Source organism: Homo sapiens, chromosome 2 (assembly GCF_000001405.40).
Source record: "Homo sapiens chromosome 2, GRCh38.p14 Primary Assembly".
Lineage (NCBI taxonomy): Eukaryota > Metazoa > Chordata > Mammalia > Primates > Hominidae > Homo > Homo sapiens.
The window spans coordinates 155,435,489-155,678,865 of record NC_000002.12 but is presented as its reverse complement, the minus strand read 5'-3'; the positions used below and the strand labels follow the sequence as shown (position 1 = coordinate 155,678,865).

Here is a 243,377-nt window from a genome sequence, read left to right as displayed (position 1 = left end):
ATTTTTAATAAACTGCTAATATTTAAATAGGAACTTTATTAGTTCTGAATTCCCTCATAATTATTTGTGGAAATATAAAATATGTCTGTTGAAATTGATATTTTGATTTATTAACACATTTAGTAGAAGAAACATGTTCATTTTTTTGAAGTTTGCTTAATAATATTTGAACTAAGCTGATACATGGACTTTATCTTGGAAGCATCTGTATATTGTGTATCAGAATAATAGGTGTAGCTCTATGTGATTAAAACAAACAAAATGCTTATCAATTCATACTACTATTAGACAAAAACAAGTGAGGGTGAATTTTTAACTAGTTTAAATTATCAGTTAACTATATGTTACCTAATTATCATTACACAAGTTAACAGAGAGAAAATATAAATTCATCTGACCTGATAGGTATCTAAAAAAGTAGTGCTGCACACTGTTAAAAACACTTTGGGTAGCTATGAATTACCTATAAAACAAGAGCAATAACAAAAAAAGAAGTACACATTTCAGAGGGAAGTGTGAACAGTGAGTGACTGGGGAGTACTTGGGGAACCTAACTTGGCCAGTATGGTACTAGCAGTGCTATGCTGTAAAACTGAGTATCATTGATGTTCTGAAGTCGATCTCATCTTTCTTTTTCCCTTCTCCGTGTTGCTACTTGAGTGACAGACAAATGAATCACAACTTGTTAATTGGAATGTGTGAATTTTGAAATAATTTGCTAGTTTTCGAAAATCAAGTACAATTTTGTTAAGCATTTCTATCAGACATCAAACTGTGACCAACAAAGAATAGGTAACTGAAGGAAAAATATCCAGTCCTTCTTTGACAACATTAGTAGTGAAAATTATCACAAATCCAATGAAATGTCAAACATTTAGTAGACTGAAGACTCATGAGACCTATGAGATTATGACCACCTTATATTAATCCAAATCATAATGGCCTAGAATTTTTATGGAGAGGGGCTCTTATAATGAATCTTTATAGCCCAAATCTAACCATTATAAATATTTTACAAATTTGTGTTTTGTATCTCTCCATTTTTTTGGAATACATCAAAAGCATATCCTAAAAAACTTATTTCACCCATAAATACTAAGGGAAGTGTTACTAAGAAATAATATTTTTAATATGTCATTTTTTGTTGTAGTATTTTAAAACAAATTTCAAAAATGTTATTTTACCCTAAATATTTTGGTATGTATCTCTGGCAGTTAAAGCATTTTTAAAATCAAATAATATTAAACACACAACTCCTTAATATCATCTAATAAACTGGGCCCTGTTCAAATGTTTAACATTTTTGTCATGAGCTCTATTTTTCAGACAGTTTTTGGCTAAGGATCTAAATAGAGTTTATAGGTTGTACTTAGTCAATTAAGCCTTTTAAATCTTCAAAAATATATAACTGCTTATTCTACTTTTTTCTTGCCATTGATTTTAAATCACCGACATTTACCTTGAAGAATTGTCTACATTCTGACTTGGTTAATTTCCCTTGTATTTATTGTAAACCTCTACTTATATTTAGAAGTTTGATTACATTCAGATTTAACCGCTACTCTGAGCTTTGTATTTTATCTCTTCAGAAGGCACATATATGTAGTTGCAGCACTTTTAGAGATACATTAAAGCATATCAGTAATAAACTGAAAGAAATATAAAAAAATTACTTTGTTTTAATTTTTAATTGTTGTGGGTACATAGTAGATGTATTATTTGTGGGGTTACTTTACTAATTTTAACAGCAAAAGATTAAAAAATAACACATATGTCCATCAATAGAAAACTGATCGAATAAATAATAGCATACTATGCAGCTGAATAAAAAAAATGGAATATAATTTCCAGGATATGATGTTGCATGAAAACACCATTTGGAAGAAATAAACAAGATGGTATGTGTATAGCAAATACGTATATAATATAAAGTATATGTGTTAGGAATATAGCATGCTACCACTTAAAAATGGGTAAATGTATATATACACACACATATATAGTATATTTAGTTATATTAAAATGAGTATACAAAAGATAACATTTTTAAAGTGTATATATATGTTTATATGCTATATATGTTATATATGTGTATATGCTATATATATATATATGTTTGTCTATATATATATATATATACACACACACCTGCATGTGGGGGAAGAAATAGAGTGACTGGGACAGTGGTAGAGACTGGACTTCTTTGTAAATATATCATAGATTTATAGACATAACTCTGGAACAATGTAAATAGTTGATAAATTATAAAACAAAATAAACTAATTTGTCTTTCTATCTTTGGCATGGTATATATCTAACAGCAAAAAGGCCTGCAAAAAATACTAAATTATCTTTCTTGACCATGTCTTCAGTTGTAATGTTAAAGTTATCCTGAAATACTTGTGTATATATTGTGAAATATAGCAAAAGAACAATTATATCATTAAGAGGCAGGATTTTCATTGTGGTTAAAAGGGAAACATATTTAAGGAACCCAATTAGAAAAGTTAAAATCCTGCTTTTGAATTAAAGTCATTAATAAAAGTAGACTTTATGTCTTAAGAAACACTGACACACACACATAAGCCCACACAAACACACATCTGTCTCTCCACTCAGAAGACTAGAAAAATGACTAATCTTGTATCAGTAAGCATTCTGAGCACCCTTAAAAATCCTCTGTGCTCTGCCTATTTGTGCCTTCTACCACCGTAACTCCTGGCAATCACTGATATTTTCGCTGACTCCATAGTTTTGTCTTTTCTAGAGTGTCATGTAGTTAAAATCATACACTATGTAGCCTTTTCAGATTGGCTTCTGTCACTAGTAATATGCATCCAAGTTTCCTCTATGTCTTAATATCTCATTTTATTTTAAAATTATTTTGTTTTAGATTAAGGGGGTACATGTGCATGTTTGTTAGGTGGGTATATTGCTCAATGGGTGGGAGTGGGGCTTCCAGTGTACATATCATCCAAATAATGAACATTGTACCTAATAAGTAACTTTTTTACTGTCACCCTGCTTCCACCCTTTCTCCTTTTAGCATCCCCAGTGTCTATTATTTCTACCTTTGTGTTTATGTGTATTCATTGTTTACCTTCCACTTGTAAGTGATAACACACAGTATTTGATTTTCTGTTTCTGAGCTAGTTCACTTAGGATAATGGCTTCCAATTCCACCAATATCACTTCAAAGAACATGATTATATTCCTTTTTATGGTTATATAGTATTCCATGGTGTTATATGTCACATTTTCTTTATAAAATCAACCATCGATGGGCACTTAGGTTGGTTCCATGACTTTGGTATTGTGAAAAACACTGCAATAAACATATGTGTACAGGTGTCTTTTTTATATAATGATTTATTTTCATTTGGGTACATGCCAAGCAGTGGGATTGCTGGGTAGAGTGGTAGTTCTGTTTTCAGTTCTTTGAGACATCTCCATACTGCTTTCCATAGAGGTTGAACTAATTTACATTCCCACCAACAGTGTACAAGTGTCCCCTTTTCTCTGCATCCCTGCCAATATCTGCTGTTTTTGACTTTTTAATAATAACCATTCTGCCTGGTATAAGATATCTCACTGTGGTTTTAATTTCAATTTCCCTGATCATTAGTGAGGTTGAGCATTTTTTCATGTGTTTGTTGGCTGTTTGTGTGTCTTCTTTTGAGAAATGGCTGTTCATATCTTTTGCCCAGTTTTTAATGGGGTTGTTTGTTTTCTCTCATGAGTTGTTTGAGTTCCTTGTAGATTTTGGATATGAGTCATTTGTTGGATGCAAAATTTGCAAATATTTTCTCCCATTGTGCAGGTTGTCTGCTTATGCTGTTAATTATTTCTTTTGCTATGCAGAAGCTTTTTAGTTTAATTAAGTCCTATTTCCCTATTATTGTTTTTGTTGCATTTGCTTTTGGGGTCTTTGTCATAAATTCTTTGCCTAAGCCAATGTCCATAAAAGAATTTCCTATGTTTTCTTCTAGGATTAATACAGTTTCAGGTCTTCCAGTTAAGCTCTTTAATCAATCTTGAGTTAATCTTTATATATTTTGAGAGCTAGGTCCCCAGTTTCATTCTGCATATAACTAGTCAATTTTCCCAGAACCACTTATTGAATAAGATGCCCTTTCCCATTATTTTATTTTATTTTTTTGTCAACTTTGTTGAAAATAAGTTAGTTGTAGATATGTGGCTTTACTTATGCATTCTCTATTCTGTTACATTGATCTATATGTTTATTTTTATATCAGTACCATGCTACTTTAGTTATAAAATGCTACTGATTTTCGTACATTGATTTTGCATTCTGAAACCTTAGTTAAGTTGTTTGTCAAGTCTAAGAGTCTTTTGGAGGAATCTTTAGGGTTTTTCTGGGTATATGATCATGTCATCAGTAAACAGAGATAATGTGACTTCTTCTTTTCCACTTTGTATTCGTCTTATTTCTTTCTCTTGCCTGATTGCTTAGGCTAATACTTCTAGTACTATGCTGAATAAGAGTGGAGAGAGTAAATATCCTTTTCTTGTTCTAATTCCTAGGGGAAAGGCTTCCAACTTTTTCTCATTTGGTATGATTTTGGCTGTGGGTTTGTCATAACTCATTTATTTTTAGCACTGAATTATAGCACATTTTCTGGCTGTAACAAAGTTTATCTACATGCACACCTACTATAGGGTATCTCAAGTGCTTCCAAGTCTTGGCAATTATAAATAAAGCTGCCATAAATATCCACGTGCAGTTTTTTGTGTGGATATAACTTTTCAACTCTTTTGGAGCACAGTTGCTAGATTGTATGGTGATAATATGTTTAGTTTTGTAAGAAACTGCCCAAACTCTCTTCCAAAGTGGCTGTACCATTTTACATTCCCACCAGTAATGAATGAGAGAGCCTGTTGCTCCCTATTTTCACCAGCATTTGCTGTTGCCAATGTCTTGAATTTTGACTATTCTAATAGGTATGTAATAATATCTCATTATTGTTTAATGTTTTATATCATTACCTAATGACATATGATGTTGTGATCTTTTCATATGCTTATTTGCCGTCTGTATATCTTCTGTGATGAGGTGTCAATTTAGGTTTTTTTGTGTTTTGTTTTTTGTTTTTTTTTGAGACAGAGTCTCGCTCTGTCACCCAGGCTGGAGTGCAATGGTGTGATCTCAGCTCACTGCAACTTCTGCCTCCCAGGTGCAAGCGATTCTCCTGCCTCAGCCTCCTGAGTAGCTGGGATTACAGGTGTGTGCCACCACACCCGGCTAATTTTTGTATTTTTAGGAGAGATGGGTTTTCACCATGTTGGTCAGGCTGGTCTCAAACTCCTGACTGCGTAATCCGCCTGACTCAGCCTCCCAAACATTTTAAAATTGGGTTGTCCATTTTCTCACTGTTGAGCTTTAAGAGTTTTTAGAATACATTAGACAACAGTGCTTTATTAGATATGTCTCTTACAAATATTTTCTCCTAGTCTGTGGCTTGTCTTTTTATTCTCTTGACAGGGTTTTTGACAGAGAAGAAGTTTTGTATTTTAATTAAATCAAATTTATCATTTTTTCCATTCATGAATCATGCCATTGAGGTTGTATTTAAAATATCATTGCAATACCCAGGGTCATGTAGATTTCCTCCCATGTTATCTTCCAGGAATTTTATAATTTTGTGTTTTACATTTAGGTTTATAATCCATTTTGAGTTAATTTTTGTGGAGTGTTTCTCAAACTTTTTTAAAAAACTGAAGATAAAGGAATATCTCTGAATTCATTTTACAAGGCCAGCATTTCCTCCATACCAAAGCTAGAGAAAACACTACAGGAAAAGAAAATTACATGCCAATAACCCTGGTGAACATAGATGCAAAAATCCTCAACAAAACATTAGTAAACTAAAATCAACAGAATATTAAAAGGATCATTCACCATGATTAAGTGAGATTTGTTTCTAGGATGAAAAAAAACATAGTTCAACATATGCAAATCAATAAATATGACACATCAACAGAATAAAGGACAAACATCATATGATCATCTCAGTAGATGCAGAAAAAGCATTTGACGAAATTAAACATTTCTTCTTCATAAAAAACTATCAACAAATTAAATCTAGAAGGAATGTATCTTAACACAATAAAGGCCATATATTACAAGTCCAAGCTGGCATCATATGCTGTGGTGAAAAGTTGAATGCTTTTTCTGTCAGATGAAGAATAAGGCAAAGATGTCCTCTCCTGCCATGTCACTTCTATTCGACATAGTACTGGAGTTATACAGAGTAATTATTCAAGAACAAGAAAGCATCCAAATTGTAAAGGAAGAAGTTAAACTGCCCTTGTTTGCAGATGACATACTCTTATGTATAGGCAACCTTAAAAGCTCCACAAAAACTGTTAGAACTAATAAATAAATTTAATAAAGTTGCAGGATACAAAATTAACATGTAAAAATAAATAGTGTTCCTGTACACTAACAATGAACTATCCAAAAAAGAATTTTTTAAAACAAAATTCTATTTACAATAGATACCAAAAATACTTAGGAGTAAATTTAACCAAGGTGAAAGATCTGTGCATTGAAAACTATAAAACATTGATGGAAGAAGACATAAATAAATACAGTGTTCATTAATTGGAAAAATTAATATTGTTATATCCGTCTACCGAAAGTCCATACTACCCAAAGCATCCATATTAAGGTGATCTGTAGATTAAGTGCAATCCCTATCAAAATTCCAATGACGTTTTCACTGAGATAGAAAAAACAATCCTACATTCATATAGAACAAATGGTTGCCAAATAGACAAGCAATCTTGAGAAAAAGAACAAGACTAAAGGCATCATACTACTACAAAGCTATAGTAGTCAAAACAACACGGTTCTGGCATGAAAAAAACACATAGACCAATGGTTTAGTATAGAAATCCTAGTAATAAATCCAGGAATTTACAATCAATTGATTTTAGACAAAGATGCAAAACGACGCACAATAGGACAAAGATTTTCTCCTCAGTAACTGCTGTTGGGAGAACGATATCCACATGTAGAAGAATGAAATCAGATACTTATATCAGTTGCAAAAATCAAATCAAAATGGATTAAAGACTTACATGTAAAACCTGAAATGGTAAAAATACTAGAATAAAGCATAGGGGAAAATCTTCATGACAATGGTCTGGGCAGTGATTTTTTGAGATATGACCCCAAAAGCACAGACAACAAAAGCAAAAACAAACAGGATAACATCAAACTACAAAGCTTCTGCACAGCAAAGGAAATAATTACCAAAACGAAGACATGATGCATGGAATGGGAAAATTTATTTGCAAAGCATACATCTGATAAGGAGTTATTACTCAAAATATATAAGGAACTCAAACAACTCAATAGCAAGAAAACCAAAATCCAAATTCAAAAAATAGGCAATAGACCGGAATAGACATTTTGCTTTTCTCTTTCTTTCTTTCTTTCTTTCTTTCTTTCTTTCTTTCTTTCTTTCTTTCTTTCTTTCTTTCTTTCTTTTCTTTTTATTTCTTTCTTTCTTTCTTTCTTTTTTTTTTTTGACAGAGTTTCACTCCTGTTGCCCAGGCTGGAGTGCAGTGGTGTGATATCGGCTTACTGAAACCTCTGCCTCCTGGCTTCAAGTGATTCTCCTGCCTCAGCCTCCGAAGTAGCTGGGATTCCAGGCACCCGCCACCACTCCTGGCTAATTTTCTGTGTTTCGTAGAGATGGAGTTTCACCATGTTAGTCAGGCTGGTCTCGAACTCCTGACCTCAGGTGATCTACCCGCCTTTGGCCTCCCAAAGGGCTGGGATTACAGGTATGTGCCACCATTCTTAAAATAAGACATAAAAATGGCCAATAAGTACATGAAAAAAATGCTCACCATTGCTAACCATCAGAGAAATACAAACTAAAAACACAATAAGATATTACCTCATGCATGTTAAGATGGTTATCATCAGAAAGATAAAAGATGACAGCTGTTGGTGAGGTTTTGGAGAAAAGTACCTCTGTGCACTATTTGTAGAAATGTAAATTTGTACAACCAGCATAAAAATGGTATGGAGGTTCCTCAAAAATTAAAAATAGAATTACCATGTGATCCAGTAGTCTCAACATCATGTTGTACACCATAAGTATATACAATTTATAGCTGTCAATTAAAAACAAAGCCTGGACTTAACAGTATCCTAAAATCAATGAGGATATAAGTTTGACATATTCCTGGCATACTGTAGGCCTAGGAAGTAGGGAATGTTGGAGGGGATCTATTATGTGTGACCCCTACAACCTTCCCTTAAGCATTTCTCAGATGAGGCCAAGAGAACATCCATCCTTGTAAAATTAAGATGTAGCTGTCCTTTGTAGGCAAGGCACAACAGTAGGGGGTACCACAATGAGATGGGATTGGGTGTTTTTTATGAAAATAATGGGATTACTGAGTAGAGAGGCCAGATCATGGCCTTTACCCTTAGAAAAGAGGTGTGTACAATGACCATAGATACCACAGAGGTGGAATAGTAACCAGAGATCTATGACATTGCCTGATTAATATGCCACTAGGGATAAAATAAGTGAGTACCTTACTAAGGTATTGCTTGACATATATAAGCAAAAAAAAAAGTGGGTCTAGTCAACAAAAACCTAATATAAATTGACATGTGGGGATTTATGGCCTCTTATCTAGTTCTCTGTCCTAAGTTTGTCTTGCCTGAATTCACTAATGGGAAATTAATCTCTATGAAGCAGTCTATTTCATTTTTAATATGTCTTTATAGTTTCCACCTATTGGTTTTTGCTTTTTCTTCCAGATCCACATAGAAATAATCTAATATCTATTCTACGAGGAAATTCCTTAAATATTTGAAGACACAGTTTGGGTTTCTCTCCAGCCTCAAAGTTTTAAATTCTTTCACTATTCTGGTTGCTACACAGTTTCTTTCCAGTTTTTTTTTTTTTTTTTTTTTTTTTTTTTTTTTTTGAGACGGAGTCTCGCTCTGTCGCCCAGGCCGGACTGCGGACTGCAGTGGCGCAATCTCGGCTCACTGCAAGCTCCGCTTCCCGGGTTCATGCCATTCTCCTGCCTCAGCCTCCCGAGTAGCTGGGACTACAGGCGCCCGCCACCGCGCCCGGCTAAATTTTTGTATTTTTAGTAGAGACTTCTTTCCAGTTTTTAATGACAGTGTCTGAAATGCTTCACTTGTGTGAGGTGGACCTCCAAAATTTGGTCAGCATTCTCTCTGCCATACTCTGGTTATAGTACTGGTTAATGTACTCTAAGATTAAAATAGCTTCTTTGTCAGATTTGTTGCAATGTTGAATTTAATAAAATGTTATCTTAAAAATTCTGGAAAATATAGAATAAACAGATGCTGTTCAATAATGTATGCTTATGGCAAATCCTTTACAGATTACCCTCCTGTAACCCATATTGTTCATCATTTACTAGTTAAAACATATCAGAAACTCTGGTTTGAAATGGGTTTCAGACATTCTGTCTTGGATTTGATGGCTTCAGTGCTGTAGAATTGGCTTATGTTCATGTTTCATTTTAAGCTAAGATATAGCTCGAGGACACATAGTGAAAAGTTAGGTCGGAATGGAGTTTGTACCTTACGTGATATATCTTACCCACTAATGACTGCTGGGTTTCATGTGGCATGCTCAGTTTCCATGATGCTTAAAACTCTGCATTTTCAAAGAACACATACATGCTGACAAAAATAAAATCAGTGTGGAATTTTAAAATAAGTCTGGGATCAACATGCCTATGAGAGAGGTTGCCTTAATTCCAGTCCACTATCATTCCCCACCACCTTGATGGCAATGAATCCATAAATGGAATGCTTTCATTATACCTCCTAGGAGCTATAAGTCTAGCATATTCTTGAGTTGTTGGATTTTTCCTCTGATGTTGCTGTTAATTAGACTGTTTTATTCCATTATTATTTATGTAAAAGTATTAACCTTTTTTGGAGCTCATTTCCCCATCCTGAAATTTGAGGAAAGTTTTTTTTCAAATGAAAGTAACTCGTGAGTTCCTAGTTAATATTTAAAAAGAGAGCTTTAATAAAATAATACATAATCCTTTCAAGAATGTACAATTTTGAGCCTAAACTATTCCTATCATTAAGAATTTACATTCTCTGAAAAAGAACAATTTTGAAAATAAGCATACTTAGCAAAGAAGAAACAAGGTGTGTATGTCTGCTAGTGATATTTTACAAGTTAAATATCTAATCTATTTCAGTGTATAGTAGGGCTTGATGACTTGCATAGCATTTGGTGAACCACATGTTGCAAGGTATCTTCCATTGGATTCTTTGGAATAAGACTTTTGGAGGACAATGAAGTCCTTGACATTGTACACAGAGTTTTTGAGATAAACGTACCTGTGCATTTATCTGAAAAAAAATTTCAGACTTGTTAGATTTTCACAATGGCCCATAAAATAGATCCCACAAAAGATTAATAGCTTTGATAGACAAGTGTGATATGTGACATATTTATAAACTGATAATCTTGACTTTTAAAACTAGGGTTTTTGAAAGGGATGTTGGAGCTTTCAAGTGGGATATTCATGAGTGGCTAGGAGAGCAAACTCTAGATGGCAGGTTCACTTCAGATTGTGCTCCATTTGATCTGGCTAAAACACTGTGGATATTCGTTCTTTCAAAATATTTCTGGAAAGGCTAACACAGTAGGTGTGTTTATAGCTCTTCAAAAGATTCATATTGGGAGACCTGGAGATTAATGATCTTTGTTGTACAAGGCCAGATATAAGCTCAGGTAGCCTCCTAGGCAGTCCTGCACATTGCCATGGCAATGGATTTCTAACCTGACCTGGAGAGCCAATACCTGTTGGAGAAAGATAGGTCCTTCACATCCATGGATCACAGTTCTTTAAGAAATGAGGTCACATGTTTTATTTTACAGTTTTATTTTTTTAATGTTGCTATATTGTATTTATAAAGAAAAAGATTAAATAAAACAAAATTAGATAAATTAATGGGATTAAATATCACTAGAAAGAAAATTTACAAACTTTCTGGTCAGTGGGTCTTATCAAATACTGATGACTTACGTCTGAATTTAATTTACATAATTAAGACAAAACTCAACTTTCTTGAAAAAAATATCAGGTTGTATTTTTCAGGGGTGGGGGAGGGGATTAAATCCTGTGGGCTATCATATAGAAAACGTTTTGACCAGTGTCCTGCAAAATAATTCTGAATAGCATGAACCTTATTACTTTGTAGTGAGAAATTAAATTGCTCCAATGTAATTAGCTGGATATTAAGCAGAATTTTGCTTTTCTGCTAACAAAACATTTGGTGTACCATGTGATTTCTGCTTAAGCTATTGTTTTATATCCATGTTCCACAAACTTTAGTGTGCACAAGAATCACAGGAGAATCATGTTAAAATGCAGATTCTTATTCAGTAGCTCTGGAAAAGGGCTTGAAATTCTGAAACTTTTATAAGCTCCCAAGCAAGGCCAATATTGCTGGTGCCCAGACCACACAATTGAGTAGCAAAGCCCTATATGACATGGCTATTATATTTCTTCAAATATACTATGTAATTGAAACATTTTCAGTTTCATATTGAGACTTTTTTGATAGAGAATGCATTCATTAAATAAAATTGAATAAAAATAAATTCATAAACAGGTCTATATTGAAAGAAAATAACAGTTCATATCTGAATTTTTAAATATGCTAAAAGTAAAAATGATTTAGGTTTGTACTTTTTAAAAATTGATTTTACCTGATGGTTCCAGAGTCACATAAAACATCTGTGCTTCATTGCCATAGAAATGCTAGTTCCTTTTTAATGGATATTTTTACATAGCTGATGATATTAGAAAACTGGAAAAACTTACTGGCAATTTCTCTATCATTTATTTGAATGGTGAGATAGCTTCAAACAATAGTGACTTTAGAGAACAATTTAAAAGTACACACATACACATGCCCTGCACTCAAAATTCAATGTTCATATGTAGCACTGCGTAGGATGCACCTAGTTCAAATCCTCAATCAGCACCTATTTGACCTGCTGAGAACTGGCAGTGTTTTGGACCACCATGTGGCTTGCTTCCTAATGTACAGTAAATTTCTTTTAAAATGAAGGTCCGTGAGCTTTTTGACTTTGGCAGAAAGGACAAAACAGGAGCATAATGAACTATAAATTTTAGTGTATTTATGAGTATTTATAGCGCACTGCAAGGTTTGACTTTCTGTGTTTTTCATACATTTCATCTGAACTTGGCTCTGGCAGCAGATTCAGTATGTTTGACCTTCTGACTAGAACAGTTACATCAGGTCCACATTAACTGGCAAATGTTTTATTTTGTGGAGAGACTTGCAGCATGGGGGAAGGTTAGAATAATTTTCAATGAAACACACTCTTGGTACTACCTTTTGGAAAAAGTTTACATTTATTTTTTATTTCATTTTTAAGACAAAATTAACAATTAATGTTAATTGTGACATTATTACTCTTTAAAATGCAGCTGCCGTAATCTTTTAACTTTAATTATCATGTGTCCGTATGAGAGCTTTTGAATGTCAAAATGCTTTTGAATATGAAGGACAGGTAACACTGCTTTATAGCCTTCTGCCTATTCTTGGGATTATTTACAAATTGCATAGATTTGAATCTCTAGACCTAATTGTCTTGTACAGCTATGGGGATGATTGTCTGAGTTAACCGTGTTAGACTTGCTACAAAGACAGGAAAATTTTATTGATTGACAATGACATCTCTGCCACTTCAATTGTGACCTAGTAGTTCATGCGAGATGTATCTTTGCTATTCTAGCTTATTTTCCTTCACACCAGCGCAGCATGGCCACAGTAGGATAAGGGAGCGAAAACCTGTGTGAGACTTCCTCAGCAGGAGCAAGTCCTGCAGGCCTACTGGTGGGCGGAGGCCTGCTGAGAAAGGTGTCACAGAAAGGTCCACTCGGGGACCAAGACTGTCACTCACCAAGACTGTCACTGCCACCCTACTAGCTGGCAGTGCTCAGGGGGAGGAGTGTAGATTGGAACAAAACACTCTTATTTTCATTCAATAGACTAAAAAGTATTTACAATTGTGTTCTTCCAAATGAAGTATTTAAGGCCTCTTATTTTTATCTCCTTCTACTATTTTTTTTCCTTAATCACCTCATTAATTTCCAGTTTGGTTAAAGTATTCAACAGGCTGGAACTATATGGCTCATTTATTCTACTTTACTTATTTACTTTTTCAAAGCAAAATGGATAAAATCAATTAATAAATTTAAGCCCGTTTGCTATGATTTGGAGAGCTGTCAAATAATGCATCTTCCTTTCTTCACTAAAGTGCTATAAAATAATTTTTCTGTGAGAATAAGGCAAAATGGCAGACTGTTGTCTTCTGAAGGCTTAAGTTCATTTCTGTCCAGAGCCAGGATATGGGCTAAGCAGCTTGCACAAAGATTCTACCATATTCTATCAATGAAATTCTTAATTGCTGGCTTTATTACTTATATGAAAAGCATAAACAATTAATCAGTATTCTGATTCTCTTTTATACATGTATAAATCTATTTTTATGATGATTCCTATGATGTGTTTGAGTTTTAAACTAAAACTAAAACTTGTGTAGGGAATGGCAAAACCACTCTTCAGCACCAATTTGGAAAGCATAATGATTGATAATAGCATACACACAGGCAAAGACACACAATCTGAAATATAGTCAAGTATGTTAGAATGAAAAAGTGCCTGTCTGATGGGAAGAATGGATAGGGTATGGATTAAGGCTGGTCAGAGAAAAGGAATATGTTAATGATGCCCAGGAGAAGAATGAAAGGGATTGCTAAATGCTCTAGGGAAGGAAGTCTTCAGACACATCTGAGGTGGGTAAACTTCTGACTGTAATAATTTCCAACGTAGGCATAGCTTGTTCTCCTGTTTACAAAAAAGAAGTGAAAACACTAGAAAATAGGTGTTGAGGGGGTGGGGGGCAAAGTGAGGGAGAGCATTAGGACAAATACCTAATGCATATGGGGCTTAAAACCTGGATGATGGGTTGATGAGTGCAGCAAACCACCATGGCACATGTATACCTATGTAACAAACCTGCACGTTCTGCACATGTATCCCAGAATTTAAAGTTTAATAAATACATTTTAAAAAAAGAAAATAAGTGTTGAATAGCACAGCTCAATCTGTATCTGGTAGTAAAAATAATCCACTCAAGGGTGTCATGGGTACTGAGTTGTATATCATAATTAAAGTGCTTAGACCAATGCCTGGTACATTTAGTGCTCAACACATACTGGATTTAATTTATTTATACATACAGACACAGCTAGTGAAAGATAGAGATATATATTACATGTATATGCCATTTATGAAGGGAAAATAAATAAATCACAGAAATCTACAAAAGAAATTTACACAACTTTGCATAAGGCTAGAAATGTTTATATTTTCTGTTTTCTTTTTTAATTTATAATTAAGTAGTTACATGCTCATTGTGGAAAAGTGAAATGGTACAGAAGTATATATAGTAAAACATTATAATGTATACATCTTTTAGCAATTTTTCCAGAATTTTTCTATTTACATATATGCGTATACATACACTGATGTGTATATATACACACACAAATAAATAAATTATTACTTTTTACATTAGTAAGCACAAATGGGCTCAGATACATTTTATCTCTATGTCATTAGCTGAGTAGGAATAAGCAGAAGATTTACATGAAGATATTTTTGTCACACATACTTGTAGTACAACTTTATTACTCATAGTGTATTAGCCTAACATATTTGATTTCTTTTGGAAGTATATCTTTATCTATCTATCCATCTATCTATCTATCATCTATCTATCTATCTGTCTATCTATCTATCATCACGGAGGAATCCAACAGTATAAACGTAGTTGCTATAACAAATACCCAGTGAAAGACGTTTTATAGTTTCCTCTTAAAACTCTACATTAATGACCTGATAATACTCTGTGATGGCTTTTGGAAAATGTGTAAAGTTTCTGACAGTATGTCAACAAAGTGTCAAATATTGTGAGCAAGAAGCTATGAACTGGAATCATAGTGTCACCAAGTGTTAAAGCTGGAGGGACCTTAGACCCCCTTCATGTTGAAAGTAATGGGGCTGAAGCCCGGGAGGGTATAGTGATTTGTTCAAGGTCACAAACCAAGTGAGTAAGAACAAAAGAGTAGAACTTTCGTCCCCGGGTTCCCAGTCCTCATCTCTTTTAGATTTGTAATTTTGCTCCTAACTATATTTATTGTTTAATTTTATATGGAACAAAACACAGATTATAGAATGGAGTCAGAGATTTTTGGGAATCTGAGTCATTTTAAAGGTCACTCATTTCCTATTAGTCAGAGTAAGTAGCTATCTATCCCGATCATTTATTTAAGCATTTGTTCCATGTAACTCCTAGTGATATTACTTTCCCTGACAATGAGAAGCAGCAGTCATAGTTTCAATAAAACTAATCCCTCCCTTTAAATCTATTTTTTACTGAAGGAAGTATTTCTTGTCTTTCTTTCTTGCACTCTAGCTTTTTAAATAGACATACCCTTTGTCTTTGCACCACTAGATCATGACATAAATAGAAATTATTATCACAAACACAGGCACACAAATACATGCAAATGCCCAGGCATGTACACACACACACACACACACACACCCCACAAGAAGCATTTGACAGAAGCTGAGCACTTTCTTTCACATATTAATTCTCACCATAATTGCAAGTTAGTTGAATGTTCTCAAAAGTCCATTTTATAGATGAGAAAACAGAGTCAAAGAGTCATAGATTTTCCAAAATAAAGGCCCAAAACTAGGTCTTTTCCTTTCAATATACATATACATAATGGATTATAGATCTTTAATGAACAATTAAGATAAGTGAGACTATTTTAAAGAATACTAAAATCTTTTGGAAATGATAAAAAAATTAAACTAGTATTTTTACCTACTCTTTAGTGTTAAGCAGCAATATTTTGTATTAGAAAATCCAAACTTAGACTAACATTTCTATATTTTAAATTTAATATTTTAAATTCTGAATCTTCTTTGAAAGATAAAATATATATTTGTTCAAATTTTTATTTTTTTATCAACAGTTAAAAATTATATATACATATGGTATACCGTATGATGTTTTGATGTATGTATACATTGTGGAATGGCTAAATGAGGCTATTTAACATGTCCACTACCTCACATAATTTTCTTTTTGTGGCGAAGACACTTAAAATCAATTTCTTAGCAATTTTCAACTATACAATATATTGTTGTTAACTGTAGTCATTATGATGTACAATAGAACTCTTAAACTTATTCTTTCGGTCCAGCTGAAGTTTTGTGCTCTTTGACCAACATCTTCTCAATCCTTCCATCCCTGCTACTAACCCCCAGGACTCTGGTAACCACTATTTTACTTTCTGTTTCTGTGAGTTCAACTTTTTTAGCTTCCACATTTAAGTGAGATCATGCAGTATTTGTCTTTCTTATTTCACAACCTAGAGATAATGATCTCCAGGCTGAATTAACGTTGTCTTAAATGACAGCGTTTCCTTCATTTTCAAAGCTGAATAGTATTCCATTGTGTATATATACTACATTTACTTTATCTGTTCATCCACTGATAAACACTTAGGTTGATTCCATGTCTTGATTCCTGTGAGTAATGCTTCAATGAACATGGAAGTACAGATGTCTCTTAGACATATTGATTTCCTTTCCTTTGGATATATACCCAGTAGTGGGATTGCTGGATCATATTGTAGTTCTATTATTAGTTTTTTGAAGAACTAACTTTGAATATTTTAAAATTGACTTTGTAGTCAAATATATTCAAAGTATATTTTTATTTATAATCTCAAAGACATCTATGTTTAATTTAGAATGATCTTCAATAGGGTGGTATCACTTTCACTCTGTTTTACTATTTTACCTTTCCTCCTTTAGCCATTTAACCAGTTAACAGCTTGTGCCAGAGTCTTTTACAATGAAAGTAATGAGTCATGGTGTTTGTGATGAGTCCTGGACTAGGAGTCAGAAGACCTGGGTTTTTTTTTTTTTTTTTTTGAGACGGAGTCTCGCTCTATCGCCCAGGCTGGAGTGCAGTGGCGGGATCTCGGCTCACTGCAAGCTCCGCCTCCCGGGTTCACGCCATTCTCCTGCCTCAGCCTCCCAAGTAGCTGGGTCTACAGGCGCCCGCCACTACGCCCGGCTAAATTTTTGTATTTTTAGTAGAGACGGGGTTTCACCGTTTTAGCCGGGATGGTCTCAATCTCCTGACCTCGTGATCCGCCCGCCTCGGCCTCCCAAAGTGCTGGGATTACAGGCGTGAGCCACCTCGCCCGGCCAAGACCTGGGTTTTATTCCTGGTGTGTCCAATAGCTTGCCATATGCCTTTAGAGAGATCATTTACATTTATGAATTTTAGTCTAGCCTTCTACAAAAAAGGTGTGAGACTAGATGATCAGCAAGGTTATTTGATCATCTTAAAAGTCTATGATTTATAAAATTTCTTTCTATATATTAATTTTGCTAAATTAAGATTTTATTTTATTATGGGAATTTCTTAATTCAGACACACATATAAAAGATCCAGATATGAAAACAGAACCATTTTACAATTACTACACATGTATGCCTCCATGAAAATACAGTCTTATAATTCCCAGGGCTTTGTTAACAGGCTACCAAAGTAACTACCTTCTTCAATGAAAACAATTTATACATCTTTAAGATAAATTTGTTTTTAATGTAATTACTTAGTGGTAAATTTATTAAACATGATAGTCCAAATGGTACCCTAATTTAGATGAGGTGTGGACATTGAAACTTAAATTATAAGACAAAATCTTGAGGCCATACACTATATGGCCATACACTCACTCTTCACAATATGTAGGCTCAATTTGGTGACATTTCAGAACATGATAATGGATTTAGTGATACCAAGATTTGTCAGCAATTCCCTACATATAGTCTGAAAAACATATGAAATACTATGAACCTCTATGAACTAATAAGCCTACCTACATGTTTTTAAGATCATACATAGCATGCATTTCAAGACTCAAAGTTTGTTACAGGTTTTAATTTTTGAAGCCAATTTGCGTAACACACTTTACTGACATCAAAAATGGTGAATAAGATCTGGTATTTTTTTGTTTGTTTAAAAATCTCTAGCAAAGGGTTAACATAAATATATATTTAGTTTTTTTGTAAATATTTACAGAGTAGAACGCCTATTCAGTTCAAATCAGAAAATGCAAAATGTTCATGGTGTTTTATGTGTACATAGATTCCCAGGGTCTGTTCACACTGCTGAGTCCATGGCAGAAGTTTTGGTGGTCAGCATCACCTAGGCAACATTTTATTCTCTTCTGCTGCAGAGGAAATCTGCCATCCAGTAAGTGTTGATAAAATCACAATTCTACTGCTCTTTAATCCACTGCTAATTTAATTCTACTGCTAAAAATCCACTGTACTAGTTTTCTGTGGCTGTTGTAACAAAATTACCACATACTGGGCTAAAAACAACAGCGATTTAATTCTCTCGCCATCCTGAAGGCCAGAAGTCTGAAGTCAGTTTCTCTGGGCCAAAATCAAGTTATTGGCAGGGTTACATTCCCTCCACAGGCTCTAGGAGAGATCCTGCTCCTGACTTCCAGTTTTTTGCTGGAGGCCGGCACTTCTTGACTTGTGGCCACATCACTCTAATCTCTTGTCTTCATGGCCCGGTTGCCTCTTCCTCCTCTTCTGGTTTTCATGCTTCTCTCTTCTAAGGCTTCTTGTGATGACATTCAGGACCCACTCAGATAATTCAGGATGGTCTCTTCATCTCAAAATCCTTAACTTAGTCACATCTAAAAAAAAATTAGCATATCAGGTAACATACACAGGTGCCGGGGAGATGTAACGTATCTTTGGACGTAACTTTGGGAGCTGTTACCAGCCTACCACATCCATTCTTCAGTTATTCAGTACTTTGTGTTTAATGGGTTCTTAAACTGCACCAGGTAAAAAGACTCCCCGTTACTTAAAAATTTGTAAGTCAGTTATAGCAAATTCACATATACATGTGATATCTTAAGAAGAGTATAAAGAAGATGGGAGACAAGAAATAAAGCACAGTTACTATTAAGACCAAGGAGGTGAATTTAAATTACACTAAGGTATTATTTAATATTTAAATTTAATGTAAATAAAATATGACAATTAGAGTGGATCAAGCGTTTTTCAAAAGCAAATTTTAAATAAATAAAATCTTTTAATGCTGCTCTAGCTGCGACTGTTGGTTTGCTTTTACTGTTGCTGTTTCCGAAGCTTGGAAATGCATTTCCTTTCACCTACTCATTATTTCTTTGTTGTCTTCCACGTATCAGCTTAAATGTTACAATAGCAAAATGGAGGCTGAATCATACAACCTTGATATATTTTAAGTAGCTCTCATCACTCTCATCACTACTGAAGATTTTAATTATTTGTTTGCTTGTGTTAGTGTCTCACTTTCCTCCCCAGAAGGTATCTTTATGAAAGTTGAGATCTTTTCTATAGAATCCCAGCCCCTAGAACTGCATCTGGCATAACAGATTTTTGTAAGTATTGCTTAGTAAATTACAGAATCCCTAAACATTTAGTTCAGAGGTCACTTTCTCCAGGAAGAATTCTTGAACTAACTGCGCAGGAGAAATTTCCCCTTCTCTATGCTCCCATCTTCCTCTGCTTGTGCTTAAAACTAACATTCATCAAGTTGCATCATATTAACTTATTTGTATATCTATCTTCTGATAACACTGTAAGTTCTTGGAAGGCAAGGAGTTTATCTTAGCCTGCTTCGTATTCCTAAGTTTATATTCATACTGGTGCCTGGCACACAAAAGTCACTCAATGAGTATCTTTAAAATGAATTACTCTTTGAAAACCATGAAACTATCATAAAAACAGTTTGTTAAATCTATCTACAATAGTTTTATGCATCAGGATGGCTAGCCTATAGTACCCAGTTATTTAATCAAATACTCATCTTGGGGGTTGCTGTGATTTTATTTTGTAGATGTGGTTAACATCTATAATCAGTTGACTTTAAATAAAAGAAATTGCCCTCTTTAATGTGGATGAGGCTTATCCAATCAGGTAGAAGGCCTTGAGAGCAAAACTCAGGATTTCTTAGAAAAGAAATTCTGCCTCAAGGCTGCAACGTTAACTCCTGCCTGAGTTTTCCTACTTTGGGCCTCTCTCTCTCTCTCTCCCTCTCCCTCTCCCTCTCCCTCTCCCTCTCCCTCTCCCTCTCCCTCTCCCTCCTCCCCCCCCCTTCCCCCCCCCTTCCCTCTCCCCTTCCCCCTCCCCTTCCCCCTCCCCTTCCCCCTCCCCTTCCCCCTCCCCGGATATACTATCCACCTTCCCATTTAAACCTAACTTAGGCCTAACGTAGAGCAGTGGTGAGAGTTTGACCATATCTAAACAGATTAGACGTGACGCAATTCAGTAACCTTTTGAAGTCATGGCAGTAGAAAATTAAAACTGAAATTAATATGTCCAGAAAGGAAATGAAAAATAAATTGACCCTGAAAAATTAAATGAAGAACTAAATAATAATTCAGAAAAAATAAAAGATGAATTAACATTATAAACTATTAGAAGGTTTATATTATATTCAGTAGCATTTACTTTAAAAAGTAGGGTAGTACTAAATGATCTTTTAAAATAATTTTTATGCTACAGAGCCTTAAAAATATATCAAGTTATTAGTCATATACCATAAGAGAAAAGGGATATCGTGATCATTTTTGAGATACTTTACAATTAGTTTGTAACTTCTTATGAAGTGAACTTTTTAAAACTATCTGCCCCTACCTCAGAGCACCTCCAGGTTAGACTGTGAGACTTGACCAGGAATTGAGGCAGTTTCCATTAGAAGTGGTTCCTTTGAGGTTTTCTCTACTGCAATTGAGTAATGAAACTTTATGATGTGGCTGCATCTCAGAATCCCAGGCACTGGCTTCTTTCGGTGGCCGGGAAGGAAGAAGATAAAAGCTGGTTATTCTCAGCTCTCACTTTTCCTACTCTATTTCATCCAAAATTAACCTTTCTTTTCAAAAGCAAAGTACAATATTCTATCTACACTGGATAAAACTAAGTAAATATATTTCCAGGTTAGCAGAATTTGAAAAGAAACTATATTTTATAGTCAGGATCAAGTCAGGATTATTTCTCCAAACATATTTCATGTGTTTTGGTATTGATATTTTCACATGCATTTTTATTACCTTTTTGTTTTAGATTTTTTTGCAATAAGATCACAAATAAAAAATTGACTATTGACAACTCTGTTGAGATTTTGATATACTAATAAAAAATGATTCAAGTGAAGTAGGTTTGATTAAATCTGACTTTCCAGATGAAGACAAAACATGTCAAGAATCAGAAGACTTTACTTGGTTTTTCAGGGAGTTAGAACCGTGAAAGAGCCTTCCTTTATTGGAAAGAACTTTGAGGTGGCTAGAAAAGACAAGGTGCAACTGATGGCATGGACTAAAGTAAAGAGTATAGGCCAGTGATTTACAGTCTGAGCATTTCAGACTCAGCATGAGCATTTCAGATTCATCACGTCTAAAACCTAACATCTTCTAGAAATTGGCCCCATTCCTGACCTTCTAATTTCCATGAATAATTCCACTCTTCTCCAGCTCTGAGCTCATATCATTTTTTACTCCTCCTTAGTTGCTCCTCTAAACCTAAATCCTCTCCCTTAATCATTTTTTCTAGTTAGATTATTTGTAATTTTTTCTGAATTGGTTTGTTTTACTGCAATCAACTTAACCTGATTTTACACTATTGTATTGGCCTTTAACTAGACACTCTGACATCTAATCTCTTACTTCTTCAACTTTTGTGCATTCACAGTAACCTGATTAATCTCTCTATAATGCAACTACCAGGTTTACTTACCTTAAATTTTTTTAATATGCCTATGGATTGTAGGCAGGATAGTCAAGATCCTTTCATCTGTCACTCGTGTTCTTCCAACAAGGACCTTACCTCCTTCTTATATCCTTCTACTTTCTGCTATGCCAAATAAATCTTCTGTTTTCCAAACACAATTCAGTGTATATCTGCACTTTACTTTTGAATGTGCCCAGTGTAAATTCTATATAAATACTATGCCTCCTTTAGAAATGGAGCCAGAGATGTCTTTGTTTAAGAAACCATGGTTTAGTTCCAACACAAAACAACAAAATCCACATCTGTCTCTTTTCCTGTAGTGTATATTTACTGACACATAGCAAAATGTACTAGAAAGAATCATACAGCTATAGGTTGGATTCTGGCTCTGCCATATGCCAGCTTTGGAATACAGGCAAATGACTTAACCTTTCTGTCTGTTTCCTCATCCATGAAATTGGGATTAAAATATTTACTTCAGTGGAATTGTTTATCTCAGTTGTTTATTATTATTTATTGCCTCTCTCCCTCCAATGGAATATAAGCCTAAGAAGTCAAAAATGTTGCCTGTTTTGCTAACTGCTATTTCCTTCAACACCTAGACTGATGTCTGGCACAGAGTAGGAAACCCATACTATTTGTTGAATGATAAATGGTTAGCACCTGGTAAGGGCTTCACAAATGGTGGCCATCAACACCATCGTCATCGTTCATTATACATCACCTTTTTAATGCTGCCTAGCATAGCTATTTATTTTTCAAGTGAAATCAAGACTATTTCTACTTTATAAGTCTTTAGTAACTACTTAGTTATTGTCCTGTCCAAAATTGTACCAAAGCTCATATTATACAGGATTACATGAAGTTCATTATTTGAGGAAACAAATCAAAGCTTATTTAGTGGCTTTTCTCCCTAAGGACCACATATTCACATCTTATTGCTAGTAATCCAACTAGAGATTATCAGCTGCCTCTAGGCTCTTCATGCCACACATATTTACTTTTTTAGCAGCCATTTTTAATTATTTTCAATTCCTCTTCAAAGCCCACAAAATAATAATATGTCACATTTTAATAGCGCCTTAGAGAAAATTATTTCTGACTAACACATGAGTGTTTTAAAAAGTCAAATTTACAAGACATATATGTAAGAAGGGATGATGTTATTAGTAAGAGTCTTCCATGAAATTTCCGTGGTGCTATAGGAACATCAATTTCAAACAGCTAATCTTTCTCTCAATCCAACTCACCTAGAGGATAATTTTTCAGCCATCCAATGGATCAATTAGTCTTATTTCACACAAAAATGTATCTTTTGGAGGAGAAGAGGTCCTATCATCTTTAGTGAGCTACACTGCAGTTTGAGTTTATTATGTTCAACTCCTTCCTATGCAAAATTTGATAAAGAAGAAATCAGGGCAACCATGACTAGCAGTGGCTCATGGAGTCTGGCCACTCCTGCATCAGGAAGATATGCAACCCATCACGAAAGTACAAGACCTCCCCATTCTGGTTCACACAGACTATTCATCTACACAGAAATAAAAGCTAGGTATTATGAATCCCACTTTACAGACTGAGTTATTGAGGTTCAGTGAGGTTAATCAACTTGTACAAAGTCCTGCTTCATACTCGGAAGGCATTTATTTGCTTATGAAGGATCAGGTACTTGGACAGGTAGAATCAATTATTGGCTTTAAATAATGTTTTTTGTACATTTATCCAACAGTATCTATAAAATCATTTGTTTTGCTGTGAATTAAAAAGCAACCTTTTAAGTTCCTCTACCAGCTGTCTGTCTTCGAGTGCAGATATACACAGAACGAAAGAAAGAGGAGAAACCAAAAGTATTTGATCAGGAATCATAGTGATACTGTCTTATCTTTGTACTTGTTTAATAATTTGGGCTGAATAAATAGTATATTAAAAAGAGTAATGCTATACAAGCAGAAATTTTATATAAATCTCTAGTAAGCTAGCCATGAATATTAAACAAAAGTTGTCCTTTTTTATAAAAAATAAAAATTAAAAGAATATTTTTTCTTAAATCACAAAATTATGTCTCTGAAATTGAAGCTCTTATACTTTTTATGAGTCTTCGCTATTATTTTGTAACTGTAACATGAATATAGATTCCAAATATTGTGATTGAAAATCCTAGAGGGGATTTTTGTGAAACTTAATAGCAAAATGTAGTTGACACTCATTCTGTGTTACCCTAGGGCTACAGTTTTGCTACAGTTTTGATCATAGTCTGAGTGGATTCATTCCTGTCAGCACAATGAATTTTATACTCATATCGCAGGTATATTTTATAGTCCTTTTCCCTTTTTTAAGTAAAAACAAAGTAAAAATAAATTCAGTTATACTATAAAATTTCAACCAAGATCTTAAAAAAATTATATGAAACAAATATAACATATAGGCCGAAATCTGCCCCTTTCAAGTCTGGTTGTCTGATTAAATTTACTGTAATGCTGTTATTGATGTAAATATTAGCATACATTTATATACTTAACACAATCACTTTAATACATCATGATAAATAGAAAATCAGAACAAAAGAGTTATGTATTTATCAATTGCCCTGTAATTGTAAGAAAGCAGTGGCTATGTGTTATTAAACCTTACAAGCAGTGTAATACATTATATATCACCTTTTAGTTTTAAAACATTTTTAAGACCCTATTCCCTATTGCTCAGGTATTAGACACCAATGACAGTTGCTTTCAATTTTTTAAGAAAGTACATTCTGATCGTAGGTTCCCAAGAAGGTTAAATATAAATTAGTCATAAAGCCAATGGAATAGACAGGAAATTATTAGGCTATGTGATTATTTCTAGATTTATAGTGTTTTAACACTACTAGTGTTTAATTAAGGAGAAAAGGAGCCAATTTTATTTTATGTGATTATTTAAGGCCTCAAAAATTAATGTTCTTCTTACTCTGTAATGCTGTAGTTCTAAAGCAATGTTGAAGACAACAAAGTCCTATTTGATAGTCTAGCCTTTCAGCGAACAGCTCTTCTTCCTGTCTTTGATGTAGGAATGGTTTATTTAATCAATTATTAATCAAAGTTATGGCATTCTTCTTATATATTTAGGTAAAACTAAAAGATGACTTTCCCAAGCCTTATTGCTTAAATAAAAGTTTAAATAGACTGTGCAAACACTTGACTTTGACATGGCAGATATTGGAGTGATTTAAGTTTTAGAGAGCCATGGTCTCAATTGGATGCTTAGATGAAAAGGTGTGTGTGTGTGTCTGTGTGTGTGTGTGTATATGTGTGTGTGTCTAGTGAGATTTTCTAGCAGTAGATGATGAGCATGTGCCAAAGTATCCAGAACACTTTTGATAACCTTCCCTCTGATAACAAAAGCCAGTACAGATAATTTGATTAGTGTTTTCTTTGCACAGGTGTTAAAGTTGACAGGAAACAGCTGAAAGACACACACAGTGGTGCAAGCTGGGCAGCTGGACACTTTGTGCATGGAGAATCTTGAGCATTTGGTAACATTTGGCAGCTTAACACAGAAAAAAATGACTGCTAGCAAAATCTCAACTGCTGCTAATTAGCAGCAATGAACTGTGGGTAGGACAGTGCATTTTAATGTGAGAAGATTTTTACAGTAACCACCACACTAAGAGGCGGGGGGGTATAGAAAGAAATGCTCCCTAGCTGACCCTAGTGGCAATCCAAGCTGCATATTGCAATAATCCTGTAAATTACTATGCTTTCTTATACAGTAACTTGGAGTTAATTAGTAATTTAACATTCCTCTACACTATTAAATGTCTTTTTTGCATTATATTATGTTGTTTCATGGGCTTACCTTAACACTAATGGGGTTTTGTTATATTTTCTGAAAACAGTACCAGCAAAATAAAACTGAACTAGAAAATTAATTAGTTATCTTTTTACCTTTGATTTACCTGTTATCAACAATTAAGTGGTGGTACACATTTTTAAAGTGGTTTCAGAGGTTACATTGAGATGAATATACTTCCAGAATATATTAGAGAGGAAATGTGAATAAAAATGAATAGTGTACATGCTTCAAGTGACTATGCCATAGATGCAGAATGCAATGCAAACATGTTTCATATTTCTGCTCTAATAGAGTGGGTTAGTAATGTGGGTGGCAGAAGGGAAGGAGGAATAGAGGTAGAAAAGGAAAGCCTATTTATCTACATTTTCTAATTTAAAAAAAAACTTTGTAAAAAAACGTCCATACCATTCTTGAGTTTATGTCATAAATGTTAATGTGCTGGAATGAAGCAGTAGATTTTAGCATATAAGAAAATATGCACACTTTTGTAGCTTTGTAGTTTGTAAATGCCAGAGGATTTTGTAGGATTCTATGATGAGGGAAATGTGATACTCAAAAATTTAGGTAATGTAAATTAATGCATGCTATGATAACTTTCAAATAGAAAACTCTGAGATGAGGGATTGTGGTAAATGAAATTATTCTGAATATTTGAACAGAAGAAAGAGGTTAAATTTGTTAGTATAGTGTTTTCTTAAAATATTTTAACTAGCCACCTCTTTCTTCTCCTGCAATCCTAATCTTCCTATTGAATGAAACAGACAAATAAAATAGTATTACGTGCATGCACTTTAAAAACTGTTCTTATGCATTTGAAATGGAAATTCTACTGTAGTGTGTGTGTATATTAAAGATAAAGGAAGTGTTTCTATTTGTCATCTTAAAAATCAATGTGAACTTGATAGTGGAACAATTTAGTAAAAGCAGGGCTTCAGAAGAAGAAAAGCCACGGATGTAAGTGGAAAGGAATGAATTCAATACAAAACCCTTCCAAAAGATTTCGTCTCTTGGGGCTCCCTCTAAAAGAGTGTCTGCTACCATTTAAAACCCCATCCTTTGCAGCTGGATTTGAACATACCATAAAAAATTCATCCACGCTTTAAGAGATTTCTGCTTTTCTGTCCTCTCTATTGTTAGACAAATTGAAGTGTGCACTCGGAAGGAAAGTGGCAGTGAACTGCGAATTTATTTACTCATTCGATTCTAATATTGAGAGAATCTACTCTCTCCGTTCAAAGGGTAGAGCAACAATGCAAGTGACATCAGGTCACCCAGCACTTCATAGCTACCTGTGAGATAGAATTGTTCTCCTTGCAGATAGGAAGTGACTGAAACCTCTTTTTCTCATCAATGTCTATTATGATTGATGGCTCTATGGTCACATTGAATATGCCCTTTTTAAATAATTCACAATGTCATCACCATAGTACTAGTTTATAACTAGCCTGTTATTTTTACCTTTGTTCATTCACTATCAGAAGGTTAGATAAATTAAGTACTGTGGATTTTGGTAGCATTATAACCAACCAAAGTAGAGTGTTTATAGCCCAACAACAGCAACAACAGCAGCAAAGCATTGATTTTGTTTTTTACTGGCGCTCTGAATGCTCTCTCTCTCTCTCTCTCTTCCTCCAATAAGTCCTAAAAGGAAAATCAAAAATAGCAGAAGCACTTGTAGCACACTAACTTGAAACCACACTCGGGTATTAAGTCATCATAAGATTTTCAATATAAAAAGCAGTCACACTGCATTGAGATATATGGAATTTTACATATTCTGTACTTATTTAAAAATAATGTATCATATTTATTTAATGGCTCCATAATAATAAAATTTATAATTTACTTCCAAATATCTAATGCATGAATTGTTAAACCAGCATCTGTACTAAAGAGCAGAAAAAACATTTATTTAAAAATGTAATGCTTGATATTGGGAGTACACTACATAAATAATATAATATTTCAGTTATTTTCTAAGTCGGTTAGAAGTCAGAGGTTGTTATTTAAGTTTTGAAACGTAGATGCAGATCCTCAAAAGTTCTTCATTTTATAATATACAAATGATTATATAGCAGTTTTGATCAGCACTAATTATTAAAATGAATAACTATGTGTCCTTTATAATGCAAATTTTGTTGTGTTACACATAAATTGTTGAGAGGTCAATTATACAAATTCAAAATATCAATCAAAGGAATTGACTTATGTTGCCTTAAATAAACAAACTTTCTTTAGATTTTAATTTTAACATATTGTAACATAGTAACATTATTTAACAATACAATATTTAACATATTGTAACGTAGTAATTCAATAGATTTTATTTGTGCAAGTCTCTTCACAGAGTACAAATGCTTCAAATCTCAGATTAAGAATATTAATTTTCTTAAAACTTAGATATGATGTACATATTCAACCTATAATAAGTTATATAATTTTCAGAGATAAATTATGGGTTTAATAGAATTGTGCCTTTATAAAAAGTTTTAGCCTTGGTGTTTTATTTTTACGGTCCTAATTTTGGATGTTTATTGTTTGTTGATTTTATTGTCGAATTCTGTTTCTCAAAGTAACAATGTCAGATGGAATGAAAAAATATAAAATGAGTCTAGACTTAAAGTATGTGCTTAAAGTTTCAATATGCTATCATAAATAAAAGAAGTCGAACTGCTAGGTAAGAGCTGTCATGTTATCAGAAATGCTATAATTGTAAGTATAGAGCTCTATTCGTTCATTTACTCAATAAATATTGGCCACTAGGAAATGGAGAGATAGCTCATGTTCTATCAGGGAACACAGACAACAAATTTTATTTTTAAAAAATAAGGCAACCTCAGATAGCAATACGTCCTTTGAAGCAAATAAAGTAAGGTGATGTGCTAGAGAGACACTGGGGAAAACAGATCTTGAGACCATTATTTAGACTGGGTGGCCAGGGAAATCCTGTATGGGTGAGACGGAACTGAGAAAAATAATGCACAGGTGCCAATTATTTAAAGATCTGAGGCCAGATAATTCTAGATCAGCAATTCTTAGATTTCTGCTATGGCAAAAACAAACATGGCATTTCAGAATGACTGGAATGATGAGGAGAAAGCCCAGACAAGATGAGGTTAGGAAGTCAGGCACAGACCAGGGAAAATGCCGCATTTAGGTGGTAAGACATTTGGATATCACTGTATTCTATATGCAACGAAAAGCTATTGAAAGGTGTTAAGCAGGATAGTGACATTCTTTGGTTCTTGTTTTACAAAAAATTCCTAGCTGTAGAGTTAGACAGACATTTGAAGTCTTGCTGTCACCTCCAGTGTGTGCTACTTAACTTCTGGGAGCCTCCATTACTTTGACTCCAGTATGGGGGGTAGTGCCAATAAGAAAGATAGATAAGAAAGTGCCTGTGCCTAACACAGTGCTTGGCAACTTGTAAAGGCTCAAGAAATATGAAATCTCTTTAGTGTTCTTACTTTTGGTTGTAATGTTTCAAAATGTCTAAGCAAAGAATTTGGAGACCTTATCACTATGAAGGTTAATTAAATCTCATTTTAATATTAATTTATCTTTATGAGAAAATGAAGTAACAAGATGGTCAAAGACAGTTACTTGTTTCACAGGAGATATCCATTAAGCAACTATAGGTATTAGTAAAATAATTACACTTATGGAGACTTTAGCATGTCCTAGATACATCCTAAGCTTTTTGAATACATTTGCTTATCTACCCTACAATACAGACATGAATTTATGCTATTATTATTCTATTTTACAGATGAAGAGAGGGCCACAGGAGTTATATAACTTTCCTAGGTCATAGTGACAGAAATAAGATATTAAAATAAGGGTTCTTTCTCCAAAACTAGTACCTTAACAGTATTCAGGGCTTAGGGAGTTAGTGAACTAAAAAATTTGAGGTTTAATATAGTTAATATATATATATTTCTCAATTTAGAGGTCAATTGATACATAAAATGAAAATTTGATTTGTTATTAGTATCATCTTATAAAATAAGTGGCTTAGGCTTTAAAAAATATAGTAAAGAATATAAAATGAAAAACTGTTGAGTTGAAAACAATCTTTTTCAGACTGTTTCTCCCTTTTAAAAGGCAATTTTATTTTAAAAATGATTCTTTTGAAGTAGTTTTATAAATAATTCAAATATTTTTTCTTTATGTATCGTTGTTTCTTAACTTTTACCTAAATATAACCACATGGAACATGTGAAAAGTAGAAAATAAAACAAATGGAAAAACCTGAAAATTATTTAACTAGATAAAAATTGTCTTAATTGAAATAAGTGTTTTATTTTCCTCGTGATTAAAAACTCAATTTTACTGTTAAAAAATAAAAGTCAGCATCTTAAATATATTTCAGAGTCTATTATCACAAGAAATTCTAGCCAAAAGAGGTAGTGCAAAGTTTTAAAAATTAAGGTTCAATTTTGATTTGCATTTCATACAACTTTAAAGAAGTGCTTGTACAAAGACATGGGGGCAATTCGAGAGGAAGCTAAGAAATCAAAGATGTAGTAAAGAGGGCATATGCTTTGAAACTTGTGGAAGCTTGAAAATCACTATTTGTTTTTACTTAAAATGAAAGAAAAAGTAACTACTCGGGAGGCTGAGGCAGAGAATTGCTTGAACCCAGGAGGCAGAGGTTGCAGTGAGCCAAGATCCCACCACTGCACTCCAGCCTGGGCGATGGAGTGAGACTCCGTCTCAAAAAAAAAAAAAAAAAGAAAGAAAAGAAAAGAAATAAAGAAAAAGTACAAGGGAAGACATGGAACAGTGGAAGCATGATTTCCTTGTAACCAGTGAAATACATTTTATAAAAATAGCTCTTTAAAATGGGGTTAAATAATCTTTAGCCATCCTAAAATTTCCGTGGCTTTCTATATAAATGGCCATCCTTTAGAATGCCATGTTTTGAGGCTTTGCCTAACTTTAAAACATTCATTTATTAAAATAATAACAATAATATTGTTGCTGTATGACCACCATATTTCAGGTAATATGCTAGACAGCTTGGGATATAAAAGTCAACAGTAATCAATGTCCTCAAGGTAGGAGAAGTAAGACAACTATATGTAAGACAAACCTATGTACACTGGGCTTGACGTGCTGAGCTGGTCAGTTCATATGGTGATGTGATAATCATTTCACTGTGGTGAGTTTAAAGTTGTAGCTGCCATTTTTTTTTCAGGAACGATTCAAGTATGGCTTTTTATTAATACAAAAATTATCTGTGTAACTTTTTCCATGAGTGAATATTGCAATGTAATCTATAAAGATCTCACATTTCCAAGATGACTGATTGAATCTCAGTTGTTGAGGCATCACTTGTACTTGCCTCAGCAGGGTTAAACTTGACAAGTGGTAAAAGAAAAAGCAAAACAAATTAAGCAGACATCCAGACATACATACATACAAATAATCCAAATAAACTAGAAAGCAATCCAGTATATCCCAAATAAATTTAACTTGGAAAACCTACAGTAAATATACGGAGCATTATCAGTATGATAAATGGCCAGCATAAATGTGAGGGCATCATGAAGGTAGTAGTGTCCATAATAACAATAGGAGGTTCTTCAAAGGAACATGTTAAGAAAGTGAAATACAAAGTTCCAAAGAGAGCCTGTGGAACTGGAAGTAAAATGAAGAATTGAAAAAAAGGGGATGGCGAATAGGAATAGCAGGAAAGCAGTGTCATAAAAGGAGAAGAAAAAAATATGTATCTTTGGCCCGGCATGGTGGCTCACACCTGTAATCCCAGCACTTTGGAAGGCTGAGGCAGGTGGATCATCTGAGGTCAGGAGTTCAAGACCAGCCTGGTCAACATGATGAAACCCCATCTGGTACTAAAAATACAAAAATTAGCCAGGCGTGGTGGCAGGTGCCAGTAATCCCAATTATTCGGGACGCTGAGGCAGGAGAGTCACTTGAAACCTGGAGGCAGAGGTTGTAGTGAGCTGAGATCGCACTATTGTACTCCAGCTTGTGCGACAAAAGCGAAACTATATATATATATAAAATATATAAATAATTAATAATAATATATAAATAATTAAATAATATATATTATAAATATGTAAATATATGTTTTTTTCTTATTGTTCTTTGAAAAAAATTGAAGAATTTACATTGGCCCAAAATGACAAGAGCAGCTTCAATGTAGTTATTTTGTCGGGGAGGGGGATGTAGAAGGGACTGGTTATAGGAGGGATAAAATATAGAGTTTCTTAATTTAAAAGTTTGACAAGTACATTTTATGACAGTGATGGCAAAATGAAAAAAAGGTATTTTGCTTGTTAAAATATTTTAAATTTATATAGTTAATAATTCAGTGAAACCATCCATTTATATTTTTAGCTGACGTTTTGAAATATGCTTTGTGTGTGTGTGTTTATGAACTCATGGTGTTAATCACTCTCTACATAATATAGAATTATTTGGGGCTTAAAAAATTGAGTAAAATTTGAGTAAAATTTTCAGAAGTCAATGTCAACAGCCTTGATACATGATAATGTTCACTTCTCAGAATGTGCATAATTCCAGCCAGCTATCAAATCAAGCCACAACTGGAGATCTGAACTCTAAGAATAATATCAAAAAATAATTTGGTATGTGATGACTGAAATGATCGCAATTTGGATAACATGCCGGTATCTACCTTACAATATACATGTATATAAACTACTAGGGTCTAATCAAAGTGAAAATAATTTTGAGACTGAATCAGTCTGGCAACAAAATATCAATTCCTTGAGCAATTGGATTCACTGCACTATATAAAATAAAGACTACAAGTATCATTCTGTCATTTCTAACACTGTCTTTCTCTTAGATAAAACACAGCTTTTTTAGTGTAGTATATTATCACATACTATCACATTATTATTTTGTGAATATTGGAACCAGCAAAGATTGAAGAGATCTTCTGTCCAAATCCTCATTTATCACAGTTCTGTAGCAGCATAATAAACAAAACAAATAAAATCCCTGCCCACATGAAGCTCATAATATAGTTTCAAAAGATTAGGAAACCCAGAGTTTAAGTGACTCATAATCCTTATTTCTCAAGTTCTTTCTGCTACTAAATAGAAAATTGGGCCAAGAACTCAAGTTGTCTGACTCCTGATTTATTAATGTTTCTGGTACTCTGGCCATGAGAGTAAGAAGGTCTGCATTTGTGTTCCAATTTGCTATTCATTGACAAATGTTTTGGAAATTACATTTGTATATGACATTTTCATTAGCTTATATCTAAATAATACAATTGTTTTAACAAATAGTATATATACACTTTTTGTTCTTTAATGAGTGCTGTTCTTATATATTAACAACAGCTTTTTATTTTTCAGATAAAGAAGGCAAGAAACATGTACTTAAAACAGTACTTCATGGTCTAATGATACCCCACAGCAAAAAAAAAAAAAAAAAAAAAGTACAAAAAAACACAAAGGTGTTACTCAGAGTTACTCAGATTGTTAGATTACGTGCAAAAAAATTGAACTAGGCTGTCTATGAAACCTTTCCAAATAAAAGTTTTAACTCAAATTTAAAACAAAATTATTTATCTTGTTACTGTAATACAAATTTCCTCAAGCTTTAAAAGCTTTGCAAGAAAATACAGTGGTTTGGGAGGCCGAGGCGGGTGGATCATGAGGTCAGGAGATCGAGACCATCCTGGCTAACAAGGTGAAACCCCGTCTCTACTAAAAATACAAAAAATTAGCCGGGCGCGGTGGCGGGCGCCTGTAGTCCCAGCTACTCGGGAGGCTGAGGCAGGAGAATGGCGTGAACCCGGGAAGCGGAGCTTGCAGTGAGCCGAGATTGCGCCACTGCAGTCCGCAGTCCGACCTGGGCGACAGAGCGAGACTCCGTCTCAAAAAAAAAAAAAAAAAAAAAAAAAAAAAAAATACAGTGGTAGTGAAATTAGTATTAAAAAATTGCTAAGTTATTAAGTTATTAGCTACTATTAACTGACATTGGATATCTAGCCTTCTAAAGTATACCTTTCTCTTCAAGATCTTTCTGTGTTGCTAATGTTTGTCTCACACACTGTGCTACAAGTCTACCACCACCAATTCTTGCCTAATTTTTTGAGCAGGATCTTGTCTCCAGATGCCTCTCCAAGCATCTCAGTCCCTTCTAGTAGTTGCCTCTATTCTGTCATGAATTGCAGTTATCACCAATGTGTCGCCAGGATAGCAATCTCTACCAGACCCCGATTTATTCAACTTTCTCAACTGAGCACCACATTCATTCCTTCTATTCCTTTTGGCATGGCAGTTCACCTTTGGTGGCTATACCATTCTTCCACAAGTCCAAAGGCGATTTTTCTCTCTGGCCAATAGATTTACTCTCTTATTTGTCATATTCTTTTAGGGCATCCTTAAGTGGTATTGACTGAACTCCAATGTTATAGAGAAAAAACTCTTACAACCCTCTACCATGCTTCTGGTGATGTCTTAGTGAAGTAATATACATACACTGCAAAATTATTACTCTCTTTTGAGTTTTAGCAAAACTAAATCAAATGTATCATACTTAATCATACTTAGCTACTGGTCAGTGGACTCTAAACTCGTCAACATTTTAACTTTATGCAATTTGAATAAAAGGATAACACTTTAAACAAAAAAATTAAAAAGTGGGTGTCATTGACAGGTTTTTTTTTTTTTTTTTTTTTTTTTGAGATGGAGTCTCGCTCTGTCACCCAGGCTGGAGTGCAGTGGCGCTATCTCGGCTCACTGAAAGCTCCCCCTCCCAGGTTCACGCCATTCTCCTGCCTCAGCCTCCCTAGCAGCTGGGACTACAGGAGCACGCCATCTCTCCTGGCTAATTTTTTGTATTTTTAGTAGAGACGGGGTTTCACCGTGTTAGCCAGGATGGTCTCGATCTCCTGACTTCGTGATCCACCCGCCTTGGCCTCCCAAAGTGCTCGGATTACAGGCGTGAGCCACTGTGCCCGGCCATTGACAGTTTTTAAGATTTCTTTCTAAATACCAAGACAAAGAGCAAAAGATCAATACTTGAGTATCCATGTTAAAAGATCTTTTTTTCATCCTATATAAGTAATTATCTAGTGTCCTATGGATGACTAGCCTACTGGCAAGATATTTACCTACCAGAAGACATTGATCTGCCAACATTCAGGTTTTCTAATACAGAATCCTATGTTTACATGAATGACTTCTCTATTCCAAAGATATAGGGAGAAGGTGAGCACTCACCTTATCTTTCCTTTTTCTGTCTTTAATGGATAATGCATACATGTTTTACTTCTATTGACAGTGTAAAAACATTTGAAAATAAAATGTGTGGAGAATCTCATTGCTATTCATACAAACAAACAGACAACAAACAACAAAAAGTGTGAACAATAAAAAATAAGACTAACTTCGTTATGGCTGTTGACTAATGGACTTGTCTAATCAAGATACATCAAGAAGCCCTGATCTAAGAACTGACTAGCATTATCCAAGAATTTTCTGGATGTGGCTGGAGTGTGAGAATTCCACATTGATTGTGCATATGTTTTAAAGGATTGATCTTCCACAAAAACAAAATAGAAATAAATTACCCTTATCCATAAGAAACAAATTATAAGCAAGATTGGTTTTCCAAAATCCACATTAGATGGAATTGTAGTGTCTGAATGGAAGTCTTTACTTTATGAAAATTATAATTATTTTGATTTTTGTCCACAATCAGCTTGAAATGTTGCAAAACTCTGCAGGTGCTCACTGTTATAACAAAACCATGGGAACAGATGGTGCAAGGTACCAGGCCAGCTCAAGGGATTAAATGTGAGGCTTTTGAAATTTAAAATTAAAGCTGGGTGATCTTGGGAAAACCTGCCTGCCAAACATGCTTGCTTAAAAAAAATAAAAATAAAAAATTTACCCAAATTCTCTTGACAAGCTTATTTACATTCGAATGACTAGGAAATATTAAGTAGTTATAAAGTACTGTTGGCAGGGTACAGCCCACCTGATCAAATTAAAATATGAAATGCTCACTTCCATTATGGTGCTAAGGCTTTGCATGCAGCGACCCCCCTCTTACATTTTGTTCCTACCAGGAGCCAATTTCTTTGGACAAGTTGGTACATTTATAGGTGCTAAAATAAAGATATTGTAAACAGTCTCTTTTAAAAGGACAGAGTGAAATGTTTTGGTTGAATTACTAATGATGAGTTTAGGAGATTCACATCCATTGCTATGAGTAAAAGAAATGAGAAAAGAAAACGTTCAAAAGTTAACATGCTCAACCAGCTTTAGTTCTCCTAATAACAAAATCCATGTTCAAAATACATTGAGAGAAACATACTTAAAATATCAAGGTTGTTATATTTATTTTTGTATTGCTAGTATATTCTTTATAATAAAGTAATATCTTATGATGATACATATTAGAACATTTGAGCAATTACTATGAAACATGAAGTATTTTTATATTAACATTAATGCTCCAAGCTCCTTTGCAAGGTAGATATTATCTATACTTACAATTGTGGAAACATTCTCCATTACTTGCTACTAAGTATTGAAAACTTGAATACAACACTGAGTGAGTTTCTCCTCAAAAGCCATTTTTTTCTTTTTCAGTTTGCCAGATATATTTATGACTATCATCTAATCCTATTAACAAATACCCTATGTCAAGGGATATGCAGTAATACCCATCTTATAGATGAAAACAACAGGGCCTTTGAGAGGGTCTGGAATTACAGCACATCACAGAGTTCTGAAATGACAAAGTCAGGAATAAGGCATAATTCTTTCTGTCGCAATTTAGTGTTATTTCCATTGACCGCTTAATTTATTTACAGATAACCCTGTAGTAGAGTGAGGCATTTGAAAATGTAGATGTATGTACTTGAGCTTTTCTCTTATCCTCCAGAAAATCTATCCAATGGCTTAACATTATGTTTCTCCTTTTCTGGGTTATGGTGTATTTCATGAGCATGGGTGGGAATTCTTAAATTCTCTGGGAGAGTTTTTAGGCTTCTAAGAAGTTGAATGAGTCAGACATATATGCAAGATAGTAGTCCAGGCATTTGAAACATAAGGATAAGTAAATCATAGAACCTGACTTTATGATAGTCATCATCTAAATTGCATAATATCTCAGACAGCATGCTGAATATTTTCCATACTTGATTTTATCTAATCTCTCTGAAAATATATTGGGCCAATATTGTTATTCCTATTTTAAATATGAAGAAACTGAGGCTCTGCAAAGTTGATTTATTTGTCTAAATCCACAAAACTAAGAGTTGGGGAAGCTGGAATTCATATACAAGTTTGATTGACTGAAGTTACTACATTATTCCACCTCCCATAGAAGGGGAGAGAGAACATACACAATTAAAATAAAATGTGAAAAAGTGAGATGAAGTCTCATAATTGGAATCTAAATGAAGTAATATTGAATGACTCTGATTGGAGGACATTCTCATTACAGGTGGTGACATTTGAGTTGAGTCTTTGAAGAAAAATAGATTTTGCCTATTGGGCGAGAGAATGAGTGGTGTTTAAGCAGGGGATACGGTGTCACTAAAGCCACAGAGTCATCAAATTTCATGCTACATTAAGAAAAAGGAGGATATAAGCGGATATAAGCTTGGAAATCTTGATGGAAAGAAGAAATCAAAATGATGCTCATGTAGGGCAAATTTGGGGAGGGTGAAGTTCAAGATCATGTATTTCTTGGATTTTAGAAGGCAATTACCAGTGCTTAGGTAAGAGAAGGTAGCAGAGCCACTGTGGAGATAAGTCATTTTTCTTTGAGTATACTTCTCCAAAATACCCAGTAAAATCTTTCTAAAGTTAAGTCTTAGGTTACATAGGAAAGCTTGGATATACTCGGAAAAAAAATTTACCTTGTTTATGATAATGTGTTATTTCATTTTAAGGTTCTATAATATTTTTCTTTGCTACTATCTTTTCTGATGCATTATCAGTGAAAGCCCATTGCTTCTCCACGAATAATATAACCTTTATTCTAAGACTATGGAATAAACATATGTTATAGTTATAGTAAGCAAAGTTTGTCATAAACACTCTGTTTTGATGGACTAAAAGTTAACAGCTAATGAAGTTCACTATGTTTTGTAAATCTTTGATAAAGATTTATTTAGAGTAAAAGTATGAATTTTATTCATTAATCATTACTGAGTTTTTCTAGTGTTTTGGGTATCAGTGCCCAGTTTTTAACCTACTAAGAATATTAAAATAGAAAAACGCCGGTAGAGACTCTGCATTCTTAAGTCTGAAAATGAAACACCTATTCAGCTTTATGTCCTTTTGCTTCACCTCTGTCTGCTTATAAGAATATTTTAAATGTCCTGAAATGTTGTAGCCATATCTGCAACTGCAATACCAGTATATCTTTGCTAAACTTGTGGTTAAATATGAGAGTAGAAGCAGAAGAAATCATTGCAATAGAAAACCAAAACAATGGGCCGGGCGTGGTGGCTCAGGCCTGTAATCCCAGCACTTTGGGAGGCTGAGGCAGGCAGATCACAAGGTCAGGAGATGGAGACCATCCTGGCTAACACGGTGAAACCCCATCTCTACTAAAAATACAAAAAATTAGCCGGGCGTAGTGGCAGGTGCCTGTAGTCCTAGCTACTAGGCAGAGCTTGCAGTGAGCCGAGATCGCTGCCACTGCACTCCAGCCTGGGCCACAGAGCAAGACTCTGTCTCAAAAAAAAAAAAAAAAAGAAAAGAAAAAAAAAAAGGAGAACCAAACTGTGGAATAACCATAAATTAATTGCTAGGCAATGTTACTTTTAATCACTTTCCTAAATAAATATTTTTTGTGGTTGACCAGATCAACTGTAAAATTTCCTCATTATGCATTAACATTTTAGTAACTGCAGTTCCTCATAGATCTTGTAAGAATAAATTGTCTATTTCTCTTTATTCATTGCAATACTAAGAAGCAATAGCTCATAGAGATTTAGAAGCATTTAGAGAACAATAGACTCAACGTGGGGTGAGATAGAGATTGGGTTCATATTGTGTTTCAGGAATATCATTAGTACTTGTTTTAATTGTTATGTTATTGAAAAGTGTAGGACATACAGATTTTCTGTATATTTAGAAATGACCATACATAATTATATTTTTTAAGAATATTTAAGCACATAGAAGTTGTCCACTTTTCACCCAACCATAAGCTTCATAACCAGAGTTGTTCAAGGCTAAACAGACCCTAGCAACTCTTTCAAAATCAATGCATTTTGCAAATCTGATAGTATTGAACTATGCTGGCTTGTGCCTTTGTTAATGCATTAGATAACCTATTAATCATAACTTTACTATTTCTATGCAAGATATGCCTAGAGGACCATTTACTCATATATTAGATGCACCTTATTTTCCTATCACTTTCTTTCTCTAAGAGTTTGTGTTCATTAACTAAATATGTTACAGTGGAAAGACTTTGGAAGCCATAGTGCATTCACTGTGCAACTTAACTTCAAGATCTTGGAAAGGAATGTGTTCAGGTTCAAGCAACCAGCAGATAATCTGATGGTATCAGATGCCAAAGGCCTGGGAGGACCTGTCAGTGGCAGAGATAGCAGGTTGATGAGGTTTTATGCCACTGAAAGCCAGTTTGGTTATAATAATTGACTGACTCTCTTTTCCTCCTTCTTTCAGGTACCTGACCTATCTTGTCTTAGTAAAGGTTTTATATAATTTAATTAGGTAGTATGGTTATAGAAATGGGATAGAACAAAAGTCTTTCAGGATCAGATCAAACCTTTCTGCTTTGCACGCTAGACATTTGATTGGGATGTTTTATTTGGCAGGTACAGGCTGGCAGGAAGAACTAATTTAAATAAACTAGAAGGGATTAAAGTAGGTTCAGGGAGCAATCTAAATTTTTTTAAAAAGGGATTTATAGACAAGGCCTTTGTCTGTCTCCCTGTGCTGTGTCATTGGAGCACATATGGCTCTTTATATCAGCCTGCCCTATAACAAAGCCAGTGTTTATTCTGGCTGATACTTAGAAATGATATGAGCTGCAAAGCCAAAGCATCAGGGACAGTGCCGAGACATTAATTATAAATGTATAGTTCTTAGAGTCTTTTCCTTCAAAACTTTATAGAAAGATTTTCTATTTATTAAAAAAAAACTTGCCATCTCAAACCCTTCATTTTTCCAACTAGAAAGACAATGCCTTCACTAAAACATATATTGACACAAAATCCCATTAACACTATAACCAGGTAAAATATTATCCAGTATAGGAATACCAGAGCACATCAAAATTATAGTTTCTAGCATTTTGATACATGGTAATGATTTTGGTGTGAAATAATATATTACTCTATGAAAGGAAAAATATATTACTTTGATTGAACCCAAACTTTAAAGTGTTTCTCATTTTGAATTACCTATCTTTTTCAATTTAGAAAGAGTTTGGTTCAGTTATGTCCTATTTTTGCAATATCTTAGGATTTTAAAATATCACTCTGTTTTGAAATGTAAATTAGCACATATTGGTAAGAGAGGAATGGATTTTGAGTTATATATGGGCCAAAACGCTAATATTCAAACCATATGGTTCTAATAATCCAAATTGGAATATTCGTGTTTTAGTGGAAATAACTGGATTTACTTAGAATCATAGAGACATATCAATTTAGGGCTCCCAGGGAACTTAGATAATATCATAATCTAGATGATGAAATAGATTAGGTCATTTGCCTATGTTAAATACTTAATGAAAGACATAGCTGTCACATAGTTTATTACAAAATAAAAATGAAACCACTACCCCCACCCTCCAAAAATTATGTGTTGTAATACAGGTATCAATTCCAGAGGTCATGCACAGAATCAATAATTAGAGGAAAACAAAAGCTATGCATCAAAGATGAGCTATTTCCACTTGGGAACAAACTCAGAACAAATGAACACTGACCATTTCTTATCATGGCATAGAAATCTTTTGCAGATTTTCTTCAGTATATCATCCTGACAAACAATTCAGGTTACTTTTCCCTTCAGCACCTAAATATTCACTTTGAAATAAGCTGGATGTAAAATAGTTAAGAATACTTTCAAATGCTTATGTTTTGGTATATTTGGTAACTATCATTCCAGAACTTGCATTCTTTGTGTTTTTCAAGTTTCAATTTCTAATGAAGTATAGTGGTCTTCTTAAAAATGATTCAATTTAGAAAATAACACTGAATATCTTACAGTATTTAGGAAGGTCTGAATTTTGTGTATTTCAATGTGAAGATTCTAGGGCTGAAAAGAACATTTCTTTTATCTTGACAACAATTGCCTATCTGGTAAAGTATCTGTAGTCATGTTGATCCCAGGGTAGCTTTTGGTTCCAGGGCAATCTATTGGCCACTATCCATGAATTGCAAGACATGAAATCTTAGAAATAAATTCTAATTATGAAGTTAAATATGTGAATAATCAGAGCAAAATCCAACAGTGCATTTCAAAATCGAGTAGAGATTTCTTTTCTTAAGATGGAAGAAAAAAAAACTCCTTCTTAGAAATACTCACCAAATAACCAGAACAAGAAACAGAACCATATATTTTTCCTGAACAAACTAGAAGATCACCATCTCCTGAAACTACAATTTATGAAGAAATTAAATAGAAGGAAAGTGAGAAATAGGTGAAGATACCAACAGAAGCAAATCTCAAAGTGGCAGAGCAGAGTTATTCTAAAAGAGTGGTTCACACTAAAAGGCAAACCAAACTACGGTTTGGAATGATGGAATGGATGTGTGTGCTGTCACCTCCTTTAGCATAAAATGGAAGCAGGGATATCAGGAATGAATTTCACAGAGAATGATATTTTCAGAAGCATCATGAGAGTGCAGCAGGGGAAGAGAGAGGAACCCTGCATTGGGAAGAAGCTTACAACTGACACTGTATACAGCTCTGGAAAAGTAAAGTAAAAAGTGTGTGTCCTGAGAAAACTTCCAGCTATTCCGGAACATGTCCTTGGCCCCTTCTCTACACGAACGTCCTGCAAACAGCCTGTCAAGGAAGAATTTATTAAAAGATGAATTATGAAAAAAGAAATGAACACAGGATCTGCAGAATAATAATCAGAAAGTAGCTGGCACAATATAAAAAGACCTTGCTAGGGAAAATCGGAGCAAGACTAAGGGACAATAGTAAAAGAGGGACATGTACTAGGAAAACATTGCCATAAAGAAGAACAAACAAGTACAACCACAAATATTGCTGCGAGTTAAATAAGTACATAAAAATACTGAAGTATCTGACTTTATAAAATAAAAGTCCAAACTGGAGGTACAAGAGGTGTGATTTTAAACTAAAGGCATTACTTAGAAAGGCAGAGAGAGAAAGTATGATGTAATGAAGCCCATAGTGAAAGCAGTTCAGAATAGATTTTCATTTCTGAAAAACAAAATTTAAAAATCTATAATTATGTGGTAGACAACAGATAAGAGATTTGAAATAAAATGCAAATGAACAAGGATTTTAAAAGATTAGAGGCCAGGTGTGGTGGCTCACACCTGTAATCCCAGCACTTTGGGAGGCCGAGGCGTGTGAATCACGAGGTCAGAAGATCAAGACCATCCTGGCTAACACGGTGAAACCCTGTCTCTACTAAAAATACAAAAAAAAAAAAAAAAAAAAAATTAGCTGGGCGTGGTGGCAGATGCCTTTAGTCCCAGCTACTCGGGAGGCTGAGGCAGGAGAATGGCATGAACCTGGGAGGCGGAGCTTGCAGTGAGTCGATATCGTGCCACTGCACTCCAGCCTGGACGACAGAGCAAGACTCCATCTCAAAAAAAAAAAAAAAAGATTAGAGAAAATAATATAGAGAGAATGGAAAAAGTAGTTAACTCATATTTAATGTTTGTGAAAATGAAAAACGAAACAGAAACAGAAAAGTAATATGTTGCAAAAATGTCCAGAAAATATAGAAAACCTGAATATATAAATTCAAATGGCATATCTTATTCTAAAAGCAAAAAAGATGCAAAGCAATCAATACTCAGCCACTTCCTGGTAAGACTAATTAGTAAACAGCAACAATATTAAGCCCTAGCCTACCAATTGGAAATGAAAACAACCATCTCTGCAATACCTGTTGGGCCAATACTTAATCAAAACAATAGCTTTAAAATATCTAGACTATAATAACAATATAAACATACATATCAAAACCTTGTGGTCAATTAAAACAATGCTCACAAAAAGTTAAAATTTTTGATACACAAGTAAGAATAAAAAATAAAGTAAGGCTCAGTTGAAGAAGCTAGAAGAATAAAACCAAAGGAATCAGTAAAGAAGAAAGCAAAGATTAATATTATAATATAGAAAAATAATTCATGTATTTAATCTAACAGTTTTTCCTTTTAATAAGAACCAACAAAATATAAACATTTAGCCAACCTAATTAAAAATGAACTAAAAAAGACACACATATTTGACATAAGAAATGCTACTCAGGGAAAAATGATAGAGAAAATTAAAGTAAATAAGCAATATTCAAATGAGAACTCAGAGAGTAAAAAAAATAAATAAATAACTTAGGGAGATAAGAACCAATATCAGAAATACAGATTGTGGTTAAAGAGCTATCCTCAAATGAGTAGCAGGCCAACAAATTTAGCCTCACAGAGAAATTATACCAAACCTTTAAAAGCCAAAACTCATATGAATCAGATATAGAGAAATAGAGAAATAAATTAATATTCTGATAAATGACATAACATTGATAAAACTGACAAAAAGAATACACAAAAGATCATATCAAATATTCTTATATATAAATATTTGTATACAAATCCCCCAAAAATTAGCAAATAAAATTCAGTAGTAGAGTTAGATCATTATCTCAAGATATACCTCAAACTGTATCACAGTTTATCAAACAAACAAAAATCTATAAAAGGACTAAAAGAATATATACTAGAAATAAAAATAATTTCACAGTGGCAAAATCCTTTTTATTTATAAAACAAATATCAGAAGATACAAAAGAAAAAAATTGGTAACTATAAATGCATAAACAATTAAAACTTTGGACATAATGTAATAAAGTCAGAGGTAAATATTGTAACTTAAATGACACATCAGAGTTTAAATTTTTTTAACATAAAAAGAAGATTCAGAATATTAGTTAGAAAAAGATCAACAACACAATAAAGTAATTTATACTCAGTTACTAACAGCAAGAAAATATAAATGATTATATTAAAAGTTGTGTAAAAATTACTTACAGTGAAAGAAATCCAAAATAAAATTACAATAAGAACAATTTTTCACCTAGAGCTTGGCCAAACTCAAAAGGTCGGCTCTGGGAAACTACAATCTCTTTAAAAAGCACTATATTTAAAATTTAAAATGGACATACCCTTTGACCAAGTAATTCTACTGGAAAAATTTATCTTAAAATTATAGTCACATATTTATAAAGTAACCTTCCTCTTTTGTGATTTATACACCATTGTTTGTATTTGCTGAGGAAAGATCCTTTTAATTGAAATCTTTTTATATATATATTTTTGAAACAATGGCTAGTAATGGTTGTTTCTGAAAGGTAAGTGTGGTATTAGATGTTTTTGATTGAGTTGTCCTAGAAACAGACACTGAGACAGAGAAAGAAAGAAGTGCTCTTCAGGGCAATATCTATAAGGGAGTGAGAAAAACAGAACTGGTCAAAGGCAGAAGTTATAGATGAGTCACAAAAATAACAGGTTTCACTAGATCCCACAAGAAACAATGGCACTGAGAAAGCCCGCCCTTTAGATTGTCCTAATGTGATATAAGGGGACTGAGCTGGGTCTTTATAGCCCCCACATTAAATGCAGGCTGCTCTCAGGGGGAAATGGAACTTTGAGTAAGGTGGCTCTCATCAACTCAGGGCAAGTCCATGAGATAAACTCAGCTGAGAGTTTTCAGCTGTCAATTCCCGCAGCAGCTGTGGAGATGGATGTCTCAGTCCTGCAAGGGGAAGAGGATGGGTGGTGGAATGCAGCACACCACAACATGCACTGCGCTGGCAGATCATAGGAAGAGGAAATTTCTTTTTACTATAAATACCTCTGCATCTTTTCTTTTTGTGTTATTATCACAATGTATTTTTAAAACACAATACCTAGTCAAATAAATAATCGAGAATAGCAACTGCAAAACAAAATGCAATGGAACACAGGGATATTTAAGAAATTACTGTAAGCCAGAGAGTCACAGCAATAAACATCTGCAAAAGGCCATTTCCTCCAAGCTATTCTATATTTCTTTAGTCTGTGCAAAATCATGGCGGGGAAGATGAAAGGATGCTCTATTCAATAATAAGCAGAACATTATCTGAACAACGTCTGTTTGAATGCTGAACAGTCTGCTTACTTCATGAAGCCTTTAACAATTTCTAGTTTACACAAGCTCACAATCTCAAAGGCAATAAATTCAACCATGCCTCATATCCTTGTCATCTGTGGCGTTTGGCCACAATATTAGCCCAACCAATCAGTAATTATCTTTCCAATACTTCTCTGTGTTGCTTTTTCTCAAGTCTTCTACCCACAGCCTGCATTTCTCCCAACCCTTTTTTTCCTAAATTCCTCAAACTTTAATCAGTCTAACTGTAAAACTCCCTTTGTCTTAATTTTTTCAAGAAGTATTTCTTCTACTCCTTAACTTTAATAAGAATCCTACTCTTTTTAAATTACTCCACTCCCCCTGTGTCTTACCTGTGTAGTTGCTACTCGTCTTGCCTGTGTAACACATAGAGGTGAATAACTCTCTGTGCAACAGGTATTGCAACTATGTGCAACCTGTAGTTTGTGCAACAATTAGCCATCTACTTGCTGGGAACAAAGTAAAACTCATTCTTTTAATTACTCCTGGGGATGGGGACTCTTAGATGATTGCTTTTAGACCTGTGAAAAACTTTCCTTCCTCTTTTGAGTTTCAAGTCATCCAGCTTTACCATTCTCTTCCCCACTTGTATTATTTTCCCAACAGCCTATATAACCTGAACATTAATGTGGAGGCTTATTGTACGCTAATGCAACAACCATATCCAGAGACAAAGAGAAGGCTGAAAGATTACTTGTTGGTTTTGATTTCATAGTTCTGGAGTTCAATTTTTTGAGGGGTCCAACCATCTGCCAACCATTGGATTCTATGAGAAAATAATATATTCCTTCAAATTAATTCCTTAATCGTTTTTTGGGTAAAAGATGCTTGCCATGGTAGAAAACACAATGGCTGCATGGGAGTGAAAATAATTGTCTGTCCTAATTTTTTTACTTGAATATTAAGTGTCTTTGTTTCTTTAGGTCTCCATTTTTCATCGTTAATAGTCCCTTAAAGAAAGCATGGTGCAGTGGATAGAACCCTGAATCAATGGGAGGAACCAGGTTCTTTCTCCTTGTGCTATGACTTAATTATCCATGTCATCCTAAGAAATAACTTGAAATGCCTTAAGATGTTCCCATTTGAAGATGACCATAGTAGTCAGAGAGATTGAATAAGAAAAAAATAATTGATACACAATCAGACCCTGACATGTTATTGTGGAAAATCATTTATTAGATCACTTGTTTTCACACTTTTGTTAAAGCAGTGAAGCTCACATGAGACTCACTTCTGAAACTAACATTTATCATTTTAAGTTATTGTTGTAAAGTTCTTAACTAATGCCAGAAATTATAAGTCCACTGGTAGTGTACATTAACATATTGACAATGGACACTCATTGAATATTATGCCATAAGATCGTATAGTTTAAGTAGTACAATAATATAGTCCTTCCATTTGTTCAGCAGTAAACTCCACTAGACACAGCAGAGTTTGTCTCTGTAATTAAGTTTCAACATATTAATAAATTATAATTTATTAAAATATGTGTCCTATGAAGTACGTTTGCTGTTCTCTCTGCTCAAATATTCTATTCCTCTGACTTCCTGTAAAATTGTTAGAATAAAGAAAATGAAAAAATAAATGTATACACATTTTCTAATATCTGAAATGATTATGACTATGTACTCATAATGTATATATGTTTATATTGAGTGTATATGAGTACATTTACAGATATATATTATGAGGATATATGTATATATACATATATGTATATATCCTCATAGATACATATATATCATATGAGTACATATACAGATATATATTATGAGGATATATGTGTATACATGATAGACATATTTATACATATATAAATGAGGATATATACATATATGTATATACACATATATTCTCATAATATATATGTATATATGTACTCATATATGCTCATATATATACACAATATATGTCACTGTTATCAACATGAAAAAATTGGGTGTCTGTCTTTTTTATCTGAAACTGTACATAATTTTTACCCATGTCTTTTCAACCTTAATTTAAAAATGTGTGTTGGTAATACAAGAGTGTATTTAAAAATATGAGTGACCTCTTTATCTTACTTGACTCTATTGGAATTATTAACGGATTCACCAAAGCTTTATTATTCACCAAACACAGGGTAGTTAAGATTTAAGTTTTAACAATAGTTTCCAGGTTGCTTGTAGATGTTTTATTCAATAATAAGAATTGTATTGTGTATAATCCTATGAAAAGATATTGTAATTAACTGGTGAATTGCTATGGCAGTGGTAAGTATTTTAAACCTTAATTACTTCTTCCTTTTGCTTTCTCCTTCAGATCATCAATTAGGAAAGTCTGGCAGAGATATTCCAAAAAAAATTGAAAGTGTATTTAGTTGGAGAACCAAAATGTTAAGACTGAAATTTCTTTATTTTACGGGTATTCAAAATCTAAATGGTCTTGTTCTTTCTAAAGTTTTAAATTAATGGCTAGGACAAAAAAAATGACTTAATTTGTGGGAAGGAAATCTCAGATGCAAGGAACTTATTCTTTTAAGCTGCAGAGAAATGTAGTGCATTTATCAGCTTTGAGTGGATATCATTGTGTTTATAACAGAGTGGAGGCACCATGCAATTTTGCTCCTGAAATTGGTTTATATAGATGACTGGTTGCTGTGAAGTGTGTGTCAGAGTTCCATGCAGCTGTTATGAAGTAGTACAATTGTCATCGCTTCTTACATGGTTGTCGAGAAGAGCTTGAGAGCCCAGCTCAGTCAGCTGTTGAATAGATAACCCAACACAGTTAACGTGGCATACATTGTAAAGAATTACATGCTTGCTACAATGAGCTTTGGGCCTTTGGTCTAGATAATAATCCTGGTGGGTGTACCACGTGTAGTGGCTGTCTGATCACTCAGATATAACTGACGAAACATAAAGAAAAATGTCAGTCGACTGAAAGAAAAATGCTGCTGCAAGTTTGTTTAAGGTTCATGTAAACGGCTATGTGTATTTTTTAACCCCAAGTCTCCCAAGAACTTGACTGTCATGCTAAATGTCTAACACTAAAATTCAAAATCGAGAGAATGACCTATTTAAGGCTGTATTTAAATATATTAAGGTACATGAAAGCACTGCCTGTTTTGGTTACAGAGACTCAGCATTTCTGTTTCACAGAAAATAAAGCCTTTCTGAAAATCAACTTTCATATACAATGTATAAATAGAACACTACTAGAAAAGATAATTATTGACACCTTTTGAGTCATGGTGGCATTTTATGTTAATTTCCAAGAACATTAAGAATAGCAATGTAAACGTTTTGGGTGATTATTGATTATAATGAAATGAAATAAAAAAGTGGCAAGAAATACCACTATTTGCCATTTAAATGTAAACACAAACACTGGGATAATTAACATGTTATAATGATGTTCGTGAAGCCCAAAGGAGATAAAAACCACCAAAGTTATAGGATTTCCAACTTAAAGCTTTATTTATTTTTTCATTCACTAACCTTGGCTTCTGGACTTGCTTGTTGCTGTCCATATGGCATGTCACAAACATGGCTTGAACTTGGACTACTTTGATTCCTATACTCATTGGGAGGATTTATGGATATAACATCTGCTTAAACTTGGAGACGTTTTTATATTTGGTAATTTATGTCTTCGAAAATTACCACTTTATCTCCCTAAATTCCATAAATAATAATTTATTCATCAGCAAATAATGAAACTCAGAAAATAAAACAAAGTCCTGGTTTTAAGTGATTCATATGATAGGAAAGTGAGTTTTCACAACCTGAGCTAATTTCAGTTTCTTATTATTATTCCCTCAAATCTCATATTTACAAAGTTGGAGAGAAAACTTTGCCCATCTTCTAGCTTTATCTCTTACCAAAAGCATGAATCGTTTTTAAATTTTTATGACTGATTTTTATAATAATAGTAATAGATTTAACCGAGAAATCTCTTAAATATACCATCTACCAGTCAAAACACGTTTGTTTTAACACCTGTTCCTATTACTTATATTTCTGGGGATTGTCTTCTGATGAGCTTATTTCTTAAATCAGTGTTTTTAAAAATGCAGTCCAGATACCAACTGCATCAGCCGTCCAATAGAAAATTTCAAAGATTTAGGTGTAATAAGTTGCATTATTTATCAAGATCCTTCATATGCACATTAAAATCAGAGGCTTTTCCTTGCATTATATTAAAGCCTATTACAAACTTGTGAGAAATAGTTATAGAGTCATTAAAATCTAGTTTTCTGTGACAATTACTATTGTATAATTAATATTTGTCATTAAGGCTATTGAAAAATGATCAACTCACACCTAATTAATTGCAAGCCAGGTACTGTTTTTAGATAACAATGCTTTCCCATATATTTTCCTCCCAATGAATAAAATCTCCAAGCACTTTTTAGTGCTTGAAGCACACTAGGGGCTATACAATAAATAAATAATATTATACTCTGTCCCATTTTTTTATGGTGTGAGTTTAAATTTTCCAAAATAAGATATTTGAACATTTTGTATTAAAGCAAATAGAAATTGGGAAGATTCAACATGACCACAAATTCATTTCCAGTCCTCTCATCAGAAGTGATTCTATTTTTCAACCCCTTGAATCTGGGCTGGCCTTGTAAACAGCTTAGACCAATGGAATGAGAGGAAGTGACTGTACGTGACTTTTAGCCTAAGTCTAAAAAGGCTTGGACAGTTTCCATGCTAATGCTCTTGTAACACTACTGCCATGTTGTATGAAACCTGGGCTGTCCTATCAAAGGAGTTATGTGGAAGAGATTATAGACTTCCTACTAATGGCCCACATTAACAACCAAACTCATGAGCGATGCCATCTTGGATCCTCCAGCCCCAGTTGCACCTCCAGTGACTCCTTCCACATGAGTAACACAAGACAAAAGCAGAAAAGATCACCCAGCTGAGCCAGCCCTAAATACAAAGTCACTGGTACATAAATAGTTATTATTTTAAGCCACTAGGGTTTGTTGCAGTTTGTTACACAGCAATAGATAACTGAAACAAATGGCGATTATTCTGATGACTTCCTTGTTTGTAAAAATGGCACCATGATAATAATAATAGCAGTTTCTATCTCAAGATAATAATAATAGCAGTTTCTATCTCAAGATAATAATAATAGCAGTTTCCATCTGAAAATAATAATAATAGCAGTTTCTATCTCAAGACTTAGGTAAACAACTCTCATTCTAAAGTAGAATAACTCTCATTCTAAATACAAGAATTTAAGCATAGACTATATACATTTGTGGTTGAAGAAACTGGATCCCAAATATTTTTCTCTGTGTTATCAACTAAGCCACCTTAATAATGAAAATGTTATTCCATAGACTGTGTTTGTTTTTATTTTGTCTAAATGAAAATAAATTCACCGTTTTTTCCTGTATGAAATGATTAATTCTTTTAATACATTGGCTGTGTTTGGTTATTTAGGAGAAGAAAACTCATCCTTTTCCTGATATAATAGGATTGTTAGTTGTCTCAACTTGATGATGATCCCTAAAGAAGACATATTTCTGGGATATATTAGAACTCATCTGAACCACTCATTGATGAAGAGATGAACTTTTAAATAATCTATTATCATTTTTAATATCTATTTAAATGACATTGTTTGCCTTCTTGTTGCTGCTTTTGTGAGAAGTGGGTTTACATCAAGTAATTTCTATTAAGCTATTGTTTCCAAAGCATATACCCTATTGACTTCACCACTTTTCACAATGTGCTTTGGACATAGTCACCCACCACAGCCCTAAGGTCTCATTCTGCCAATCTCAACATTTTACATCTCTAAAGACATAGTATTGTAGAAATTCCCTTGTTGATCTTTCTTGGGTCACTTTCTATTTTATTGTTCCTCTTAGTAAAATGACAGCTGACCCTGAATCTAATCAACGTATTGTTTGTTAAAACATTCCACTTGGTGGCAAATATACAGATTTTTACAGTGATTTTTAAAATACATTCCATCTATTCAAGCCTGGCTGCATTTCTGAGCAGTAGACATAGGTTATGTTCTAAAAATATAATACATTTCTGTCTTTCTTTTGCGACTGATATACTGGACATTTATGAGTTTGATGTGCTTGTTTCTTTCCTTCACCCATCACTTCCTTTGAAGATTGAACATATTAACAGAGAGGTCTCTCTTTTAGAATCTTAGCTAGCGTCTTTGCCAGGATTTTACTTCAATGGGAAACACTAACAACATGCCACTAAAATCCGTGCATTCCTGTATGAAAGGCCAAGTTCATGTTTTGGAACCCATAGATTGATGGAGATTACTTGATATAAACCCACTTCTCACAAAAGAAACAACATGAGGCAAATTTAGAAAATAAGCAAGCAATAACAAACACAACAAATCATTTGGAAAACCTATGACCATTTGCAGATTGATAGTAATAAGTAAATGAAAGAGATTTCTGGAAAAGCAGAAATAGGCTTGACCATTTCTCGGTAGTTAATTTTGTTTGTTTGGATTTTTTAGTTTTCATCTTTTCTTTAAAAAAAAATTATCACTAATCATATTTACAAGACTGCAAATTTATATAAGATTACAATTAATACATACATCTCCTCTGTGGATTTATTGATGTACTCAATTTATGAGAATTTATTAATTATGTATCTTTAAAAATTAATAAAATTTGAAATACAAAACACACAATAGGAGGTTTGTATTAGTATGGCTAACACACAAAATAAGTCAGTTTCAAAGGGAGAAATCTACAAAGTGGTTGCCAGGCCTAGCATTGCACAACTACAGAAGTCATCTGTGCTTCAGAAGGTATGTGTTAAACATTTAAAATTAGAATAAATCACAAGTTAGATATAGAAGATTATTACCTACCAGATCAATTTCCAAACACCAGTTAATTTCAAAGCACTCATTCCTGTTGGTGTGAGACTCTCAGCCTCCTCACTCTCAAAGAGGGCACTTGCCGTGCCCCCACAGGAAGCCCAAATTCAGCAGTGCAGTTAGGATACAGCTCTTATGCCTAGGAACAGCAAGGGAGTGTTCAAATATGAAACACTTGCTCTGAAAAGAGCTTCCTAATATATGTGCATGTTTATAATTTGGGCTCTCGTGGAATACTATCATATATAACCCTGAGAGCTCTCGCCACTCCCAGCTTTGCTGGGGTCAAACTTTTTATTTATGCAATAAAAGAAAATAATGTCAATGACATAATTATTTTGAGACAGCTAAATGATTACTATTCAACTTAAACTTGTCCTCCTACTAAGAGTACACTGATGATAGATCCCATGACTATTTGACATATTCTTTCAACAATTCATATTGTGATTAACTTGCAATATCATTTGGTCAATAGTAAAGCACAGATACATTCACTCATTCACTAGTCAACAAGAATTTATTGAATAACCGCTATGTGTTAGTCTCTCTTAGACTAAAAAGAGATTAGACTGAACAAAATACAATGTTCAGCTGTCATAAAGCTTGTATTGAAGTGGGGAAAATAGCCAACAAAAAATAAGTAAGTAAGTATGTGTGGATGTACACACATACCCACACACGTAAAATCAGAGGGACTCATGAATGATACAGTATGATAGAAAAAGAGTGAGTAAAATGGGGCATTATTTTAGGTAGCATAGCCAGAGAAAGTCTCCTGAGGGTATGATAGTTTATCACAGACCTCAATGAAATAAAGAAATGAGACAACCAATTATTGAGAGAAGTGACATTCCAGACAGAGACCTTAAATGAATAACTTGGTACAAGTTCCCAGGAACAAGAAAGAGGGCCAATAATGAAAACCGCCACAATTACATGTGTGTTAGATTTGTCCAGTTGCTTTAAAACAAATTTCTACTTATATTTTAATTAACTGTCTCATAACTTTCTATTTCAGCCTCCCTGCAACCAGTGCTATCTTATGAAGTATTCCCTTCTCACTCACTCCTGCATCCTCCAAGTGCTTTTGCAGTTGTGAACTTCAAAACTGAACACTGCACTGCCAGTGGTCTGTGCTCTGGGGATGCAGACAGTTCTACAGCTTTATCTAGGTGGCTATGCATGCACACTATTGGCTTCACTGCTTCTCACAATGTGCTTTCAACATAGTGACCCGCCATGACCCTAGCATCTCATTCTGCCAATCTGAACTTTTATATCTTTAAAGACATATTTTTGTAGAAATTCCCTTGTTGATCTTTGGTCAACTTTTTGTTTATTGCTCCTCTTGGTAAATGACAGTTTGAATTTCTTTTCTTAAAGGTTCTAGCTACTTGCTCTGCAAATTGCCATCATTGTCAGCCTGATTCTTTTGTCATATAAATTGCTGACAAAAATGTTAACTGCCATATCCTAGAGTGATGACTGTTCTTCCTCAGGGCAGAGGGTGATCCAATGAAATCTTGTCTTTGACATCAGACTTCTATCCATTTTGCACAAAATAAAGATCTGGCACCTCCAAGTGTGATGAAAGAACCTGTGTAACCAGCAGCATCGGAAACACCTGAACGAAGAAATTTGGGCCTCACTTAACTCTTATTGGACCCAACTCTGCATTTTTACATGAGCTCTAGAAAATTCATATACACATTCCTTTTTAAGAATCTCTGTACCAGATGACCTCACAGCCGACTTCTTCCTAATTATAAAGTTCTTTCAACATTGTCTCCAAGTTGTCAGGGTGTAAGTGATTCTCCTTAGAAGAGGAAAAACATGATACAAGCCAACACACTACTCTGTATTATAATTACCTCCAAATTTCATAATTTCTGTTGTACATTTAAACTTTTACAATCAGATAATTGTTTTGCCAAACAGGCATACTTAACTTACCTAATGCTTAGTTTAACTTTTATGTTAGTTAAAATAATTATACATTATTTATTATTAGATACAGTGTCTAAACCCTGTATAGCACACAGGTCTTAATATGTTGAGGGTCCCTTGAAAAGAAATAAGTTGATCATCAGATTATCTCTACTGCCATCATTTCCTACTGTATACGTTTGTCATTAAGCACAGAACTCAGTTCTAGACATACCCTCTCATTTTAATGGATATTTTGTTAGGATTACCCTGAAACGTAGTACTCCGTTCAATAGTCTGAAAGAAAATCTAAATGTTATCTCCTCTACCTAGAATCATAGTACTTAAACTACCAATATAACACACTAATATTAAGGAAAAACAAAATAATTTATTATTCAAATATTTTTCTTTATATATGTAGATGCTTGGGCATTTGTCAACATAATGAAATCACCAGATTTTTGCAGATAATGAAAGAATCACTGTGAATGTGACAATTGCAAATGCAGATAGATGCAGGTGCTTTAGATTGACTAATCAAATGCCACAAGCGATATTGCTATTGGTGATTTAACAAAATGATGTGCAACTCAGATAATGTTCTGAACAAAACAACATAATCTTTCCTTAATATTCGTGGACTTGCCATCTTTAATAAATCAGAACATATTCAAACTTTGAAAAACAAATTTTTGTTTAAATTTAACTCAATTATGTTTTAGGTTCTGATAATTAAAAGTATCTTTAATATACTTTATGTTTTAGAACATTTTTAGATTTACAGAGAAGTTGAAAAGGTAGTACAGGGAGTTTTTTGATATGACCCTTCACCCATTTTCCATATTATTAATACATACATTAGCATGGTACATTTGTTTCAATTAATAAAGCAACATTGAGAAATTGTAATTAACTAAAGTCTACAGTTTATTCAGAGTTCCTTAGTTTTTCTCTAATGTCTTTTACTATTTCAGGATTCCATCCAGGATAACATATTACATCTAACCCTGTCTCCTTAGACTCCTTTTGGCTGTGGCAACTTCTCAGACTTTGTTTTTGACAACCTTGACAGTTTTATATTTTGTCAGTTTTGAAGGATGCCATTCTACTGGAATTTTTCTGATTTTTTCTTATGATTTAATTACGGTTATAGATTTTTGGGAGGAAACAACATATCATAAGTACATACTATTAACATGATTTATCACTCTTGATATTGACTGTAATCATCTGACTAAGAGACAAATAGTTTTCTCCATTGTAAAGTTACTCATTCACTCAACCCCCTTTCCATATTGTCTTCTTTAGAAGGAAGTCACTGTGCACAATCCACACTTAAAGAGCACAGACTTATGCTCCTCATCTTCAAGGGTGAAGTATTTACATAAATTATTTGAAATTCTTCTTCATAGTAGATTTGCCTTTTCTCCCCCACTTATTTAACTATTCAATTACTTATATATAGCAGTATGAGCATATTGATACTAATTTTATATTTTGGGTTGTAATCTCATACTACTTTATTTATTTTGCTGCTCACATTGCTCCAGCTTTGGTCACTGGGGGCTCCTTTAGTTGGTTCCCATGTTACTTTGTCATATTCCCATCAGCGTAGGATTTTGTTGTATTTTGCTTTCTGAGCCTTTTCTTAATTTCTGGTACTACAATATGCTCCAGGCTCATTGTGTATACTTTTTTCTTAGTCCTAGAATCGGACACTTCTCCAAGGAGCCCTGGTTCCTTTTAGGTGGAGAAAGGTATTAGAAACCAATAAAAGGATACTAGTTGTGTTCATTGCTGCTAGGATGCCATTGCTTGTAGGCACTCTCAAATGACAGAACAGGAGTTTTGTGTATACTAATTTGTGTATATTAGTCCCCTGTCTACACACACACACCACACACACACGTAATCATCTGCATCTAGATTAAGCTAAAGATGAGTTCAGAGTGATATCTTCAACTCTAATTCATTAGCACATACCATATGGATTATTCTGGCTTCGACTCTAACAATGAGAAACCTGGAGCTCATTATCATCCATTAACTTAATCATTCAATTTTAGTCTACTTGTATAGTATTATAATTTTCACATGTACCTCTTAAGGGGAAAAAATACTCCATCAACTGTAGTGTAGGGCTGTTGTGCAATTTTCTTTGGGCTTTTGCTTTACAGACTCCACTTATTTCCTAACTTACTTAGGTCAGCACATTTTCCGTCCACCCTCTGCCTTAAGGTTCTTTCATATATTTATAATACAGTTAAATTTATTTATATTCTTCCTTGGGATTCCTAGGCCTTCTAATGATTTTATTTTAATTTGTATGTATTAAGATATACTCTTTGTGCTGTGAGGCTTTGTAGTTAGTCAAATAAGTAATGTCTTACATTATGGTATCATAGAGAATAGTGACGCCAACCTAAATATCTCATACCTATTCAATCCCCTTTCCCCATTATAAGTACTTTTGCCTACATAATGGTTGTGGAGATTTTTAAATTCCCTGAGCAACAGAGAGCATTACAGAATATTCAGCATCCCTGGTCCTCATCCACAAACGACAGTAATGTTGTTCCATCAATATGAAAAACAACCTTACAAATTTCCTAAACAGTCTCATCCTATTGAGAACCACTGAACTACTAGAAAGCCAACCTTTATACAGTAAATAAAAATCCATTTAAGAGACAATAGGCAAATTACATATAATTTGGTTGCTTCCTCTGGTTTTTCTATAAATGTGTATGGACAAAAATTTATATTACTGAAATGTTTCATACTGTCTTCCTTGGCATACCCTCTCGTGATCCTGAGAACACCTAGGCTATTTAGTCTTTAAAAAAATCAGAGCCTAATGGTTGAATCTGCAATGCATAGGAAAGGAAATCTGATGAAACATGGAACATGTTTATCTAAAATATTTTAAAATGTTTAAAATGTATTATTGGACATTTTTTGATCTTGTGCTATAAATATACCAAACTAAGAAAAGAGAGTGAGGGTGAATTTGGGGGCCCAGTCAAAGAAGAGAGGCTTTAACTAAATAGTTAAAATGAACATATATGGAAGGAAGTCTGTGCACTTGAAACTTTGTGTGGTTTTCAGGTAACTTTATTCTACTTCACAGCTGCAGACCATTCCCTAACAAGAACTGACAGCAGTGACTGCTGAAGACAAATAATTTAGCACTAAATTTGAGTAAGTTTGAATTATGCTCTCAACATTGCAGAGTTTATAGTGATAGATAAGTATAGTGCAGTTAATAGAGTACCATTTTACAACATGGTAGGTAAAACAAGTATTAATAGCCAGTCTTTTTTTTTTTTTTTTTTTTGTCTCCCAGTATCTTGCAGGGGGGCAATTTATACAGGCATTTAAAAGGTCTTATTGAGTACTTAGATTTTTATATTTTCCATTGTATACTTATTTTCATTAATCTCTTATTTATTGAAGCATCTCATAGAAGCACACGGTTTCTACTCTTATATGTGTAAACTACTTTTTAATCTATATCCACATCACAGATCTCCTTGTCTTCTCCAGATCTATGGAGTTAATGGGCATGTAAACTTGAATGTACCAGGACTCTTCATCATGTTCAGAACTGAATGCACTAGTTTCTTCTCTTAGACTTCATGAACATATAAGAGTCTACCTTCCCTAGAACTCACCCTTTTATTTTTGTCTCAGCTACTGAGATAAATAGCTAAGGGTCACTTAATCATGTTTTCACTTTTTATTTAATAGATAAAAATTCCAGTTTATTTTATCTCTTAATATATCTTGCATCTGTTTGCTTCTCTATCTCTATTGTTGCTGCTTTACTTCCAACTCTAGTAATCTATATACAGAAGAATAACATAGAGGCTTATGGAGTTCTCCTTGCCTATTTTCAATTGCATTTCATGTAATAATAATCTGATCTTTCTAAAATTAAAATCTGGTTACTTCTTTCATTCTTCATTTTTTTACTTGTTGTGTCATATTGACTGATGATTAAATGTCTATGCTTTTTTAATTTCTATAAGTCTAGCCTTCACCTCCAAATACCCAATGCATGAAGAAACTGTTTACCTGTCCCTCAATAAGTCATATGGTGTTGTCATGGATTTAGACATATTGTACATAGTACATGAAATGCCTTGTCTTTTCCCTAATCTACTTCGTGATTTCTTTTTTATCCTCTTACCCCAACTAACATAGGAATATTTAATTATTCTCTAGGCATTATATAAGCTACTCATTGTCATAATAATGCTGTGTAACAAATACAAAACCTCAATGACAACAATAATTAATTAAGGCATCTAGACGGCTCTGCTAATCTTGGCTGGATTTGTTCCTGTCTCTGAATGTCAGATGGTAGTTACGGAATGTGAGCTGGTATCACCTGGAAAGACTAATAAGATTCATCTGTTATTTCTTACCACATCATCTAACAGTAGGCTAGCCTGAATATGTCTTCATAACAGTAGTAGAAGTGCAAATGAAGACAAGTGAAAATATCCACAACTTCTTAAAACCTAGGTTCAGAAATGACATACTGTCCCCTCTACTTCATCCAATTGATGAAACAAGTCACATGAGTTGAGGAAATGTACTGCACCTTCATGGAGAAAACTGCTAAGTCATGTGGATTCAGAGAAAGGTAAAGAATGAAGCCTTTAATGAAATTATCATACATCTATCAAAGCATTTTTCATATTTTATTAAAATTATTTTTTACGTGTTTTCTTACAAAGTATGTTCTGTGAACAAAAAGAGCATGTTTTATTCAGTTCTCTGATCCAGGTACATACACCTAATGGTTCTTAATAGGTATTTATTAAATAATCATTTATCATAATGTAATTAAAATCTAATATATGTATCTATGATATATAATATCTTATACATTTAATTAAAACATATATATGCACATATAACTTTTTGAAAAATTTGTGAATATTTTCATAGTTTTTAAATATAATTTTTCAAAATACTAAAAATTGTTAATATGTGATGAGTGATAGCATTTGTTTTTTATAGAGCAATCCTAAATATAAACATTAAATATACAGTACAATAGCAACTAAGTAACTTATGTGGTCAAAATTCATATGGCCGAAAGAGATAGTTAATAATTTTATTTTTGATAAGAATTTACAATTATACATTTGTACTGTATAAAAGCAATATTATGGAAAAACATAATTTGCTCAAATATTTTCATTGCATTTGTATTAGATGTAATACTTTTACAAAATTAAATAGTTTACACATGACACTGTATTTTTATTGGTCATTAATTAGTTCAAGTATTAAAAGTGTAGGTTAATATTAACATCCCCATTTTACAGAAGTAAAATTTTCTTCTTGATAATTAGTGTAAGTAGAACATATACAATTCTTACCATGTTTTTTCTCTCTGTGATGAAAAACAAAAATAATGAATGGTTAGGTGTATTATAAAACCCTCTCTCGGTGTTGTTGTATACTGATTGATATAGCCATTTTGATAATATGAATAAGATACATACATTTTAGTATTTCTTTACAATTTGGAGGTCACTTCACTTAGAAAAAATAAGACACTGCTGAAACAATTTATTTATGTTGCATGTGGTTTGAATTATTATGAGCACACATTATGAAAGAATATTAGAATCCCTAAAACCACTTTTGTCCTGATTCCCTCTTGTCACACTAGTTACCTCATTCCAGGGACGTTCAGTAGATGAGTGTTTTTGTTTTCTCTCTAGAGTTAGATAAATTAAAATACTTCAGAAGTTTGTTTATAATTCCAAGCAAAGTCAGATATTGCATGGCAATGAGTTCAGCGGAATTGTTTAATATATTCTTTGATATATTTAGATCAGTTAATAGAAGCTGCCTTAACTATTGTTTCAAAGCCAGACTTGGGAATAGTGTGAGGAATTGGAAACTCTCTATTCTATTAGAGAGAATATGAATTGTTACAAACTTTTAGAAAGCTAAAATGATAGTATCTATCTCAACTGAAAATGGGAGTAGTTTTTTAACACCTTTCAAACATCTCTCCTATAAAAATAAAATAAATAATTGTGTGGGGGGGTTTGAAGTGCCCCAAACTGAAATCATTTGGAATGTTTTTTAAAAAGGAAAAATATTTGAATAAATTTTGTTAAAGCCCTATGAATGAAAGAAGAGTATGTGCAATAATCTAACACAATGTCCATGAAATATGCAGTAATTTCTTAAAGCAAATTGCAGAGCAAAAAGAAAAGTATTAAAGTTTAATTTTTGTTAAAACATTTTGAATGTAAATTTCTGTTTATATAAGTTTTGTAAATATAGTGATATGTGTGGATAGATCTCATCCATCTCTTATCATTGGTTACTCCAGGGAGGGGGTATCATGTAGCAAGACCAAGAGGTGGCCATTATATTTTACTTTCTTTTTTTTTTCTTATATCAAATAACTTATTTCAATGGCTTCAAATAACTTTTTATCTTTAACCAAATAACTTTTATCTTTTTAGCTAAAATCATAATAACAAAGGAATATTGAAAATAAAAGAAAGAAAATTTTTATCAGAATATTTTTTGTTAGAAGATTTCATATAATGAATGGCTAGAAAGTTAAAGCTATAGAAAATTATGATGCAGTTTTTTTTGGTTTTGTTTTTGTTTTTTTTGAGATGGAGTCTCGCTCTGTCACCCAGGCTGGAATGCAATGGTGCGATCTCAGCTCACTACAACCTCTGCTCCTGGGTTCAAGTGATTCTCCTACCTCAGCCTCCCGACTAGCTGGAATTACAGGTGCCTGCCACCATGCCCGGCTAACTTTTGTGTTTTTAGTAGAGACAGGGTTTCATCATATTGGCCAGGCTGGTCATGAACTCCTGACCTCAGATGATCCACCTGCCTTGGCCTCCCAAGTGTTAAGATTACAGGCATGAGCCACCGCGCCTGGCCAATGCAGAATATTAAACAATAGTTTCTGATTTGTTAGACTGACTCTTGGTTGAAAATGACAATTTACAGGAGCTTACTCATGTATTTCCTCATCTCCCCATTGCTTTACTTTATTGTCCTTTCTGTTCTATGTTATAACATTAAACCATTATTTCCAACATCAGTATTTGGGACTTTGTCCTTTAAATTATAGCACTTCTCAGAAGTAAATTGTATACTAAAATTTTATTAGCACATTATTTGTTTTGAACAATTGTGTATTTTTCAAAGTTTGGATTAGGGCTTAAGCTTGGCTCATGTTTATCCATGTAGTCCAGGTACCCTAAATACTTTAGTACTATCTTTGAGACAGAAATACCGCAGATTACTGATTTCAAGTCCTGGTTCTTGAAATTTTCTATTTTGAGCCCTGAATTTCTCTAACCTTCTAGCCCCTTTCAATTCGAAACTCATCTGATCTCTATGCCCCTGCTGCAGCTTTTGCCAACTCTACTGTCAGTGTCTAACATTGGAACTGAGAGATTCCTTAAGGTACATAATATAAAAAGGCAAAACCAGGCTTGAGGCAAGATATGGAGCTAATGCAGTAATAGGAAGGGATAAACAACAAATTACTTGATACTGAATGCAGAAGCAATCGCAGAATGAGACTAGGCCAAGGCTTTGCCATGGAATGTTTACAATTTTGCGTTAAAAGCTAGGCCGGAGAAGGACCCAAATGATAAGCATTTTAAAAAATCTTTATTTCATCTGACTTAAGAATGTTAATGTTTGATTGCCTGATAATTTTCTCACCAAAAAGGTAAAATAGAATTAGCTACCGTTTTAAAAAATTTTCTGTGTGCTGAAAATTGTATACCCATTTTATACTGATTTAATGTTCAAAACAACCCTATGAAATGGGCAATATTATTATCATCCCTATTTTACCTAAGACGCCTTCAGCTAATTAAATTGACCACTCCTACACAATTAACGTGGTAGATCTGGAATTTGAACCAAGAAAATCTAGCTGGGAATCTTAGCTCTTGGGCACAATGACAGGAAACACCTTCTCTCCCCTCCTCCATAACTTATTCTTCAAACCATGATAAGCTTTAGGATTAATGACTATGTATTTTTTTACCACCCAAACCCCCATTCCCTCAGGGCAGTAGATACCAGCTAGAAGGTTAGAGGGACACAGCCTAATTGAACCTATTCATATTAAGGTAAGAAGTATTAGTCACTAAACACTCCCAAAGGTATTTTCATTTTTAAAGAGAGTGCTTATTAAAACAAATTAATCTCTCATTGGTGAAATGTTCACTTGTGTAAAACCAGCAAGTGAAGTTATTTTAGGAATATGAAAGGAAAATTTTTCGAGCAGAGGTTGCCATTCATTAAACAAATTGACCTACAACTTCCCTAAATTCCCCTTGTTCTTATATAGCAACTTTAATTTTGTATGTTCCAAACCAGATTTTTGTCCTATGGCTTTGTTTTTTACTGCCAGTCTCAATTGCAATAAGAGTGAGAATACTGGAGAATAAACAAAGTGGAGGAAATGGAGACTGTAAAGAAAGTGGAAGAAAAGATAAATAGCCATGTGGGGGGACTGCATGTACAGCATTGAGAGGACTCCGGAGAAATGATACATAAATAGAAAAATGTGAAGTTATCAATTCATTCAGATCTACTGATGTCAGTAATCATTAACTATTTTATAAGAACTGCATAAATTATTAGTATCTAGGATACATTCCTAAAATAATTAAACATACATATTCTCTTTGAAGCCCTTATCAAAAAGGTAAAATAACACATACAAAACTTTAATTTTAATTAACAACTACAGGTTTCTAAGATAAATCATATAAAATTAAGTCAATTAATATCCTGCAAGTTACTTTAATTCAGAAATATTTTAGACTTCAAGCTAGTTTCAAATGAGTACTAGTGTGTGTGTATCTCTTGCATATTTAAGGATAATCACTGAAATCTACTTTACCTACTTGTAAGTTGCACAGAATGAAAAGACTAAAATCACAGTGTTAACAGCGATTTTAGAGATGAGTCTTCTAGGTAAAAATATAGATAAATAAGTGTATGAAAATTAATATTGCTATTATCTTTACATTTTTTCCTTTGTTTCAAAAGTTCTAGGCAAGAACTTCCAAATCAATGGACAGCATGTAGCAGCATCAACTTTATTGAAATTTACCAAACATAGAAGTTATCTCTCCTCCATTAATCTGGAGGAGATTAATGGAGGAGAGATAAATATGTGTGCCTAATTCTAATGAATAATAGATCATCTTTTCATCTTTTCTGCATTTGTGTAGAAGGCCTGCACTGAGAATGTCCTTCAGAGTGTGAAATTGCCCCATGGTGTTGTTGAACAAGTCAAGAATATTTTATGAATGTAGTCATTTATCCTGACTGTTCACTTGCACTGATAGACTGTCCAGTTTAGAAAAAAATCACCATTATTTTATGAGACTGTATTTAATCAAATGTATATAAAATGTACATGCTAATCTTTTTATTTTAAGAAAAAATATAAATTTGAAAGTTTGTGTGACTGAGCACATCAAAATATAATTTTCAGAAACAGCATTTTTTTCATCCAAACCTTTTACCAGAACTTTGCTGTTATGAGATCAGTTACATTGATACATCTCTTGCATGTAAGAAACCCAAAGCCTACAAGTCACCTTTCTAAATTGTTTTTGTTTCTGTTTCTAAAATTCCAAACACTTGGATCATTGATTTAACTGTCTTCTGAAATGTGTAATTGCAAAAACATTCTGAAAATTAAAATGCTTACTTTCTTTTACCCATCCATTACTACTGAGGTGTTAAAATAATTTATTCCATTATATTAACAATTGCTTGATGCATCAAAAGATAATTTGCCATGTAATTTTGTTAAACTTGAAACTGTAGCATATTTTCTTGATAATACCATTAATATATCAAGAGTAAATAAAATGTTTAGTGGTAGGCACATTAATTATGGCCTTCATCTATCGGTGTTTAAAACTTAGAAATAATTAAATGTGCTTTAATAAGATATGGTTCTGAGAAAGCAGGATCATTTATGAATCGCTAGAGGTGCGTGGAGCTACATTTCCCTTGAGAGACGGAATTTATGCCTAACACCCCGCTGATTGTTCAGGAGGTAAAGAACCAATAGCTGCATGTACAGAGGTTTAATTTAAAGTGTGTTTCTCACTAGGCTGCTCACAACACTTAATTAAACTCTGCTGTTTTGGCAATGACAAATGCTGTAGTGCAAAAGGAACCTGAGTCGCAGTGACTGAGAAGCTTTTGTAATTTCTTTCATGTGCATTGGCAGCCAGATCCAGGTCAGAAAAGAAAGCAAGAATAAAAGAAGACATATTTAAGGTGTTTGGACAAAGTTACCACTTTCATGCATCTATTTTAGATACCCAAAAGTGCTGCATTATTTAAAGGATTTAATCATGTGGCGTTTGTGGAAACTATGGCATGTGACCAGGGAAAACAACTTGAAGTCCATTTCTAAGTCGTGGCTTTTGGAAAAATCTTCTTTTTCATTAGCAATTATAAAACCTGAAATGATGATTGATTCAAATTTAGATCAATATGTAGAGCTGTTATGTCTAAGCAATATTTCCTGCTATATTTTATATATACTTTATACTGTATGTTTAAGTTCATTTCTGGGTATCAAAATTAAGAAAGTCTATTATATGGATCAAAGAAAAAAAGCCAAATTTTTGTATTAAACAATCACAGAGTGAAGCATAGACAATCAACTTTTACAATTCTACCTGTTGAAATGCTTTTAGTTTGAAAAGTATCCTAAAACTCCTTTTATATACAACTATCATCTTTTCTATGCAGGCACATTAATATAGGGTAATGCTTTTAAGAAGACATAGACTTATAGCTCCTTTTTTATATTGTTCTTATCCCAAAATGAGACCAAAGGTAAAATGAATAAAATATTGAACAAGATAAAAATAGCTAATATTTATTGAACACTTACTATGTGTCAGAAGCCATTTAAGCATTTTTACATGTGCAAATTCAGTCCCCATGACAATTTATGCATTTTATCATTATCCCCTACAGATCAGACAACTGAGGTGTAGATAAAATTTAAAAACATACTAGATCACACGTCTAGTTCATGAGAGATCAAGGATTCAACCCCAGGGAGTCTGCGGAATCCACATCCCTAAACAGTACAACATACTGGCAAATTAAAGCGTTTCAATCTATGAGCAGAGAAATCAAATCAAATCAAGGTGAAAATGACATACACAGTAGGTTTTTTTCTTTCTTTCTTCTCTTCTTCTTCTTCTTCTTCTTATTCTTATTATTATTATTATCATTTTTGAGACAGAGTCTCATTCTGTCACCCAGGCTGGAGTGCAGTGGCATGATTTTGGCTCACTGCAACCTCTGCCTCCTGGGTTCAAGTGATTCTCCTGCCTCAGCCTCCCAAGTAGCTGAGATTACAGGTGCGCACCACCACGCCTGGCTAATTTTTGTATTTTTAGTAGAGACTGAGTTTCTCCATGTTGGTCAAGAGGTCCTGAACCCCTCACCTCAGGTGATCAGCCCGCCTTGGCCTCCAAAGTGCTAGGATTTCAGGCATGAGCCACCGCGGCCAGCCTTTTTGCTTATTATCAAAGAACTGTACTCTCCCTTGGAGAATCACATTGTTATAATAAATTTAGAAATCCTTCAACTTCAACTCCTATCTAGGTACAGAAAGTGAGGTACAGAGAGGCTAAAGAAATGTACAATATTGCAGAGCTAATAAATTGTAGAGGTAAAAATAAACTAAGCTTCTTACTGCCAGTCTTTTTGCTTTTTAGCATACCAAGATCTTCACTCTTGATAATTTGGCACACCTTATGTCAGAAGCAAATCCATGTACTGGTTATTACAAATAATTAAAAATGAGATTTATTTAGTCTATCATATTCTTTATTAATGAAAATATAATCATATTATTAAAACCGTGATATCAAGTTTTTATTAATTGAATTTTGTGGATAAAATTTACATCAGCATGGTGTTCAAAAGTGGTTCAAAGTGTTTGACTGAACTCATTGTTTTGTTTTCCAACTGGTATCATAAGTTTAGATAGACTCATCTTAGGTCATAGGATTATAGAAAAAATTTCAAAGCATGAAGAATATAACCTTCATTCCCTGATGTATGAGTATTCATTCTTTACATGAAAACATCTAGGGTGGAAAATCTCAACTTTGCAAGACAGCCTTTTCATCTTTGAACAACTCCAATAAGAAACAACTTTCTGACTTATTTCAGATATTGGAATCTGCCATGTTGGTTAGACAGTGATAAGGGTTTAATGTTGGATAGTATAATAAAATTTGCTATAAGAAAACAAATAACATAAAAATTTTAAGGAAAATGGGTAATATAATCAGCCTAGCTCATATCAGCTTTAGATTTGTGTTAGTTCTAGGATATGGCATATTTAAAACTTTATAACAGCAGTTTCTCTAACTAAATCATGTCAAGTATTAGGCTATTCATTTACATGAATATTTGTACATTGAAAAAATTGCTGAATTTTAAAATAATGAACAACTTTATATCTTTGGTTATTAACAATTCAGGGACAAGTATCACACTCACAAGGGAATAAGTCATAATTCTCTTTCATTTTGGAATATATTGTATATTCAACCTGACAGCTTTTTAAGACACAATACACCAAAGAGTACCACATTTGAAAGGCTGTGAAATAATATCTCCAGGATGAAAGTAACATATAAAGCTTTCAACTGAAATACAGTTTTAATCCCATTCATTGGCAGTGGAGGCGGATAAAAGGGGTACAACGATACTGCTTCTGTTTTTTCACTTCTTCACATTCAGGCGATCTCACATTCAGCAGAATTTACCCCTTCATTCATAATATCCCAGTGGAGCATTTTGATCAAGTAATTTCAATTTTCATAACAGACTTTTCAAAACTTTGTACTGTATCTAGGTGACTTTCAATATTTGAAAATCACTTATACTTGCGTTGGAAATTTATTTTCTACATTCCATTTATTACTCAGGTAAGTAAATATATTTTATTGTGACTTAAATGCCATCTTTTCACAGATGTATTATTTGACTATCTTATCAAAGTTATGCTTTTTAACTTCATCATTAAATCTAGTTTTCTTCATAGAACTTACAAATTTGATATATTTATTTTTCACATATATTTATGTGTATATTTATATTTCTATCTCTTCTTCTAAATTGTAAAGCTAGAGCTGTGACCACATCTACCTTGCTCTCCATTAAATCCTCAACATTGACGAAGTAATTATTAAATTATTATTCAAATTGATTAGTAAATTTTTACAAAAAATAATAAATGAAAAAATATAAAAACATGGTCAAACCACCTATATGTTCACTATAGTTTCTTTTTATAGATTCTTTTTTTTTCAGACCTGTCAGCAGGATGTATATATATTCTTTATTTCTTATTTTCTGCCACTTTGGAAGGGCCTTTAGCTAGCTCTTGGGAGATTTGTCCTGCTTAGCCCAAAGTTATACTCTTCTGCTCAGCGAAGAGAAAATTATTAGAAGACATTCACATCCTAAAACATGAGATTACAAACTACAGGTTTTCTGAGGTTTGATAGGTATTTATCCACAACAAAGAGCACATAGTCAAGGAAAGGTAGAATTTTGTAGATGAGAGCAGCTGATCTGACAGAATATCAATGTTCTTTTGTTCATTTTGCTTTCTAACAAGCCGTGTGATACCAGACATATTTTAGCCTCTCTGAGATCTGTATTACTATATGTAATACATGGGGATAATAAAATTTAACAGAATTTTGGTGAATTATCAGTGGAGTAATATATTTGAAAGAGCTATGACAAGCTAAATAATCATACAAGTTCAAGTTACAATAATAATAATGACCAGCATATTAAAAGAATATGATATTCAATAATTGTTTTATACAACAAACAATTCTTTTTTTGATTTCTGTTTTAGTTTTTCCTATCCGCAGTTACAGTAATTTCAGTTTGCTCAAATGTTACGAGCAATTGTTTTATCTCCTCTGCAGAGTATTTGAGCAAATACAGGAAAACACTGTTGTAAGGTGTAGTGATTGTTACAGTTTATTATTCCTAGCATCAGTTAAATAGACCTTTTCTCTTCAGTCTTCCCACATTTTCACTATCTTAGATCTTCCAAAAGCTGACTGGCTTCTAAGAAATCAAAGCGGTTCCCTCTCCTGTATTTTCACCATGTCCTTGACAATGCTTTAAATGAACTTAAGCTGTAATGGGGCTTAGTAAATTTCACCTCTCTGGATACTCAACTCTCTTTGCTCACATCCCATCACCTAACATGTAGTGGATACAGAATGTACTTGAGTGGTTAAGGCTGAACTTCACGTCCTCAACATTTAGAGAAGCAATTCACAGCAGATAGTGAGCAATTCAGCCAGGGCCTATTTACCCTAGTCATTTATTTTAAAAACCCTAACACTAAAACCAGACCATTTTAAATGGTAGATAAAAGGCAATGAAATTGATGAATGCCTTTTGGCAAGTACAGTTGAGTTTCCATGGGGTTTTATACATTATTGACACTGTCAGTGATTTCGGTGATTGTGGCTACAGCTGGGATGTTATTATTACCATGTTGCAGTACTTCTGTTGGGAGGCTATTCCGTGGTCACAGCTGGAAGTGTTAGTGGCATTTGATGTTCGTGACCTGCAGTAATTGTACCATTTTATAAGAGGAGTTCACGAAATCCATAGTCAAGAATTAAGCTGTGCCCAACCAAGTGACTTACGCTAGTAGGCAAGAGAATGAACAGGAGTGGCCTCAGTCAGAATTCAATAGTTGCCACGAGAGACTGAGCAGGTCGTTGTGAGCGTAATGCTACTGTACAATGGCCCCAATCTACACAGAAGTCTGAGGTTGCTGTGTTGGCACTGATATGTTTCCTTCCCGGCTGTCTTTGGGGTGGGAATTTTGCACGCCTTTAAGGCCAAGTGAATTCTACTCCATAAATGTATTATGTGATGAATAACCCTTTTACTTTCTCTGAATTTTTTTTCAGATTATAAAAGTAATACATGTTCATTATGGATAATTTGAACAATACGACAAAGAATAAAGAATAAATTTGAAATCACATTTAATCTTACTGCTCAGAGGTTACCAATTTTAATATTTCTTTGGACATCTTTCCAAATATATATGCATGCACAGTTTTTACAAAATTGAATTAATGCTGTGCATACAGTTTTTTTTAACAAAATAAATCTGTCTTTCTACACTTAGGATTAGGACTTAATTAATGGGCTGATTCATAATATAAACAGGAGCCAATGAAATTATTTCAAGCTTCTGAGATAAAGAATAAGTTGATTTATCACAGAAACATAAATTGGACTTGTAACAAAACAGTCCTAAAATATGCATCTTTTTTTGTGTAGCTGAGTCAACTTTATGATGACAAAGATCAAACCTAGGTAAATCAAACAGTGGTTAATCCTACATAGTACAATAGGCATTGAGAGACCACTCTAATATCCTATGCCCCAATTACTTTCCCTGTTAACAATTTCTGATTATCTAAATTAAATCCTGAGAGATCAACCTTTTGAAACACAGCAATTGTGTATGCAGAAATCCTCCATTAAAAAGCAATCGTGTTGGTGTTGGTGGAGCAGGGAAAGTCTATTGTCACTTACTGACATGGGCTAGTTGCCAATGTCTTCTAAGGCTTTAGAAAGAAGAGAGAAGAAAGCTGAGGAAAAGGCAGGCAGTTTGTGCCAGGGAAATGAGGAAAAAGATTCGTGTATAAACCTAATTTACAAGTGCACATGGATAGACTACCAAAGTCATAGAATAGTCAAGATTACCACTTGAGAGCCAGACTACATGTCTACCTGTATGTATTACTAGCACAATGAACTTAATATGGCTCAGAATAAATATTATGTCCTCAATTCAGTAGGTACCCATAATGACTTCCTTGTTTCAGAATAATAGTTCTCTTCTCCCAGTAACTTAAACATTACAGTTGAACCTTCGCTCTCACACCTACCATTTAAAAATATATTGTTATGACTTCTTAATTTTACCTAATAATATCCATTCTTACCAAATACTGGAACTTTTTAAACCACTTATTACCTTTCACTTGATCTATGACATTAACCCTCTAGTTAGTTTTCTCTCTCCACTATTTCCTTTATGAAGTATTTCTATACACAATAACCCATTAACAGTTCCCATTGTTTAATCAAGCCCATGCTGACTAAAGCTGTCAATAGCTCTCCATTGTTAATAATAATAAAAGCAAACAACTTGACTTAATGACTTAATGGATAAGATATTCCAAATCTCTCTTCTCTGCCATATTCTCTCTACTTCTTTTTGGTATCTTATACTTCAGCACACTTGGTCTTCTGCTTCTTATAAACATATTTGGTACTTACTTCTGTCACTTTGCACACATTGATTCTGTTTTCGTTTATCTCCTTTTACCATTACTGTTCATTAAAATTATTTCCATCAGCATTTTCTGAAGACAGAACTGTATCCTCCTCAGAACTGCATCCCCAGAGTTTAGAGAGTGATTTCTCAGAGTAGGTGATCAGTAAATGCTGGTGGAGTAAATTTATGTAGAAATGAATCCATATCCTTGAAAAATAAACATTTTAAGGCAAGATGGTTGTACTTAAAATAAACATATCCTTAAAAATAAACATTTTAAGGCAAGATGTACTGATGTACATATGATGGTTTATTTTATATGCAAACTTGACTGGGCCATTGGGTGCCCAGATATTTGGTCAAACATTATTCTGTCTTTGAGGGTGCTTCTTGATGAGATTAACACTTGAATTAGTAGACTGAGTAAAGCAATGTGCCTTCCTTAATGTGGGCAGCCTTTATCTAATCAGTTGAAGGTTCACATAGAATTAAAAAACTGACCCTTCCACTAGTAAGAGGAAACTCCTCCTGCCTGAGTGCATGAGCTGGGATATCTGTCTTTTCTTGCCTTTAGACTTGAAGTAAAAGATTGGCTCTTCTTGGGTCTGCTGGCTTTCAGACTGGCTCTTATACCATTGGCTTTCCAGGCTTTCAGGCCTTCAGACTTGGTCTAGAACTACATCTGCCCTCCTGGGTCTCCAGCTTACCAGTTAGCAGATCTTGAGACTTTTGAGTCTCCAAAATTGTGTGATAGTTTCTTGTAATAAATCGTTTTACATATCTATCATGTGTCTCCTGTTGATTCTGTTTCTCTGGAGAACCCTGACTAATACATGAGATTTGCCTGAGAGAAGAGTACTAAACAAAGACCTAAAAACAGAAATACATATGATTTCTTTGAGGGAAATGAGTAAGAAAGGAGATGCAAGGAGACATTTCCTCACTGAAATTTTTCCTATAAAACAATTGCATGGATTTTCACAGTTGTTCTCTCACACTACTCTACCTTTCCTGGCCCTGATTCAGATTCACTAATGTGTCATATGAGTCTGGAGGAACAGAGGTTCCATTGCAGCACATGCAGATTGAAATGGCAAATCAGACATTTTTTTTTTCTTTTGAGATGGAGTAGATGGAGTCTCGCTCTGTTGCCCAGGCTGGAGTGCGGTGGCGCCATCTCGGCTCACTGCAAGCTCCGCCTGCAGGGTTCACACCATTCTCCTGCCCCAGCCTTCTGAGTAGCTGGGACTACAGGCACCTGCCACAACGCCTGGCTAATTTTTTTTATTTTTATTTTTAATAGAGACGGGGTTTCACCGTGTTAGCCAGGATGGTCTCGATCTCCTGACCTCGTGATCCACCCGCGTCAGCCTCCCAAAGTGCTAGGATTACAGGCGTGAGCCACCGCGCCTGGCTGAGACATGTTTTATTGCTACTCAGGTCCACCCAACTCCTAACCTAGACCCTTTGTAATGAAGATGAGAAAAGCAATAACAGAAATTAAAGAAGAATCATTATTTAAAGTGAAATCAATTTATTTTTAGAAAACAATCTAATTTTGAGTTGAATTTGATTCTTTTATCTTGACTTGTTTTTCTATGTCAAACTAGTCAGTTATACTTGAAAATATACATTTTTATATATAGGAATATCTTACATACTATCTGCTTGGTTTTAACAAAGATGGTGCTCTTAATATATTACCACCATACAAAATAAACTTGTTTTTATTATTAGTCACATTTATAAGCTTTAATTTTATGTTTCTCCATTAGTAAATCATGAAGTATTTTACCTCAATAGTCTTTTTTATATTTTGCTGCCTCTTTTACTTTTATTGAGTTTTTAATTAGAACTAATCTATGTTCACTTTACAAAAGTTAGAATATATTGATAAACACAAAGAAAGAAAAATGCAAATAATGTATGATCCAATAACCACTGTGATATTTACATTTTTATAGTTATTATTTGTACATATGAATACTTATATGCATATATATATAATCTTTTAAAATGGAAGTGGAATTTCACCACACAAATGGCTACTTTTATTTTCCTAGTTTATACTCACACAAAAAATTTTACGTATATATACATAATTGTGTATGTGTATGTGTGTGTATATGTATGTGTGTGTATAAATATGCACACATATACATTGTACAGACACATACATATACATATGTATATAAAAGTACAGATGTAACTATACATTTATAGTTATATATCTTGGGAAAGATAGTTTTAATGACTGCATAATAATTCACAATAAATATTTCATTATGTATGGAACTAATTCCTTGTTGTAGGATAATATAGATGTATCCAGTGTTGTAATTTATATCCTTGTTTACATATTTTTCCCACATGTTCTAAACTTGTGTTGCCAGGATATAAGAGGCTATAACACTTTTGGAAATTTTAATATTCATTGCTAGATTGTCTTTTAGGAAGTCTGTATAAATTTATATAATGTGGTTACCCATTTCCCTGTGTTCTAGCCCACAATGGGAATAATATTTTTTGAAAAGAAAATCTCCTGTTTTAATAATTTGCAATTATTTGATTATTGGTATTATTAAATCAATTTTATAAGTAATTTTTTGACTGTTCATCATTCACTTATCTAATACATATTTACTGAATGCCTAATATATGTCCAGCAATGTTTTGCCTTTATATACAGAAAGAAAAAAATAGCCTGATGAATTAAAAATGCCAACAATTAAAACCAGAGAGAAGCAAGACTTAACAATTATTGTGGGTATAGCTATTGACTCGTGGAGCTGACTGGCAACAGAGGAAAAGCTGACTAAATATTTTAGTAAGTTTTATTAACAGAAGAACTTTCATTTTTACTAATTGAGACTGTGAGTTTTCAGACCTAAAACAAATCTGGTTCCCCAAGCTTCTATAGGCAGAAAACAGGAGAAAGAATTTGCTAAGTCTCCAGAAGAAAATATTAGCCAAAAGCTACCACAGATGTGACTAAGTGAAAAAAAGTAAAACCTCCAGAAGTCTGGATTGAAAAGAAATGAAAAATAATGGACTGTGAGACAAATCCCTGGAAGGGAATTAGATTAGAATATCTAACCAAGGAATATTTCCAACTCTTCAGGATGGAAGCCCATTGCAATACCTGTCCAATGGGATTTTAGAATAGGTGGGGTCCCTACATGCTTTTTACTATTCTTCCCTTTGAAGATGGGATTTTAAAAAAGTTATCCTGTGACATTCTAGTAGTACTTGTTGTGTACATGGGGTAAATAGCCTACTGTTATTTCATAGATTTCTTGATAGAGAAAAAACATATTAAGACCTGAAATCGGGACTATCAGGACACTTTGAGTCTGGTGCTGTGACGTGATGATAATTTGTAGGTGTTTTCTTTGGTTAGGAAGCAAATGTACTGTGTGCACAGAAAGAGCAATGAAATTTTGTAATAAAATGTGTGGAGCATTGTAAATTAAATTTGTTTTTCCCTAGCTAGAGCAATCAGGGAAGACTAAAAAATAAAGGACATCTAAATTGGGAAAAAAGAGGTCAAACTATCTCTTTTTGCTGATGATATGATCTTATACCTAGAAAACTCTAAAGACTCCTCCAAAAGACTTCTAGATCTAAAAATGAACTCACTAAAGTCTCAGGTTATAAAACCAATGTACACAAATCAGTAGCATTGCTATATGTCAACAATGGCCAAGTTGAGAATCAAATCAAGTACTCAACCGCTTTTATAATGGCTACAAAAATATCTAAAAATATGCTTAACCAAAGAGATGAAAGATCTCTACAAGGAAAACTACAAAACACTGCTGAAATAAATCGTGGACGACACAAAAAACTGGAAATATATCCCATACTCATGAATTAGAAGAGTCAAATAAAAATGATTGTACTGCCCAAAGCAATCTATAGATTCAATGCAATTCCTATCAAAATACCAACATAAGTATTCACAAAATTATTTAAAAAACTATTGTAAAATTCATATAGAACCAAAAAAGATCCCAGATAGCCAAAGCAACCCTAAGCAAAAAGAAAAAAAAATTAGAGGCATTACATTACCTCACTTAAAATTATACTACAAAGCTATGGTAACCAAAAAAGCATGGTACTGGTATAAAAGTAAATGCATGGAACAATGGAACAGTAGAGAACCCAGAAATAAAATCAAGTACTTAAAACCAACATATCTTTGACAAAGCATACAAAACATAAGTTGGAGAAATTCAATAAATGGTGCTAGAAAAATTGGATAGCCACAGGTAGAAGAATAAAATTGGATCCCTATCTCTTACTATATACAAAAATTAACTCAACATGGATTAAAGACTTAAATTTTAGACCTGAAGCCACAAAAAATTCTAGAAGAAAACCTAAGAAATACTCTTCTGGATGTTGGCTGCGGGAAAAAATTTATGGCTAAGACCCCAAAAGCTAATTCAACAAAAAGAAAAATGAATAAATGGAAACTATATAAACTAAAAAGCCTCTGCACAGCAAATAATCATCACAGTAAATAGACAACCTACAGAATGGGAGAATATATTTGCAAATTATGCATGTGACAAAAAACTAATATCCAGAATCTACAAGAAACTCAAATCAGCTAGAAAAAAACAAATGATCTCATCAAAAAGGGGGCAAAGGACATAACTAGGCATTTCTAAAAATAAGATATACAAGTGGACAAGAAACATATGAAAATATGCTCAATACCACTAATCATCAGGGAAATGCAAATTAAAACCACAATGAGATGCTACCTTACACCACTCAGAATGGCCATAATTAAAAAGTAAAAAAAAATAAAAGAAAACAAAAACAACACATAATAGATGTTGGTATGAATGTGATTTTTAAAAAGGAACAGTTATACACTGCTGCTGGGAATGTAAATTAGTACAAACTCTATGGAAAACAGTACGGAGATTTCTCAAAGAACCAGAAGTATTAGATCTACCATTCAATCTAGCAATCTCACTACTGTGTTTCTACCCAAAGAAAAAGAAGTCACTTTATCAAAAAGACACCTGCACATTTAAGTTTATCACAGCACAGTTCACAATTGCAAAGATATAGGATTAACCTAAGTGCTCATCAACTGATGAGTAAAGAAAATGTGATATATATATATATATATATATACACACACACACACTACATATATCTAAACATATATATAATATAATTAATATTCCATGGAATACTACTCAGCCATAAAAAAGAATAAAATAATGTCTTTTGCAGCAACTTGGACGGAACTGCAGACCATTTTTCTAAGTGAAGTCACTCAGGAATTGAAAACCAAATACCTTATATTCTCACTTTTAAGTGGGAGCTAAGCTATGGATACACAAAGACATATAGAGTGGTATAATGGCTGGGCACAGTGGCTCACTCTCATAATCCCAGCAGTTTGGGAGACCGAGGCAGGTGGATCACCTGAGGTCAGGATTTCGAGACCAACCTGGCCAACATGGCAAAAATCCATCTCTACTAAAAAAAAAAAAAAAAGCCAAAATTAGCTACAAAAATTAGCTGGGCATGGTGGCACACACGTGTAATCCCAGCTGCTTGGGAGGCTGAGGCAGGAGAATTGCTTCAGCTTGGGAGGTGGAGGTTGCAGTGAGCAGAGATGGTGCCATTGCACCCCAGCCTGGGCAACAGAATGAGACTCTGTCTCAAAAAAAAAAAATAAGTGGCATAATGTACACTGAAGACTCCTAGTGGAGTAAGATAAGAGGAAGATGAGGGATGAAAAACTCTCTGTTGGGTGCAATGTACACTACTTGGGTGATGAGTGCACTAATTTCCTACATTTCACCACTACACAATTCATTCATGTAACCAAAAACCACTTCTACCCCTAAAGCTACTGAAATTTTAAAAAAATAAATAAATAAGTTTCTCCAGTTATAACCTTACAAGAAAAGTATAGACCCTTGCCTCATAATACGGACTTATTTGTATGAGATGGGTGCACCTCCTGGTTCTGTTATCATCAGATTCGGTCATGGGACTCACTTTTACTGATAGAGGAGGTGTGAAAATCACAGCATTCCAGTTCATTGTACATTATTTAAGAACCTTCTTTTAGTTTCAATAGTTCGTGTGCTCATTTTTTTTTCTTCTGTGAGAATAATATGTCCCAGATTGAGCTTTTCTCTCATAATAAAGAAGGCAGGTAGATGAGAGAAGCAGTAAGAGCATGCCCAAGCCAACCACCAATTCTTATAAAACGTAAGCCAGAAACATAACATTGCGATTGAAAGACATTGACATTTGGAAGATTTTTCCACAGCAACACTGGCTAATACAGTGATCATTTCAACCTGATTCCAGATTTTAAAGATAATTTCTCTAGTGATCTTCAAAGTGTGGTCCCAGACTACTCTGTAATTATATGTGACTAATAAACTTCTGGGATTTCGTAGTCCTTATCTGTCCAATGTCAGGTGTCAGATGTTCAGCTATCATGACCTTGAAGTAGAAATCCTTTTCTCACCAATGGGGTGAATAGACGCAATAAAAGAAACAAAGTATCTAGATCTTAAATTTGAGGTGCGACTGACTCCATTGTGCTTCCTCTGGTATGTGTGAAAATGTTAATAGAGATGAGGGCAAGCAGCGTAAAAATCAACATGACTATTATCTGAACACTTTTTAAGTAAAATTGTCATCTGGTAGAGAATTTTTATTCTCAAATATTGGTTCCAAAAGTGAGATATGTTAACACATCTTAAAAAGGAGCACACTTCACTGAAAAACAAAACTCTCATTTTGATGGCGTCAGCAGCCCATCTGGAGTGGCTGCTGTGAGGGTGCCAGGTACAGTGGGGAAGGCATCGCTGGGGCTGCCCTCCACAGAAACAGCAGGGGCCAGGAACAGGTGATCTCAGCGGGAACCCTGCACCCTATTGAATTGGCAGGGTGGGACCCCTGCCCTCCCAGGTGCAGCTGCAGCTGCCCAGCCACAGCTTCGGACCTGGGCATCCCTGTCCTCTCAGGGCCCCGGGAATCCTCATGTCCCCGCAGACTTGGAAGTGCCTGCTCCCACTTCCTAGCCTCTTCCTGTTCCCAGTACCAGCTTTGTGCAGAACAAAGATGTGGACATGTCTTGATAGCCAAGTCCAGGCACTGTTGTGACCTGACTGGGGGCGTGTATGCTCAGTGTGTGCACTCGGGGGACGTCCCAGCCCCCCTACTACCTCCCTTAGGCCCATCTGGAAACTGCTTCTGAGGCTGAAACTTTGGGCACTAATGAGCATGGGGAGGGGAGGCCTGGGGCTGATGGTGGCTTGGTGTAGGCTTGCGGGTGCCCCTTGGTACTGATAGCCTGGGCTCTGTGGAGGGCATGTTAATGGAGGAGGGAGACAGACAGGTTCCTGGTTGGGAAGGACTGGGTCCCTGGGGAAACCCACCTTCAAGGCAGGCATGGCTTTAAGTCTAAGGGTCAGGTTGCCAGTTCCTGGTGAAGTCCATGACCCTGAGTGAGAAAATTCCTTGATGCCATTCAACCAACCAAGTGGTGCTTTTTCCAGACCCACGCATGGACCAATCAACAATCACTTCCTTCTGTCCATGGACCAATCAGCATGTACTTCCTCCATTATGAGCCTATAAAAGCACCAGACAGCCAGACTCAGACACTGGTAAGGACGACCTGCCTGCAGAAAGGAGCTAACCACTTTAGGTCTCCCTTCTGCTGAGGGCTGCTCCAGTTCTCAATAAAGCTCCTCTCCACCTTGCTCACCCTCCAGTTATCAGCAAAACCTCATTCTTTTTGGATGGGGGACAAGAACTCAGGACCTGCCAAATGGCAGGAGCAAAAGGAGCTGTAACATTTCCCTGACCACGTCGCCGACTTGTGGGCAGGAGCTAAAGGGGCTGTAACACTATAGTCCTCCTGCCTTCTGCTGGTGCCCGGCAGCCACCCCATCCAACGGGAAGCGTCAGTGACGGGAAGCATCAGTGGGACCGGGCTGACCCAGGAGTCATGGGCCCAGCGCAAAGTGGTGGGACTGAAACAGCTATAACACAAATGTGCTGAAACATATCCCACTAAAACGTGCTTCCCTGTTCACCACACTGTGAATAATGAGGAGAGTAGAACTGCAGCCCTTCTGGCTGTATAGACCTCGGGGCTCCTTGAGCCAGGACTGCGACAGGCTGTAACACCCTCTTTGGGGCTCTGTGGCTCCAGGCATCTCTGAGTTTTCAGGCGCTACTGCGTTTTCCCTTATTCAGACACTGGTGCACACAGCAGAAGCCACTTTCCATATGTCTGGTCCAGCCTCAGCCTCACAAGGGGCCAGTGCCCATGCTGGTGCTTGGAGTTGCCTGCCCCACCCCACAGCAGCCAGTGTGCCTGGCTATGCGCAGTGGCCGGACCCCACACTTGCTTGTTTACACATCCCTCACCACTCAACACCTGGCTTGCCCTTGGCAGGCATGGGATCCAGGCTGGTAGCTCAAGCCAAGAGCAGCCTACTGGGCCAAATGAGTGGAATGGGCCTAGTGGGTGTGAGCAAAACTCAAGCAGAGACCCGCTGGCCACAGAGGTTTCCAGCTGGTTAAGCGACACCCAAAGGATCCTGTGACATTTTAGACCTTGCTGTTGCCTAGAGTTTATAAAGAATGTATTAGGAAAGTAGTATGTTGACTCCAATAATACGAAAAGAAACTAAACATTAAAATTTTGCATTGATTTATTCCAAGTGGAGGTAATTTGTACTAGGCACTGAAAGAAGAAAACAATATAGTTGAACTGTGTAATGTTATCAAATAAGTTTTCATTATTTAATATGAAGGAAGCCACAGATAGGAAACTCCCAAAAGTAAGTCCTAAAATTCTAGAGGTTACTCAGAAGTGCTCATTTTATAAAGTATTTATTGTCAGGGAGGTTGAACAATCCACAGCATCACGGTTTTCCATAATCTGATTTTAAACTTTCTAAAATTCCAAGTGTCACTCTGTGGCTCAAAGTCAGTATTTTAATACACAAAGGTAAAGAAAATGAATACACGTACATGGTAACTATAAAACAGAATAGAGAACTGGCCAAAACCAAATCAAAGTACATGTATTTTTTTCTATCAATTATCATAAATAGTACACAATTTATACCGAATTATATGGAAAGTGACAACAATTTTAACTCACATTAATGATAAGTAAACATCTGTGGAATTTAATTTATCTGGTCTACTATTTTTTTCTTATAATTAAGGTATAATGTACATACCACAAAATTCACCTTTTAAATTATATAATTGAGTGACTTTCAATATATTCTCAAATGTATAACCATTGCACTAATTCCAGAGCATTTCTATCAGCACAAAATAAACTTTATATCTATTAGCATGAAGGACCAAATCCTTTCTGCCTGCATCCCTTGTCAATTACCAATCTACTTTCTGTCTCTATAGATTTGTCTATTCTGGACATTTTAGAGCAGTGGAATCATACTATATGTGGCCTTTGTGACTGGATTCTTTAACTTTGCATGTCTGTTTATTATTATTATTATTATTTTTTGAGACAGAGCCTCGCTCTTGTTGCCCAGGCTGGAGTGCAATGGCACAATCTCAGCTCACCACATCCTCTGCCTCCCGGGTTCAAGTGATTCTCCTGCCTCACCCTCCCGAGTAGCTGGGATTACAGGCATGCACCACCATACCCAGCCAATTTTGTATTTTTAGTAGAGAACGGGTTTCTCCATGTCGGTCAGGCTGGTCTCGAACTCCCAACCTCAGGTGATCCACCCACCTTGGCCTCCCAAAGTGCTGGCATTACAGGCATGAGCCACTGCGCCTAGACTCACTTTGCATGTTTTAAGATTTATGTAAGTTGTAGCATGTTACAGTCATTCTTTTTACCCTGCATAATATTCTGTGGTATTAATAGACTATATTTTGTTATTCATTAATTAATGGATGAACATTTGGCATATTTGTACTTCTCAGCTATTATAAATCACACTGCTTTGAACATTCATGTACAAGGATTTGTGTGTATATATATTTTTAAATCCCTTGGGTATACACCTAGAAGTTGAATTACTGAGTCACATGGTAACTCTGCTTAATTTCTTAAGAAACTGCCAAAATGTTTTCTAAAGTGGCTACACCATCTTCCATTCCTAACAGTAATTTATAAGGGGTACAATTCCTCTGTATCATGGCTACACTTATTATTGTCCACATTTTTAAATTTAAGCTAGCATGGTGAGTGTGAAGTAAAATTTCACTGTGGTTTTAAATTTAATCTCCACAATAACTAGTAATGCTGAGCATCTTTTCATGTGCTATTGTTCATATGAATATCTTCCTTAGAGAAATGTCTATTCATACCGTTTGCCCATTTTTTATTTGGGTTATTTGTCCTTTTACCATTGAGTCATCAGAATTCTTTATATATTTTGAAGACAAATCCTGAATATATAATTTGTAAATATTTTTTCCTATTCTGTGGGCTACATTTTCATATTCCTGATGGTATCTTTTAATTCAGCAAAATTTTAAATTTGATAAGCTCCAATTTGTCTATTTTTGTTGTTGTGTTTTTAGAGTCATACCTAAGAAACCAGAGCCTAATTCAAAGTCACTAAGATTTATGCTTAATTTTTCTTCTAAGAACTTTATAGCTTTTACATTAGGTCTTTGATAAATTTTGAGTTAATTTATGTATATGATGTGAGATATTTTTCTAACTTCATTCATTCTTATGTGGGTATCAAGTTGACTCAGCATCATTGTGGAAAAAGATTATTTTTTCTCCATTAGATTGTCTTGTCATTTTTGTTGAAAATAAATTCATCAAAATAATGGGTTTCAATCTAGACTCAAATTCAGTTCCTTTGTTCTGTATGTTGATTCTTATGCTAGTACAACTCTGTTTTGATTCTTGCAGCTTTGTATTGAGTTTTAAAATTGAGAATTTTTAGTCTTCTTATTTTGTTCTTTTCAGAATTATTTTGGTTATTCTAGGTCATATACGTTTCCCTATTCATTTTAGGATCAACTCTGTTTCTGCATAAAAGTCAACTGGAGGCCAGGCAAAGTGGCTCACGCCTGTAATCCCAGCACTTTGGGAGGCCGAGGCGGGTGGATCACGAGGTCAGGAGACCGAGACCATCCTGGCTAACACAGTGAAACCCCATCTCTAGTAAAAAAATGCAAAAAAGTAGCCGGGCATGGTGGTGGGCACCTGTAGTCCCAGCTACTTGGGAGGCTGAGGCAGGAGAATGGTGTGAACCTGGGAGGCAGAGCTATCACTGAGCCAAGATCATGCCACTGCACTGCAGCCTGGGCGACAGAGCAAGACTCCATCTCAAAAAAAAAAAAAAAAGAAATCAACTGGAAATCTGATCAAGATTGTATTGAATTTTCAGATCAATGTGAAGGGATATTGCCATTTTAACAATACTACATTTCCAATCCATGAACACAGAATGTATTTTCATTTATTTAGCTCTTTTTAAATTTCCTTCAATAATGTTCTGCAGTTTTCAGTGCACAAGTCTTATGCTTCTTTAGTTACCTTTATTTTTAAGAGTTTTATTCCTCTTGATGCTATTGTACATGGAATTATTTTCATAATTTTATTTTCAAATTGTTCATTTGTGGTGACAAAATTGATTTTTGTATGTTAATCTTGTGTTCCTTATTTTTGCTGGAGTAACTCTAAAATGTGTGTGTGTGTATGTGTGTGTGTATTCCTTATGAATATCTACACATAAGACAATATCCTTTACTAATAGCTTTTACTTTTCAATGAGAATGTTTTTTATTTATTTTTCTTATTTAATTGCATTGTCTAGAAACTCCAGCACAATGTTCAATGGAAATAGCTAGCACATACTACCTTGTCTGTGTCCAAATTAGGGAAACAGCTTTCAATCTTTTGCCACTAAATGTGTTAGCTATAGATTTTTTATAGATATCTGTTATTATATTGAGGGACTTTACATCTATTGCTAGTTTGTTGAGTGTTTTTGCAGTGAAAGTACACTGAATTTTTTCAGATGTGTTTTCTGCAGCTATTGAGAGATCGTGTATTTTTTCCGTTCTGTTAATATGATAAATTACATTTATTGATTTTTGTATGTTGAACCACCCTTGCATTTTTAAGATAAATCCCACTTGATCATGGTAATTATTCATTTTATTATTCTGGATGCAGTTTGCTGGTATTTTGTGAAGAAATCTATAATCATAAGGGCCAGCTATTAGACTTAAATGATTTTTATGTAATGTATTTGTCTGGCTTCAGTATCATGGTAATATTGGCCTCAAAAATGAGAAAGTGTTTCTTCTATTTTGGAGAGAGTTTCAAAAGAATTTTTGTTAGTTATTATTTAAATGTTTGTTAGAATTTACCAGTGAAACAACTGAGTCCTAGGCTTTTATTTGTGGAAAAATTTTGATGATCAGTTCCATATCTTTGTTATGTTATAGATTTATTCAGATTTTCTACTCCTTCAGTGAGGCAGTTTTTAATCTTTCAAAAAAATTTCCATTCCATTTACATTATTTAACTTTTTCTTATATATTTTTATAGCTTTTTCATCTTTTTCATGTCTCTAATCTTTTTAATGATCTTCAAGTTTTCATTCCTGGTTTTGGAAAAGAGTAATTTTTTTTTGGTTGGTCCAGGTAAACTACTTGTTTTCTACATTTTATTTATTTCTCTCCTGATCTGTATAATTCTCATCATTTTTCTTGTTTCACATTAATATACACATTTTCTAATGCCTTAAGGTGGAAAGTTAGGTTAATGATTTAAGTTCTTGTTTAGTAAGTGTTTGCACCTATAAATTTCTTTCTAAGTAATGCTGTTACGGCATCTCCTAAGTTTGGGTATGTTATATATTCTTTAATTTATATCAACATATTTCTTAATTTTCATTTGTGGTTTCCTTTTCTGCCCATTTGTTGTTTGTGTGTGTGTTGTTTAATTTCCACACATTTATGAATTTCTGTAATTTCCTTTTGTTATTTATTTCTAATTTCATTTTATTATGATCAGAAAATCATACTTTTGTGTGATTTTGGCCCTCTTAAATTTATTTAACTTGTTTTATGGCATTTTCAGTATGGTCTATCCTGCAAAATATTTTATGTGTAATTGAGAAGAAACATATGTATCCTGTTATTCTTGAGTATGGTGTTCTATAGATGTCCATTGGCTATACTTAGATTACTTTATAATTCAAGCCTTGTATTCCCTGTTATCCTTCCTAGTTGTTCTATCTACTATTGAAAATGAAGTATTAAAGACTTCAACTCTTAATGAGATATATATTTTTTTCTTTAATTCTGTTTATGTTTCATAAATTTGGGGGCTCTGTTATACCCAGAAATATGTTTATAATTGTTATATCTTCTTGATGGGTTGATATTTTATCCTTATAAAATGTCTTCATTTGTCTCTAGTAAAAATTTTTTTTTACAAAGTCTATTTTGTCTGATATTAGCATTACCACTCCTGCTATCTTTTGGCAACTAATTGTATGGTATTCTTTTCCAATCTTCTAGGTTCAAAGTATTTCTTTGAATCTAATGTGTATCCCTTTGTAGACAGCATGTAGTTGGGTAAAAATTTTTTAAACCCATCTTGCCAATCTCTGCCTTTTGATTGAAGGTGTAATTTATTTACAGGTTTATTTAATGTAATTAATGATAAGGTAAAATTTATATCTTATATTTTTCTATTATATGTCTTATGTCTTCTTAATTTCTTTATTCCAACATCATTTCCTTCTTTTGTACTAATTAGATATTTTCTAAGATACCACTGTAATTCTCTTGTAACATTTTTACCATATTATTTTGGAGTTATATTCTCAGTGTCTTTTCTGGGGTTGCAATTGACATCTTAATTTATTACAGGCTATTTCATGTCAATACTAACTTTATTTAAATTGTATATGAAATATTTGCTTCTATATAGTTCTCCCCCAAACTTGTGATTTTATTGACATACAAGTTATGCGTTTATACATTTTTATTATTGAATTTTTATAAGTACAAGTTTATAATTATTACTTTATGGAGTATTAAAAATATACTTATAATGATATTTAATATTTATCTATGTAGTTACTATTATTGGTAGTTTTTATTTCTTTATCTTGATTCAAGTTACGTCTAGTATCCTTTCATTACATCCTGAAAGACTACCTTTATTATTTCTTATCAGGCAGATCTGCTTGAGGTGAATACTCTCAGGTTTTGTTTATCTAAAAATATCTCTATTTATCCTTAACTTTTGAAGAATAGTATTCTTGTTTGATAGACTTTTCTTTCAGTACTTTAAATTTGCATACCATTGTCTTCACAGCTTCATTATTTCTACTGAGAAATCAACAGTTATTCTTATTATAGCTACCTTGCAGTCGATGAATTGCTTCTCTCTTGCTACTTCTGAGATTCCCTCTTTATCTTAGTCTTTCAACAGTTTGAGTATAGTGTGTCTAGGTGTAAACATCTTTGAATTTTCCTTCTTGATGTTTGTTGAGACTATTATATGTTTAATTTATTAGCGTTACCATTCCTGCTATCTTTTGGCAACGAATTGTGTGGTATTCTTTTCCAATCTTCTAGTTTTAAACTATTTATTTGAATCTAATGTGTATCCCTTTGTACACAGCATGTAGTGTAGCAATGGGCATAAGCCAGTCAAAATAATTTAATATTTTTCTCCAGATCTGGAAATTTTTCACTTATTTTTTCAAATGTCATTTCTGTGTTTCTGTCCCTATTCTTCTATAATTCTCATTATTTATATAACAAGCTTGATGGTATCCCACAGGTGTCTGAAGCCTAATTTATTTTTCTGTATTTATTTATTTATTATAATTACAATTATTTGCTTTCTTTTTCTCGCACTGGGTCATTTTAATTGACCTGTCTTTAAATTTGCTTTTTCTTACTTCTGCCTGATCAAATCTGCTGAAGCCTCCTCTAGTGAATTTTTCACTTTAGTTATTGTAGTATACAACATTAGAAATTTTGTATAGTTTTTTTAAAAAAACAATTGCTAGCACTATTTGTATTCTCTGTTTTGTGGGACATCATTCTCACATTTTTCTTTAAATCTTTAGATGTGGCTTTCTTTAGTTCTTTCACCTTATTAAAACAGCTAATTTTAAAAGTCTTTGTCTAGTAAATCCAACATGTGGGCTTTCTTAGTGGTATTTTCAAGTGACTACTTTTTATTTCTGGGTAAGAACACTTCTGGTGAAAACTACACATTTCCAGAGTTCTGGAAATCATATAATCTCTACTCCTCAGGTTTTGTTATTATGACTGTTGGATGAGTTACTTTCTCTGAGCTAATTCTCTAATGTCTTTATTCTTTATCATGTGTGGACGTGGGAGTCTTTACTTAGCTTACTGGTCAGCTAATAGTTAAACAGAGATTTTCTTTAATGCTTGGAACAAATACTTTTTCCAGTCTTTCCTAAGGGGCTGTGTCTGCATTTTGGATCATCTCTTTAAAACTCACGAACACAGTTGACAATTCTTACTTAGCCTTCTTTTTCTGCTTAGGCTGAATTTCAAGGTCAGTGAGAAATGGAAGCACAGATCACGTGCAAGGGCCTGAATACATGCATAACCCTACCAATATAAGTGGCCTTCTATACCCCAGAAATGTGTCAAAACTTTTGAAATATAGACCACTTGCTTAACACATTTCTGAGATTATTTTGTTTGCCTATTGTTTGCCCTAACTGTTACTCACTGCTGGCTCAGTCACGATAGTAAACAATTGCTACTGTTTGTTGTTTTCTCTAGAGAAAAGGCTATTCTCTCAAGCTCTGAGTCAGGTAAAATAAAAAACCTTCTGTATAGGATCTTCTGGAAAATTACCAAACATATCAAGGAAGGACAATTGTCTGGGTATGGGGTTTCAAGGAGATTCAATCCACTTCTGCCCCCTCCAGTGGCTGCCAGGCTTTTGGTTTTCACTGTGACTGCAGGCTGTTGGTTTTCAAAGCTACTGTAAAGATGGTGCAGCAATGGGCATAAGCCAGTCAAATGGCAAAGCTCACTGTTCTTACTGTGATTCTGCCATTTTTCTTGAATGATGCACCCTGGATTGCTGCAAGCCTTTGGTTAATTTCCAGAGTTCTGTAAAAGCTGATTTTAGCCAGTTTTCTCATTGCTTTTATGGAAAAGAGGATTTTTCAGAAGTCCTCATCCTGGCACTCCTTCTGATGCTTGAGGACTACGTTTCTAACACTGAAATTTAATATGTGTTTATAGAGATGAATTACTGAATTCATGAAGAATGGGGAACTAGAGGCAGAGAAATAAAATGAAAATTGCAGACAGAGTGGAGAAGTAGCAAAGCATAATGTGTGAAAGAATGAGCTTTTTGAGGGCACTAGTTATAGAGGAGTTGGGTAAGGTTAGAGTTTAATCAGTTTTGTAGTACTGTGTTACATAAATGCAGTTAACGATTACTTGTTCCTTTTTCTAGTGCAATATATCACATAGCAATAGCTTTAGAGTTATACTTTGTACTATGATATGTAGGATGCTGTGTTCTCCTTTCTATTAAAGAAGTGGTAGGAAAGGTTAAAAGTAATTGGAAGCTAAGTTGTATGCCTTTGTAATCTATGTAGAAAACTGAGATATGGATGACCACATATGGGTAAACTTTAAAGAAAAGTTACCTGTTTAATCATGCCTAGAAAAAATTTTGATACGAATATGTAAGTTTATGCTAAAAATATTTACATCATTGAATATTTCTGAGTAAAGTGATTGTCAGCGTATAATACCAATAAAAATACTGAGAGTTTTAATTCATTATGGCAAAGAAGATATATATCCATAGTAATATAATTCATTAAAGCACAAAATCTATGAAATAAAATAAGTTTTTAATTTTCAAAGTTGTATACAAATTAAACATTTAATGTAATGAAACTTAATAATATATTTTAAAATTATTTTGGAGGAATTATTTGAATTCCTTGAAAGAATTTTGAGTGTATATATTCTTTTTCTCTCAAAAGCATTACATTTAATGTACATTTGAAATAAAATTATATTAAATTTAGTAATTATATAAGGGCTGTGTACTTGAGAAAATATATCCTGCTGACTTCTGATATTACAGTACTCAGTATTTGCTTCCCAAGTAAACTTTTTGTGGAGACAATGTAAGAAAGTGTCTCTCATAGAGCCTGCTGGCTCTTCTAAGATTTTAGGGAGCAAATAATCCCACAAATATCCCTTCATAGGAGATATGTGACACAAACTTACTGCCTAATACAGAGGTAGCTCACCAGCATGTTTTTAGTGCCTACTACATGAGAGCACTGCACCTTTTCTATTTTCCAATATTAAAGTCATCAAGGATCTACATCATGTACTCATCTATGTATTTTCAGATCCGAACTCTCCTCTCTTCACTCATGTCCCTTCATCTCTGTCAACATTATTCAAAGATATATGCCTTTTTAGCTTCTTTATCCAGTACTATCAGTCTGGTATATCGCTTCAGCTAATAAATACAGGCTGTGGAGAACATACTCATTTGAGACAAGCGTGAAACCTACCTTTGTTGATTTTATTTTCTCCTCCTTTCCTACTCTTCCTTTGTGAGACTCTTCTCTCTCTTTCTCTTTGTCTCTCTCTCCCTCTCCTTTTCCTTTGTCCTGTCCAACACCCACCTTTCTTCTTTCCATGCTCAGTTTGTGTGTACGTTTATGTATGTGTGTGTGTGTGTGTGTGTGTATTAACACATGTGTGCATGCCTACTAATATTCTCTCCCATTTTCACCTTCTTGTTTTTTTAGGGAATCCAGCAAGCTATCTGAGACATATTTTCATCCCCTAAATTATTATAAAGTGTTACAGGAGGGAGTAAGTCAAGAATGCCTCTAAAACGTCTTAAGATGCTCTATAGAGAATTTCTCTCTTGGAGCTCACATTAGAAATGAGAGCATGAGAGCAGATAACTTTCTCTTCTCTTTTCACTTTATATCTTGTTCAACCTTAAATACACATAGAGCTTAAGTGTAAAAGCCCAGCACCTCCTTCCAATTAGCATCTCTGTGAGAGAGCTTTACCAGATGCCTCAAAGACCCTTTATGATGATTTTAGGGTTATCTACAAATCCAAAAGATACTGATGTTGTGGTTTTTAGGAGGTAATGAAAAGTGTCTTTGTGCTGACTGGAATGTGTGCACAGAAAGGAGAGAGGGTTAACCACTTTGAGGTAGAGCAAAGGATGAGATTACCTGAACTCTGCTTCTCTTGAATGGCTACAAGGACAGTTGTTCTCAACAGAGCCCACAAAATAGATTACATAATAAGAACACAGCTTTAAAACTTATTGCAAAGGTCCATCTAAATATCACAGTGCACTGTGTGTCTCAGCCACTTTCACTTCATTCTTTAGAACAGAAGATGCTGTTAATCTTTCAGTGAGAAATAAAAAATATTGTAATTCTATTTAGATAACATGAGTGTTCAAATGCATCATGAGTTAGGATCAACATTCACAACTGCCTTATTTGGTATACTATTTTGTATTTTAAAATTATAGAAATCATTTAATTTTAAACAGCATTCAAATTTTGAAGAAGACAACCTGAAACATTTACTCAGCCTAAGAAAATCAATCTAGACATTTTGTTATATGTTTTTCCAAACTTATATGTATTTATATTTTACTTTTTAAATTGAATTATTGGTAACACAGAATAATACCTTCTTACGGTATAAAAAATGAAAGAAGAGAGGGAAAAGGATATAAAGATGGAGCTAAACATGATGTCTTCTTTACCTCCCCTGTACTTATCTTGTTCTCCCACTATGTTAATCAATATAAAATGATTTTTGTATATTAAAAAACTCCTCTTTATACAAATATATATTGCATTTATTTTTACAGATGCAGAATCATACCGTACACACCACTTTGCAACCTTCTATTTTCACTTAGTGTAACACATGCAGTTCTACAAGTCAGGACACACAATTCTAACTCAATTTCATTATAACTGCTTTGCATTATGGCATATAAATAAGTACATATCTATGCATGGGAGCACACATAGATGTATATTTAAATGAACATGAAAGGTATATATCATACCTCATTATCTTTGAAGTACATATTTTTCTTTTTCTTTCACTTCTCACTTTCCTCTTATTTATTCTGCATTTCTACCCTGACTGCCTATCCCCCAGATATATAGAAGTGAATTGCTAATAACCTTGCATTTGGTGGTAATACAATAACCCATTGTTGGTTGAAATGTACAGTGAGTGTGAGTATAGGTGTTCAGTGAGGCATTCAGGAATGTGGTGGCTGAGACACTTATAGTCATAAGTATAAAGTGGCTTTGGTGGCAAAGACAGAGACTATGTATGGGCCCAATAGCACAGGCTTTATCTCAATAAGAGTTAGCTACTTACCGTCACTGCTGATAGCAGAAAGTAATGCTGAGCTCTCAATATGTCAACATTCCTCAATTAAACTATCAAGCTACTGTGTGGCACACACAGATTAATTATATTTGATCCCTTTCCACCTGGAGGAGGCAGCAATTTGTTCTTACAGGATACCTGCAAAAAAAAAAAAACTTATAAAGTTCTTCCTCTCTTATCACAGTGCTCTGACAGAACCATTATCTAAGGACTTCTATATATCCTACCTCATTATCCAGAAACAGCAAACCTAATACAACAGTAACATTATGTGTTAACAGTTCAGCAAAAGGGTCAGCTTGGTGACAGTGCTGTGTGAGATTGGGGAGCTTTGTTCCAGGATGTAGTATACACATTCCAATCACTTGCATATTTTTCTGTATCCATAATATCTACAATAGGGAAGCCAAGGATATGAAGTACAGGAGTAAAGTTTGTCTCTCTCCCCATCACTCCCAGCGATACAATTAAAGAAGTTGTGTTTTTCACCAGTGAAATCTTAGGCTCTGCTGGATTAGGGATTCTGGGTCCTAGTTGAGGAAGACTTCCACCAAGAAGTAACTATACCAGTTGGTCACTTCAAACTCCTTATGCCACTGTTCCAGGAGACAAATCAATAAATTACCAAACTCATGGGGATGTTTGACCCTGAACACCATAAAAATCTAGTGTTACTTCTAAAAAATTGGACTGGAGATGTGTGTCTAGAACTTGTGGAGAGACAGGGCCATCACTTGGTTATTTTGTTCCCAGTGATTATAGTGAATGGACAATGCAGGCAATCTTGTCCTGAGAAAGGCAAGAACACTCTGAGATTGAAATCTTGGTGGATAAAATCTAAATAATCAAACCAGGCAATAAAGCTCCCAAAAGGCTTGCCAAAGGTGAGAAAAATCTTAAAGATCCTAAATGTGAATGATAACCTTACCACAAGCTTTTGTATGTGTTTTCTCCTTTCCATTTCATTTAGTTCAGTTCTGATTTTGGTTAGTTTTTTCTTCTGCTAGCCTTGGGGTTGGTTTGTTTTTGTCTTTCTAGTTCCTTTAGGTGAAATGTAATTTTATTCCTTTTGTGGCTATTGTGAATGGGATTGTGTTCTTGATTTAGCTCAGTTTGAACATCATTTGTGTGTAGAAATGCTACTGATTTTTGTATGTTAACTTTGAGTCCTGAAACTTTGGTGACTTTAATTTGAGACCTTTCTAACTTTTTGATGTGGGTGTTAAGCACTATAAACTTTCCTCTTAATACTGCTTTAGCTGGATCCCAGAGATTCTAGTATGTTTCATCTTTGTTTTCATTATTTTCAAATAATTTCTTGATTTCTGCCTTAATTTCATTCTTTAGCCAAAAGTCATTCAGGAGCAAGTTGTTTAATTACCATGTAATTTAGTTGCTTTGAGAGATCTTCTTGGTATTGATGTAATTTTTTATTGCACTATGGCCCAAGATTGTGGTTTGTGTGATTTTGTGTTTTGGGATTTATTTTTTAATCTGTTGAGAATTGCTTTTTGGCCAAGTATGTCGTCAATTTTAGAGTATGTGCTATGTGCAGATGAAAAAAATGTGTATTGTGTTGTTGCTGTCTGGAGTGTTCTGTAGATGTCTCTTAGGTCCATTTGACCAACTGTTGAGTTTAGATCCTGAATATCTTTGTTAGTACTGTACCTTGATGATCTGTCTAATATTGTCAGTGTGGTGTTGAAGTCTCTGACTACTATTGTGTGGTTATAAGTCTGTTCATAAATCTCTAACAACTTCTTTTATTAATCTGGGTGCCACAGTGTTGTGTGCATATATATTTAGGATAGATAAGTTTTATTGTACTGAACCCTTTATAATTACGTAGTGCCCTTCTTTGTCCTTTTTGATTATTGTTAGTTTAATGTATGTTTTGTCTGAAATAAGCATAGCAACCCCTGATTCTTTTTTCCTGTTTGCCTGATATATCTTTCTCTATCCCTTTACTTTGAGCCTATGGGTATCCTTGCATGTGAGACAGGTCTCCTGAAGGCAGCATACAGTTGGGTCTTGCTTCTTTATCCAACTTGCCACCCTGTGCCTTTTAAGTGGGGCATTTAGCACAGTTACATTCAAACTCAATATTAATATTTGAGGATTTGATTTTGTCATATGTTGTTAGCTGGTTTTTATGTAGACTTAATTGTGCTTTAAGAGTCAATGATTTTCATACTTAAGTGTGTTTTTGTGGTGGCCAGTAACTGTCTTTTGTTTTCGTGTTTAGCACTCCCTTAGTAAAAACCATATGCAAGGCAGGTCTGGTAGTAATAAATTCTCTTAGGATTTACTTGTCTAAAAAGGATTGTATTTCTTCTTTGCTTATGAAGCTTAGTTTAGTGGGATATGAAATTGTTGACTGGAATTTCTTTTCTTTATTTTTAAGATGGAGCCACATTCTGTCACCTAGACATACCACCACGCCTAGCTATTTTTTTTTTTTTTTTAATTTTTGGTAGAGGCGAGATTTCACCATGTTGCCCAGGCTGGTCTTGAATTCCTGAGCTCAAGTGATCCACCCACCTTGGCCTCCAAAATGGTAATTTCTTTTATTTATGGATGCTGAATATGAGCCCTCAATTTCTTCTGGCTTTTAGGGTTTCTGCTGAAAGATCCACTGTCAGGCAGACAGGGTTCCCTATATAGGTGCCTTTTCTCTCTACCTGACTTTAGTATTTTTTATTTCACAGTGACTATGGCGAATCTGATGTCTTTTTGTCTTGGAGATGGTCATCATGTATTGTATCTTGCAAAGATCTCTGAATTTCCCAGGTTTCTGTGTCAACCTCTCTGGTGAGTTTGGGGAGATTTTCATGAACAAGACCATCAAATATGTTTTCTAAGTTGCTTACTCTCCTTCCTTTTCTTTCAGTGATGCCACTGAGTCACAAATTTGGTCTCTTTACATAGTCCTATATTTCTTCCGAGATATTTTGTTTATTTTTTCAAATACATTTTTACTTTACTTTTGTCTGACTGAGTTAATTCAAAGAACCAGTCTTCAAGCTCAGAGATTCTTTCCTCAGCTTGGTTTATTTTGCTGCTAATAATTCTGATTGTTTTATGAAGTTCTTATAGTTAGTTTTTCATCTCTGTCAGGTCACTTTTGTTCTTTCTTAAAACAGATACTTTATCTTTCAGCTTGTGTATTGTTTTACTGGATTCCTTAGATTCCTTGGATTAGATTTCAGCTTTCTTCTGAATCTTGATTTTTGTTGCCATCTAAATTCTGTATTTTACATCTGTCATTTCAGCCATTTTATTCTGGTTAAGAACCATATCTGGGGAGCTAGTACAGTCATTTATATGTAAGAGGACATTTTGGCTTTTAGAGTTGCCAGAGTTTTAGCACTGGTTCTTTCTCATCTGTGTGGACTGATGTTCTTTAACTGTGGTGACATTTGAGTACCATCAGTTGGCTTCATTTCTAGATGTTTGCGGAAGGCTGAAGCTTTGCGTAGGGTCTTTATTTGTGGCTGAATTATTGTCATTGGTTTCACAAGGAGGAATATTAGCCAAGTTTTTTTCCCGTTGAAGTTTGTGCTGTGATCCAGTAGATGGAACTTACATGTAGTGTCCATAAATAGGCTCTTACTGATCAGTGCTCCTCCTCAATATTTCCTCACATTTGCAGCTGTGCTACCTCTCAGAGTTCTGAGAGTGGAGGCTTCTGTCACACTCAAGTGCTGGCCACAAATATTGGCTTGGCACTCCCAGGCTGTGCATGGCAAACCCAGGGTGAGCTCAGGCTTTCGGTTCCCTCCCCAGCTTGGGGGCAGCAGGAGTGGCGACCTTGGCAGTGGCAGCAGCAAGGGTCTTAAACTTGTCTCTGGGGGTTCTGCCACAGGAAAACACAGAACTGCTGCTAATCTAATCTGGGTAGGGTAGCTGCATTGCAGGCCCAAGCCAGGGAGCAGATGGGAGGGCTCATGGTGAAGACAGTCTGGCCTCTTCTGTGTAGGGTGGTCACAGTGTGCTAGAGTTGCAAGTAAAGCACTCTGGTTCTTTGCTCACTCCCAGCCCAGTGGCAGAAAAGGAGGTACCACTATGGTGACAATGGCAGAGGGGCTGTAAGTTGCCTCTGGGAACTCCACCCCAGAGAGATACAGAGCTGCTGCCAATGGAATGTTCAGCTCAGGATGGGGCTGTTGCACTGTGGGCCCAAGCTGGGGGCCTAGCTTGGTGAAAAGCAAGGGGTTAGGAGCTGAAAGGGAAGAGACACTGGGCTGCTCTCCACAGAGCAGCTGGGATGTGCTGGGGGTGTGAGCAAAGTGATCAGGGTCTTTGTTCCCTTTCCAGCCCAAGGGCAACAAGGGTGACACCATTGCAGTGGCAGAGGCCGAGGGGTTATGGGTTGTCTCTAGGAATTCTACCCCAGAGATATGCAGGTCCTCCACTGACTGAAGTGATCAGGCATGGGTAGGGTGGCTGTTCTGCGGGCCAAGGTTGGGAGGACCTCCCCAGTGAGGAGTAGCAGGGGCAGGGAACCATGAGGAAAACAGTCTGGCCACTTTTCTGTACAGCAACCGAGGTGATAGCTCTTGTGCTCTTTGCTCCCTTCCCAGCCTGAAGGCAGTATGGGCAGGGACTGTGGCAGTGGCAAAAGCTGTAGACCTCCTAGTTACCCCTAGGAGCTCCACCTTAGAGGAATGCAGAACTGCTATAGTCAAGTGCTGAGGTTGGGGTAGGGTAGTTGTCCTGGGGTCCCAGGTCACAGAGCTTTGCCTGGAGTGGTGCAACAGAGGCGAGGTCTGCAGTCTGTCTGCTCCTCAGCACTGTGGATGCAGCCCCTTTCCTGGGGGCATGTGAGAAAGCCTGACCTCCCTTGTTGGTGGAACTACAGCTGCTGGAGTCAGGGCACTCAGGGACCCAAGATCCCTGGGTTTCCACATGAGTCTGAGCAGCAGCTCTGTCCGGACTTTGCACAACTCTCCATGTCAGTCTGGAGGCCCTGTGGGGAGGGGAGGGAGGGACTCTCCTGTGTTCAGTACTGATAAGGTCCATGGCAGAAGTGTGGGTCCCTGGGGGCTCTCATTCACTCACCCTTTCCCCAGAGTGGGGAGCCCCCCTTGGCTTTGTGCCAATCCTGCTGGGAATCTGCCCTGACTCACTCATCTCTGCTCTCTGTGGATCACACTGCTTCTCTGATGAATCCCCTAGGCAATCCAGTTGAAGAGCTTATATTTACTGACCACTGTATCTCCTCTCTGTGATAGTGGCACACACCATGCATTACATGCACAAACACACACACACACACACACACACACACACCATGGAATACTACCCAGTCTTAAAAGGGAATGAAATAATGGTATTAGCAGCAACCTGGATGGAGTTGAAGACCATTATTCTAAGTGAAGTAATTCAGGAATGAAAAATTAAATATTGAAGGTTCTCACTTATAAATGGGAGCTAAAGTATGAGGACACAAGGGCATCAGAATGATATAATGGATGTTGGGGAATCAGAGGGAAGGGTGGGAGGCTAGTGAGGGATAAAAGGCTACACATTGTAGACAGTGTACACTGCTCAGGTAATGGGTGCACCAAGATCTCAGAAATCACCACTAAAGAACTTATCCATGTAACCAAAAACCACCTGTTTCCCAAAAACTATTGAAACAAAATAAAGAAAAAAATAGCTGGAATAAATGTATCTACTGTAAAAACCTATATGATCATTTCAGTTGATGCTGAAAAAATATTTGATAAATTTAACATCCTTTTATAATAAAAGCTCTCAAAAAACTGGGTATAGAAGGAACATACCTCAATACAATAAAAGCCATATACAACAGACCCGCAGCTAGAATCACACTAAATGGGGAAAAACTGAAAGCATTTTCTCTAAAATCTGGAACCAAATAAAGATGCCCGCTTTCACCACTGTTCTTCAACATAAAACTGGAAGTCCTAGCTAGAGCAGTCAGACATGAGAAAGAAATAAAGTGCATCCGAATTGGAAAAGAAGAAGTTAAATTATCCTTCTTTGCAGATGTTATGATTTTCTGTATAGAAAAACTATTAGAACTGATAAACAAATGCAGTAAAGTTGCAGGATACAAAATCAACACACAAAAGTCAGTAGTACTCATATATGCCAACAGTGAACAATCTAAAAATGAAATCAAGAAAGTAATCCCACTTACAATAGCTATAAGTAAAATAAGACAAAAGAATAAGCTTAACCAAAGTGAATGATCTCTACAATAAAAACTATAAAACACTGATGAAAATAATTGAAGAGGACACAATAAAATGCAAAAATATTCAAATTTCATAGAGTAGAAGAAGCAATATTGTTAAAATGTTCATACTACCCAAGGCAATCTACGGATTCAATGTAATCCCTATTCAAATACCAATGGTATTCTTCATAGAAAAAGAAAAAATCTTATAATTTATATAGAACTACAAAAGAACCCAAAAGCTAAAGCAATCCTGAGCCAAAAAAGAACAAAACTGAGGTTATTTTTGCAAAGAGCTTTTGTAACCAATACAACATAGTAGTGGCATAAAAACAGACACAAAGACCAATGGAACAGAAAAGAGAGCCCAGATATAAGCCCATACATCTACATTGAACTCATTTCTGACAAAGGTACCTATAACATACACTGGGACAAGGACAACCTCTTAAATAAATGGTAGTGGAAAAACTGGATTATCCATAAGCAGAAGAATAAAATGAGACCCCTGTTTCTTGCCGTATTCAAAAATGAAGTCAAAATGGATGAAAGACTTAAATCTAAGAGAAGACCTCAAACTATGAAAATACCACAATAAAACATTGGGGAAACTTTTCCAGACATTGTTCTGGGCAAAGATTTCTTGAGTAATATCCCTCAAGCACAGACAACCAAAGCAAAAAAGGACAAATGGAATAATATCAAGTTAAAAAGCTTCTGTACAGCAAGGGAAACAATCAACAAAGAAAGAGAGAAACTACAGAATGGGAGAAAATATTTACAATATATTCTTCTGACAAGGGATTAAACACCAGAATATATAAGGAACTCAAACAATTCAATAGGAAGCAATCTAATAATTTGATTAAAAAATGGGCAAAAGATCTGAATAGACATTTCTCAAAAGAAGACATACAAATGGCAAACAGGCAAATGAAAACATGTTCAACATAACTGGCCATCAGATAAATGCAAATCAAAACTACAATGAGATATCATGTTAACCCAGTTAAAGTTGCTTATATTTAAAAGATAGTCAATAACAAATGCTAGTGAAGATGTGGAGAAAAGGAAACCCCCGTACATAGTTGGTGGGAATGTCAATTAGTACAGTCACTACGGAGAACAGTATGGAGAATCCTCAAAAAATGAAAAATAGAACTACCATAAGATCTAGCAATCCCACTGCTAGGTATATAGCCCAATGATAGAAAATCAGTATATCAAAGAGACATCTGCACTTCCATGTTAATTGCAATGCTATTCACAATAGCCAAGATTTGAAAGCAACCTAAGTGTCCATCAACAGACGAATGGAAAAAGAAAATATGATACGTATACACAATGGTGTGCTATTCAGCCATTAATAAAACGAGAGCCTATCATTTGCAACATGGATGGAACTGGAGGTTGTTATGTTAATTGAAATAAGCCAGTCACACAAAGACAAACTTTGCATGTTCTCACTTATTTGTGATAGCTAAAAATTAAAATAATTAAACTCATGGAGAAAGAGAGTAGAATAATGATTACTAGAGACTGGGAAGGGTAGTGGGTAACAAGGGGATGGTTAATGCGTACAAAAAGGTAGAATAAATAAGATTTAGTATTTGATAGCACAGCAGAGTGATTACAGTCAACAATAATTTATTATACATTTTAAAATAACTAAAATAGTATAATTAGAATGTTTGCAACAACAAGAAATGATAAATGCTTGAGGCGATGGGTACCCCATTTACCCTGATGTGATTATTATGTATTGTATGCCTGTATCATAATATCACATATAACCCATAAACATATATACCTACTATGTACCCATAAAAATTAAAACAATGTTAAAATTTTAAAAATTTAAAAATTTAAAAATTAAAAATAAATAAAATTTTTAAAAAAGTGTAACTTACGTATAAAAGAGATAAACTAAAAATAAACTTAAATATATATTACTTTTCATAAGAGAAAATATACAGTAAAACAATGGTGGTTTTCAATATATTATTTTCTGAATCCAACTAACAATAAAATAGAGACAACTTAAGTGGGTTTTTAAGTTATTTTTCTTTAATTAATTTTCCAAAGGGAATAAAACTTCAAGTTTTCAAGTAAAGAAAGTAAGAAGTTGAAATAGCAAAGAGCTAGCTTTCAGTTTTCCAAAGATTAAGTGGAAATTGTGTATATTAAACATATAACTATGTATATTTTATGTGTATGTACATGTGTATGTCAGATAGTTATATTGCATAGGGTAAATGATTATATAATCCTTGGTTTGTCACTTATATGCCCCTCTATATTCTGTTTGATCATATATTGATAACAATATGTCTATAACTTATAAAAAGGCAAGGGTTAAGTTAGCTGAATCTCTTAGTACTCTCTGTCAACTCAACGTAAGAATTCTAAATATCATGAAAATACGGCCATGGTGAATAAATAATACAATATAAAGATAATAGAAAAATTGCCTGTGTCATTCGTGTTTGCACTTTCCAATGAACTGAATTCATTAATGGAAAACATTTAGTAAATTAATTTTTAATCACTGTATTATGTATGCAATTTTCATGGAAAATATTCTCAACAAAATTATAGTTCCAGATTTGTGGACATATCAGGATTGGGAGAGACTCTAAAAAAACTGGAATTTCTTCGAATTTTGATAGGCAGAAACCAGAAATTGTTGACTTTGTGAATTCTAAACACAATGGTTATCTACAATTTTTATTCTGTGTAGAATATGTTTGCAAAATGAGGCCAGATCTGGCTTTGCGATCCAGCTCCAACCATAGTCATTAGACATATAATTTCAGGAAATTTACTTAAGTTTTTGAGTCTTACTTTTTTAATCTGCAAAATTTGGAAAATATACCAATCAATTCAAGTTTTTTTAGGAGAATCAAGTGAGTTAGTGCATGAGAAAGAGCATAATAATGATAAAAATTTACAAAAATAATATTTAAAAATTGTATCTATAAGGACATAAAACTTTGACATGAGGAAGTTATCTCATTACTCAGAAGGAATATAAATGTAGAGATAGAAGTCACCCAAATATGATTATCTTCCCATTTCCATATTCTTATTTACTCTCTCCTGTCATTAAAAATCAAGATCTTTTAAGTGTAGAGACTTCCCTGAGTCTTTCAATACTAAATAGCAAGCAGAATATGAAGGATAAAAGGGGATGTCTAACTAAGACAATCAAATTGCAGGTGTGTGTGTGTTTGAATGCTGTTATGTATGTGTTTGAGCACAGTACATAATATCTATTTTAAACTTTTATTTGGTTTTACACCTTTGTCCTATGTCTCCAAATACTTCCATATATCAGAAACTTATAAGGGAGAAGTTACATAAAGTTGAGCAAAATTTAAAATAAATTACAAAAGTCATATGAAAGTAAAATAAATATAAATGCCTTTGATATTATTTAGAACCCTTTCTCAAATAAACTCTTGGATTACAAAGAAAATAAATTACTTTTTCAAAATGAAAAATATTTAAAATAAATCTTTCATCCTCTTCTTTCACCTTCTGATTCTTCTCCTTGTTACTCCTTAATATTATTACTAAAGATAATTGCACTAATTTGTAGTAAAAATAGTAATAGCAATGATTATTTATTTGTTTTGGGAACATTCAAAATCCTCTCTTCTAGCGGTCTGAAAACATATAATAAATTTTTATTAATGATAGTCATCCTACAGTGCTGTAGAATACTAGAACTTACCCCTTCTATCTAGCTGTAATTTTGTATTCAATAACCATCCTCTCCCTTCTCCTTCCCTGCCTCTAGTAACCAGTAGTCTACTTCTATGAGCACAACTTTTGTGCCTCCCACATGAGTGAGAATTTGTGATTTGTGTCTTTCTGTGCTTCTCATACTTCACTTACATAATGTCCTCCGGTTCCATCCATGTTGCAATGAATTACAGGATTTTATTCTTTTTCAGGGCTGAATAGTGTTCAACTGTGTGTGTGTGTGTGTGTGTGCACGCGCGTATGTGTGTATAACGTTTGCTTTATCCATGTATCCTTTGATAGACATTTATGTTGATTTCATATCTCGGCTATTGTGAATAGAGCTACAATAAACACGGGGGTCCATAACTCTTTGAAATACTGATTTCCTTTACTTTGGATAAATACACAGTAGAGTGATTTCTGGATCATATGGTAGTTTTATTTTTAGTTTTTAGAGAGTCTTCATACTGTTTTACATAGTGACTGTACTAATTTTTATTTTCACCAGCAGTGTATAAGAGTTCCCTTTTTGCCTTGAAATGATACTTACTTACATTGTATATATGTATTGAAATGTCACCCTGTGTTTCATAATATGTACAATTATTAGGTGTCAATTACAAAATATATCTACATATGTATATAATGATCAAATCCATAAAGACAGATACCTTAGTATCTAGTAGACTTGAAAACCACAGGTACTGGGAAATATTAAGTTTTTAAAATTTCATTCAATTAAATAAACTCCTCTATGAAGAATATGAAGAACAGCTATAATTTACTTTAAACCTACAAGGCAACACTATAATTTGCAATTCACTTATAATATTTGTAATTTTTAAATGATAGCTGTTATAGAAATTATCAGAGCATCTTTAAATCAATGTGGTAATTTTTATTTCATGAGTGACATGTTTTAATATGATATTAATATATCTACCAAGATGTTAGAGATCAGAATAGTGGTTACCTTGAAGGTTAATGACTAGGAAGAAGCAAGAAGAGGCTTCTTGATGCTGGTAATGTAATATTTATTGATTGAGGCAGTAGTTTCACAGGTGTCTTATTTTGGGAAAATTAATACTGCTGCACTTTTATTATTTGCACACATTTCTGTATTGTGAAATAATATAACAGTAACTTTCCCCCCAATTAATACCCATTAATATCTTCAGATCTTTTCCTGAATGATCTATTCCAAATCTATAATCCACTAAGTTAAGTTGGGTTGTCTTTGACCAGACAGATGATAAATGGTGCTTTCCCACTCAATGTTATTTTTAATTGTGAAGAGCTATTGACAAGTTTAAGAACACCAACATCTAGAAAGGGTTAGCTAATCAATATATGTAATGTGGGTCATTGGTTATTATTTAATGCTAGTGATCATTCAGTGTTCTTTGTCTGTTGCCTTATGTAAAAACAAAATCATTTAAAAACTGGAAGATGAAGTGTAATCTCCTCTAAAATACTGCAGTCTATCTTTATTTGTGTGGCATGCTTCTGACAAATGATCACTAGCTCTGGAGACCAAACCTATCTGTCAAATTCTATTTTTTGAGATCTTGATCAGATTACTACATTATTTTTAACTTGAGTATGCTCATATGGCTGCTTATAGGGTAACACTAGCAGACCTCTGGATTCTTCTTTTCTTTTAACATTCAATGTATTTTATTTGTATTTGTTCTTGAATTTCTGACTATTCTAACCTTCTTAGCCTAATTTTATAACTCTAAGCTTAAAGTGCAAGTTTTTGAGAATTAAAAAAATAAAGCTTATCAAAACAAACTTTGAACTGCACTAACAGGAACTTTAAGTAAATTGCCTGCTTTTGTTGTGAACGCTTATCCTCTTTAAAAAAGTATTTTGGTCATTTCAGATATTCTATTGCTATTTTTTAAGCAAGTCATTAATATCTTCAAAATTTTCTAATATGGTTGTATTACATTGTTTTTAGGTGTAAGTATCTAATAGCACCTAATAACAATAATAGCAATATTTATAATAATAATAAAATATTAACAATTATAACAATAGTGTTAAATCAGTGACACCGAAAACAAAGTGTCTAACTACTTAAAGTAAAAATTGGCAGAAATAAAGTTAAAAATAGAAAAATTCACAACTATAGTTGGAAACTAACAAGTAGATAAAATATCATCAGGAATATATAATTGAACAATACTATTAATAAGTTGATCTAATGGATGTTTAGAGAATAATGAACCAAATAGCAGCAGAGAAAGTCCTCATGTATGCATGTAACACTGACCAATATTGATTATATGCTGGGCCATAAAACAATATTCTATTTATTTTTTATTTATTTATTTATTTTGAGACAGAGTCTCAGTTGCCCAGGCTGGAGTGCAGTGGCTCGATCTCAGCTCACTGCAAGCTCTGCCTCCTGGGTCACGCCATTCTCCTGCCTCAACCTCCTGAGTAGCTGGGACTACAGGCGCCTGACACCAGGCCTGGCTAATTTTTTTTTTTTTTTTTTGAGACGGAGTCTCGCTGTCGCCCAGGTTGGAGTGCAGTGGCACAATCTCGGCTCACGGCAGGCTCCGTCCCCTGGGGTTCACGCCATTCTCCTGCCTTAGCCTCCCGAGCAGCTGGGACTACAGGTACCCACCACCTCGCCCGGCTAATTTTTTGTATTTTTAGTAGAGACGGCGTTTCACTGTGTTAGCCAGGATGGTCTTGATCTCCTGACCTTCTGATCAGCACGTCTCAGCCTCCTAAAGTGCTGGGATTACAGGCGTGAGCCACGGTGCCTGGCCTATTCTATTTATTTTAAGAGATCAAAGTCATCTAGAACATGTTTACTGGTCACATGGCATTTACTTAGAAATCAATAAGAAGATATTTGAAATTTTAAAAGCATACAACTTACTAAGTAACCCAAGGATCAAAGAGAAAATCACAAGGAACGTTAAATATACAATAACTAAGTGACAGTAATAACCTAACCTACCAAAAGTTATGGGGAGTAGCTAAAGCAACCCAGACATAAACTTAAAATTTAAACAGCATATTTTTTTTAAAAAGTAAGGTATACACTCAATCAAATTTTCAAATCAGACTTACACAAATTAGAAATTTTCCCCAATATCAAAATTTCATAATAATTTCTAAGATGCAGACAATCTCAAATCACAATCTCTAATCTCTTTACTTCATTATTTCAATTAAGAACATAACCCTGGGCCAGGAGGGGTGGCTCACACCTATAATCCCAGCACTGTGGGAGGCCAAGGCAGGCAGATATCTTGAGCCCAGGAGTTTGAGACCAGCCTGGGCAACATGGCAAAACTCTGTTCCCACCCCCTCACCAAAAAAAAATATTGCCTGGATTAGCCTAGTGTGGCGGCACGTGACTGTAGTCCCAACAACAAGGGAGGCTGAAGTGGGAAGATCACTTGAGCTGGGAAGATTGAGTCTGCAGTGAACCACCACACTCCAGTTCTTCGGAAACCCAGTGAGACCCTGTCTCAAAAAAAAAAAAAAAAAAAAAAAAAGAAAGAAAGAAAAAAAGAAAGAAGAAAGAAAGAAAAGGAAATTAAGAACATTAACCCCCTTTCCTTCCTTTACACTTGCCAGCTGAGATTATACACTTTTCTCATTTAAATATCAGTATGCAACCCTTCAACATGTCTATCTTGGTCAGTTTGGGCTGCTATAACAAAACGGCATAAACTAGGTAGCAAATGAGCAACAGAAATGTATTTCTCACAATTCTGGTGGCTTGGAAGCCTAAGATCAAGGTGCCAGCAGATTTGATGTCTGGTGAAGGTCTGTTTCCTGGTTCACAGATGGCTCTTTCTCACTGCATCCTCACATGGTAGAAAAGGCAAGGGAACTGAAACTTCTTTTCTAAGAGCATTAATGTTGTTCATAATGGCTCTGCTCTAATGACCTAATCACCTCCTAATACCATTAGGGTTGAGATTTCAACATATGAATTTTGAGATGAGATAAACATTCAGATCATAGCAATGTCCTTTGCAAATTTCTTAACTTTGTTACCTCATTGTACCATTATTAACTTCCACAAGGATATGTGAACTTGGCAATTAGTCTCTACAGTCCTTTAAAAGTTGGATGAATTACATAACTGGGCAGTTTGATGACACTAAAATTTCCTAACCCACAGTCCTAGACAACAGAGACCTTGAGTCTATCCCCAATCCTATTATGTTATTGTTCTAGTCCCATTCACTCATCCTTCACCCATGAGGATTTCAAAATTTCTCTATTTTCCTCAAAACTCCTATTTTTCTTAGATAAGCTACCAATTAAGAAAAGATTTTTTCTTCCTAGCACTGATGGTCTTTACAATTTGGCATCAGCTAATGAGCAAAATAACCAGCTAACATCATAATGACAGAATCAGATAACGAGCAAAATAACCAGCTAACTCATAAGACAAGATCAAATTCACACATAACAATATTAACCTTAAATGTAAATGGGCTAAATGCTCCATTTAAAATACACAGACTGGCAAATTGTGTAAAGAGTCAAGACCTATCAGTGTGCTGTATTCAGGAGACCCATCTCACGTGCAGAGACACACATAGGCTCAAAATAAAGGGATGGAGGAAGATCTACCAAGCAAATGGAAAACAAAAAAAGGTTGCAATCCTAGTCTCTGATAAAACAGACTTTAAACCAACAAAGATCAAAACAGACAAAGAAGGCCATCACATAATGGTAAAGGGATCAATTCAACAAGAAGAGCTAACTATCCTAAATATATATGCACCCAATTCAGGAGCACCCAGATTCACAAAGCAAGTCCTTAGAGACCTACAAAGAGACTTAGACTCCCACACAATAATAATGGGAGATTTTAACACCCCACTGTCAACAATAGACAGATCAACAAGACAGAAAGTTAACAAGGATATCCAGGAATTGAACTCAGCTCAGCACCAAGCGGACCTAATAGACATCTACAGAACTCTCCATCCCAAATCAACAGAATATACATTCTTCTCAGCATCACATCACACTTATTCCAAAACTGACCACATAGTTGGAAGTAAAGCACTCCTCAGGAAATGTAAAAGAACAGAAATTGTAACAAACTGTCTCTCAGACCACAGGGCAATCAAACTAGAACTCAGGATTAAGAAACTCACTTAAGGCCAGGCACGGTGGCTCACGCCTGTAATCCCAACACTTTGGGAGGCCGAGGCAGGCAGATCATGAAGTCAGGAGATCAAGACTATCCTGGCTAACATGGTGAAACCCCGTCTCTACTAAAAATACAAAAAATTAGCCAGACACAGTGGTGGGTGCCTGTAGTCCCAGCTACTCGGGAGGCTGAGGCAGGAGAATGGCATGAACCTGGGAGGCGGAACTTGCAGTGAGCTGAGATGGCACCACTGCGCTCCGGCCTGGGCGAAAGAGCGAGACTCCGTGTCAAGAAGAGAAAAAAATAAAAAGAAACTCACTTAAAACTGCTCAACTACATGGAAACTGAACCTGCTCCTGAATGACTACTGGGTACATAACGAAATGAAGCCAGAAATAAAGATGTTCTTTGAAACCAATGAAAACAAAGACACAACATACCAGAATCTCTAGGACACATTTAAAGCAGTGTGTAGAGGGAAATTCATAGCACTAAATGCCCACAAAAGAAAGCAGGAAAGATCTAAAATTGACACCGTAACATCACAATTAAAAGAACTAGAGAAGCAAGAGCAAACACTTTCAAAAGCTAGCAGAAGGCAAGAAATAACTAAGATCAGAGCAGAACTGAAGGAGATAGAGACACAAAAAACCCTTCAAAAAATCAATGAATCCAGGGGCTGGTTTCTTGAAAAGATCAACAAAATTGATAGACCACTAGCAAGACTAATAAAGAAGAAAAGAGAGAAGAATCGAATAGATGCAATAAAAAACGATAAAGGGGATATCAACACTGATCCCACAGAAATACAAACTACCATCAGAGAATGCTATAGATACCTCTATGCAAATAAACTAGAAAATCTAGAAGAAATGGATAAATTCCTGGACACATACACCCTCCCAAGACTAAACCAGGAAGAACTTGAATCCCTGAATAGACCAATAACAGGCTCTGAAATTGAGGCAATAATTAATAGCATACCAGTCAAAAAAAGTCCAGGAACATATGGATTCACAGCTGAATTCTACCAGAGGTACAAGGAGGAGCTGGTACCATTCCTTCTGAAACTATTCCAATCAATAGAAAAAGAGGGAATCCTCCCTAACTCATTTTATGAGGCCAGCATCATCCTGATACCAAAGCCTGGCAGAAACAAAACAAAAAAAGAATTTTAGACCAATATCCCTGATGAACATTGATGCAAAAATCCTCAGTAAAATACTAGCAAACCGAATCCAGCAGCACATCAAAAAGCTTATCCACCATGATCAAGTGGGCTTCATCCCTGGGCTGCAAGGCTGGTTCAACATATGCAAATAAATAAATGTAATCCAGCATATAAACAGAACCAAAGACAAAAACCACATGATTATCTCAATAGATGCAGAAAAGACCTTTGACAAAATTTAACAGCACTTCATGCTAAAAATTGTCAATAAATTAAGTATTGATGGGACGTACCTCAAAATAATAAGAGCTATCTGTGACAAACCCACCGCCAATATCATACTGAATGGGCAAAAACTGGAAGCATTCCCTTTGAAAACTGGCACACAACAGGGATGCCCTCTCTCACCACTCCCATTCAACATATTGTTGGAAGTTCTGGCCAGGGCAATCAGGCAGGAGAAAGAAACACAGCGTATTCAATTAGGAAAAGAATAAGTCAAATTGTCCCTGTTTGCAGATGACATGATTGTATATTTAGAAAACCCCATTGTCTCAGCACAAAATCTCCTTAATCCGATAAGCAACTTCAGCAAAGTCTCAAGATACAAAATCAATGTGCAAAAATCACAAGCATTCTTACACACCAATAACAAACAGAAAGCCAAATCATGAGTGAACTCCCATTCACAATTGCTTCAAAGAGAATAAAATACCTAGGAATCCAACGTATAAGGGATGTGAAGGACCTCTTCAAGGAGAACTACAAACCACTGCTCAACGAAATAAAAGAGGATACAAACAAATGGAAGAACATTCCATGCTCACGGATAGGAAAAATCAATATCGTGAAAATGGCCATACTGCCCAAGGTAATTTATAGATTCAATGCCATCCCCATCAAGCTACCAATCACTTTCTTCACAGAATTGGAAAAAACTACTTGAAAGTTCATATGGAACCAAAAAAGAGCCCACATTGCCAAGACAATCCTAAGCCAAAAGAACAGAGCTGGAGGCATCACACTACCTGACTTCAAACTATACTACAAGGCTACAGTAACAAAAACAGCATGGTACTGTTACCAAAACAGAGATATAGACCAATGGAACAGAACAGAGCTCTCAGTAATAATACCACACATCTACAACCATCTGACAAACCTGACAAAAACAAGAAATGGGGAAAAGATTCCCTGTTTAATAAATGGTGCTGGGAAAACTTGCTAGTCATTTGTAGAAAGCTGAAACTGGATCCCTTCCTTACATCTTATACAAAAATTAATTCAAGATGGATTAAAGACTTAAATGTTAGATCAAAAACCATAAAAACCCTAGAAGAAAATCTAGACAATACCATTCAGGACATAGGCATGGGCAAGGACTTCATGTCTAAAACACCAAAAGCAATGGCAACAAAAGCCAAAGTTGACAAATGGGATCTCATTAAACTAAAGAGCTTCTGTACAGCAAAAGAAACTACCATCAGAGTGAACAGGCAACCTACAGAATGGGAGAAAATTTTTGCAATCTACCCATCTGATAATGGGCTAATATCCAGAATCTACAAAGAACTCAAACAAACTTACAAGAAAAAAACAACCCCACCAAAAAGTGGGTGAAGGATATGAACAGACAATTCTCAAAAGAAGACATTTATGCAGCCAACAGACAATGAAAAAATGTTCATCATCACTGGCCATCAGAGAAATGCAAATCAAAACCACAATGAGATACCATCTCACATCAGTTAGAATGGTGATCATTAAAAAGTCAGGAAACAATAGGTGCTGGAGAGAATGTGGTGAATTAGGAACACTTTTACACTGTTGGTGGGACTGTAAACTAGTTCAACCATTGTGTAAGACAGTGTGGCGACTCCTCAAGGATCTAGAACTGGCAATACCATTTGACCCAGCCATCCCATTACTGGGTATATACCCAAAGGACTATAAAACATGGTGCTATAAAGGCACATGCACACGTATGTTTATTGTGACACTATTCACAAAAGCAAAGACTTGGAACCAACCCAAATGTCCATCAATGATAGACTGGATTAAGAAAATGTGGCACATATACACCATGGAATACTATGCAGCCAAAAAAAATGATGAGTTCATATCCTTTGTAGGGATATGGATGAAGTTGGAAACCATCATTCTCAGCAAACTATCACAAGGACAAAAAACCAAACACCGCATGTTCTCACTCATAGGTGGGAATTGAACAATGAGAACACTTGGACACAGGAAGGGGAACGTCACACACCGGGCCCTGTCATGGGGTGGGGGAGGGGGAAGGGATAGCATTAGGAGATATACCTAATGTAAATGATGAATTAATGGGTGCAGCACACCAACATGGCGCATGTATACATGTGTAACAAACCTGCACGTTGTGCACCTGTACCCTAGAACTTAAAGTATAATAAAAAATAAAAGACTTTTTAACAGAGACAACTGAAGTCATTGGACTGACCATCATCTTATCATCACTTTTATACACGTATCTTTAAGTGATCCAAAGTATTTTTTATTTCCTGCTACAACCAGAAGGAACTCAATATCTCATGTAAAATCAGTCTTTATGACTCTATTCTAGACTTTGTTTTTTACATTTTCATAGGAAGTTATTGCCATCTGCTATTCTTTCTATTTCCTGTGTACTTGTCTTACTCTATTGGTTCCTTCTGATTAGTTTTTAAACAGGTTTTGTTTCTCCTGCAAAAACAAATAAAGTGAAAAAATCCTTCACTCTTTCCCATATTTGTTTAGTGTAAGATTTGATCTATCTTCTTGATACGTTAACACTTCTGGAATAAATTCTCTATTCACAAAATCCATTTGTTTACATTCCTCATTCTTTGTAGTTTGTTGTTTATTCCTATTGCCAATGTTGTCATTAATCTTCATATTAATAATTCCAAGGATATATTTGAGATTTCTTATTTTCTGAGAAGCATTTGACCCTCTTGAAAACATTCTTTAGTAACTACTCTTTCATTGCATTCTATGTCAGAACATTCTCCCAATCTTCCAAAATCTTTGACAACTCCTCATTGTCTTTTGCTGGCACCTCCTTCTCCTCTACATTCTTCTTATATGTTGGAATGTTTTAAACCTGTATTCTAATTCCCATTTCTTCTTATACTATTCAATCTCTAGGAGATTACATATAACTTGAATCATGAATATCAATATTATCATTTATAGTACAATTTCTTGAGTTCTAGTCCCAATAGCCTCTTCTGTATCATAATTTTGATGGTTCATAGCTCTCCAAATTCAGTAAGATTAAATTGATTTCATTATCTTCTTCCTATTATTTCTCTTTTATGTTGCCTTTATCCATCATGTTCCTTTAAAAAACTGTCACTTTTTATTGTTTTTCCTTGCATCTGTTAATTCTCCTCATAATATAATCTTCAGATCAAAGACAGGATGATTATTATAAAAACGCAAATCTGATCATAATTCTTCCCTGGTTTCTCTAATCATCACAGTCCAAGTAATAATTGATGATCATATTTACACAAGTCTTGAGGCTTTTTTAAATTTAACGATAAGTAACCACTTAACATGTTTAAGCAGAAGTGAATATGTATATGCAACATTAAATGCCAGAAGACAGAAAAGTTTGAGAGTGGTTGTTATTCTTGTATGAATATTATAAAAATATTTAATTGAGCAGTAGCCCAGAAAATATACCTCATGTCTTTTCAAAATAACATGTAAATGATTTAATACAGCCAATTGAAAGATAAGTTAAGATTAGAAAAATCTTGACATCAAAAAATAACTTTGAATAAGTATGTTAAGGATTAGAAAACTCTTAGAAATACATATAAAATAAAATATTGTTAAGGTAAAAACTAAGATGAAAATTATAATGTATATGAAATTTTTAAATAAAATATTCTAAATTGATTTAAGATAAAAGACATAGAGCACACTAAGCTGCAACTCCCATGTCCCCTTGGAGGGAGGACTTGTTTTAGCAACTGACAGCAGACAGCCTCTAGCTGCAGAGGGCAGCCTTTTATGAAGGCTAGCATTTCCCAGGATTGGATACTCTAATCTTATAACAGATGTATGAGATGGTATAAGGACAGTCATTTTGGCTCAACATAGGACAATTATAAATATCATATATCATATATCCTCCAGAGTTCCACATGGGTTGTCTAAGATGGTATGTCAAGCCTGCATCACAGTTCAACTTCTCCACCTACTCAGTCCTGCTTCCAACCATACCTTCCACAAGTGTTGATCCCCAAGAAATATCCTGCATGCTAAAGTCTGTGTCAGCATTCAATTTCAGAGAATACAACAGACAAAAAATGATTGGCCATGGTTATTTGGAGATAGAAGCACTTTCACTTTTTGTTTACACTTTCATTTTACACATTTTACAACAAGCATGTATTTTGTTTTTCCTTTTTACATGTAATCTTATGAAGAATTACATAAGTAGTGTCTCCTATTAATATGAAAAAAGTATAAAAAACGTAAAAAACTTTAAGCAGAAATGCAACCACTTTAAGAAGAATGCAACAACTTAGTAATCACAATGACCAATCTCATTTGACACTTTGAACAAAAAGATATCAAACATCATCAATGAAAATAACTATAAAGAGCATGTTGTCTAAAAACAGTTATGTCAGTTCCTTCAAAGGTGTGCGTCATTGCAGAATCATGGACAAAATTGCTTTTGTTTTTAAAGAATGCAAATAGAAATTAATAAATTAAGCATCTAATCCATAAAGTTAGGCAAAAAATGGAAAGAAGAAAAAAACCATGGAAAAATTAAGCTACTAAATTTAAAAAAGTAAAAATAATTATAAACTTAATGCCTAAAATGTAGATATGGTACATGAATAAAAGTCATTAGAAAAAAAATGTTAACAAGCATGTGACAGACATGTAAAAAAGATTATAACTATGCATATAATGTGAATTTAAACTAATTACTAACTTACAACCATGTGCTAATGTGGAAATCTCTAAGGAACTAATGGAGTGGAGAAAATATAAATTATTAAAATTAATTTGAGACAATGTTACCCAAATTACTTTTGATGAAGCTGAGTATTATTTGAATTTGTAAATAATCATATCCAGAAATTATACCAATTTTAGATATTTCATGGGAGTGATTCATTACAAAATTTTAAGGAATATTAATTTACATATCATTTACTCCATAGGGTAGTTAAAAGGAGTTAGTTAATTAATTAATTAATTTTAAGATGTTTTCATGGCCTTAATTTAAAAAAAACTTTATCAGCAGAAGATAAAAAATGGAAAACTACTGACAAGTCACATTTATGAATATACATTTATTAAGCATGCTAGCATCTATACTAATTACTTTACATGCATTTAACACCTTCAGCCATCTAAAAGGGTAGGATATTTTATAATCATCTCATTATCCATAAAGATACTAAGACTTAGCAGGTTTGGAGAAGTAGCTTATGAATACAAGGCTAAACTAGGAAAGAAATGGGATACAAATTCAGATTTTTCTAACTCTACACTCAAACTATGAAGTTCTACAACCTACTCACTCAAAAGTTATAAATATAATATTAAAAAATATCCATTTAGAGTATTAAAAATGATGAAGTCATCAAATGTGCTATTTTCTACAGATGAAAAAGGATAATCCAATATTCAGAAATGTATTCATGTAATTCTTCACGTCAATAGTTCAAAAAGGAGAAAAACATGAACTCCTCTCAAAATATGTTAAGAAGGTAATTGGATATATTTGAAATTTATTTCTAATTTATTTAAAAATGCTACCATTCTTTAAAGTTATGAATAGTCGAGCTTACATTCTGGTGAACAGGCATGTTTTTAACCATGAGTTTTCTAGCACTTGGCACAATAGCTGGTTATTATTTGCTTATATCAGTCAATATTACCTACAGTGATAAAAAATAAGTATAATTCCTATTAAAATTCATAATCTTTGTATTCTCATATTTGTCATTTGATATCTAACCAATACATGAAAAGAAAAAACAAAAGCTACAGGAAAGGAAAACAGCAATATCATCACTCGCAGGTGATACTATTCTTATCCTGGCAAAGCAAAGTAAGTCAACTGAACGATTATTAGGATAATCAAGAGAATTCAGTAAAATGACTGGTAATAAAATAAATATTCAAAAATTAAGGGTTCCTCAATGAAAGCAATACCATAGAGAAATATAATAAAAAAATTTCTTTCATAGTGAATAGAAAAAATGAAAATTCAAATTATTTAATAACTATGTGTAGGTCCTGGAGAAAGAAAACCATGAAATGTTAATGACAAATATATATACATTTATATACGAATGTACCTATTCACATATTCAAATGTACTCATATATACATGCACATATATGCATACATTCACTGACAAATACACATACATACACATGTGCATATGTATTGCTTACCCTTATTGAACTATGTATTTATTTTTAGATTTTATATGTTCATATATTTATTGTTGTGTTTGTAAATTATTTACATTCATTTATTTATATTGTTTTTAATGAGAGGATATATCATATTCTTAGTGAAAAACTATTACAGAGATTGTATCTTTCCTCGAAATGTTTTATGAACTTAATTCAACTTTTTAACAATCTTTCAGGCTGGCAAAGACTTAAAAGATTAATAATTCTCAGCATTGGAAAACATTTGCAGAATTACACACTCTTACAGACTAAACATGAAAGTATAAACTGGTATAGCCTTTTTGCAGAATACCCTCAAGTTATTTACCAATTTTTTTTTTTTTTTTTCGGAGACAGAGTCAGCTCTTGGCTCTTGTCGCCCAGGCTGGAGTGCAGTGGCTCCATCCCGGCTCACTGCAACCTCGGCCTCCCAGGCTCAAGCGATTCTCCTGCCTCAGGCTCCTGAGTAGCTGGGATTACAGGCGCCCACCACCAAGCGCAGCTTATTTTTGTACTTTTAGTAGAGATGGGGTTTCGTCACGTTGGCCGGGCTGGTCTCGAACTTGACCTCAGGTGATCAGCCCTCCTCGGCCTCCCAAAGTGCTGGGATTACAGGCGTGAGCCACTGAGCCCGGGCTATTTACCAAATTTTCAGCAAATAAAGAATATATCTTTACCCAGCAATGGTACTTTTAGTAAACTTAGACATAGCTGCTCAGTTGCACAATAGATTAGAGAACAGGGATAGTTTGGGGCTTCAGTTTGTGGGCTGGAGAAAGAACAATTCATACTTCATACTATTTCCATATTTATTAATGTCCATATGCAAACACATATTTGCATACAATATGTCTTTTTAGGTTAACAAATATAATTCAGTATTTCCATAACAAAATGAGCACTGGTGGTAACAGAAATGGTGATTTAGAGGAAACACAAAAGGAATTTACTGAGAACCAAAAATAATAAGTATTGAAACAATTATGAGGGCTTCTTTGGAAGTGATTATAAATGATCTTTTAAAAATATTATATGAAGGAGGATGGGCGCGGTGGCTCAGCCTGTAATCCCAGCACTTCGGGAGGCCGAGGCGGTTGATCACGAGGTCAGGAGATCAAGATCATCCTGGAGAACACGGTGAAACCCCATCTCTACTAAAAGTACAAAAAAATTAGCCCGGCGTGGTGGCGGGCGCCTGTAGTCCCAGCTACTCAGGAGGCTGAGGCAGGAGAATGGTGTGAACCTGGGAGGCAGAGCTTGCAGTGAGACCAGATCGCGCCACTGCACTCCAGCCTGGGCGATAGACAAGACTCCATTTCAAAAAAAAAAAAAAAAAAAAAAAAAAATTACATGAAGGAAATTTAAATTGTATTAGTGAGTGAAAGAAGCCAATCTGAAGAGGCTATATAGTATATGATTCCAAGTATATGACATTCTAGATGAGGCAAAAATTAGAGACAGTAAAAAAATCTGTGGTTACCAGGAGTTAGGCGGAAGAGAGGGAGGGAGGGAAGGAGGGAGGGAGGGAAAAATAAATAGGTGAAACACAGAGAAATTTGAGGTCAGTGAAAGTACTTTGTATGATACTATAATGTAGATACATGGCATTATACATTTGTTCAAATTCATAGAATGCACACTACGAAGAGTAAACTTGACGTAAAATGTAGAGTCTGGGTGATAATGATGTGCCAATGTAGACTAGCACCACTGTGCTACGGAGTGTTGATAATGAGGGAGGCTATACATGTGTGGAATAGAAAGTATATAGAAAATGCCTCTACCTTCCTGTCAATTTCATTGTTAACCAAAACTCTTCCAAAAAATAAAGTCTATTAAAAAATAAGTATGCAATATCTGTGACTCCTTTGCTTATAACCCTCATGGCTCATCATTTTACTAAAAGTAACAGCAAACCTCCTTATGTTGCCTTCAAGGCCCTACTTAATTTGTTCTTCAACTCATCTCTTCAACCTTATATTGGTTTACTGCACCCTTTTCTCACCCCACTGTGCCATATGACCTTCTTACTTTTCCTCAGACATGCCAAGCACTATTCTTTGCATTTGTTCTTTTCTCTGTCTGAAATGCTCTTCCTTTTTCCCTCTCTTTCTTCTGCTAAACAGCTACATATATCACTTTCTCATCCAGAAATGAGAACTTTTCAGAACAAGTTGTCCTCCACCAAAGCCTACCCCTGACCATGCTATTTAAAAGTAGAACGTGTTTCAGTTCAAAGACTTCAAGGGGAGAACACACTTGGCACCTTCCAGGAATGGCAAAAAAAAACCACTGTGACTTTAGAAGAAAGAAAAAGTAAATCATTGTTATTTCTTGATGATGGGGATTTGGACGCGTATTACCTGTGTCTTTATGTTTTCCTGTATCTTTGCAATTTTCCATTATGAGAATGTATTATCTAAATAATTGAAAAATTAGAAATATGATGAAGAAATAAAAGTTAAATTGGTAATAAATTAGGTCACCCCAGAACTTAAGAGCCAAATATGAGAGTGACCTATATACGAGTGTGTGTTGCAGCCTCTTTCTTCTTATTGTAGATAAATGTTTCTAATGGTGACTTATCACTAAACTCTTCTGTGAAACTAGTGCCTCTTTCTGCTTCTGTGACTGTGTCTTGAGCCTTATGCTTCACTTGCCCTGTAAGCCTTCTTGGTCCTACCTTAGAGTACCTTGGGCCAAAAGAACTGGGTAGATCACAGCAGTGTTCTATGCACCATTGATAACATTTCTAGTAATCAGAAAAAGTGTTTGAGTTTGAAATACCTAGGTATCACTAATTTATATTTCATTATAGTTCTATAGTTTGTAAAGCGATTACCTCTTAATGTGTTGATTGAGTGGACAATGAATTCAAGAAATGACTGTCTGAATGAGTCAGTCTTTATTAGATATAACATCAAGTTATTTTTTAAAATATAAGCTATTAAAACTGAATATGTATGAGGTTTTCCTGAATATTAAAAATATATCTCTATTAACACAGCTTATAGTTAAATCTCTATATGGAATAATATTTGATAGAGTAGAATGAAAGTATTCAGATACAATATGGTTGAATGATTAGACTAAGCCATTTTAATACAAATTCTTCCTCAGAATTAAAGCTAATCATTAAATATTATAATGATTATATAAAAAGTGATCACCATACCATACATGATTTTTTGCTTTATAATGTTTTTACCTATTAACATTAGACATAAGATATCAAAAGACAACAGTAGCATTAGGTCTTTACAGTACTTTACAGGATAAGCTCACCACCATTTTGAAGAGATAACATACCAAAACATCCAGCCTATTCCAAAATAAAATGCAATTATCTTCCTGCAACATTTAAAGAAAGAAAACTATTATTTGAATAAAACTTGGTTTGATTGAGAAATGAGACACCACACAATGAATAAAAGATCAGTGCTGATCACTAGAGAAGGTAAGTCAATATGTAGGAAATGGGTTTATGAAAAGACACATTTTAATATATACCACAGAATTTAACAGATTTCACACATGAAATAAATTAATTACTGTCCCTGTCAGGGCCATTAAAATTTTTTTTCTTAAAATTGAAAATATATATGAGGATACTGAATATGGCCTTTGCGTTTGGTAATTGGCCAGACAAACATGTGAGAAAAAAAGGGTAACTTTGGATTTGTTCAATTTGTGTTTGTTGACTAGAGGTAAAACAACACTACTGATTTTCTTCCAATCTCCTCATTGAAGTCTTTGTACTGATTAATCTCCCAGAATAAAATATGAACTAGAATGGCATTCTTTTATATGTCACTATCTCTTGTCACATAGCTCATATACTAGAAATCTCTTTCTGAGAAAATTCAACTGCATATTTTTTTCAAAATTAATCCTGAGGTAAGTTTCTTAACAAAAATAAGACAAATAATAATTGCCATGAGAAAAAAGACGCCTTCATGTTAGATTTTAATTTCTAACTTAGAACTACACTTAATATCTTTTTTCTCCTTAAAAAGATATTCGTATAATAGTGCTAAATTTTGATCATACTCTTTGTAGTGTACTGCATTGTACTAGAAGCTGGACAATACTCTTAATCTCTTCTTTTGATAATAAAACCCTCAAAATGCTTAATATAGGGATTCACACATAGGGTTTAAAATTTCTGAGTAGATGATTGCTATGGGCTAAATTGTGTTTTCCCAAAATTCAAATGTTGAAACCCTAACCCTCCCAATGTGATGATATTCAGAGATGGAACTATTGGGAGATAATTAGGTTTACATAAGTTCATAAGGGTTGAAGGGTGTGGCCCTCATGACGGGATTAGTGCCTTTATAGGTAAAAGGAGAAAGACCAGAGTTCTTTTTCTACCACGTGAGGATGCAGTGAGATGTCTGTCCAAAAACCAGAAAGACAGCCTGCACCAGGAACTGAATCAGCCAGCTTCTTAATCCTGGACTGCACAGCCTCCAGGACTGAGAGAAATTAGCTGTTGTTTAAGGCATTTAGTCTATGGCATGTTGTTATAGCAGCCTGAGCTAATATAGTATGTATAAGTATAAAATAACTTGTCAAATCGTATTATGTTATGAAGAAAAAAATGATGGCAAATGAATTAAAGAGTGCTGCAGAAGGGCGTGAGGTTGTTTTATAGAGCATAATCAGGGAAGGATTCACATAACCGGGGCAAAGTAATGAAGGATGTTTGAGCAGAAGTATGCCTTTCTAGGAAAAAGTCAACACAAACTGAGAGAAAAGCACACACAGAGTCCCAAAGACAAGAATGTGTTTGTGAATTCTGGGACAGAAAACCAGAAAGATATGTGCTGAGAGATAAAGTGAGGAGCAGAGAGGGATTAGTGAAGTGGAACCTTGTGCACCATTGAAAAGTTTTACTTAGAGACAAGGGAAATCACTGAATGATTTTGAGCAAAGGAGTAACAGGATCTTATCTGTGTGTTTTTGTTTTGTTTTGTTTTTTGTTTTTTGAGACCGGGTCTCGCTCTGTCAGGCAGGCTGGAGTGTAATGGTGCGATCTTGGCTCACTGCAACCTCTGCCTCCCGGGATCAAGCGATTCTCCTGCCTCAGCCTCCCAAGTAGCTGGGACTGCAGGCATGCGCCATCACACCTGGCTAATCTGTATATTTTTAGTAGGGGCGTGGTTTCACCATAATGCCCAGGCTGGTCTCAAACTGCTGACCTTCTGATCCACCTGCCTCGGCCTCCTGAAGTGCTGGGATTATAGACGTGAACCACCGTGCCCAGCCTTATCGATGTTTTAAAAGTATCACTGTTTTTTTGTGTATTGAATTGACTGTAGAGGAACACAAGTACAATTAGAGAGACCAGTGACTTTTGAAAGAGTTCAACCAAGATTCCACAATGGTCTAGATCAGAATATCAAACTGGAAGTGATCGGAATTTTTTGGATGTATTTTGAAGAGCTAACAACACCATACTTATGCCAAAAACCTGAATTGGCTTCCTGTCATACCATGGTCTGCAAAAACTTACAGGTTTGGTTCCCTGGCTCCTTCTGCCACCTAATTTCTCTTACTTTCTTTGTGAATGCTCTCTAGTGAATCAAATCTATTTACAAACATCATGTCCTCAGAAACATCATGTCCTCAGAGAAGTTTTCTCAGAATACCCTACCTTATCCTAAATCCACCTACCTCATTTCACTCTCTTCTTGCTTGGATTTCTTCTCTTCATAGCACTTATAAATACATATCCATTATTATATTTTTTGTTCATTTATTCATCATCTGCCTCCCCTTTAAAAATATAAGCGTAATAGAAAATATCATATTTTGAAACAGACATGAATAAACTTTATATCAGCTTGACTTGAAAATTGCTATTACTCTTAAATGCTGATTATGTTATACATTGCTGAAAAAGAATCTAAAATCTCACAAATATTTATTGAATTCTATATTCATTTACAATTTGTGTTCCATACCTTATTCATTATGCTGCTTTCCATTGATTAATTACCTCTTAATCATAAAATGTAAGAAAAACTTATTAAGCCTACATGTCATAGCTTCTCTCACATTTATGATCTCATATTAAAAAAATGAAATTTTTATAAAAAACAGGGTTATGTAATCATGTGATTGTTTTATTACATTAGTGACCTAATACTATAAATGTGCTTTTAGCGAAAATCATGTTCTTTTATTTTTAAATCAATTCAAAAAGTTTACTGAATTCCTAAAATATATGAGGCCATCAAGCCAGACAACATTCCCACTCTCAAAAAGCTTATAGTCTAATAGTGGATCTCATATTGCTATCAATCTGGGAACAGTTAACGGCTTAATATCAAGACTTCTAATAAACACAACATGTCTCCATTTATTTGGTCTCTAATTTCTTTAATCAGTGTTTCATAGTTTTTTGCTTACACATGTACATACTTTATTAGATTTATACCTAAGTGTTTCATGTTTTGGTGGGTTTTTTTAACTTTTAAGTTCAGGAGTACATGTGCACATTTGTTATATAGGTAAACTTGTATCATGGGGGTTTGTTGTACAGATTATTTCACCACCTAGGTATTAAGCCTAGAACCCATTAGTTATTTTTCCTGACACTCTCCCTCCACCTACCTTTCACCCTCCAGTAGACACCAGTATGTGTTGCTCCTCTCTATGTGTCCCTGACATCTCATCATTTAGCTCCCACTTATAAGTGAGAACATGTAATATTTATTTTCTGTTCCTGAATTAGATTGCTAAGGATAATAACCTCCAGCTCCACCCATGTTGTGGCAAAAAAGATGATCCCATTCTTTTTATGGCTGCATAGTATTTCATGGTGCATATGTAACACATTTTCTTTATTCAGTATACCATTTAGGTTGATTCCATGTCTTTGCCATTGTGAATAGTGAATATGTGTGTATGAATATACGTGAATATATGTGTGCATGTGTCTTTAGAATAGGATAATTTATATTCCTTTGGGTGTATACCTGTTAATAGTCATGGGATTCCTGGGTCAAATGGTATTTCTGTTTTTAGGTCTTTGAGGAATTGCAACACTGTTTTTCACAATGGTTGAACTAATTTACACTCCCTACAACAGTTGTATAAGTTCCTTTTTTTTCTCTACAACCTCACTAGCATGTGTTATTTTTTGACTTTTAAATAACAGCCATTCTGATTGGTGTGAGATAATATCTCATTGTGGTTTTGATTTGTATGTCTCTAATGATCAGGGATGTTGTGCTCGTTTTCATGTGCTTGTGGTCCTCATATATGTCTTCTTTCAAAAAGTGTCCATTCGTGTCCTTTACCCACTTTTTAATGGAGCTGTTTGTTTATTTCTTGTAAATTTGTTTGAGTTCCTTACTGATGCTTGATATTAGACTTTCATTAGATGCACAGTTTGCAAATATTTTCTCCTATTCTGTAGGTCATCTATTTACTCTGTTGATAGTTTTTTTTTTCTTTGGAATTGCTTTTGGCATCTTCGTCACGAAATCTTTGCCCATTCCTGTTCCTATGCCCAGAATTGTATTGCCTAGGTAGTCTTCCAGTTTTTATAGTTTCGGGTTTCACAACTAAGTCTTTATTCCACCTTGAGTTAATTTTTGTATATGATGTACGGAAGGGGTCCAGTTTCAATCTTCTGCATATGGCTAACCAGTTATCCCAGCACTATTTATTAAATAGGGAGTGAGTCCTTTTCCCATTGCTTTATTTTTAAGTCAACTTTGTCAAAAATCAGATAGGTGCAGGTATGTCTGGGCTCTCCATTGTGTTTCATTCGTCTATGTTCCTGTTTTTGTACCAATACCAAGCTGTTTTGGTTACTGTAGCCTTGTCATATAGTTTGAAGTTTGGTAGCATGCTTCCTCCAGCTTTGTTCTTTCTGCTTAGAAATGCCTTGGCTATTTGGGTTCCTTTTTGGTTCCATATGAATTTTAAAATACTTTTTCTAATTATAGGAAAAATGTATTGATAGTTTAATAGGAATAAAATTGAATCTATAAATTTGGAGAGTATACCCATTTTTATGATATTGAGTCTTACTATCTATGAACATGGAATGTTTTTTGCATCATCTCTGATTTCTTTGAGCAGTGTTTTGTGGTTTTCCTTGTACAGATCTTTCACCTTCCTGGTCAGCTGTCTTCTTAGGTATTTTATTCTTTTTGTGGCAATCATGAATGGGACTGCATTCCTGATTTGGCTCTCAGCTTGGCTGTTGTTTGTGTACAGGAATGCTAGTAATTTTTGCACATTGATTTTATTTCCTGGGACTTTGTTGAAGTTGTTTATTAGCTTAAGAAGCTTTTGGGCTAAAACTGTTGGGTTTTCTAGATATAGGACCATGTTGTCTGCAAACAGGGATAGTTTGACTTACTCTTTTCCCGTTTGGATGCCCTTTATTTCTTTCTCTTTCCTAATTCCTCTGGCTAGGACTTCCAATGCTATTTTGAATAGGAGTGGGGAGACAGGGCATCCTTGTCTTGTGCTGGTTTTCAAGGGGAATGCTTCCAGGTTTTTCCCATTCAGTGTTATGTTGGCTGTGGGTTTTCATAGATGGCTCTTATTATTTTGAAGTATGTTCATTCAATACTTAGTTTATTGAGAGTTTTTAACATGAAGGGATATTAAATTTTATCAAAAGCCTTTTCTGCGTCTTTTGAGATAATCATGTGGTTTTTGTCTTTAGTTCTGATTATTTGGCAAATCACATTTATTGATTTGTGTATGTTGAACCAACCTTGCATCCCAGTGATAAAGCCTACCTGATTGAGGTGGATAAGCTTTTTGATGTGCTGCAGAATTTGGTTTGCCAATATTTTGTTGAGGATTTTTGCACCAATGTTCTTCAAGGATACTGGCCTGAAGGTTTCTTTTTTGTTTTATCTCTGCCAACTTTTGGTATTAGGATGAGGTTGGCCTCATAGAATGAGTTAGGGAGGAGTCCATTCTTTTCAATTGTTTGGAATAATTTCAGTAGGAATGGTACCAGCTCTTCTTTGTTTATCTGGTAGAATTCAGCTGTGATCTGTTCAGTCCAGGACTTTTTTTTTCTGGTTAGTTGGCTATTGCTGATTCAATTTTGGAGCTCATTATTGGTCTGTTCAGGGGTTTAATTTCTTTCTGGCTCAGTTTTTGGAGGATGTATGTGTCCAGGAATTTATCCATTTCTTCTCAATTTTATAGTTTATGTGCATAGAGGCATCCATAATACTCTGATGATTATTTGTGTTTTCTGTGGGGTCAATAGTAATATCCCCTTTGTCACTTGTTACTGGATATAATTTACTAATTGTTTATTGTGCATTTTTACATGTATGTTCTTAAGAAATATTGGTCTGCAATTTTGGTTTCTTATCTTTTTCCTGGTTTTGGTATCAAAGCAATGCTGGCCTCATAACAAGATTAGAAAGTCTTCACTTCTCTTCTATTTCCTGCAAGAGATTGTGATGAATTAGTATTTTTTCTTTCTTAAATATTTGGTAGAAGCCACCGGTGAAGTCAAGTTGGCTTGAAGTTTCCTTCATTTGAAGGATTTTACCTACAAACTCAATTCCACAAATCCTTATATAACAATTTAGACTATGTATTTCTTCTACAGCAAGCTTTGATTGTTTGAGACTTTCAAGGTTATAACATTTCATCGAAGTTGTTGATTTTATGGTATTTAAGTTGTTCATAATATTTATTTCCTTATTATTCTTTCATTGTCTGTAATATCTACAAGGAGATTCTGCTTATCTTCTTGATATTTTGACAATAATTTCTCTTTTTTATCTCTTTCTTTTTTCAGACTCCCTTTCTCTCTCTCTCTCTCTTCAGTCAAGACGGCTGAAGGTTTATAAATTGCATTGATGTTTTCAAATAGCTAGCTTTTTATTTGACTGATTTTCTTGTTGATATTCCCTGTTTTCAGTTTCATTGATATCTTATACATTAATTACTTCCTTCCTTCTATTTGCTTTCTGTTTAACATTATCTTTTCCTACATTATTAGAGTGAAAACCTTATACCATTAATTTAAAATCTCTTTTGTAATTTATATCTTGATTTTAATTATATTAATTATATAATTATATATTTCATGTATAATTAACACAATATATTATGTATTCTATATAATAGCAAATACATTATATGAATACATATATGTATATGTAATTTCATATAAATATATAATAATAGTTATAGCATTTAATTTAATTACCTTTACTTCTAAGTACTATTTTAGCTGCTTCCCCTACATTTTCAAATGTTTTATTTTTCTTAAATCCCAAATATTTATAATTTCCCTTATGACTTCATCTTTAGCCTCTTTTAATTAAGAAATATGTTATTTAATTTCCAAATATTTCAGGATTCTCTAGTATCTTTCTGGTAACGATTGCCAGTTGAATTCCATTTTAGTCAAAGAACACATTTTGTATTATTTCAATTTATATTATTTTCTTTTAAGTTTATTTATTTTCCAGCATATACTTACCCTGATGAATATGTCATATGCACCTGAAAATAATATGTATTCTGATGACTTTCTGTAATCATTAATTAGGCCAATTGGATTTACACTGTTGTTTTGGTCTTTTATAACTTTAATAGTTTTTTGTCTACTTTTTCTATTGATGATTTGTAGAGAAGTGTTGATATCACCAATCATTATTTTGATTTTTTTCTGTTAATTTCTACTTTTACTTCTATCAGCTTTTGCTTTATGAATTTTGATGCTTTTTAGGCAGTACATTTATATTTAATATTACTGTCTCTTCTTGCTGAATACACCCTTTCATCATCTTGTAATGTCCCTCTTTATCTCAAATAATAAGCTTTGTTTTGAAATATTGAAGTATCCACCCCCATCTTCTTTTTCCTGATTAATGTCTGCATAATACATTTTCTTCATACATTATTTTTACTTGTCTAGATTTCTATACTTCAAGTGAAACTTTTGAAGGCAGCATATCATTATGTCTGGCTCCTTCCTAACAATGCCTTTCTTTTAACTGGTTTGTTTAGACTATTTACCTTTAATATTATTACTATTATGGTATATTTTTGTCTATCATCTTTTTAGTAATTTCTGTTTAAGTATTTTTCCATCCTCTTTTTGGGTCTACTTTAAATGAAATTGATTATTTTTTATTTTTCCTTTTTAATCACATTATTATTTATAGGTATTTAAAAATTGTGTAACCCTAAGGTTTACTCTTTTTCTCTCTATATATAGTAATATATGTATATAAAAATATGTATATATTTGATTAATCACAGTCACCTTCAAATTATAAATTGCTTCATGCATAAGCTATAAATCTATAAAAGTATACTCCCAAATTCTTTTTTTATCTGTTCTTATTTTATATTATATTTTACTTTATGTAATACCTTGCTAATATATTTACTATAGACTATCATTTTTCTTCTAGATAAATTAGCAACAAAAATGTCTTCCATACTTTAATTTTCGGGTAATTTTTATTTCTTTGCCTGGATTCATGTTTCTGTCTGACATTATAGTTATTCTACGTAAAAAACTTCCTTTACCTTTTCTTGTAATCTAGGTTTTATTTGTCAATATGTTGTTATTTCACCATTTTTGAAAAATATTTTTGCTATGTTTAGAATTTTAGGTTGACAGATCTGTTTCACTTTTGTTTCTTTCAGCACTTCATGTTTCACTTCATTCTTCTGACTTGCATGAAATGTCTTTTCTAATTCTTATCATTATTCATATTTATTCGATTAATCTTTTTTATTTGTCTAATTCAGTATTAACTTTATATCATAAGCTTTAGCAGTTTTTATACGATATTTCCAGATAATGATGTTGGGATTATTTGCCCTGCGTGGAGCTCTTGAGATTTTTGGACATACAGTTTGATGTTTTTCATTATTCTTCCCTGTTCTCTCTTTTCTCCCCCTTATATTCCAGCTATATATATTTAGAATGTTTGTTATTGTCTGAGATCTCTTTAATGTTGTGTCAGTTTGTTTAAATTATCTTTTTTCCACTTGTGTTTCAGTTCAGATAATTTTCATTGATCTATCTTCAAATTCAACCATGTTTTTCTTGATAGTTTTGATCAACTGGTGAATGAATCCCTTGAAGATATTCTTGCTCTCTGTGATTGTAGTTTTTAAAATTTCTAGTGTTTTCATTTGACACTTTCTTAAAATTTTATCCCCCTACTAAAATTATTTATTTATTTATGTATATTAGCTATTATTTCCACTAGAGTCTTTACCATATTGATTATACTTATTTTTAAATTTCTCTCTAATAATCTAAGCCTCTGGGCCATTTCACAGTTGGCTTCTGTTGTCAGGTATCAAATGAGGCTTTTGTTCTCGCATTTTTAGTATCTCTTAACATTTTATTCATCGCTGTACATGGCCTATAGAAACATAATATATAGAAACTGAGGTATGTATGTCGAGAAATAGGAACCCCCTCTTCATTTGTGGTGGATTGAGTCAACCTATTTAGGAATTGAGTTGGTTTTGGTTTTTATTGTCCTGCAGTGACTTTTAGTGCACCACTGGCTTCATTTTTCTCTGTTATAATCACCTGCTTATAGTAGAGATTACATACTGTAGGAGTCTTCTCCATGTTCCTGCTTCATCCTCAGCAGGAACTCTGACACTTTAGAAAGGGTTTCTGTCTGTGTTCTTGCCCCTCTTTCCTCAGGAAATGCTACCTAACCTAGTGCTGGGGAAGTGGAGGCAGGGGTTCTCTGCTTGCTTGACTCAGTTTGTGTCACAGAAGCAGAATATTTTCTATAACTGTTAAAATCTTTCAGTAATCATTTGCATGACACTGTATGTTGAAAGTTTAACTAGGTATAAATAATTAAATTGAAATATTTTACTGTGAACAAATAATTTGAATGCAATATTTTGTATTTGAATATAATTATCATTATATTTTCACAAAGTAAAATAGTATCATTTTAATGATGCGTTTGCACTAAACCTTGGCATTTGTTGCTGCAAGGAGATATTCCCTGTCATTCAAATTATTATTCACTTTTAGATAATTTGTCTTTTAATCTCGGCTACTTTTAAATTTTCTTTTTCTTTAAAAATTTGAAATCCTATGTCAATAAATCTAAAGTTTTTGTTTTGGATTTAAGTTGTCCATCTCATAACACAGTGAGCTTTTTGAACCTAAAGACTCATTGGCTTTTGTTTTGTTTTGTTTTTTACCTTTTGGAAAATCTCTATTATTTCTTTCAATAGACCTTCTTCCTAAATGTTCATATTATTTTTCTATCACTCTTCAGAGACATACAGTAAATTTTCTCATTCTAGTGTTTAAATAACTGAACTAACATACATTCTGCAAGTTTAGAGAATGTTGTTTTTAGTTAAACATGTGGAGACAATGACCAGTTAATAATATACTGGTCAAAGGAGATTAATCTTAATCTCTTTTTTATATACTGAATCTCTTTTTTATATTTTCTCTCATTTCATCTGAGTTCTGTTTTATTTCCTCAAGTATATTACATATACTCAGTTTCTCTCAGTTTCTATCTATTTTCTTGTTGGATCCATCCATTTAGTTCTTCATTTCAATGAGTATGTTGTATTTCACCTATTCTCAGGTGCATATTTTAATATTTTTTATCTCTGAAATTGTGACATATTTGCTACCTGATGGCATGCTAAAACTATCACCAGGTGTGTGTTATTATTAACTAGTAATTGTCTCCACATATATAACTAAAAACAACATTCTCAAAACTTGCGGGATGTATGTTAGTTCACTTATTTTTAAAAAATCTCATGTAGATATTGAATTAAAAAAAAGAAAATGTATTGTTGGTAGTTAATGCTAAATGTACTGGTCATCCCATCTACCTGCCTGTTATCTGAATCATCTCTCTCAAGTTCAAAGTCCCATCTACCTACCTTTCAGAGTTACATCTAATACCTTCAAGTGGTAATTTGAAAGACCAAACAAATAGTATTTTGCTTGTGTTAAAATGCTCATTTTTCTAATGAATGCTAACAAAAAAATAATGACATAATTTTCCACCAATTATCATTTAGTTAAAACTAATAAAATTAAATATATATTTAAGAGACCACTATGTATATGACAATAGCTGAAAATACAGCTTTTGATTCAAATAGACATGTTTACAAAATTAGATTCTTCCATTAATGCCTGCACAATAAGAAAAAAAGTCACTAGATCACTCTATGGCACCTAATGTTAACTCACTATCAAGTCTCTAGTGTTCCCATCTTCCTTAGTGATGCAAACCTAAATTTGAGTTTAGAGCCAAGATTAAAATCTGTATTACTAGCCTAGATTTTTGTAACATGGACTATGTGGCTAGATTATGCCCTATATGATTTACTGAGGAAAGTTGTGTGGAAATTATAGGAAATTTTCTTGGAAAAATGGGGCAAAATCCTTCTTTCTTCCTCACTTTTCCTGCTGCTTACAGTATGAATGTAATACCTGGAAGTCTACCAGCCATCTTTGACCATGTGGTGATGGGCTGCATAAGGCAGAGCAGAAGGATAGAATTCTGAGTCCCTGATGAAACTTTGTAGCCACAATGGCATTTCTGGTCTTCTTATATTTAAGAAATATATCTGTAAACTTGCATTGATATTATTTTAAAAATGTTTTTCTACGCTGATGAACTAGCTTGCATCTGCTCATCTATAAAGTTTAAATAATTATAGTAATGATATAGTTTGGCTGTGTCCCCTCCCAAATCTCATCTTGAATTATAGTTCCCATAATCCCCACCTATTGTGGGAGGGACCTGGTGGGAGGTAATTGAATCATGAGGGCGGTTTTATCCATGCTATTCTCATGATAGTGAGTGAGTTCTCATTAGATCTGATGGTTTTATAAGGGGTTTTTCCCTCCCCTTTGCTCTGCCCTTCTCCTTGCTGCCACCATGTGAAGAAGGTTGTGTTTGCTTCCCCTTCCACCATGACTGTCAGTTTCCTGAGGTCTCTCTGGCCCTGAGGAAATGTGAGTCGATTAAACCTCTTCCCTTCATAAATTACCCAGTCTTGGTTATTTATTCATAGTAGCATGAGAATGGACTAATAGAGTAAATTGGTACTGCAGAGAGTGGGTGTTGCTATAAAGATGCCTGAAAATGCAGAAGCAACTGTGGAACTGGGTAACAGGCAGAGGTTGGAACAGTTTGAAGGGCTTGGAAGAACGTAGGAAAATGTGGGAAAGTTTGGAACTTTCTAGAGTCTTGGAGGGCTCAGATAGCAGGAAGATATGAGAAGGTTTGGAACTTCTAAAAGACTTGTTGAATAGCTTTGACCAAAATGCTGATAGTGTTATGGACAATGAAGTCCATTCTGAGGTGGTGTCAGATGGAGATGGGGAACTTGTTGGAAACTGGATCGCTCTTGCTATGCAAAGAGACTGGTGGCATTTTGCCCCTGCCCCAGACTTTGAACTTGAGAGAGATGATTAAGGGTATCTGATGGAAGAAATTTCTGTTTTTGTCACCCAGGCTGGAGTGCAGTGGTGCAATCTTGGCTCACTGCAAGCTCCGCCTCCCAGGTTCATGCCATTCTCTTGCCTCAGCCTCCTGAGCAGCTGGGACTACAGTCGCCCACCACCACGCCCAGCCAATTTCTTTTGTATTTTTAATAGAGACAGGGTTTCACTGTGTTAGCCAGGATGTTCTCGATCTCCTGACCTCGTGATCCACCCACCTCAGCTTCCCAAAGTGCTGGGATTACAGGCGTGAGCCACTGCGCCTGGCCAACAGAAGAAATTTCTAAGTAGAAAGGCATTCGAGAGGAAGCAGAGCATAAAAGGTAGGAATCTTTGCAGCCTGGCAATGTGATAGAAAAAAAAAACCAAAAAACTATTTTCTGTGAGAAATTCAAGCTGGCTGCAGAAATTTCCATAAGTAACAAGGAGCTGAATGTTAATCACCAAGACAATGGGGAAAATGTCTCCAGGGCATGTCAGAGAACTTCACAGCAACCCCACAGCACAGGCCCAGTGGCCTAGGAAGAAAAAATGGTTTCCTGGGCCTGATCCAGGGCCCCCCCTACTGTGTGCAGCCTAGGACTTGCTGCCTTTTGTCCCAGCTGCTCTAGTCATGGTTAAAAGGGCCCAACATATAGTTCAGGCCATTACTTCAGAGGGTGCAAGCCCCAAGCCTTGGCAGCTTCCACATGGTGTTGAGTTTGTAGGTGTACAGAAGTCAAGAATTGAGGTTTGGAACCTCTGCCTAGATTTCAGAGGATGTATGGAAGTGCCTGGGTGTCCAGGCAGGAGTTTGCTGCAGGGGAAGGGTCCTCATTGAGAACCTCTGCTAGGGCAGTGCAGAAGGAAAATGTGTGGTTTGAGGCCATACACAGAGTCCCCACTGGGGTGCTTCCTGGGGGAGCTGTGAGAAGAGTGCTACGGTTCTCCAGACCCCAGTATGGTAGATCCATTGACAGCTTGCATCATGCACCTGGAAAAGACACAGGCACTCAATGCCAGCCCAAGAACGCAGCCAGGAGGGAGGTTGTACCCTGCAAAGCCACAGAGCTGGAGCTATCCAAGACTATGGTGACCTGGATGTGAGACATAGAGTCCAAGGAGATCATTTTGGAGCTTTAAGGTTTGATGACTGCCCTATTGGATCTTATACTTGCAAGGGGCCTGTAGCCCCTTTGTTTTGGCCAATTTCTTCCATTTAGAAGAGCTGTATTTATGCAATGCCTATATCCCCATTGTATCTAGGAATTAACTAACTTGCTTTTGATTTACAGGCTCATAGATGGAAGGGACTTACGTTGTCTCAGATGAAACTTTGGACTTGGAATTTTGGGTTAATGCTGGAATGAGTTAAGACTTTGGGGGACTGTTCAAAGGGCATGGTTGTGTTTTGAAATATGAGGAAATGAGATTTGGGTGGGGCCGGGGTGGAATAATATTGTTTGGCTTTGTCCTCACTCAAATCTCATCTTGAATTGTAGTTCCCATAATCTCCACCTATTGTGGGAGAGATCTGGTGGGAGGTAATTGAATCATGGGGTGGTTACCTCCATGCTGTTCTCATCATGATAGTGAGTGAGTTCTCACAAGATCTGATGGTTTTATAAGGGGCTTCCCCCCCCACCCCACTTCACTCTGCCCTTCTCCTTGCTGTCACCATGTGAAGAAGGATGTGTTTGCTTCTCCTTCCACCATGATTGTGAGTTTCCTGAGGCCTCCTCAGCCCTGCAGAACTGTGAGTCAGTTAAACCTCTTTCCATGATAAATTACCCAGCCTCAGATATTTCTTCAAGCAGTGTGAGAACAGACTAATATAGTGACTATTTCTTTAGGTTTTTTGTTATAAAGAATAAATTAGGAATGTATGAAATTTTGTAGCCCAGTGCCTGGCACACAGAAATTGTTTTAAAAATGTTGGCCAATTTTGTGCATTATAAAAAAGTTGTTAATGTGATTTCTTCCTTTGAAAATGTCACGTATCATAAAGCCCATTTTTCCCCTTTCTATCTTCCACAACATGACATGTAGTCAATAACAATGCGATTTGCAAATAATCTGAATATATAAAATTATGTAAAAATATGTCAAAATTCAAACAAGCTAAAGAATATGTAGGAATTCCTTTGAAGCCTGTGATTAACTATATTCATTTTTAAAAGAAAATTATTTCTTTTATATGATGCATATGTTATCGATAGTTATAATACAAATCAATCATTCTATGTATAAATACAGCCCACCTAAATATTTACGTAGGTAAGAAAAGAAATTTACCTATTCTTGTAAAAGAGTATTCCTACAAAACAAAATTTGATTTTTGAAGTGTGTATATTAAGATTTAGGTAAATATATCTCTCTACATATTTTAATTTTAGAGTAAAGTATGGTCCTTTAATGCCTTCTTATAAAACTATTACATTTTCATTATGTTGTAACCACGAATTTTCTACAAAACATCCCTAGAAGATCAAACCTCTCTTTAGATTGAGTGAAAGATGTACAAAAGTGGGGGATTTTCCTTTGGCCTACTTGAAGGTAATAATTAAAGTTTTGTGTCTCTGCCCATTGTTCTGGGGTTACATGGATTCAAGCTTATTGACAACCCAACCCTGGTATTACATTTTCTATGAGATCATATATTCTATCTCGCCAACAGGAGATAATCCGAATGTCAAATGTGAGTTGCATTTTTGTGTTTGACTAACTTCCATGTGTATTGGAAGGCAGGATAAGGATAGTGGAGCATTTAGACAGCTTTACTTCTAATACATGTAACAGGTAAAGTTGCCTCCTGAATCACTATGAATGTCAATGGGTGCCAAATCATAGAAGTTTCTGCAGCAAGCATCTGAATAGTCCCAATTTTGTCATATGTAGAATGTGCATGCTTTGTTCTGACGGTTGTTTTCTTACAGACCTTGCATATGTAAGGTGCAATTCTGCAATTCCTCTTAGAAGCACTATTCTTTATTTTATTGAAAAGCAGAACAAGGAGTGGCATAAAACCTATATAATTCACAGGCTTGTAAGTTAAGGCCTCAGGCAAACCATTCTTTCTTTTGTCTTGTCCCCCATACTTGCAGGACAATCTCAATGTTAACTTGTTCTACACTGAGAGGACGTATTATACGCTGACCTCCCCAAATAATAACTATCAAACATGCTTTATATCTTCTTTACCTTATGATTGATTCTTAACCTAGTTTTTCTTTATTGTATTATTAAGTGAATATTATATAAATATTAAGATGGGTGATTTCGTCCATAAAAGATACATCTTTTTAAAACCAAAGTAAGACTGAAAATAATGTTTTACTGACTTGGAAAGTGAAAGTGAAAGTGTTAATGATCCTGTACTGGAATGGCACTTACCTTAATACTGATGTAGAGGCAGATACCATATTTATCTTAAACTACCCCAGAGCAAAGAACCTGTGAAGAAGACAGTTACCTTCGGAACCATATTTATCACGTAAATAGCTCAGAAAAGGATACTGCCAGTTACATCTTTAAAGTACAAAAATGCATGCATTTCACTATTTTGTAAATGCCAGAGAGATGCAGCATCCGTTAGAGTTAACGGTGCGGCACTTTTGTGTTCAGTAGCATGAATCATTAATCATGAGACAGGCCATATTCTTGTACTGCTTCTGCTTTCATTACTTGGCCTAATTAAACAGTTCTCTGAACTGGAATCTCAGATTCCTCTGTTACAGATTATCATTAATTATGGTGAAAGTGCTCAGAGATGTTGGACTCAATTATATTCTACTCAACTCTGGCACCGTGTGATTCATTGCGCAGCCTGCTCTGCAGATGTACTCTTTTCTTATCTCGCACTCCCACTTTTGTAAATTGGGCTCTGGCAGCCAACAAACTAAGAGTTATGTGCTGCGTTTTCATTAAAAACATGTTGGAGAAGCACAGACCAATTAAGGATTCTGTATTTTATAAGGAGTGATGAGACGAACAGTGGATTCTGGGAGAATTAGCTCTGTGAAGGAGCAATCTCAATCTTATTGTATTGCTAAATTTGGTGCCTGGGTTTTTGAGGGGTTTTTTGTTTTGTTTTGTTTTTCAATTGGCTAAGTCTCTGGCTTGCAACTTTTTAAAAAAATTAAAATAAATTAATTTATTGCAAACTCAATAGAAAGAAACTCAAAATTGTGTTTGGTGCTTGTGTGAGCTACTGGAAAACATTTCCAGTGACATATGCCAAACATATTATAGCTCAAAAGACACTAATTTCACCAACTTTGACAGTCATTTTTATGCTATGTAATACAATCTCTTCTATAGCACTAAGTTTAGGCAGACTGGACTAATATTTTGGCATAGACAAAGCCAGAATATCAGGATTTGCAGGCTTTGGGTAGTGTTTGGGATATGTGTTTGGGGGAAGGGGAGTGTATGATTTGACATATGGCACATGCGAATCAAATTATCCCAAAGTACTTCTATTGCATTTAAAATTTGTTTATTTGTTTAAGGAATCTATTTTTTTTTCTTTTTTTATTCTCCTTCCCTCCCTTGTTCTGTCTCTCCCTACCTCTCTCCTTCCCTCCTCCCTTCTTTCCTTCTTTTTTGTCTTTCTCTTTCAGGGGAGTCAAAAGATTTTTCTTTTGTTTCAAATAATACAGAAACTGTATTTTAGTAATTAAAATGTAACAAAGCTTATAACAAACTAATGTCTTCAGTTTCCCCATTGGCTACAAAACCATACCAAAAAACCTAAATGTTTAAAATCAATAGTATTTTAGCATTTCATGAAAAGAAACTATGTTTATCTAATTTAAATGTGAAAAAACACAAAAATGAAATTTTATTTGCAGATTATCTTTAAGAAGTTGCATGGCCTTTGATACTTTATGGATCATAATTCAGAGATTTTACAGAAACTAAACTGCAGTGATAAACATGCAAATACATTTGGGAAGCGTTTAAGTAGGCTATTCAGTTTTCTCTTCCTTTTTTATCATAAATTCTAAATTATAATAGAAATACTTGGCATTTAAGACAGCTGGTCTTAAAGTGAAATCAATTGTCATTCAATTTACTTCTGTTGTCATTAAAAAAATAAATTCTCAGGGTTTTACCTGAAAACATTTATTTAATAAAAAGTAAGCATTAAAATAATTTTATAATATGAGAAGTTTGTGTTATTATTGATAAGATGATATAATTATATCATTCAATGACAATTTTTTTAAAATCTCAGGGCAGAACACAATTTCACAATTTCATCTATAGTGACAGAAGAAAGCTCTAAGAGCTGTACTTATGACCGATCATTTATTTAAATGAAGCAAATAGATTAAAGCCAGTATTTTCTAACTGAAAAATTTGTTATTCTTATAATATGTGATAAAAATACTATTTATTCAAACAAAATATGAGGCTAGGGGTTTCCTTTTTTTTAATTTCCTCTTTCCACTTTAAAGATATGGTACCAAATGGCAAAACTGCTATGCTTGTCTCCCTTTGTTTCTCATGTGAGAAGTTAACAAAATAGCACACAAGTAACTCTTATCACAAAGCTCTTCTCAGAGGTGAAATATGAACAGCATTGTCTTGGTTCAAGTCAACTCAACTAGTCATATGTGTCATCATTATTGCTTGCTCTCTATTTTCACAAGCATAACTTCTGTTTGTTTTATATTAAAAATTGTCTTGACCCTCATCTGAAACTCACTTTCCTGCATCATGAGATATGTACTGGATATATTCACCCACAAGATCAGGCCCAAAAATTAGGGAAGTGTACATCTCTTCTCTTATTTTTATGTTATCTAAAAGTTTCTGTTTTGATTTTTCCTAAATGAAGTTTAATTTTTGTATATTTTCATTGACTATGTGTCCATTTTTCCTAAATGCAGGTCAGGAAGAGAACAAAAATAAAACAATGTGGAGGAAAAAAGTTCTAGATGTAAGCCTTTGGGCTTAACAATTTGTAGGTTTTCATATCGTGCAGTAGTTTCAGGTTTTAATATATATGAAAATCAGTGGTCTTGTATCTATGCATATGTGTCGTCTATAATATAATTTTGACAGATGGTGAGCTGGATAAATCTAGTCCCTGACTATAGAAAACCTTGGCTTGACTTGCACTCTACCAAAACTTGTTTTAAAAAGCATTCACATGTATTTATTTTTTAAATAAAGATTCATTTTTTGGCCTGCCCTTATTTCTCATTGAGATGCCGGCATCCTCATTTTTGACAGTCCCATGTATGCATTTTACCTGAATTGTGATTTTTTTACAGGATTATTCCATGCATAATGCTGATGACTATACTATTTTACATCTCCTCCTTATTAAAAATAAATATGTTACCTTGCCCCTGTTTGCACCCACTAAAATTCTGACAAAAATATCTTACTTAAAAAACAAATACAAACCTAGAAACCAGGAAGCAGTTTCTCCCACTAGCAGCTCCAGACAGACTGCTCATTGAAAATGTAATACACTGCTGCTGTGTCACAGGTCAGCTGGCAAATGGCAATCTGAATTTTAAAAGGAATATGAATAAAATTCTGTTTTATTTTGAAAATGAACTTTCTGCCCTCCATCATGAATCCAATATATGTCTTAATCTTCTATGCTCTTGAAGCCTGCGGCTCCTGGCTGAGTCCTTTGACTCCTGAACCTAATAAGGAAATAGGTTGTTTTCTCATCCTCGTCTCATTTTTAGAAGGGCTGAAACAAACAGTCCCCTATTTCAAATGTAATTGACAAAGCATAAAAACATGTATGTTATATAATTTTAGGTTTACAACCAAGCTCAACACTGGGATGTTTTATTTTTAAATTTGATTAAGATGTTATACCTTTGGAAATGTGCTGTCAAGGTTTGAAATCAAAATTTCCAAGTATACAATGCATGTTTACCTTAGAACTGTACATGTGAAGCTGATAAAGGATAGAATGGATAATGGTACACTTCAATTGGGAACATTTTCATTTAACCTGGACATTATTTAGAGCCATACGGAGAGACGTATAGACAGAATTTAAAAATGTATATTTGTGGCTATTGTTTGCTGTTTAAAAATCAGCTGGGTGTGTGCCATGTCTGTAACTATGTTTGCTTTTTTCTCCTAAATAGAAGTTAGTTCATTATGCTACATTTATAAACTTATTATTTACACATTCATTTAAATTAATGATTTCTAATTAGAAAGTGCTTTTCTTTCCAGAAAAATAAGATTTTGATTTTTGAGTGTTTGTCCTTTTTTATTAGAAAATTCTAGGAATAATATATTGCCATGGCATAATTACTATTGTTCTTTTTTAATAAAATAATTATAGAAACTATTCTTTAAGAAGAGAAATGGTAGAATTTAAAGCACTTAAATAAATACAATTAGGCGTCCTATGCTGCTAGGATATCTTATATTTGTGTAGCATCATCACAACCTAACTGAACATTCTAAGGACATAAAGGCTGACATTTCAATGTGTATGTGCATCTTGTGTGTGAAACTGAGAGAGAGGTGCACATGAAAAGTTAAGCAATTAGTTATTTTAAGACTTGGATTTTGTTTTAACCTAAAAGTAGTCAATTATTGTTTTTCAGAAGAGAGTTATATTTTAAATGTCTTTTGTTATTGTATGGCCATTCTAAGCTTAGAGCAATTAGCATATTTACAATGACACTTTAATTACTAAATGTTAGAATAATGGAAAATTTTTAAAAACTTTAATTTCAGTAGCTATATCTAGTCCCTGTTCCCTTTCCTGATGTTCCAATAATGCATAGGCTCATAGAAAGCATGAACTAATATATACTTGATAGAGTCATTCATGAATCAACAAATAATTATTGAATATCTAAATACTGAATTAATAACTAAGTATACAAAGATAAATAGAACATGGTGTAGCAACAATAAGATGGTCTTTTAGTTAGAGTAATCAGACAAATAATATAAGAGTTCCATCTGTGAGACAAGTGAAATGATAATGGTACCAAAAGGTGAGTTAAAAGCACAGAGGAAGACAGATAACCTGGTGTGGGGAAGAGGATCCCAGGGAAAACACTGTGGGAAAAGTCATGCTTAAGAATATTCTTAAGAGATTACGTGAACTATGTTAGATGAAGGGAAGCTTTAGATTATCTTCCTATGGAGTAAATTAATTTTATGCAGGCATGAAAATTTTTAATGTGTAAGTAAAAGAAGGGATAAATGTATGTTGAATAACTGACAATATGAAACATAGAGTCCATATTGTGGATAACTTCTTATTAATAATATTTGTTTACTGCTTCCTCATCAGATAGCAGCCATGTAGTTGGGAAGATAATGGTTTCAGATCCAGGAACATGTGTTGCTTAGGGTAAGCCAATTAGAAGAGTTGTATTTCCCTAGAGAATTAACGTTCCAGGAACTTAGGTTTATATAAATCATCTTATAATGATACATAGACATCTTATCTTGTTTCAGATATGGGCATATGACTTTGGTTGGCACAATTATATTATAGGATGGTGATTTTCTTTCATATCTGTAGGAATGATAAACTCTGTCTCGTATCAGATATGAAGGCAGCAGTGATGCTATAGCTATAGATATGTCCACATTCCAGGCAGGAAGAAGGAGCAGGACAAAGAGCAGAACGATACACATGCCAGCTGGGTCATCCTCCAATAAAGAACCTTCCCAGAAACCATACCCAGTGAGTTGTTTATATCTTAGTGTCCAAAACTGTGTCAAATGTCTACTTTTAGCTGCAAAGGAAGCAGAGAATATATTTTCACCTGGCACCTGGCTCCCCCAAATAAAGTGTAGCTTCATTAGTAAATAAAAAGGTGAGAATTGATATTAAGTAGCCTACTAACAGTTTCTAACATATAGTCCTTGACCTCAAAGTGTTCATCGTCTATTCTGGAAACATACATATAAAAATACTTACAATATATTTTAAATTCTACTTCTACCAACAAGGTATCGCCAAGGAGAGAGCAATATTTGCATGATAAACGTTTACCTGTAAGAAAGCAATAGATTACATTTCCCTATGTAGAAATTCAAGGCAGTTTCTAGCTTCAAGGCACAACAACTCCAATACTGTAGAAAAGAAAATGAAAGAAAGAAATTAATACATTTTGAAAACCAATAATGGGCATTATCTGTGGACTGATTCCCTGATGCATTGTTTGAGAGAAAATAGCAAAAATAAAACCAAAGTAGAAAGCCAAGGCAGATTGGAGGCCTTTCTCAGAGCACCATTGGCTACTTCACTAGGAAGATGGAGAAATGTGGTGCCTGACAGCCTCAGTGGCTGAACTCTCTTGGGGCTATAATGCACACAGTATTAGCAAGTGTCCATAGCCAACCCATGGGGGAAAAAAACCTCACAAAAACAAACAAACCACCGCGGTCTCAGCTACTAAGAGAAGGCAACCAGCCTCCCACAGCTACAGAGGGCCCCAATACACCATCTTCTGCAGAGTTTGTGCAGCCCACATGAAGCACAGAATTCTCATGTGGTAGATAATAAGTACCTATCACCAAATATCTAATGTTGAATACTGCTTGATAGTAAGTGAAAGTAGCAGCCAAGGAAACACAAATAATAGAGCCAACTGAAAAAGATCATTTAATAGTGAAATGACACATACATAAAATAAAAAGCAATTATTTAAAAACATTCAAAATTTTGGAAATAAAATATACCTATTCAAATAACAAATTTAACTTAATATAATGTCCAAATAACAGAATGGATATTGATAAGGAGCTAAGAAAATCTTCCTGTACAAAATTAAAAAAAGTGAAGAGGTATAAAATATGAAATACAAATGAACAGTCATGGAGGATATATTAAGACTTTCCAATATGCATCTAAAAGTAGATCCAAAATCATTGAGTTAAAAGAACAAAAGGGAAAAGAAAATAAAGAAGAGTGCCTGAGACTTTCTCCAAAACTTAGTAGAACTGTTATTTTAAAATACTTCACTAAGAATCGAACACATCATTTTTTCACACTTATCATTTATATTCAACAAAATGAGAATAAGGCTTGCTTCAAATTTCTAGGAAAAGAGAAAGTTACTTTAAATCAGGAATGGTTTTCTATCTTTATCACCATGCAAGGACCAGGGTTCTCTAGTCATGCAAGAACTCGGAAAGTTCACCTGTTAAACACATTAATAGAGAATGTACTTCAGCAAAAAAAGAAAAGTGGATTCAGAATAAAATGGGTGTTTCAAGAAGCAGTAAAGAGCACACATATCAGTTAGAAGAGATCTGGTATGTTCAGGTGGTATGGCTGTAGACAACACACATATCAATTAAACATGTTAGATATAAATAAATATTGATACTATTAAATAATTACCTTAACAGCAATTTGAAATATTATTCCAGATTATAGCAACATGGATACTGATCAGAGAGTGAGTAGGAGTAAAATCCAAGCAAAATACAAATGTATAAATATCTTTGCCTTCAGCAGAGTGTGTGCAGGGGTGGAGAATATTTTCACAAGCAAAGATTTCTTAGAACACCAAAACCATAGGCATCATGGAAATATGATAAATTCACTTTATTGACATTAAATATAGCTGTTCTTTAAAAGACAGTGTTGTGAAAATAAAAGGCAGTTAATAGAAACTACCTGCAAACGTAGTGTCAAAGAACTATCTAGAATATGTAAAAAATGCTTACAAGTCAACAATAAGAATAAAAAAGCAGTTGAAGATGAGTCAAATGTTTTAATGAGCACCTCACAAAAGAAGACTTTAGACTTACTGAAAACCAAATGCAAAGGATCTCACTACCCATATTCATCAAAAAACAAGATACAAATTGAAGGAACAAGCAATTGAAAGAACAATGAGATACTGCTATTCATGCCCTGTTGAAGGGTTAAAATTTAGTAGCTTGACAATAGCAAATAATAGCAGAGATGTGAAACTCTGGTACACTACTGGTTCTAATGCAAAATTGTACAATCTGGAAATTACTTGGCTAAAATTAGAATTAAAAAATACATATATTTTTGTAGCTAATGTAAAAGGTGTTGTTATTGATTTGATTCTCAGCTTGGTTGCTGTTGGTGTACAGCAGAGCTACTGATTTGTGTACAGTAAATTTTGTATCCTGAAACTTTGCTGAATTCATTTATCAATTCTAGGAGCTTTTTGGAGGAGTCTTTAGGGTTTTCTAGGTAAACGATCATATCATCAGCAAACAGTGACAGTTTAACTTCCTCTTTAACAATTTGGATTCCCTTTATTTCTTCCCCTTGTCTGATTGCTCTGGCTAGGACTTCCAGTACTATATTGAGTAGAAGTGGTAAGAGTGGGCATCCTTTTCTTGTTCCAGTTCTTAGAGGAAATTCTTTCAACATTTCCCCATTCAGTATTATGTCGGCTGTGGGTTTGTCATAGATGGCTTTTATTACATTGAGGTATGTCCCTTGTACGCCGAATTTGCTGAGGGTTTTAATAATAAAGAAATGCTGGATTTTGTCAAATGCTTTTTCTGCACCTATTGAGATGATCACGTGATTTTCATTTTTAATTATTTTTATGTTCTGTATCACATTTATTGACTTGCGTATGTGAAACCATCCCTGCATCCCTGGTATGAAACCCACTTGATTATGGTGGATTATCCTATTGATATACTGTTGGTTAGCTAGTATTTTGTTAAGGATTTTTGCATCTATGTTCATCAGGGATATTGGTATTTAGTTTTCTTTTTTGTTTTGTCCTTTTTTTCTAAGATAGGGAGTAAGACAAAAATGGCCACTCATACCAGTCTCATTCAATATCATGCTGGAAAATTAAGTCAGTTCAATATAACAAGAAAAAGAAATAAAATATACACAGAGTGGAAAGGAATAAATGAAAATCCCCACTTACAGGAGATATGATTGCACAGAAAATATCAAGGAATCTATAAAAAATTATATAACTAATGAAAGAGTTGGACAAGGCCATCAGATACAAGGCCAATAAGCAAAAACACAGTTGTTTTTCTACATAGTACTAATAATTAATTGGACATATTTTTTAAATAATATTTACATTCACTCAAAAATCATGAAATGCATAGCTAGAAATCTAATAAAACTTGTGCAGAATCTATATACTGAAAACCACAAAATGCTCATAAAAGAAATCAAAGAAGATCTAAATAAATGGAGAGACATACAGTGTTAATGAATTGGAAAACTCAACAAGTAAAAATGTCAATTATCTATTTATTCACAGGAAGATATAATACAATTTCTATCAAAATTCCAGCAAAATATTTTTTAGATATAAACAGGTTTACTTTAATGCTTACATGGCAAGGTAAAGGAACTAGAATAGCAAAAAATTTTTGAAAAAGGATAAAGATGAAGGGGTTATTATTCATTCTGATTTCAAATTTCTTATTATAGAGCTATAGTAATCATACTGTGTGGTATTGGTAGAGAGAGAGTCGTATAAATCAGTTGAACAGAAGAGAGAGCCCAGATAATAACCCCATACAAATACAGACAACTATTATTGACAAATGTGCAAAGGGGTTCAATGCAACAAAGATGTCTTTTCAACAAATAGTGTTAGAACAATTTGATATCCATAGACAAAAAAGACAAAAAAAAAAAAAAAAAAAAACTCGAGCTGAATCTCATGCTTTATCTAAAAAAAAAAAAAAAACAACTAACTCAGAATGGATTGTTAATTTAACAGTAAAACATAAAGCTGAAAAACTTTTAAAAGATGCCATAGGAAATATCTTTAAGACCTAGGATTTGCTAAAGAATTCTTGAATACTTTTGAGATCTTGGGCTTCCAAAATAATGATCTACAAAAGAAAAAAAAATCAAGAAATTGGTCTTCATTAAGATTGAAATATTTTTCTCTGTGAAAGACATGCTCTGTTAAGATGGTGAAAATACAAGCAACAATGGGAAAAATATTTGGAAACCACCTGTAAGACCAAGAAATCATATCCAGAATATGCAATAAAGTATCGAAACTCAACACAAAGAGAATAAACAACTAACTTTCAAAAATAGACAAATGACAGTTACTTCATCAAAGAATACGTAGATGACAAGTAATCACATGAAAAGTTTTATATTATTTACCATTTGTAAAATGCAAACTGAAACCATGATGGGGTAGCACTATACACTAGTAAAATGGCTAAAACTTTTGTAAATACTAAAACAAAATTAGTGACAATAAAGAACAGAAATTGTGATTCATTGCTGGTGGAAATACCAAATGGACAGTTAGAAAAATAGTGTAGCAAGTTCTTGTAAAGTTAAATCTACACTTACCTTGTGACTCAGTAGTCCCACTACAAAGTATTTACCCAAAAGTAAGGAAAACTATGTTCTCACCAAAATCTGTACGTGAGTATTTATAGCAGCACTATTCATAATCTTCCAAATTGTAAATGACCTAAATGTCTTTTAGGAAGTGATTGGATAAACAAACTGTGTTGCATCCATAAAATAGAATAGTAATAAAAAGGGTTGAGTTAGCCAGATAATCAAAGTTATCATCAATAGTATTAGTCATGATAGTATGTATTCTTGATGTGGTGTGATAGAAATGACAAAGGTAGACTTCTGTGATCTTCCTCCCCAAAACTCATAACCTCAGTGTAATCATGAGAAAAACATCAGACAAATCCTAATCTAGGGACATTCTACAAAATGCCTCGTCAGTACTCCTCAAAACTGTTAAAATCTTCAAAAATAAGGACAATCTGAGAAAAATGCCACAGCCAAGAGGAACCTAAGAAGACAATGCAAGTAAACATAATGTAGTATCATTAATGACACCTTGAAACAGAAAAACAGCATTAGATTAAAATGAAGGAAACATGAATGATGTATGGACTTTAAATATTGGTTCCTTAACAGTGAAAATATACCATACTACTACAAGATATTAATAACAGGTGAAACAGTGTGAGGGCTACGGGAACTCTGTATACTATCTTCATATTCTTCTGTAAATCTGCAACTGTCTGAAAATGAGTTCATTAAAATATTTTTAATTGCATGAAAAGAAACTTTATAATTAAAGCCATATATGAAAGAAAGTTTTAAAAAATATGAAGCAAACCATTGATATATACAACAACTTGGATGAATCTCAGAGACATTACTCTGAGTGAGAGAAACTAGTCTCAAAAAGTTACTTACTGTATGGCTCCACTTAGGTTCTCAAAAAGACTACAGTGATGGCGAATGTATTAGTTATTGTCAGGGGTGAGATGCCTGAAGGAATTTGATTGTGAAGTGATAGCAACAGGAAATTTTATGAGGTGAGAAAACTATTTCATCTCTTTGATGTGGTAATGGTTACTCAAATCTATACATGTGGTAAATTCAAATAATTTACATCAAAAAAATTTTTATGTTGATTAGAGATAAGTAAATTAAAAAAATAAAGAAGCAAGTTATAGAAATGTACATATGGGATGGTTCTTTGGGGATGAGGAAGGGAAAGAAAAAAGTACATAGCGCTCTGTGGGCTTCTATGTGCATGGCAATCATTGGAAGAGTAAAGAACCCACTAAACGTAGTTATTTGGGCCAAGCTGGAGAAAGACTTTTCATTATTTTCCTTTAAATATTTTTGAGTTGGCTATTTATTTTAAAAGTAAATGTAAAGAAAAAAATTTTAAAAAGTCTACCCAAAGATTTTTACAGGAATAGTCATAGCTTTTTTCTTTATAATAGCCAAAACCTAAAAGCAAACCAAATGTACACGTAAAGAGGAGTGAATAGACAAATTGTGACTTTGCCATGTAAGATACTACGTGGCTTAAAAAGTAAAACAGATGAATCTCAAAAGCATTGTGCTACTCAAATGGACTCAGTCACCAAAGAGTACATATTACATAGTTCTATATATATCAAATTGTAAAGGAGGCAAACACCTAGTGTAAAAAAAAATTATAGATTATCTGGAATGAAGGGGGTTGTAGTGTCTGGGGGAGGAGATGACTAAGTAGGGGATTGAGGGAACTCTTTGGGGTGATGAAGATGTTCTATGCCTTAATTGTGTTAGTGGTTAAATAAGTGAATATATTTGTCAAAATTTACCACTTAAATGAATGCATTTTATTGTACGTAAATTATACCTCTAGGTTGATTTTTTAAAAGGACATACCTTATTTAACATTGTATTTTTTTAAAAAATTGGGCTATTAGAGGGGGAATGGGAAAATGGCTTGGAGAAACTGATGTCATTTTGTTTCCTTTTAGTTTCATGCACCCTACCAATAAGCTTCTTTCAATTTTTAAAAGCCTGGTTGACAAACTGAATCTTGAATGTAAATAATATATATTAGCTTCAGAAATTGTACATAATTTTAAATTTAAAGCCATGATGTAATTATTATCTCTTGTTTTTCAGCATGAGAAAAGTTAACATTTTTCAGAGTACAGTTGAGGTATCTGTGAGCAACTAGAATGGGAATCATTATTCATTTGACAAAGAACAAAACCGAGTAAAGTCCAAGCACTGTGACGGAGGATTAGGGTCTCTAGAGAGCACAGTCCATGACAATTTTTGGTGGCAAGGAAAGGCATCACCATTTCTAGTATTTTCTTTTTTTGTTCCATGTTTTCCCTTTTCTTATGAATTGTATGAGAGAACTCATATATCCTTCGTAATCCTTTTAAATTTTTCTAAATTGATTGGTATGGAATGACATATGATTGTGGTTTAATTTATATGTTCTTGATTAATAGTGAAATTAAATGTCTTATTTTGTATTAACTGACCATTTGCGTTTCAACTTATGTGACTTCCTATTCACATCTTTGTCACTTATTTTACTTGGCTGGTTTTTTTTCTCTTATTCTATGTATATGAGTTTCATAATATTAATCCTTTGAAAGTTCCAAGTGATGCACATATCTCTTCTTGTGGCTTGTATATTTCTTTCTTTTTCTTCTTTCTTAATGTTTGTTTTTTGTAATTTAAATCTTAGGTGACTAGTTTGCATAGAATTTACTTTTAAGAATGTTTTAAGGGTGAAAATATTCTTCTTTCCATTTGGGTGGGGGAGTTAAACAATTCTTCTGTCAAATTTATTGAATAATTCACCTGTCCCAATGATTTTAAATGTCTTCATTTGCATACATCAAATTTCTACATGTGTATGGGTCTGAATCATTGGTTTCTTCATCCTTTTATCAATGGTGAATTACCAGAATTTCATTAGCATTATATTTAGTCTTCTAAATTGTAGAACAGTCTCCCAATCTTGTTCCTCTTTTTCAAATTCACTATGCCTATTCTTGAATATATAGTATGATCAGCTTGAGAACATTTGTAAAATAAACTTTTGTGATTTTATTTGAAATTGCAATTAACAGTGGAAGAATCTTCATCATGATATTGACTTTTCCCATTCATAAACATGGCATATCTTTAAACTTACTTGCATCTTATCTTCTGTGTCTAAATTTTATAATATCTACTGATGTTAGAATTAATCTTGAATATCTTATAGGCTTTGTTACTTTTCTAAGATGGTCTTTTTATTACATTATAAAGTTTTTAATATTTTACTGACATAAAAATATAGTTTCAATTTAAAATAACTTATTATATCTACTAATATTTCTATAGATGTGTCTGGATTTTTAGGTAGACAATTTCTTTTCTGAAAACATTCCCTTCTGTTTCTTAATTTCTAAATTTTAAAACTTATTTCATAGTTTAGAATATCTAATGCAATACTGAATAGAAGTATGATACAAGACATCCTTGTCTTGTATACGGATTTAAAGGAAACTATTACATTTGCTTTGAAAAACAATGTTTGTGTAAGTTTCTGGTAAATAACATTTATGAAGAAAAATTTTTCTATTTCTAGTGTTCTAAAATGTAAATGTGATTTAATGGTTTATTCTTTATTGAAATTATCTAATTATTTTCACTACTACTTTAATATTTAATGTGTTGGTTAAAATAGAGTTTTAAATATTAAATCAACTTTGAACATTATAATTTGGTATTTTTTAAAAGATGATTTTACTATGTTCATATATAAAATTAGTTTTAGTGATCTTTCCTCATATACTTCTTGCATTGTCTGCTATAAAAAGTTATACTATCCTTATAAAATGATTTGGTAAGCATTGAATTTTTTTACTCTAGAAGAATTTATATAATATTGGGCTTTATGTTGCTTAAATGCAAGACATAATATATTTATAAAACATGTATGGGAATGCTATTTTTTGAGTGAGGGACTAGGCATAGATTTTTCAGATATAGATATACAGAGGTATTATTTTTTCATGAGTAGGGTGGGTAAGTTACAATTTTTAGAAACTATCTAGATTTTACATTTTTTATACACATTTGTAGGATTTTAGCTATTTTTTAAAACTGGCAACATTGCACATATTTGACGTGTAGCATTTTCATTATCGTATAATTCTAAATGTTTCCTAGGTTTCATTACAATTTCTCATGTAATCCACTGTTTACTTATAGTAGGTTATTAAATAAAATTTAGGCTCTATTTTTACTTTACCTTAGTTCTTTTCAGCTTAGAGAAGCTATTGTATACAACTACTCCCACATGCCTTTTTTTGTGAAAATATTTATTTTGTGTCCTAGAACCTGATGAGGTTTCACAAGTCTACCACTGTGGGCTAGAAAAATTCAAATTCTCTGCATTATAAATAGAGGTATTATATATGTTTGTTTGAACTTAATATTTGTTCACCATGTTGTTCAAATCTATATTTTTACTGATTTTTCTACTTATCAATAACTAAAATAGGTATACTAAAATCTACAAAAGTGGATTTATCAATTTCTCCTGATAATTATGCTAATTAATGCTCTGTATGAATTTGAAACTATGTTAAATAAAACAAAACTTTGGAATTGTTATATTTATTTTATGGTATTTTCTTCTTACTAATGATTATGTATATTTATTTTTAAACTATTAGAACTATAACAGCTTTATTTATGTTAACTAGGATTATTAAAAAATTCTTTTAAATACCAAGTTCAGTCAAATCAGGTTTGTTACATTTATTGATTTTTATTATTTATATCATATTATTTGAATATTTACTTTTAATTGCTTTCTTTTCCCACCGTTTTCCTTTTATAATCTTCAACTTGTCAAATTTTATCTATTCCACATTTTACCTCTATTACTAAGAAAATTAAGCATTAAACTCTTAACTTATATACTTAATAAAGTCTAATGTTACCAATTGTTTCTCTCATTCTCACAAAAATATCTACAATTTTTAAATCCCAAAACTGTTACATTTTATATTTGTTTTTTATTAATCAGTATAATAGTCATTATTGTTACAACAATTATTATTTTGTACTATCAGAATTCTTTAGTTTTACCCACCTGCTTATATATGTATATATATATTATATATATATTATATATATATATATTATATATATCATATTATATATAATTTGTTCATCTTTGCTTTATAGATCTCATTCCTTTTTCCTTCTTTTAATTTCTTTCTTTCTGATTTATATCATATAGTCATTCTTTTGTGACTGGCATGTAAGTATTATTCTGTTCCTATCTCATTTTCATTCTTTAAAAACAAATATTTGGTTTTATCACTGGAAGAAATTTGTATATATGTATGGTAAAAAGCATGATGTGCCAGTAAAGTTGTATATTATTGAATGTGCAAATCAAGTTCATTAACATATTCATTATCTCACATACTTATCTTTTTTATGGTGAGAACATGTAAAATCTACTCTCTTAACATTCTTCAATTATATAATACATTGTTATTAATTATAATTATTATGTTTTAAAATATATCTCCTGAACTTATTCTTCCTGTACAACTCAAATTTTGTATCCTTTGACCACCTCCCCCATCCCCCACCACCTCACTCAGTAACCACCATTTTACTCCACTTGTATGAATTAAACTTTTTTAGATTTCACATATAAATGAAATTGTGAGGTATCCGTCTTTCTGTGATTGGCTTTATTTCACCTGGCATAATATCCTCCAAGTTATCTCATGTTGTCACAAGTGACAGAATTTTCTTATTTTTTAAGGCTGAATAGCATTCCGTTGTGTGTATATATCATATTTTCCTTAACCGTTTTTCAACCAAGTTTAAAAAATAGAACTGCCATGTTACCCAGCAATCCCACTACTAAACATGTATTTAAAAAAAATGAAACAAGTATGTCAAAGAGATGTCTGCACTCCCTTCTTTATTGCCACATTATTTACAATAGCCAAAATATGGTATCAACATGTGAATATCTGGTTTTCACGGCACTATTTTTTGAAGAAATTGTGTGTTCTGGGCAATTGTGTTGAAGATAATTTGACCATAAATGACTGGATCTATTTCTGCATTCTCTCCTATGTTCCATTGATATTTGCCAGTGTTATGCTTTTTTGTTTACTATATGTTAGTAGCTGATTTTGATACCAGGTAGTGTGATGCCTCCAGATTTGTTCTTTTAACTCAAGATTGCTTTGGCTTTTTAGGGTTTTCTGTGGTCCTGTGTGAACTTCAGGATAGTGCTTTCTATTTTCTTAACAATGTCATTGGAATTTTGATAGGGATTGCACTAAATCTGTAGATGATTTTGTGCGTATGGATATTTTAAAAATGCTAATCCTTCTGATCCATAACACAAGTTACCTTTTCACTTACTTGTATCTTCTTCCATCATCATACAAATCTTTCACTCTTTAGTTAAAATTATTTCTAAGTGTTTTTTGATGTTATTTTACGTGGAATTGTTTTCTTAATTTCTTTATCAGATAGTTTGTTTTGTGTATAGAAACACTACTTATTTTTGTATGTTGATTTTGTATCCTGCAACTTTACAAAATTCATCTATAGTTAATGCACTTTTTGTGGAATCTTTAGGATTTTCTATATAGAAGATGATGTCTGCAGAGGCAATTTTATTTTCTCCTTTCTGATTTAGATGCTCTTTATATTTCTTTTTAATAATAAATTAGCTATAGAATTGAAACATGGTATTTTTCTCAGCACCTTAAAAATATTTTCTCCCATTAATTTTTGTCTTCTTTTGTTGCTCTTAAAAAGTTATCTATAAGCCTAAGTGTCATTTTGTTACATGTACTCTCACTTATGATCTCTGGTTGCAATTAAGACTGTCTTCCCTCTTTTAGTGAACTTCCTTATAATGTTTTAAATATTTTGTTTAGGACTTAATGTGCAGATGCTTTTGGCATCTTTGTCATGACATCTTTGCCTGTACTTATGTCCTGAATGGTATCGCCTAGGTTTTCTTCTAGGGTCCTTATAGTTTTGGGCTTTACATTTAAGTCTTTAATACATCTTGAGTTAATTTTTGTATATGGTGTAAAAACGGGGTCCAGTTTCAATTTTCTACATATGGCTAGCCAGTTCTTCCAGCACCATTGATTAAGTAGGGAATCCTTTCAGAATAAAATACCTAGGAGTACTGCTAACAAGGGAAGTGAAGGACCTCTTCAAGGAGAACTACAAACCACTCCTCAAAGACATCAGAAGGGACACAAACACGTGGAAAAACACTCCATGCTCATAGATCAGAAGAATCAATATTGTGAAAATGGCCACATTGCCCAAAGCAATTTATAGATTTAATGCTATTCCCATATAAGTGCCATTGACATTCTTCACATAATTAGAAAAAAACTATTTAAAAATTCATATGGTACCAAAAAAAGCCCAAATAACCAAGAAAATCCTAAGCAAAAAGAACAAAGCTGGAGGCATCACACTACCCAACTTCCAATTCTACTACCAGGCTACAATAACCAAAACAGCACGGTACTAGTACAAGAACAGACACATAGATCAATGGAACAGAATAAAGAAACCAGAAATAAGACCACACACCTACAACTATCTGATCTTTGACAAAGTGATACATCTCTAGAAACACCTTTACCTGAATGTCTTTCTTGGCTTGTTTGCAATTTTTCTCTACAATGCTTAAATTTTCACTGAAGTTCTTCTTTATACAAAACAACTGGGTGGTATTTTTCTTGCAACCACCCAATTCATAACTAATGCTAATCTGTAATTTTTGAAAATTACCAGATATAAATATTAACAAAAAAATCATCTACATACCAAAAGACTAAAACAAACAACTGAAACTTTCTCTCATTTCAAGACTAGTTGGAACTATAGCCAAATCTGTACTATGTACAGGAGTCACCTAAAGCAATAATACAATGATATAAACTCAGTATGGGGGAGGAAAAAATGCATCAAAAAATTATTTTAAAAGGTGACAATATTAATAACAGATTTTATCAATTCTACTAAATAAAACAAAACAGTACAATTTGTTAAATTTGTTTTTTAGGCAGTTGGGTCATAAGAATTAATAATACATGAAGAATACAATTCAGAAAAAATCAGACAAAAATATATAAATGAATAAATGGATAAAATACCTTTTAACAGTGGTAAACTCTAAAAAATAGATATAATCTATATGGGGGTTAAGGACTCATAATATGGAGATATGTTACATAATATAGTCAAGTAAAACTTTTCTCCAGTAATTCTTGAATTGTTATCTAAGAACAGGTAGGAGCCATTATAAAAACATTTAAGACAGTATTCCTCTACCCTACCTGCATATTAGAATCATCCAGGGAGTTTTAAAAACTACTCTTGACTGTTCCCTCATCCAATCTCCAAAGTTCTTATTTCATCAATTTGGGTTGGAGCACATGCATTGTTTTATATTATACCCCTTTGGTGTTTGGAATTTTCATTCTCATCCATGGCTGAGAATTGTGGATGAGAATGGCCTAGGGCCATGATTTTTCACACATTAGAAGCACCTGAGAATCGTGGATGAGAATGGCCTAGGGCCATGGTTTTCCACACATTAGAAGCACCTGAGAATCGTGGATGAGAATGGCCTAGGGCCATGGTTTTCCACACATTAGAAGCACCTGAAGAGTTTTTAAAATCTCAGTTCTCAAGCTGCTTTCAAATCAATTAAATCAGAATATCTGAGGGCAGGTTCTTGGCATCAGTCTTCTTTTGCAACACTCCAATTTATTTCAATGTATAGACACAGTTGAGAACCTGTATTCTGAAGGAAGAATACTCTAAGTAGAGGAAAGAGCTAATGCAAAGGTCCAAAGGCAGAGGTAAGTTTGATGTTTTCCAAGGCTAGAAAGAAAGCCAGATTTAATGGAGGGAATAGAAGTGTGTTGCAAGATGGTATGGTAATGGCAGTTTCAATGAAAATCATCTAGCCATGATTAATCAGAAGGATAATTAGCATAATTTCTATTTAAAATTTTTTTGGCCACTGCAGAGATAAGACAATATATACATAAGAATAAAAGCAGGGATAAATTTAAGTAGTCTAAGCAAATAAAGAATATATAAAATGAAGATGAAGAAATAACTATAAGAATAAAATAAGAATTATAAAAGAGTAATTTGTAAAACACTATAGAAATAAACTTGAAAACTTAAGTGAAATGAGTCGTCAGCAAAATACACATACATTTCTAATAGACCAATAAACTAAGATGATAATAAAACATTATCAAACCACTCCCTAAAAGAAAAAAAAAACAGGCCTGGATTATAAGTGAATAAACAAATTCAAATGCTATTTAAATGTATCCAAAACATAACTTTAAGAACAAAGCTTCTAAATTGTTTTTTTGACTCTATCATAGCACTGATGGCAAAACTGGATGAAGACACAAAAGTCAAGCCAGCAAACCAAAATAGCAATACAAAAATATTACTTATTAAAATGATATCAAATTGTAAAAAAGTACTTCCTATAGACCAGGTCTGAAAAATAATTATAATTTTTTTAAAATTTTCAAAAAAAGCATATTATTTATGCTGTATGTAAAAAATTACCTTCTGTGTGCAGATGGATTTCATTTTAGACATATAAAGATTATTTCTTTTCAGAAAACATACGAAAATAATATAGTAACTAACATATATGCAAAGACACTTAAGATTGAAATTAGTTATTGATAAGACCAAATAAATATTTGGTTACTCTGTTCCTCACTCACATTCTGAGTTGTGTGGGTTGCTGTATGGCTGGAATCTATGAACTCTACTAGGCAATGCTGAGCTGGGCTGAACTAACTGGATTCAGGCTAAAGGAGTAACCTATCTGGACCATGTGGCCCCCATGGTATAGGTCAAAGGATCAGGGTTAGTAAAACAACAAAAACCCATTAAAAATATCTGTACCCATGTATCATTGGTCCAATCAAGTCACATGGCCCAATTTAAAGTCAATGGAGTGTAAAATTCATGGAAAAGGTGAGGAGAAATATATAATTGAAAAGAACCCATAAAATCTACCTCTTAAAGTAAACAAACAAAAATAAAAACCCTTAATATTATATGAAAATAGATACCTTCATAGAAGAAAATTAATATCTATATCTTCATAGAATAATGTAACAGGGATTGAGCTATCACCAACCAATGCCAACATAAAGCTTAACAAATTAAACATATTTTATTAAAGTGATAGAAATGAAACAGATCCTTACTTTACCAGTATTATTGAACAATATTCCCGAAATTCTAGCCAGTGCAATTAGAGAAGGGAAGGAAATGCATGGAATATAAAATTGAAAGGAGAATAGAAATGTAACAATTTTTGCAGATGTTATGACTATATAAGCAAGAAAACTCAAGAGAATATACCACAATCTACAAACAATAAAAGAATGTTAAAAAAAGTGGATGGTTAGCCAATTAATATAAACAGCAGCTTTCCTATATACAAATAGTGGCAGGTTAAGATAGAGAGAAAGAAAAAGTTCTGTTGTTAATTGGGTTAGTATCAATGATAATAATAATCAAGAGTATACCTAACTAGAAATGTACTGATTTTATATGAAAAAAAGCTTACACACCTATGATATATTGCATGACAAACATACAAGTGAAAGATATAAATAATCTTGAATGAATAGTAAAAAAAAATCATGTTCTTTGATTAAAAACTTTATTTTTATAATTCTCCCTAAATTAAATTCATAAATTCTATTCAATGCAAATGAAAACTCCATCTGCCTTTTTACTTGGAGGAACACTTGACAAAATAACACTGGTGTTCATCTAGGGAAATAAATATGTGACAATATCCAGGAAATTTCAGAAAAAGATCAGTAATGTGACCCTTGCCAGATATTAAAATGGCCACTAATGTGGGACTGTTTAGATAAATCATGGTTCTTTTATATAATAATTAATATAAAGCTATTAAAAACAAAAATATGAATTGTCATATGCAGAGTTTTAGGACATTAATTAAAATATATAAAAATATTACATAAGAATATAAATTTTAAAACATACATATCAGATGTTTCTGAAAGCATATACACATAACTATTAAGTAGTTACATATTCACAGAGGCACTAGCGGTTTTCCAGTAGGAGGAAAACTTGTACTTTTTATTGTCTGATTGCTTTTTTATCATATGCATGTATTACTTTAGTTGTTGCTCTTAATTCTCAAAAAGCTTTTCAGTGCTGATGGGTTATGATGTATCCAGGAATTGAAATGAAATTTATACCCATAACAAATCATATATTTAAACATTACTGAACAAAATACATTCAAATCATTTAAATAATTTATTTATTTAATGTATGTACTATCCTATTAAATTTAAGGTATTCATTTATCCCGGAAGACATATTTAGCATAAATGTCTCTTGTTTTAATTGTTATAATATTTGACAATAACTGAAAATTATTTGAAGTTTCCATTAATTTTTACAGTTTTTACTCTTAGCTTGCCATGTGAATGTATTACCATTCAAAGGAGCTAGTCAATAATATCTGGAATATTCTAATTTAGTAAAAAGCTCAGTTAACATCATTCCTTTCAGACACAAGATTAAAGAACATTGACTGAAGAGTATCATGATACAGTGTTCAATAAATCTACCATTTTCTTGAGTGGCCAGCTAGATAATTATAGTTTCTCATAAAGCGACAATCCAAGTATTCTTTAAGCCTCATCTTTTGCTGGTGTTTCAAAATTCCAAACTAAAAGAGTCCAAGTTATTGTGATTTTCAAATACAAATATTTCAGTGTCTGAAATAACTGAAATAACTCCCTAAAATATATAGAAATAGTTAGTGAAGGCTAAATGCAAAGGAAATATACCATCTTACCTTAGTTGCAACCAGATCGCTAAAACAACTTTGCCCAAGAATCTGGCCTTACGGAAACATATTTGATGTTGAAACAAGGTCTCTTTGCTAGTTATTTCGTTGCATGTCCATCTGCTATGTTGAAATTGTGCCAGCTCACAAACTGGTCTGCTATTTTCAGTAAAGCATGTGCCAAAGCAGCACATGGTTTAGACTGGCAGATTACATAAGGCTGCGAGTATCCACTATAATAAAAATTTAGTCTTTTGCCCAGTATGTTTGATCCTTAAATTGCTCACTGCATGCTCATTAACTCAAAAAAATCCCTTGAAAGAGATGACATACTATTAGTTTACTTTACTGTTAAGGAATCTTGACAGAGATGAAATGACTTAACCAGAGGCACAGGTGAATATTTAATGGAATGTTTGTGTTTGTTTACCTGGAACTACATCTTCTCACCTGAGGTTTTGATATTTGTATTGGGGTAAAAAGTGTTACAATTCAATAAGGTATAGATAGATATTTTCTGAAAGAGTAGTTAGTGGTGAGAAGTAAACACTTGAAATAGCACAAATTGTTATTATAATTTCTGATATATTTGTCTGGAAATTCTTAATTTTAAACGAATAATTGAACTAATTGATCTTTCACAAGGCTACTTTGGTGGTTACTTTGGCTTATTGGACTGGCATTCTCTGTACCGTAAAAGCTATTGAGAAGAAACTTTAGGAATATTACCCATTTCAACAGAATCCTTTGGAAACTTTTGAACATAATTTATTTGGAGAGACAAGTCAGGTAACGTTTAAAACTTTGTCATCTTTTACAATCTTTGTAAAGATAAAAAATATACCAAAAATTTAACTAATTACTAGCATGCACAAGCCTACTGTTTCAAAAGACCTAAATATACATTATAGCAAAGGTTCATTACATTATCATCAGAGTTGAAAACAAGAGTTTTGATATTTCGTATTTCTTCAGACTAATTGAAGCTTTTCATCTTGATTGAATTTCTAGGTTTGCAAAATAATCAAACTGCCCCCAAAGAGTTTTGCTAGACTCCTTTATTAAGGACTTTGATGAGCACTCAGACAAGCATGCCAATCACATTTGTGAATGGCATGAGGTTAAAAGTAATGTAGACAATATTCACCTATTACCAATATCTGAAAAAATCTCTAAAGGCAAAAAATAGATAAACCTGTAAGGTTAAAATGTTATAGCAGTTAATGTAAAGTTATCATGTTCTGAGGTCTGAAAAATCCAAGTTTATAAGGATAGAATAAAGAAGGCATACCTAGGATTAACCCACGTAAAAATCACATTGGAGTTTTAGTTTAGCTTAATAATAAGCATGGATGTGGCCAGACCAAACATCACACTCAGTTGTGAGAACCATCTTTTGATATAAATTTTGATAAGCAGGAGTAGAGGACACAAAACAGGATCATGAAAAAGAGTTATACAGTATAATAATAATAATAATATAGTAATACATATTATATTATAAAATGATACAAATAATACATATTGTGTAATACTATATATTATAATATAATATTATTATATAACATTTTATTATATAATATATATTTTATTATATAATATAACATTTTGTTATATAACATTTTATTATATTATATATTATATTACATATATTATATAACATAATGTTATATAATATATATTATATAGCATAATGTTATTATATAATATATAATATTATATAACGTAATGTTATTATATAATATATAATATTATATAATAGTTTGAAGTAACTGAGATTACTTAACATAGAGAACTCAGGTAAGATACAATATGTATTTCAAAATATTTGAAAGACAGTATATGGAAATGTATTTAGCCATCATTTGTATAATTGAAAAGGTAAGAAGAAGATCCAAAAGTTGAAAGTTACTGGGGCCGGGTTTCATTTCAAGTTAAGGGAAAACTTTTTTTTTTTTTAACTACTCAAAAACAGAACGAGTTTTGTAAGAGAAAAATGCTTGAAGGGCATATAAAAGAGGTTAAATCATCTATTAAGGGATGGAAAGAAAACAAAGGGATTTAGAACATATTACCTTAGCAGTCCTTTTAAATTCATACATAATTTTAAATATAATGTTCTTTAGATGATAAAACCAATTGGTTGACTGTACATATGTTAATTATATATATATAATTAATGAGGGGTGTGTGTGTATATATTTGTATTAATGTTTGCATACAAGCATATCTGATAAGTTGAAAGTTCTTAATATTGTGATAAGTTGATAAAGTCTTGGTAAATATTTATTAGCCCTTTAGAATGGAAAATTTTGGCCTCTGTTCTTTTTAATCCCAGTATAATATCAGTTGACTTCCTGACTAACTGTTGTAATGATTCTACTCTGTTTACATGGTTAAAATTGACCGGAGATAAAAGTGACAGCTAAGGCAGTGTGTACAAGGACAGAAAGGCAAGATAGAGATGGGTTCCTTGAAGATGACAAGAGGAAGCCTGGATTTGCTGTAGGAGGCAAGAGGCCACTAGTAACCGGATTCAGAAGGGAATGGTTTGGTCTGAACAACAAGAAACAGGGAAATGTTAAGCTCTCAAAAGCTTTCCAAAATAAAAGGGACATGGAGAATACAAGATTTTATATGTCCTAACCCTGCTATCTAACTGAGAGGCACACAAAAGAAATGGGCCAGATAAAACTGGCATTTATCAGGAATGGAGCAGATACACCCTTAACCTGACGACTCCATGGCAGACTACAAGGAAGAGGCTTACTTGTTCTGGGAGGCGAGTTCAACGTCGACACTAAGGAATTAAAACCTGAACAAAGAAAGGCAGGAGTAAGTCTAAGGACATGAGGTGGAAGCCTAATGGAATTGGGCAGAAATTCCCGTTTCCAAGGGCGAAAATGACTTTTACACTAAGCCTCAGCAAATGGCTGCATTTTCCCGGTTCCTACGCTACCATGTGGTTAGCCATGACGCTGCCTGATTTACAACACTGTGGATTTACAGACTTGTATTAGGGGCTACAGTGCATTCTTTTTTTTTTTCTTCTTCTTCTTATTTTTGCCTTTTTTTCTGTAGGAATAGATATTTACTTTGAAAAAATTTTTCATCATTCTATTATATATACCTTTTGTCATACCAGCTAAACGATTTTGAAGAGCTTTGATTTTTCTATTTTTCTATATATATAATAGAAAGCAATTTCCTTGAAGTGGTCTTACATTCTATATATTAATAGTGGTGAGATTTAATTCTTTACAACCCCACTCATTTCTATTTTCCACTTATCAGTAAGGTTTATCAGATATGTAGGTTTTCAAGAAATTAAGTGTGGTATTACGTATTATTATGAAATTTTAAGCTATTGCTGTTTATCAGGTTAATGGCATTGATTACATGAAAGTAACACGTTCGATTCTACATACTATTTGTTGACCGCATAATTCCAAAGCTGAGGTGCATCTGCAGGAGCCAAAGTCCAACAAAACTCACCCCAAAAGGACTAGTCTAGCTCCATTAAAGGAGGTAGTTCTTTAAACATCCTCACGTCATCAGTTCTCAGTGTATGCTTACTATTCATGAAGCATTGCTCTAAGGAAATGAGAGAGAGAGGGAGAGGGATAAGGAAAAGGGAAAAGAGAGAGAGAGAGAACAAATCAGGAACTTGTTCACCTTCAGAATAAAATACTCAGAGGCAAATCGGGTAAGAACATAAGGGAGGGAATGGTCTGTAAAATCGGCATCAAGCCACATGATACATCATAAGGAGGTGAATATGAACAATGCTCAAGCCTTAAAGTTACCTTGATGAAGAAAACAAACCAAGATTTCCAGGTTGGAGAATAATTTGCAAATTTATACTGGATCTCATAGCAATAGCAAATGTTCTATTGTGGCAAACATTAAGCAACCCTTAAAAAAATACCTGAGATAATCCTACTACAAATTAATGCTATTAAGCACTTTTTAATCCCTCCATTTAAATTTTGTTCATGTCCCCCATAAAGCAACTTAACTATATAGTTGGAATTAGATACAGCAAGTGCATGGCAGGTGTCTGGATCTCAATATGAGATTATATGAATGAAACTGTCCTAATAGAAGGTGAGGGTGCATCTGAACACATAAATGCCTGGGTGCCTTTGGGCAGTCACGTAATTCAGCACACCTGCAATTTAGGGAATTTCAAATCAATTTCCAAGCCCCAGAAAATTCTAAAAATCCACCTACGGGATAACAAACTATAATTTTTGCATGTTTCATGTGAAAATATTGAAAGAAGTGTTTATATTTCTTGTAACTAGAGGCTTAATACCTATTTTTCTATTTTAAAGGGGGAACCTAGATTTACTTTTTGAAATATCATGAAGCGTAAGTACTGATGATTGATAAGACATCCACAGAGTTAGAGAAACAAATTTGAAATAGATTCTCATCACTTCTTTATCATCAGTTCCTTTCTTTACTTAATCAGCATTTTGTGTTGTTATACTTAATCTTTGATTTTTAAAATATTTCCTATGGTTTACTATCAAGTCAAACTGAATTATCAGCCCTATCTTATAGTTAAAAATACAACAATATGGTCAAATTGTAGAGCAAAATAAATTTTTAATGGGTTCATAATAAAAAATTTGAATAAAGGAACTTTTATAAATGTATGTCTTAAACATTCTTTGACATTCATTTCATTCATTGTGACAGTAAAAAAAGTTTCCAACATGGAAATGGACAGAAAAGTACAATGAGCAAGTCTAACTTAAATAATCACTTAAACTTAAGTCATGCGAGGAACGTTTATTATAATAGAAGAAATTGAAATTACTTGGAAAAAAGCTATGACAATTGGCAGATTATGATTCAAGTACCTGTAAATTTTTATGACACTATAATGTTTTAAAAAACGCAGGAGTAGGGAATCCATATGCTATTCAGTTTGGGATAAATTAATAAAATTCTGCATATTATTATCTATCTTAGTGATATTTTTGTGGTATCTTCAGTTAAATTCATACTACTGTAAATCAATTCAGTAATAGTTACTGAAATAAAGAAAAAGAAGATAAAACCTTGAATAAATGTACCAAGGAAAAAAACATTATAGTCTTGGCATGTTTATAGTTCAGTAGGACATTAAGTTAGCAATTTAACAAAAACCAAGCCTTCCAAAATATTTAAAAATAGTGATGTGTTCTTTCATCAACCTGGCTAGTGATTTCTTTAAAGATCTAGTCAACACATGGGCACTTATTTCCTGTTGAAGCCATGGATAGTTATTACACTTTACGTAACCCAGGGGCTCTTTAAAGAGAGGACAATCATAGATTTTCTCAGGCTTGGACATTTGGTATTGGCAGTTTTGCTGTATGAAATCAGGCAAAGCTACTTTTCTAGAGTCTGCTATTTATCTCTTTAAAATAAAAACACCAAAGTTTGACTGACACTAATTTCCTGAACAAGATACTCTAGAAACTCCAGTTTATCTTATAAAATCATAACAGACAAGGTTTGTGATGTCCCCTCCACAAGATTCTTTATTCTGTCAGTTTATAGCATTTGAAATGACGGAAAGGGATGCGTTCCTTTCATATGCCATCCAGGAGAACAGAACCTGTCACCAACAGTGTAATGTGCTATGTATTATCACTCTGAGTGATCCAGAGGCCCAGAGACTGTCATCTTTTTAGACTGTACAAGTCAACACAAATAAAACTGAGGAGGCAAATGATAATGTCTCAGATAGAGCCAGGCTCATTCTGGCCATTACTTTTTATTCAAACCTTACAGATGACATGATGTGAAAAATGAGCCTATGTCTAGTTCAATGCCCATTAGTGTGTGAGCACATTATCTTCCACTTTTCACATTGAATCTCTCTGTACTCACTCTGCCAGTGAGAGTTCAGCAGCCTGTCAGCAAAAAGGGATTTTGACTACTCTAAATTTTTTTATCTTATTATAAATAAATACTAAATATTACCTTTCTCTTGATAAATTGCAAATAATGTGAGCTACTCATTCAAAAAATGAGGCACAGTGTTTTCTAAAGTTTCTCAGACATTACTCTTCTGTTTATAAATAATTAGAGATGGCAACCCAGCTGTTATTTTGAATAAAAAATATTCATTGAGAGTAATTTTTAAAAACTAAATAAAATTTCTATTCAAATAAATAAGCTGAGAATTTTAATCTGTATTAAAAAACACATTTTGAGTAGGATAAGACTGCCCTATCATTTCCCATCCATGATACATTCTATAGTTTTCCATATCTAAATACCTCAGGCATTCCCTGTCAAAAACGGGATAAATCGTATAATTTTGTAATGTGTAGAAGACTCAGAAATATTTGTTTTCTGTAGAAATGTATTGCTGAAGAAAAGTCTGATGAATACTTTTGCAATCCTATTAGTTGCCAGGACCCTCGTGTTGCTTCCATAAACATAAAGAAATATCTTTGTGCCTGGTGATGTGAAGAAATCAATTAATTTGTCATAGCACTCCTTAAGTGTCACGTGATTTTGGCCAGGGGTAGCAAATTGAACTATGAAAATGTACTTTTTAACAGCTCTATTGGATAGAAAATCTGACAGCCCTTGAAGTGTAGATTTGCCATCTTCAAAAATAGCTGAAAACACTCACACCCACTCACACTTTGAAAATAAATCCAATTCCTGAAGAGTTTTTAACGTGTTCACTAGCATTATCAATAGCTGTGTAAAATTCCTATGTTACTATTTGTAATCTTGAATCATCCCCAATATTCTCAAAATATTCCTCAATTACCTTAGAGCAAGAATTAGCCACATTTTTAGTTTTCGTAAGGATATAAATACTAAGCATGAGATTGTTTTATTTATATTATTTAAATTACAATGTATTTAATTAAAATAGAATTAAAAACTATCAGTATTGAATATGACTTGAAAGAGGTAACTTGAAATTTTTCTAACAGTTACTGCATATCTAGTTTGGCCATTACACTGTCACTTGATGTGCCTTCCTATTGAATTGCATTCCATTTTGTGGCCGCAATAACAGCCTAAAGAAATCTAAAGATCTTAGAAAAGGAAGCTGAATTTCTTGTTGGCAAACTTTCCCATGTGTCCTGTAATGGGAAGGTAACAGCATGTTTTATGATGAGCTTTATTTTATGCTGAAGTCGTCAGCCTTTCCCTCTTAGACTGAAGCATTGTTTGAATACCATAATTTCTTACCTCAGAAAATGGTTTACAATGTTTTCAGTTCCCTTCTGAAATGTCAATGATAGGCATTACTGTCTGTGCAGAAGTTAAATGGTACCACGTTGGAAGAATAGTAGATGAGCAGTATTTATTTTAACTTCATCTTCCATTTTCTTCTGCCTGGATTATCATCCTCTGTTATTTATAGTGAGAATGATGGTCTGAATGTACAAAATTGTGTGTACTGCCTGGGAGAGATATTAGAGCCACCGTGATGACTTTCTATGGTGAATATTTTGTCCTATAACAACAATGTTGGTGACATTAACTGAGGTTTATTTTTAAATTCCAATTCAAAGAGTAAATACCTTAATATTCTAATCAATGGCCATCTTTGAGGAAAACCAAAAGCTTATGTTAGGTATAAGATGCTTATATAGCACATGGTAAAATAAAATATTTTACCGCTTTTATTTATGTAATATTTCAAAGAGTTTTATATTGAATATATAATTATTTCATTTCATGTTGTCTTAAAACCAATGCATCTAAATGGACTAAAATTAAACGAGCATTTTCATTAAGAATTGGATGTTGCCTTTTTTTCTTTTCTATTCTTTTTAAATAATCATAGAGACTGAAATAATAGCAGCTTCTTTAACTGTTAAAATTGTAGTTTCTAAAAAGAAACACCATTTTGAAATTTGAAAATCCACTTAATCCCCAATTAAGCAAATAAAAGTGAAAGGCTTTTTTTCACTCTTTATGATGAACCTGCTGCCCTTTGCTTTCTCACTATGACGCTGTCCTTGGCACATGCACTCCTGAGAGTAGCTACTGAAACTAAATTAAAATGATATATTGGTGGCCAATGAAAAGATGACATTGAAGGTAATTCAATTCATGGCCAAGAAAAATTTGTTACCAAAAAGTATCCAAAGAACAAGTAATTACTAGTAATTTGCATTTTGCTTTTAATCTCTTGATTATTCAGGATGAGCTTAATATATGTGTCCTACTTTCATACTCCTACTTTGTTTTCACGTAAAGTTCACTGAATTAAACAATGTGTTCCTACACTTCCAGCTTCTGTGTAAATAACTTGTCTGCCTCTGAAAATATTCCTGATGTACACTACTGTCTTAAATGGACTTTTCTCTTTTTTTTTCTTTGTCTTTATTTTCTTTGCTCAGAAAAAAAAAAGTCAAGTGGCTTTCTTAATCTAGCAGGTATATTTACATTTTCCCAGGAAATATCCAACTGTTGATCTTTCTGACCTTGAGTGACATGATATTCTAGACGTGATGAAACCTAATCTTTTTTTACTCTCTATAAAGAAAGAAGATAATCAATATTTTTCTAGATTTGAACATTCTCTTTATGCAAATTAATTATTGTTTTCATTCTTTTATTAAATGTAGGACCATTTTTCTATGTTTGTGTATTTTCTTTATTCTTTATTTGATTATCTAAAATCTTGTAAATTTATTTTTACCACTAACAATATATTTAATGTATTGTTTAGTATACTATAGAAGTAAGACTGTTGCAAAATCATAAACTTTTGATACGTCCAGAAGAAACAATTAATTGTTCAACACTAGAATTGGAGAAAAACAGGAATGGAAAAAGGGATCACCTGTTAGAAGGGCTTAATTGCTTAAGAAAGTCTTAATATTAGAAGCATTTATAATAGCAAAAAGAAATTATCCATGGGGTTATAGTTTCTTAAAATGTTAACCTTACTCTAAATGTTCTACTTCATTAACACTGTATTTCATAGATCTCCAATTTCAAATAAACCCTTTATTTTGAATAATTTTGTGCCACAAAGTAAGTCAGCTTGTCAAAGATGTTAGAAGTGGAAGACCAGTTTTGTGCATCTCAAGACCACTATATTATTCAGGAGCAGAGAATCTGTAATGAATCCAAAGTAGGTTTATCCAAATATTCCAGAATCCACTAGAAATATATCTAGTAAGTTAGGCTTTTATTTTTCTCCCACAATCCCAATGGTAAATAACTACTTTAAAGATAAAGTACAACAATAAAATAAAATAAAATAACCGATTGATGCAAACTTTCAATGCTAGAGTTGTTTCAACTCATTTTATTGCTGATTGTCACAATAATGGTGCGATTTCTATGCTATACAAAAGTAGGGGAGTCATCAAAAAAGATATTCATCAGAAGCATATATTTATAACTCTTAGGAATTTGAGTGAGAAAAACATTATTTTAATGAGATTTTAAAATCTTCAAAAATCTTCAAATAAAATAGAAGAAAACAGTAAGAATAAGAAAAATGGGACAAAATGATTAGGTATATTTAGAAAGCATAAAATATGAGTGGTTATGACCCAATCATAACAAACACAGAACCTCATAATAGTTAGTTGAGTAAGATAAGTGGGAATTGAGGAGTTTGAGAATCCTTTAACATAGTTATAGCCCATAAATAGCTACTGCCAAAAGAAGAATACCCCCGTCTGAATGGAACCTTCAGCAAAGAGATATGAGTAAAAGTACAGTAAGTGAGAGGAAGCTCTACAAACTCGAATTTGCCTAGGAGTGCAGAACAGACTGAACAAACACACTAACTAGCTGTGAGGCTATCACAGTGAAATAGACATAAAATTGACCAGAGTAGTATCCTAGTGTCAGACAATAGAGAGGTAGGGGGACCAACCTCCCAGATTAGCCCTGGGATGAGGGGTTTGCTTGAATGCAAGATTTTCAGTACTAAAACAGTCCCAGACAAACCAGGATAGTTGGTTACACTACATTAAGGACATTAGAAATATTCCAAAAACTTTTATTCAAAAGGACAAAGAACTAAGACTATGCACGAAAAACTTTCGCAATTAAAAAAAGCACAATGGGAACACTGGGTGTAAATAAGAGAAAAGATTCAGACATGAGGCTTGGATAGAAGATTCCATAAGAATCAGATCTCAGAAGTATAAAAGTGGCTACAAGTGAGAAGTTTTAAAAATGCTTCATATTAATAACGGAAGATGTAGTTCTTGATCAGTGAAACTAGAAAATCTACTACCTTCTTTCATCATTCAGAAAGTTTGTCTTAAAAGTTTTGGTAGAACTTATCACATATAAACATGAGCAACATAAAATGATTATAGAAACAATCCCATAAAAATCATTTAAAAAAAGAAGAGAATAAACTGAATAATGTAGTGATGGATAATGAAAAAAGAGTAGAAAAAAAACATGGTCATGACGTACATGAAAACTAGTGCCTATTAGTCTAAAATTCATTTTAAATTGTGAGAATATCAAAGAATGTAAAAAAAGATAAAAATCAAAATAGAAGAATTTAGATATGAGGTGACCAAACAGCAACAGGATAGGAAAAGAAAGATGACTGCTAGGAAAAAAATAAGGAAAAATTCAGAAATCAAGAGTAAACTACAATGAAAACAAAAGCAAGGAAAGTACTGTAATGAAAGTAGAAAATATAAAGAAGTAAAAATATAGTTAATAAAGAGATAAATATTTGAGAAAAATATAGATTAAGAGAAAAATGATAAAAGAGAAAAGACATGGAAAAAAGATCCACTGTGAGTATAATCGAGGTCCTTGGAAAAGGAAGCCCAAGCTGTGGAATAAAACAAATGCTAGAAATAATGATTCAACAGCTATCAAAATCATCATTCTAAATTTTTAAAAGAATTCATGTACATGTTCTACAGACCAGTCAACATCACGAGCGATTTTTATTCATCTATCGGTTTTTAAAGAGAAAGAAATAGTTTATAAGCAATCAGGCAAAATGATCGAGTTACCTATAAGTTCAATTCAAAATTATGTACATTTGGGAATTCAGGTAACATGCAAATTCTGATAAGTTTTTCCTGGAGCATCTTCAAACAAAATCTTTCAAACAAAAAATTATAAAAGTAGTTTTGGTGTGAGTTTTGTGGTAAGTATAGAATATATTTAATACATGTGTACCACTAAATAATATAGATAAAGACAACAGAATACTATGCAAATGTCACTGTGATAAAAAAATATATAGAATACAACTAACAAAAAATTGAAAATAGAAGATAAGGGTACGTAAAAAGTAGAATAACCTTTATGATAGTTACTCATATATATTAATTTAAAGTAAATTTGATGCTGCAGAGAAGAAAGGAAGGGGAAAGAGAGGCTATTAGTAACTTTAAGTATTAATCCTAGTAGAAAATAAATATAAATTATTTATATAGGACTATAATAATATAATAATATATTTCTTATTTCTGTTAAGATTAAATATAATAATATAATAACATAATGTTTTATATATGATAATCCTTGTAAAAATACTTTTTATTATTCCCTCAGTGTTTGCTTGGCAGACAGAATTGAAGAAAATATATTTTCCTAAATCAAAACTCTAAAGTTATTACATAAAGGTAGCATTAGAAAAAATGCAAATGTTCTGAAATATTTAAAAAACTATAAAATAAACATATTATAAAGTTATTTTATAGTATCTTAATTATATAATTTATAGATTAAAAACTTTCACTTACATTTTCTATGTAGAAATTTGACTAAATGAAGACAATTATATGGCTCATTTTAGTAATGTAAGTGGTCAATCTTCACAATTAAAAGAATCTAATGTTTAAATTGGCTGAAAAATAGCTCTCAACTCTGCTGAATATGAAAGTTGCACATAAAGAACAGGAGATTCAGAATGATTAAAAAGAAATGGATCAACAAAGATATACTAGGGAAACACAAATGAAACAATACTGGAATCCTGATCTTGTAATAGAAAAGTAGAGTGCACATGGAAATGGAAGGAAGGAAAGAAGGAAGGACGGATGGAAAGAAGGAAGGAAGGAAGGAGGAAGGGAGGGAAGGAGGGAGGGAAGGAAAGAAAAAGAAAGAAAAGGAAAGGAAGAGAAAGAAAAAGAAAGGAAAGGAAAAGAAAGAGAAAAAGAGAGAGAAAGAAAGAGAAAAAGAGAGAAAGGAGAAAGATAAAACATAAAATGCTAAACATAAACCTCAAAATACAGTGTCTACTAGTAATATTTATATACCTAATAAGAAAGCAACAGCTTTTATAGCAAGATCCAAAAACTAAGATAAATAAAAAGAAAACCAATGATAACAGTAGTTTAACACATCTCTCCATTCTAATAGAGATTCAGGGAAAAAAATAGAAGATTGTAGTTTTACATAATCCATAATACAGATTTCATTTACATAAAGAGGTGAATGTGCTTGAACAATAGTATTTAATAAAGAATCATCGTTTTTCCTATACAGTTTTATATTGGTAAAAATATAAATAATACAGAAGATCCTCTATGATGAAAATGTAAATGAATGAGCCACATTAAAAAATAAAACACAAATTTCCTCCCATTTGTACATTTGAAATTATATCATTACGTAGTTCATAATCAAGTGAAAATAGCAAATGAAATTGCAGATTTTTTAAAATAAAAATAATAACAGTATTACAGCATTTATGAAACACAGTCAAAGCACAGGTTCAAGAAAAATTCACAGCAGCTAATACTTACAGGAAAAGACTAAAAATAAATAAGCAATTGAAATGTGCAGTTCAGAAAAGCTGCAAAAAAAACCAAAAACTAAACCAAAACAAGTAAATCAAACCTAAAAAAAAGAAAAAAATTAAATGTTATAACAGATATTGATAAAATATTTTCAATGTATAGTAGAGAAAAATCTATGTAATTGTATATTAAATATGATATATAATTAGCATGATACCAAGAAAAAAATGAGAAGAAATGCAAATTACCAATATCAAGAAGAAAACATGCGACATCACCATAGATTTAATGACAATTTCAAAAGATTATAATATGTTCTAAACATTTTATACCAATAAACTGGACATTTTCAGAAAATGGACATATTTCTTGAAATCACAAGTTGCCACCTAAAGGAAGAAGAAATAGAATATTGGAACATCTGGCATCTCTTAAGGAAAGTGAATCACTTATTAAAAACCTTTGCATAAAGAAAGTAAATCATGTTCATATAGCTTAATAATTAACTTTTTCCAAACATTTAAGAATTAAAATGTTTTTTTTTCCTTGTTCAAAATGTTATTGTAAATTAAAAAAATAAAATTGGGGGAGTAGCACTTTTCATCTCTTTTTAGGTGGGCTTAACCTCTTTTTCAAAACATGATATGGACATTAAATATAAAAGAATTCTATAAGCCAATACTTTTCATAAAAATATATTTCAAAATTTTTAATTTATTATTATATAATATAGGTAAAATTTTATCACCAAATGGGATTTATACCAGGAAGCTAAAATGGCCTAACATTTGAAAATCAGTAAATAGAATATTAACATAATATAAATATAATATCTAAAAGGGGAGAACACAAATAATCTTTTAAATAGATATAAAATATTTGACAAAGTCAACATCGATTCATTAGAAAATTGCTTAGCAAATTTTGAATAGAAGGGAACTTTCTCAATCTGATGAAGACTAGCTCCTTTAAGCAAGGCAAGGTGGCTCACGCCTGTAATTTCAACACTTTGGGAGGCAGAGGCAGGCAGATCACTTGAGGCCAGGAGTTCAAGACCAGCCTGGCCAATATGGCAAAGCCCTGTCTCTACTAAAAATACAAATATCAGCCAGTCGTGGTGGCACACGCCTGTCATCCCAGCTACTGGAGAGGCTGAGGTACAAGAATCACTTGAACCCCGGAGGTAGAGGTTGCAGTGAGCATAGACCGCACCACTGCACTCCAGCCTGGGAGACAGAGTGAGATGCTGTAAAAAAAAAAAAAAAAAAAAAGACTATCTCATTTAATAATGATATTGAAAATATTTCTTCTTAGAATGGAAATGAGACAATTATGTTGCTGTCATATCTTTGACTCCACATCACACTGGAAGTCCTTGCCAGTGTAATAAGGCAAGGACAAAAAATGTCAGCCATGAGTATTGGAAAGAAATAAAATTAAAGTGTCATAAATCTTATAATATTTTCCCCTTGTCATTTTCATTTTCTCTTAAATAATATATATCATTTAGTAATTATTGTAAAAGAACAACCTTATCTATTACTTCTATTATTTTTCTCTCTAAGCACATTATTTTCTGGTTTTATCTATATTAATTTATTTATTCTGCTATTGTCTTGATTATTTTTTGTTCTTTGACATTTTTGAGCAACATGCTGAATTTATGTATTTGAAATGTTTTATATTATCAGATTTAATATTTATGGCTAATAATTTTGACTACTTCTTCAGTGTTAGTTCACAGATTTAATATTTACTTTGTTAACTTTTTCTAAAAACTGTTAAAGTTTTGTTTGTATTTTTCCTTTGACAAAGGGCTATTTTATAAACAGTTTTCGACGTTATTGCTGTATCGTAACGAAAGGTGAAAGCAACCTTTTAGGGATTTGTTATTGCTTTCTTATTTGCAGTCTTAGCAAGGAATAGTGCCAGTATTTTTTCATTTATGAAACACAATATTTTCTTTGTAGACAAATACATCTTCAATTTTTGCATATTTTTCCATTGGTTTAGGAAAAGAATATGTGCTTCTATTATTAAGGTGTACCATCATTTGGTTAATTTTGTATGTAGTTGCATTATTTTATAGTATTTTTAATAGGTGTTATTAACCAACGCAGACTGATAAAGTCTGTTATTCCTAGCCTGTTTTTATATGCCCTCTAATTTCTACCATATCAAAGTAGCTTCCTTGTTTATTATATATGTAGAGATATTTATGTCTCATGCCTTCTTATTTAATTGTAGACATTAATTTAATAACATGCATTTGTTTTCTTAATTCTACCTTAATGGATAACAAAATCACAGTATATTTTTTATTTCTTTTTATATTTGCCTAGAACATGTTCATAATTTTATTTTTAATATTTCTAAATCACTTTTCTGTTATGCTTCTGGTGAACAGTATGGAGTTAAAATTACAATCAAATTTGAACAATACTCCTTTAACAGGTGACCTAAGCTTATTTTCATTTTTTGTTATGATAAATATGTTTGGTCTTAGTTCTGATATATATGTATATATGTGTTCATGTGTGTTTACACCTACACGTTTGCACACACATACCCATAAACACATACATCAATGTATATAATTTAGTTTTCACTATTTTAGCTTCTTGGTTACTATTTTTATTTTGAAATTCGTTCTAGCGATTACCAACATATGTATATATAATATAATACATCATTTGCCCCTTTTGTTAGACAATATATATTGGGTACATGTTATGAATAACAACAAAATTAGCTTGTAACTTCTTCCCTCCAACAGTCAATTGTTGTCAACCATATTATCATCCTTGGTGCTTGCCTTTGTATTTGTAAATATGTTTTTACTTACAACAGTAATTTGCTATCTTTATCCTTTTACAAGTCTTTAAATTTATTCTAGTTTCTAATAGCCTCTCTCTCCTCTCATCTATACATAGACTGATTATAAAAAATCTAAGGTTAGTCTCTTGCAGACTTTTTTTTTCTCTTGGTCCCAAATGTGGTTGGAAACATTTAAAAGAATAAGAAATTGGAACAGTTCATCTGGCACAACCTGACAACTACAGTTTAAAGCTGCACATTTGATGGGGTTCTTTGATGAACATGGAACAAAACTGTCTTTTTAAAGTCTCCAGCCTCTCTGACAGCTAATATGGATGAGAAAGCCAACAAAAGTGGTAAAATACATTCTGATACCTGAAAATAATTCACATCAAGTTTCATTTTACATAATCGAACTATTGTTTTTACTGTTTCTGATTGCTAAATACTTGCAAAGCCAGTTCCATATTTGCTAAGGTTGTAAAGGTCTACCATCTATTTGCAAGGACTCTAATTCAAGCACTCAAGTCCTAAGGTCTATGCCTGCAGCTTTAACTTTATAAAAAGTTTCTGTACAGAGCCATCATAAGCTGCAACTAATCCAACGCGGTAAAAAAAAAAAAAAAAAATCTCATGCAACAATTTCTTAACAAATTCTAAAGCTTCCTTACTATATTTTAACTGCAAGTATTTTGCTTCCCAAAGGAGTCTCTGAGTCAATTATTGAAGTTCTTAATCTTTGCACCAAAAGTTGATAATATGTCCTTTGTAAATAACCAATTAAATAAATGAAATTAGGCAAATGGAGGCAAAAATATTTTATGCAGTGCTAATGATGTGAATATGAAAAACATAGCTTACTGTGAAAGCCAAATAGCTTTTGTAGCTTTCTCCCGAATTAAATTATCTCACTAGTCAGAGACAGTGCTGGGAAACTACAAACTTTTCTAATATACATTTGTACTCCTAAAATCATGAAAAAACCATAGTTTGCTAGTATTTTGCAGGTAGGCAGAGTCCCAGGGAAAGGATACTAAACCAAACATGATTGTCAGCATCCGCAAAGCTCACCAATCATGTAGCTTATTCTTTCCCCAAGCAATGGAGGATTGAGAGAATGGGGCAAGAAGTGAAGAATATAGTGTATATCTTTCAACATTGAAACAAATTATTAAAATACCTATCTCTTCATAATATTTGCCAACTCCTCTCATCTACCTTTGCTTCTTGTCTCTCATTTTGTCCTTCTTAATTCACTTTTTCTTCCTAAAAACATTCTTTGTGAGTATATTTAATGTGGTTGATGAAGAATACTCTCAGCATTTTTTGCCTGAAGTATTTATTTTTCCCTCACTTTTGAACAGCATTTTATCGGTATATAGAATTCTAGATTGACACATTTTTTTTCTCAGCACATTGTTATTACAAAATCATTTATTTTTTTCTTCTACTTTTATTTTAGGTTCGGGGATATATGTGCAGGTTTCTTATATGGGTAAATTGCATGTCACTGAGGCTTGATGTATGAATGATCCTGTCACCAAGGTAGAGAGCATAGTACCAACAGGTAGGATTCCAAGGCATGCCCCCCTTGCACACTCCCCCTTCAAGCAGACAACAGTGCCTCTTGTTCCTATCTATGTGCCCATGTATATTCAATGCTTAACTCCCACTTATAAGTGAGGACATGAAGTATTTGGTTTTATTTGGTTTTTCTGTTCCTGTATTAGTTCACTTAAGATAATGGCCTCCAGGTCCATCAATGTTGTTGTAAAGAACATGATTTCATTCTTTGTATGGCTACATAGTATTCTATGATGTATATGTACCACATTTTCTTTGTCCAGTCCACCACTAATGGGCATCTTGGTTGATTCCATGTGTTTGCTATTGTGAATAGTTCTGTGACGAACATAGGGTGCATGTGCCTTTTTGGTAGAACTGTTTATTTTGCTTTGGATACATACCCAATAATGGGATTGCTGGGTCAATCGCATTAAGTTCTTTGAGAAATCTCTGGGGTGTTTTCCACAATGGCTGAATTAATGTACATTCCCATCAGCAGTGTGTAAATGTTCTCTTTTCTCTGAAGCATCACCAGCAATTGCTTTTTGACTTTTTAGCAATAGGCGTTCTGACTAGTGTGAGATGGTATCTCACTGTGGCTTTGATGTGTATTTGTCTAATGATTAGTGACCATGAGCACTTCCTCATATTTTTGGGCTGCATGCATGCCTTCTTTGAGAAGTTATTGTCCATGTTCTTTGCCCATTTTTGATAGGGTTATTTGTTTCTTGTTGATTTTTAAAAATTTCCTTATAGATTCTGGATATTAGACAGTTGTTGGATGCATAGTTTGTAAATACTTCCTCCCATTCTGTAGGTTGCTTGTTTACTTTGTTAGTAGTTTCTTTTGCCATGCCGAAGCTCTTAAATTAATTAGTACCTAGTTATCAATTTGTGTGTTTGTTGCAATTGCTTTTGGGGACTTAGTCATAAATTATTTCCAAGGCCAATGTTCACAATGGTATTTCCTAGGTTTTCTTCTATGGTTTGTATTGGTTTTGGCCTTATACTTAAGTCTCTAATGCATCTTGAGTTAATTTTTGTATATGGTTAATGGAAGGAGTCCAGTTTCAGTCTTCTGCACATGGCTAGCCAATTGTCCCAGCATTGTTTATTAAATGGGGAGTTCTTTCTCCATTGCTTGTTATTGTCAACTTTGCAAAGATCAGTTGGCTGTAGGTGGATGTCATTATTTCTGTGTTCTCCATCCTTTTCCATTGGGCTATGTGTCTATTTTTGTACCCATGCCACATGCCATTTTGGAAACTGTAGCCATTTAGTATATTTTGAAGTTGGGTAGTGTGATTCCTCTGACTTTGTTCTTTTTGCTTTGGATTGTGTTGGCTATTCAGGCTCTTTTTTGTTTACATAGGGATTTCAGAATAGATTTTTTCTAATTCTCTGAAGAATGTCTTTGGTATTGTGATAGAAATAGCATTGAATCTGCAGATTACTTTGAGCAGTATGGCCATTGTACCAATATTGTTCTTCTTATCCTTGAGCATGGAATGTTTTTCCATTTGTCTGTGTCATCTCTGATTTCTTTCAGCAGTGTTTTGTAATTGTTGTTGCAGAGATCTTTTACCTTCTTGGCAAGCTGTATTTCTAGGTATTTCATTCTTTTTGTAGCTATCCTAAATGATATTGTATTTTTGTTTTGGCTTTGAGCTTGGTCATTATTGCTGTATAGAAATGCTACTAACGTTTGCACATTGATTTTATATCCTGAAACTTTACTGAAGTCGGTTGTCACTTCCAGAAGCCATCTGACAGAGTCTATGAGGTTTTCTAGGCATAGGGTCATATCATCTGTAAAGAGATGATATGATAGTTGGACAGAGATAGTTGGACTTTCTCTATTCCTATTTGGATGCCTTTTGTTTCTTTCTCTTGCCTGATTATTCTGGCAAGAACTTCCAGTACTATGCTAAATAGCAGTGGTGAGAGTAGGTATCCTTGTTTTGTTCCAGTTCTCAAAGGGAATGCTTGCAGATTTTGCTCATTCAGCAGGATGTTGGCTGTGGATTTGTCATTGATGGCTCTTATTATTTTGAGGTATGTTCCTTCACTCCTCATTTGTTGAGGGCTTTTAACATGAATGGGTGTTGAATTTTATTGAAGATCTTTTCTGTGTTTATTGAGATGATCAGATGGTCTTTGTTGTTAATTCTGGTTGTATGGTGAATTACATTTATTGATTTGAGTAAGGTAAAACAACCTTGCATCCTAGAGGTAAAGTCTACTTGAAAATGGTGAATTAACTTTTTGATATGCTACTGGATTCAGTTTCCTAGTATTTTATTGAAGAATTTTGTGTCTATGTTTATCAGGGATATTGGCCTGAAATTTAGTTGTTGCTGTGTCTCTGGCAGGCTTTTGTATCAGAAAGATCCTGGCTTCATAGAATAAATTAGGAAGGAGTCCCTCCTCCTCATTTTTTTTTGGAATAGTTTCAGAAGGCATGGTACCAGCTCTTTGTACATCTGGTAGAATTTGGGTGTGAATCCATCTGGTCCTAGGCTTTTTTTGGTTGGTAGGATATTTATTACTGATTAAATTTTGGAACTCATTATTGGTCTGTTCAGGGTTTAAATTTGTTCCTAGTGCAGTCTTGGGGGGCTGTGTGTCTCCAGGAATTTATCAGTTTCTTCTAGGATTTCTAGTTTATGTGCTTAGAGGTGTTCATAATAGTCTCTGAGGATTTTTTTGTGTTCCTGTGGGGTTGGTTGTAATGTCATCTTTGTCTTTTCTGATTGTGTTTATTTGGATCTTCTCTTTTTCTTTATATTAATCTAGCTAGTGGTTTATTAGTGTTGTTTAACCTTTTGAAGAACCACCTTTTGTTTCATTGTTCTGTTTTTGTTTTTGTTTTTTTAGATGGAGTCTCATTCTGTCGCCCAGGCTGGAGTGCAATGCAGCTCACTGCAACCTCCGCCTCCCGGGTTCAAGCGATTCTCCTGCCTCAGCCTCCTGAGTAGCTGGGATTACAGGCATGCACCACCATGCCTGGCTAATTCTTGTATTTTTAGTAGAGACGGGGTTTCACCATGTTGGGCAGCCTGGTCTCCAATGCCTGACCTCGTGATTCTCCTGCCTCGGCCTCCCAAAGTGCTGGGATTATAGGCATAAGCGACCATTCCCAGCCCTTCATTGCTCCTTTATATGAATTTTCACATCTCAATTTTGTTCAGTTCAAGTCTGAGTTTGGTTATTTCTTTTCTGCTAGGTTTAGAGTTTTTCTAGTTTCTTGTTTTTCTAGTTCCTCTAGGTGCAACAGTTAGTTGATAATTTGAAATCTTCCTAAATTCTTGATGTAGGCATTTAGTGTCATAAACTTTCCTCTTAATATTGCTCTAGCTGTGTTCCAGAGATTGTGCTATGTTGTGTCGCTGTTTTCATTATTTTCAAAGAATTTTTAAAATTTCCTTAATTTCATTATTTCCTCAAAAGTCATTTAGGAGCAGATTGTTTAACTTCCATGTAATTGTGTGGTTTAAACGGATCTTTTTAGTATTGATTTCTATAATATTTTGTGTGTGTGCTGTATTCTCAGAGTATAAATGATATGATTTCTTTTCATTTTTAATTTGTTGAGACTTGCTTTATGGCTGAGCCTGTGATTGATCATAGAGTATATGCTGTGTGCAGATGAGAAGAATGTATATTATGTGGTTGATTGGTGGAATATTCTGCAGATTTGTATTAGGTCTAATTGGTTATTGGTGGAATATTCTGCAGTTTTCTATTAGGTCTAATTGGTTATTCACCAAATTTATATCCAGAATATCTTAGTTTTTTTCTGCCTTAGTGATCTGTCTAGGACTGTCAGTGGGATGTTGAAGTCCCCCAGTATTATTGTATTGTTATCTAAATCTCTTAATAGATCTCTAAGGAATAGATTTGTGAATCTGGGTGCTCTAATGCTGGGTGCATATATATTTGGGAGAGTTAAGTCTTCTTATTGGATTGAATCATTTACTATTATGTAATGCTCTTCTTTGCCCTTTTTGATCATTGTTGGCTTAAAGTCTGCTTTATCTGATGTAAGATATACCCTTGCTCTTCTTTGTTTTCCATTTGATTAAAAGATTTTCTCTATACCTGTCCTTTGAGCCTATGGGTATTGTTGGTTGTGAGATGGGTCTCTTGCAGACACCAGGCAGTTGGGTCTTGCTTCTTTATTTAACTAGGCACTCTATGTCTCTTAAGTGGCATGTGTAGTCCATTTACATTCAGAGTGAATATTGATATGTGAGGAATTGCTCCTATCATTATGATATTAGCTGGTTGTTATGTAGACTTAATTGTATAGTTGCTTTATAGTGTCAATGGGACATAGGCCTAAGTAGGATTTTGTGGTGGCAGTTATTGTTCTTTCATTTCCATATTTAGCACTGTCTTTAGGAGATTTTGTAAGGCAGGTTTAGTGGTAATGAATTCCTTAGCATTTGCTTGTCTGAAAATGATTTAATTTTTCCTTCTCTTATGAGACTTAGGTTGGGGGGATATAAAATTATCGGTTGGAATTTCTTTTCTATGAGGATATTAAAAATAGGCCTTAAATCTCTTCTGGCCTGTAAGGTTTCTGCTGAAAGTTCGGCTGTTCGCCTGATGTGGTTCCCTTTGTAGATGACCTGCCCCTTCTCTCTTGCTGCCTTTAAGATTTTTGTCTTTCATGTTGACCTTGGAAAATCTGAAGACTCTATGTCTTGGGGATGGACATCTTATTTAATACATATTATCTCACATACATAGTTCTCTGAGTTTTTTGAATTTGCATGTTGACTTCTAGAAATTGGGAAAAAATATGTGGAATATATGTTTTCCAAGTTGCTTGCTCTGTCTCCTTCTCTTTCTGAAATGCCAATAAGGTTTGGTCTCTACATAATCCCATTTATTTCTCAGAAGTTTTGTTCATTATTTAAAATTCTTTTATCTTTATTTTTGCTTTTCTGTGTTGCTTCAAAGGAGCAGTTTTCAAACTCGAGATTCTTTCTTTAGCTTAGTCTATGTGCTCCTATGCAGAAGTGTCCCCTGCCCAAGTGCCCCTACACCAGAGCACCTCTTGCTTTCAGCAACCCTGATGGAGTGCCTCCCATATGCCGTGCCACTGCTGCCCCTGCTGGAGGATCTCTTGCCCATGGTGCCCCCATTGGAGCAACTCCTGCTTGTGACACCCCCCACTGGAGTGTCTCCTCCCTGTGGGGTACCCATTCTTCCCACCAGAACACTTACACCCATGCCTCTACTGCCTTATCCTAAGGAGTGCAGTTGCCAGTGATCTGGGAGAAACTCAGCCCCTCCAGCACAAATGGGGCTTGACTTTGAGAAGCTAGAGGACAAAGCTGTGGACTTAGACCAGCCTCCTATGGTTAGAACATACAGCCCAGGAGTGTGGGGCTGATCCTTGCCCTCTAAAGGCACTCGGGAATGAAGCCACTCAACTGTACCAAACTTATGCCACAGTCAAACCCTCATAGGCAATAAAAATGATAGAAACAAAAAGCCCCGTTCAAAGGACAACAACTTCAAAGGGTAAAGGAACATTCACTCTCCCAGATGAGAAATAATTAACAGAAGAACTCTGGCAACTCAAAAACCCAGAGTGTCTTCTTACCTAGAACTGATCATGCTAGCTCTGCTGCAATTAATTCTAATCATATTTAAATGGCCAAAATGTCAGACATAGAATTAAGAATCTGGATGGTAAGAAACTCACCACAATACAAGAGAAGGTTGAAACCCAATACAAGAAAAATAGTAAAACAATCCAAGGGTTAAAAGATGACATACCCATTTAAAGAAAGAACCAAACTGAACTGAAAATAAAAAATTCACTACTGAAATTTTGAAATAATCTTAAGGTATCTATTGTTGTATAAAGACACTTTCTACTATGATTGTTACTCTACAGAAGTACTTTGAACTTTTTCCTAGTATTTTTAAAGATCTTCTTTATGCTTAATGTTCTACAGTTTTATTACAAAGACTTTGCTTGTCTAAATTTATCATAAGTCTCATGATTTGCAAATATGAAGACTCGCAGCTTCATCAATGCTAATTTATTATCTTTGGCTATTATCTCATTTCATTTTTTAATATTCTTTACTTTATCACAAATGCTCTTAGGTCTATATGGCATGTTTATTCTATGTCTTTTTACATTCATGTTTCCTCATGTCTTTTATCTTTGGATGTTTAACTGAAGATTTTCTTCATGTTACTTTCCAATTTGTTAATCCTATGTTTGGCTAGTCAGTGTAGACTTTCATGCCCATTGACTTTTTAATTTTTATTACAACACTTTTTTACATATGGGCTTAATTTTTTAAAGTATCTTCTTCTTTTTTTCAGAGCATCTTGCTTTTTACGATGCTTTCTATTTTTTATCATTTAAAATGAAACAAATTATATGGTCTTTATATTCTTCTACCTAGAGTTTGGGATGTACTAATTTTCCAGGTTATATGTATTGATGGTGGATTGCCATTTCATGTAGTTTATATTTTGAGTATGAATTTATTTTCAGCAAAATTGTTTTCTTTTTCTAGTGGAAGTTCAATGCATTCTGGTTATCACTGAACAGTCTGGTAGAAGAATCATTACTATCAGACGGTTCTCAGTTCAGTATCGAATGGTACACTAGTGATATGAAGAAGTAGAGCTCACAGGAGTCCACTTTGGCGATAGTGGCAGACATTCAGTTTCCAGACACATTGGTGACAGTTATTCCAGATGTAGATCAGATTCCAATCTCAGAAGTGGTAGGGGAAGAGAGTGGTAAAATTAATGTGTGCCCAGAAGCAGTGTCAGTGCTGCCTAGCTGAACATTTTTCAAGCCAATTGCTTGCTGCTTGGTTCTGCTTAAATTTCCCAGACAATTTTCTTTTTTTTCACTTCTGTTAAGAATCCTAGCATGTCCTTCGCCCACTTTTTGATGGGGTTGTTTGTTTTTTTCTTGTAAATTTGTTTGAGTTCATTGTAGATTCTGGATATTAGCCCTTTGTCAGATGAGTAGGTTGCGAAAATTTTCTCCCATTTTGTAGGTTGCCTGTTCACTCTGATGGTAGTTTCTTTTGCCGTGCAGAAGCTCTTTAGTTTAATTAGATCCCATTTGTCAATTTTGGCTTTTGTTGCCATTGCTTTTGGTGTTTTAGACATGAAGTCCTTGCCCATGCCTATGTCCTGAATGGTAATGCCTAGGTTTTCTTCTAGGGTTTTTATGGTTTTAGATCGAACATTTAAGTGTTTAATCCATCTTGAATTGATACACTTCTCAAAAGAAGACATTTATGCAGCCAAAAAACACATGAAAAAATGCTCATCATCACTGGCCATCAGAGAAATGCAAATCAAAACCACAATGAGATACCATCTCACACCAGTTAGAATGGCAATCATTAAAAAGTCAGGAAACAACAGGTGCTGGAGAGGATGTGGAGAAATAGGAACACTTTTACACTGTTGGTGGGACTGTAAACTAGTTCAACCATTGTGGAAGTCAGTGTGGCGATTCCTCAGGGATCTAGAACTAGAAATACCATTTGACCCAGCCATCCCATTACTGGGTATATACCCAAATGACTATAAATCATGCTGCTATAAAGACACATGCACACGTATGTTTATTGCGGCATTATTCACAATAGCAAAGACTTGGAACCAACCCAAATGTCCAACAATAATAGACTGGATTAAGAAAATGTGGCACATATACACCATGGAATACTATGCAGCCATAAAAAATGATGAGTTCGTGTCCTTTGTAGGGACACGGATGAAATTGGAAATCATCATTCTCAGTAAACTATCGCAAGAACAAAAAACCAAACACCGCATATTCTCACTCATAGGTGGGAATTGAACAATGAGATCACATGGACACAGGAAGGGGAATATCACACTCTGGGGACTGTGGTGGGGTGGGGGGAGGGGGGAGGGATAGCATTGGGAGATATACCTAATGCTGGATGACGAGTTAGTGGGTGCAGCACACCAGCATGGCACATGTATACATATGTAACTAACCTGCACAATGTGCACATGTACCCTAAAACTTAAAGTATAAAAAAAAAAAAAGAATCCTAGCAAATGCAAGATGTTTTCTGTTTACTACTCCACTTATCAATACATGTAACAGCATTTATTTTACTGTGAAATTTATTTTCTTAATTTTAACATTAGATAAATTTTATGGCTTAGATTTAGGAGCCGGGTTAACAAAACTACAATTTTGTTTTCATATGATGTTTTATTTGAAACTATGTGAGTTACAGGTAAGAATAGTACAAATATACTCTAATTGGTGAACCTATTTTCTTGAAAAGAAATATTCACTCACTTCACCATTTATACTGGCTGCATGATATTCCATTGTTAAAATATATCAAAGCTTGTTCTATACCTAAATAGAAGGCAATTATGTATTGTCCAATCTTTTGCTATTAAAAGCAACTCATGATAGCCTAGTAAACAAATATGTTTAGGTTCTGAAAATCCTTATAATGGGATATTACATAATCAGTTAAAATTATATTTATGAATAATTTTTGTAACCTAAAAAAGAAGCACATTATAAAATAATGCACACAGTTTGAAATAAATGTGTGAAGAAAAATTCCAAAGTAAGTATATTTCTTAAAGAACTGTAGTTACTTGGCATGAGTGATTTTTCATTGTTATAATGTTTATTCTGATACTCTACAATTAATATGTGATTATTTAATGAATTTTTAAAGTTGAATTCTGAATAATTCTTATTTTTTGCATGAAGGTGTTTGTATTCTAATTTTACTATGTGTATCATTCCGTTTTCGTGCTGCTGTGAAAAAAACACTGGAGACTGGGCAATTTATAAAGACAAAGAGGTTTAATGGACTGAAAGTTCCACAAGGCTGGTGAGCCCTTTCAATCATGGTGGAAAGAGCAGGAGGAGCAAAGGCATGTCTTACATGGCAGCAGGCAAGAGAGCATGTGCAGAGGAACTGCATCTTATAAAACCATCAGATCTCATGAGACTTATTCACTATTATGAGAACAGCATGGGAAAAATCCACCCCATGATTCAGTTACCTTTCACCGGGTCCCTCCCATGACACATGCGTATTATGGGAGCTACAATTCAAGATGAGATTTGGGTAGGGGCACAGCCAAACCATATCACTATGGGATTGATTTATAGAAATAGGATTACTGTATTAAAAGCATAAAGTTATCCTTAAATGATAACCTGTATATTCAGTCCAATTCGATTATTTCAAGTTTTTAGGATTATACTGAATTAAGTATATTTCTAGAGTTTGGATATCTTAACTGCACAGGAATAGAATGATCCAACTCCACGATAGAAATTAAGATAAAACATCTACTTTAAATAGTACTTATTGGAGAAATATTTCCAATGAAGACAAACTAGTAGGCTATACCAAAGCAGGAGAAGGCTGGATTCTGAGATGCTTATTTTGGTGTTTTCTTTCAGCATTTTGTTTTCACATTTTATTGGTAAAGAAACTCTGTATATTTAAACATTTTTGAAAGAAGCCATTCTACAAGAAGTAATGGAATATTCTAGAAAGGAAAGAAAACTAAGATAGTAGCTAGAAAATTTTTGAGAAAAGAAGCAAAGACCACAGGTTTAGAAAATATATTTAATATCAGGATTCTAGTTAAAAAAATTTTTGCAATGATTGTGTTAAAAAGATTAAATTTCATCTAATGATCTGGTTTAAAAACAATTTTAGGTTATTCACTACTTATACTTTTTAACATTAATTCCGTATTTTAGCTGTCACTTTGCTGGATTTCTTGGAGGTATTATCACAAATGCAATAAACAGTCATTAGCATAACAACATGTCAATATCTTCATTAATGTGAATGTATTGGCAATCTATTGTGGATATGCAATATACTATGAAAGACTTAAACAAAAATTAGAAATAAAGAATTTAGATTCATGTCTTTGGTTTTGTACAGCAGATTTTGTACCTTACTTCATTTGAATCCATGAAAGCATAATATCAACTTGCAAAAGATTTTGCACATCTGTTAAAATACAACTGGTCTATGCTGTCCACCAGCAGTGAAGTGCAAAGGATTCCACCACAGACTCCATTTCCAGATTGTTAATTCCCTTCCAGATGGTACTGCAGAAGGCTGCATGGAGTGTATGACTTTTTTAGCCAATTCAAGAAAAATTCTATTCCAAGAAGAAAATCTCTATTCTAAGTAGTGACATGTAATATAGACATCTTAGGTTGAGCACTTTCTCACCCAGTAGTTGAACATATATAGCAGTTCATAGTTAGCAGACGTGTTCATTACCTAGTGAACTATTAATCAATGGTATATTCTTTCTCAAGGAAAGAAAGGCAGGGTAAGCCCCTTACATTCATCAGCAATGTTACATATATGGAACATAAAGTGTATTTTTAAACCAATTAATTCTTTTCTTTTCTTTTTTTTTTTTTTTTTTTGAGATACAGTCTTGCTGTGTCACCCAGGCTAGAATGCAGTGGTGCAATCATAGCTCACTGCAGCCTTCAACTCCTGGGTCTAAGCAATCCACCCAACATGGCCTCCCAAGGTGGTGAGATTATAGGTACCCAACACCATGGCCAGCCTCAAATAATTTTATAATCTATTATAATTTTTTCATCATTTTGTTATCTTTCCAAATATATGAAACATAACAAGAAACCTATACGGATAACAATATGCAAATACAATCTAGACATGTTCATATAAATTAAGTTCTAGTCTTTTGTGTTATCGATTTTTGATATAGAGAAAAGAAAGAGTCATTTTTCAATAGAAGGGAAGTCCAGAAGGAGATTCTAAAAGAAGAAAAGTTATCATTTATGTTATAAAGCATACACAAATAAAATATGAAAGGGAGTAGAACACTATGCATGACTGTTTGCTCTCCAGTGATTGCTTTCCTGTCATCAAGTATTTCTACCCTAAGAAGGTGCATACCTGATTTTGGAGGGCAATAACTTAAAGTAAATGTAAAGAAAATACAAATTTTACATATTAATACTTAGCACTTTTCATTATGTAAAGATGTAGCTTAAGGATCACTCTCTGCCAGTCTCAAACACGTATAAAATCAGTAAATATTTATTAAAAAATAGATTCTAAAAAAATAAGTTTGGTGCAATATTAAAAATAATCTACTATAAAATTAAAGTGTTACATTTGTGGGTTTTACACAAAAATATCCAAAGAAATGTTAATCTGCAAGTTTGTCTTATGTCTCCATAATCTCATGCCCAATGTATGGATTCAGCCAACCTATGGGGGAAACTATGTAATACATATCTCATTCAATTGTTTAATCTTCTGGTGTTACCCATTGTTCAAAGGAAAGGGCGGCAAGAAGACAAGAAAGTCCATCAATGGAGGACAAGTTATCTGAAGATGCATTGATAAAGTTAGAGAAGAGGCACAGAGAAACAGAGTGAACAATGTGGGTAACTTTTTGGGGTTGGAACGAAAAATCAATAACAGTTTCTAGTTGTTCTAGGTTCATTTTGTATATTTTTATTCAAAGAAAACACCAATTTCATATGAGCACCAGTGAGCACTTTATCAACCTTTAGGATTGTATTAATCGGTTCCCACATTGCTATAAAGAACTACCTGAGACTGGATAACTTATGAATAAAAGAGGTTTAACTGACTCACAGTTCTGCAGGTTGTACAGGAAGCATGGCTGGGGAGGCCTCAGAAAGTTACAATCATGGCAGAAGGCAAAGGGGAAGCAGGCACATTTTCACAAGGGTGGAAGAGACAGAGAACAAAGGGGGAAGTGCTACACACTTTTAAACAAGCAGATCTCATGAGAACTCAGTCACTAGGACAAGAACAGCAAGGGGAAATCACACCATGATTCAGTCACTTCCCACCAGATCCCTCTCCCAACATTGAGGATTACAATTCAAGATGAGGTTTCTGTGGAGACACAGAGCCAAACCATATCAGAATCATTTGACTTGACTGTCAACTCCAGAATACAGAAAAGGACAGAGAGAAAACAAAGGTCTTGAGTGTAAAGGTAGTTTGTATAATCTGAGGAGGAGGAGTTTATATGGAGCAAGGCATTATCCTCTAAATAAGGGGTTAGCAAACTTTTGCTGTAAAGAGTCATATAGTAAATACTTAAGGCTCTGTGGGCCACACCCTCTCTGTCACAGCTACACATTTCTACCATTGTTGCCAAAAAGCAACCATAGGAAATAAACGAACAAGTGAGCGTGACTTTGTGTCGATAAAACTTTATTTATTGAAAAATGCCATCTAATTTTTATATGCCATAAAATCATAGTTTTATTTTTGTTTCCGACCATTAAAAAATTTATTTTAGAAGTGGGGTCTCATGATTTTTTCCAGGCTGGCCTCCAACTCTGGGGCTTAAAAGAACCTCTCACCTCAGCTTCCCAAATAGCTGAGACAACAGACCTGCACCACCAACGATGGCCAAAACTTTTTGAAATGCAAAAAGCATTTTGACCTAGTGAACAGTACAAAAATCAAGTGGCAGGCGAGATTTGCCAATCGACCTGTACTTTGCTGATGCTTGCTTTAAAGTAGTGGTCTCCAAAGTCAGGTATGCACCTTCTTAAGGTAGCAATACATGATGACAGGAAGTCCATCACTGGAGAGCAAACAGTCAAGCAATAGTGTTCTACTCTCTTTCATATTTTATTTGTGTATGTTCTATAATATAGATATGTGTTTAATATTGTAATAGATGATAAATAAGTTTATAAAATGTACTCCAAATTTCATTTTAGCTGATAGAGATCACAATCCAAACATCTGGTGACTAATTTCCTAATATAGCTTCTCAACTATTGGTATAAGTAATACATGTAGGACCCAGAAGTATGCTCAATGAAATACAAAGTTCTTTTGCGTGTGTGTGTGTGTGTGTTTTTTTTTTTTTTTTTTTTTGAGATGGAGTCTTGCTCTGTCCCCCAGGCTGGAGTGCAGTGGCACTATCTCAGTTCACTGTAACCTCCCACTCCCAGGTTCAAGCAATTCTCATGCCTCAGTCTCCTGAGTAGCTGGGATTACAGGCATGTGCCATCACACCTGGCTAATTTTTGTATTTTTAGTAGAGATGGTGTTTCGCCATTTTGGCCAGGCTTGTCTTGAACTCCTGACCTCAAGCGATCTGCCCGCCTTGGACCCACAAAGTGCTGGGATTGCAGGCGTGAGTCACCACATCTGGACCAAAGTTTTCATAAGAATGACCAAGAACCACTGCTTTCTCAATCTCCAGATAAGTTGCAAGTGTGATATATCATTTTGGGTCTACCCTTTATATTGCAGATTCTCTGTATCTAATATTTGACATTGCAGCACATCATTCAGTGTTTTTCTTCATCCTTCAACTACAGAAGTGTTTTAATATGTCTCTTCCTATCAACCCTGTTTGCCGGAGATTATCCACTGTGCTTCTCCCTTATCCCTTCTCCAGTCCCAAGCTGAGTGGAAGAAAGCACAGCCCTAACATACGCAAATGTTTAAGAAATCCAGGAAGAGCAGACCTCCTTGCACCAAATGGCTTAGGCGGATAAGTTGCTGAAGGTTCTCTTTTATTTGGCTCAATTTTATCACTGAAATATACATCTGAAAATGAGATTGGGAGAGGTGTTGGAGATTTAAGTAGAGAGGATTCCCTTTGGAAGGACATAGAAATCTCCCCGAGTACCTTTTTAAAATCTGAGTCATTCCTCATGGGGCTTCTGCAGGACCATCCCGGCTAGATTCTGTTCTCATCATCATTTTGCCACTGGTACAAGGTAAAAATATCTCTTTTTAAGAAAAATTACATCAGCAATGCTGTTAGACTTAGCTTACGTACATCGATTCTATTTTTTCATTGAATAAAGTATACAATATGAAAAAAATCACTTTATTCCTTTTCAGCATGTGGATTTTAACTGTGCACGTACATCACGAGTCACACTTACCTTCAGTGAAAGAAAGACTCATAATCTTGATTAGATATTCACAGATTTTATCTTCCTTCTTTCCCTGTACACATTTTCTAAGGCTATCAGAAAATCAACTCCTGCCATAATGCAACCCTTTCACTCCTACATCATTACTTTTTCTTTCTATTCAGTTGTATCATTCCTATCAAGTTAAAAGAATTGTTTACACATGCACACACACACCAGGTACATTTATTTATGCAAATTAAAAGTGGTTTTCAATTAATTTTTGAGAGGGAAATTAAATCCAATTTGTAAAGTAAGAACAAATTTACTAAATTATTTTGTGTTTCAGTATTCATTAAAGTATATTTACTACAATTAATTTTTAGCATAAATCATGATCAAAAGTTCTATGCCATGAAGACTACTCCACGATTTTATTTTTATGATAAATCCAGTATCCTTGCTTTTATTGTATTATATGAAATATAATAATATAAAGACTTTCTTTTATCTTGCCATTCCATGAGTTGTATCTAACTGTACAAGTGTGTGAGTTTTGATATGTTTGCCCTTCTCTTGGTCTATATTAACATAGTTTAAGTAATACAATATAAAATTTCTCATGCAAATATTCCTCACATTTGGGAAGAGCAGAAATGAGAAAGGAAGGAAGGAAGGAAGGAGGCAGGCAAGCAGGGAGGGAAAGAGCGAGGGAAGGAGGGAGGAAGAAAGGAAGAAAGCAAAGAGGAAAGAAAGGAGAGAGAGAGGAAGGAAGGAGACAAAGGTTAATGCTGCAATAATTGACTATCTATTAATAATTACATTATTTTCCTCCAGGCCTGAAGTCTAGCCAAGCCCATAGCAGTGACTATTTGTCACTGCTGCTTAAATTTATGAAAGTTGAGAGCAATGGCTTGGTAATTTGGAATTCACCTGCTGAGCTCATCTAGTCTCTATTTGGAACTTTGCAATGTCCTGCATTACACATGCATACACTGCACCGTCATTTACAGATGCAATGAGAGAAAACCTGATAAGATGAGTCTTTGGGAGAAGAAAAGGCATAACAAATACAAAAATTAAAACACTCGGGAATAAGGTAAATACTGAGAGTAAGAACTGGCAATGAGACAAATATTGGATTAAGACAAATACTGCTGCAGATTCCAATGTCAATTCTAACGGTGCTGGTAAAGATTGGATTGTGTTGACAGTTGAAGATGAGCAGCTAAAGCAGAAAGTAAGAAAAAAAATCTTCTAGGCCCGAATCCTATGTCATTGAATGTTTTTTACTCAGGTAACAACTTATTAAATCATAAAAATAAATTTAAGCACAGGTAGTTGTACTCTTAAAAAAAGAATCAAGATTAATAAATTAATGCAATTAATTTAAATTGACAGACAATAGTAATATATGAAAGTCATTTGAGCCCCTGAAATATTTCTTTTTTTAGTTATTGGAAGATAAATTATGCACAAATATACCTATAAAGAATGTTAATTATAAAATGTAGGTATTAAGAGCACGATGAACATTTTGCTTAGATAATATCACTACCAAATCTCTAAGCTCATATTACTCATTTTATTATCCTAACATATTTTAATTTGTTCAGGTATAATGCCATGATTATTCACGTTCATCTGAGAACCTTTTTCATTGGAAGAAATAAGAGAAGTAAATTAGTGTAGCAGTCAAAGCCTGGACTCTGAAATCAAATTGAGTTTAAATGCAGACTCTGCCCCCTCTTAGGTATGAATTCTTGGACCACTTAAGTAAACTCAAAGGAGGGAGTCCCTGGATCCCTGGCTTTCATATCACCTTTCTCAGATGTGATGCAGAAAAGGAGAAGAGAAGTGGGGCCTGAAAGCTATCAGCAGTCAAACATCAAAAATGAAATCAGACTCTTCATTATTCTGAGTACTTTTAAGAATTAAATGAGGGTTTTGTTTGTTTTCTAATGCCCAACACTCAGAAAAGCCTCAATAAATCTTACCTAGCATATCTTATCAAAGATGTTGAATTGGAGTCTGTCTAATGTGTATGACAGTGAGGGAAGAATGAGACATAGTCATGAGCTCCAAGGTTAATTATGTTTGAGGAGAATGATAAGTGTGAGAACAAAATACTGAAGGATAACATTGAGAGGTGCACAGCTGTAACTAGGAGGTCATATAGATACCCTTATTCCTCATATTTCATAGTTTTATTCCATAGCTTCTTGGAAATTAATTCTAATTAATTATGTTATTTATACTCCTCTGCGTTGCAGTCAAGTTAATGTGTTCACAGGTAACAAATAACCTCTTATGTGAATTATGTCCTTTCACGTATAGAGTTGGGACAGTTCTTCAAAGAGAGAGCAATCAGTGGTAAAAAATTGTTATTGTTGTTAAGTGGGCAATCAGTGGTGAAAAATTCTAAACCAAAAATGGCTAGGCATGTATTTTTCTTTAAAATACTGAAAAATAGTCCAGGCATGGTAGCTCATGCTTGTAATTCTAGCACTTTGGGAGGCTGAGGTGGGAGGGTCATTTGAGTCCTGGAGTTTGAGAGCAGCCTAGGCAACACAAAGAGACTTCATCTTTACAGAAAGTAAAAAATTATGTTAAGTGTGGTGGTATGTGCCTGTAGTCCCAGGTCCTTCAGAGGCTGAGGTGGGGAATTCTCTTGAGCCTCACGGGTTGAGGTTGCAGTAAGCCATGATCACACAACTGTACTCCATTCTGGGTGATGGAGAAAGACTCAGTCTCAAAAAATTTTTAATTAAAAAAGAAATGTAGAAACAATATAGTTAAATTATATTTTGTGTCTTTGTACCATCACATATACCAATCTCTGTTTAGCAGATCTGAAACACAAAGCCATTTCTGGTATTTGTAAACCATTAAAGCACATACTTACAATGCCTATCCAGGAAAACATAAGATGATCCCAAGATAGTTTCATTCTAAAAGACCCCAAATATCTTTATGATTTCCAAACACTCACTGGTCACTAGAATCTATTTCTTGGAATCCTCTAGACTAGATAAACTGTAGAATCAAGTCAGTATTAAACTAAAGTTTCCAAGACATGTTACCTCTAGACTTTCTGCACTGGGAACCTGTATAAGCCTTGCATGCCACTCCCCACTCTTAACCCCCGGCTTCCACCTTAGTTTGTATAGATTTACCAAAAATATGCTTACAAGAAATAGGCTTGCAACAACTTGTCTTTAACTGAAATGCATTAAATATCATGTCACTGTTCCGGGAATTCAAATGGGATGTGAAGTTATATAATCATTTCTTGTATCACTATAAAAGAAACATTTCATACAATATGTCTATAGGTATCTTCAAGAGGGATCGTTCTAGGGATAAGACAATGAACAGTAGCAAATTTTAACCATCCTAGACTGTTGAGGTTTTGTATTTATTAAAGACCAAGATGGTTCATGTTTATAATTAGCATTTTTTCACATCCATGTTTCCATTCATAGCCTCAATACTAGTCTGGCACTCATACTAAAATTTTTAAATACACCTTTGCTGTGATAATAAACATTATTCACTAAAAACATCTAGGTTGAAATTTAGAGGATAATTTTAGCATTGGTTACTCAAATTGCATGGTAAATCTTTAAAAGATTTGTAAATTTTACCGTCATTGTTCCTTTAGCTCTTTTTATCTGTCTGCTACATTTTTTTCCTCTCTTTTTCTTATTTCTAGGAACATTTACTACTTGTGTTCTCTTTTGATGCTTTCTCTGTGTAATTTGTGTGTCATATTTTCTTCTCAAACTTCCAAATTGTGGCATTATTCTAAGGCTATATCCTCACTCTTGCCTATATATTTTTGGTTAGTTCATCCTCTTTTATAGTTTGACCAAAGATATTATTTCCAACATTAAAGTCTCTCCAAAAACTCAAGTACACATCATTCAGTGATCAATTGGTTAATTATTAGTGCTTTGTACTCAGTGTCCACAATTACAAATAACTTTGTTACACATGCATTCCTCTTTGGATCTTCTTATTTCATGTAATGGAACCATCATTCTCCACTCAACCAGCTTGAAATATTAATATTTTTATTCTCCCTCTATATAGAAAACGTGTCTGTTTACACTTTAAGTAGTTTGTCTTTTACAGTTACAGTACCTTTTACATCTATTCTTTTTTTACAATTTCTATTACTACTGTCCCAATTCAGTTTCCAATAGCCTTTCTAAAAGGCCATTGAAACAGCCTCCTCACTGACCTTACCTATCCAGTCTCTTTTCCTTATTGATACCACATGTGATATTAAGTTAAATAATTATAAAGAACAACTGCTTTGCTAAAAAAAAAAAAAAAAAAAAGAAATTCGCTATCAAATCATGTTGTTCCTGAATTTAAAAGCCCCAGCTTGCCTTTACAACCTGTGTCCAACAACTCATTTACATATACTAAGGGCTTCAACCAAACAATACTACGCACATTTTCCTAAAAATTCTCTGTTCTTCCCAACTCTACAGCTTCCATCTTCCTTTTCATTCTTCATAATTTCCCATTGTCTGTGACATCCCAGCCTGTCAAAATTTTCACAATCTTTGGAAGCCCAGATCAAATACAATTTTCTCAATAAAGTTTTATCCACTGCCCCTTTACGAGTTGAAGTTCTCTCTTTGTATTTTGTTTTCACAATTTCAAGTAGAAATTGTAGGGTTTCTCATTATTGTCATTTGTCTTCACCCCCTTTTTCCCCTACTAGAATGTTAGTTCTTTAAAACAGGTATTGTGATTTAGCCATCACTTGTGTTTCTTCCATGATGAAGCCAAGTAACTGTCATGAAATAGACACCCTTTAATTTTTTTTAAGAATGCATAAACACCTTTATGTTGTAATATATTAGTATTTAGGAAATTAAAACCCTTTTGTCTAATGATGGTAAAATAATTGAACAAGGTTATATAGCTTGTCACTGACAGAACTGAGTAAGAACCACAATACGAAGAGAGAAGAGAAATAAGGCACAGAGGAGAATACAGTTTCCAATCTAGTTTCCAGTGCTATAGTTAGAATTGTGTTCAGTTACAGCTGAGTAAAAATAAAACTGCATGGTAAAGCAATGACAATGTCCAAATATTTAGAAAACAGCCATAGATTAGAGATTCTTATCAAATACTTAAACCCATCTGATTAGTACTTTTATTCTTGAAAACAAAATTTGAACAGATATAAATACAGTATTTACATTTTCCTGGAAATCTCCATTGCATGGCTGCTGAAGAGAGTCAGCAATTACCCAGGGACCAATTAGCTTGTTTGTGGATTATCTACACCCTGTGGCTTCTTCTTTTTTGCTTTCCTCCTCATTTCTGCCTTTTGACCACTTCACAGTTGTTAGAAGAAGAAATTAAAGAAGTGCTAAAAAGTAGAAAACCAGAAAAAGTGAAATTAAGACTGTAAATTATTATACATGAAACAAAATTATGTTAATAGTTGGCTGAATTTTTAAAACAAAATGCCAGACATTTGAGCCAAAGGGTAATTAATTTATTACAAAAATTTTTCAAATTTGTTATCTTAATCACTCAATTGTTTCTTTTTGAAAGCTCAAAGCTTGTCCAGTAAGATGATACAGCAATAATTATTAAAATCAACCTCCTGGGGAATTATTGAATATTTCATTACTTTATGATGTCTTACATAGTCACAATTTGCGAAAGCTTATCAGAAAAACATTAATAGGATTCTATGACCATTTAGTCTGAATATTTCTAAATGTCAGTCTAGAATATTTCTGTGCGTTTATTCACTGACAGTTTCCACTGATTTGCTCCTATTCATAGAGAAGTTCCCAATGCAATTGGAAAAATCCATCTTCAACTACTAACATGCACTTTTCTATTTATGTACAGTTGGAAAGGGCCCTAAAAATCAATTTGTATCATTTTCCATTGGGGAGTTGATTCTTCATACTTGAATTTCCTTTTGGCAGAGGGGAATTTACTTGAGCACATGTTAAACATTTTTTGTCCACATTTCGTGTCCTCTGTCATTTTGGGCCAACTCAATGTTGGCAATCTCTGTGGAGTTTTCTCTTTACCCAGGAGGACTGCACTCAGGGTTTCATGAACGCGATGCAGAATTACCCCTCTCAGCTGTCCTGGGACTATTTCTTTTTCTTCTAAGAATACAATTCTATTTCTGACATATAATGATTTTCCTCTGTACTTGCCTATAGACCCAATGTCTAATAGTTTCTTATTCTTTAATTTTTCTATTACATACCTTATTTGCAGTAAATAACCCAAAATCACGAGGTAAATGGTTATTCAAACTATTGTTTTATCTCAGACTATTTAATAAAAACTTTAGCTTTTCCATTTTTACTTTCTTAGCATCATTTTTCTAGTGTCTCTGACATTTCTGCCCAAATACGAAAAGGGAATTCCTGAATCAAATTGCAAATGTATTCTAATGTATTCTGTGCACTCAATTGTATCTCAAAATCATCCAAGGAAAGGAAAACATCAGATTTCCATGCTGAGTCAGGAAACAAGAGAGTGTTTCAATCTTGGAACCATGAAATTTTGATAAGAAATATGATTGTAATTTTTCTGCATCTTTTATGAATTTGGTAAAATTTTACTTAACCTCCTTTATGCATCCTATTCAAAATAGTATTTATGCAATACTCTCACCTATTTCCTTTACTTTTAGGAAATGTCAAGGATCCATATTTTTAAATTTTTACTGTTAATGTATGGAATTCTTAAGCAAAATAGGAAAAGATCAAGTGAAAGCTGTACTTTGATGCCATTCTTTCTACATGTGGTTTTTCTTAATTTTTCATTCTGCACACTTGAATTGAGCATACAAATCACTTTTCTAGAAATAAAAGTCAAATAATTTGTTATGTGTTTAAAATGGTTCACAGCTTACAATATACTGCCAAATGTACTACATCACCTCCCAAATCCCGGTAATCCTGTGAAGAATATAGTCTGGTTATTATTATTACCTCTCATTTTACTGATTGAAAAAATGAAGCAGAAAACGAGTAACTTGTTCTGGAAGCACAATTCACGCCCCAATTTTGAACATGATTCTTACATGTTTCACTAAGCTGCCTGTGAAAATAAATGAACTAATAACAACTTTATTTGCATACAGTTTTAAAATGTATACAGGAATTTCATATGTATTCCTTTTCTTATTTTGGCAGAGTGTAGAAAAAAGAAACATTTTCTTTCTATTACATCAAGATTCATGTTTCAATCTTTGGTTACAGACTGATGGAATATGAAATAAGAAAAATGGAATAAGGAGGAGAAAAATGTTTAAGAGAATGAATGACAATTTTTTCTATGATATTTTAATTTTTCTTTTTAAAGCAATGTGAAAATACTTAAAGGAAGATATAAATTTTTAAAGGATGTTACAATTTTGTGTGCTTCTTATTTTAATATGTTGATTTTCGGATGTTACAATTTTGTGTGCTTCTTATTTTAATATGTTGATTTTCAATTGCTACCACATGTAATAAATATTTCCTGTATTTCAAACATATGAAATGTCAAATGAAAATATTTTACATTTTTATAAGATTATCAGTGGGTAATTATATATTTGAGAGAGAGGGGAGATGTAGAGGAATATGCATATACATTTATAAAAGTATTGCAGAACCATTAAAAAGTCTGCTTTCTGTAATACAGTTATAAAATGTGCATGAGAAAACAGCATTAGGGTCAGCTAAAAAAACCCATGCAGCATTATAGAAAAATCAAATTCAAAATATATTGCTTTGCTTATTAGGCTGCAATCATTTTAACCATATACTTAAAAATAAAGAGAAATGTATTTTTTAGGATAAGATTTAGCAGGCAGGATACTACATCTGACATAGAGATTATTGACGGCAATGGTAACATTCAAAACAGCAAAAAGTTAAAACACTCTGCTGAAATACCAAAAATAGTGGAGAGGAAGTGGAAAATTATTTGAAATGTTAGAGACGTTTCATTCCAGTACCTTGGCCTCATTATATTATCAGCTAAATATAAAATACATAGACCAGATAAATGTCTCATTAAGTCTTTCACAGTTCTTTCTGGGAAGTTGGTAGTGGTCTTGAAAATGAAAAATAGAGAAATATTTTATATGAAAATTATGGCATAAAATGTATTTCAGTGAATGTTTTTATTAACTCACTGTGTGTGGTAAGGCATGGTGGTAGAGTTATCATTTTATCAATTGCTCTTAAGACAAAGATGTATTCCATATAGCAACCTTTAACACTGAACAAAATATCTGTTGCATTTCACGTTTAGTTAGATTGTCAACTGCTCAGATGTAGTCTATATTATATGCTTTCTACCTCCATGTTATGAGAAGGCTTTTTTCTTACAATAGCATTTCTGAGCTAATAGAAGCATATTAAACTATGCATATTATCCCATTTAATTTGACATTTATTTCTACATACACACACTCAAATATTAACATACAAAAAACAGGAGTATATTTCATGTTCAGATTTACTTATTTATGGTTTTCACCTGAGATTCATGTGAACACAACACAAGAGGGTTACAGACAGGAAAATAGCATTATTTTTCAAGGTAAAAATAACTTTCTTCATCAATTAATTCATGTAATCTGAATTATTGCATCTAATTAGCACACTCATTCTCTTTCTATAACAAAACAGAGAAAAATTATTTACAATGAATTACTGCTGTATTTCGCATTCTGGCAAAGTTCCCATTGCTTTCAGATATACTTAATGACAAGGTGAATAAGATGACACCACTTTTTCTTTCAAAAACGTAGTCATGCTGAAAATATCTATGTAGAAGACAAGTCACAACACATAGAAAATATCACAAAGGATGCTTGTTAACAATAGAAAAAATGAATGGAGAGGGGACAGAAAGGTGTCAGATGAGAGGTGCTCATAATACCTGCAAAATAAACACCAGCTTCAGTTTCAGAGACAAGTGAGTCTCAGATTGACAGATGGTGGATGATTGCTTCTGGTGGAGCGAATGATGGTTAGTTTGCAAGTAAAAGCAGATAAAGGAGCACATGAATAACAGTCAAATCTTTGGTATGTGGGTAAGGCTTAAATTATAAATGGCTTAAATTATAAATGGTTCATGATTGACTGGCCACAAGTAATTTATTAAGAATGCACATATGGTGAAGAAAGGCAGTAGTGTTCTAACAAATGAATGCAGCTGACCATAAAAAATCCTATATTAAATGGAAAGGAATATTTGGAAAACAATGAACTTGAAGGAGACCTAAAGGCAGATGAAATATAAATTAAGCCAGCACTTGTGACAAAAGCAACAAAAACATGCTTGGAATATGGGCATGTTAGGGTTAAACTTTGGTTGATCCAAAGACTAAGTTTCATTTCTAAATTCAATTTGTAAAATTCAAGGACAAAATATTGTAAAAGTGCTATCAGACAAATAACTACTTGTGGTCTTGGCCTTTAATAGTATGGAATCAAGCACTCTTCACAGAGAACATGGTTGTCATTCACAATGAGATCAAACCAAACATTAGAGATTCACCCAAAAATTTTCCCTTCAAAATGACCTGGTCATGTCTCTACGAGATGTTTTACAAGTTAGTTTATCCTTCTGTCTCTTGAAGGGACTATGCATATAGAACCTGGTACCATCTTGAATACAATACAGGAAGTTGGCTCCTAAACTAGTTCTTATTTTTAAATCAATGCATGTGTCCATTTTTTTTAATTCAGGTAGAATAAACAAGGCTATAGCAATAGTTGAATGATTATAAATCATAAAATGCTAACTCTGAAATAACTCCTAGAAGTCATTTGCTCTACGCTCCTCTTTCATTTTCATTTTTCATATGGAGAAAGTGAGGTCCAAACTGTGTAGCTGAATTTATCAAGGCACAACTAATTATTTAGTGCCTTAGCTAAGATTAGAAATCAAGAATCCTGATTCCCAGTGGAGTCACCAAAGAGTTAGAAATAATGACTCAACCAATCATAATAGTTATTTATGGAAAAGTGTGGTTGTTTTCCTTTTTATAAAGAAATGTAATGTCATTCTGAAAAAAAAAAAAGCAAAGATAGTTAAATGTAAGAAAATTGGATTCAACTTTAAATAAAAGCTTATTCTCCAGTTCTCCTCTGTAATCGTTTACTATGGATTCTGAATTGGGGAAATTCCTGATCTACTTTAACTTCTAAACTTCTTAAAAATTACTTTCAAATATCCAAGTTTATCATTTAATTCAACTGTTGACAGACTTTACTGTATAGGATTACATATTTAAATAACAATTTGAATTTGTATGACACATTTTAACACCTACTTTGATTTACAGGTTCTCTTATATTCTCTCTATGCTAGCAAATAGCAAAGCGTGCATGGATAATTCATCTTAGTCTGATTACTATCAAGAAACAGAGAGGTGTCAATTCCATACAGTTTTTATTCAGACAGGAAGAGATAAAAATGAATTTCCAACATAAAGTGGTAGAGACTCTTTTCCCATTGTATTCTGCTCAAGGTATTGTCTCCAAAATAAGTTGAGAACCATGGTGTAGAGAAAAGAGACTTCAAGAACACGGTGACTGAGCACAAGAGAAAAAAAAAGACTGCAACTTGCTCCCAGGGACTGGAGAAAATTTTAAAAAAGAAAGGTTGGAATCCATCAGTGTTCTATTAGTCATCTTCTCTTTCATCCTCCTCTCCTTCCTCCCCTTCATAATCATCTTCATCTTCTTCACCTTCATCCTCATCCCCTTCATCAATATCTTCTAATCCTTCCTCCTCTTCATCATCATTATCTTCTTCTCCTTCTCCTTCTTCATTATCCATATTGGCAATCAAGAAGTGCCATAATGGGTTTGGCCAAATAGCATCGAGCTCTGTGGGAAAAAGAAAAGCCTGCTCCCTTATCTCTGCTGGAAGCTGGAGGGTGCTAGGCCCCTGTGTAGCAGTGCATAGAGTTCCAGCTTTTTTCCTCCTTTCTCTGTATATTGGGCTCAGAGAGTACATTGTGTCTCTATGTGAATATGGACAGTTAGCATTTACCAACATGTATCTGACAACTTTCTCTTGTTTAAAAAAAGAAAAAAAAAACTTGAAAAATGGGGTTACAGAAGGTCAGCAAAGGCTGGGTTTGAGATGTTAGGGTGAGTTAAGTGGGTATTTTGACAACATGGCTTCTCCTTTGGTGTGTTTAATTGTGATATTTGACAGATTAAGATGACACTTTTAAAACAAATTCTCTCCTAATGATGACTTGAGCCCTGCCACTCAATGGGATTATCAGCAGAACCTGTAGAATCTTATTTGGAATTGACACTCTCTATTGTAATTTTGTTTCTGTTTATTTTTAATTTTTTTTTTGTTTCACTGAAAAGGAAAGATGATGCTCAGTTGTTAAAAGTGTACAAGTTGCTTTGTTACAATAAAACGAAATATGTACAAAAAAAAAGAAACAGAGAGGTGAAGTGAATGGCTCCAGGTTACACAGCAAGCCAGTAGCAATTTTATAAATGTCTTATTTGAATACAAAAATATTTAGAAAATAGAATAATTATTTAGGATCATCAATAGTGGTAACACGTCATGTCGACATAAGAAAAACATTTAAAATCTCACAGGATATTTCCTCATGGCAAGAACTGGCATAGCAAATATTTTCCTAATGTTAATTTTTATATTATTTAAACTTGCATATGAAAAAAACAGAAGAAATTCAATTCTATTTAATAAAAATGTTGAATACTCAGTATTTGCTCTTTTGATAAGACAGCATGTATTTTCATTTAATAAAATAAAATTAATTATTTTCCTTTTTAATTTTTATGAAACAGTGAAGTCAAACACCAAAGGATTTTATTAAAATTAAAATAACATTGTTTAGATAGTACATAATATAAACAAACAATATTCCAAAACTCTTGTTTGTATGATGAAAAACACAAGAAATGTAGTAGATATTTTTGTTTGTTTTGGTTATAAAATCCAAACAGCAAATAGACAAAAAAATTACTTTATTTTTTAAACCACATTCAGAATTTATTACAGAAAGGAGATCTTTAGAACTTATTACAGAAAGGAGACCTTCAGCACTGCACTTACTTGAAAAAGGAAGAATTTGAGTTTAAGAAATAGGGCTTTTTTTTGTGAAACATCTTCTACAGAATAGATATTTTTACCAGTGAAAGTATATGTTAAATTTTTTGAGTCAGATAGCAAGCAACATTCCTTACACATATGTACTGTTAACACATTAAACCATGTTATTCATTATTTTTATCAACTGCTTCCACCACTTTTCAGCTTTCAACATTTTTAAACTATATAAAAATTCATTTCAAAGAAGCAGATAATTCCTTGAAAATTCAGACACCTTTTCTCTCCTTGTTACTGATTGTGTTATTTACTAAGTGTGTTAATCCAACAATGTTAATTCAGCTTCACTAATTGCCTGATATTTAAATATTGGATACTTATCATATTTATTTCACTTAGATTAATGCCGTTAGTATATATTCAATCAAGATGAATTTTGTGGTTTCTAGCATTCTATATGAAAATTGCCTATTTGGGCCATGTCTAGCCACAATTCCTCCTACAAAGTAACAATATTATCAAAAAATGAATTTATAGAAATGACAGAGAATATAATCAATTTTTCAGCTGTCCACTGCAACAATGTAAAATATAGGCATTGAACTAAACAGAAAGAGATAATCTATGTGTTGGTAAGAGATCTTGGCAGTTTATTGGAAACTACTTAGATACCCATTATTCTTTTCCTCTCCATGTTAGAAAAAAAAGGAAATTACAGTTGAATACAGCATAAGACATTCCAAAACAAAATCAAGCAATGAGGACACAACTTTCTTTGAGTTACAATAATTTTCCTCAAATAATATGTGTGCATGAATATTGAAATATTCCCTTAAGCTAAAAAATAATGTAGATGGATCAGTTGGTTACTTGGGAAGAGATGAATGTAGATAGGAAATAACTCATTTTTCCTATGTTTGAGCAAATATATAAAGAATAAAAGCAAGTAATTTCAAGAAATTATTTTCCATTTGAAAGAAAATGTTTGTTATTTTAAACTTGGTAAATGCATAAAAATCAAGAGAAGAAATAAATGATGCAATACCTTAGCCCAAATACATTTACTATCAAATATTTTGTGCCATTTCATTACAGTTTTAAATTTAATGAGGTGATTTTTACATAGTGACAATCATACTGAACATACAATTGTGTTTCTACTCATTCATTAATTGTTTAAAATTATAATATCAAAAAATTCTGTTTTAATATTGGCATATTCATATATTTTGGGGTTTACTATAATTTACATAATCATTTCCATATAGCTAGCCAATTTTTTTTGTATTGTGTTTTTCTCTGTTATAAAAACTGAAACAATAAAAATGTGCCAAAAAATGGTTTTGCTTTTAAAAATTCTCAGTATATATTGCTAAACTGCTTTTTCAAAATTCTGATCCATGTCTGACTCTGGAGAGGCATCATAGCATGTGCTTAGGAGCAGGGTATCCAAAGCCAGGCTTTAAAAGCTCTGGTACTAACTTCCTGCAGGACATTGAGAAAACCACTTAACCTCTCACTGTGACTCAGTTTCTTCATCTCCAAAGTTAGATATTAATAGTATGTTGCTCATAGCATTGCTGTAGTATTAAAAGAGTTAATATATGTAAATGTATACATATGTAACACTTAATTGCTTATAATATATATGTAAATCCTTAGAATAGTTCATAGTAGTATGAACTTTGACTGTAAAAAAATATATTCATGTAGACCATACTGATAGAAAATTTGTTGTTCTAAACAATGTCATATTTTCCAAGATTGATCCTTTTCTAGTTAACCAAAGCTTGGTAGATAAAATATCAACCATAGTGAACACAATTTATAGCCCTTTGGGTAGATTTCCAATGAAATATCCTTGTCAGCTATCTATGGACTTTTATTTGAGAGAAATTTTACTCACAGACATTTTCCAGCAGTTCCTTTCTTGTTGACAGTGGGTACAGTTTTTTATATTAGGGAATTCATTAGATGCAAGGTGAATATGGCATCTATCAGCACACTGGTGCATGGCCTGAACATCTGCATCCCTGCTGTAGAGATTTGACCAATTCTGCCTTAGCATTCAATTTGATTTCTGAGGTGGCAACTGACATTTTTATTGGCATCTCCATAACACATCTAAATTATTACTCTAAGTCTTCCAGAGATTTCCATAAATGAGTGTTTCCTATGAGGGTATGTTTTTTAAAAGACTCATTTACCTGAACATACTGTAACGAGGCCATTGATTATATAGCTCAAGAGCCTACAAATATAAAAACATTCCCCTTAAGACATAAGCCTAAATTCTCTTCTCCTGCTAAGTGGATCTCAATTCTGTCCACTGTGCAGATTTGTGGGTGGCTTCTTCCACTGAGATTTTACCTACTGTAAGGTACAGTGTGACTGATTTCTTTTTTTTTAAGCAAATCAACGTGTATTTTATTTATTTATTTATATTATACTTTAAGTTTTAGGGTACATGTGCACAATGTGCAGGTTTGTTACATATGTATACATGTGCCATATTGGTGTGCTGCACCCATTAACTCGTCATTTACATGAGGTATATCTCCTAATGCTATCCCTCCCCTCCCCTCCACCCCACAACAGGTCCCGGTGTGTGATGTTCCCCTTCCTATGTCCAAGTGTTCTCATTGTTCAATTCCCACCTATGAGTGAGAACATGTGGTGTTTGGTTTTTAGTCCTTGCAATAGTTTGCTGAGAATGATGGTTTCCAGTTTCATCCATGCCCCTACAAAAGACATGAACTCATCCTTTTTTATGGCTGCATAGTATTCCATGGTGTATATGTGCCACATTTTCTTAATCCAGTCTATCATTGTTGGACATTTGGGTTGGTTCCAAGTCTTTGCTATTGTGAATAGTGCCTCAGTAAACATACATGTGCATGTGTCTTTATAGCAACATGATTTATAATCCTTTGGGTATATACCCAGTTAATGGGATGGCTGGGTCAAATGGTATTTCTGGTTCTAGATCCCTGAGGAATCGCCACACTGACTTCCACAATGGTTGAACTAGTTTACAGTCCCACCAACAGTGTAAAAGTGTTCCTATTGCTCCACATCCTCCCCAGAACCTGTTTCCTGATTTTTTAATGATTGCCATTCTAACTGGTGTGAGATGGTATCTCATTGTGGTTTTGATTTGCATTTCTCTGATGGCCAGTGATGATGAGCATTTTTTCATGTGTCTTTTGGCTACATAAATGTCTTCTTCTGAGAAGTGTTTGTTTATATCCTTCACCCACTTGTTCATGGGGTTGTTTGTTTTTTTCTTGTAAATTTGTTTGGGTTCATTGTAGATTCTGGATATTAGCCCTTTGTCGGATGAGTAGATTGCAAACATTTTCTCCCATTCTGTAGTTTGCCTGTTCACTCTGATGGAAGTTTCTTTTGCTGTGCAGAATCTCTTTAGTTTAATTAGATCCTATTTGTCAATTTTGGCTTTTGTTGCCCTTGCTTTTGGTGTTTTGGACATGAAGTCCTTGCCCATGCCTATGTCCTGAATGGTATTGCCTAGGTTTTCTTCTAGGGTTTTTATGATTTTAGGTCTAACATTTAAGTCTTTAATCCATCTTGAATTGATTTTTGTATAAGGTGTAATGAAGGGATCCAGTTTCAGCTTTCTACATATGGCTAGCCAGTTTTCCCAGCACCATTTATTAAATAGGGAATCCTTTCCCCATTGCTTGTTTTTCTCAGGTTTGTCAAAGATCAGATAGTTGTAGATATGTGGCATTATTTCTGAGGGCTCTGTTCTGTTCCATTGGTCTATATCTCTGTTTTGGTACCAGTACCATGTTGTTTTGGTTACCACAGCCTTGTAGTATAGTTTGAAGTCAGGTAGCGTGATGCCTCCAGCTTTGTTCTTTTGGCTTAGGATTGACTTGGCAATGCGGGCTCTTTTTTGTTCCATATGAACTTTAAAGTAGTTTTTTCCAATTCTGTGAAGAAAGTCATTGGTATCTTGATGGGTATGGCATTGAATCTATAAATTACCTTGGGCAGTACGGCCATTTTCACAATATTGATTCTTCCTACCAATGAGCAAGGAAGGTTCTTCCATTTGTTTGTATCCTCTTTTATTTCGTTGAGCAGTGGTTTGTACTTCTCCTTGAAGTTGGATTCTCCTTGTAAGTTGGATTCCTAGGTATTTTATTCTCTTTGAAGCAATTGTGAATGGGAGTTCACTCATGATTTGGCTCTCTGTTTGTCTGTTATTGGTGTATAAGAATGCTTGTGATTTTTGCACATTGATTTTGTATCTTGAGACTTTGCTGAAGTTGTTTATCAGCTTAAGGAGATTTTGGGCTAAGACAATGGGGTTTTCTATATATACAATCATGTCGTCTGCAAACAGGGACAATTTGACTTCCTCTTTTCCTAATTGAATACCCTTTATTTCTTTCTCCTGCCTGATTGCCCTAGCCAGAACTTCCAACACTATATTAAACAGGAGTGGTAAGAGAGGGCATCCCTGTTGTGTGCCAGTTTTCAAAGGGAATGCTTCCAGTTTTTGCCCATTCAGTATGATATTGACTGTGTGTTTGTCATAGATAGCTCTTATTATTTTGAGATACGTCCCATCAATACCTAATTTATTGAGAGTTTTTAGCATGAAGTGATGTTGAATTTTGTCAAAGGCCTTTTCTGCATCTATTGAGATAATCATGTGGTTTTTGTCTTTGGTTCTGTTTATATGCTGGATTACGTTTACTGATTTGCATATGTTGAACCAGACTTGCATCCCAGTGATGAAGCCCACTTGATCATGGTGGATAAGCTTTTTGATGTGCTGCTGGATTCACTTTTCCAGTATTTTATTGAGGATTTTTGCATCAATGTTCATCAAGGATATTGGTTTAAAATTCTCTTTTTTGGTTGTGTCTCTGCCAGGCTTTGGTATCAGGATGATGCTGGCCTCATAAAATGAGTTAGGGAGGATTCATTCTTTTTCTATTGATTGGAATAGTTTCAGAAGGAATGGTACCAGTCCCTCCTTGTACCTCTGGTAGAATTCGTCTGTGAATCTGTCTGGTCCTGGACTGTTTTTGGTTGGAAGCTATTAATTATTGCCTCAATTTCAGAGCCTGTTATTGGTCTATTCAGACATGTAACTTCTTCCTGGTTTAGTCTTGGGAGGGTGTATGTGTCGAGGAATTTATCCATTTCTTCTAGATTTTCTAGTTTATTTGTGTAGAGGTGTTTATAGTATTCTCTGATGGTAGTTTGTATTTCTATGGGATTGGCGGTGATATCTCCTTTATCACTTTTTATTGCATCTATTTGATTCTTCTCTCTTTTCTTCTTTATTAGTCTTATTAGCAGTCTATCAATTTTGTTGATCTTTTCAAAAAACCAGCTCCTGGATTCCTTGATGTTTTGAAGGGTTTTTTTTGTGTGTCTCTATTTCCTTCAGTTCTGCTCTGATCTTAGTTATTGCTTGCCTTCTGCTAGCTTTTGAATGTGTTTGCTCTTGCTTCTCTAGTTCTTTTAATTGTGATGTTAAAGAGTCAATTTTAGATCTTTCCTACTTTCTCTTGTGGGCATTTAGTGCTATAAATTTCCCTCTACACACTGATTTCTAAATAGCAACCTGTCCCCTCATTGTAGGATGGCCTTACTTGATTTCTGGCAAGTGCTCCATTCCTCTTACTTTCTAGTTTTAAACATTTCGAACACCACCTGCTCAGCTGGGCCATAAAATGGCTGGAATAACCTGTATCACCACTCTTAATATGTCATTTAATGTTTGGTTTTCTCAGAGTTTTATTCAAATTGTGACATTATTCTCATGACTTTATGAAGAGGAGCCAAAGAACTCATGGATGAGGAGAGTAATTTTACAAAAGTCTGAATGGCACTGCTAGTCCCTGAGCTTCTTTCTTCACACATGCTCAGTGAGAGATAATTATTACTCACATTGTGAGGAAAATCCCTGGTTACTATTGCCACATAATTCTCAGAAATCTCACAAAACAATTTGCCTTGAATTTTACCTGGATCTATCGGACAAAGACTATTTGTTATATGGATGACTACAGTCCTTAACTCTCTTGAGTTTTCTCTTTTGAAGAGGGAAATTATCATATTATCAATATAGGGAACTAACCTGCTCTTTGTGGTTATCAAGCCCTAGTACCTCTGGTAAGATTATGACAATATGGTGGCAAATTTAAATATTCTTGTGGCTAAACAATCACTGTATAGTGAATTCCACTTCATGAGAATGTAAATTGTGCTTGGATGAACTTCAGAACTGGTACTATAAAGAAATTATTAGCCACATCTATATTAGCTCACCAATCCTGCTTGGTCTATTTCACTTCCTATATAGTATTTAAAATGTTACATAGGTATATAAGTACACATCAGGTACTACTAAAATTTTCAGAGAAACCACCTCTTTAATCCTTGTCAGTCTACTCTTGATCTCTCGGAACTGCCTTCTATACCAGCCAGATGAGGTATCTTAAAAGGTGAAAATGTAGTAGTGAGAATTAAACTCCCACTTCACCCATTTTCTTAATCAGAACATAGATCTCATGCCATCGCCTGGAATTCAGTTGCTGAATTTTACTACCTAGAAGGGCATGGATAATTACAAAAGTTCTTACTTAGCATGGCTAATTATAACTGGGCAAAGGGCACCTTCTCACTCTGTTGATTGTTTCCTTTGCTGTGCAGAATATTTTTAATTTGACATAGTCCCCATTTGTCTATTTTTGGTTTTGTTGCCTGTGTTTTTAGTGTCATATTCATGAAATCATTGCCAAGACCGATGCCATGAAACTTTTCCCTTAATGTTTTTTCTACAGGTTTCACAGTTTCAGGTCTTAACATTTAAGTCTTTAATACATTTTGAGTTTATTTTTGCAAACTACAGAATAGGAGAATATATTTGTAAACCATATGTAATAAAAGGTTAATTCTCAAAATATATAAACCATATATAATAAAAGGTTAATTCTCTTTTTTTATTTTACCCGACTTTAAGTGTATAATACAGTATTATTAACTATAGGCACAATGTTGTTTAGTGAATCTTTAGTGCTTAATCATCCTTCATAACTAAAATTTTATATCTATTGATTAGTAACTCCCACTTTCTCTCAACCCCAAGTCTTTGGCAACCACCATTCTACATATAACCCCATTAAAAAATGAGCAAAGGACACGAACAGACAATTCTCAATAAAAGACATACATGTGATCAATAAGCATATGGAAAATGCTTACCATCATTAAACATTAGAAAAATGCAAATCAAAACCACAATAAGACACCCTCTCACACCAGTCAGAATGACTAGTATTAAAAAGATAAAAAATAACAGATGTTGGTGAGGTTACAGAGAAAAAGGAACAGTTATGCGCTGCTGGTGGGAATGTAAATTATTTCAGCCACTGTGGAAAGCAGTTCGGAGATTTCTCAAATGACTTAAAACATAACTACCATTCAACCCAATTCCATTACTGAGCATATACCTAAAGGAATACAAATCATTCTGTCATAAAGATACATGCATACATGTATTTGTCACAGCCCTATTCACAATAACAAAGAAGTGCTATCCTCATAAGTGCCCATTGATGGTGGACTGGATAAAGAAAATGTGGTCTACAGACAACATGGAATAATATGCTAGCACAGAAAGATCAAAATAATGTCCTTTGCAGCAATATAAATGGATTGGAGGCCATTATCCTAAACAAATTAAGACAGAAACAGAAAAACAAGTGGACAGAAAGAAGGGAACAATAAACACCACGGCCTACTTGAGAATGGAGGTGAGAGGAGGGTAAAGATCAAAAAACGATCTATCAGATACTATGCTCAATAGCTGGGTAACAATATAATCTGTACAGTAAACACCCACAATGTACAGTTTACTCACGTAAGTAATCTGCACATGTACTTCCTAAACCTAAAATAAAAGTTGTAAAGGAAGAAAACCACCAATAATCTTGAAAATACATATGTGATCATAAAGATAAAAATTAGATACTAGCATTGCTCATGTAAAAAATGTCTTGAAGTATCATATTTATTATATCATATTTCTTGAAGTATCATTATCATATTAAACACTGAAAATACATGTACTGTATGCATTTACGTAAATATTATTATCGCATAAATTCATTACGCATATATGTTGTCTGTTTTCCTCATAATAAATTTTTCATAGGAAATGTTTCTGAATATATTTAAATTTAAAGGGGCAATCTTGTATTATATTTATTATGAAAATAAGCAAATAAATATAGCTTTGGAATAGATTTGGAAGAAAAGTAAAAGTAGGCCATTGTATAATATTTATTAACATTTTATAGAAAGAAGAAAAGAAAAACATTAAGTCTTTAAATAATTTCCAAATTCCCTCAGAATTAACATGGATGCCTTTTAGAAGAAACAAACTCTTCACTCTAATCTTATTGAATTAGAATTTCAAGAAGTAGAGCTTTAAATTTTTTAAAGTTTTTTTCTTAGTATTTCATACCTCGGTATCTAGAGTATCATCAATCCGTCTGTGTCTGGGTTTCTACATCCTATCTCAAGGATGATGTGTACAACAGCATCCTCTTCTGCAACTTGGGCAACTACTCATATCTACCAAGCTATTTTGCAGCAATCTGTGGTTTCAATTATGCAATACCTGGGTGTTTTTAGAAAAGTAATCAGAACAGGATTGTGATATACAATATATCTTTATTTTAAATCAAATTAAATTTCAAGATTTTTAAGAGCATCACAGCAATATTTTAAATTTCTTAATTGGCATATGTATATAAATTCTGCTGGAAATATGCTTTCTAAGCAAATAAATGCTAAGGAAGGTACATTCCAGGAGTAAGGATGATAATATAAAGAAAATGAATTAAGAGCTATTAGATCTTAAACAATTCTTACTGAATTAACTCATTGTTAAGTTCAAAACATATATACATGAAAAAACAAAAAGTACCTCAGATGGTTTTGCCGTTTATCATCCTCTTTTTATTTTGAATCTCCTTTGTGTAGTTTTAGAGTGAGTATTGGCAGATTAAGGTGCAGAGAATTATTTAGAACTCCTTGTTCAGATATCAAATCTTCCATTTCAGCTAAACAATCCCTTCCTGTTCTGAAAATTTAAAAAAAAAAAGATAATGAAAACCTGCATTTTTCAAGACTAATGTTTAAGGAGAAACCAAATTTCCACTATTAGTTTTCAGAGCATCAAGTGAAGCTTGTAATCTCTTAAAGAAATGTAATTAACAGCTTCAAATTATAAAAAATGATATAATCACTCAAAAATTTTTTTTTATGGTTTGATAGTTTATTATTGTCTTTTTTTACTGTACTTTAAGTTCTAGGGTACATGTGCACAACGTGCAGGTTTGATACATAGGTATACACATGCCATGTTGGTTTGCTGCACGCATCAACTCATCATTTACATTAGGTATTTCTCCTAATGCTATCCCTCCCCAGCCCCGCAACCCACCGACAGGCCCTGGTGTGTGATGTTCCCCACCCTGTGTCCAGGTGTTCTCATTGTTCAATTCCAACTATGAGTGAGAACATTCCGTGTTTGGTTATCTGTCTTTGAATCACTCAAAATTCTTAACATAAGGTCCATTAGTAAAAAGGAATATCATCTTAATCATACCAATAGGACAAGGCCAATCAACTCCTCCTACACATCAATATATAATAAATGATTTAATAATTTGGCAGAGGGGGAGGAGCCAAGATGGCCGAATAGAAACAGCTCCTGTCTACAGCTCCCAGCGTGAGCGATGCAGAAGACGGGTGATTTCTGCATTTCCATCTGAGGTACCGGGTTCATCTCACTAAGGAGTGCCAGACAGTGGGCGCAGGTCAGTGGGTGCGCACACTGTGCACGAGCTGAAGCAGGGCGAGGCATTGCCTCACTCGGGAAGTGCAAGGGGTCAGGGAGTTCCCTTTCCTAGTCAAAGAAAGGGGTGACAGACGGCACCTGGAAAATCGGGTCACTCCCACCCGAATACTGCACTTTTCCGATGGGCTTAAAAAACGGCGCACCAGGAGATTATATCCCGCGCCTGGATAAGACGGTCCTACACCCACGGAGTCTCGCTGATTGCTAGCACAGCAGTCTGAGATCAAAAGGCAAAGCGGCAGCGAGGCTGGGGGAGGGGCGCCTGCCATTGCCCAGGCTTGTTTAGGTAAACAAAGCAGCCAGGAAGCTGGAACTGGGTGGAGCCCACCACAGCTCAAGGAGGCCTGCCTGCCTCTGTAGGCTCCACCTCTGTGGGCAGGGCACAGACAAAAAGACAGCAGTAACCTCTGCAGACTTAAATGTCCCTGTCTGACAGCTTTGAAGAGAGCAGTGGTTCTCCCAGCACACAGCTGGAGATCTGAGAAAGGGCAGACTGCCTCCTCAAGTGGGTTCGTGACCCCTGATCCCCGAGTAGCCTAACTGGGAGGCATCCCCCAGCAGGGGCAGACTGACACCTCACACAGCCGGGTACTCCAACAGACCTGCAGCTGAGGGTGCTGTCTGTTAGAAGGAAAACTAACAAACAGAAAGGACATCCACACCAAAAACCCATCTGTACATCACCATCATCAAAGACCAAAAGTAGATAAAACCACAAAGATGGCGAAAAAACAGAGCAGAAAAACTGGAAACTCTGAAAAGCAGAGCGTCTCTCCTCCTCCAAAGGAATGCAGTTCCTCACCAGCAACAGAACAAAGCTGGACGGAGAATGACTTTGACGAGCTGAGAGAAGAAGCCTTCAGATGATCAAATTACTCCGAGCTACGGGAGGACATTCAAACCAAAGGCAAAGAAGTTGAAAACTTTGAAAAAAATTTAGAAGAATGTATAACTAGAATAACCAACACAGAGAAGTGCTTAAAGGAGCTGATGGAGCTGAAAACCAAGGCTCAAGAACTACATGAAGAATGCAGAAGACTCAGGAGCCGATGCGATCAACTGGAAGACAGGGTATCAGCGATGGAAGATGAAATGAATGAAATGAAGTGAGAAGGGAAGTGTAGAGAAAAAAGAATAAAAAGAAATGAACAAAGCCTCCAAGAAATATGGGACTATGTGAAAAGACCAAATCTACGTCTGATTGGTGTACCTGAAAGTGACGGGGAGAATGGAACCAAGTTGGAAAACACTCTGCAGGATATTATCCAGGAGAACTTCCCCAATCTAGCAAGGCAGGCCAACATTCAGATTCAGGAAATACAGAGAACACCACAAAGATACTCCTCGAGAAGAGCGACTCCAAGACACATAATTGTCAGATTCACCAAAGTTGAAATGAAGGAAAAAATGTTAAGGGCAGCTAGAGAGAAAGGTCGGGTTACCCTCAAAGGGAAGCCCATCAGACTAACAGCAGATCTTTCGGCAGAAACTCTACAAGCCAGAAGAGAGTGGGGGCCAATATTCAACATTCTTAAAGAAAAGAATTTTCAACCCTGAATTTCATATCCAGCCAAACTAAGCTTCATAAGTGAAGGAGAAATAAAATACTTTACAGACAAGCAAATGTTGAGAGATTTTGTCACCACCAGGCCTGCCCTAAAAGAGCTCCTGAAGGAAGCGCTAAACATGAAAAGGAACAACCGGTACCAGCCACTGCAAAATCATGCCAAAATGTAAAGACCATCGATACTAGGAAGAAACTGCATCAACTAACGAGCAAAATAACCAGCTAACATCATAATGACAGGATCAAATTCACACATAACAATATTAACTTTAAATGTAAATGGACTAAATGCTCCAATTAAAAGACACAGACTGGCAAATTGGATAAAGAGTCAAGACCCATCAGTGTGCTGTATTCAGGAAACCCTTCTCACGTGCAGAGACACACATAGGCTCAAAATAAAAGGATGGAGGAAGATCTACCAAGCCAATGGAAAACAAAAAAAGGCAGGGGTTGCAATCCTAGTCTCTGATAAAACAGACTTTAAACCAACAAAGATCAAAAGAGACAAAGAAGGCAATTACATAATGGTAAAGGGATCAATTCAACAAGAAGAGCTAACTATCCTAAATATATATGCACCCAATACAGGAGCACCTAGATTCATAAAGCAAGTCCTGAGTGACCTACAAAGAGACTTAGACTCCCACACATTAATAATGGGAGACTTTAACACCCCACTGTCAACATTAGACAGATCAACGAGACAGAAAATCAACAAGGATACCCAGGAATTGAACTCAGCTCTGCACCAAGCAGACCTAATAGACATCTACAGAACTCTCCACCCCAAATCAACAGAATATACATTTTTTTCAGCACCACACCAAACCTATTACAAAATTGACCACATACTTGGAAGTAAAGCTCTCCTCAGAAAATGTAAAAGAACAGAAATTATAACAAACTATCTCTCAGACCACAGTGCAATCAAACTAGAACTCAGGATTAAGAATCTCATTCAAAACCGCTCAACTACATGGAAACTGAACAACCTGCTCCTGAATGACTACTGGGTACATAACGATATGAAGGCAGAAACAAAGATGTTCTTTGAAACCAACGAGAACAAAGACACAACATACCAGAATCTCTGGGACGCATTCAAAGCAGTGTGTAGAGGGAAACTTATAGCACTAAATGCCCACAAGAGAAAGTAGGAAAGATCCAAAATTGACACCCTAACATCACAATTAAAAGAACTAGAAAAGCAAGAGTAAACACATTCAAAAGCTAGCAGAAGGCAAGAAATAACTAAAATCAGAGCAGAATTGAAGGAAATAGAGACACAAAAAACCATTCAAAAATTAATGAATCCAGGAGCTGTTTTTTTGAAAGGATCAACAAAATTGATAGACCGCTAGCAAGACTAATAAAGAAAAAAAGAGAGAAGAATCAAATAGATGCAATAAAAATGACAAAGGGGATATCACCACTGATCCCACAGAAATACAAACTACCATCAGAGAATACTACAAACACCTCTACACAAATAAACTAGAAAATCTAGAAGAAATGGATAAATTCCTCGACACATACACTCTCCCAAGACTAAACCAGGAAGAAGTTGAATCTCTGAATAGACCAATAACAGGCTCTGAAATTGTGGCAATAATCAATAGCTTACCAACCAAAAAGAGTCCAGGACCAGATGGATTCACAGCCGAATTCTACCAGAGGTACAAGGAGGAACTGGTACCATTCCTTCTGAAACTATTCCAATCAATAGAAAAAGAGGGAATCCTCCCTAACTCATTTTATGAGGCCAGCATCATCCTGATACCAAAACCTGGCAGAGACACAACAAAAAAAGAGAATTTTAGACCAATATCCTTGATGAACATTGATGCAAAAATCCTCAATAAAATACTGGCAAACTGACTCCAGCAGCACATCAAAAAGCTTATCCACCATGATCAAGTGGGCTTCATCCCTGAGATGCAAGGCTGCTTCAATATACGCAAATCAATAAATGTAATCCAGCATATAAACAGAACCAAAGACAAAAACCACATGATTATCTCAATAGATGCAGAAAAGTCCTTTGACAAAATTCAACAACCCTTCATGCTAAAAACTCTCAATAAATTAGGTATTGATGGGACGTATTTCAAAATAATAAGAGCTATATATGACAAACCCACAGCCAATATCATACTGAATGGGCAAAAACTGGAAGCATTCCCTTTGAAAACTGGCACAAGACAGGGATGCTCTCTCTCACCACTCCTATTCAACATAGTGTTGGAAGTTCTGGCCAGGGCAATTAGGCAGGAGAAAGAAATAAAGGGTATTCAATTAGGAAAAGAGGAAGTCAAATTGTCCCTGTTTGCAGACGACATGATCGTATATCTAGAAAACCCCATTGTCTCAGCCCAAAATCTCCTCAAGCTGATAAGCAACTTCAGCAAAGTCTCAGGATACAAAATCAATGTACAAAAATCACAAGCATTCTTATACACCAACAACAGACAAACAGAGAGCCAAATCATGAGTGAACTCCCATTCACAATTGCTTCAAAGAGAATAAAATACCTAGGAATCCAACTTACAAGGGATGTGAAGGACCTCTTCAAGGAGAACTACAAACCACTGCTCAAGGAAATAAAAGAGGACACAAACAAATGGAAGAACATTCCATGCTCATGGGTGGGAAGAATCAATATCGTGAAAATGGCCATACTGCCCAAGGTAATTTACAGATTCAATGCCATACCCATCAAGCTACCACTTTCTTCACAGAATTGGAAAATAGTACTTTAAAGTTCATATGGAACCAAAAAAGAGCCCACATTGCTAAGTCAATCCTAAGCCAAAAAACAAAGCTGGAGGCATCACGCTACCTGACTTCAAACTATACTACAAGGCTACAGTAACCAAAACAGCATGGTACTGGTACCAAAACAGACATATAGATCAATGGAACAGAACAGAGCCCTCAGAAATAATGCCGCATATCTACAACTATCTGATCTTTGACAAGCCTGAGAAAAACAAGCAATGGGGAAAGGATTCCCTATTTAATAAATGGTGCTGGGAAAACTGGCTAGCCATATGTAGAAAGCTGAAACTGGATCCCTTCATTACACCTTATACAAAAATCAATTCAAGATGGATTAAACACTTAAATGTTCGATCTAAAACCATAAAAACCCTAGAAGAAAACCTAGGCATTACCATTCAGGACATAGGCATGGGCAAGGACTTCATGTCTAAAACACCAAAAGCAATGGCAACAAAAGACAAAATTGACAAATGGGATCTAATTAAACTTAAGAGCTTCTGCACAGCAAAAGAAACTACCATCAGAGTGAACAGGCAACCTACAACATGGGAGAAAATTTTCACAACCTACTCATCTGACAAAGGGCTAATATCCAGAATCTACAATGAACCCAAACAAATTTACAAGAAAAAAACAACCCCATCAAAAAGTGGGCGAAGGACATGAACAGACACTTCTCAGAAGAAGACATTTATGTAGCCAAAAGACACATGAAAAAATGCTCATCATCACTGGCCATCAGAGAAATGCAAATCAAAACCACAATGAGATACCATCTCACACCAGTTAGAATGGCAATCATTAAAAAGTCAGGAAACAACAGGTGCTGGAGAGGATGTGGAGAAATAGGAACACTTTTACACTGTTGGTGGGACTGTAAACTAGTTCAACCATTGTGGAAGTCAGTGTGGTGATTCCTCAGGGATCTAGAACTAGAAATACCATTTGACCCAGCCATCCCATTAATGGGTATATACCCAAAGGATTATAAATCATGCTGCTATAAAGACACATGCACACGTATGTTTATTGTGGCATTATTCACAATAGCAAAGACTTGGAACCAACCCAAATGTCCAACAATGATAGACTGGATTAAGAAAATGTGGCACATATACACCATGGAATACTATGCAGCCATAAAAAATGATGAGTTCACGTCCTTTGTAGGGACATGGATGAAATTGGAAATCATCATTCTCAGTAAACTATCACAAGAACAAAAAACCAAACACCGCATATTCTCACTCATAGGTGGGAATTGAACAATGGGAACACATGGACACAGGAAGGGGAACATCACACTCTGGGGACTGTTGTGGGGTGGGGGGAGGGGGGAGGGATAGCATTGGGAGATATACCTAATGCTAGATGATGAGTTAGTGGGTGGAGCGCACCAGCATGGCACACGTATACATATGTAACTAACCTGCACATTGTGCACATGTACCCTAAAACTTAAAGTATAATAATAATAAAAATAAATAAACAAAACATAAAAATAAATAAAAAAATAAAAAAAAGAGTAAACTTCACATTTCTGATAGAATGAAGAGGTTTTTTTTGTGTTTTTTTTTTTTTTTTTTTTTTTTTTTGAGACGGAGTCTCCCTCTGTCGCCCCGGCTGGAGTGCAGTGTTGCCATCTCGGCTCACTGCAAGCTCCGCCTCCCAGGTTCACACCATTCTTCTGTCTCAGCCTCCCGAGTACCTGGAACTATAGGCGCTCGCCACCACGACTGGCTAATTTTTTGTATTTTTAGTAGAGACGGAGTTTCACCGTGTTAGCCAGGATGGTCTCGATCTCCTGACCTCGTGATCCACCTGCCTCAGCCTCCCAAAGTGCTGGGATTACAGGCGTGAGCTACCGCGCCTGGTCTAGAATGAAGAGGGTTTACTTACGCCTGCTTTCAAAGAATGAAAAAAGAGCTGTAAGCCCTAACTACACTGTGAAAACTTCCAACCAAGCCTCGTGTTTTGGCTTCATCCTAGATTTCCACTTTCAGAACAACTCTTACTCCTGAACATGACTGAGATTCTGTACTCTAAACAGTAATGCCTCTGGGTCACTGCCTTCATTACGGGCTAAGTAAATTATGCTACGTAAATTAACACTTGCTGTCTGGGCACAGTGGCTCATGCCTGTAATCTCAGCACTTTGGGAGGCCGAGACAGGCAGATCACTTGAGCTCAGGAGTTCGAGACCATCCTGGCTAACACGGTGAAACCCCGTCTCTACTAAAAATACAAAACTTAGCCAGGCATGGTGGCAAGTGCCTGTAATCCCAGCTAGTCGAGGCTGAGGCTACTTGGGAGGCTTGGTTTATCAAAGACTGTCTCTATGGTGGAAAAATATTTTCACGGTAAAACGGTACAAAATATTTAAATAAACAAAAGCTATTCTTGTAAATATAGATATTTGTGAGAAATATTTTAATATTAATATTGTTCTCTAAGCGTATACTGTCATTTATATTAGAGACCATTGCTCCCATTGTTAACTAGTAGATAATCTTTAATAATTTCCAAAATAGTTTTCTTAAACCCATTAGAAAATTAATGATGCAAAAAGTCTAAAAAAAAAGAAACTCAAACAAGCAAACAAAAAACCCTCCAGCTTAGGCAGAGCCCTCCTTAGATTAGAAGATATCTACTCTAGCTTATTTCTTCCTGGGGGAATAGTGAAGAAAGAATTAAGTCTGCCATGAATAGTAAGGTCTGGGGAAGACTCTAAAGATAAAATTTAGCTCTAAGAAAGAATCATTAAATTCGTAGTACTGATAAATACAATATCCAAAATAAAATATCCACTGGAAAGCCTTAATAGCAGATTAAAGAAGTCAATAAAAATAATCTAAACTAAAGCCCAGTTTAGATTTATTTCATCTTTTATTTAGTAAAAATACTTGCATAGCATATTTTTACCTATTTCAGCCATTCAAAAGAATTGCTAATTTCAGTTGACATAAATATATTCTTTGCTTGGTCAAATGTAAGAACCAGCTGAAAATAAAGAAAATATATATTTGGATAATATAGCTGTTTAACAAATATGTAATAGATATGTATTAAGATTATGTATATATATACTATTAAGAGATGTTAAATATATATGTTAACAAACAAAAATTAATAAGCTAGGGATCCATTCTTCCATAACTTCCACATTAAGCCAGTTATCAAGTCTTTATGCATCCTGTTCATCTGTCTCTCTAACTGACTCTTTTCTATCCATCCCTACTAAATATTACTTATTTCAAATTATCATCTACTTTTTCATGGAAAAAAGGAATTAGTATTTAGTTTGTAGCTCATATTTCAACTCCCACTAGGAGGATGGTTAGAGAGAAATGACTTGACTCAATCCTCATATAAAATATAAATCAAACCTCTTGAAGGTACTGACTAGTAGAAAGATAAAGAAGAGTCCTTGGATATGCCCTAAATTTAGCAGGACTATCACAGTTAATTTTATGCTGCTATAACAGAATACCACCCACTAGTTAATTTACAAATAAAAAAAGTTTATTTAACTAGTGGTTCTGGAAGCTGGAAAGTCCAAAAGCATGGTCCTGGCATCTGGTAAGTGCCTTCTTACCGTATCATGACATGGCACAGGGCACCAGATAGTGAGGTGTAAGACCTTGTGCACTCAGGTCTGTCTTCCTCTTCTCGTAAAGCCACCAGTCCCATCATGAGAGCTCCACCCTGATGAGCTTATCTAATCCTAATTATCTCCCAAATACCCCACCTCCAAATTCCATAATCATATGAATTTGGGGATAAATTTACAACACATGAAATTTGAGGGACACATTCAGACCAAGGACCTATCCTGTCTGTCTAGGTTGATCTCTGCTTTTTGTGAGTCTGGTTTGATAAACCAAATTTTGTGTTTGTCAGACTATTGCTATAAGCAGAATTATCTTTATTTTATACACATAATAATGCCTAAGGCACATTTTAACAAGAAAAAGCTGGAATGGAAAAGCAGTATAAGAAACTGATGCTTGGATGTTTCCCTACCTATGGTTGGTAGGAAGTGGTGAAAGACATGATGTAGATTATGGAACAAAAGACTTACCGCTTATCACAGGCTCTAAAGTTCTATACACTGTTTGCAACAATAAATTAAAATTATAAAACAAAAAAAAGGCAAGAAACAACACATTGTCAAGAGAAAAAACAGTTAACAGAAAAATATTCATGAAAGACACAAATATTGGAAATATGAAATAGACAATTTAAAAGACTATGATTAGTATTTTAATGTTTCATGAAGAATTTTTTCAGACAAATGGAGACAAGAAAATGTTGAGTGGACATATGTAAAAACTTCTAGAGAGATACTAGAAATAAATGACACTGTGACAGAGATTAAGGTTGTCTTAGACAAACTGATCTGTTTGATCTAAGTAAAAAAAAAAAAAAAAACCGAAAAAAATCAGTGAACTTGAAGATAGTTTGAAAGACATTATCTAAACTAGAATATAAAGAGGAAAACATAGCAAGCAATCAAGAAGAAAAAACAAGTAAACAAAAACTAGAGCAGAGCATCCAAGAGTTGTAGGACAATATGACATTGCCTACCGTATGTATATTTTGAATCTGAGAAAAAGAAGAGAAAGATAATATAGCAGAAAAAAAATGTTTGAAGGGATGATGGCTGAGGATTTCCCCAAAATAGTGAAATATATTAAACCACACATCAAAGAGGATCAAACAACTCTAAGCAGGAAAAATACCATAACACCCACATATCACATACAAACTACTTAAAAACAAATATAATGAAAATCTTGAAGTCCAATCAGAAGGTAATGACACATTTCAGGTACAGGAACAAAGACAAAGCTGAGACAGATTTCTAATCAGAAATTACAAACGTAGATGATGATGAAGTGTGACCTAAAGTACTGAGAGAAACAATAATACCTATCAATCCAGACACAGATAATATCAAATCATCCCTGACCAAAGTGAAATAAAACTAACAATCAATAACTGGAGGAACTTTGGAAGTTATAAAAATACATGAAAATTAAACTACGTGCTCCTGACCATTCAGTTAAGGAAGGAATTAAGAAGGAAATTGTAAAAAACAATGCTTGAAACAAATAAAAATTAAAGCACAACGAACCAAAACCTATGGATATAGCAAAAACTATGTCAACAGGAGAGTTTATAGCAATAAATGTCTACATCAGAAGAGTTTCAAATGAATAACCGAATTATATACCTCAAGAAAATCGAAAAGCAAGAACAAACTAAACCCAAAATTAGTGGAAGGAAAGAAATAACTATAAGAGCAGAACTAAATGAAATAGAGACTAGAAAAGAATATGAAAGATCAACAAAAGGAAAAATTATTTTTTTAAAAAGTTAACAAAAGTGATAAACTGCTTGCTAGACTAATGAACTAAATAAAGAAGATGCAAATAAACAAAATCAGAAACAAAAAAGGAGACATTGCAACTGATACCACAGAAATACAAAAGGTCATCAGAGACTGCTATAAACAACTGTACCCTAACAAACTAGAAAACCTAGATAAAATGGATACATTATTGGAAAAATACAATCTACCAAGATGGAATCAGGAAGAAACAGAAAACCATAAGAAGCAATGAGATTCAATCAGTAACAAAAAGTCTCCTAACAAGGAAAAGTTTGAAAACAGATGGCTTCACTGCTGATTTCAGTCAAACCTTCAAAGAAAAACTACCACCAATTCTCCCCAAATTATTTTTAAAAATTGAAGAGAAGTGATTTCTCCCTAATTATATGAGGCCAGCATTTCCCTGATACCAAAATCAAATAAGAACATAATACAAAAAAGAAAACTAAACAGCAATATCTCTGATGAACAAAGACACAAAACTCCCTCAGTTTATTTTTAAACTAGATCCAAGTACAAATAAAAAATTAATACATTATAATCAAATGGGATTTAATTGAGGGATACAAAGATAGTTCAAAATGTGCAAATCAATATATGTAATATATTACATCAAAAAATGAAAGACAAAAACCATATGATCATCTCAATAGAGGCAAAAAAAGCATTTGATAAAATACAACACTTATACCAAAAACTCTCAACAAATTAGGCATAGAGAAAAAGTACCTCAAAATAATAAAAGCCATATACAACAACCCACAGTCCAATGAGGAAAACCTGAAATATTTTCCTCTAAGAACTAGAAAAAAGACAAGGATTCCTGCTTTCACCACTCCTATTCAATATAGTACTAGAAGCCTAATCAGAGCACCAGGCAAGAGAAAGCAGTAAGAAGCATCCAAACTGGAAAAGAAGTCAAATTGTCACTCTGCTGATGATATGATCTTGTATCTGGGAAAACCTAAAGACACCACCAAAACAATTCTTAAACCTAATACATAAATTCAGTAAACTTGCAGAATACAAAATTAATTTGCAAAAATTTCTGGTATTTCTAAACACTAACAATGAAATATTTGAAAAAGAAACCAAGAAGGCAATTCTACTTACAATGACTACAAAAATACATCCAATAATAAATTTAAGTAGAGAGGTGAAAGACCTCTACAAGCAAAACTACAAAACACTAATGAAAGAGACCGAAGAGGACAAAAACAAATGAAAAGACATCTCATGACCATGGATCAGAAGAATTAATATTGTTAAAATGACCATACTTCCAAGGCAACCTACAGATTCTACACAATACTTATCAAAATATCAACATTATTTTTCACAGATATAGAAAAACAGTCCTAAAAGTTGTATGAAACAAAAAGGACCTCCCCCCGCCCAAAAAAAAAAAAAAAAAACAGAGCTGGAGACAACACAATATTTGACTGAGCAAAAAGAATAAAGCAAAAAGAACAAAGCTGATGAAAACATATAGAATCTACGTGCAATTCCTGGATATCAATAAACAAAAGGAGAGGAAAAACAATTCTTAAAAATGGAACAAAGGATACCAGCAGCTAGTTCCTAGAATGAAAAGCCTGCATGGATATAAACAAATAACAAAACAACAACAAAAATACGATACAATGCTCGAACTCACTAGTAAGTAGAAAATTGCAAAAAAAAAATGCATCTGTAAACCATAAGAATGATCAAATTAAAAAATATGGGCAATACAAAAATAAATAAATGAAGATGGAGTATGTAACATTAGTACAAATAGGTACAGCTATTCTAATAGGAATGACATCTGGTGCTAATTAATAAAATTAAGTATCTATCTATATACTTAATTTCTAGTCGCCACCTTTGGGTATATATACCAGAAAAATTCCAACATGGGTCCATAGGGAATATATACGAGGACACTCATCAAAGAATTGTTAGTGTTAAAGGGAGTTGTAGGCAACCCAAATGTTCATCACTAGAGGGATGCATACCATAAGTGTATTATAAAATAATCTGCAACAATTAGAGCAATGGAACAGATGAACACAAAGCAATATGAGTACATCCTCAAAACAGACTGAATGCATAAAGTTAGAGTGAAATTTATGTAAATGTAAAACAAAAATACACAAAAAAAGCACAACATATTTTACATGGATAAGTACATATCTGAAGAGCGTTCAGAAGATTAGAGTGGATGGTTATGGGGTGCAGAGAATGGGCATTAAAGAGAAATAAGTATAAAATAAACACATTGGAAGTGAGAGCATGGGAATTTACTTGAGCACCATTCAAAATAAATAGTACTAATTAAAATATAGAACAATATTAAGCAATATTGGATTCTAAAGCAAACAACTTCATATGATATGCAGACTTAATGCTTGGAAAATTCTAATGATTACCTGATAACTACAGTGGTTATTTTTTAGTCTCTCTAGTTTGCTTTTGCTATTAAGTCAGAATAGCTGCATTTTGTTTGTTTCTCCTTTTTTTCCTCTCCTGATTTAATTTTATGTACAATGAATTTCTAACAACAGTGTTATTTCCTCACATATCATTTTTTTGCAGTCAGTCTTAAGATAATAAATTTATTTCTTAGTATATATAACCTTATTTGGGAGGCCTGAACACTTAAAATGTGTTCAAACCCTTCTGTTAGTTCTACAAACATGCAGCAAAAGTGTCTTAGTCAATTTTGTCTAATCTACTATAGGGACCTTAGACATATACATACAGTCATGAAAATAAGTGATATTTTATTTAATGCGCTGGTGGCATTTTTATTAAGGCATTGATCTTGGCTGAGCATATATTGAGGGTCATATTGTTATTTCTAAATTTTAAAATACTATAGAAGAATTATTTTAAAACGTTTGCTATAATTTAATTTACATCTATATTTTAAACTCTTTAGCCATTTTTTTCTTTAGATTCCCCCTTCTGGATTTGAGATTATAACCCAATGTTATCGGTTTAATAATAGTAAAGTATGATGGCAGGACACTTAAGAAATGCCACTATATGTGAAACAGAATGTAATGTGATTTTAGATCTGGAAATTGCCGGTGGTGAGTGGAGTGCGAATAAATATCAAATGTCTCCTCTTTAGCACTAAATGTAAAATGTTCCAAATCATCTTATCCAACTCTAGATGTTAACTTAAATGTAAATGCACATATTGAATGCAATAGTGGAATAGCAAACAGAATTCATAACAGAACAAGTAATATGATTGGGGATGTTGTTTTGCTGTATTTTTTAATGCCAAGAAATAGCAAATTGGTCTTTAAGAACATATACCGTAGGGTACTTGGGGTGCTAGAAAAGATAGAGCTGCACTATCGCTAACCTCGATTTCTTTTAAATTTCAATATTGTAACACAGGAGGGTAAGGTAAGAACTTTACCTAGGCAACTACTAAAACAGAATCTAACACACCAGATCAAAATAGTTAATATATCTATGTGCTTCAGAGCATACTTTCAAGTCTATCTACCTACTTGCTAAAATGTCCCTACTGAGAGAAGTTAACTTTCTTGATTTGGAGACAAACACTGATTAATACCACGGAGTGAGTCCTGTTATGCCTTAGGAGATTCAGTGTTCTACAAAACAACAATTGTCATGTTTTGTCTCAGTCAGACATTTGACAAGTTTGTAGACTCGCTGAAGATTTAATTTTTATTAGGATTATTTAGAGATCTAAGTTTTACTAACAAAATTATTCATCAGATTCTGAAGCGAAAGTATAGCAATGAGAATCTTGTCCAGATCTTATCTTAACAAAACAACCTTACACTCAAAGCACTCATAATTTTTATTTTCCACCCATCATTTACTGCTCTATATTTTGTCATTATTTTCTCAAGTAGACTAAAGCTGCTCGCAATAAAATGTTGGGTATATCAGAATTGATCCCTAAATATCCCTTGGTACAGTTTAATAAATTGTGGAATATATCCAAACAGCAGAATAGCTTGGCATGTTAAAAAGACTGTGTAGATCTATCTGTTTTTATTACACATGTCCTTTAAAGCTTAGAAGAGTGCACATTGTATGATTTGTACTGGGTTTTAAAAAATAGATTTGTATATTCACCTACAGATAAATATAGGAATAAAGATACACTTTTTACTTATATGCTGTACTAGAAAGATGCAAAAAGTACATGCCTATGTTAGTTCTAAAGATGAAAAAGAAAAAGTTGATGGTGAATAAGTTTGAGAATTAAAATTAGGGTCTGGGGAATGAGAGGGAAACATTTTCTTGTCATTTTGCTTCATTTTGTACTGTTTGACATTCTAGGTAGATGATTGTGTTCATTTTATTGAAAACTAATTATTTAGATTAGCTGGATGGTGAGATTATGGGCTATTCTAATTTTATTCTCTACTTAAAAATAACATGAATTAAAGTTTTAAGAAAAAGAACAAATAAGGCAAGAGACAAGCAGAAAGGGAAGAAGGAAGAAGAATGGAAGGGAAAGATACAAGAAAGAGGGAAAGGGACAGGATTGTAGAGGAAAACGTAGGTTTCGAAAATTCTCTAAACCACTGATACACCAGGCCTGTCATTAGAACAGAACTGTTTAGTTAGATGTTCTTGATTCCTGTCCACAATCTCATGTCAACTTGTTTAATCTTTTAATGACTTCTCACCAAAATGTGAAATACCTGACAATTCCTTTTACATAAGCTACTGCAGGAAGTCTTAGAAACCTTTTATTTAAATATACAGCACAAAGCTTTTGTAATTAAGTGTTGAGCATTGCTTAACGGGGCATAAAGAATCATGAATAGTGCAGTTTTTTAAACACTGTTATGCTTGTAAAATCACTGTTTGGTTTTGCAAACAGATATCCCTTTTGAAAATAAAATTTGATTGATAACATTTGCTTTAAAAATCTGCAAATTATTTTTGTGAGAAAAAATATTAATATGCCATCATGCCTAATTTTGATGTTTATAATTAAAAAATTACCTGCTTACCTAACTTTTAAATTACTTTATACCTCTCTATAATTTGGGAAGATTTTCTTCAAGCAAGGCATATAAAATACATTAATATAAGTATGTATTTTTGATCCTTCTAGAAGTTTATCCTGATGTAGTCAATTATATACTTTCAAAAGCATATGGGAATTTATTATATAATTGCTAGAATACTGACTATTTAGAAATGACCAAAATATCTAACAAAATAAGATTGATTTTAGAAAGTATGCTTTGAAAAATTTTGCAATCATTATAATTTAAGAAGCATAGAGCTGTATGTATTGCCAGATACATAAATTCATAATATATTTTTACTTGAAGAAAACACAATACAAAATGCACAATTTATTTTTTGTACAAATTATTCTATTTTTTGCTACAAGCAAATGATATATGCATAAAAAGCTGAAACAGTATGCATTTATCTTATCTCTTAATATCTGTTTCTAATTAGCAGGATTACTTTGTTCTTTTTTAATATATGTATTATTTTGTTATTCAACAAGCATTAACTATTCGGGTAGTAGAGATATAATAAAAATAAATAAACTATAAAATGCTAAATGAAAATCACATTACCACGTCTTTGAAACTAAATATGATTTCTACTTTCTTCACTCCTGAAGTCTCAAGTCAATCATCACCTCCTCTGTTGAAGTATTTTGCAGTTTCACTTTATCATACTGCTTTGACTCCAATTTGTATGACCTTATTTATTAATAATACCTGTCAAAATGTGTGTCAGCATTTAAAAACAAGCCTAGTTCTCCACTAAATTCCTTGAAAGCTGGGACTCTATTTCCATTGCCTATGAACAATCTGACAATTATCATTTTTTCAGTGTGGTTTAACTTAAATCCAAAAATACAATAAAGAAAAGTTTTAAAATACCTGCAAACCAATCCATATGAGATAAACAGGTCAACCTATAACTACACATGTAGTCTGCCTGTAGATAATTTCTATAAGGAAAAAAATCTTGAAAATATATGATGCTTAAAAGCTATCAGTCATCAGACAGTTTCTGGGGATTTTAAATTCACAGTGTTAGGATAGAAGGATACAATTGTTTATTAATATCTGTGAGTGCAAGATGGAATTCAATCCATTATTGATGAAACAGAATCAATAAATGCAACATTGGAGATATTTTTGACATATCCCTTTTAAGTTTGCAACCACTGAGCCAGTCATTTGCCTATTGCTCTCACATCTATTCTCGGTCTTTCACTTACTCTGCTTTGTATCTCAAAGAACTACATTTATGCAGACTCCTTTGCCAACTGACTCAGAGTTAGGTTTAGCAAGTTGCAGGCACAGGGAGGAAATGGAGAGAAACCAAAATATATCTTTCCTGCTCTGCTACTGATGTCATAAGTGTCTAGGTCTCTTCAGTGGCTCCAGCTCCTGCCAGACAGTTTCCCTTTCCATGCTCATGACAGCCAAATGGCAACCTCCACCTTGATTCCAGATCCTATAGAATGACCCTGGCTTTCAGGTTCTAGTAACATCATTTTTCTCAGTTTCTCCCAGCCCTGGTTCCTGCTGTTTACTATTCTTTAGGTTGATTCACTGGTTCTTTATCTCTTATATCAAACATATAATCAATTCCTTGCATCAAATTCTCTGTTTCAAATAGCTAGAGTGTTTTTTTTTCTTATCTGGATACCTTTCAGTACAACAGCCAAGATTTCTTTCAAGTTACAATGGAAGCTGGTGTGCAAACTGCCTTTTCAAAAGCACTATTTAGTAACAAATCCAGTTTACCTGGTTTACCTGCTTCAGCAACCACATTTTTAAATGTAAATACAATTGCATGTACAATTGTTCAAGGACTTTTGCAAAACATCTGATGAAATTAATTCTACTTAGAACTTACTTGCTAAAATATAATAGCAATTGAGAATGATTTAGCATGCCCTATGGATATGCTACTTATGAAAATTATTGATCAAAGTATGTGCATTTTTATATAATGATATGTATTATACTTATTTATATAATTGTCTTAAATAATGGGTAGCTATAGATAAAATGAGATTGAGGATTTGTTTCCAATTTCTCCTCCTTTTCAAATTGATGAAGACCTTTGTCTCAACCACCTAGTTGAAATGTCCCCATCCAGATTCTGTCCTAGGTTTGGCTTTCATCAACAATTCTATGTAATTCGTTTATCCTTTTTTGGTTATCACTATTCACACTTCACAGACCACTTAATGATATGTCATCAGTTATTATGACTACAGGGTACTCCAGTTCTTTATGTAATGGCTCGAAGCAAATTATTAATCAAGTGTATCAAGGAAACTATAAATATGTGTTCGAATTTACTACTACTAAATCCTGGCTATACAGGAACCTTAAGGGGGTTAAAACTCTATTGATCCTATCCTAGTCAGGCTCCTCTGAACTTTTTTCAAGTAGGCCCTGACTCTTGGGCTTCCAAGTTCATATCTGCTTAGCCCAGTTTTAGCAAGAATCTTACCCAGTCAGTGTAGCAGAACTCCTCAATCTTTGATACATAATCAAATTCCTTATGCCCCCACCCTCAATCTTATCACCCAGTCTTCATATTGCCTTCAGCAATTATGCTGTCAAGTCTGTTTAACCAGAATCCTCCTTACCCGTGATGCTGCTTCTTAGTAATTTTCCATCCACTGACCCCCACTAGGATATAAATCTCCACTTGACTTTGTTTTATTTGGTGTTGAACCAAATCTCTCTCTTCTACTACCAAACCGCGTTGTAGTAGCACCCCTTGAATAAACTCTGCCTTACCATTCTTTAACAGGTGTCAAGAATATTCATTTTTAATGAATGAGCAGGAATTTCTTTTATTATTCTGCAGATATGGCTGGTGGAGCTACCTGGTTGTTGAGAATGAGTTTCTCAGTTCTTCCCAAGCTGCTGTCATGAATCAACTTTAACTTTTAAAAAATTCTGTTTGAGGGTGAAACAAGCATTTTCAAATTACTCTCTCTCTAAAACAAATACTTTCACATCACTCAGAAACATTACTCTTTTGACACTTTCTGTGAAAGCCTATTTTGCTAGTATTATGTATATTTACTTAGTAAATATTCCAGTTTGAATAAAATGACTGGGATTTAAAAGTTTTGAGATACAAATCCTAGATGGTTATTGTGTTTTGTGATTATTTTGGCAGCTTCATATCAAGGTAGAAGTTATCACGTTGTACCTCTAAATGTTTTTTATAAACCAAATTCATTTCCCTTATTTTAAAATAATTATGTCTTTGTCTTGAAAGTTCTATGCACCTCTGGAGCCTTGTAGAATTTGTAAATTTGGCAGAGCAATGCTAATGCCCTGCTCATCTTCTGTATGGATTCTGAGACTATATTATTCCACATACCTGAGAAGGGAGGGAAACGTTCTTATTCTTCTGTCGACTTCTCCTGTTGCATGATTAGCTGTGTGACATGCCAGTTTGACCTATCTCTTAGTCTCCATTTGGAGAAGCAGTCAAAAAGGCAAGTGCCTTAGGAACTGAAACACTCATAAGCTGTCAACAGGAGTTATAAACCCATAAAAGATGCGCTTTAAAAACAGATTGTAATATGCAAGAAGGCATTCATGCAGCAAGGAATAGTAAAATTCGGAGCCAGGAAAAATTGGGTCCTACCCTCAACTCTGCCACTACTGCAGTTACCTTAAACAAGTACATGTTCTTTTCTCAGCCTAAATTTTCTTATCTGCCATTTTAGGGGAATGGATATGATTTTGATACAATGTTTTGGTGTGACATTTTAAGAATGAGAAACCTGAAAAGTCCTTCTATCCTATCTTCTTCAACCATCTGCTTCCAAAATCCTTCACAGTTTGAACATTTTAAAGTACAAACAGTTGTGTGATGATGATGAAATTCAACTATGACAGCTTCCACAGGGTTATATTTCATATTTACTTAAATGTAAAGGTAACTGGTAGAACATGATCACATACACAAGCAGGTTTAGAAATAACCTAAGAAGAATTGTAATCATTGCAGCAGGAGTTTTAGAGTTAGGACTCTCTATTCAGAGGCATCTAACAATAACTAAGAAATTTTTCCACTTGAAATAATCCTGTGAAATGAATGTGAATTCTTGGCCCTGAGGGACATCTTACAGACTCACAGTCCAGTCTGTAGTTAACTCCTTCATAGTCGTTGGACTATAATGATTAATTTCAAGCCAGCAAATTTGAGTCTAATTTATTCAGAAACAATATTTCTCAGGTATGAAGAAAGTATCATCATTTTACAAGTGGATTTAAGAACTGATTCCGTAGTACAATATTTTGCATTGTCAGTTAAAACTTAAGAATTATCATTAATTTCAGGATTTTTATATGGTTATCTTTACCTGTATGTGTGTATGTGTGTGTATTTTTTAAAATATAATTTGATGCTGTGTTCATGTAATGACAAAACAATGCGGTATGAAAAAGAAAAATCAACTAAATAATAATGGGATCACAGAGGCAAAGTATATTTAAGCATATTTATTATTATTCAAATATATATTTCATATATTCATATTATATGTATATGAATATATATAAATACTTTAGGTAGACAAAGTATTCTAGTAGACAAAGGAGTATGGCTCAACATAAAAGAAGATACAAAGAAATGTTAGTAAAACCCAGATATCAAAAGAATCATTATATTTTATATGTTTGTACTTATATAACATAATTTTTAAAATATTAATCTGATATTACTCCATCATAGCCCCAGAATTTTTCTTTATTTTTTCTTTTTTATATTATGCTTTCAGTTCTCGAATACACTTGCAGAACTTGCAGGTTTGCTACATAGGTATACACGTGCCATGGTGGTTTGCTGCACCCATCAACCTGTCATTTACATTATCTATTTCACCTAATGCTATCCCTCCCCTAGCCCACCACCCCCGATAGGCCCCGGTGTGTGAATTTTTCATATAGGAAAATGTGATCCCTTTATAGCATTATTTGTCAACTGCAATAAGAAAGTCTTAAGTGCATCTTTTTGTTGTTTTTGAAAACAACTATTTCAACTACATTTCATCTATTTTGGCACATTGCTTTTATTAAACACTCATGGGGATTTTTACTGAATTTAATTAAATTATGTATTATTTCTTTCATAATCTTTGAGCCAAATTTGAGTTTCTTTGAAACAATTTGACTTTCTTTGAAATGAATGTACATGCATCTTTAAGTAAAGATAAATTTGAGGTGCAATGTGCAAAGCCCATTTAATAATTTACACAGAACTTTCGGTTTTTATTTCATTCACCTCTGAGAGATTGTTGATGGAGATCAACGTGGAAGGGAAATTGTATAATCAAATTTCTTTAAAAGAATGTCATTGCTAGTGAAAGACAGGATGGATGACATACAGAATTGATCATAACCCTGATATATACATTTCCCAGATATAAGAAGATTGCCAGGAAGTTAGAATTATGAACTTCCTTTTTTTTTTTTTTTTTGTATTTGTGATAGCCACTAACAGTCAAGATAAGAGGATTGGAGAGCTCTCAGGATCAGCTCATTTTGAAAGAGTTTGCATGATTTTCATGTCTTTAGCAATATAGAGACTGATGTAACATAGGAAAACTTATAAGTTATAATCATGGATATAAGTGACCAGCTGTATATGTAATGATGTTTTTGTGTTTTATTGTTATACAGTGTGGAAATATTAAAATGTACAATAAAAAGGGCCAAAAAAGCTTACATCAAAATAGAAAATACTTTTCTCCGAGCCTACTAAATCTTACAGTTTATGTTTTCACAGTTTCTCCATGTCCAAACACATATACTACTTCTTTTTAACCTGCCACAGTTATACTTATTACAATGTAATTTATCATTTGACTGATTTTATCAGATGTCCATTGTCTCTACTTATATAAAATAATCAATACTTGTGGACTAATTTGAAATTATGCTTTTATCCTATAGTAAATTCTGGTAAATAGCTGAATATGCTACAGTATTTTCTGTATTCATTGTCTTGTGTTGCACCTAATGTGTACTAGAATCACTTTGCTTTGATGATTGTGGCTTTGCAGTTCATGTTTTTCTCTGATACAATAATTATCCTCCAAAATTACCTCACCTCCAATTATGAATTCATATTACTCTTTAAAAATATCCTGGTTATGTCCACAAATTGACAAATTTTAGAATAAATTTGTAAAATTTCCAAAAAAAAAAAAAAACATGCTTGACGTTTTCATTGGAATCAACATATTTATTGGCTAATGTATAGTGAAATGGTATCTTTATAGTACTGAGTCCTCTCAATTCAGAGAAGGTGTGACTCCTCATGCAGTCAAATATCCTTTTATTTTCTTAGTAGAATTCTTACTACTATTGTTCTTATATGGTTTCCATGCATTTGTTGTAAATTTTGTTCATAAGTGTTTTCTTTTGTGTTATAATTAAGCATGTCAATTTCTACAGATGTACTGAGCTGCTTATTATTTGATATATAAAAGGTCATTGATTACACATATTATTTAGAGACTAGCTATTATGTCAAACTCTGATTTTATTTTCATTGATTACCAGATTATTTTGGGCAGGCTTTTAGGAATATAGTGGTATCAGCTACAAATAATGGTAATTTGCTTTATTTTTTCTTCTGTATCTCTTCCTTGAATTTTTTCACAAATTGGGTTGGCACTGGTTTTAAATGATGTTAAAAAATGGTGTCCTTACGGAGCCACTGATTTTTTCCAACTATGAAAATCCATGCATAGTTTCACTGTCAAGCATGAGATTAGGTATTTGTTTGACATAAATAATGCTTTGACTTATTAACGTTTTATCCTAAAATTTTATTAGAAATGAGTACTGAATTTGCAATATAGATTTTTTAGCAACTATTGAGATATTATTCTTCCTACTTTATTATGAATTATAGCAATAGTTGTTATATTGTGACTAAATGTGATGGAGGTTAACTTTCCCTTTACTGTAAATAAATCATCATACATCTTCATTTCACATTATTTAGGATGTTTAGTGGATTTCCTGACATTCTATGACGTCTCAGGGGCTACTGTTATTCCTAGTCAACTTTGGCATTAATTTCCAACTTTTGAGAAATTGTTTTCTCTTCTTTTTTACGGCCCATTTACTCTTTGCTTATTTGTTTGTTTTTATACCCAATTCTAAAATGACCCAAATATGAAATGCCTTTATATACTTGTTTCATAATTTATATTCTTTCTTTTACACTTTTATTTATCATCTTTCTTCCTGTGACAATATTTATTATTCGGGTTTAGCTTTGCTTCTTCAGGCTTCTGAGTTCAAATGATTGTGTTACAGAACTAGAGTATGCTACAGCTGTAGAAGCATTGTAAAAAATGTTCCATTTAAGCTTTATCTTGGTCAGGGGACTTGTTCTTGCCTTCAAACTCTCTGTGTGCTAATAATTGTCAAGGTCTGGGGTGCAGCTGGAGGTGAGTTCAGGTGAGCTTCAGACTGCACAAAAAGTTTGATTTCTATTGGGCTCAATACTCCTCCTCTTTCTCTTAATAATTATTTTCCAGTCATTTCAATCTTCTTCCTAATCTTACTTTGTTCCTGTTTCAGGAATTTTTTACCTTACTTCTCTGTCTATAATGCTCTTCCACAAAACATTGGCACATTTAACTTCTCATTATTCATTTTATGTCAAATCTTACCTCCTCAATAAAACCTTCTGGCCCACAATATCTCAAGTTTTATAATACTACCATCACCAACCACTGATTTTCTGCAATTATCTCATTTTATTTTCTTCATAGCTCTTTATCATTATTTGGATTATCTCATTAATATAATCAGTTATTTCTTTATGATCCACAGCCCTCATCACCACCTGACGTAAGAATGTAAGAAACATTAGAGAAAAGATATTGTCTAAATTGTTCACCATAATATTCTTAGTTCTAAGGATACTGGTGTTTTTCTCCCAGGAAATGAGAGATTAGATTTTCATGTAACTCAAATCTCTTTTACTCATATGCATAATAAAACAAAAAAAAAAGAAATGTGTTTTTCGCAATCTGGTTGTATATAACACGCTATGTTTATTTCATGGCAAACATTGGATATTGGTATACAAAATTAACTAATTGGTTATAATTTTGGTATAACACAGTCAATGATAAATAGTAATATTATGAAGATTTCTCTTTTGTACATTTATTTGGCACATTTTCATTTCTCCTCTATTATATACAATAAGAAAACAAAAATTTAAAGAGCTAGAAAAGTGATTCCCAAAGACACAGAAGACATCATTTTACAGTATCAGAGATTATGTTTCTAATCCATATGGAATATTTAAAAATATATATTTACTGAAGTGTTACAGTGAAATCAACTATTTGTATACAAAGTCTTAACATCTTTAGCCATATCAAGAATTGGATCTAGAATGCATATATATGATTTGTGTGTGTGTGTGTATATATATACACATGTATATGTATACGTATACATATACATATACATGTATAATGCATACATGTATAATGTATACATATACATGTATAATGCATACATGTATAATGTGATTACATATATATTTTTAACATATAATGATTATATATTGAGTACATATTTTACGTATTCATATATAATCACATTATACATGTATTTTTCTTTTGCTGCATTGTAATAAATGTATTTTCAATTTTCAATACATACTTTTTTCAATAAATAATAAATGTATTTTCAATTTTCCGTAAATAAATTTTCAATTTGTTTTATTATATGCCCACATGGTTAAAAAGAGAATACTACTAAAATGTTTGCCTCATAATAAAACCTGTACTTTGAAAAATATTTAATATTTCTTTTTAGCCTAAATTTTTAAAATGATGTGAAATAGTTTATCTTTATAGATACAGGATCAGTTTCTTGGAATTATATTCAGGAAGCAGCCCTTCATGGATAAAGGCTAGCACAAATTGCCAGCAGTGGAGTGGTTGATAAGTATAATTTTTCTTCACCATTTGCCACTCCCCAGCCTCCACAGTAATCGCAGAGGAGAGTATCCAAAGATGCACAGGTTAAATATAATAGTAACAGAGAAAAATTCCAATAAAATAAAAGATTTAAATAAAATAAAAGCATTTTTCAGAGAATACCAAAATATTTAATACTTGAAGATCTTGAACGAACTAGAAAATATTGCTAATATTTTATCACATATTGTTATTGCTTGACCCATTTTGTTTTGTTAAATTGATGTCTGAGGGACTTCTATCAAATCTTCCAAACACTTTGATGGTAAATTAATAGATCTATGGAGCCCTTGAAGAAGGATGGAAAAGGCCAGGAGAAAATTATTTTCTGTAACTAATATTCCAAATGAGAAGCAAATTAAATATCCTAAAACTATGAAATTATATTCTAGCATATATTGAAAGGGGTATATTAAAAGGAATCATTTGACCTATATCTTGGTAGGTGGGTGATGATCAGAGAATATTCTGAGACCTAAATTCTGGAATACCCAAGGAGTAGCAGTAATTGTTTTAGATGCTGCATTTCTGTGCACTGCTGTTTCTTCTCCTTTCTTTGTAATTATTATCAAGCCATGAAAAAGTTTTTCTTAGATGACCTTGATAAATTGTTGATAAATACAGTGTTTATCTTACAGCCAGCAACAAAACAAAGCACCTTGATGAGGGCAATAGTAATATCACTTTTTAAAATATTTGCTGGAATGTAACCTAAATCATTTGATTATTTGTAACATTTTTTGACCAAAGTACTCACAATAATTTCTCATGTAACATTTCGAATATTGTTAGGAAATAACGAAGGAAAGCATTATAAAATAAGCACAAGAAAAACTTTGTAGTTAGGTTAAATTCATGCAATGAAAGGCAATCTTGTTGGAGCTCAGGCTGAATTCTCATTTAGGTCACCAACTTGCTTGATGATTCTGCATAAGCTAAAATACCTTTCTTAACCTTAGTATTTACAGCTGAAGATTTACATTAGTGGTTCTCAAACTTTAGTCTGCACTAGAATAACCAGACTTTTTAAGAAACAGATTACTCTTTCAGTAAATCTGGAGTGATATCCAATAATATCTCAAATGATGTTGCTGCTGATCTTGAGACCACACTTTTTAAGAAGCACTAATGTATAAGATGACACACTAACACACACAAATTTCCAGGGGTCAAATTTCTCTATTAGATAATTTAAATTTAAACTTAATCCTTTTGACTTGACATCATATATGTTGGATGTACTTTTCTAATTTTGAAACGTAAAGAGAGGCAGCATTCACTCCTCAAACTTCAAAAGGTAGTAGTATAGATAACACTGAGTAGCATAAAATGACCATATATAATTAGTAAATTTACCTATTAAAAACCCTCTGTTAATTTTCCAATTTCAACATTGTTATATTAATAGACAAGGTTTAAATCAATGAAGGGATATTGACAAACATTGCCATTGCTCCATTTGTTGTGAAAATAGAGTAACATTTTTGGACTACTTTGTCTATGCTCATAAGTCTGGCTAGCACTTTAAAGGCATCAACTTATTTGATCTTTATAAAAGCCTATTATCTTGGGAGAGTGTATGTGTCGAGGAATGTATCCATTTCTTCTAGATTTTCTAGTTTATTTGCATAGAGGTGTTTGTAGTATTCTCTGATGGTAGTTTGTATTTCTGTGGGATCGGTGGTGATATCCCCTTTATCATTTTTTATTGTGTCTATTTGATTCTTCTCTCTTTTTTTCTTTATTAGTCTTGCTAGCGGGCTATCAATTTTGTTGATCCTTTCAAAAAACCAGCTCCTGGATTCATTGATTTTTTGAAGGGTTTTTTGTGTCTCTATTTCCTTCAGTTCTGCTCTGATTTTAGTTATTTCGTGCCTTCTGCTAGCTTTTGAATGTGTTTGCTCTTGCTTTTCCAGTTCTTTTAATTGTGATGTTAGGGTGTCAAATTTGGATCTTTCCTGCTTTCTCTTGTAGGCATTTAGTGCTATAAATTTCCCTCTACACACTGCTTTGAATGCGTCCCAGAGATTCTGGCATGTGGTGTCTTTGTTCTCGTTGGTTTCAAAGAACATCTTTATTTCTGCCTTCATTTCGTTATGTACCCAGTAGTCATTCAGGAGCAGGTTGTTCAGTTTCCATGTGGAAGAAGTTGAATCTCTGAATAGACCAATAACAGGCTCTGAAATTGTGGCAATAATCAATAGTTTACCAACCAAAAAGAGTCCAGGACCAGATGGATTCACAGCCGAATTCTACCAGAGGTACAAGGAGGAACTGGTACCATTCCTTCTGAAACTATTCCAATCAATAGAAAAAGAGGGAATCCTCCCTAACTCATTTTATGAGGCCAGCATCATTCTGATACCAAAGCCGGGCAGAGACACAACCAAAAAAGAGAATTTTAGACCAATATCCTTGATGAACATTGATGCAAAAATCCTCAATAAAATACTGGCAAACCGAATCCAGCAGCACATCAAAAAGCTTATCCACCATGATCAAGTGGGCTTCATCCCTGGGATGCAAGGCTGCTTCAATATACGCAAATCAATAAATGTAATCCAGCATATAAACAGAGCCAAAGACAAAAACCACATGATTATCTCAATAGATGCAGAAAAAGCCTTTGACAAAATTCAACAACCCTTCATGCTAAAAACTCTCAATAAATTAGGTATTGATGGGACGTATTTCAAAATAATAAGAGCTATCTATGACAAACCCACAGCCAATATCATACTGAATGGGCAAAAACTGGAAGCATTCCCTTTGAAAACTGGCACAAGACAGGGATGCCCTCTCTCACCCCTCCTATTCAACATAGTGTTGGAAGTTCTGGCCAGGGCAATCAGGCAGGAGAAGGAAATAAAGGGTATTCAATTAGGAAAAGAGGAAGTCAAATTGTCCCTGTTTGCAGACGACATGATCGTATATCTAGAAAACCCCATTGTCTCAGCCCAAAATCTCCTTAAGCTGATAAGCAACTTCAGCAAAGTCTCAGGATACAAAATCAATGTACAAAAATCACAAGCATTCTTATACACCAACAACAGACAAACAGAGAGCCAAATCATGAGTGAACTCCCATTCACAATTGCTTCAAAGAGAATAAAATACCTAGGAATCCAACTTACAAGGGATGTGAAGGACCTCTTCAAGGAGAACTACAAACCACTGCTCAAGGAAATAAAAGAGGACACAAACAAATGGAAGAACATTCCATGCTCATGGGTAGGAAGAATCAATATCGTGAAAATGGCCATACTGCCCAAGGTAATTTACAGATTCAATGCCATACCCATCAAGCTACCAATGACTTTCTTCACAGAATTGGAAAAAACTACTTTAAAGTTCATATGGAACCAAAAAAGAGCCCGCATCGCCAAGTCAATCCGAAGCCAAAAGAACAAAGCTGGAGGCATCACACTACCTGACTTCAAACTATACTACAAGGCTACAGTAACCAAAACAGCATGGTACTGGTACCAAAACAGAGATATAGATCAATGGAACAGAACAGAGCCCTCAGAAATAATGCCGCATATATACAACTATCTGATCTTTGACAAACCTGAGAAAAACAAGCAATGGGGAAAGGATTCCCTATTTAATAAATGGTGCTGGGAAAACTGGCTAGCCATATGTAGAAAGCTGAAACTGGATCCCTTCCTTACACCTTATACAAAAATCAATTCAAGATGGATTAAAGATTTAAACGTTAGACCTAAAACCATAAAAACCTTAGAAGAAAACCTAGGCATTACCATTCAGGACATAGGCGTGGGCAAGGACTTCATGTCCAAAACACCAAAAGCAATGGCAACAAAAGACAAAATTGACAAATGGGATCTAATTAAACTAAAGAGCTGCTGCACAGCAAAAGAAACTACCATCAGAGTGAACAGGCAACCTACAACATGGGAGAAAATTTTCGCAACCTACTCATCTGACAAAGGGCTAATATCCAGAATCTACAATGAACTCAAACAAATTTACAAGAAAAAAACAAACAACCCCATCAAAAAGTGGGCGAAGGACATGAACAGACACTTCTCAAAAGAAGACATTTATGCAGCCAAAAAACACATGAAAAAATGCTCATCATCACTGGCCATCAGAGAAATGCAAATCAAAACCACTATGAGATATCATCTCACACCAGTTAGAATGGCAATCATTAAAAAGTCAGGAAACAACAGGTGCTGGAGAGGATGTGGAGAAATAGGAACACTTTTACACTGTTGGTGGGACTGTAAACTAGTTCAACCATTGTGGAAGTCAGTGTGGCGACTCCTCAGGGATCTAGAACTAGAAATACCATTTGACCCAGCCATCCCATTACTGGGTATATACCCAAATGACTATAAATCATGCTGCTATAAAGACACATGCACACGTATGTTTATTGCGGCATTATTCACAATAGCAAAGACTTGGAACCAACCCAAATGTCCAACAATGATAGACTGGATTAAGAAAATGTGGCACATATACACCATGGAATACTATGCAGCCATAAAAAATGATGAGTTCATGTCCTTTGTAGGGACATGGATGAAATTGGAAACCATCATTCTCAGTAAACTATCGCAAGAACAAAAAACCAAACACCGCATATTCTCACTCATAGGTGGGAATTGAACAATGAGATCACATGGACACAGGAAGGGGAATATCACACTCTGGGGACTGTGGTGGGGTCGGGGGAGGGGGGAGGGATAGCATTGGGAGATATACCTAATGCTAGATGACACGTTAGTGGGTGCAGCGCACCAGCATGGCACATGTATACATATGTAACTAACCTGCACAATGTGCACATGTACCCTAAAACTTAAAGTATAATAAAAAAAAATTATTCCAAAAAAAAAAAGCCTATTATGTGAGTTGCAATTATTATTGCTTAAAGAAAAGTAATAGAAATTTTAAAATGCAACAAAACATGCCCATTGTTCTTCACCTAGAAAGTAGTAGACCGGGCATCTAACTCAGACAATTTGACTCCATATATCACACTTTAGTCTGAAGCAAAATTTAATGACACTCTTGTTAATGAATGAGTGGCTTGAAAACATTATATAAATCTATATATAAGTCAAATTTTTTTTTTTTATTTGATTGCTTGCTGAATCAGCCATGATTAGGTCTTACTGAAAGTAGCTAAAGAATGAAAACAACATTGGCATAATAAAATAGAAATTTTTTTCATATTTAGAAATTCAAAAGAGTAATACTAGAGATGTAAAGATGCTTCATGCTGTCAAGGACTCACGCTTATTATATGTTATTCTTCTGCCTTATTTGGCTTCAATTCCCAAAGTTACCTAATGGTCCAAGACAGCTGCTATAGCCTCACCCAGTTTTATCTATATCATGGCCAAATGTAAGTAGAAAACAGGAAGACACAGGATCACTCATAACACTTCCTGGTTGATGTACTGAGCATTTCCATTTATAGCCTACTGGTCAGAATTTAGTTACAGGGCCATATCAAGTTGCACCTTGGATATTCAAGAAAACCCCGCAAGTCTCTGCCAAATTGGTTGCCCAGCAATTGATGAGTCATGTCAGACACACAATTGGATCTCAGTCAGGCATGATTGGCTTTCCACAATTTACTACCTAGGATAATTTGAATTTTGACATAGACAGTATTAAATATTCATCACATAGTTTTCTCTTTCTGAGCACATAGGATGATTACATTTCCCAGACCCACTTGACGTTAGATTAGGTATAAATGACTCAGAATTAGCCAATGGGATATGAGTAGTAGTGATATGAGAACTTCAGGCCTGGGCCTGAAAAACTATATAAACAATTCTCCCTCTCTCTACTCTGATGCAGCAATTTTGGAGGCTATTTTTCCAAAATTTCCTATCTTCCAGTTATATAGGACTCATTGATCCACATTGAATTTTGTGTGAGATATAAACCTTTATTGTCTTAAGCCCTTGAAGTTCAAGATATATTTGTTACCATAGAATAACCTAACATATATGACTTCTACAGGAATTATTATGTAGAGTGAGATCTGGTGTAAATGTCATTTATGACACCAAGAATCAATTTATTGAGCTTTTTCAAAGTATCAGGTACTTATAATAGATGACATAAATACAATGATGATAACCCAAATTTCCTCCTCTCCATGAGTTTGCAAACCGGAAAAGATCTCATAAAGCAGTAATGTACTCCCAGATTTCTGTAATGGAAGATCTCAACTGTACCAACATAGTGAGTATACCATCAATTCTCAAAGCTCTCTGAAAAGAACTGTGGCTACTTACATTGTCTCTGGTAAAGGAATAAATGAAGAGATAATTTTTAGGCAAGGCTAAGCACGGTAATTAGAATGAAGATAAGAAAGTGTAACGTTAAGAACATGAACTCTGGACCCAAGCTGAGTCAATTCAAACCTTGCTTTACCACCTACTTTGCTTCTAGCTTTGGACAAGTTATGTAACTTCCTTGTATCTCATATTTCTTACCTGTAAAATAAGTATAATAATAGTCCCTACCTCAAAGGATTATTAATGAGATTACATGGGTTATTTGTAAAACTATTAGAACAGTGGCTGAAATAAACAAGTATTAGGTAAGTACCCGTTAACAATATCTGAGGACTATACTTCCCTTTCTTTCTTTTAACCAAGATTTCTCAAAAACTAGGAGTAAGACTTCGCACTTTTACCCAATCATTTACTTGTAGTTTATAATATTAGCAAGCTATTAAAATGTTTCCTGATATAAAAGCAGCATTTCTCATCTTTGTCTACTTTAAGTTCTGTCAAAATAAAGCATAATAATAAAAAGGAAAATCTAGACAATCAGAAATCATTCTAACATTAAAAATTGTTCTTGTTATTATACTCTATATCGTAATGTATTTTTAATGTAATATATGTCCGAGCTATTATCACACAAGAACCCATTATCGATAAGCTGTCAGATTTAATTGGTGTGTATTGTAAAAATATCCTTGAAAAATAGAACTGTCTCACATTGAATTAAACTCAAAAAGGGGAAAATTTTGTTTCATTCAAAATACATTTCAATAAAATTAATAGAGACACAAATTTCACTGTTATAATATTTTAGTGGAAGGAAATCAAGTGCTTTACATAGTTGGGTACTCTGTAATCTATTTAATATTCTCAATTGATAAAAAACATGTATGTTTATCTAGACCACCAGAAAATTATCACTTTGATAAAGGAGGGATGGCCTGTCACCCTCCTTCAGAGGCTGCCTGTGGGACTTTCTCAAAATTTTGTTATTTTAACAGAAACAAAAGTAGTATGGATGGGGTCAAAAGTGTTGTTTGTTTTTAACAGAAGACAGAAAAGTGTGTTTATATACTGAAGAGAATAATTCAGGAAGACCCGTAGTCTTTATTGGAGTCTAGATTTTTAAGGACTGAGAAACAGCAAGTTATGGTTTTACCTATGATTAAGTAGAGAGCAAATAATACCTGTAAACACAATCATGATGATTTAATCAGCTTGTCTAAATAATACAAATAGGAAGAGAGAGATCCATTACTTATTAAAGTCTCTGACTTCAAACTTGATGTCATTTGTATTTAAAGCGTAAAAATTTTAAATATTTTTTACCATGTTAGGTATTTTTGCATCAAATTATCACATATTAAAAAGGTAGTAGACCAAGTAGAAGAAAGAATTTCAGAGATTGAAGACCAGTCTTTCAAACTAATCCAGTCAGACAAAAATAAAGAAAAAAGAATTTATATTCTTCTATCCGAAGTAACTCAGTAATGAAGAACCAAATAAATCTTCTCACTTACAAGTGGGAACTAAGCTATGGATATGCTCACAATAGGATCAAAACCTCACAAGTCAATATTAACCTTGAATATAAATTGTCTAAATGCTCCACTTAAAAGGCACAGAGTAGCAAGTTGGACTTTAAAAATAATACCCATTCATCTTCTGTTTTCAAAAGACTCATCCCACATGTATCAAAACAAACAGGTGCAAAGTAAAGAGTTAGAGAAAGATCTACCATGCAAAGGAAAAACAACAAAAAAAGCAGGGGTAACTATTTTTATATCAGATAAAACAGACCCTAAATAAATAATGATAAAAAAATGACAAAGATGGTCATAACATAATGATAAGGGGTTCAATTCAACAAGAAGACTTTATTGTCCTAAAGTTATATGGACCTAACATTGAAGATCCCAGATCATAATACAAGTATGTCTAGACCTCCAAAAACCTAGACAGCCCCACAATTGTAGCAAAGGACTTCAGCACCCCATTGACAGTGTTAAACAGATAGTTGAGGCAGAAAACTAACAAAAAAATTCTGGTGCATAACCAATTAGACCTAATGGACAGCTACACAATATTCCACCAGTCAACCACATAATAAACATTATTTTCAACTAAATATGGAACATACTCCAAGATTGATCACAAGCTCATCCATAACGCACGTCTCAAAAAATTCAAAAAACTGGAAATCATACAACCATACCGTCAGACTATGGTGGAATAAAAATAGAAATCAATACAAAGAAGATCTCTCAAAACTGCACAATTACATGAAAATTAAACAACTTGCTTTTAAATGATTTATGAGTAAGCAACAAAATTAAGGAAGAAATCAAAAAAATTGTTTGAAATAAATGCAAAGAGAAGCACAACATACCAAAATATCTGTGATACTGCAAAAACAGTGTGAAGAGGAAAGCCTGTCTCAAAAAGTTACAAAGTTTTCAAATTAATTATCTAACATGACACATTGAGGACCTAGAAAGACAATAAAAAAGTAACCACAAAGCTAGTAGAAAAAAGAAATAACTAAAATCAGAATAAAACTGAACATAATTGAGACTGAGAAATCCATGCAAAGAATCGACAAAACCAAAAGTTGTTTATTTGAAAGAGTAAACAATATCACTAGACTGCTAGCTACATTAACAAAGAGAAAAGAAAGAAGATCCAAATAATCACAATAAGCAATGACAAAGATGACATTACAACTGATCTCACAGAAATACAAAAGATTCTCAGAGACTATTATGAACATCTGTATGCACACAAACTAGAAAATCTAGAGGAAATAAAAAAAATCCTGGAAACACAGTCTCCCAAGGATGAATCAGAAAGAAATTGAAATATTGAACAGAGCAGTATCTAGTTCCAAAATTGAAGCAGTAATAAAACACTTACCTGCAGGAGAAAAAAAAAAAAAAAAAGCCCCAGACCAGATGGATTTGTAGCTTAATTCTACCAGATGTGCAAAGAAGTGCTGGTACCAATACTACTGAAACGATTCCAAAAAACAATTCTACTGAAACGATTCCAAAAAAACAAATATGAAGGACTCCTCCCAAATTCATAGCATAAAGCTAGCATCACCCTGATACCAAAACCTAGCAAATACACCGTGAAAAAATAAAACCACAGGCCAGTATCTCTGATGAACGTAGATATGAAAGTCCTCAACAAAATACTAGGAAATCAAATCAAGCAGCACATCAAAAAATTAAATCACCATGATCAAGTAGGTTTCATTTCTAGGATGCAAGGTTGATTCAACATAGGCAAATAAATAAATGTAACTCAACACATAAACCTAATTAAAAACAAAAGCCAATGACCATCTCATAGATGTGAAAAAAAATCTTTTTAGAAGATGCAACATTCCTTGATGATAAAACATCTCAAGAAACTAGGCATCAAAAGAACGTAACTTAAAATAAGATCAATTTATGACAAACTGTTGGCCAATATAATAATGAATGGGAAAAACTTGATGAATTTCCCTTGAGAACAAGATAAGAATGCCCACTCTCACCACTCCTGTTCAACGCAGTACTGGAAGTGCTAGCCAGAGCAATTAGGCAATAGAAGTAAATGAAAGTCATACGAATAGGAAAAGAAGGAGTCAAACTATTTCTTTTTGTAGATAATATGATTTTATACCTAGAAAACCCTAAAAATTTCACCAAAAGGTTTCTGGAATTGAGAAACAAACTCAGTAAAATGTCTGGATACAAAATCAATGTACAAAAATTGGTAGCTTATTTATACACCAATAACTTTCAAGCTGAGAGCCAAATCAAGGACACAATCCCATTTACAATAGCCACAAAAAAATTAAAATACCTAGGAATACATCTAAACAAGGAGGTGAAAGATCTCCACAAGGAGAATTGCAAAACACTGTTAAAAGTCATCATGGATGACACAAACAAATGAGTAAACATTTTATGCTCATGGGCTGGAAGAATCAATGTCATTAGAATGGCCATACAGCCCAAAGAAATCTGCAGATTCAGTCCTATACCTATCAAACTACCAACATTATTTTTCACAGAACTAGAAAAAACAATTCTAAAATTCATATAGAACCAAAAAGGAGTCTGAATAGCCAAAGCAATTCTAGGTAAAAAAGAACAAAGCCAGAGGCATTACATTACCTAACTTCAAACTATACAATAAGGCTACAGTAACCAAAACAGCATGGTACTCATACAAAATCAGAGGCATAGACCAAGGGAACATAATAGAAAACACAGATATAAAGCCACACACCTACAGCTATCTGATCTTCAGCAAAGTCAACAAAAATAAGAAATAGGGGAAGACTTTTCTATACAATAAGTGGTGCTGTGATAGTTGGCTAGTCATAATAAGGAATAAGGAAACTGGAGAATAAGGATTATTCTCCTTATTATATTCCTTATTCCTTGGATTATATTCCTTATTCCATAATAAGGAATAAGGAAACTGGACCCCTACCTTTCACTGTATGCAAAAATTAACTCAAGATGGATTAAAGATTTAAATGTAAGACCTCATCCTATAAGAATCCTATAAAAGAAAACCTCAGAAATGTCATTTTGGACATCAGACTTGGAAGATAATTTATGACAATTATTCACCCCAGCAATCCCATCACTGGGTTTACCCAAAAGAAAACAAATTGTTCCACCAAAAAGACACACGTACTTATATGTTCATCGCAGCACTATTCACAATAGCGAAACATTGAATCAACCTAGGTGCCCATCAACAATGGATTGAATAAAGAAAATGTAGTACATATAACCATGGAATACTATGCAGTCATAAAAAGGAAGGAAATCATATCCTTTGAAGCAATACGGATGTAGCTAGATGCCATTATCTTAACTGAATTAATGCAGGAACAGAAAACCAAATACCAAATAATCTCACTTATGAGTGGGAGCTAAATGTACTCAGGTACAAAAGGTGGCAGCAATAGAAACTGAAGACTACTAGAGGGCTAGGAGAAAGGGGGATAAGAGCAGAAAAACTAACTTTTGTGTACTATGCTCAGTACTTGAGTGACAGGATCACTCATATTCCAAACATCAGTGTCACACAATATACCCAGGTAACCAACCGGAACACGTATCCCCTGAATCTAAAATAAAAGTTGAAAACAAAATAGTAGGTGGAGCCATCCATATAATTGTGTAAGGTGAACCATGACATATGATTGAAATAGTTACTATTCTCACCAGCCAAAATAGAAAGAACTGTTAAAATCTGGAATTGAGTAGAGTCTTGAGAATGGTATTGCCTTTGTATTACAATTATACTTAATCTTACACTGCAGGCTGCCTTGAAATTAATGAAACATAAAAAGCAAGCCTTGAAGAAGTTAAGTTGATTACAATAATTTGACTGTGTCTCAGAACAAAAACCAACAACATCTAGAATAATATAACAAATTCAAGTAGCAAACAAAAATAAAACATTAAAATGTCTGACATTTGAAAGAAATATAGTTTGACCTAATTCAGAGGGAAAATATCAATCAATTAAACAGATGGTTAAATAATACAGACTCTGGAATTAGCAGAGAAGCATGTTAAAGCAACTATTATGAATGTTCTATATGTGTTCAAAAAGCTAGAATAAATTACAAAAATGAAGAGGAAAGAAGTGAAAGAAAAAGGCCTGAAAACAAACTACTAAATCTAAAAATTAGAGTATCTGAAATTACTTATTAGATGTTTCTACCTAAAGAAACTAGAAAAATAAGAGCAAGTAAAACCCAAAACATGTAGAAGGAAGGCATTAAGAAATAGCAGAAGAAATTGAAATAGAAACAGAAAAACAACATAGAAAATAAATAAAACAAAAACCTGGTTCTTTGAGAAGATAAATAAATTTGATAAACCTCTCACTAGAATAATCAAGCAAAAGGAGTATAAACAATTTACCAATCACAGAAATAAAGAGGGGTCACCACTACTGATCCCAAAGATATTAAAATAACAATAATATGATATTTTCTAAAACTTTATGTCAATAAATTTTAATAATTAGAAAGAAACTGGCAAATTTCTTAAACTACTCACTACTAAAGCTCATTTAAAATAAATAACCTAAAAATTTCATATTTATTTAAGAAATTAAATGTATAGTTAAAATCTTTACTCCAAAAAAAATTTCCAGACCAAGAGAGCTTCACTGGTGAATTCTACAAAACTTTAAATAAAGAAATAATGAGACATCCTTTACACACAAAGGATTATAAATCATTCTATTGTTAAGACACATGAATATGTATATTCATTGCAGCACTATTCACAATAGCAAAGACATGGAACCAAACTAAATGTCCATCAATGGTAGACTGGATAAAAAGATGTGGTACATATGTGCCATGGAATACTATGCAGTCATTTAAAAGAACATGATTATGTCCTTTGCAAGAACATGGATGGAGCCGGAGGCCATTATCATTAGCAAACTAATGTAGGAACAGAAAACCAAATGCTGCATGTTGACACTTATGAGTGTGGGAGCTAAATGATAAGAACACCTGAATGCATAGAGAGGAACAACAGACACAGGGGCCTACCAGAAGATAGAGGGTGTTAGGAGGAAGAGGATCAGGGAAAATAACTAATGGGTACTAGGCTTAATACCTGGGTGATGAAATAATCTGTACAACAAATGCCCATTTCATGAGTTTACCTGCTTAACAAACCTGCACACATACACCTGAACTTAAAATAAAAGTTAATAATAAGAAGAATAAAAAGACATCCTTACAACCTTTTGCAGAAAACAGAAAAAAATGGGGCATTTCCTAGCCATTTTATAAAGCCAGCATCATCCGGTTATTAAAACCAAAGACGTTATTCAAAAGGAAAACTACTGATCAAAATTCTTCATGAACATAGATGCA

General features: G+C 33.9%; 2 long non-coding RNA genes across 5 annotated transcripts, besides 4 other annotated features; both read right to left on the bottom strand.

Annotated features, from left to right (window-relative positions):
- Nucleotides 1–14,130: 14,130 nt before the first annotated feature.
- On the bottom strand, nucleotides 14,131–153,391 carry LOC107985953 (uncharacterized). Of its 3 annotated transcripts, XR_001739746.3 has the most exons (6): nucleotides 153,325–153,391; nucleotides 137,127–137,206; nucleotides 134,537–134,641; nucleotides 89,900–90,049; nucleotides 20,894–21,041; nucleotides 14,131–18,903 (listed from the first exon to the last, which is right to left on the bottom strand). It is a non-coding gene; the product is annotated as an uncharacterized LOC107985953 (long non-coding RNA). The 3 variants fall into 3 exon arrangements; XR_001739747.3 differs by lacking the exons at nucleotides 134,537–134,641; nucleotides 137,127–137,206; XR_001739748.2 differs by lacking the exons at nucleotides 14,131–18,903; nucleotides 20,894–21,041; nucleotides 89,900–90,049 and adding an exon at nucleotides 117,871–118,425.
- Nucleotides 78,315–78,815: an enhancer, noted in NCBI's record as "H3K4me1 hESC enhancer chr2:156456563-156457063 (GRCh37/hg19 assembly coordinates)". NCBI's record gives its function as "activates a minimal SCP1, AML or CMV promoter by ChIP-STARR-seq in primed H9 embryonic stem cells {active_cell/tissue: H9 hESC(primed)}" and the evidence as "EXISTENCE:reporter gene assay evidence [ECO:0000049][PMID:30033119]".
- Nucleotides 131,263–132,356: an enhancer, noted in NCBI's record as "VISTA enhancer hs580". NCBI's record gives its function as "enhancer in: other[10/12]" and the evidence as "EXISTENCE:transgenic organism evidence [ECO:0001131][PMID:17130149]".
- Nucleotides 153,392–189,519: 36,128 nt separating the features above from the next.
- On the bottom strand, nucleotides 189,520–205,624 carry LOC105373700 (uncharacterized). Of its 2 annotated transcripts, XR_923497.3 has the most exons (3): nucleotides 205,469–205,616; nucleotides 205,004–205,159; nucleotides 189,520–189,769 (listed from the first exon to the last, which is right to left on the bottom strand). It is a non-coding gene; the product is annotated as an uncharacterized LOC105373700 (long non-coding RNA). The 2 variants fall into 2 exon arrangements; XR_923498.3 differs by lacking the exon at nucleotides 205,004–205,159 and having other exon boundaries at nucleotides 205,469–205,624.
- Nucleotides 206,094–206,593: an enhancer, noted in NCBI's record as "H3K4me1 hESC enhancer chr2:156328785-156329284 (GRCh37/hg19 assembly coordinates)". NCBI's record gives its function as "activates a minimal SCP1, AML or CMV promoter by ChIP-STARR-seq in naive H9 embryonic stem cells {active_cell/tissue: H9 hESC(naive)}" and the evidence as "EXISTENCE:reporter gene assay evidence [ECO:0000049][PMID:30033119]".
- Nucleotides 206,594–207,095: an enhancer, noted in NCBI's record as "H3K4me1 hESC enhancer chr2:156328283-156328784 (GRCh37/hg19 assembly coordinates)". NCBI's record gives its function as "activates a minimal SCP1, AML or CMV promoter by ChIP-STARR-seq in naive H9 embryonic stem cells {active_cell/tissue: H9 hESC(naive)}" and the evidence as "EXISTENCE:reporter gene assay evidence [ECO:0000049][PMID:30033119]".